Raw genomic sequence first — 218,536 nt, forward strand, 5'->3', positions numbered from 1 at the left:
GCTGAGGCAGGGATCGGCGGCACAGCTTGAGTGCAGGGCGGGGGATTATTGCCAGTGGCTGTAGGGTATTTTTCTAGGTTGGATGAGTTTTTCATTATTTTTATTTGTGGCTTTTGCTGGGTGAAAAAGATCAGGTACAAAATCCCAACCCGCATTCCGGATAGCGCCCCCGTCTGCCGGGCCACTTGGGACCCCGGCTCAGCGCTAGTTAGGACTTGCTCTGTCGGGAGGAGTGACTCCAGCGGTCGCTGGCTTCGGAACCGGGAGCGTGGCACGTGCTCTGCCCGGCTAATACGTACCAAGCACCCGTCCGAGAAATCCACTGGCTTAAGAGATCAGACAGGCGGATCAAATCCCTCCTGGGCGGGCTAGGAATGTTGGCTCCCGGTGCCACTTGCGTGCGGAGCTGCGGGGTCTGCTTTGCCTTGCCCCGTGTTTCCTGGGGGACGCTGAGGCGCCGGACGGGGGGAAATGTTGGCTCAGTGCCCTGGCTGCCTGCAGGGGCCTCAGCCGCTTCACAAGTAAAACCATCGTTCGGCAAAACTTCAGGCTTGTGGGACAAATCCAGGGCCTGAGTTCTGCAGCTCCCGGGCTTCTGAGCAGCTGGGGTCAGAGTCCCCGGGGCCCCCCTCCCTGCGCTCAGCTGTACTTTTATTTTCCTTCCTGTTTATCCAGCCAGGGCCAGCTTTAGGGCTGAGGAATCTGGGCCCAGGCCCAGGGCACCACAGAGGGCTCAGACCTCCCCTGTGGCTCCTTTTTTCTGCCTGCTGGCCGGCTTTTCTCCTTCCCCTCCCCTCCGGCCAGCTGTGGGCTCCAGTCCCACCTGCCCCTCCCTCCGGGCAATCCCTGAGCTGCAGCAGGGTCCTTCTCTGCCTGGAGCAAAAGTGTGTAGCATGAGTGCGAGCAGGTGGGGGCCAGGCCAGGCTGGGGCAAGGGGGGGCCGAGCACTGGGAGTAGAGCCAGGCTCAGGGACTTCAGGGAGCAGTGGGGGAGGGGAAGGGGGGACCAGGCTGAGGGTGGCTGTGGCCGTGGGGGAGCTGGGAAGGGAAAAGAGGGGGCATTGTCGGGCTCAGCGAGCTTGAAGGGATTGTCCTAGGGCCGCCTGGGGAGCAGCGTGGTGCCCCTAGCAGCTGTTCTGACCCGCTCCCCCTCTGCCCCTCTGCCTTGCCCCTGCCCTGCCTGCAACTTCTTGCAGTCGCTCCAATCTCCCTTTCACGCTGTGTCCCCAGATGCCAAGAGACCCCTCCCCTCCCCAGTGGGAATGGGCCGCAGCCTTGGCCTGGGGGGGGGGGGGAGGGGGACACACACACACACACACACACACACACACACACACACACACACAATCTCTCTCTCCCCCCCCGCCCCCCGGAGGGGAAGTTCAAAGAAAACGGAAGGAGACTGCTCCTGCCCGTGAGGAACAAAGTGCCCGTGTCAACAAGACGTGGACGCTACACAAGGGGGGCCTGGAGCAGAAAAGCAGCGGCCAGGCTGCAGCGTGCCAGGGCGGGAGCGGCTTGTTCGCCGCCCAGGCAGGGAGAGGGGCTTGCGCTTGGAAACATCCGTTTGGGGCAAAGAGAGGCTCCTCTTTCCTGGGGATGGGGCCTGACTTGGGGTTTCTCTCCGCAGGGAATGCAAAGGCCGTCTGGGAGGGTCCTGGCAGGCGAGGGCCTGGACTCAGTCGCTGGGATTAGCTGTTGCTGCTTTCCCGTTCCAATGGCTTCTGGGCATGGCTGACCTCTCCTGCCTCGTGTACCATTCTTCCCTGTGGCCTTTTGCCGTGCACCAGCCGTGTCTCACTGCCAGGTCCTGTCCCGGGAGAGGTGGTGGGGGGGGGGTGATTTCCCACCTTCGTGCAGCCAGGCCCTGCGCTCGCCACTCCCATGCTGGGGTCTCCATTTGCTTATTGACAGTAAAACGTGCAGAAGTGTAACATTGTGCAGAATATTAAATGTTTGGGTACCGGGGGGGTCTGTGGTGGAAGGACACTGGTCACAGGGATCGGTGGTGATCTCTGGGTGAGAGGCCACTGGGAATGGGGGTTCCTGGGCATAAGGGGTTGGGTGGCACTGGGCAGTGGGGCAGGCGCCCTGGCAGTGCGCTGGAGTTGGAAGTGCAGGTGGGTGGGGTTGCCAGGTGTCGGGCTTTGAACCGGACAGTCCGGTATTTGAGCTTTCTGCCTGGGAAACAAATTGAGACAATACTGGACATAGGAATGTCCGGTATGTTCCAAGTATGTTTTATTATTCTCATGAGTATCGGTACGTACTTGCTACTGCCTGGCTGGCAGACGCCCTCACACCGCGGGCGCGTGTCTACGGCCGGGCACTACGCAGTAGGGAGGAGGGGAGGGGGGCAGGGCTGGGGAGGGATGGAATCTCCAGGGCCGGACCTGCCCGTGCACCCCGCTGGGACCGTGCGTGGGACGGGCAGCACCCCGGGATCTTTGCACCTGGGTCAGCCCCACTCCCTGCCGGCTGGTTCCCCTCCCTCCCACTCTTCCCCCAACCAGCCCCGCTTCCCGGCTGCCGGTTCCCCTCCCGGCCAGCCCTGCTTCCTCCGACACCCCCAGCCAGCCCTGCTTCCCACCGGCCAGTTCCCCCCCAGACTGCCCCACTCCCCCCGACCCCCTCCCAGCCAGCCCTGCTTCCCACGGGCTCAGGCCAGCCCCGCTCCCCCCCAGCCTGCCCCACCCCCCCCAGACCCCCTCCCAGCCAGCCCTGCTTCCCGCTGGTCGGTCCCCCCCCCCGATCTCCCATGGCCAGCCCCGCTCCCCCCAACCTCCTCCTGGCCAGCCCTGCTTCCCCCGACCCCCCCCCCAGCCAGCCCTGCTTCCCACCGGCCAGTTCCCCCCCAGCCAGCCCTGCTTCCCACCGGCCGGTTCCCCCCCAGCCAGCCCTGCTTCCCACCGGCCGGTTCCCCCCCCCCCCCCTGGCCAGCCCTGCTTCCCCCGCCCCCCCAGCCAGCCCTGCTTCCCACCGGCCGGTTCCCCCCCAGCCTGCCCCACTTCCCCCCCAGCCTGCCCCGCTTCCCCCGACTGCCTCCCAGCCAGCCCTGCTTCCCGCTGGTCGGTCCCCCCCCCCCCCCGATCTCCCACGGCCAGCCCCGCTCCCCCAACTCCCTTCTGGCCAGCCCTGCTTCCCCCGACCCCCTCAGCCAGCCCTGCTTCCCACCGGCCGGTTCCCCCCCAGCCTGCCCTACTCCCCCCGACCCTCTCCCAGCCAGCCCTGCTTCCCACCGGCCAGTTCCCCCCCAGCCAGCCCCGCTCCCCCCGGCCCCCTCCCAGCCAGACCTGCTTCCCGCCAGTCGGTCCCCCCTCCCAATCTCCCATGGCCAGCCCTGCTCCCCTCCCGGCTGGTCCATCACCCCATCTGAGATCAAGTGCGTCCAGTATTTTTTTTAAACCACCTGGTAACCCCAGGTGGGAGGGGAGTGCAGAGGTTGGGGTGAAGGCTGCAAAATGCTGGGGTTAGGGGCACAGTGTAGGAGTTAGGGAGCAGGAGTTAATAGCAAAGGGGGCATGGGATGGGGGTCCACGGGTGGGGAAGCCCATGGCAGCCAAGGGAAATGGGGAAGGGGTGATGGACAGGAGGAGGCTGGCCAGCACTCGGTGACTACTGGGTTAAACTCAGGTAGCTCAGGGTGTGGGCAGGGAGGCAGAAGAACCAGTGGGCTACAGAGCTGAAATGTGAATTGTAAGTAGATACCTGTTGCCCTTTCTCTTCGCCTGTGAGTTCTGAGTTAGGAGCTGGAGGAAGCAAGATGAAGTCACCAGACAGAACTACCGGAGATATTGGGCCTGGGAGCGGACAGGTCCTGGGAGCACGGAGCACGAGGAGATAAAGAAATGTATGTTTAGTCGCGGTCAGGGTATTTTTGGTTAAACTTCTCTGGAGAAATCCATGTGCCTCCTTCCCCCAGTCACTGTACCTGAGCTGTGCCAGAGATGCCATTTTTTCTTGGTGTTTTGATCTGCTATTTTCTCAGTTGCTCTGTAACACTGAGCAGCCACGTCTGCTTTCCCAAGGAGACCCTTTTGGTTTGTTAATACAATCCCCTTTTGAAGGTGATGATTTGCTTCTTGTGTCCTGGGAGGCAACCGGAGGCCTGTGTGCCTGCCGAGGCTCAAGGGCCAGCTATCAGAATTGCAGTTTGCTTCCTGTGGGGTTTTTTCTATTTTCAAGCTCTCTTGTGGCAAAAGTGCTTGGGGTGGCCCTCGGGGAGAAGTTTAGGCATTTCTTCCTGGTCTTCGGGGTGCAGCCTATGGCCCAGGGCCCGTCAATCTGTGACTCTGGGGACTGTTAAGCAGAAGCCTGTACAGCCAAGGTATTTTTAAAGTCTCTTGCAGGGCCCTCGGAGTGCCAGAGCGGGGACCAGCCCTGACGGGAGCACCATGCCCTGGGGAGGGCAGAGGCGCAAAATACAAGTTTGCCCAGAGTGTAATTTTCCCTAAGACCAGACCTGTATCCAGTATTAGGATGAGTGCCCGTGTGCGCTTTCCTGTCTGCTTATCCAAAGATCATGTTCATACATGTACATTCGTGCTTCGACAACTCAGAGGGGAGAGGAGGAGAAGGGGGAGGAGAGGACAGCAGGGAAGGAAAGGGAAGAGGAGAGGGAGGACGGGAGAGGAGGCTACAGGAGAACTGGTGGGACTGGAGCAGGAGGAGAGGAGAGGAAGGGGGTAGAGGAGGAGAAGGCAGGGGAGGGGAGGACAGGTGGGACTGGAGCAGGGGCAGGAGGAGAGGAGGGGAGGGGGGAAGGGGGGAGGAGGGGGCAGGAGAAGGGAGGGGAGGGGAGGACAGGTGGGACTGGAGCAGGGGCGGGAGGAGAGAGGGGAGAGGAGGGGGGGAAGGGGGGAGGGGGAGGAGGAGAAGGGAGGGGAGGGGAGGACAGGTGGGACTGGAGCAGGGGCAGGAGGGGGGGCAGGAAGAGGAGGGGAAGGGGGGAGAGGAGGAGAAGGGAGGGGAGGGGAGGACAGGTGGGACTGGAGCAGGGGCAGGAGGAGAGGAGAGGGAGGGGAGGGGGGGAAGAGGAGGGGAGGGGAGGACAGGTGGGACTGGAGCAGGGGCAGGAGGAGGGAGGAGGGAGGGGGGGAAGGAGAAGGAGGGGAGGGGAGGGGAGGACAGGTGGGACTGGAGCAGGGGCAGGAGGAGAGGAGGAGAAGGGAGGGGAGGGGAGGACAGGTGGGAGCTGGAGGAGCAGGGGGCAGGAGGAGAGGGGGAGGGAGAGGGGAAGGGGGAGAGGAGGAGGGGGAAGGGAGGGGAGGGGAGGACAGGTGGGACTGGAGCAGGGGCGGGAGGAGAAGGGAGGGGGAGGGAGAGAGGGGGGAGAGGAGGAGAGGGGCAGGAGGAGAGGGAGGGGGGGAGGACAGGTGGGACTGGAGCAGGGGCAGGAGGAGGAGAGGAGGAGGGGAGAGGGAGGGGAGGGGAGGACAGGTGGGAGTGGAGCAGGGGCGGGAGGAGCAGGGGAGGGGAGGGGAGGGGGGGAGAGGAGGAGAAGGGAGGGGAGGGGAGGACAGGTGGGACTGGAGCAGGGGCAGGAGGAGAGGAGGGGAAGGGAGGGGAGGGGAGGACAGGTGGGACTGGAGCAGGGGCGGGAGGAGAGTGCCATTCCAGGCGTCTGTAGAGCGGAATGAATGATGCTCTCTAATTAACACTGCCCGGGCGATGGGTCTGAATTATTTAAGCACAGCTGGAGAGGGGTTCCTGTGCACGTCTGTGTCTGAAGGTGCCTCTCTCCATGTCGGGCTATGCGTGTGTGTGTGGGGGGGGGGTCTAGCTGTAGATAGAGCTGTCTAAAATCTAGAGGGATAATGGAGATGGAAGGGGAGTGCACCACGTCCTCCCTCCCTCCCTCCCCAGCGGAGCGGGATTCCCAGAACGGATTACGAGATCTTGTCCAATGGCATTTGCAGCCTCGCTTGGCCCTGGGCTTTTGCAGTTACACGCTCAGTTTTGCTTGTCTGCCTTGGTCTGAAGATGCCTTGCGACTGCTGATGGTTAATCACAATTGTACAGGCCTAAAGAGGGAAGATTTTCTCTAATCCCCTTTCAGTGGCCTCCAAACGGGGGCTCAAGCAAAGATGACTAACGACAGACATGATTAAACTAATTGAGTAGGTGAAGCTTTGATGGGAGCCCTCCAGAGCCCAGGTATGGCCGTGGGGGACTGGACTCTAATTAGCCAAATAGCAAACCCAGCCCTCCGTGCTGCAGTATTTGAATTCAGGAGACAGGGCGGGGGAGGAGGGGTCAGGGATGCCTTTTTCTCTGTATTGTTGTGCTGCAAAGGGCCACCTGGTCTGATCTAACGAACGGGACAGCAAACCCAGGTTCTAATAGCCAGGCGTGCGTCCCCCGCTGCCCGACGCCTGGACGGCCTCTCGCCCGGGCTTCCCTGTGCCATGCGTTCGCCTCTCCCGCTCTAGGGAGCTGCAAAGGCCATGAAACATGCCTGTGCCGCTCTCCACAGAAGGTGGGAGACTAGCCTAGTGAATTACAGGAGCAGACCCCGCTCCCCTCCAGCCAGGCTGATCTCCAGGGGCTGCGCACAGGGGAGAGGGGAGGGCTGGTGTTAACGGACGTGTTCTAGCCATGCACTCCCCATGGGGAGGGAGAACCGGACGGGTTCGTGGTAGCGGTGTGGGCGCCAGGCTGCAGGTCTGAGCCCAGGGCAGTAAGTCTGACCCCGCTGCAGCATCCACCTCCATGAAGCATCTCGTCAGACTGACGCTCTGAGGTAATTTCCTGGCAGAAACAAGCGTTTTAAAATCCTCGTTAGCCAGTTCTCCTCTAGGCGGGCGGCAGGGGCGCTCTTCACCGTGGGCAGCGCTGAGCTTGGTGGAGCAGGAAGCACAAAGGAAGCCTGGCTCCCCTCCCAGACTCCAAAGGGGGACAGGGCGTTATCGGGAGGGTCGCCTTGGGCCAGGATGCGGAGGCTGACCGTGACTGTGTTGGATGTGAGGGGACACCGCAGCCTTGTAGCGCCGCCTAGCCCCTCCCGAATCAAACTCCCAAGCTACGTCGTGCGGCGAAACAGACTGCAAAGTGCGAGCGGGAGAGCCAAGGGCCCCAACGCCATCGGACCATGTGTCACAGGCGGGGCAAGCCAGGCTGCTGTGGCATGGCCTGTAAGGACTAGCCAGGGAAACGCTCAGGAGGAGCTAGGCACGAGTGGCCCAGGTTTAGCTCCACAGTGACGCACAAACTCCTGTTGAACCCTCGCAGGCCCCTAAGCTCACTGGGCGCCTACGTTTTCGGAGCCAGTGTTTCTGTCTCCACCTCGGCATCCTGGGCCCTCTCTCCTGCCCTCGCCCCAGGCCAAGTCACAAGCCGAGGAAGGGGAGAGCTCTCTGGCTCCCTGCGCTGTATGCAGGGCCTGGGCTGGCAGCGCTCATGCTCAGAGGCTGCCCATGGATTGGGTCCCATTGACAAGCCAAGCAGATGAGGGGGAGGAAGAAGAAATGGTAGTGCCCAGTGGTTAGAGCACACGTCTCTTCCAACGGGGATAGATATGGGCACGGTCATTGGGCCAGAGGGGGAGTGTTCCCTGCGTGGGGCAGGAGGCGGGAGACCCTGCGTTAGGGTTGTTCTTCCATCATGGAACAGCATCAAAGGAGAGATGGAGGGGCCCCAGCCCCCAGCGCAATGTCCCATAGCCTGGGCAGTGGGAGGGCCCAGTTCAAGTCCTGCCTCCCCCTGTGGCGGAGGGGAAATGACCCTTCCCCTCAGAGCAGACAGCGTGATGCACATTGGTAACGACTCCTCAGCAGAGCAGGCTGCGGGGGCCGGGTTGGCCGCGCCAGGCAGCTGGAGAGACTGGAGCTCAGGAAAGTTTCACAGCGTGTCCATGGCCGCAGAGGGAGTCTGTGTCAAAGCCAGGCTTTGAGCTGGAGAGCCTGTGCTGAGTCCACGAGACCAGGACCGTCCCTGCGCGTGGCTGATCACTGCTCGGGAGGGAGAGCGAGGAACGAGGTGTGGAGAGAGCTGCTCAGCCATTCCAGCCAATGCCACGTTATTTCAACAAATAGGCTCTTGAATGAGGGATGTTACGGGCTCACCGGCACCCTGCCGGGCTGAAGCAACCCCTGGCTGCCGGATCCTGTGTAAGCGGTTAACCATTGACTGATTCAACAGGATTTTAACGCCCTATTTTGAAGATGTAGGGACAGACTCCCAGTGGTCCTACATCTCTAGCAGAGAATTTGCCAACTGGGAAGAGAAGACTTGCTGGACTGGATCAGAAGCATGGACTAGGGTTGCCAGGTGTCCGGTATTGCCCTGGACAGTCCGGTGTTTTCTCCTCTCGTCTGGTAAAAAAAGGCAGAAAATATTGGACACCTCAAATGTCCGGTATTTTCAGATTTTTTCCTGTCCAGGAGGCGAAAATCCTGGGTGCTAACCTGGTTCTGCAGGGGAGCTGTCCGGCCTGGAGCAGGAAGACAAGATGGCGGATGGCTGCCAGCAGCCTGTTAGGGCTAAAAAGCATTTCTTAAAGGGGCCATGCTGATTTTTAAAATGTTTTTGGCTTAATAACTCTCGGGGTCCGTGGGGGTTTTTTGGGTTTTTTTCCTCAACAACTTTTCCCCGGTGTTTGTTTTTTTGGGGTGGGGGTGGGGTAAGATGGTGTTTGGTATTTTTGGTTAAACCGTCTGGCAACCCTAGCATGGACCCCTCACCGAAGTAGCCTGCCTCTGAGACTGGCTGGGACCACTTACGAAAATCACTGCAGGGGACGGCCATGGCCTAGCAAAAGTTTTTTCCTAATTCCTGTTGGTCAGAGGTTGGCTTGTGCCCTAAATGTGTTCCAGGCTCTGACTGTCAATGGGAGAGTGAAGAAGCAGGATACGCCCCAGAAGGCAGTTTCTTCCTTGCCTTCCAGGCACTGCTGGTCTCCAGGTGAGAGAGACCTGGGGCAAGAGTCTCCATCTTCCTGGCTCCAGGATGTGGCTCCAGAGTGGAGAGCGAATGCCACGCGTAGGGGCCTTCCAGCTCACAACACAAACTAGCCCATTAAAAACGTTCTTGGACACGTCGCTAGCAGCCTGATGAAGTTTCAAAGTCCACAAATATTTCCCGGTGTGATTGAACAGCAGCCCTGTTTTCAGACCGTCTCTAGCTCTGGATTTGACGCTGTTGCGGTTTCATTAAACCCCTATTGATGCGAATGTGTTTCTGATTCCGGTAGGAAAGTAAAACCAAACAGATGGGTTGTGACACACGCTGTCTGAAACAAAGGGTTTCACAGCTGCTCCTCCTGGCACTTCCTGCTTTTCCGTGGCTTGGAGCAAGCCAGCTTTGAACATGGGTGCAAATAGAGTGCCCAAGTAAGAATGGTTCACATGGTATTGAATTAACCCAGAAAAAGGACAGGACCTGTCTCTATTGACAGACCCGACATTTAAATTTCTGGTCCAGGGTGCTGTTGAAAGTTAGTAGGAAGAAGGTTTCCAACAATATACGTCACGTAAGTCTAAGGATAGTGGGCAGACACTTTTACACTGCCTGTTCCACATGTGGGACATGGATTTCAGTGCTGGCCACTGCATTTGCGGGGGCTCAATTCCACTGAAGATTCAGCACACGGTTGCTGAGATGCTCAGGGAAAGGGAGGGTTTTACAAACGAGGTGAGAGAGACAAAACGGAGTTATTTAGCTTTGCGCAAAGACGATTAAGAAAGAACACAATTGAAGTTGTAAAGCCAGAGAGATGATGGCTTGATCTGTTGGAGGCTGCTGGACAGACCAGAAGTAGGGATTATAGGCTTATTTTAAGGAGGAATATATGCCTCCATCGTACAAATTTCAGGTGGCACCTTACAGTGCGCAGTGAATAGGAGACGGACTTACAGGGAAGGTGGTGGAGTGTAACACGTTAACATTAATGTGCTTGAGCCTGTGGAATGTAACACATTAAATGAGTTCTGGGCATGCGAGGAACCAGCTGCGGAGTTGGCAGGAAAGTTCCTGCTGGTCTTATACCCAAGGGAAGGCCTGTAGGGGAGACTGGCTGCCCATCTCTAGTATTCGTGACAAGCAGATGTGCCTGGCACTGCTCAGTTAGTTGTTTTGGAAAATGAAAGGAAAATGTACCTGCTTCATTGTAATGATCGTATTTAAAACCACAGTGTTATTTTTATGAAGTTAATTTTAGTACACTTTTTAAAAACGGAAATTCCATCGAGTGTATTTTTTTTCTTGATCCCTATAAACTCTTCTCATTCACTGTTTTAACAAAAAAAGGCTATAGTCAACTTGGTTTCCAGTAACATTATCTTCTGTTTTTAAACCTTAAGCATTAATATAGCTGTGCCAAAACAGAGCACAACTCCAAACTTGTCCATTTTATCTCTTTCCTGTAAGGTCTATTGAGAAGCATTCTTATTCCAGGTTCATCCTGGGGGTTTTTTGGCTCATCTTGGTTCAGTCTGTCAACGTGCACTCGGTTATGTCAGTTGTGAGGACTGTATGTGATTTGGTGAGTCTGTCTCTTTTCTGTTTGGTTTTATGAGAAGCAAATCCCATTCGAGGCACGTCCCATTTTCCTGGCACTACCGAACCCTTAAGTTATGATAACAGGAAGCTGCATACTGAATGTGGTGGTCCTGGTGTTTACCATTTAGGAGGAATTCTTGATCAAACAGACAAACTCTCTGAAATACCTTGTAGATTGTTCACCTTTGCCATGTTCTCTCTTGTTCATCTCCTTATTAAATCTCCTTATTAAATCTCTTGTATAAGAGCCTTCCCAGGACTCTAATTATTTTGGTTGTCCTTCTCTGGCCTGTTCTATTTCTGCTGTCTCTTTGGGGGAGGGATGCAGTGCCATCTACCCGTGGCACACTGTGATAATATGTGACGTATCGGTCTCTCCCCTTTTCTGAATACAGCCCATATCTTTTTTCTTTTTGCCCACCACTGTGCTTTGAGTTGAGGCCTTTGTTGTGCTGCCCATAGTGGCACCTGGATCTTTCTCCGAGGTGCTCAGTCTCTTCGCAACACACCGGAGTGTAGGAGTAGCCGAGTCTTTTCCTTACAGGCTGAGGTTTCTTTAATTGGCTTGTTGCCCTCTTTGCCTCAGATTTGGGGGGAAGGGGTGGGTTGTTCCTCTGAAGTTCATCTGAGGATGAACTAGTCTGAACAATCTGGTGTTACCTACACATTCTGATGGCATGTGAGTCAATTCTCCGACTAGATCCCTGGGAAATATACGAAGTATCACTGCCCCGGGCATGGGTTCCCAGGATGCCCAGCTACTCACTTCCTCCTGTGATGAGCACCGAGCTCTCGTGCCCATTCTTTGTTCTCCATCTCTTAGCCAGTCACTAGTCGCTTGTCTGAAGATGCCTCAGCCAGTGAATTCCCACCCCACACGTTGCCCTTTAGTGTATCCCTGTGGGCAGGAGGGGCCATGTTGTACCGTAGGTGTCTCCCATCTCTGGGTAGCAAACTTGTGCAGTGTTGGGCCCTTTTCCTGTTCTGCACATGCTGCCTGCAGTGGTTTTTAAGAGCAGCCAGAGGAACGCAGTATGTATGTTGTGTCTGACTCATCCACTCTCACCACATTTCTCTTGGGAGCAAAGTGCCCCCATAGACTCAAGGGCCTCAGATGGGTCTGGTCTTTGTGATGTAGGGATCTGTGCTAAGGAGAGCTCTGCAAGTTTGGGCAGTAGATCTCAGATGCACATCACAGAGTCCTAGGGGCTCGTACAACTGCACATCCTCTACTCAACTCAACGCGGGGGCCACAGTGATACTCACAGCACATGCCGAGGGCCGCAGCTTAAGTGTGGTTGCATAGACATCTTCTTTCGCACTGACGGGCATGAATACAAAGATTAAGGCCAGACTACACAACACACAGGCCCCATTTAAGTCAGTTCTGCTGATATTAATAAAATGCAATGTTTACCCGATTTCCACCCATATGGCAGCACTTTTAATGAGCAATGACAGTCCAGGAATTTAACTACTAAAACGCATCTCAACAGAAGACCATTCTATTGACTCGCTGTTGTGAAGCACGTTCCCAGTGGGGGCTATGTTCAAAGGATCCCACCCATGGGCCGCATGTTGAGCCCTGTGTAAACCCAAACCGCACTGTGGGCTGCAAACAAACGGGCTGTGGGCCGCATGTTGAGTAGCCTTGCTCTAATGTGATCTATGCCAGCATGTGCCTGCAATGCCCCCTCCGCCATGTGTATCGGCCACACCGGACAGTCTCTGCACCAAAGGGTAAACGGACATGAATCACACATCAGGAATGGGAACACACAGAAACCTGGAGGGGAACCTTTTAACCTGCCTGGGCGCTCACTCCAGCATGGATTTACAAGTAGCCATCCTGCTATAAAGGAATTTTATCACCAATTACAGAGGGAGACTGCAGAACTGGAATTCATGTACAAGTTTGACACTGTTAACTTGGGCTTGAACAAAGACATGAACTGGCTGGCGCATTACAAAGCCAATTTCTCCTGCCATTAACATCTGCATTTCCACATCAAAAGGTATGTATGGGACACATCCAGCCCACTTCATTAGTCTCATTAGCACTAGTCCTACAATTGACAGTTTTTTTTTTTGATGTTATGTATGTACATGTTGTGACGTAGTGGGGGTACTTGCTGGGCTGTGGTGACCCCTGCTGTCTGGAGCAAGACCCAGCAGGGAAAGCCTCACTAGGCAGAGGTAATGCCAAACTTGTTGAACCAGTGGCCAGACACCCCCCATGGAGAGGAACAAAGGAAGGTGGATGCTGCCCTGGCTGGGGGGCAGGGCTGGAAGTTAGTTAGTGAGTGGCTGGCTGGAAGGCAGAGAAGAAGGAGCATGGAGGAGAGCCTAGGGGAAGGGGCTGGAGTTTAGGGGCCCAGTCTCCCCCATCTCAAGGGGGCCTGAGGCATCCTAGCCCAGTTCCTGTAACCAGATTACATCTGTGCTGCGCTGTGCTGGAGGAGCAATAAACCACCCTCAATTCCACTGGCTGGTGCAGTCTGTTTGTGCCATTTCGGGGTGCAGGAGACGGGGAACCCCCAACGCGCCGTCACACATGTATATCTGGATCTCTGTGATTTCCACTCCAACTCATCTGATGAAGTGGGTTTTGCCCAAGAAAGCTCACGATCCTATCCAAGGACCACTTGTTGTTGTTTTTAAAGTTACAGACTAACACAGCTTCCTCTCCGAGACTTTATCACAGCATACCGTAACCTGTTCACAAGAACCCTTTCAAAAGCCTTCAGGGCGGCTCCTTCTATAGAATGATATTGCCATAAGCCTTCATTCACCAAGCCATAATTTAATCTTATTCATAATTAACAGAATGTGTCCCCACCCAGGCCTGTTAAAATACCCAAACCTTCACAGAGGCAAGCCCAAGAATGCGCGGGACAAAACTGGAATATCCTAGCCCGTTCCATGGGATATGGGGAGTGATGGATGTTGCACTATTGCTGTCCATCCTGCTTTTGTTTAATTATCATTTTTGTATTGTTCTTGTCTCGGGAGACTCAATCTGGCAGGAATGGCGTGATGGATTATGTATGAAATCCAGGTCAACACGTCCAAGTATTACTGCCTTGTAATTTGCTGTGCCACAGAGGCCAATATAGATGCCGTGTGTTATTAATTATACCAATATATTTTCATGAGTAATGTGATTAATTAGGATGTATAACTCCAGACCTGTCCTGTTAGTGTGTTTGTTCTTGAATGGAACTGATTGACTCAGAGTGAGAATCAAAATCTGCAACATAGATTGTCACATTTGTTTACCTCTAAGATTCTTTCAGGAAAAAATAACATTCTATAAAATACATTTTTATGCATGGAAAATGGAAGGTACTGGGGATAGCGAGGGATGTCATCTGAATAGCAAGTCATAGCCTGGACTGCATGTAGCTCAGGATCAGGAAACCTGAATGGACAGACATGTTAAAAATTCCCTTGTCTTTGTTACTGATGGTTTCTGAAGAGGGCAAGGGGCTGGCTGGTATCAGGGAGTGAGTTTCAGCTGGCCAGACCAATTCAGCATGCACCCATGTTGGGGATCATAGAATCCTAGAGTTGGAGGAGACCTCAGGAGTCCTCGAGTCCAAGCCCCTGCTCAAATCAGGACCAATCCCAACTAAATCAACCCAGCCAGGTCTTTGTCAAGCCAGGACTTAAAAACCTCTAGGGATGAAGAATCCACCATCTCCCTAGGTAATCTATCCTAGTGCCTCCCCACCCTCCTAGGGAAATAGTTTGTCCTAATCTCCAACCTAGACCTCCCCTCCTGTAACTTGAGACCATTGCTCCTCGTTCTGCCATCTGCCGCCACTGAGAACAGCCTCTCTCCATCCTCTTTGGAACCTCCCTTCAGGAAGTTGAAGGCTGCTCTCAAATCCCCCCTCACTCTTCTCTTCTGCAGACTAAATAAGCCCAAATCCCCAGCCACTCCATGGAGTCATGTGCTCCAGCCCCCTAAGCATTTTTGTTTCCCTCTGCTGGACTTTCTCCAATGTGGCCACATCCCTTCTGTAATGGGGGGATGGGCAGAACTGGACACAATACTCCAGATGTGGCCTCACCAGTGCCGAATAAAGGGGAATAATCACTTCTCTGGATCTGCTGGCAACACTCCTCCTAATGCCCCCCAATGTGCCATCAGCCTTCTTGACTACAAGGCACCCTGTTGACTCAGATCCAGCTTCTCATCCACTGCAATCCCCAGATTTGCCAAACTGCTGCTTAGCCTGTCAGTCCCCAGCCTGTACCAATGCTTAGGATTCTTCCGTCCCAAGTGCAGGACTCTGCACTTGTCCTTGTTGAACCTCATCAGATTTCTTTTGGCCCAATCCTCCAATTTGTCCAGATCACTCTGGACCCTCTCCCTGCCCTCCAGCGTATCTACGTCTCCACCTAATTTAGTGTCATCTGTGAACATGCTGAGGGTGCAACCCATCCCCTCATCTAGGTCATTAATAAAGATTTTGAACAAAACCGGCCCCAAACCAATCCTTGGGGCACCCTGCTTGAAACCAACTGCCAACCTGACATCAAGCCATTGATCACTTCCCATTGAGCCAGACAATCTAGCCAACTTTCCAGCCATTTTACAGTCCATTTATCCAATCCATACTTCCTTAACTTGTTGACAAGAATATTGTGGGAGACCGTATCAAAAGCTTTGCTAAAGTCAAGATATATCACATCCACGGATTTCCCCATGTTCACAGAGCCAATTACCTCATTATAGAAGCTAATCAGATTGGTCAGGCACAACTTGCCTTTGGTGAAGCCATGTGGACTATTCCGGATCACTTTCCCCTCTTCCAGGTGCTTCCAAATGGATTCCTTGAGGATCCCCTCCATGATTTTTCCGGGGACTGAGGTGAGGCTGACTGGTCTGTAGTTCCCCAGATTCTACTCCTTCCCGTTTTTAAAGGTGGGCACTACATTTGCCTTTTTCCAATCACCTGGGATCTCTCCCGATCTCCATGCGTTTCTAAATAGTTCTTAACCTGTTCTTTCTACGGACTGCCCACCTCCTTCCCATACTGTGTTGCCTAGTGCAGTAGCCTGGGAGCTGACCTTGTCTGTGAAGACAGAGGCAAAATACGTATTGAGTACTTCAGCTTTTCCCACATCATCTGTCACTAGGTTACCTCCCTCATCCAGTAGGGGCCCCACCCCCTCTCTGATCACCCTCTTATTTCTAACATGCCTGTAGAAACCTTTCTTGTTACCTTCACATCCCTTGCCAGCTGCAATTCCAATTGCACTTTTGCCTTCCTGATAACTCCCTGGCATTCTTGAGCAATATATATACAGGCAGTCCCCGGGTTACATGGATCCGACTTACATCGGAATCCTACTTACAAATGGGGTGAGGCAACCCTGCACTAGCTGCTTCCCCCCAGCAGACCAGGGAGACGCGAAGCTAGCGCCCCCCACCCCCCCAGCAGACCAGGGAGACGCGAAGCTAGCGCCCCTCCCCAGCAGACCAGGGAGACGCGAAGCTAGCGCCCCCCCTCCCCCAGCAGACCAGGGAGACGCGGAGCGGCTTTTCTCAGCAGACACCTCAGCTTGAGAATAAAGGACTGAGGGAAGTGAGGTGTGGGAGAATAAAACTGAGCTCTGGAGGAATGTTTGGCTAGAGTTTCCCCTACAATATGTACCAGTTCCGACTTACATACAAATTCAACTTAAGAACAAACCTACAGTCCCTATCTTGTACGTAACCCGGGGACTGCCTGTATATACTCCTCCCTGGTCACATGTCCAAGTTTCCACTTTTTGTCAGCTTCCTTTACGAGATGTAAAAGGTTAACGGGGTACCCAGTAAGCATTAGCCTTACCGGCATGTTTAAGGGGTAACCAGTTAACCAGAGGGCCAGGGCTGGAGCAGCTCCCTGCCCACCTGCTCAGGGTGTGGTGGGGCCAGCTGGAGCAGCCCCCGCCTGCCCATGTGGCTGCTGTGGGCTGGCCGGCAGGACCCCCGGTGGCAGGGGCCCCTGCCTGGAGCAGCCCCTGCCCAGGTTAACCAGTTAAAAGGTTCCAATTAAATAATTTAACTGGCTAACACTTTTCATGGGTATTTACATCCCTAGCCAATGTACTAGGGTTACAATTTGTAACTAAACGGTGCCATGTAATATATCACTGGAAAACTAACAACACCCTGATCATTAATTTTCCTTTCCTATGCAAAGCATGCATGGGATTTGCCTCGTGCATTACGGATCTTAGTGGAAAGACTAAAATGTGTTTAAACCAGGTAAGTCAGGGGGAGTTGGCAAACTGGTCTGTCCTACGCAAGGAGTGTCTGTTCGGCTTGGCCATTGAAATGCCATTTAAATATTAGGTAACCAAGCTATGAAGCTAACAAGCGGGGCAGGAGACAGTGCGGTGTCTGCACCCCCAGGAGAGACAGGCTTGGTCTGGGTGTTACCTTTCCAAGCTTTGCTGGTCTATGAAGATGGGAGGTCTGACCCTTACTTGACAAGCAGTTGGATCCACTGATTCAATAATACTGCAGCAGAGTAGTTTCTCAAGTGAGATGCCTTCTGAATGCCTAGGACACGCTGGTGATTAATGTCCCAGGGAACTGTGTGTATTAACTAGGCCTGTACAATCCCGTTGAATCAGTCAACTGGTTAAACATTAACTGACCCCTGGGCAGGGTTTGGACCCTCTGAGGAATCCTTTCTGGACCACTTCCCACCACTGCCCTCTCTGCTTCCAGTCCCAGAGAAGAATGAAGAAAATCCAGCAGGAAAAGCACATAGTCAGCCCCAGCCAGGCTCTCACTCCTGGTGCCAGGGAGGCCTCAGAGTATGCCTGCGTTTCTCCCCAGCCTGCCCCTTCTGAGCTGCTCCCTCTTCAGCCTGTCTCCACGTGGTGCATGCTCCGCAGGGGAGAGGGGCAGAGCTAGCTGGGCCCAGTCTCGTAACCTCTTCTGTCCCAGCGTGTAGAGTCCTGCAGGTCTGGGATCTCCTCTGCTCATTTGTGCGGGAGTGGAGTTGGCTACAAAGAACCAGGGAAATGTCGGGACCTGCTTTATAGCTGTGGTCACACTTGCAGGTAGGGCTGCAGATACCAATTTTGTATCCACGCAGGGCTCTGCCAGTGGGGCTTGTATCTCCTATCACAGGTCCTCTCACTGGCTGGAACCACGGCTAGCAGAAACCAGCGTGTGGTGTGGGCCTGGAGCCAGGCTGCTGGGATCCGCGCTGCTGACCCAGGGCTGCCTTGCTCAGGGCATGTGACCTACATGCCTTAGATCGGCTGGGGCTATTGCAAGCTGGGAGCTATCCAGCAAAGCATTGCAAGACACTCAGGGAGACGGGTCTGGACTCAGCCCCAGAGGACCATGACACTGATGTCATCTTAGGTTTTGGTTAGGGTTTTCAGGCATGACGTGAGAGCACAGTCGCTAGTTGGAGCTAACTATCACCTAAAACTCTAGTCAAGGCACAAGCACATGCTAACGTGGTCACGGTACGGCCTACTAGGAAGCTTGGCTTTAACGCACATGCTAAAGAGCCTGTGTAAGGTCGAGCTAGCGAATGCGCTCTATCGTCAGACCGTAAAACCCTCCTCCACACAAAGCCACAGATAATAAAACCTGAGCCCAGGAAGCCATCGGAAGCCACAGATCCAGTTGCATACTAGATCACACTGTTTGCCATTTATTTATTTCGCATTTTACTCGGCTCGGACGGTGACGTTAGACTCCCTTTTGCTTGCTGCAGCTCCTGCACAGTTCAATACTTCTGTGTTTGGGCTCCCAACACTGCAGAGGTGCATGTGATTTAAAACCAAACATAAAACCCCCTCACTTGCTTTCCCAGTATTTATGACAAAACACTGAAGGATCCTTATCTGTCTGTGGCAGGTTTGTAAATCACTATTTTTCGCCTTTGCAAAGTCAAAACCCAGGGTGTAAATCTGGCTGACTGTGTGGTCCCTCAGAGGACTTGCTTTTGCCCTCAGGCACACTGCTGCTCCAAGAGGGGTTTGCACTGCACAGGGGAGCTTGATACGGTGTTGTCGATTTGTGTAGTTGGAGGACAGGCCGGAGCACTCGCAGTCCTGCAGCATTGTGGGAACTATCCCGTGGGGTTAGATTTCAGCCCAGGGCTTTGGGGTTAAACAGCAGTTTGCTTGGCTTCTTAACCTCCGTGGTAGCTTGGAGACTGAGGGTTAGAATCTCTCTCCTAGGCTATGTCTACCCAGCTTCCCTCTTCCACAAAAGCCTATGCAAATGAAGTGCAGATTAGCATATTGCCACACTTCATTTGCATACTTAATTAGGAGCTGTTTCGCGCAAAAAAACCCTCTTGTACAAGAGCCGTTCTTACAACAGCAGAAGATCTATACAACAGCAGAAGTACCTGTCCATTGCAGGACCCTTGTTAACGAGGCCAAGTCAGTGGGCTGGAAGTATCCCATACGTAGCTTTTGATGTGGAAATGCAGATACGACGGGGTGGGAGATGTGGCCCATCCAGCCCAGCTACTTAGCTTCATTAACCCAGGTCCTACAATTGACAGGTACTCCTGCTGTTATTTAGATCTCCTAGTTTCTGTTCTTTCCACTCCAGTTCATCTGCGGAAGTGGGTTTTAGCCACAAAAGCTTGTGATTCTATATATTTTGGTTAGTCCCTAAGGTGCCACAGGACCTTGTTGTTTTTAAAATTACAGACTAACATGGCTGCCCCCGAGACTCATTAAAGCTTACTCTCTGCCGTGGACAGGAAGTGGTTATGTGCAGGACTCTGTGCAGTTCTTTGCTCTGGTGCGCATTGTGTGCAAACCTGCCGCTCACCCCAATCAGCAGTGCGCTGCATCCCCTGCCCAGGTGTGGAGAGCCCCGGCCCGAGATCTTTGTGCTCCAGCTACAATGTCACCCCTGAGCTGAGGACTGTTGTGTCTTTTGTTTCCATAAAGGTCAACGAAGAGTCATCCTCCTTTAAGTACCGAGAAGAGGCCTTCTACCTTCTGGTGCAAGAAGACATTGAACAGTAAGGCTGCTGTGCTGCGTTTCGTTTCTGAGCAGGCCCCAGCATGGAGACTGCTTCCCCCTTGGGCACTTTCCTTTTTGCGTGAATTTTGGGTGACCTAGCTCTGCGTCCCTGGCACTGCCGGTGCAGTGGCACACGGGGCGTGTCCTGGTAGGGGTTAAATGTCCCTTTCACCTCATGGTAGCTGTAGCACTGTGTGGGGGCGTCCAGTCTTCATTTGAATCCCACTTGTCACTGTGAATGGGATGGAGGCTCCGTCCTAATGAACCAGGGCTCATCCCTGGCGACACGCAAGCCGTACTGCTGACCCATCCTGCCTGTTCGTTGGCTCAACGCCTAGCCCCCCAGCCCAGCTAGGATGAGCTTGCATGAGTCCCTGACTGGCTCTTTGAGCTCGCTTGTCCCAGTCACATGGGACGGCTCCGTGCTCAGATGGATTGAGACTCGGTTGCTTGCACCAGGCAGGATGGAGCCCTGGCTGCAAAGCCAGAGGTAGCCAAAGGAGAGAGGGTATCTGCACTCAGGCCCCCGGGGTGCACTGGGAGAAGCATTTCAGTCCCCTGCCGGCTGTCAGGCTTTGCCCCTCACCTGCGCCCTGCTCTCCACCTGAGCTCTGCTGCTTTGCAGGCCAGATTCCCAGTCACTCCCCCTGTTCCAGACGTTACCCGCCTCGGTGGATGCAGGGGACTGTTTGTGGGTTATGCCACTTGGAGGATGCCTGGTGGTGACTCAGGGTTCCCACTGTCACTGATGTTCCCAACCGCTGCTTGTTTCTTTGCAGTGAGACCATCAGCTAGTTGAAATTAAATCTCTGCCCAGGGCAGATAGAGAGGCTGAGGGCTTTTGTGTTTGGGTAGGAATTGCAACGTACTGTTCTCCTGGCCTCCAGCGCCTGCACTGCACAGTGTCACTGGTCCTTATGGGCTCCAGCGCCTGCACTGCACAGTGTCACTGGTCCTTATGGGCTCCAGCGCCTGCACTGCACAGTGTCACTGGTCCTTATGGGCTCCAGCGCCTGCACTGCACAGTGTCACTGGTCCTTATGGGCTCCAGCGCCTGCACTGCACAGTGTCACTGGTCCTTATGGGCTCCAGCGCCTACACTGCACAGTGTCACTGGTCCTTATGGGCTCCAGCGCCTGCACTGCACAGTGTCACTGGTCCTTATGGGCTCCAGCGCCTGCACTGCACAGTGTCACTGGTCCTTATGGGCTCCAGCGCCTACACTGCACAGTGTCACTGGTCCTTATGGGCTCCAGCGCCTGCACTGCACAGTGTCACTGGTCCTTATGGGCTCCAGCGCCTGCACTGCACAGTGTCACTGGTCCTTATGGGCTCCAGCGCCTGCACTGCACAGTGTCACTGGTCCTTATGGGCTCCAGCGCCTGCACTGCACAGTGTCACTGGTCCTTATGGGCTCCAGCGCCTACACTGCACAGTGTCCCTGCTCCCTGTGGACTCCAGAGCCTGCACTGCAAAGCATCACTGGTCCCTGTGGACTTACCTGCCCACACTGCAAAGCATCACTGGTCCCTGTGGACTTACCTGCCCACACTGCAAAGCATCACTGGTCCCTGTGGACTTACCTGCCCACACTGTACAGCATCACTGGTCCTAGTGGACTCTAGCGCCTGCACTGCACAGCGTCCCTGCTCCCTGTGGACTCCAGAGATTGCAACATACTGAACTAGTGGGGAGATGCAGTGCAGTCCCCCGGAGCCCAGACGTGCTTGTCTCACCTACTGCTTCCTTTCTGAGCAATGAATAAGAACCTACGAATAACCAGACGGGGTCAGACCCAAGGTCCATCCAGCCCAGTGTCCTGTCTGCCCACGGTGGCCAGTCCAGATGCCCTGGAGGGGGTGAACAGAACAGGGCAATTAGCATGCAAGCCATCTGCTGTCATCCAGTCCCAGCTTCTGGCTGTCAAGGGACACCCACAGCAGGGGGTTACAGCCCAGATCATTTCGGCGAAAAGCCCGTGAAGGACCTGTCCTTCGTGACCTGATCCAGGTCTCTTCAGCCCAGGTATACTGTTGGCCCTCGCAACATCTGCTGGCAGGGCATTCCCTGGGCTGCGTGTGCACGGGGTGGGGAAGCACCTCCCTTGGTTTGCTGGAACCTGCTGCCTGGTGAAGTCATCAGGTGGCCCCTGGTTGATGTGGTATGTGAAGGTGTAAATAACACTTTCCGACTGCCGTGCTCGATTGTGCAGCCCTCTCGCCTACCCCCTCAGTCCGCTCTTACCAACGCTGCGCAGCCCGGCCCCTTTAACCTCTCCTCACCCCACATCCGTTTTGCTGCTCCTCTCGGGACTTTCCCCATTTCTAAGGTATCCCTTTTGAAATGGGGCTGCGACCTGGTGGTGCCTCGGGCCCCTCTCACTGGAAATGCCCAGGGCAGGGCAGGCTGCAAAGGGGAGCGCAGATACTCTCAAGACTGGCAGGTAACACTGAAGTTAAACTCCCCCACCAGTCACAAATGGTGCTGCTGATCTCTCACGCTGGTTATCGACAAGGGAAAAAAAGAGCAGTCACCGAGCCCCAAGTCTCTGGCTCCCAACAGCACCATGGTCCGGTACCGTGCCAAGTTATTTAAAAACTCTGCTCACTGTAGAAAATGTTCTTCTGACCCCAAGAGGCCATGCTACCGGGTCAGTATAGCTTTGGCTTCTCCCCACAATGCCACGGGCCAGCCACTCCTTTAGTGTCGTCTATTGTAAAGAAACACGAGAAAACCAAGATGTTAAATGGCCCAACAGGCACATACATACGGTGACGTCAAAGTCTATCAGCCTCGTAGCAGTGCTAGTGAGTGTGCTGGCTTGGAGGCCCCTCTGGAACACACCAGCAGCTGGGATGGGCCATCCAGTCCTTTCTTCGGAGCGTTCTTATAGGAAGGCTGCACGGCGGACTGAAGGCAAAATGGAGAGGATGCAGCTGCCTTTCTGTAGTCCTTTGCCAGGCAGGTTTTTTCCTCTGCTCCAAACACCAGCTGCCCTGCACGTGGCCAGCAAGCCCGAGAGCTCTGTCCATAAGCAGCCCCCATGTTCCTTGCTGAGACATCAGGTGCAAATTTGACCTTTCAGGGGGTTCCTTGTACAGGCGATAGCCTTTGATGGGGAGGCCCCTCCGTGGCAGGAGCAAGGCAAGGAGGCAGCATGATTTGGGGGGCCCCCCGCACTCCCCGGCAGCGGCAGAAAGTAGAGCAACCTGCCCCGGCCCATTCCCTTGACTCCCAGCCATGTGGCTTGAGGAGGGGGTTCAAGGGAAGGGGCGGGAAGGGCAGCCACACGTCTGGGAGCCAAGGAGTCACTACGTGTTCTTAACACTATCGAGCATCCTAGTCCTTCCGCCACTTAACTTGGGGCTGGCTTTCTTGGCCCCCGCTGCACACTGAGCTCTCTGCAGTGATGCCTACAGCCCCTGTACGGTGTGTGGGAGGTTCACATTTTCCCCTGCAGCATGCATTCCTTTGTGCTCCTCAATGTTATCGGCCATCGTCTTGCCCATTCCCCTGGCTTGGCTAGGCCTCTCTGAAACTCCTCCCCATCTTCTCTGGTCCTGACAGACCTCAATCCCGTTGGGCAGGTCCACATAGCAATGAAAGTTCCATGACTGACCCAGGTCAGCTGAGCTGGGGGGCGTCTGAGGCACAAGGGGACAGAGGTTTGGATTATGAAAGTGAAATGATCCCCCTGCCGGAGCAATCCATTGAGGTGGGAAATCGAAGGCTTCTGGGTAGCAGCCAAGCAGGAACACACGGGAGTGCGTCTTTTAAGACCTGCACGGTGCAGGAAAGAGAAGGACTCTTCAGTGGGGCCTGCATGAAAAGGGGAAATCTTTGGGCGGGATTGAAGATGGGACAAATGATCATTTCCAAAAGCTAGAGGGCAGCTCCCAGGTGGATCCAAGTGGAAGACCCAGACCCGAGAGGCAGGTTCGAGTAGAAGCGTGGATGGAAGATGTCCCAGCCTATGGAAATGGAAAGGGGGAGCAGGAAGTAGAGGAATAAAGACGGAGCAGATCAGAAGCTCCCGTGTGTCCGGGGCCTTGACGTGATTGGGTGGGAGAGCCATTTGTTACACCGTGTGATCTGCCCGTGGCCACCGGTAGCCCAAGCGGGTAGCTGGCAAGGCTCTCTGTGTAACTATCCACTCGTGCTGCCGGGTGTGCCGGGACAGAAGCGAGCCACAGCTCATATGTGACCCATGCTGAGCCAGTCCTGCCAACCCAGGAATGGCTAGTTACCAGCCCGGTGGGCCGGTGGGGAACGTGCCCCGGATGTGGCTATACCACAAAGACTCAAAGTGCTGCCAATGCCCCTTTGCCACCTGGCACCAGGGCTCCGTGGCGCATCCCTTAGTTAGGATTGGTTCCTGTCACCACAGAGCCTGGTGAAGAGAGTCACGGACAGGGCAGGCGTTTGTCAGGCAAAAAGCAGTGTAGCCACAACTTGGGGATGGTGACACAGGCTGAGAAACAGGCACCCGGTTCCTCTCTTCAAGCCTGCTGCCTATTAATGTAGTGGTCCTAGAGCTGCCCGGGTGAGATTCCTGCCTTTCGGATTAATTGTAGGCCCAGGGGCTCGTTACTAATACAGGCCTGAGCTCTCCGTTCCCAGGGCTGGCAGGATGGGTGCAGCCCTGTGGTCCAGCCATGCACTGGCAATGCAAGTCGCAGAGAAGCCACGTCCCACGTAAAACACCCTGACGTGGCCCAGCCCCACAGCATGCACGGCAAGGTTCCCCTTGGGAGCGGCCCAGTGTGGAGCCAGCAAAGCACTTACTTTGGGGGGGCAGTCCCCTTGCCACTCCTGTGGCTGGCAGAATAACAGCCACACACCGGACCAGGACACAGCCAGTGGGGAGCAGGCCAGAGGCTCAGCCCACTCCCGTATGTGGCCCATCCACAAGCAGCGATACCAGGTGAGAGGAGAGAAATGCCTTTGATTTTACCCAGCCAGGTAGCTGGGGATCTCTCTGCCCCTTCCCCCAAGGCCCTAGCAGGTAGCTGTGACCCAAAGTCTTCCCTGCCCTAGGCAATGCCATTGCAACCTAGGGAGAGCTGTGATCTCCTAGCCTGGGATAGGCTCTGGACCAGCCTGCAAGCCCCACTTGCCTTCGCGTGACATGTACTGCTTGTCTGCCACTCCTCCAAGTGCCTGGGTAGCTGGGCAGAGTAGGCCAGCTCTTGCTTAACTTGCTTGAGACAGATGAGTAGCATCCGTGTTCTTGGGGAGCTCTTGTTTGGCAATCCACCGCTGGGGTTAGCCCCTGTGGCTATGTGCTCATCTCACTCCCGGAGAGTAGGAGCAAAACTGCCTCTCTTCTCGCCTCGGCTCTCGGGGAGGAAACACTTCCCCCTCCCCCCGCTGAAATGCCTTTTAGAAGCGGTGGTCACCATCACAATGGAATCAGAGAGTGAGCCGCGACTCAGAGCAGCTCGCGATTGATAGGCTCTGGGCAGTTCGCGCTCACTCTGGGGATGGAGGATACCGAGGGACCCCTCGGCTGCTCGCGCACCATGACCGCTTGCAATTTCACTCCACTTGAAACTCATGCTCATGGAGATGGTGGAGATGAGAAATGTCTTTTACCGGAAGTCCCAGGCCCCCGACAGGTTGCTAACGGTGTTTTAATGCAGGGGGAGCCGCGGCGGGCTGGGAAGGAGCAGGGAAAGGGGAGCCGTCTTGGTAATTTGAGCTCACACAAGATTCCTGGAAGGCGGAGGAGCTCAAAACAAAGGGATTCGTTCAGTCTCCCTGCTGCCTTCCCCACACCGCGATGCCAGTGCCATTTGTGGCAGGCCAGCGCTGTGGCAAGTCCCGCTCTCCTTCCCTCCAGCCACTAGCGATGCTTTGTTTGTTCTTGGTCTGAGGTCCATTCGCCATCTCCCGCCCTTCGCTGTCCCCCGGGATCCGTCCCTTTCCGTTAGCTTCCCAGTGTCTTGGGTGCATGAGACCCAGGAAGGCCAAAGCGCCTGCGGACGAGGGATTCAGATCCTCAGGGCTGGCGCTGCTACACTCTGTTGTTTCTTTCTGAATTGCTCCTTTTCTCCTGTGGCTGCTGTTTTGTCAGGTTTCCTTTTATCTTCTCCGGCTCTGATCACAGCCCTTCTCCAGCTGCTGGCTCTGTCTGAGCCCAAAGAGCTGACGGGCTGCTGTCCTGCTGCAAGACGGGTGGGGGCAGAGACTGCAGGAGGGGGAGGAGGTGGTGCAGAGGACAGACTGACCAGGAAAGTAGGTCGTAGCTGCAGGAGAAAGGAATCCTACAGGCCCCACACACACCCGCCGGGGATGTGGGCACAAAGCGGACAGCCGCAGGGCTCTAGCAATAACTGCTCTGCATCCTCCAGTCACCCAGCGGCTGGACAGGGTTGGCCGGGGTGGCCACTCTGTCCCCAGTCCCATGGACCATTCACTGCCTAGGAAACAGCACCTGCCCGTTCTGGTTCTTGAGGTTCTGTGAGCTGCCCCGGGACACTGGAGTGCACCCGCAGCCTCCCTAGTCGCACTGCAGGGCTTGGAGAGAGGCAGTCTCCCTCCAGAAGCCGTGAGCTCTGCTGAAGGGTAGCTGTGCTACATTGAGCCTCCAGGGAAGTCTCCTCCCCAGAATAAGCAGTAACACATTCAGCACCTGTGGCAAGTGACTCCTCTGTGATTTAGCTCCATCCTAAACCCAGGCAGGGCAGGAGGGCAGTGCTGGTTTGAATGCTGTTCCGCTTCTCCCCCAGGCTATAGATCGTTGCCCAGGACCGTCTGTGCTAGCCAGTGGCTGATGGGTGAAAGTCCTGCCCCTCATGGAGATGGCAAACCTGTCGCAGGGCGTTTGGAGAAGTGTGCGGGGTCAGATGCGTTAGCTGTGTGCCAGGAGATGCAGCCCTTAAAGAAGCAGGAAAGCGTTTGGCTAGAAAACCCGGCCAGGCTCCGGGGTTCCATCGGTTCCCTGGGTTATTTCCTTGTAGCCTGAGGCCGGTCCGACGCCAGGCTCCTGCACTCTCCCCTGGAGTAACTCTCTTGTGACAATCCCTTCCCCGGGGGCGCTGCCAACCCAGCAGGAATTGTCCTGAACCAAGACACGGGGTGCAGAGACTATTGGAGCAAGGGTAGCCCATCCACCACGCAACTTGTCTTCAGCAAGTGTTTCTAGCCCGCAAGCGGAGAGCTGGGATGGGAGAGGGGTTTGCTGCCTGATGCTCTTGTTTTTCCAGCAGCCCTTCATGTGTATTCACTCTGTAATGATTGGTTATTCTTGCGTTTGTATCTTGTTTCACTCTGGGAACCATGTACGAAACCAGGAGCAAAGTCAAGCACAGACCCTCCCCTCAGCTCATCCGGCACCACAGTTTACAAAAGGCTCTGTTATTATCCCCGCATCACACTCCCCAGCCCTGTAATTAGACGCTTAGGCTGATGATTGCCCCATTGTCCGCTGGATGGGTTTAATCACTCTTTTCTCCTACAGTGGCAATTTTCCCCCAATTAATTATTGCAGTCTGAACAGCAATGGCTGGCTGAGTTTAGAGAGAAATTAAAAGGGTAGAGAAGGATAATGAAGATTGAGTTAACTGAGGAGAGGAAGAAACAGGCTGGCAGCACGCCCCAGGGTTGTTTTAGGGCACGACAACAACAGCAAACCATGGCAACGAGTCTCAGGGCCTGGTCACTGACCCGGGCTTGTCGTGCTGCCTGGCGTGGCTCACGGCCCACAGAGCCAGCAGCAGGGCAGACTGGCAAGAGGCAGGGCAGAGCGCCCAGGATGGAGGGTGGGCTCCGTAATTAGATTTCACCCACCCAGTAACATCAGGCTCTTGAACTCCTGGATCAATATACAAGTTGGACCTCTGTAAACCGGGACTCTGGTCCAGCAACATCAGTGGTTGGGCAGGACCACAGATGTTCCAGGTCCAGACAGTCCCAGTGGAGGGCTGGCAGCTAAGAGCCCAGCAGTGGGACCAGGAGCCTGGCCAACCATAGCAGGGCTGCCCAGCTGGGCAGGCAAGGAGTGGAGGGACTGGCAGGGCAGCGGGCCAGGCACAGCCGGGAGATGGCTAGTCTAGGGCTGGGAGGCACAGTAGCAGGGAGAACGAATATGACCTCCCCTGATCCAGCAAAATCCCTCATGTGGGACCGGTCAGGTCCCGAGGGTGCTGGACCAGGGAGGTCCAGTCTGTAAGCATCTCACTGTGGAGTCGCAGCCTGGCCCCTTGGGCACGGCAGGCTGAGGCAAGCTGGACTTTGTGAGAGCTGGTTGCCATACACCAAAGGTCACCAAAGATGCAGTTTGCTTCCAGTCCCAAGGGACCAGCTCAACTTGTACTCAGATCTCACGGCAAGGCAACACAGGTGGCCAATCCGATCATAAACTAACGAAGGGTTTGGTAACTAAGGAAAGAAATGAGGTGGTCTCCAAAGACAAAGCAAGCGAACTTGTATACACCAGTGAGTTACAGTCGGTAGCTTTAAGTGGTGACAGAGTTGTAGTAATCTGTCAGCTCTGAATGAGTTTTAGGGCCAGCTCAGGGAATCGCTGCTTCTGGTTCATAGCTCCAGCCCTGTAAGAATCCAAACAGCAAGAGAGGGATGAAAAATGTGCTTGACAGTGATTATTTCCTTCTTCCAGAAGCCAGACTGATAGGATGAGCCCTTCTGCATGTAGCTCTCCATGAGTGTGCCAGAGCAATTAGCAAAGTCTCTGTGTTGGGATACCCCACAATGGCCCACTCAGGTTTGAGAGCCCTTCCTGAGGGCAGGTGATGACTCCTTTCGCCACTCAGTCACGGTCTTTTCTTGTTTGGTGAGTTCCGTATTCAGAGCAAACATTTCACGGCTCTGCGCAAACGCACCTTGTCGCACAGGACACAGGTTGTATGCGTAGGTAACACGTAGCTACTAACGAGCATTTAATGGAGTCCAAGCTTGTTGTTATGTGTCCAATACCCACCGGAGCCAGTCTAGCACCTGGGGAACAAGACTGGGTTCCCGCAGTGGGTCTGTCAGTGCTTGGCTGAGGCCTAAAACTTTGACAGGAGCAGGCACTTGGTCCACCACCATTCCAGGACTCAGTGTAGACTCTGAGGCTATGTCTAGACTGCAGGCTTCTCTAGGAAGAGATCTTCCGAGAAAACTTCTTCCAAAAGAGAGCGTCCACACACACAAGTGCATCGAAAAAGCGATCTGCTTTTTCGAAAGATAGCATCTACACTGGATGGATGCTCTCTCGCATGTAAGCTGTGATTACTATGGGCAGAATGGCCACCAGGGCATCTGTGCTTTGTCCTCTTTCCTCTTCTTTCAAAAGAACTCCCTCTTCCCCATCCACACGCCTTTTTCCAAACGAGCTCTTTCGGTAAAAGGCTTCTTCCTTGTAGAAAGAGGATTACTAATGCCGGAAAACCCCCTCTGTTCTTTTGATTGCGATTGCAATGTGGATGTAACTCAGGTTTTGTGGGAAAAACGGCTGTTTTTCTGACACAACTCTGTAGCGTAGACATACTCTGAGACCCTCCCCATCACCATGTTTGAGCCAGTGCTCCAGGTCCAGCCTGAACGTCTGCACTGCCAGTTTAGCCCAACGAGAGAATCTGAGTCATCTGACCCTAGCCCTGAGAGTTGCTGTCCTGGGTCTTTTTTCTTTGCCTTTTTTTTTCTTTTTTTGCTGCCTAGATATACTCTCGGGCTCCCTCTTTCTCTCTCCCTGGAGCACTACTGGACTTGGAAATATCCCAATGGCATCCGAGGAGGGGCCTTCTTGGCTCAGAGACTCTGCTCCCATCCATGTGTGCTGCTAAGAAGCTATGCTGTGGAACATGCTAAGAACGCCTCGGCACACAGGTGGCCCTGGCCACTCTAGGCCCAGAGGAGTTGTTAGCTCACATCTTTTCACCAGCCCTGTTACAAGTGGGATGGGGCAGGTTTTAGCTAATCATAGAATCCTAAAACACTAGGACTGGAAGGGACCTCGAGAGACATCGAGTCCAGTCCCAGCCCTCACGGCAGGACCAAACACTGTCTAGACCATCCCTGATAGATGTCTATCTAACCTGCTCTTAAATATCTCCATTGGTGGAGATTCCACAACCTCCCTAGAAAACTTATTCCAGTGTTTAACCACCCTGACAGGCAGGAAGTTTTTCCTAATGTTCAACCTCAACCTCCCTTGCTGCAGTTTAAGCCCATTGCTACTTGTCCTATCCTCGGAGGCCAAGGAGAACAATTTTTCTCCCTCCTCCTTGTGACACCCTGAATCATGCTGCAGCTTCTCTTTTCCCATGAAGGGTGAGTCCACACTGCACCTTGAGCTACACAAATTGCGTAGTTTATTTCAAGTTAATTTCAAAATGGAGCACTATTCCGAAACGCCCCTTAATCCTCATGAAATGAGGCTTACAGGGATGTCAGAATAGTGTGCCCGTTATTTCAAAAGCTATTTCAAAATAACAGGATTCCGGAAGTATCACGAAATAGCGCCACAGTGTAGATGTACCTTAAGACTTCTTGAGCAGCCCACACACCTTAAAATCCATACTAGGGTTTTAAAGGGGCTAGTTACTGTTTATAAAAATAGACCTGTTGTAGACAAGTCAGGTGCTGCTGGCTCTAAAGTCTTGGGGTCTTTGGCTTTTGAGGGTGCCTGGTTATTTTTCACAGTCATAATCCATGAACTGTGTTTTCTGATCTCTGTGAGCCTCGCTTCCCTGAAATTGTTTCCAAGCAAACTCCTGCGAGGGTCTGGCATGGAACTGGCTCACAGGGCTTTGCCTCTGTTTTGCTGGCTCCCCCATCGGAGGGACTGGAGGTAAGTGGGAAGGGGGGCTTTTGCCTCCAAGCTGCCTGCTCACATGTGACCCACCACAGGCATTACCATCCGATGGCTGCTGGATGACAGGAGTTGGTGAATCTCAGAGTTTAAACCCAGCATCGCAACCGACTAGCCCCTCAGCAATCTCAACAGAGCGTTTCTGGGCCATGAAGTCTGAGCTCCTTTTGATCCTTCGAAGGGGTCCTCCCTGGAGCCGTGCATGGGACTGTACCTCTTGTGTGGATAAGTGGATTTCCGCCTCCAAGGCTGCTGTTCTGGTACTTTTCACCAGCACTAATGTCACCTGGTAAGTGTCTAGAAAGGGTTCCGAAAGCCCAGGCAAGCTGCTGCCCAGGTACATTTGTTAGCTTTTAAGGTGCCACAGGACCCCATGTTGTTTGGAAAGGAGAATTCCAGGCCGTCCTCTGCCACCTTCTCACGCCCCCTGACAGCAGTGGGCCCACTGTGCCCTGCTGTCCAGTTTCATCTCAGTCCCCAGCGTGGCCCACCGGTCTTTGCCAAGCTCCTCTGTGCCTTCCCTTGTGAGCGATGCTCCGTGAAAAGAAAGGGAGAACGGCGAGAGCCTGATGCTGAGGTTGCCCCAGGCCAGCAGTGAGCTGTGAAGGAGAAAGGCGTGGGTTTTGTTTCCCCCTCGGCTATGTGTTCAGCGGCATGATCCGGAGAGCGAAGAAGCTGATGTGAAGCAGCAGTGCAAGGAATTTCTGCCCCAGTCACATGAGACGCTCGGGGAGTCAAGCAGCCAGGTGTGCAGACGTCTCCATCGGGATGCAAGCTGAGAGCTCAGCGGGGCAGTGAGCTGTACTCAGCCCGGGGGCTGCCCCGTCTGCTGGTGGCAGAATTCCCCGTGCAGGACTGGTGCCCAGGGACTTGCATGCGCACTGTGACCATTTTGTCAGAAGCAAAACCCAAGACACTTCGGTGGCAACTTTTTTTAGGAATTCTGCAGTGACCTAGAACGGAGGGTTTTCCTAGCAATGTCCTGCCTGTCCTCAGGAAACCCCCACCAGGAGTGTCTAAACCCATCACTTGAGCAAAAGATCAACTCCAAGGCTTTCATGACTTTTCCCTTCACTCCCAAAGCTGTTCCTCGCACTGGACACGCCTTCCCCTGGGCTGTCAGCGCCTCGCAAACACAACGCGGCGCCATATGTACTCCGCTTGCGCTGTCCCTTTGAAGTGCGGCTCCGGCTGTCCCCAGGCTTCATGCAACGCTGAGCCACTGAAACGCCGCAGTGGCGTTTCAAAGGGGAGCTGCACACAAGTAATTGTGCGATTAATCGCAATTCAATTTTGTAATCACTTGTTGTAATCACTTAGTTGTTACACAATTGCAGTATTTTGGCTGATGAGGTGAAAAGATGGGACATTTCAGGTCTCCCAAGGTCGGCTCCTGGAGAATCAGGGCTGTCCCGTTTACGTCCAGCTCTCTGAGGAAGTGGCGGGACTAGCACGTGAGACCCACGGCAGGATTCTCAAAAGCTAAGAGGGCCAGTTTTGGTCTTGGCACCCACAGGAAAGGCATTGAGCTTTGCTGCCATCTCAGCACCATGTGGCTGTTCGAGTGGATACATCTTTCTCTGGCCTGGCCCAGCTTTGCCAAAAGCAGATGTCCTCCGGAAGGCTGCATCTCCCTGTTCCCCCCACTCCTCGGGCACTGGCTGGCACTCCAGAGCAGTGTCATGCTCTCCTCTGCTGGTGGAAAGGTTGCTGTTTCTGCACTCACTCGTGCTGCAGAGGGTCTTGGAGAATGTGGCCAGGCAGTAGCCTCCTGAGGAATTGAGATGGGGGGGGCGAATTTATAAGGGGGGTGTCAGGGCCGATGAGGGGTGAGACCGTGAGGGTGAAGGTGGGCTGTATGGCACCATAGTTCACAAAACTGGGGGGGGTGTTGGGGAAATTCAGGGGGGGTATGCACCCCCGGGGGGGGTTAAGGAAATCCCTGTTCCCAGGCCCTTGCGTTCGCCCCCTCCCCACGTACAAGGCAAAGAGTCTGGCCAGCTGTGGCAAAGGTGGCTCTCCTCAGCTGGGTTGCCAGCCATGCAGCAGGCTGGCAGCATCTGTTGGTGTTTCCTCCCTCCCACAAACATCTGGCTGCTTGGCGAGCTGGAAAAAACAAGCTGCCATGGCAGTGGGCCAGATGTGTACCATACATTCCACATCCCTGGTTCAGAGCGCACGGGGAAATGATTCCTGGCGCCAGAGCCCAGGGTGCAGCCGCCCGCAGGTTTGGCCCCGCAACGTTCACTTGTTTGTTCTCTCTGTGCTTGGGGGGAGGGGTCCCGGCAGCGGTCTCAGGCAGGGTTTAGCACAGTAGGCCAGGGACAGGTCTTGGCTGGTAACGACAGCGGCTTGTGGCGGAGCAGAGTGAAAAGGTGCCGCCTCTCCTGTGAGCGGTGCCTGTAACATGAGAACCCGGGGCCCCGAGAGAGGCCCAGATAGCACATTTCTAACAAAGAGGGAAATTGTGCTCCAGCCAGTGGCCAGCCTATGGCCCTGGGTTACCAAGGTTTGTGCTGGGCCGCTGGCTCTTTACAGGGGCCGGGTAACTTTCTGACGAATCGCAACACTTGCTACTAGGGGAGCCCAGAGCTGGGTTGAATTCAGGGCTGCTGAAGAGGAACTGGATCTTGCGCCTGAGGCTGGGGTGTGGTCCCCTTCGAGGGCCAGGGAGGAATTTCCCTCCAATGCAGTGGCCCAGCCTCTGATGCAGACGGTTTGGGCCCCTGCCCCCAAGGCAGCCTGGCCAGGCAGCTTTCCTCAGCATGGGGTGAGCCCTGGTGCCAAGGCAGCGTCAAAGAAATGCTGCAAACAGACAGTTTCAGGAGCTGCGGCCAGCGCCACCTCTGCCTTTACACGGGAGGTTCTGAGGGCCGAGTTCTGGCCTGTTTCAGTCATGGCACTGCCCAGCCTCTAGCGGGGGAGCCGAGGCCCAAATTGGGCCCTGGCGCTCCCTCCCGTGGTCGATGCAGAGCAGAGTAGGAGCCCGCGCCTCCCGCCTCAGTGGGCCGGGCCTGGCCTGGCCCTGCGGGACTGAAACGCGTCTTTGTCGCCGTTCCTGTGCGTGGCGCTGAGCCTCGGCAGCCTAGGGGGGTGTTCAGAGTGGAGCTGCACGTGCACCTCTCCTCTCCCGCCCGCTCCCAGTGGCAGAACCCTTTCCCCTCCCACAGCCACTGGGAGCTGGGGAGTGAGGAGCTCTCAGCGAGGCACTTGCAGAGCTGGAGGCCCAGCCCTGACTCCCATCCCCTGCCCAGGCATTTCTAGAGCGCTGGGGCAGGGGCCCATGGCCAGTCTGGGCCGGGGCTTGTCTGCACAGGAAAGGACCGGCATCGCCGGGCAGGTGTATCACACGGCTGTAGCCATGCCAGGGCCCATTCAGAGAGCGCCTTGCCTTGCTGGTAGCGCTTTCATGCCTGCCGTGTTGACACGCTCTCACATCAGACTGCAGATGCCCACAAGCCAGCCCAGGAGGGCTGCCAATCCTGGGCTAGCTCGGAAGTGGACGGGCAGAGCGATTTCTGTCCGGGACAGCCACCAACCCTGTCCACGCTGTTCCTTTCATGCTAGTGGGAATTACGCATGTGCCCTAGGGAGGGGACGCCAGGGCATATCGGAATGTGCCAGGTTCACAGACTCTGCTTGTCCCTCTCTTCCAGGGCTCTGCTCTACTCTGGGCAGGTGGAACAAAGCAGCCGTGTGCTTAGTACCTGGCTCTTTCCCTGAGCCAGTCCCTCTGCCTGCTGCCCATGCTTGCATACCATTGTTCTCCGGCTCGCTACCGCAGTGTGACTCCCCCACGCTGACGGTAAAGAAGCCATGGGAGATTTTAAAATATGCTGAAGTGACTCGAAACAGCGCAAAAAGATGCATTAACGCAAAGCCAGCGGCGGAACGTGCTTGCCAACGCCTCATTAATTCAGCAGCATTATCAGCTGGCATGGGCTCCGTTCTCAAGGTGATTCTGGGATGCAACTGATTTGGATTTGGGGAAAAAAATGTTTTTAAGGTTACCCAGGGTTTTGAAGGCAGAGGGGAAAAAAATTAATGTCTTCCAGGAGTTACCAAAGAAAATGCTGCCTGGGCAATTCATGTATAATTCACTGAATTCCAAAGTCGTTTGAATATTTAAATTATGTATGATCAAAGCAATAAAGAAATCTGCATTTCCTCATTCGGTGCCCCCCAGACATTATGCTCCCTAGTGCCCCCCCAGAAAAGAGGCAGCTCCACGCTTCCGTGTCTATTGAGCCTTATTGCGCCAAAGACATTGAGTTCGACTGCAAAAAAACTGCCCGCCAAGTGTAACTGCTGCTCTTCACTAACCACCGGGTGCCCTGCATCTGGAGCTGCTGCGGTTGCTAGGGCGATGGTCAGTGCAGCCTCCAAGGCAGGGCTGGCAGGGAGGGGGGCATGATGGGCAGGGCCGTCCCTGGCTTGCCTGACATACTGTCAGCAGCACTGAGTTCTAATTAGCCACTGGCCCAGTGCCAGCCTCTCCCGCGGCGCCAGTGTATCCCTGGCTGGCGTGCTCCCGTGTCGTTCCCAGCAGCACTGGCTTGTGCCTGCAGAGCCACAGCCATAATAACCCAGCTCCTGCCACGGAAAGAGACGACAGGCAGGCAGATTTTGAAAGGAAGCTGGGAAAGGATGGAGGTTCTTCCCCGCCCCCTGCTTTCTCCTAGCCATAGCTCCACACTTCCTGATCCCACTTGCTTTCCTTAGTGAAGGGAAGCCTCTGTTGTTCCTTTCCTCTGATAGCCCGAGAACAGCTGGAGCTGTGGGCTTTGTGGAACTTTGCACAGTACTTCCAGCTGCTGGGGTGTTTCTTGAATATAGTTTTTTTTCCCCCTTCTACTGTAGCTTTATTTTGCTGGCGCAACGCCCTCCCCCCAAACACTCGCCCAGTTCCCATCCAAATGCCGTAAATTTTCATTAGTATGCTGTGATTTAATGATCTATTCCCAGGAGAAAATTAGCCTTCAATTTACAAAAAAATCCCTGTTAATTTAGGCATAATACTATGAGAGTGACTTGCATATTACAGCACGATCCTGTACCTGGAGCTTTTACTCTCCCGCATTCCCAAGAAGGGCAATTATGAGGGAGAATTTTAATAAAACACTGAAGTCCATTTGAAATCTCTTGATGGAGACTAGGACAGGGTTCCTGGGGGCGAGAAAAGCAATTTCCTCATAAAGCAAGAGGTTATTTTGTAACAGGACTACAAAGACGGTGCTGAATAGTGGTGCTGAATGACACATGATCCCACCCAATTTGGGCAAAAGGCAAGCACAAAATGTACTGAGGAAATTGCCAGGTCTCACCTCAAAAGGAAACGTAGATTTGTTTTAAATGGTGCCGACTTTAGAGGAATATGCCAGGTGGAAGCTGCAGGCTTCTCAGGGCATGTTTAGCAGAGAGCACAGGTGCCTGCGTGTGTTGTGCAGTGTGGTGACAGGTTTCAAGAGGCTTCTGTGCTGGCCACGCAAAAGGCTAACCATTTGCATGATCCAAATCCAAAATGGCAGTGATTCTGGAGTCTGCCCTCCCTGCCAACGCCTGCTTCATCTCCGAATTTCTGTGCCTGCCTGCCAGGACTGTGCCTTGCTAGCCCTGTCGAGCAGAGTCCCAGAGCCTTTCCCCTTGCTCTGCCTGCATCTGGTATACGGGAGCGGGGCTTGTGCTGCGGGGACAATGCACGACTGGTGTGATGCGGAATGGGTTTCCACCCCCTCTCCTGCGAGAGGCAGCACCTCTCTTGTGCAGATATTGAGATAGATGGTGGTGGTGCTGCTCATTAGAGGCAGTGGGAAAGGGGAGGTGCGGGGAGTCTCTGTACCTAAGACGCTCTGGAATGGGAGCTCATTAACTAGAAAAATGGGGTCCAGAGGGCTCATTTGTCTGATAGCGGTTCCCTGTTTTTTCTAGCAGCGTAGAAGACAAGGGAGGGGGATTTGAGTGCTCGGCACAGTGGCCAGGCCTTTGATTCATCCCCCTCCTGATTCATGTCCTCTGTCTCAAATTGCTTTTTACAGTATTTATTTTCTGTGGCTCTTCTGCCTGCCCGTTTGGAGCGTGCGGAGTCCCCCATGCTGAGCGATTGATCAGACACCGCGTAGCATCCGTAATCATGACATACCAAGGCCCCTTTTTGAGATGCCGAGGGACAAATTCCCTGGTCACACGGAGCTGTGTTTGGCAACAAGCCAGAGAGAGATGCAGGCAAAAGGTGGCTTTAGGCCAGCTCATCGCGGAGCTAGTCCATGAAGTCCCTTGTGCCCCACCACATCTCATCACTAAAAGGCAAGCCTTGCCTTTCCTCCTTTCGGTCTCTCTGATGCTACTCGGGTATAGAACTCACTCCTCAGAGTTCGGACCAAACATAAAGGGCTCTTGGCTGCTTAAAATCATTGTCCTGCCTTGAGTTACAAACAATGCCTAAGAGGATTAAACCAAGGGAGAGGATTCTACTTGTAGGTACAGAGAAGAACACCCAAAGGGTATGTCTACACAGCAACATTATTCCAGGATACCAGAGGTATCCTGAAATAGCTACCCTGTGACTTTTGAACACGTCCACTATTTTGAAGTATAAGGGACATGCTATTTTGCCATCCCTATAAACTCATTCTATGAGGAATGAGGGATGGCTAGAAACAGAGCTTTATTTCTAAATTTGACACGGTGTAGTCTATTTTGAAATAGACTCGAAATAAGCTATGTATCTTATTTCGAATTTTGGGTGCTGGGCAGACACACCCAAAATGAGCAGAGCGAATAGAGCAGCTTGCCTATGAGGAGAGAGAAAAAGATGGGAAGTGGTTAGCTTGGAAAAGAGGTGATGGGAGGGGTATGAGAAGGGTCTGTCACAGTTATGAAGAAAGTGAATGGTGAAGTATTTTTCATGCACCAGCAGAACCAGGCATCACCCAATCAAAGTAATAGACAGCAGGTTTAAAGCAAACAGCTTCCTCACACAACATGCAGTCGACCTGTGGAACTCACCGCTAATGGATATGATGAGGGCCAAAATTATAACAGGTTTCAAAAAAGAGCTAGATAAGTTCATGGAAGTTATTAGCCAGGATGGGCAGGACACATGCTGTGGGTATCCCTAAGCCTCTGAACAACAAGGGACAGATCACTCCATAACTGCCCTGCTCTGTTTATTCCCTGTGCAGCACCTGGCATTGGCCACTGGCAGAAGACAGGGTGCTGTACTAGAGCGGCTGTTGGCCTGTCCCAACGTGGCTGTTCTTATGTTGTTAAAAAGGCCACTGGCAAAAAGGTTTAGGGTTGCAAGAGTCTGTCTAATTTTAACCCAACAGAGTCCCCTGAAGAAGCCTTGTCGATTTCTGCCTGGCCAGCAAGGAGGCCAAACAAGGGGCTCGCAGCGGATCCTTCCTCTTCACTTCAGCAAATACGCCAGGAGGTAGAACGGTCAAAAGCAAAGCAGGGCCCAGAGACAGCCCATCCCCGGGACCCTAATACAGGGTGTGATAGGGCAGGGAGGGGCGGGCAGTCCTGGGGCTCTGCCGAAGCTTTATACGGAAACCCCAAAGCAAATGAAATGTCCCTGCCTTGGGGTTCATCATGTGACTATAATTGAATGTTTCTGCGGGGGGAGCACGGAGAGGCCTGGCCAGGTCACAGGCCCCTGTGCAAACATGCTCCCTGTCCCGCAGCACTTACAGTCTGACAGAAAAGGGATCCACAGGCCGTGGCCTCCCACTGCTCACCAGCCGGCCTACTCTCTGATCACGTCACCCCGTGCGGGGCTGGGTCACTCGCCATTCTGGGAACCTGAGCCCGGGGCAAGGGGATCTGCAGCCAGCGTGTGGTTTCAGCTAGAAACCCTGGCAAATGGGGCGGGTCTGATGTGCAGCTCCAGCACTTCCGACTGGAGGCTGAGGCTCCCAGCAGGGTGGAGATGAAGGGGGTGCCTGTAATGCGGCCGTGCTGAACGGTGAGGGCCGCGTGATGGTGCCAAGCCAGAAAGGATGAGGAATAGCGACAACAAAGGCACGTGGCCATGCACATGGCGGCATCCAATCACTCCATCGTTGCTTCTCTGTGCCCCAGCAAGTGATCCTGGACTTAATCACAGAGAGTCACTGAAATCCACAGTCCCTTAATACCCCCTCTCCTCCCACAAGGCGGGCTGGACCATTCCCGCCTCTTTTTTTGCCCCTCCCTGCCACTGCAGCAGCTCAGTTTGGCTCGAACGCTGTGTCCTCTGGTGCAGCCTCTTGTCTGACAGCCTCAGTGGATGTCACAGTTAATTGTGTGCCTGACATGTGACTCGCTGCTTGGCGACACTTGAATGCCGTGATGGATCACTCCGTATTTTGCTGCTTGGGCTTGGTGTGCCAGGCTCTCTCTTCCACTTCCCTCTTCGTTCTGAAAGGCCTCGCCAGGCCCTCCAGGGGTTGGCAGACTGCCCACTGGAGAGGGAGAAATGTCAGATGGAATCCAGATGCCCTGGGCTCTGCTATGGTCCCCGTGACACAGTTATATGCCAGAGCTTCCTTGACAGAAGATACCACGATGTCAGCTGTTTAGAGAGGCAGCGTTGAACCATCTCTGTTTGCATGCTTAGCAAATGACAATACCGGCTACAGTCAAAGGAACCCAAACCACCACCCTCCCCGTACTGGTCAGCCTGCCCTGTTCTTGTTTTATGCTGGAGATCAGCTCTCCTGCAGCATGGACATTTGGTTTTTTAGCTGTCCCGTCTTGTTTTCCACACAATTTCATCTGCCAGCCAGCCATGGAGCTTCTATTGGGCCAAACCTAACTAAGCACACGTTAGCCTGGTGCAGATCACTTAGGGCCTTTCAAGTGTATTTGCTAAAGGAGCCAAGTGATACCAGCATACGATATTCCAAACTGCTAGACCTTCTTAAGTCTGCATAGTGTCCTGAGGTTAACACAAGAGTCAGACATTTCAGGCCTTTTTGCATCTGACCGACCCTGCAGCCCTGCAAGCAGTGACCCCCCCCTCCTGGAGTCACAGTTCTGTTTCTGACGTTGTTTGGAACCAACCAGGTAGAAATGAAGCCAGAGTTTCCAAACCTCGGGAAAGGAGTCGGTTTGAGCTTGGATGAAGGGTTGGGGCAGTTCTTCATCAAACAGGATTCCCATTACCCTGTGAGTGTGATTGTGTGATAGTGGAGGTGTTTTCCTTTGCCCTGCACAAAGATGTATGCATTTGTAGCTGAACTCCTGTGTAGAAAGTTAAGAGAGGACCGGTCCCAAGAAGTTGTGCACTCACGGTTAGCACTTCTGGCCCCTAACAAGAAAGAGTTTCAGGTTTTGCAGTAACTAGCACAAATGTAAGTCATGTTCTCACCACCCATCCAGTCCTCACCTTGAGATGCTGCCAGACTAGAAGGGAAATCTATTTCCTGTCCCCCACCCCCAAAAAGCGCGCGAACTCTGTGTTAAATATAGATATATGATATGTAAATGAATCTGACAACTGAGTGAATAAAAAATGAAGGTTTAAATTATTGAGGGGTAGGAGGAGATGGTGAATGCAAATAGCATTAATGTAGAAAGAGGCGGCTCTCTGAACAAGGCAAGAAGGTTTAGAAACATAATTATTTCTTTTAAGAAAAGGGCTACATATCAAATAAAAGCCAACAGACCCAGCACATGTTTATTTCAAAGGCTTTTCTTTCTGTCTATCATGTCGCTTCATTCCGCTGTGGTATAGTCTTCCCCTGCAAAGCAATGAGGAGGCTGCTGAATATTTTAGCTTTAATTAAAATAAGATAAATTAAGTTTTGATTACTACATGAGAATAAATGAGTCCCAGAGACTAGAGCACAAGCTCTCCGCTCACATAGAGATGGCGGGCGGAAGGTGTTTGCTAATTGATTTGGTGGGGATAGAACTTTTTTCCAGCCTGACTGTTACTGCAATCAAAATATATTATATATCACCACCGCCAGGCAAACTGTGATGGGTCTGAGAGCATTTTGAAGAGTAACGTTTGTTCAACCCAACTCAAAGACAAGCTAGGCTGAGATATCAGCCCCACCAGTAGGCACTAATTATATTTAACCCATAAAAAAAATCTGGTGAGCTTATTGTTATTTTTTTAGGCTCCAGGAGTTTAAATGAAGAGAGTGAGAATGCAGTGTGCCGAGCTGGGGTGGGTTCTGTACCCCACTGACTGCAGGACAGCTTTCTCCGAGGGAACCATTTTGGGGGCAGAGGATACTGGTTGTTTAAAGTGGAAAACGGAAAATGAGTATGCTATTTTTTAAAGTAGTAATGTTGCCAGTTTATTTTCAGCAGAGGAATGGCTTCCTTGTCCACGCAGTGCATTTTTAATTGCTCATTTTTTCATATTTACATTGATACTTGTATGAGCCTGCTAAGGACAGCGCATGGTGACTTGGGAGGAGCCGTTAGAGCTATAGATCAAAATGGCATTTATTAGCAAAGTGCCTGCCTAGGGATTCTGGTTCTTAATTTATTATTTGTTGTGTGCTGACAACGTGCTCTGCCCTGCTCTGTCTAATCTATCTTTCTAGCTATTTATATGGCCCTCATCACTGTAGTATTTGAGTGCCTCCCATCACTTAAAAAATGGCAACGTCCCTCTTTCCCTGGCCTGACAGGAGAAGCGGGGGGGGGCTCTTCTCCTGTGATTTGTTTCAAGTGAATGAACCTTGATGAAGGAGGCTGCTGTTGTAGGGAAGAGCAAGCAGTGGGGGTAGGAATGCAGCCGCAGGGGAGCTTTCATTCTTATTTCTTTCTGGGGGTAAGTTCCATAAGCATGGTCCGGTTTCTATGCAAGCTCTGTCTCCCAGTTGCAAGTCACTTCATTCCGGTGGGACCCAGCTGTCCTGGCTAGCCAGGCTGTTGGGTGGGGGGGGAGGGATGGGCTGACCTGACAATGTGGCGGCAGATGCCAATGATGGACGGTACAGCGTTTTATTTTATCAAAGTGAATTTGATAAGGTTTTACAGCTCCATGGGCTCAGCTCAGGTGGCTACCATTTCAACCTCAACTGAGTGAAAGTCACCTCTGCTTCTTGCTTCATATTTAGTCTCTAGGAATGCAGGAGACCAAAGGCAGTGACCAGACATGTCACAAGCACAAGGTCTAGTCTGTTTTACAGGTTTTATGCAAGTTATAGCTGAAGTTATGATTGCCCGGCATATACAAATTCCTTAAAGACCTCTGCACAAGTTACAGATATAGTCAGACTTACTCTTACGGTCTGATGGCTGCCTTGCCAATTGATCATCAGTAGAGGGTTGGTTTCTCCTAGAGTTTTCTCAGAGGGAACTCAATCCTAGTTTGGGTGTTCGTTTTATAATGTGATTTTGACAGTACCTTATTTAGTGCACCCTGCAATTGTCTTTGAAAAATGTGACTACCAGGTATTTTGTAAACAAAAAATTGCTGTTCCCATTAAGTTTTTGCTGTATCACTCATTGGCCATGTTCCTGTAAGCTGAGCCCTTGCACAGCCACCCAGGAGAGATTGAAATGCCGCCCAGCAGATTAGCAGAGTGCCCATAGCTGGCAGCATGTGTTTCTGCTGGTGGTGCACATCCACACATGCCTTGGTGCAAGTACCAAAATTTATTCTGCACACGGATGGGAAAAAACATTGCCCATTAGTACATTTAACAGGAGTGTTGTGAGCAAGAAGTCATTCTTCCACTCTACTCTGTGCTGATTAGGCCTCGATTGGAGTATTGTGTCCAGTTCTGGGCTCCACATTTCAGGAAAGCTGTGGAGAAACTAGAGACGGTCCAGAGAAGACCAAAAAGAATGATCCAAGTTCCAGAGGGAAGACTGAAAGAATTGGGCTTGTTTAGTTTGGAAAAAAGAAGACTGAGAGGGGATGTGATAGCAGCTTTCAAGTACCTAAAAGGGTGTCATAAGGCGGAGAGAGAAAAATTGTTCTCCTTGACCTCTAAGAATAGGACAAGAAGCAATGGGCTGAAATTGCAGCAAGGGAGATTGAGGTTGGACATTAGGAAAAACTTCCTGCCTGTCAGGGTGGTTAAACACTGGAATAAATTGCCTGGGGAGGTTGTGGAATTTCCATCGCTAGAGATATGTAAGAGCAGGTTAGACAGACACCTGTCAGGGATGGTCTAGAATGATGGTGTTTGGTCCTGCCATGAGGGCAGGGGACTGGACTTGATGAACTCTTGAGGTCCTTTCCAGTTCCAATACTCTATGATTCTATGATTCCTCCCTAAGTATCAATGAGTTACAGGAATCCAGTCAGGAGATGACAAGTGCATGGGCCAGAAGTTGTGAGGGGGTTACGTTTCCTTGCATGCTGCAGCTAGACAAAGACTTTTTTCACTGCCAGGTCATATAGGTTAAATGATGATGGAGCAGAATTCTTAGGCTTTGGGGCAGATGCTTTATGGAAGGATTGCTTTTTCGAAGCATCCCTTTCCCTCATCCTGCTAGCAACTTAGGCCTTGTTAGCTCTAGTTTGAGCCTGCTGCTTATGTATCGGGGTGCTGCTCTCCTCTGAGTATTGTGACACGCTAGTGATGTGTTTGGCTGCATCTGTGAGAAATGAGTTGCACAATTGGGTGCCATTGGCTCATTACAGCAGAAGTGCCAGTAATGTTGGAAACACCTCCCAGAGTGGACTGATATAGCTCCTGAGGAGGAGTGGGGGTAGGCTAGGCCCAGCAGGAGTGTGCAGATGAGGGCTTTTGGAGAACATGAGCCGTTAGCCTCCACCACCCCCTCGCTAAGCTGCTATTGTTACTGATCCAGCTGCACCTCCATTATTTCATGCACATGCACCAGGAGCCTGGCTATGTCAGAAGCTGTAGTGAGATCAGGTAGTAGGAGTATTGAGAGATGGCCTATATCTGCGCCATGTCACCACCATCTTTTAGCATCCCTCGGGTTGTCTCCTGACTGCTCCTGGCCTGATGCCTGCAGAATGTTGGCAGTGTCACGGGACGTCCCTACTTTCTCAAGGATTCTGTCTACAAATGGTCTTTTCAGCCATCATTGCTGGGTTTCATTGTGGTGTCTGGACACTGCATTATCTCACCTAGGCCTTTGCATTACAAAAGGGAGCAGTGTGTGATCTGGTGCCTCATGTTTTCTGCTCTGATGCCTTGTCTATACTACCAAGTTTTGTCGCCAAAACTTAGATTGACACCTAGGCTATGTCTAGACTGCAGGCTTCTTTCGAAAGAAGCTCTTTCGAAAGCATCTTTCGAGAGCCTCTTTCGAAAGATCGCGTCTAGACAGCAGGCGGATCTTTCGATAGAGGAAATCCGCTTTTTCGAAAGAGAGCACCCAGCGAGTCTGGATGCTCTCTTTCAAAGACGGCCTCTTTACATTGAAGAACGCCTTCCTTCAAAAGAGGAACTTTCGAAGGAAGGCGTTCTTCCTCGTGAAACGAGGTTTACCGCCATCGAAAGAAAAGCCGTGTTCTTTCGAAATAATTTCGAAAGAACGCGGCTTGAGTCTGGACGCAGGGGAAGTTTTTTCGGGAAAAGGCTACTTTTCCCAAAAAAACCCCTGAGTCTGGACACGGCCCTAGTTGACAAAACAAAACTTGCCAGAGGGTGTTCACACTTGCTCCCTCTGTTGGTAGATCATGTCCACATTGGGAGCACTATCGTTGACAGTGTGAGTATGTATGTGTGTATCCCACAGTGCAGTGTTGTGGGAAGGCGGAGCTTGATCCCTGCACATTTTGGGATCCCCTCCGTGTTCTCCCACAGCCTCCTTGATTGCTGGGAGCAGAACCATGAGTAGCTCTGTGAGATCTCCATGCAGAGGAGTCAAAGCAGCACAGCAGCCTCTCCAGCCCTCTCCCACAGCTACAGTCTGCCTGCCGCTGTGTTCCTAGCAGGACAGAACAGGCGCAGTCCTATGATTTGCTCTTTGTTCCCCAAAGGGAGCAGCTCACTCAGCTGTCAGATACATCCGGTAGTTCTGAAAGGGGAGGGGCATATGCCTGCAGGGCAGCAGAGATCACAAAACACTGAGCAGAGCTACCAGGGCAGGCATTGTGGGATACTGACGGAAGCCAGTTCTCTCTACAAAACAAACAGCAGAGTCCATACTGGCTCTTTGTTGACAATAAAGGGAGGGGAAAGAAAAAAGTCTCTCATGGGATGGAAGCTTTTTGTGAACCAAACTGCGTTTTTTCCCGACAAAAGTCGCATTGTAGTGTGAACACTCTCGCTGTTTTCAAATTAGTGTGGACAAAGCCTTAGGAAACTTCCCTTACTGCTTCTGCTAAAACCACAAACACAGTCACTTTCAAAGACCCGTGTTTGTCTCCAGCCCCACAAGGCCAGGATTGTCCACACCCAAGCGGATGTGCCACCCTTCACTGCCAGCTGAAGAAATGGGGTTTGGTCCCACATCTCCACATCAGAGATCGGGGCTGAGCTGTGGGACAGATCACACTGTGCCCAGGCCCAATGCCTGCATTTTTTGGCTTTTCTGGGGTTGAGTCCAACCTGAGCACAGCTTTCTTTTCTCTCCAGTTTGGCCTTCTTAGTCTCCATGGCAACATGCATTCCCTTCTGCAGAGGCATCATGCTTTGCTTGCCACTTCCCAGCTCTGCATTTGTATTCTGCTCCTTTGTCTTCTGTTATGCCTTGGCAGCCGGCCAGGCCAGGCATCCATTTCAAAGCAGTCTTTGTTTTATTGGCAAAATGGCTAGTCTGAAATGTATGTGATTTAATCAGGCTGAGAACACTTTGTTTCCATGCTTTTTTTTCTTCCCCCACAACTGTAGCCCATTTGTTCAGCGGAGCTGGGTTTTACCTGAGCTTGCCAGTGGGAGGAAATACCATGGCTGGCAGCTTAGCCCACTAGGAGACTCTCCTTCCGATGCAGTGCACCAAGGAGGAGGGTGCAGGGTAGGGTGGGGGGGGGGAAGGATTTCTTTCACTGCCCTGCTATCTATTTATCTTTGCAAATTCATTTCAAACTCACACTTGTTTTTTTGTGAGCAGCCTTCTCCATGCTGTTCAGATAAAACAGCTTTGTGGACTTCCTGAGAGAGCCAACAGCCAGGCCCTCTCAGAGAATGACAGAGGCCTGGGACACTTTGAGTTTAGAGGCCCCAGCCCAGCCCCCCGACGTATCTAACATCTCACCTACAGGGTCATATTAAAACCCAAAGAATATATGAAAATGAACACTTGAGACATTTATTTATTAACAGTTAAGTCGTCATACCAATGGCATGTATATTAAAAATGCAAAACTCTTCATTTTAGGAAGGCTTTTCTGGTTTTGTTGTGTGCAAACTCGTTTATAATTGAAGAAAAATCTAATTTAACGTGCAACATCACTGTTAATACTTTAAAAATGACAAATAGTCTTGCAGCACCTTGGAGACTAACAAAACATGTAGATGGGATCATGACCTTTCATAGGCACAACCCACTTCTTCAGATGAATGGAGTTAATGTTAATCATTGTGAGCCCATTCAAACGCTCTTGTCCCATTGTTGTACGATGATAGTTCTTATTTTAACATGTTGCATGTGGATTCACCTGAAGCCACTGAAGCAGGGAGACTGACAAAAATGTGTAATGCAATTGTGATATTAGGAAATACAGTCAACAGGTCGAGATCGAATATTTCTTGAAGCAGTTCATTTGGCTTGCAGTCCAATTTAAAGGTGGTGGAATGTATATATTTCAGGAAGACGATCTCGTCACAGAGATTTCTTGAAATTTTATTGTTGTACCTTTGTTGAAACTGTTCCACTGCTGAATATAGATCTTCATCAATTAGTTCTCTGAACTCCCAAAGGAATCCAAAAAGAGTACAAATTTGTCACAGTGACTCAAATCAATGTGTATGACCAGATTTGATGGAGTCAATAATCATAAAAAAGACATTGGCATGGCCTGATAAAAGTGGATCATATTTGCTAAGAAGCTCAAGTACACCAAGAAACTTTCCATTTGTAGGGTCACCAATACATTGACTGGAACCAAGCAAAGCCAATCCCCATTCTAAAAGAAAAAGAATGATATTCAGTATTTGCTCAAGGAGTTTTTTCCAGTTATCAGTTTCGGTGTTTATTTCACTCAGGAGTAAGTTTTCAGTTGAACTGTCTGCTAGTGCTGCTCTACTAACTGATTTCCACGTAACATAGTTATCTTTATGTGATACTGAAATTTCATGTGCAGGTATTCAATCTTTCAACTTCCTCCAAACTCTATTAATGCTCCAACTGGATCAATCAGACAATACTGATGCATTTGAAGTAATACTGTTAAAAATGAAACAGGGTACACAGTACAGAGCCTACTTCTCCATGCTCCAGCAGAGCCAGTCTCTTGTGTAGATCTCTCCATTTGGAAGAGGTTTTGTCAGTAGACGAGTGGGAAAAGCATGATTTTCAGCATCTTTTGGTATATTACTTGGAATCTGAAAACAACTAACTTTAAAAAAACAACTGCTCATGAGCAACATTGTTCTTATCAAGAAGTCCGATATCAGGTTCTGATGCCACTGTTGTTACACTGTGTCTTGTGCTAGTCATAAGTTCTTGCTCCTACTGCGTAGCATCTCTAAAGTCCTCATATTCTGCCTGCACAGTCTCTAAATTGAGCACATTCTGCATCTATTGCTACTGTTGGCATTTCTGTGTCTTGATTAATGACTTCCTCATTTTGAGGCAGTGGCATTGAAATGTCATGTGTGGGTACAAAGTTTTCAGAACTAGAAGTGTCACTGTCAGTATGGTCACCGTCTAATGGCTGAGGCGTCTTTTCTACAAGAAATGATTTTATTGGCTTTAAACTCTGAACTGCTGCTTCACTCTGGTGCATTTTTATGAATATGAACATGGGGAGACTGCCAGATTAAAGTTTATTAAACAATTAGAATTAAAAGTTTATCACAAAAAAGCCTTTAAAAGTGAATCTAAAACAGGACAAAGAGGTAGCTTACATCTGAGTCTGATGATTATTGTACACGAAGACACACAAGAAAAAATGGGAATACGAAAATCTCCTCTGCAGAGAAAAATGTCTGATTTAAAGGTTAAACTCTTCACCCTCAGACCAAGCAAAATCACTTTACAGTAACAGAATTAATTACGACTTTCAAAACCTCTAAACTATGCAAAGACTGTAAATAGTGTTTCATAACATAGAATCACTAATCACAGAAGCTACTCCAGTCACGTAGATGAAAACTCGGATGTGACTGAAAATTGGTGAAGGCCTGAGGTCCCACAATGATTTAAATCAAATTTTTCAGGTATCTATAGCTTCTTTTGTTGTCTCTGTTATAACTGCAAGGCGTATAATGAATGGAAATGACTTGGTCGAAAAAATGTCAACATTTGAGGCCCCTTTGTCTCCTGGGGCCTGGGCCAAATAGCCACCCCCCTCCCCGCCCCCAATAGGGCCTGCTGATAGCTGACACCCAATCCCCCTGCCTTGGACAGTGGAGAAGACACCTGAAGAGGAAGCAGAGACCAGTGTATGGCTCATGCACCCATCTTCCCCCTTTGCTTGCCTGCGTCTGCCTTTTCCCTGCAGCCGTAGTGGGAAGGTCAAACACTGAGCAGCTGGAGGGGATTTTAATTGCCAGTAAGCTCCAAACAAGCCATTTTTCTTCCTCTCTTGAGACAGGTTTGAGTCTCAGCAGATGTGGTGGGTGTGCATGTGTTTGTGTTTTTAACAGTATGTAAATAGACATGCAAATCAGAGGGGGGGCCTTCGACTCCTGGCACGTTGCCAGGGTGGCCCTGGCTATCAGTGATCTGAAGTCCTTGCCACTGAAACTGCTCTGAGACGGACGCCTGCTTTGTTGCATTGAAACTGAGCCCTGACTCTTCTGAGGTACTCTGAGGCAGCATTAAAGACAGCACAAAGAGGTGGCTGCACTGCCCCAGCGTCTGGCTAGGACAGTAGCTATGGGTCTGCTCCCTATAGAGCACTAACAGCAGAGGAGAAAGGGGAGGAAGAGTGGGTGGAATCCGTGAAGCTACAAAGTTCTGGGACTTCAGTCATTCCCAACGCAGGAGGAGAAGCTTCCTTCTAGCACCAAGAAGCAGCAGAACAGCGCCTGGAGCTGCATGTCTTCAGCATCACTAAAATAGGGAGAGAGCTTGGCATGGGCGGCGAGCAGCATAGGCAAGGGAAGGCACTGCCTTCAAAACTGCCCGTGCTCCAGCTAGCTGGGATGCATGGCCCACAGGGAGGGGGAGGTCAGGAGGTCTGGGAACGGCAGCCTGGTGTGGGGCTGGCTGCTGCAGTAGAGGGTGGGCTTGGCCCCACAGTGAGTGAGTGAGTAAGCGCAGGAGGGGCAGAGTCTCAGGCAGAAGGGGTGGAGCTGGGGCTTGTCTTCTCCAGCGGGGCCTAGGGAGCTTAGCAGCAAAACGGTGGAAGAAGTTATACCACAGCACTGGGGGAGAGCACGAAAGGTGCCAAGCCTCTCTGCATTCAGTCTTGAGAGCCGGCTGAGAATTAGAGACGAGCGAGTGACACTGATGGCAGGAACATGAAGACAGGCGCCAGACCTTGCAAGAGACATGGCGAAGGTTGGAGGAATGAGCAGAAGAGGGTTAAATCAGGGGAGCTGGGAAAGGGTTCTCATGCCCTAGCCAATGCCCAGCCTCTTCTCTTTTAGGTGACACGAATCCACCCTCTCCTGTCACTTCTCCCAGAAAGAGTTTATCATTAAAATGTACATAAAACTCATGATGCAGTGGGTTTTACCCATGAATGCTGATGCCCTAATAAAGTTTCCAAGGTGCCACAGGACTCCTCGTTGTTTTTTCAGACACAGACTAATTTGGCCACCGCCTGAGACATAAAAGCATGTGTGTGTTTGCTCTTGGGTTTGCCAGAATTCCTGTAGCGTGATGCAGCTTGGTAGTCCCTGGGGGTGTGTCTAGACTACAGGGTTTTTTCGAAAAAAGTAGCCTTTTTTTGAAAAAACTTCACCTGCATCTAAACTGCAGCCGCGTTCTTTCAAAAGTCAATTGAAAGAATGTGGCAGTATTTTTGACCATGGTAAACGTCATTTTACAAGGAATAACACTTTTCGAAAGTACTCTGTCGAAAAAAGGCACTATTGCATGCAAACTGTGCTTTTTCGAAAGAGAGCATCTAGACTCTCTTTTGAAAAAGCAAGTCACTTTTTTAAAAAATCAGCTTGTAGTTTAGACGCTCTCTTTTAAAGAGGCTTGTAGTCTAGCTGTAGCCTGGGTGCCAGGAGTCTCTGGGCCTGAGAGGAATCAGATTTACATATGCCTGGGCTATAAAGGAAAGCATGTCTATACTAGGAAACTATTTTATATTTTATAACTAAAATCGATGTAATAACTGGAAATAACATCAAAAAAGCCTTGAAATGAGTCCAACGTGGGCTCCATTAGCAACACGCTACCTCGACTTAGAGAACTGCGGAGTAATTTGTTCAAATGACTCTGGAGAGTTGTTATTTCGAAATAGCATCACTAGAGCATCCACACTGCTGCTATTTCGAAATAACTATTTTGAAATTAGTGTTATTCCCCGAGGACAGCTGGAGTACAGATTTTGAAACAATGGGCTTGGTAGTGTGGACGCTCCACTTATTAAGTTGTATCCTCGACTTACGGGGGATTATTTTGAAATCAAGCCCTAGTGTAGACCAGGGCATAGAGAAGCAAGGATGCTAAGTGTTCAAGTTGCATTACTCGACTGCAAATCCAGCAGCCAAACCAATGGTAGGAGACCAGGCTAGCACAGACACCAAAGTGCTGAACTTGGAACAAAGCCCAAACCGCCTGGCCCTGCCCAATGCCCAGGCCAGTGAGGGCAGGCTGGGAGTGTGGTGTGCCTCTTTCTTCCCAGCTGGCAGAAGGGTTGGCAGGCTTGGGGTTCGGCACTTAGCCAGGTTTAACCTTCACTTAACTGTGGCTCAGAGCAGTGGGTAGCAGGAAAGAGGAAAGCTGCTTGTACCGTCGGTCCCTTCCGTTGTCGGGAGACCATTGTTCTTGCCCTGGTGGGTGGGGGACGCAGCTGTAGGGCAGAGATTTCATTTCGCTCACTCTCGGCTGGTCTGTGTTTTATTACTTCAGCAAGATAAGATGTAAAGCCCTGGGCTTCGCCACGGTGCTCACTAAATGTCCCCTGGTCCTTTTTTCACTGGAGCAGAGATATAATGCCGCATGTCCTGTCCGAATCCAGGTTAGGCAATTATTTTGTGCCTTCTTAAATTCCTTGTGTGCAGTGTAGTTGGTCCCAGAATCCTAGAAAGACCAGGCAAGTGAGTTATGTCACTCTGTGGATATGTCTGCAAAACAAAGAAAACCCACAGCTGGCCTGTACCCTTGACTTAGGCCGGGGCTGCGGGGCTGATTTTTTTGCTGTGTTGAATTCAGGGCACAGGCTGGAGCCCAAGCTCTGGGACACTCCCAAATTGAAGGGTCCTAAAGCCCATTCTCCAACTTGAGTTTAAGTGTCTACACGGCAATGAACCAGTCCCTGGCCCAAGTTGCTGTCTAGTTGCTGTGTAGACATACCCTGTGGCTACGTCTACACTGGCATAATTTTCTGGAAATGCTTTTAACGGAAAAGTTTTCCGTTAAAAGCATTTTCGGAAAAGTGCATCTAGATTGGCAGGACGCTTTTCCGCAAAAGCACTTTTTGCAGAAAAGCGTCCATGGCCAACCTAGACGCGCTTTTCCGCAAAAAAGCCCCGATCGCCATTTTCGCGATCGGGGCTTTTTTGCGGAAAACAAATCTCTGCTGTCTACACTGGCCCTTTTGCGCAAAAGTTTTTCGGAAAAAGACTTTTGCCCGAACAGGAGCAGCATAGTATTTCCGCAAAAGCACTGACAGTCTTACATGAGATCGTCAGTGCTTTTGCGGAAATTCAAGCGGCCAGTGTAGACAGCTGGCAAGTTTTTCCGCAAAAGCAGATGATTTTGCGGAACAACTTGCCAGTCTAGACACAGCCTGTGTGTCTCCCGTGCTTGTTTCTCTCATCGATAGATGTGTGTCCGATAAAAGATACGACCTCCCCCACCTTGTCTCCATAAGTTCCCTGGTAATTCAAATGAATCCGATATTCCCCTCACTTCTTGTCTTAACTGCTGAGCAGTGGTGCTCTGCTAGGCAGCTGCTGTCGTGTAGAGGGAAACACTCTGTATCAGTGTAACCTCTTGTTGCTGTGCGGTGGGAGTTGAATGGCTTCCTTCACAGACAGATGTCTACAAAACGGCTTTGGTTTCAGATCTGCAACCTTGTTGAGCTCTATTGTCTCTTGACATGGGAAATGGAGCTAACTTCTAACAAGGAGGAACCGACCGTTGTTCTCATGGTGGAGCTGCTCTGGCAAGCACAAGCGTGAGGGATTTTAAAGCGAAAAGACTAAAACAGAGAGTGGGGCAGGAGCCAGCCACTGCCATGTTGGACATGCATGGGAAAACTGCTGGCCTGCTCTTGTGATTCTGTTTTTAGGGACTAACTTCCAGAATTTGGCACAGTTTCCAGATGATATAATGCAGGTGAGGACAAATGAATCCCCTGGTATGGAAAGGCTGGAAATAGGAGGGTCCAGAGGAGTCATTTTCCTGATTTTTTTCATGCAAATAGCTCACTTTGTGGGGAGGAGAGGTAGGGAGAAGAAGTGCAATGGGGCTGGGTCCTCTTCCTAGAGCCACTTGTTTTTATCAAGTACATGCCTAGTACAGGAGATCATTTCACAGAAGGACCATTAAAGGCAGTTCTTTGTTCACTGAAACGTTCCCCTTTGGCTCCTGGGTGCATCTGTCTATACATTGCTACTACAGATAACATAAGTGGTTGCAGTTATTCTTCACAGCCCACCCTTTCCCATCACAGAGCTTCCTGACATTCCTACATGCTGAGGAAGACACACTGTATCAGATTATTCTTGGACTGATTAATAAATTCAAATGAGGATTTACTGGAGCAGCATCTTGATGCTCTTACATGCTACTCTTAAAGACATACCATTCTGTGACTGGGTAATACATTATCCCTACCCCAGTAATTCAAAAGCCCTACAATGCAAAAGCCTCCCATTTGCTAGAAATTTGAGATTCGCATCTTGGCTATTCATAGAATCATAGAATACTAGGACTGGAAGGGTCCTTGAGAGGTCATCGAGTCCAGTCCCCTGCCCTCATGGCAGGACCAAATACTGTCTAAACCATTGCCTTTAGCATTTGGGAAAAGCCCCTTTGGAGCTGGGTGGATGGGGGAAGACGCTCTCAGAAGAATGGAACCAAAGAAAACTTGGATTTTGCACAGCCTACGTTACAGTCATTCTCCTAAGGCTGACATTAGCTTTTGGATGTCTGAGTGGTGAGAGTTCTTTTAAGTGTGTAGCTGAGGCAGTGTTCTTGATTTTATGAACATTATCTTTCAGAATATTTTTCTGCAGCATGTTCAGTGCTCTTTAAAATCATTAATCCATTAGGCTCCACACTCATGTTATTGCGAGTCAGTGTCCTTTAAAAGCTGCTGGAAGCTGAGACTTAGAAGGTAACTGACATGCTCAAAGTCCGATGACAAGTCCATGCCAGAGGCAGGAACAGCGACTTGTGATCTTGTATTTTAATTGTCGAACCACATTGCCTGCCTAAAGGCAAAGAAACTTTGCTGTAGGATGCCTGTCCAGCCCAGGACAGTCACAGGAGGTAACTAGTACCAAAGCACACGCTGCAGTATATGTAACTGTTGAGCAAAACCTTCTCTAGCTCCACGTCTAATTCTCCGTCATTCAAAAACTCACCAGACTATTATCCTTTTGAACTCCTACAATAGATGGTACTGCTGGGCAGAAGAAAACAGTATATGAAAACAGTGTGCTATTCTTGTATAGCAATGCAAAATTAAATGGGCCAAATCTGCAAGTAGTCTACCTCTAGTGAACAGTGGCACCATGAAATAAGGCATTTAAATAACCATTGATTGTAAAGAGATTTTTCCTCCATAGACAGCAGCCTAAGAGAGTCTGAACAAGCACAGACAGTCATCTTAGCCACTGGAGTGGTACATCTGGGCCAAGTTGGCTTTGCATCCACCACCTACACCTAGCTAGCCTGCTGCCCAGACTCCAGCCCAAGCCCAAGCCAAGCCCGAATATCGACACCGCAATTTAATAGCCCTACACGCCCTAGTCTGCTGACACCAGCCAGCTGTGGGCATTTTATTGCAATGTAGATGTACCCTTAGAACCTGATCCAAAACCCATTGAAATCAGTGAGAAAATTCTCCTCAGGACTTTGAAGCTGTTCCCAGGAAACTCGGATCACTGAAAGCTGGGAAGAAGCTGCAAAAGGATAAGAACAACAAGCACATCTATGTGATATTTCTTTGGAAGTGCAACGGAACCCTGATAAACAAAGATTGGAAATGTCTATTGTATTGCACCACTTAGGAGATGAGGGGGTGTGAAGAAGGAATAATTGGCTGGATGCAGAGTGAAATTTAGGCTCAACAATTTCATTTTAAGATTGGCAGCTTTCCCAAATGCTGACCAGGGAAAGCAAGTTGGGCCAGCTTTAAACCCAGGGAAACCCTTTATCTTTTTTTCCCTGATATAAAGGATAGTATTAAATCCTCATTTAATAACCCCTATTGCCTGCTCTCCCAACTCTGATCACCCTGTGTAACTGTGATAAAGCTGGAAATGCAAGTGAAGCCTGGGGGCTAGGCAGTGAATTTACTTTTCCTGAGCATAGATCTAATGACTGTTTATTATTGCGGCCTCTGGAATAGGCACTGGCTGTTTAATGGTGAGACCCAGAATGAGATTTCACTCTTTGCTGGCTGTGTTCCAGCTTGTTGAAGGAGAAGCCAAATCCTTTTTGCTCACAACTTCAAAATCTGTCTTTTTTTTTTTTCTCTCTTCCTGGTTAAGAATCCTACACAGGCTTAAGTAATCCTTGCTTATGCAAGAAGTCAGGTTGACTTCACTGGGACTGCTTGTGTGAGTAGGAATTACTTCTGTGAGTAAAGTCTCAGAGTTGTAGCCATGTTAGTCTATAACTATTGATATATCTATAATCTAAAAACAACGAGGAGTTCTGTGGCACCTCCAAGACAAAGAGATTTATTAGGACATAAGCTTTAGTGGGTAAAACCCACTTCATCAGATGAATTAGAGTGGAATGTACAGAGGCATGGGTATATATAAGGACAACAAAAGAAAGGGGTACGATATAATAAGCCCTCAGCTTAGAGTTAAGGCTATTTTAAAATGCTCCAAAGATAAATACTGTAAATAAAAGCTCTACGGTGATCTGGGAAAGGAGGGTTCTTGTAGAATAAGACATGGTCCCTGTGTGTTAACAAGACAATTGTTTCCCCCTCTGTCAGATCAGCTAATTTGGATTATTTAAGTCAAGAGCAATTTTGAAAACGATCTGTTTTGCTCATGACAGCTTTTTCATTCTATGTAATGATCCTGAATGTAACAAGCGGCAAAGGGTTATTGACTGCAAATTCACCACATTTGCAGGCCTGCGCTTCTTACAGGAGCCGCTCACTTTATTTTCCCCAGACATTAGGTAGAAAATATTTTCTAACATGTCGGCTTTACAACTTCACACTGAAACCTTCATTTTGTATGAAGACTTGACAGCAAATTGCAGATAAAAGGAAAGGGCGGGGGGTAGGGAAACATATTGAAATGATGCCAGATTGTTTTTAACTATTTTTAGTCAGAGCATTTCTTTATCTTCTGCATTTTTCTTTTTGTTCTTGGTTGCATTATGTGAACATTCTAATTAAGGAGAAAGCTACATGAATAGTTCCAGAAGGAAGGTACCAAGAGGCTCCATCAGACTCAGTGGATGAGGTGGCAGCTGAACTGCAATACTAGACAGGGAGTAGGGGAAAGGTGTGTGGCGAGATCAGTGACCAAAAGACCGTGTTTAATTAATGATGCATGTGTCCCACTACATGATCCATCTAGCACTTGCTGGGCAGGATTTTCACCCTTGGATAGAAGTTCCCATTATTAATAACTAGCTGGACTTAGCTGGTGTTGCTCGGGAAACTGGAGGAACAAAATTTAGAAAATTTAGGAAAGGAGGGGACCCTGAGTCAGGGGACCGCCCAGAGCCACAGATCCTGGGGGCTGATGGCTCCTGGCCCACACCTGACCCTCTGAGAGCAGCAGGACCCTCCTCCCCCCAGGACCGAGCAGCCAGCCCCCAGGAGAACAGTACACAGTCATGTGGCCAGTAGCAAGGGGACTTCTCTTTGCAAGGTTGGCTCAGGGATGGGATCCACCTGCCTGCCTTGGCAAGCAAAAGTTCACATCTAACCCCAATGGCTGGAACCAGCCACAGAAGAGCCCCACTCACAGTACGAACAGCAGCCGGCTGGCTTCACAGCAGTGTAACGCATCGAGGGTTTAACCCGGCCCCTCCGCCCTGTGCTGCAGCAGGCACACAGATTCCTTTTGCTTGCATAAGCCCAGCGAGCTGAGCAGAAAGGCTGACCAGCTTTGGTTTTGGTTTCCGGGGGTGGGGTGATGGCAGGTGAGGAGCGACCCCAGGTCGAAGAGAGGTTACATGTGGAAGGGGCGCCCCAGCTCGCGCCCTGAGTGCCCGAGCCATTGTGCGCAGGGGGGTGGGGGCACTGCATGCTGGTGGGAGGAGGGAAGAGGGTCGGTTATGAAACCTCGTGGGCGGGAGGAGGTGAGTCCCGGGAGCAGCAGGGGCACCCCAGCTCGTGCCTGGGGCCACAGGTTCTGTGGGGGGCAGGGTGGGACCCTGATCAGATCCAAAAGTACCTTAAAACCTTCTCCTGGATGAAAGGTTATCCCATGCAAAGTTTGGTTGCGGTAGTTCTTATAGTGTCCAAGTTATTAGCGCACAAACTTACAAACATTCTCCTTTATATATTAGATTATTTGTAGTAGAATGTGAATGGGTAACTGGTTACCCGGTAAGCATTACCCTGAATGGGTAACAGTTAACCATTACCCAGGAGTGGCCAGCTGTGGGCAGAGGGCTGGTCCAGCCCCACAGGGCTGCTGACTCCCACCCTGTGCAGGCTGGGAATCAGCAACCCCGTGGGAGGAGGAGGAAGCAGCAACAGGGAGGGCGGGCTGCTGGCTCCCCTCTGTCCCATGCAAGGCAGCTGACTCCTTGTTAGCACTTATGATAGAAATGTAGCCGTGTTAGTCTGGTGTAGCTGAAACAAAATACAGGACTATGTAGCACTTTAAAGACTAACAAGATGGTTTATTAGATGATGAGCTTTCGTGGGCCAGACCCACTTCCTCAGATCAAATAGTGGAAGAAAATAGTCACAGCCATATATACCAAAGGATACAATTTAAAAAAAAGGAACACATATGAAAAGGACAAATCACATTTCAGAACAGAAGGGAGATGTAGGGGGGGGGGAAAGGAAGGTGAATGCCAGTGAGTTAATATTAGAGGTGGGGAAGGGTAGATGTCTGTGAGTTAATAGTATTAGAGGTGATAATTGGGGAAGCTATCTTTGTAATGGGTAAGATAGCTGGGGTCTTTGTTCAGCCCCCTGCGGAGAGTGTCGAATTTTAGCATGAATGCCAGGTCAGAGGATTCCCTTTGAAGTGCAGATTTGAATGTCTTCTGAAGTAGGATGCAGGTGAGTAGGTCATTGAGACAGTGTCCTTTCTGGTTGAAATGGCAAGCAACTGTTTTTTCTTTGTGATCCTGTCTAATGTCTGTTTTGTGGGCATTGATTCTTTGGCGAAGTGTCTGAGACGTTTGTCCAATGTACATAGCAGACGGACACTTTCGGCACATGATAGCATAGATTATATTTCTGGAGGCGCAGGAATATGTATTCTCGATCTTATAACTCACTTGGTTAGGCCCAATAATGGTGTCAGCAGAGTGAATATGTGGACAAAGCTGGCAACGGGGTTTGTTGCAAGGGAAAGTACCAGGGTTGGTATTAGTGTGGTATGTCCTGTGGTTGTTGGTAAGAATCATCTTGAGGTTAGGTGGTTGTCTATGGGGCTATGTCTAGACTGCAAGCCTCTTTCGAAAGAGGCTCTTTCGAAAGTATCTTTCGAAAGAGCCTCTTTCAAAAGAGAGCGTCTAGACTGCACGTTGAACTTTCGAAAAAGCGGCTTGCTTTTTCGAAAGAAAGCATCCAGTGAGTCTGGATGCTCTCTTTCGAAGAAGCCCTATTTACATTGAAGAACGCCTTCTTTCGAAAGAGGAACTTTCGAAAGAAGGCGTTCTTCCTCGTGAAATGAGGTTTACCGCCATCAAAAGAAAAGCCGCGTTCTTTCGATTTAATTTCGAAAGAACGCGGCTTGAGTCTGGACGCAGGTGAGGTTTTTTCGAAAAAAGGCTACTTTTTTCGAAAAAACCCCTGAGTCTGGACACAGCCTAGGAGACTATGGGTCTGTCTCCCAGAGCTTCTTGGAGTTTAGTGTCCTGTTCCAGTATAGGCTGTAATTTATTAATAATGTGTTGGACAGGTTTAAGTTGGGAGCTGTAGGTGATGACAAGTGGTGTTCTATTCTTGGTTTTCTTGGGTCTGTCTTGTAGTAGATGGTTTCTAGGTATTCATTTGGCTCTTTCAATTTGCTTTTTTATTTCTCTGGGTGGGTAGTTGAGGTTTATAAATGCTTGGTAGAGATCCTGAAGTTTCTGGTCTCTGTCAGTGGGATTAGAGCAGATGCAGTTGTATCGAAGGGCTTGGCTATAGATGATGGATCGTATGGTGTGTGCTGGATGGGAGCTGGAAGCATGTAGGTAACTGTATGAGTCAGTGGGTTTTCTGTAGAGGGTGGTGTCTAATTTTCCATTGTTGATTTGTACTGTGGTGTCCAGGAAATGGATCTCTCGTGTGGAATGGTCCAGGCTGAGGTTAATGGTGGGGTGTAGGTTGTTAAAATCTCTGTGGAATGTCTCCAGTGTTTCTTGGCCATGCGTCCAGATCATAAAGAATACCTAGAAACCATCTACTACAAGACAGACCCAAGAAAACCAACAACAGAACACCACTTGGTATATATGGCTGTGACTATTTTCTTCCACTATTTGATCTGAGGAAGTGGGTCTGGCCCACGAAAGCTCATCACCTAATAAACCATCTTGTTAGTCTTTAAAGTGCTACATAGTCCTGTATTTTGTTAGCACTTAGGTTTGAGTAGCAGCAGCAGAATTACAATGGGAGAAAATTCCTCTGCACCTAACCCAGATACTGCTGCAGGGGAAGTGGGAGAGGATCAATGCTAGGCAAGTGCTGCCCTGCTATCCATGGTTCCACAATCACTCTCACATCATTGCTGAATTAATGAAACCCCACATTCAGAGCAGAACGCTTACCAGTTTGATACTCAGCGTCCTATTTTAGTTGTGTCCACAGCTTTGTCAAGAGGTGAAACACGATGAACTGACCACTTTAACCCATTGCCATAAGTGCCCTAAGGATCTCCTGCCACAGTCGTTGGCACTGACATCTGGCGGGTGAATTCTCACCTGTTTGCACCCCTCCCTAAAGAGACTCCCTGCTTGAGAGTGGTCACCTCACTTGAATTGTGCAATGCTGTCAGAAAGCCAGCTCACTAGTGTTTTAAAACTACAAAATTGGCTCTCTACATCGCAGGGAAATGAGATTTTGGACCTGGAAAATCTGGGATCAGAACATGACCGGGGGAGTGTTACTGGGTTAGCTAGTGGAGTAGACAGGTCCACTGAGGGTGTATAACTGAGCCCTGATCTTTAGGGCTTGAATGGAAGCAATTGCAGACTAGCAGACAACTTCCTAGAAGCATGTGTATGCATAAAATTAGAGCAGAAATAATAGCAAAACCTTGTTGTGTGAAGTATCAGAGGGGTAGCCATGTTAGTCTGAATCTGCAAAAGCGGCGAGGAGTCCTGTGGCACCTTACAGACTAACCGAAGTGTTGGAGCATAAGCTTTCGTGGGCAAAGACCCACTTCGTCAGATGCATGTAGTGGAAATTTCCAGAGGCAGGTATAAATATGCAGGCCAGAATCAGGTTGGAGATGACGAGGTGGATCCAATCAAGGAGGATGAGGCCCACTTCTAGTAGCTGATCTGGAGGTGTGAATTCCAAGAGAGGAGAAGCTGCTTTTGTAGTTAGAGAGCCATTCACAGTCTTTGTTTAATCCTGAGTTGATTGTGTCAAACTTGAAGATGAACTGTAGCTCAGCAGTTTTTCTTTGAAGTCTGGTCCTGAAATTTTTTTTCTGCAGGATGGCTACCTTTAGATCTGCAATTGTGTGTCCAGGGAGACTGAAGTGTTCCCCTACAGCTTTTTGTATGTTGCCATTCCTAATATCTGATTTGTGTCCATTGATTCTTTTACGCAGGGACTGTCCAGTTTGGCCAATGTATACAGCAGTGGGGCATTGTTGGCACGTGTTGTGTGGTGTTTATTGACAGTGCCATAATGCAGTTAACATAACTAGAGCGCATAATATATTTAACCTTCATAACTGAAGAGTGACCTAGCAGTAGTTCTATTGCCTCAAATACTGAAATTAGATTTTTCACAGATGACTAAAATAGCTTTAATTTTTTCATTAGTACCAATGATGAGGTTAAAAAAAACAAAGAGATTTTGCAGGTGGGTTGGTAAATGGTAAAAGTTTTGCAAAACTATAGCAATAACAGAGCAAAACGTTTTTCCCCTTACCAACAAAACAATCACCTGTGTGCCTCCATTGCCTTTCCTCACAATCTCATATGATAGCATAAACGAAATCTGTGCTTATTTCCATGTTAACAGTACAGTAGAAGAGTTTAGAAAAGAATTAAATTCCTGAATAGTACTGAAGGAATGTACAAGAATAATTGTTTCCTTGAACAATAACTGTTCAAACTCTGAGGCTAGTTTGAAGTAATGCTTCACAGCTAAATGCAAGAACTGCTGATAAGCAACCATCTGGGAGACAGGCTTATATTATGTAGCAAAATACTCTGGCAGTGGTGCAGAACAGCATGTATAGTAGACTAATGTATGTGAACATATGAAAAAAAAGATTGGTTTGTAGAGATGTAACTACAAGTATGTAACTTCTCACTATTAGTCTGTTTGATATAGCACTAAGTCTTTTTCACATTAGCTGTTTTGGGTAAAAACCTATTATCTATTCTCACTAGATCTTACATTCGCCTTTGGCAATCTTGCTTCTATGTCCTTGTGTGGATATTGAAACCTTACTCAATTTTCACACTAACTAAAAGCAGGGATGTAAACATATATAAATAATTTATTTTACAAGTTTAAAACCAGTTAGAAATTAATCATATTAATATATGCCCCAGCATCTGTTAAAGGGACACAGCTTAAAATTAACATTGTAAACAAACCCATTCTATAGATGTCAGTATTTACACCTTAGATTGTTAAAAATGAATTTTAAACCTTGAAATAAATCTCCCCAGAATCCATTTCTGCTGTGATGTCTTGAGCAAACCAGCCCCTTAAAGAGTTCATGCTGTGTAGGTAAAGCTAGTTGCAAAAACTTTAGAATATTGATAGAACATAAGTTCTTTGTTTCCTTTCTATGTTTTCTGGGCTTGAATGAGGAAAATCAACTCATTCCTGTTTTTTAAATAATCAGTTTAATTTCCAGATTGTCGCTGTTCCAATATTCTGGGTTAAAAACGTAGCAGGCCAAGACAATTTTATTTGCAAAGAAAAATATGTGTGTCATAACATGGTGCCTTTGAGAACACAATAAAAAATTGCACTGCACTGCAAACTTCTTATTTGCTATTCACTATCACCCCAATCCTCTCTGGGCATTAATTTTCTAGTTTTCTACCTCCCTTTATTCCCCTTAATGCCTTTGACAAGCTCCATTTGCCTAAATTCATTCCTAGGGTAACTCCATTGAAGTTGGTGCAGTTAAACTTGGATGAATTTGGCCTTTTTTTTTTTTCATTCTTTATTTTCCACATCCAAGCCCCACTCTATTCTTATTTGGATTATTCAACTATGCTTTTCACTTATTGAAGTTCATGCCCACAATGTGCTAGGTACTCTCTTAACACTAAGGAAGACATAGTCCCTTCCGAAGGAGCCCACAATCCAAAGACTGACAAAAAATGGGGGAAAGCTATGCAACCCATTAGTGGCATGGTCACGGGGGCTTGGCTATGATTCAGTAATATTAAATTAACACTTTTTTATATTAGTCCCAATTACTTTTCATACTTATCAGTCAGTATGCTGACTGCCCATTCTTTGTTGCATCCAACATAAACTGGTAATCCCCATTCTACTTATCATCATTCATTGACTATCAAGATCCCATATCCTGCCTCTGGATGGCCCATAATGTTATCTTTCATTATTTGTTACATTTTCAAATATGTAACAAATAATGAAAGACCGATCAACATGGCACACGCTGATCTACCAAGGCTGTCAAACATCTGAAGCCAGAAGGACAACCATAGCACAAGAGAAGCGAGCACTCCGTAAAGCCAGAGTTGCAAAAGCTGCAACAGTGGTGCCCACACATGTCTGCCCGACATGTGGTAGAACATTCCGTGCCCGTATCGGCCTTATCGGCCATTTGCGGACACACCATGAACAGTCCATAACCCGTTAGATGTCAAGGTCCTCTTCGAATACGATGGACGAACAACAACATTTTCACACAAGCAGCTCTGTGCTTTATTCCACACTGCCCCTCATTCTTGGAAAAGCTCCCTAGGATTATCCACAAAGCCACTTAATGGTTCTCCTTCAAAACTCTCCTTTTTCATGATGTTTCTACAAAAAAATTGACAATGAAGAGGCACCTTATGGAGGGAGACTGCTGCTTATCAGACTGATCAGTAGTGTCTCTTTTCCCCGTCTGTCTGTCCCTTATTCTTGTTTTATTCTTAGACTGTAAGTTCCTTAGGAACTTTTTGTTTTTGTACAGCACCTAGCAATATAGCGTCCTGGTCCATAACAACAGCTTATAGGTGCTGCAGTAATATAAATAAATGATGTCAGTAGTAGGATTTGTGGCAGAAAAGTCTTTGGGCACATCTACATAGCAGGTATAAAGCTGAAATAAGATGCAACTTGAGCTACATCAATTGCGTAGCTTAAGTCAAAATAGCTTATTTTGGCTTTTGGTGCTATCTACACAGCAGGAAGTCAAAGTTCCTCCAACCTCCCTTACTCCTCGAAAAATGAGGGTTATGGGAGTCGGAGTAAGAAGTCCTCCAGCTCAACATTATTCAACATTATGTTGAAATAATTGCTTGCTGTGTAGATGTGGACTATGTTATTATGGAATAATGTCAGTTATTTCGAAATAACACTGCTGGGTAGACATAACCTTCAGGAATGACTTGAATGCAAAGAGAAAGTAGTGGATTGTAGCTGTGTTGGTGAGCTTCCTCCTTTTCCATTTCTAGTACAATCTTTTTATCTGTTTTATTTGCCAGTTTCTTTTGAAACCACATTAACCCCTTCTTGTTCCTTACATTCTTCATTTCAGAGAGATTGCACACTATTGTCTTTCTTCTGATGCTTACCTAGTAAGTTAATACTGATTCCTCAAAATGCGTGTTCTTTCTCTGGCCAGGTATACACGATATGGAAGATCGACGCTGAGGTTCGATTTAGCAGGCCTAGTAAAGAGCTGCTCATTTGAACTGAGAGGGCTCTCTCCTTGGCGCCAGCAGTCCTGCTCCTCACAAGGAGTAAGGGAAGCCAATGGGAGCGCTTGCTCCTGTCGATCTCCTGTGGTGTGGACCGTGCACAAAAACAACGTCTGATACATGGGCTCCAGCTATTCAGTTAGCAGAGCTGGAGTTGCGTCTCCTCAGTCGTGGGCCTGGCCTGTGTGTTTTATACCGGGCTGAGCACACGCCCATGCCCAGAAAATAAGAAAAATGACTCTCTGCAACTGCTGGACTGTTACTCCTACCTGCTTCCTTCGCCTCTCCCCAGGGCTGCGCGGCGAGTCGGAGCCAGGGGCTCATCGCCTACTACCCCAGCCCGTGGGCCTGTAAAGGGCTGCAGGGTGCGAGTGGCCCCCGGAGCGGCGTCCGGGGGCGGGGGCGGGGGAACTGGGCTTGCAATTCTCCTCCGCCGCCGCTTCCCCGCCGCGACGCCGCTGAGGGGCCTGCCCCGGCCATGGGGGCGCGGGCGGTTTCCGAGGGGTCGCTGGTTTATTAGGGGCGGGGGGCGGCCTCGCTGCCGGCGGGACACAAGCCAGGCTGTGCCCGCATGGGGGGCGGTCAGCCACGGCCTTCGCGGGGAGGGGCGCGCGCTGCCCTCCCGGTTGCTAGCGGGTTGCTAGGACGCCATGTTGGCGGAGGGGAGGGGAGCGCTTGGTGCCCCGGAAGTGGTGTCCCCGCGGGGTTTCTCTTCCGGTGCGGCGGGCCAGCGCCGGACCCGGCCAGGTTAGGACTAGAGGCAGGAAATGGCGGCGACATTGCAGCAGCAGCTGCCGGGCCCCCGAGCTCCACTGGGCTGGGCCCAGGCCTCCTAGAGAGCCGCCGCGCCAGCGCCGGGCCCGGGCCGCAGCCATCCGGGGCCGGACTCCGAGCACTTTACATACATGAGGTGATCGGCGGGAAGGGCGCGGGGGGGCCGGGGAATGGCGCGGAGCGGGGGGGGGGCTGGGTTGGGGGGCCGGGGAATGGCGCGGAGCGGGGGGGGGGCGGGGAATGGCGCGGAGCGGGGGGGGGGCGCTGGGATGCGGGGCCGGGGAATGGCGCGGAGCGGGGGGGCGCTGGGTTGGGGGGCCGGGGAATGGCGCGGAGCGGGGGGGGCGTTAGGATGCGGGGTTGGGGGGCCGAGGAGTGGCGCGGAGCGGGGGGGCGCTGGGATGCGGGGTTGGGGGGGGGGGGCCGGAGGGGGGGCGGGGTGGGGGGGGGGGGCGGGAGCGGGGGGGGGGCGCTGGGATGCGGGGTTGGGGGGCTGGGGAATGGCGCGAAGCGGGGGGGCGCTAGGATGCGGGGTTGGGGGGGCCGGGGAGTGGCGCGGAGCGGGGGGGCGCTGGGTTGGGGGGGCCGGGGAGTGGCACGGAGCGGGGGGGCGCTGGGTGCGGGGTTGGGGGGCCGGGGAGTGGCGCGGAGCGGGGGGGCGGGTTGGGGGGGCTGGGGATGCGGGGTTGGGGGGGGGGCCGGGGAATGGCGCGGAGCGGGGGGGCGCTGGGTTGGGGGGGCTGGGGAATGGCGCGGAGCGGGGGGCGCTGGGATGCGGAGTTGGGGGGCTGGGGAATGGCGCGGAGCGGGGGGGCGCTAGGATGCGGGGTTGGGGGGCTGGGGAATGGCACGGAGCAGAGGGGAGGGGGCCTCGAGCATGGAGGGATGCTAGGATGTGGGGCTGTAGGGAGGGGGCGTGGCGCGGCGAGGGTTGCCAGGCTGGGGGGAAGGGGCGCGGGGCTGGGGGGCGGGGAGGGGGCGATGAATGGCGCGGAGCGGGACCCTCTCGATTTATTTCCGTGGCCTGGGGGGGGTCCCTAGCGGGGCAGCGGCGGGGGCGGGGGCTGAGGCGCCCTCCTGTCCGGGCGGCCTTGGAGGGCGCTACCGTCCGCCCGGAGCCGGGTGCGCTCTGTGGGTTTCAGTTCTCCGGCCCGGCTGCCGCTGGAGCTGGGGCGTAACTTGGTTAAAGCCGTTTGAGTGTCTCTAGTCAGCGCTGCAGAAGGGCTTCCCAGCCGGCCAGAAAGCGTGGCTGTGGTCTGGGGGGCGTGTTCTCTGCTCCCCAACTCAGCTGTCAGCCTGGGCCAGCCAGACGCTCTTCTATGCATTGGTAGTTCATTATCGTCCAAGCTAAACAAGTGCTGTCAAAGTATAAAAAAGAATGGATCTTGGCTTTTGCTGGGATAAAATACGTCAGTCTCTTGCCCAGAATGGACCTGGCGGCTATGTTTGGGTTTTAATCCCCTGCCCAGGGTCTGGTTTTCCACTGAGTTGAAGGTTTGATCTTTTCTGTTCATGTGTCTTTATTGTCTGTCCCTATTTCAAAGTCTGGTCTCTGATTGTATCTTGCCTTCTGAGTCTTGTTAGGTTAACAGGGTTAAGCACAGTTTTTCCTAGTCCCTTTTTAATGGGAAAGATTCATCACTTTTTGTGGCTTAACAAAAGGTTTTAAGGGTGTGAGAGAAACAAATTAATTGGTGTCTGTATGTTTTCCCCATTCCTATTCTACCTCCATTCTGAGATAAAATCCTATGGAAAGACCAGTATTCAGAGACCAGTGCTTGCCTCTCCCCCATGAGGAACCAACACATGGGGATCAGCATGTCTTTTAAACCCACTCCAATTATATTCTCCAATTCTGTTGACATGGTAACCAACATCCCTTTCTGTTCCAGAGAATTGGAAGCTAAAGCTACCAAAGAAGTTGAAAGAAAACTAAGCAGGTAAGACATGCATTTGAATCTACTTTTATGGTTCCAGGACAAGGGTGGGCCTAAAGTTCTATTTTTTTTTCCTTCATGAAAGCCAGCTCTGACTCTGATTGGAGCTTTAATTTCATGCTAGTTGATAGAAAAATTGTTGAATTAAAATTGTAGCTCTCCAATAGATAACTTTCCATTGAAAATAATGTTTGCTGAGGTAAACTTTAGTGAAGCCTGCTCTGCTGCATACGCCTGAGTATAATAATTGTATGTAGTGTTGTAGCTGTTTTGATCTCTGGCTATTAGACTGTTTGGATGAGATAATATCTTTTACTGTGCCAACTTATGTTGGTGAGAGACACAAGCTTTCAAGCTCACACAGAGCTCTTCTGTGTGAGCCTGGGCTCATCGGTTAACCTTCACGGTTACACATAGGCTCCCTGCACATACTGGTTCCGAGAACCTCCTGGCCACTATCCAGCAGCAGTAGGAGGCAGACAGGATTCCGCTCCTTGTTTGCACCAGTGGAGTTGTCTGCGCCCCTCTTCTCCCTCCCCCCCCCCACGCTGCGGCCACCTGTCACCCCCTCCCCCGTGTAATCGCTGAAATGTTCAGCAGTTACATGGTTAATTAATTAAATTCATTTTAACATCCCTACTGTACACCTTTGCCTTTTTCATTAATTATATAATTGCAGATTGAATTTTATAATGAAAACTTTGTAAATACAAAATGTGTCCCTTTGCAATAAGATTTTTTTTCACGGTTTCAAATCTCTTGTTTAATACAGCTTTCTCTTCCACTTTGTTACCCTTAGAATTGCACAAATGAATGCAGGGTGGATTTGTTTTGTTTTCCAAACATGCTTGGTCAAGTAGTTTTTTGTAGTAAAGGTATTAGCCTTCCCCTTGAATTTAGTGTAAACTGCATCTTATGAGGTAACTATTAGTTCTTATTTCCTTATGTTCTTCATATCAAAGAGTGAAGGCATTGAATCTGCCATTAGTGAGAGATTTTTATGTCCTAATGTATTTAAAACCCTGGGAAGTGGGAATTCTTATAGCAGCTGCTTATGGAAATATGAAGTATATACAAGTATATATTTCACTTTTGTGTTCAAGATATTATTTCTTGCTTATATCTTGTTCTCGTATGATGATACTTTTGCAAATTCTTCAAACGTTCCTTGCATTTCTTGACCTGTGTTTTTTCTTCTTTGATTTTCCTTTTTCTGATCACTGTAGATTCAATAGCGGCGAGGAGTCCTGTGGCACCTTATAGACTAACTGAAGTGAAGGAGCATAAGCTTTCGTGGGCAAAGACCCACTTTAAAAGAATTGGGTCTTTGCCCACGAAAGCTTATGCTCCTTCAGTTAGTCTGTAAGGTGCCACAGGACTCCTCGCCGCTTTTGCAGATTCAGACTAACACGGCTACCCCTCTGATGCTTGTAGATTCAATTAGACCCCAAAAAGGCTTTTGCTAGGGAACGTTGAATGTTTTAAAATTCAGCCAAAACCATAGTGCAACTGCTAGAATGAAGTTAATTTCTTATTCTTTATTTATTTCATGTAGTTCACCTTCAAGTTTCAGTTCAGAGATTAATAAACCTGGGACTTTGCAGCTTGGAAAAGAGACAACTAAGGTGGGGGGGGACTATAATATAGATCTAAACAATTGTGATGGGTGTGGAGGAACTAAGTAAGTGGTGTTTAGACCTTCTCATAACATAAGAACTAGGGCTCACCAAATGAAATTAACAGGCAGAATGTTTAAAACAAACAAAAGGAAGAGTTTTTTCACACAGCACACAATCAGCCTGTGGAACTCCAGCGGCTGTTGTGAAAGCTAAGATTATAACAGGGTTCAAAAAAGACCTATATAAGTTCATGGATGAAAGGTCCCTCGGTGGCTATTAGCCAAGATGGGCCGGGATGGTGCCCTTAGCTTCTGTTTGCCAGAAGCTGGGAATGTGAGACAGGGTCATTTGATGGTGGTTACCTGTACATTCCCTCTGTAAGGCACCTGGCATTGGCCACTGTCAGAAGACAAGATACTGGTCTGGATGGACCTTTGGTCTGACCCAGTGTGGCTGTTCTTATGTACATAAATAGTGTTTTTTATCAAGTAAAGTTAAATGCCACATGCTAGCCAGAAAGAGAGTGTATAGAAAACTGGAACGCCAGTAAGCATTGAAGACCTTTCTAGAGTGGATTTTCAAGTTAGTATTTAAATAGCAGTTGTCTTCAGCTGAAGCCTTTAATGTTACTCAGCAAATCTGGGCTTCAATCATGAAGGGAGTTTCATTGCATGCTATGTAGCCTGGATACAAATTTAGTATGACACATTTTAACTTTACTTAGTAGGTCACACAATTATTTCTGTCTGCTATGCAAGGTTATTTATCAAGAGGACTATTTCTTAGCAAAACACTTTTGAATTTCGGTATGTAACATTTGAGTGACCACACTAATTTCCAGTCCACACTAGCAAAAGATAGATGCAGCTTCTGGCAAAAATTTGCTTTTATTGGCACAGCTTATAACACTTCCCCAAATAATATAAGCTGTATTGGTATAATGATGTCAGCACTATGTTTTTTTTTATCAGTATAAAATGCTATAAAAATCACTTTTATCTGGAATTGCAGTACTGGCAAAAGATTCTTGTTCAGACCTGACCTTAGTAAAAGGAGTTTGAGTTAACTCCACAGCTATGTTTGAGTCCTGTAATTAATTTAAATGGATGCCAAATGTAATTCAGAACCTCAATGAAGTGATAGGCTTCAACATGAGCAAGTAGTAAACAAGTTTTAGTTCATATATCAAGTGACTGTTTTTATATAGCTACTATTTTACTATTTCATCATTACATAATTCTGACAAATCTCACTCAGACACTGTGGTCTGGTTAGCAGGGAATGTACAATGCTTTTATTGTTTTAGATTTCACTTTAAATCAGTATGGAAACCTGATCTTATCTCTGTTTTCTTAAAACTTTACGTAGAAGCCTTTGTTTTCAGATTGTTGTGATACAGCAATGTTTGAATTTTCTCTTATGTTTGTTCAAAATTTTTATTCTTGCTTCATCTTTCTTGGGCTTTGGTAATCACTGAACTATTCAGGCCCCTACTTCCACCGGTCTGTTTTTGCCCAACACATATTAATTAATTGATGCTAATAAATGAATACTTAAGATATTTGTTTTAAAAGGAAACATTCTGCCTACTGTGGGAGCTTCAGTTGGTATATGAGCTCTCTGATCTCTAATTTCAATTTGAAGTCACAAGCTTTTGTGGGCACAACCCGCATTATCTGAAGAAGTAGGTTGTGCCCACGAAAGCTCATGATACCAAACACGTTTTGTTAGTCTTTCAGGTGCTGCAAGTCTATTTGTTGTTTTTTAAGTTTTTCCACTTAGACTAACTCTGCTATCCCTCAGAAGCTTTTCAATTTGAAGGTATTTTTAATAAGTTTTCAGTCCTGGGAAAGCAATGTGGCTTATAATTGTTTTGTAAGATTGTTGCAAGAATTGCTGGCAAAAAGAGGATTTAAAAAAAACGGAGAGGAGGAAGTGCAGAGGGTGGGATCTGTAGGCAAGAGTGGAGTTGCTGCTGTTGCTGTCTCTCCTTGTGCAGTCTGAAGATAGGGGAGATGACTAGAAGGGAGGGTGGGTGAGTGAGTGAGGTGTAAAGATTTCATAGTTGGAGCTGGGAGGGGAATTTGGAGCACTGAGTATAGATGAATGAAAAAGAAAACAGTCCAGAAAGGAAGTCTTAATTGTTAAATGCCACTCCCACCTGCTTTAAAAGTTTTAACATTTCAATAACTGCTGTTGTGCTGTCCACAGTTGTGAGCTTTTTAACACAAATAGGTCATTTCATTTTCATTCATGAAGTAATGCCCATTCAGCAAGCACCTTTCATTATTGTGGTGGTTGTTTTGGCAAACCCTTGCTAGATTGAAAAGCCAGGTGTTTAAAACATTCCTGTTGTCTGGAATGAAGTTAAATACCACAGGTATGGTTTTGAAATGGAACAGAATGGACACCCACTCTTCATTTCAGGATTTGCTCTTTTATGTTATGTCTCACAGTCCTCCAAGTTCCCCACTAAGATATGTTTCTTTCTTAAAGCCTGTGAACGTTAGTCCTTCATTTCAAAGACATAGTATCTAGTCTAAAACATGGAGCTAATTAGACATGCAGTGCCTCTCAAATACAGGTTCCTAATTTGTTTATTACTTAGTCTCCATGCTTTTGTTCGTATTTTGTCTGAGGGGCCCATCCTGCAAACAGATATACGCATGCTTAGGTGTAAGCATGTGAGAAGTCATGTTCAAGTCAGCAACCCTGTCTTTGATCAAAATGATTTTTTTCTATCATTAGATTAATGTGATAGGAAAGTCCTTTTAATGCTGTCAGGCTAACAAGGATAGAAGAGATTGGCCTGTATGATAACAATCAGGCCAAGCTTGCGAAGGCCATGCACTCCACTTGGTGGCATTTCTCTTACTTTTAATAACTTCTGAGAGCTTCATCTGATCAAATCCAGAATTTCAGGGAATGGTCTTGGCATCAGTGGCTAGAATTCTATTAGTTTAGATGGAGGAAATGAGGCACATATGGAGCACTGGCCATTTGTTTAGCACTACAACAGACAGCCTCACACTACCTCTACAATCGTGGATAGCTCAAACACCTGGCTGATGGCACCCATTAATGTCTTCCAGCATTGATCTGAGGAAGGGGGTCTGGCCCACGAAAGCTCATCACCTAATAAACCATCTTGTTAGTCTTTAAAGTGCTGCACAGTCCTATCTTTTGTTTCAGCTAGACCAGACTAACACGGCTGCATCTCTGTCACTATTCCAGCAGAATACTCCATCTCCTACCTGCCCACCCTGACAATTTAACATGTTGGCACCCTGGATGATTTATTTCCCAGACAGATGGTGATGGGGTAGAGACTGGGGAGCTGCACACAGTCTTTAGTATGGGGTTGCAGAGAGCCAGTGCTGTGGGGGAAATGGGAGACCCTTTCATAGGAGGATGGGGAAATGAAAGCTCACGCAGAACCCCTGGCAGGGGGGTGCTGGGAGGCAGTTGCAAAGAGGTGGATGAGGTGGCAGCACACAGGGAGCTTGTGGTGTGGAATGGAAGAATTCAAGGACCCTCTGGCATGTGTGATAATGAGGCTCACAGAAGCTACAAAGTAAAGTGATTGAGCTGCTAGTGTTAAACTAACTAGGCAGAACTAGCTTGATTACAAATCACACCTTTTGCCCCATCAGCACAGGGCCAATGTGACTGTTCACATTCCTAAAAATAAAATACAGTAACTAAAGTTAAGTGCATCAATGATCACAATATGGGATCTTAAATTTTAAGCTCTTGAGCATTGATATTGGTTTACAGACAGGATAGCGGTACATTTTTGCTGATGGAAGTTTGTTAAAACTTACTGCATCTTGCTGGTCCAGACTGAATGATAATTACTATGATTCAAAATAAAAATTTGGCCTATTCTACATAGCTATTTTCATGTTCAGATAAGGATCTCAATTTACAGTCTGCACACCCTCTTCAGAATGTTGAGTCTTGAGACTAAATATCACACATTAGCATTCCGTCATGTAAGCTATAGTTCATGTTTTGAATTACTCTGATTAGCATATCAATTTGCTACACATTTTACTGTTGTGCAAGGGATTGTTAAACATCACCTATTATTCAATATGTTCAACACTGACTTCTATATTGTTGAACAAGTAATGTGCAACAGAACATCGAGCAACAGCTGTGTATTGTTAATTTGAAGACTAGGTCCCTAAAAACTAGAGTGGAAGAGTTAAATCTTTATAAAATCAGAAAACTGTTAAGGAGTGAGCACTGAATAAATAGTTAATTTGAAATCACTAGGGTGGTGGATGCTCTACAGTCAGTCCAAATACCTTGTGCTTTTTCTAATTTAGGAAATCACCATGTATTTTGTTGGGGAAGAGATGTTTTATTTCCCAAGCCATCTTGTGGAACTGAGAGTGTGGGGTAAATGGTTCAAAATAAATCCACAGCATTTTTAACTTGAAGTAATAATTTTGTTATTGGAAACAAAAACAAACAAAAAAGCAAAATTACAGCAAAGCACCCATCCCTCCCTGCTTGCTTCCATTCCAAAGATCACAGTTGGAACAACTGGTCTACACTAGTTGCAACCCAGTCCTGGTTCTGTGACTCTGGTTTTTAATTCAGATCAGCTGTCCCATCAGACATAGTCCAAAAGCATCATACTAAATCCCCACTCTGAGCCTTAAGGTACATCTACAAAGGATCAAAAAGCCTGCAGTAGTGAGTCTGAGCCCAGGTCAGCTGACTTGGGCTCACAGGACTCCAGCTGCATGGCTAAAAATAGCAGCGTAGATGTTGTGGCTGGGCTAGACCCTGGACTCTGAAAGCCTCTTACAACTAACTTTGTTACCAAAACCTTTTACTTTCTATACAAAGCTTGTGTAAGACCACTCATTGTACAGTGTCTTTGGAAACCCATAAACCTTGGAAATCTAGGTCAGACTGTTTATGCATAGGAGAAATATCCAGAATGTAAGGTCTACATAATGGAATGATTTGATATACAGAAATTTAAATTTTGGATTCAATATAGATTTTATGTCACGCAAATGATTTACTTATGCCTGAAAATATTACATCTGCTGTCATGAGTTACACCTCAGCTACTATAACTAAAAAGACTGGAGAGGGAAAAATCTTTTCAATTTGCTTTGTAACTTGCCACAAGAAACCTTAGTCTGTTTGAAAACTTGTATGTAGTTACTTTCACTGCCCCCTTTTGTGGATATGCGGGGGCAGGAGCTGGGGAGGCAGTTTCAGAGATGTGGTAGCATAGTCCAGAAATCTGTGCCCTGGGACTCAGTTGACCAGTATAGTTCTTCATTTTCAGTTTTCTTTGAATTAATTAGCTTTCAAGTTTACAGCATTATTGTTTCATATGCAGATTTCACTCCTCTCAGTATTCAATTGTGTGAGAGGAAAGGATCCTCCAGGATCTTAGAGAATTGCGCATCCTTGCAAAAAGGTGTCAGTGACCTATGAATAGAATAATATTAGAGGCGCCTGGTATCACGTTTTGAACCCAAAATATAGCAGTACCCTTTGTCTGGTCATAGTCCAGACCGAGCTGTGAGTTCAGCCCATAGTGTTAGCTCCCAGTTAATCACGTATCTTATTTCTGCAGAATTACATGTTTTCCAGAGAGTTGTAATTCGACTGGCTTGTAGAATAGGCCTTTTCAATTTTACTTTGTTCAGTAATTTAAAAATATGAAGAAAATATTAGTGGCGTTAGGTTAACGGACAGTATTGGTGGCCTGCTAGACATAGTTAATATTGGGTATTTTGGCAAAAAGGCAAATTATTTGTAAACTAGAAAACCATCTACCGAAAGAAGCTAGGAAAACTATATTTAAAAAAAAAGTGCAACTGAAAGCAAAATGTCCTACAGTAGGCTCTGAGCGTCAGACACCTTGGGAATGACAGGTGCTATCATTCTGAACAAGAGGTTACAAGGTAGTGGGGCTGTAGCCACATGATGGGAGGCAGAGTGGGAGTAGGGGTTCAAGGAGTCAGCTTTGTGGCTCCTCTCCCAGGTCAGCAGGGAAGGGAGTGCTGGGGATCTGGGCCTGGGGAGTGCTGGGGCTGTAACCAGCGTTCCCCTTGTAGCTAAAGCTCTGAGCCCTGCCAGCCCGCACAGGGCTGAAGCTGACAGTGTGCTTCAGCCTCGTGGATTCAAAGCCTAGCGCTCCCCTTGGTCTAAAGCCTGCACCCAGTGCTCCCAAGGGTCAAGCTCCAAGGACCCCCCTGCCTTGAGCACTCATCATTCCCCCTGCTCTCCTTTCTGCAACACCCCTCCTCTCCATAGCTGAAGCACTGAGTTTGTGCCCCTCTGTGGGGCTGAAGGCCTGAGCCCGGGTGCTGCCAAAGGTCAGAAGCCCCGAGCCCCACCTCATACCCCTACTGAAACCCCAAGCCCCGGGTCTGAAGCCCCAAGGCAGTACTGTTTGTTTGTGTGATTGATTACTTCCATTTCCATAGGGTGTCTAGTTTACTGGCAAGTCAACTCTAGTGACCGGGTCTGAGAGGTCTGCTATACTGCATTTAGGGAATGCTTCAGAATAAGCTTTGCAGAGCAGTATATCCAGTGTGTTACGTACTGACGTGTAGGCTGCTCTAGATCCTGCGAGGGTGTTGGATTAATACATATCTTCTTGTCGGAGGAAGTTTAATACAAGGCCACTGAGAGGCTGACCCTTTGAGTGGCTGGGAGTTAAGTTGTCATCTCTTTTCTCACTCCCACTCCCAGAATGAGAACACTATATCGAGGTGTACGCTAGTGGCACTTGGAGTAGCTCTCAATGAACCTGCTAAACCAGTGTTAGAATTCCATCACGGTAAAGGGCTTCTCAACACATCTGTTGGTGCTATGTTAGCAGACTCTTTTGAAATGAACTAGCACCACCTTGTGGGATTAATGTGGCTTTAATGTAGACTTGGCAGAGTTCTTTCTGTTGTCATCTGCTTGACTTGTAAGTCCCTAACTTGAACGTATTTTGAACACTGAGGTAATGCTAACACCCTCAAGGCATACACTGTCAGTTACAATTTCATCTGAAAGAATTTTTTTTCTGTTTATCATAACCCTTTAGATGCTCAAAACTGAACTTCCTTAATTCATTTGTCTATCACACATGCAGGCTCATTTCTTATAAAGTTAGGAGAGTGGTGGATAACTTATGCTACTAGTAAAATGACTCATTTGTTCTGAAAAGGAGGGGAAACCCCCCTAAACTGAAGGAGACACAGATAAATTTTGGCTCACCAGCCAGCCTTCGTAGTATTCTTTCAAAAAGCATTAAGTGAATTCATATGTATTACTATATTGCCCATTAGAATAGTTACAGTTGGTCCCTACAAAGCTGCTAGGTCTCACATCAGTACTAAAATCAACAGTATTCAAGAACTGCACTTTTCCAGTATTTTGCTACAGGATAAATATATGTACCAACTGGGGATGTTCAATATTGGTTAATTGAATAGTCGAGTAACCTCATTACATTTTATCAGTTAGTCAACTCTTCTATAGTCCCCAGGGGCGGGGCCAGCAGCCGCTGTATCAAAGGCAGCAGCACGGGGTGCCATGTGAGAGCTAGTAAGCGAAGGGAGCCAATTGAAAAAACAGCTCTCCACACAAACCAGCTGCCTGTTGCCTTGTGTTTCTGCTGCTGAGAGAGGGGCAGCAGCACGGGGTGGTAGCAGCCCCTGTCTAGGGGTGGATCTAAGCTCCCGGACCCAGCACAAGTCAGAACTGAGCTAGGCTGCCTGTCTGCCCGGCTCTCAATACACTTGAAATGCAGAGCTGAAACGGGGGGTAGATCCCGGACCCAGTGCGAGCCAGGACTGAGCCAGGCTGCAGGCCAGCCTGCTGAAATATTTACTGGCGGAAGAAGGAAATGCGTGTAGTCTGTAGCATTAACCTGTAAGCTTTTCCGTATCAGTTAATCAACTACGCTATTACATCCCTAGTACAAACCCTGATAGTGCAGCTGTATGTCTGCACTAATGATACAGAACTCAGGTGCAAGTTTCCCAACTATAAATATCTCAGTTCACGATTAAAAATTCAAGCTTCCTATTGAATAACATCTCCTTTTTCTGTAATAATACCATTTAGAGCGTCACAGACATGAACTAGTGAATCCTCACTATGTCTCCGAGGGCTTTAGGTAAATATGCCTGTTTCTACAGATGGAAAACTAGAATGTGGTTATGCTATACTTGGACTTTCCTACCCAGAGGTTCTTGAGCAGGGGTGGGCAGTCATTTTTCATGGGGGCCACTCCAAGATTTTGGTAAATAGTCAAGAGTTGCACTTTCCTATTGGGGAGTGCGGGGTCTGGGATGGAGGTCTGGGTGGGAGTTAGAGAGAGGCTCTGGCCGGGAGGCACTTACTGAAGCAGTTTCTGGCCAGCAGTGCACTCAGGCAGGCTTCCCTGCCTACAAACAGCCTCAGACCATTCAAAGTGGCTGGCTGTTCCATGTGGCTCTCTGTGTTGCAGAGGGAGGCTTTGCATCCTGCCCCAGCAAATCTCTCAGCTTCTATTGGCCAGAAATCAGCCCAGGAGCTGAGAAATTGGTATGTCATTAATGGGTGTGGATGCCATAGTTAAGCCAACCTAACCCGTGGTGTAGATGTGGCCAGATCAATGGAAGAATTATTTCATCAACCTAGCTACACTAACAGAAAACCCCCTTCTGTTAATGTCAGAAGCATCTACTCTGCGGTGCATCATCAGCAAAACTGCCACCCCGCCTCTGTGGTGCTGTATCTCCCCGAGTGTAGACACTGCCTAGAATGGGGGAAGACTCCATTGGTGCTTTGACAATAGCTTGATCTTTACCTTAACGTGACCTAGCTAGGTCATGGAGAGGTATGTAAAATTCCAACCCCCTGAGATGCCAGGTTCAGTTAACCTAACCCCATATCGAATTCTTATGTTGGCCTACCACCACCTCTTGAGGGGGCGATTTATCTACGGTGCTGAGAAACTCCTGTCGGAGTAGCAAGTGTCTGCAGCATAGCAGCACAGCTGCAGCCATAACTGTATTGCTGTAGTGTCTGTAGCATAGGCATAGCCTGGGTTGAACACAGCCAATCATTCTGACTTCTCGTTTGTATTTTCTTTTACTTGTATGAACAGGAGTTATGCTGAGCGAGGTATAATTACTTAGGCTACAGAAATCTGATTGTCCAATTGGAATTAAATTAACTGCCACGCTTATCTGGCACTCTGTGTACTCATAATTATGCGGAATAGTAGCAGCTTCCTGTTTCTCTTCAAACAGAGTATAATCATCAAATTTAAAGGGTCCCTCCTGAAAGGCAAATCTATTTGCATTTGCTCTCAGTTGTCTTTTTAAGACATATTCAAATGGAAGGTCTCTTCTTCAATCTGAAATTTGACTTTGATACAGACTGGATATTTCATGTTCAGTTGATCTAAATTGAAAAATAAGGTTTGCATTTCATTTAAGCCCACTTAACTTTGAACATATTAATCCAGTTATGTAGTAGGAAAAGAAAATTCCACAAACATACTAGGGATGTGAAAAAGCTTGTAATTGGCTAACCCTGTAATAGTTTGAAATCTCACCGATTACAGGTACCCACAGCACAGTTAAGCTGGCTCCCACCTGCAGCCCCAATTCATATAAGGTAAAAGAAAATTCAGAATGATTGATTCTTTGTTCAACACAGGCTATGTCTGTGATAGAGCCAGCAGCATGAGGTGGCAGCCAGCTCCCCAGGAGCAGGATGGGAGTCTGCATATAACCGTGAACAGTAACTGATTAGCCCAGGCTTATCAGTTAAGTGGTTATGCTTTTACATCCCTCCTGCATGCATGCATACTAGGGGTGTTAAAATGCATTTATGTAAATGTCCACTTCCTCCTCCTTCTCCCTCCTTCTCTCTCCCCCCTCCCCCCCCCCGCCTCTGTTAGAGGCAGCGGGGGTGGAGTTGTGTGTAACAGTGCACCCAGGCTCCCTGGTTAAACAGGTACTTGTTCACATCCTGAATACATACATGCATTTTAGTGATGTGTAGTGGGGAAAATAATAGAATTCTGCTTTGATATGTCTCCTGAGTTTATGGACCAAAATTAAATACACTGAGTTATTTTTTGTATGCCTTAGCTGGGAGGTCCAAGAATACATACTCCTATAAAGCTTCTCTGAGCACCTCTGCCATATTAAGTGGGAGAAATGTGATCAGATGAAAGAAACTAGTTTGCTGCTTAGCTTTATATCCTGCTCTTTAAACATACTTTCTGTGGCATTTCTTGTCGTACATAGATGGTAATGAAGCTGAAGATGACACTTAGCATTTATATAGTTCTTTGTCTGCAAAGTGCTCTTTGGATTTTACCAGCTATTCATATCTGGAGTTGTGGTGGGAAATAGTTGTGATGATATTTTCATTTCTTGAGAAGTAACGTTAAAAATAGTTTGCCATTTATTTTAACATTATTGGGTTCTGATGCATGTTAAGTTTCTTCTGTTGATGGGGCACACATTTTACATGTTCTTTGCTAGAGAAGTTATGTGAGGGTCAATGGGATCTCACATGGCAGTTTCTCAAAGGCTGTGGCTTCCAGAATCAGTTATTTAAATAGATAAAAACCAAGTGTGTAAGTTGTGTTTTTTAATTTTAGGATTACTGTGGAGAAACTGAAAGTGAGTCTATGGCAAACATTCTTACTGTAGTACTGCATTAGTCATCAGGATTCAAGATGAGAGTCAGTGTCAGAATAAAATAGTGATGTTATTTAATATAAGCGCAGCAGGTTTGGAGCCAGGTTGACTAATTTCATTCACCTTTGTTGTGCCTACTTCCACACTTGGAATGCTTTTGCTTTGAAGATCATATTCAGTGTGAAGCTCATTCTTTAAAATGCACATGCATTTTACTCCATATTGCTTTCCTAAAACCTTTCAAATCAGTGATCTTTGCAGATGATACAGAACTAAAAAATTCTGGTCCAAAACCCTGAGTTAATTAGTGACTTCTCCAATACTTTGAGATAAATTTGCCAGGGTAATACAAATATTGTAACTAGAGTATAATATACTTTGGGAATAGACAGGCACATCAGGTGGGCATCATGCAGTATTGAAAGGTGGCTTACATAATGCTGTTTGTACTCAAGGGAGATCATAGAGCAGTATTTCCTTGCTGAACTAACAGTGAATTTTAATTTTGTTCTGCAAAAGAAAGTAAAATGTAGATGTATTTCTTATGCTAGGAAAAACAAAAGCTACTGATACTATCTAAAAGTTAGTTTTCTTAGAATAAACTGGCTTCTGACCTGTGTGCTTTCTTCATTAGCTGCCATAGCAACTATAGCCTGGGCTGGAAAATAAATACATTGAACCAAGTCCAACTGAAGATCAGGGCAAGAGCTTTTGATGTAGCCAGAAATGCAGAGTATGCCAGTAAAAGGTGATGTACAAATGTGGCTTAAATTTCTACTTTTAACTGTCCTGTTTCCACTACAGCTGTATGGTGGATCATTATCTCCCACTCTTAGACTAGCGTAAGAGCTGCTCTCATTTAAAGTGCCCCGTAGTGGTTACAGAATCGGTGTGATTTTTGTTTTCCATGCTTTGCCCCTCTTTCTGTAGCTTCACCTGTTTTACCTGGTGTGTTGACACTGAGGAGCATGTGCGACTTATGAATCCGTATATCGGTCTTCTGCCATTGCTAAGCTTATCTTTATGGCAAAGCAGTTGTCTCCTTAAGCCAGACTTAGGACCAAATCATATGGGTGTAAAGCTCAGAATGGCTCTATTTCACCCTTATGATCCAGCACAGGCCTGGGACGTGCATGGGTCAAGTGAAGATGCATACTAGACATGCCTTTGTTGTGAGATCTCCATGTATATTATCCAAGAGCATAAAGAAACAAGAGAAGGTAATAACCTGAGCTGACTCATGTGAAAGTAGAAACAGCACACTCTCAAATCTCAGCGGGCAGCAAGATTGCGAGAGAAGATTTTGTACTGCATTGTACTTCCACATGGGGAAGAATGCTAAAACTATTCACCTATGCTTTTCCAAAGCACATAGAGCCCAGTCTTTGACAGTCTAAGATATAGTGCACATGTAACACACCGCACCTGCTCACAAGTGTTTGCAGTGGGCACCCTAAAAGGGATAGAAAGGAAGTTGATTAGTGCACAAGACACTACTGGAGGAATGCTGCCTGTCCACAGATGTGCAGAATTCCCCTGCCTTGTATAAATTTTGTGCAGGGCTCATGAGCTAGTGAGGTGACAATGAAGATCCTGGAGAGGGGGGGAGCTGCAAAGATCCAAGTGGATGAGGGGTGCAGGGATGGGGAAGATATGCATGACTGAATGGGAGACGCTTGGGGTCAGCCAGGGTCTGCATGGGGGGGAAGCTTCACAACTCTAACAGTTTCCCCTCCCAAAAGAAACCCTTCTCACACACCCACCCAACAGCCTCCAAGTTCACTTCTGGGCTCCTACCCTCTCCTTCAGCTCCTCAGTTACTGCTCATTCCCCCCCAAGCTTTTACTCTGCTTCTGACAGGTGCAGGAAATACGGTTCTGTATTGTAATTTAAATGAATTACACAATGTTCTGTATTAACGTGCCTAGTAAGAAATGTATTTGCTTTAAAAAAAAAAAAACAGAATTTTTTTATGGTCTGTATTGTTAGACATACTTGCTGACAGACATTTTGAAATAAATTGCCAAAATTATGTAAACAGGCTTAGTTATATATTGTTTGTTGACAAAGTATGCAGAAACTTGTCGATTGTTGGTAGATTTTTTTTGGTGCAACATTCTGCCAGAAGCTACAAGAAAATTATGCTGTTCCAAATCTCGGGGGGGGGGGGGGAGGATTATGAAAGGGGGAATAAGAAGTGAAGAGGGCAAGATCTTAAGCTTGATTCAGAAGGAGAAAGCTTTCTAATAAAGCAACTTGGAAGGTGGTGATTGTGGCACATTCAGCATTGAAAAGAAAACAGTTTGTCTTATAGTAGCTTTATTAATTAATACTTGTATTAGAGGTGTGCTAGTACCTGTATGCAGAGGTGCATGTGATTCCTGCCCTAAAGAACTTCTATGGAAACAAATTAAAAACAAATGGAAAGGGAAATTACTTTCTCTTTCTCTTGTCCTCCTCTCACTTCTCCCCACCCCTCCCAAATATGGGCAAGATACATTTTTACCCTCTAGATTCAACTGTTCAGTTGTCACACTAATAGTTTTAAAAAACAAACCTGGATTTGAGGAAAATGTATAGGTCAGCCCACAATAAGAGAAATTGTAAGTACTCTGAAACTTGAGAACATTCCTTTCTTTTCAAATGCTGTGGAAATGTATTACCATGCCAAGTGCTTTCAAGCAATCAAGTTTAAAGATCACTGTAGTGGCATTGTTCCATTTTGGAGGAGAGTCACTTTAAAGTTCAAGTTGGCCTTCTGCCTCAGCTGAGAGATTCTTCAACAAGATGTTGAGAGATGGGACTCAGATGTGCAGCAGTAATAGTGATCTTGACCTCAAAGGCTGGAACCTTCTGCAGGATTCTTGAACATAATGGCTCTCTCAAGCTGAGGTACCCACAAAGAGAAGCTGCTTTTTAGTATTGCTTATTTAGGCACTGCCTTAAATAACAGACAACCTGCATGGAGCCCCTGGTTCTAGCTTAGCAACAGGTAGGAAATATATTGATGTGAATTGCCATCACAGCTGAAACTCTGCAGTATTCTCAGCAGCAGACCAGGTTAAAAGCATGTGTGACTCTTCCCTATAAAACACTATGAAATCGGTCTCCATTTTAAGTCCTATTTCCTTAGTGATACAGCACCACAGCTGGCTCTCTGGGTGTTCAAAGTTTCTAAGTCTGCAAATCGGGTGTATCACCAGTTTATAGTAGGGTTGCCAGATGGTTTCAACAAAAATACCGGACACACTTGACATTGCATCACAATCTACATTACACCTTATTTAGAAAATACCAGACGTTTATATTTTTCTCACTTCTATTTTCTCAATTTGTTTCCTGAACAGAAAGCTCAAATACTGGACTGTTCAGTTCAAAACCGGACATCTGGCAACCCTAGTTTATAGGAATGTTAAAATGTTTGTTTTTGTGAACATGTAACCGCTGACAATTTCAGCGATTACACATTTTTATGTGTGGGTGGGGCAAGCAGGAGCAGCTGTGGGAGGCAACAGTGCGAGAGGGGAGAGGGCAGGTGGCTCTGTGGGAGCTGGCACACAGGCAGCAGTCTGTAACCATGAGGGTTAATCGGGTACACATTGACATCCCTAGTAGCTTGCATAGGAATTTGTTTGGTATCTGATTTTCCTGTTTCTCCCTCTTCTGTATTTGCATACTAAAAATACAGTAAGTAGTTTTATCTTTTATTGAAGTTAAAAAACCAAACACACCTTGTTTTGCTGTTAGAATTCAGAGTTTCATAGTTGTGTATAGAATTGGACATTTGAGAAATCCAAAAATACACAATCAATTTGCCGGTCAAACACTGGTCAAATATGTCAGAAATGGTTAAATATAGTGAAAAAGAGTAAGACTTTATATTGTCTAGTAGGTTCCTATTTTAACAATGTTAAGTTAATATTTTAAATTATGCTTTTAAATATTCAGTACTGAACAAAAGAAAATGAAAGTGAAATAAAACAAACAAAGCAACTGTAAAAGTAATTTTTAAATGCATTTATACTAGATAGGAAGCTGGCCAACTCTTCAAGCATTTTTCTTCATCTTTATTGACTTCTCTGTACCTTTATCATCATTTTAATGTGCTTTCATGGCCAGGTATACAAATGAAGATATCCATACATACATAGAATGTTTGTACTAGAGAATTCCAGACAATCAAGATGCTCATCTTTCAATTAATTCACCTTTTTCCCAACAGGTGACAGAACAGCAGGTAGTAAAGTGATCAAGACAGTTCAGTAGGCTTGTTAACACTTGGCACAGTGATACAATTAGAAATGTAGGCCTCCACCTGCATCACAGCGTTTTGGTGGGAATATTTTACCATGGCCAAGTAGGTGATCAAGTAACATTATTTGGCTGGTCAATTAACTAGCTTGCCAAGCCTAAGTGCATGTAACTTTGCTGCAAAAATAAAATGTTTAATGATAGACAACAGCCAACCAGACTTTGGTTTTGCAATGTTGAAAAGGTCTAAGAGGGCTAGTACACATCTTCTTTTTAAAAGACTTGGTTTTTTTCCCCTCAGTGCTTTTAAATAGTGATAGAAATGTAGCCGTGTTAGTCTGGGGTAGCTGAAGCAAAATGCAGGACAATGTAGCACTTTAAAGACTAACAAGACCTTTTAAATAGACCTTTAAATAGACCTTTTAAATAGACCATAAAGTCTTATGTGGTGAATGAAGCTGAATTTTGAGTCTACAAGTGAGAGAAATGGGATTAATGTTAAGTAAAGTACCATTAACTAATTGGTAAACTTTCAATAAAAGTACCTTCTTTTCCCTTATCCCTTCATGCTCTCTACCAAGGATGTTAAGTATTGTGTAACTGACTAATCGAATAGTCGATGGATTTTTGTACCAACTATTTGATTAGTCGATAGGGCGTCGCAGCCCCTTTGAAATGCCACTGCAGCGTTTCAAAGGAGACCCCAGCTGATCCCAGGCTCCACACAATGCTGCCGCTTTGAAATACTCCCCTCTTCTTCCTCCTTCCCCCTTGCTGCCTCTATCTGATAGAGGCAGCGGGGGGGGGGAGGGGGGAGCGATTAGTGAACTATCAGATAAGCATTTGCTTATCGAATATTCGACTAGTCTACTAGTCCTTAACATCTCTACCCTCCCCCCCATAAAAATTAAAATAGCTATTTAACTCTCCAGTCTGCTTTTCCGTCCTAGACGAATAGCATGGTTAGTACCTCTATGGAGCTTTATGCACTCAAAGGTTGCACTTGAAAAGTTAGTAGACGATATCAAAGATGGGGAAGAAGCAGTAGCCATGTATAACTCCAGTGTATACTGCTACTCATTGGAAAAAGTTCAGAAAAGGGCATCAAAATAGTATGGAGAATGGCTGCCATAAAAAGAGAGATTAGTAAGACTGGAACTGTTCAGCTTGGGAAAGAGACAACTAAGGAGGGATATGATAGAGGTCTATAAAATCCTGACCGATATGCAGAAAGCAAATACTATTTCCTTATTTACGCTTTTCATAACACAAGAACTAAGGGTGTGTCTAGATTACATGCCTCCGTCGACGGAAGCATGTAGATTAGACAGATCGGCAGAGGGAAATGAAGCGGCAATTTAAATAATCGCGGCTTCATTTAAATTTAAATGGCTGCCCCGCTCTGCCGGTCAGCTGTTTGTCGGCAGATCGGGGTAGTCTGGACACACCACGGTCAACAAGGAAGCCTTTGTCGATCGGTGCAGGTATGCCTCGTGAAACCAGGTTTACCTGCGCCGATCGACAAAGGCTTCCTTGTCGACCAGGGCGCGTCCAGACTGCCTCGATCTGCCGACAAACAGCTGATCGGCAGAGCGGGGTAGCCATTTAAACTTAAATGAAGCCGCGATTATTTAAATCGCTGCTTCATTTCCCTTTTTCGAATAAACTAATCTACATGCCTCCGTCGACGCAAGTGTGCAAGGAAATCCTGCTACAAAGGACTGTGACTCTGGGCAATATGCCTTAAATAGCAGATGGCTTTGCAGAAATGGGTTTTCCTAATTATATTGGGGCGATAGATGGCATGTGTGTTCCAGTTTTGCCATCTGACCACCTTGCAACAGAGTACATCAATAGAGTTACTTCTCCATGGTGTTGCAGGTGCTTGTGGATTACCATGCACGTTTTGCTGACATGAACACAGGACAGTCCCAGAAGGTGCATGATGTGTGCGTCTTCAGGAACATCGGTCTGTACCAGAGGTGGGCAATAATTTTTAGTCAGGAGCCACTTCCAAAATTTTTGAAGTGCCTCTGAGCCACCCAGAAGGGGCGGGGCCAGGATACTTCTGGGCTACCCCACCCACAGACCATGATTGGTCTGGGGGCGGGGGAGCCCCTTTGCCCCGCCTTTCCACTAGGCACCCACTGCACCCTGCCATGTGCTCCTTGCAGGGTTGGGGTAGGGTGGGAGGAGGCTTCGGGCGCTCCCCCTGCCCCCAGGCCAGTTGGGGTCTGGGGGTGGGGGGGAAGCACCCAAAGCTGCCTCCTGACCTGCGAGGAGTGCATAGCACTATGAAGTGCCGCGTGCGCCTCGCAGGGTGGGGGTAGGGCGGGAGGAGGCTTCAGGTGCTCCCTCCGCCCCCAGGCTAGGGGAGCTGCACGAAGCTTTCTTCACCCCGCCCCCGCCCTGTGCAAGCATACAAGCATACGGCACTTTGGAGTGCTGTGCGCTCCTGGCTGGGGGGGGGGGAGGGGACAGAGGAAACTTGGTGCACTCCTCCTGCCCCCAGGCCAATCAGGGCTTGCGGGTGGGGGAGCGTGTGATGTCTCCTCCCACCCTGCGAGAGCATGTAGCACTTTGAAGTGCAGCATGCTCCTCGCAGGGCGGGAGGAAGTTTCACACGCTCCCCTGCCCCCAGGTCCAATTGGATCCGGCCCGCGGAGGTCCTTTTGCCCACCCCTGGTCTGTACAGAAAGCTGCAAGTGGGGATTTTCTTTCCCAATTACACGATTACGGTGGGGGATGTTGAAATGCTTACAGTAATCATGGGAGAGCTGGCGTACCCTGTATAGCCGTTGCTCACAAACTTTCACTGGATACCTGAACAGCAGTAAGGGCCTGTTCAGTAACACGCTGAAGAGGTGCAGGATGACCGTTGAATGTGCCTTTGGCAGATTAAAGGTGCACTGACGATGCCTTATCCTTAATAAGGATAACATTCCCATGGTCATAGCTGCATACTGTACTTTGCATAATCTCTGATGCTAAGAGTGTACAATAAAGGCTGGGTGGTAAGATGGTAAATCTTTGTCTTGTTTTCTACAAATTCACATTGCAGCACTACCGGTACATGCACAGGCATGTTAATCATTTTCTTAGTGGGGTAAATGTCCCAAATGTCATGATTCCCTCCTAGAACTACCTGCAGTGTAACATTGAAGCACCTCTGCCACAGATAAGCTCATTGTCCAAGTACTGCCTCAAAGCATCCCCAATTCCAATAGCCACTCCTCTGACAGCACTGATAGCTGGCTGCTCAAACTTAGGGTAAATCTTGGGTTGCCCTTAAATTCAGAGAATGATCTGGGCATGAAAACGCTGGAGACCACTTCACTACAGCATTCTAGAGAACAAATTATAAAATTATCCCACACTTTTCCACGGGCAGGGATCCTTCTAACACACATCTCACTGCTGAGGGTAAGCTACAAAATAACATCTCCTGCATACTTGCAGCTTCTGTTGTGCTCTCTCGGCTGGTCGCCTGTGATTGCAGAATGCTATAGGAAAGTATATTAAAGTGGGGAGGAACAAAGCTGCTGTGCCATAGAACCCATGGCAGAGGTGGAATGACTTCTCCCAGGAAACTTCCCTGGCGATCTCTCTGGAGGATTCCCACAACATCTCACTGTGCATCAGCACCCTGCTCCTCCATACCTAGTAGTTACATAGGAAGCTGTCCAGCTCACAGAAACACAGCCAGCCTCCAAGAGTTCTATACCCTAAACCAGCGGTTCCCAACCTTTTCCAGATGGGGACACATTTTGCCAATTCGGGAAGAATTGGTGACCCAGGGCAATTCAAAAGTGTGACTGGCTCCTGAAGAGCCACCTGGGGAGATACATTTCAAAAGGGTCGCCAGGTAATGGAGACCCATATTTGGGTCCCGACCCATAGGATGGGAAACCCTGCTCTAAACTGACCTCTGCACTGCACAAGCTACAGCTGCTTACCCTGTGTCTCATCTGCTTCCTGCTCCCAGAGAGCAACTGCTGAGACTGGCAAGGCACCTCAGGAGCAGAGAACAGTTCTGGCTGCCTGCCCTTCTGGGCAGCCCCACCTGGTGTTCCACATCCTCGTCTGACTCCACCTCTTCATCAATAACATAGTCATCTTGTTAGACCCCTTTACAAGCACCTCCAGAGTATCTACGGGGCTCTTAACAGTGGAGGTGGGGTCACCACTGAGGATATTGTCTTAGGTGTGCCACTGGAGTGGCAGCTTGCCTCCCTCACCTTATGGCAGGGCTGGGCAAGAGGCAGCCCAGGCCTGCATGTGCCGTGCGGCAGTCAGAGGTGTGCTGCGCCGAACAGTGTTCAAAATGGCCGCTTTCTTTCTGCTCGATAGCTTTCCACACACACACGCCCCCGTGCTGGCGCCCCCCCCTTTTTTCCCCTCAACAAAAAATCCTTGGTGTTCCTTGGTCTTAAAAAGTAGCCTGCTGCCTGTGCCACCGAATTTCCAGGAGGTGGCTCAGGCAGCAGGATCCTATTTAAGTAGCTCCCGATCATTGCACTACCCTGGTACAGGCTGGAGTTCTGAGCCCTTTAAATAGCCACCGCGACCCTGGGTGACTGCCAGGCAATGCAGTAACAGCAGGGCCAGGAGCCACAAGCCCTTTGCTGTGTGTTTAATTGAAAACCTCCAGCTCCTGACAACTCTGGGGGGAGACTAGTCCCCAGTCCCGCTCCTTCTGCCCCATGCCTCAGCCCTTTTGGGGGGTGGAACCGGCCCGTGACCATGTATCAAAATTCATTAAGTGGCCCCTCCTGCAGAAATTATTGCTGACCCCTGCCTTATGGTATGCCTGCCTTGACTCCTTTATCTTTGATCTGCACTGCAGCGGGTCCTGATCGGAGGCCTTTAAGTCTGCTTGAAGGGCATGCCCTAATGCCAGAGGCAGCTCTTAACTGCAGCAGAACTTGTGCTGCTCCCAGCTTTGCAGTTCTGGACAAGGAGCTTGTTTATAAACAGAGGGAGGCAGGGTGATTAAGCTAACAAAAGGCTTGTCATTCAAGTAATTAGATGATCATGAAAACATTGCTGGGTATTCCACTTAGATAGAAAACAAAGGATAGGAATAAATAGTCGAGTCCTCCAGAGATCTATATTGAGGCCAGTGCTGTTCAACATAGTCATAAATTATCTCAAAAAAGGAGCAAATAGTGAGGTAAATTTGCAGATGATTAAAACGACAAGTCCAAAGCTGACTGCAGAATTACAAAGGAATCTCACAAAACTCAGTGATTGGGCAACATAATGACAGATGGAGTTCAGTGTTGATAAATGCAAAGTAATGCACATAGGGAAAATATAATCCAAGCCATACATGCGGAGTGATGGGTTCTAAATTAGCTGTTACCGTTCAAGAAAGAGATCTTGGAATCATTGTGGCTAGTTCCCTGAAAACATCTGCTCAGTATTGGGAATCATTAGGGAAAGAGTAGCTAAGACAGAAAATATTTTGCCTCTCTATAAAGTCATGGTGTGGCCACGTCTTGAATACTGCATGCGGAGCAGGTCACCCCATCTATAAAAAAAATATCTTGGAATTAGAAAAAGTACAGAGAAGGGCAACAGAAGTGATTAGAGGTGAGGAACAGCTTCCATGTGAGGAGAGATTAAGACTGGGACTTTTCAGCTTGGAAAAGAAATGACTAAAGGGTGATGGTATGTTAGAAGTCTAGCAAATCATGAATGGTGTTGAAAAATTGAATAAGGAAATGTTATTTACCCCTTCGCTAACATAACACAAGAAGGTCACCCAATGACACAAGCAGCAGATTTAAAAGAAAATAAATTGCTTCAGAGTCGACCTGTGGAACTCTTTACCAAGGGGTGGTGGAAAATCCAGACTATAACAGGGTTCCAGTAAGAACAAAATAAGGAGGATGGGAGGATCTATCCTTCCTGTTCCAGGAGGATGGGTTCATTAATGGGTATTAGCCAGGATGGTGTCCCTAGCCTCTGTTTGCCAGAAGCTGGGAATGGGGCTGCAGTGAATGGATAACTTGGTTACCCTTTCTTTTCACTGGCCACTTTTGGAAGACTGGATACTGGGCTAGATGGGCCATTGGTCTGACCCAGTATGGCCAGTCTGATGGTCTTATACTGAACCCAAATGTGTCTGCCCCCTGCTGTAACCCATTATGCCCCACTCCCTTCCCAGAGCTGAGACAAAGCCCAGAAGTCCTGACAGTCTTTACCTTGCAGAGGTTATATCGGAATCTGAATGTACATTACAAATTAAGCCTAACCACATAACTGACTTGCCACAAGATGGGGAGGCGTGCAGGGACCATGGGCTAGAATTGGGGGGGAAGGGAGGAGAGAGGCTGGCACCCGCAGCAGGGGTCCAGCTCACTGGCAGGGGAAGAACTGAAGCAAAGTGACCCCACTGCTTTGCTCTCCCAGCCATGCTGCTCCAGGGGAGGGGGCAGCCCTCAGCCAGAGTGGAGCGACAAGGCGGCCTGCTGCGAGCGGCATTCTAGACTATTCTTTCTCTCGAGATGACCAGAAGAAAACTTTCAGACTTGTACACTTGCAATGCCAGCCCTCCTAGGAAGTATCACAAGGGCGGGACTCCAAGCCAAGGACAGTGAAAACCTTTTCAGAGGCTGATGAGGCAGCGCAGTGTCTTGAGTGGCTTTTTAAACTTCCTTAGTATAAAGTTGTGTTATGGGACACTAGAATTGTGTAGCAGTTAGTTTTGTTACTTCTCTTCTCCCCACCCCAATACACACACACTAAATCTCTCCTGGGGCAAATGAAAGAGTAATAGTTTCCGTTCCTGCAGGTGAGTTCTTGGAAAGTAGCTGCCACTGTTTTCTTTCTGTTGTTAGGTTTATCCGGTACTTTTTAAAGTTCTCTTGTTAGTTTTTTGTGTTTGTGAGCCAACTGGATTATGGTACTACTGTTGATTGGACATTGGGGGAGGAATCACTCAATGTCCCTGTTCTGTTCATTCCCTCTGAATCAACTGGCACTGGCCACTGTCAGACAGGATACTTGGCTAGATGGACCGCTAATCTGACCCAATACAATTGCTTTGACATTCTTACTATGTTAAAAATCTTCCTTTGGCCTGCAGTTTACTCTACACCCTACTGTTTGTCTTTATTATCTTACCTTTTCTTGCTACATATAGTCTGTAGGAGTACTTGCTTCAATTTCAGCTTTCTTTTCTATTCAGATGTTCCTGTTCTTGTTCAAAGGACTAAATTGCATTCTAACTTTGCAAGAATGGAGTGTTTTTAAATCTGCCTAGAAAGTGATAATAGAATACATCATAGGTAGGTCCCTACCAAATTTACTATCCATTTTGATCAATTTCACAGTCATTGGATTTTTTTAAACTTTGTAAATTTCATTATTTCAGCTATTTAAATCTGAAATTTCATAATGATGTAGTTGTAGCGGTCTGGGACCAAAAAGGAATTGGGAGGGGAAAGGGTGGAGGAAGGAGCTACAAGGTTTTTGGGCTAGGTGTGGTACTGTTACCTTTACTTCTGCACTGTTGCAGGTGTCAGCACTGCATTTCGAGCTGGGCAGTTGGGCAGCACTTGCTGCTGACCAGGAACCGGGCTCTGAAGGCAGAGCCATCACCAGCAGCAGCAGCGCAGTAACTGTCTGGGGGGCTGAGCCCTGAGTCAGCAGCTGCCACTCTGGCCACCCAGGTCTGCTGTGCAGAAGTAAGGGTGGCATGGCATGGGGTTACAACCCATACTTCTGTGCTGCTGCTTATGGAGTGCTGCTTTCAGAGCTCAGGGCGGCATTAGCCAGGCACTGTCTGGCCACCCAGTTCAGAAAGCAGCACTGAATGGTGGCAATACAACAATTCCCCATAAAATAACCTTACAATCCCTTCCTCCCCCCTTCAATTCCATTTTGGGTCAGGACCCCCCAGTTTGAGAAACACTGGTCTCCCCGTGAAATCTGTGTGGTAAGGGTAAAAGCACAAAGCGCACAAAAGATCAGATTTCATGGGAGGACAGCAAATTTCATGGCTGTGAATTTGATAGGGACCTAGTAATAGCCTTGCACAGATGTATTGATAACGAACATTCTGTGTTCCATAAAGGAGGTGAGAATAAATTGAAATTTATATAAGAATTTCCTGGCTCCAGCTCTATTAAATTATGCAGCTCTTCTAATATTTGTCGTCTTTTATGTCTGAAAGAAGATGGGGGGGCAACTCTAACATGTAAAAGTTCAATTTCAGAACTAATTCATAGCAGAAGATAAAGATTAAATAGCATTGGAATCATGCCGACTCTTTAGAACTAACACTGACTTGTGAATTAAAGCTGAACTAGAAAGAATAAGCCTTAATTATGTAATTTAGTACAAAGGAGGTTTTGTTTGTTTTAAATTTCACAGGTGTAGAAGAAGGATCTCTGTTCCTTAATGTTGCATATTGAAAATAGGCTTATTAAAACACACAGCATAATAAAATAATATTTACCTCTTATGATGCAGAGTGACAGTATATATTATCGTGGTTTAAACTAATTAATTCCTTTAGAAATTTTATGCAATAAATAAATTGGGGATAAAATTCTTGTCTATCTTTAAGATCACTGCTAAGAGCAGTATAAATGAAGGAATAGAAATGTCTACTGAGTGCATTTTGGGAGAGTTAATTACAAACTGTGTGGTTCAGGGATTTAGTGCAAGAAGAGGAAGAACAGTTGATGGAAGAAAGGAAAAAGAGAAAGGAAGACAAGAAAAAGAAGGAAGCTGCTCAAAAAAAGGTATGTGGATCATTATTTAAATTGAGAAAATAGTATTTGGCTTTAAAGTTTTTTGTTTCTCTCCCCCTCCCCCCAGACTAATTTTGCTTATTTCAGCGTAGCTGGTAAAGACAAGTATATTTTTTTAAATCTCATCATAGCCCTTTCAAAGCACAAGACAATTATAATTGTCTTACAGAACATCTTCACTGAACTTTCAGGGATAGTTTCTTCAAAGCTAAATATCCTAATTAGATACCCATTTAGCTCACGGATCTTCAGTTGATAGGAATGTTTCTGGCTGCAAGCTCATGAATACGCAATGTTAAGACAGACATAGTATAAAATGTTGTTTGTTTTAAGCTGTTAACCTTATTTTAATGTGATTACTCTTCTGAGATGAATGTGACTTTTCATCACATGTGTTACCAAAGATGGATAAAATGAAAATATTGGCTGCTGGGAATGGGAGTTTAAGACTCATTATGGTAAAGTAGATATAAGAGCGGTAAGTGGGACTTATTTCTGAGACATTTTTAAAGAAGAAATACAAAATGGCTTTTTGGGTAATCCTAAACCAGTATCTGTCAGTCATTGGTATTTAACATTGTAAACTCTCTGGCTGAGGCGAGCCTGAAAACTTGGTGAAGAACATATCTCCCTTTCAGTCTTCCAGCTCCTGCAAGGAGACACCTAAAATAAACCTAATTATCCTTTTTTTTCTTTATCCTCCTGAGCAGTGTTAAATGTTCACTGTACATGCAGAAAAACGGCTAAGCAATTCTGCATCCCAGAAATAAAGGTTTGTCTCATTTACATACACACCCACTTCTGTTATGCTTCACTCTCCCTTCTTTCCCCCCAGTCTTTTCCTGGAATACTCCTTAAAAAGATGGGGTATCTGTTTATAATCCAAAGTAAGATCCTCTTTAAACTGGATAGCAGTGACAACAAACAATACGAAGGCTTGCTTCCGCAGTGCACATTTTCTCTTGGGGTTCAAAATCTTCAAGCAGCGCCTTTAATGAGAGAGGAGGTTCTTTGCTCGTGGGATTTTTGGTTTCGTCTTTTTTCTGTGACATCATAGACATCAATATTGAGCACAGCCTATTAACAGAAGGGCAAGTCTGCAGCACTGTTTGAGTTAATCTAACTTGCATTGCTTAGGAGTGTGAAAAGACCCCTTCTGAGCAACGCAAGCTAAGCACTGTCCACATCAGGAGACACCCACTGACATTATTTCACCTCTTGCGGAGGTGGGCTAATTATGGTGAAGCGACAGCACTTTCCCATCAGCATACAGCACCTTCCCCAGCCACACTGATGTAGTGCTCTGAGTGTAGACCTACCTTGAGCTACCACTGCTGGAACCCTGGCCCCAGAATGCGCTTGGGTGGCTGTGGGGTTTTTTTGTCTCCAGCAGAAAGCGTGGCTCATTCAGTGACCAACAGTGCTTCTGGAAGAGGGTTTGAAGTACAGAACGTATGTTTTACTGAAACTCTAACCTACAGTGAAACCTTTGTTATCCGGTGCTCTGTTAACCAGAAAACTTTGTTAACCGGTATTGCCCCCAGCCACAATACTGTCACATCTTCAGGCGCACAGGCCTGGCTTGATTTACCAAGATTTTTTATTTAAGTACTAATCATCTTTAACTCAAAATAGAAATGTGAAACCAGCTGCCACACACTACAAAAGTACCAATATTAAAAACTCGAGTTTTACTATTATTGTCCATTGGTTTTTCCTAGGTCGATGGGACCCTCAGATACCTAATCCCCAAGTGTGCCGGATAAAACAGGTTTTACTGTAGTTCCTTTCTACACGTGGCCATTCTGATTGTCCTTAAGAAGCCAAAAGATTTCCCCTGCTTTCAACATAGAAGCAACGGAGCGCTGCTAGGCTTGATGCTTCAGAAATAGGAGTGGTTTCTCAATAGGAAAAGCAGAAGAATGTAACCAGCTTGTTTGCAGCCCTGGAGACGCTCGAGCTCTCACTAGCCTAGGAGAAAGCAATTTGTAAAAACAAGTTAAGCAAACACACTTCAATTAAGTGGTGTCTGAAAATGTCAGTGCACCCTGCTGCAAATGTACACGATTTGACACCCTTAAAAACATGTCTGCTGCTCGTGGTCTACTTTAGGCTCCCCAACTAGAATTTTTTTTAAAAAAGTAAAACTTTCTGTCCTGGATGCCGACATACTTTTATGCACTACTTAATTAAAAGGTGTTAGCGAACTTTAAAAAGTTGGGCTTTTAAATCTTTTGAATAGGGCTGCAGACCTAGGGGTCAGCTGGTAGCTTTTGCACCTCGTCGCTCTCCCTGATCATTGTGAACAGTTGAGTCCATCCCATTACCTACAGAGATGCAAAATTTTGCTTCCTGTATTTTTCTACTACTGAGCTATTGCTGGAATTGTCACTTAAAGTTAAGCCAGAGCTCTGGCTGTGATAAAATCCAGGCACAGGACTGTTTGAGGTCCTTAGATTTGTAGGTCACCCAGCTGGAAATTGTACTATTTTTACAGAACAGTACAATCTAAGGACCCTTTTGCCCCGTCTGTTTTGCCTGGGTATAATAAAGGGTAACATCTGTATGAAGTCTTCAGGGCTTCAGGTCAGGTGTCTTTGGGTTGGAGGATTGGCTAGGTTGAGAGGACATTATTATGGAGTAGAAGATAATGAAGAAAGATTTGAATATTGGGGAACAGCAAGTTTCCTAACATGTATGATGGGCTGTTTGTTCAGTGTGGAGGAGTTTGTGTTGTAAGTTTCCCTGCTAGTGGGACTGTTTTGTGATGTCTCCATTCAGAGAGACACTTTTAGCAGGAGGAGCAGGTTGTGCAGATGTATTCAAAGAAATTGTTTCCCCTGGTTTCAGTGACTGGGCCCTGACAGCCGTGACAACTCTCTCCTATCTTAGGTGGGATGAGATAGTTAAAGCACTTCCCAATTAGTGATAGTAAAAATATTATCATGGCAGTGCCTAAAGTCGCCAGTCAGGCTTGGACCCCATTGCATAAAGAGCTGAACGAACACAGGAAAAAGACAATCTGTACCCTGAGGTGCTTGCAATCTGCAGATGCATACAGACAACAGGTAGGGTAGTGGTTCTGGAACAGTGTGTATAGTAGGGGTGCTGAGAGCCAGTGAAGCAAACTGTAAACCTTATATATTATTGGAACCATTTCAAGCCAAAGGTGCTGCCAAACTTCTAGTTCCAGCACCTTTGTTGGGTAGGGCACAAAGTAGCACACGCACATGAATGAGGTGGAGGAGAGAAAAAACACAGCTTTGTTTGGTGCTGGCATTATCTGTGAGGTTTGTGTTTTTTAGTGGATTCAGAGGACAGGAGTAAGAGAAGGAAAAAAGAGCTTGAGGAAGAATTGCAGGGAGGCATTACTTGGCTTCAGAAGGGGAGAAGGGTCTGCCTTGAAGCATTTCATGAGAGAGATCTACTATTTGGATATACTTATCTATTTGTATCCACATAAGCCTGATGAGCTCTTGAACATACAAAATCCAGAAATTCAGAATTACTATACAAACTTCCCAACCCAGTAACATAAATTTCTCCAACAGATTTGATAAGTTTTATAAATGAAAGCTAGGTCAAACCTATGACATGAATAAAGGAGACTTGTATAGTGTGTCTGGCTTATTTTGAAGCGAAGAAAAAGGGCTGCTACTCCTTTGAGTATTTTAGGAGCTAAAATTGTAGAGACAAGGAAAGAGGCATCTAAACTGAATGCAGTAATAATTTTGTTGCATTCAGCCATTGAACAATTTACATTTTTTTTTCCTATTCCACTAGCTGATGCAATAACATACCACTAATGGCTTTTCTCCTTAAACAAAAGAATTTGCACAAATTGGCTACCCTAGAGTAAATTCCCATGTAAATTTAGTTTTATAGTCTACATACCAAATACTTTGCAGTATATGGAAACAAGAGAATGGATTTTCTTCTTTGCCTAGAAATTGGATAGTATAAAAATCTGAGTACTCTTGCTTTTATCAATTCTTTGCCCCCCCAAAAAAAGTAACATGAAATACAGAATTTGCTAATAGTGAACTGCTGATTTATTTAACAGATGGGCAGATATGATAGTTGAAGGGTATTAAGAACTTTTCAGCATAATCAGCCTTCACTGTTTCTTACTGTGCTGATATTTAAACACAGTATCTTTATCAAATCTGTCAGTCTTGACCACTTTTCAAGGATTTTATGGCAGAGCGCTGCAGTAAGATTTCATTACTAAGTCCTAATTAATTTTAATTAATATTATATATTGCAGAACATTTATTATTACAGTAACATATGAACATATGTGAAAGAGATACTTTGAAGTTAAGTCTTGCTTCTTCTGCTTTGAAAATTTTTTGCTATCTGTTACAAGAAACAGAAAACTACTTGAAGTCAGTTGGTGGTGGAAGGGGAGAAAACACTATTTATTTAGTTTGTGCTTTTCAGAAGAGCCCCTTGTGTACAGACTTCTCTTATGTAAGTAGACCCACACAAACTGAGGGCAGCAAGCAAGCAAGCGAGAAGGTTTTGTTACTTCATGATATAATTTATTATCTCTGAACTTTTCTCTTGGCCCCTTTTACACAGGTAACACTAAAGGTAGCTTGTCAAACTTCTGTTGGCTCTTGAAAAGTGAAGATTTTAAGCTTGTACTTTACCCCCACACTCCTTTTTCAGTTTTTGTTTGTGTTCGGCTTGGGGATTGTTTGGTCAGTTCAGTTTTCATTAGCTAAATTTAAAAAATGTTCCATCTCCTATGATTTTTGACATGCAAATAATTTTAACCTATTTTTCAAAGAACTCAGTCTAAAATGGATTGGATTAGAAATTAAAGTGTGTTTCACGTTCTGAGTGTGTATAGGATCCATTTGGTCTTCTCTTAGTATAATTCTTAACAGCTTTGCAGTCATAAAATGGGGGCTGGTAGAAGATGAGAAATGACCTTCAACTGTCCACTTTAGAGGTACCAAAGCATTTTAAAATGGAAGCAGGCAGGGATGTATTGTGAGACTATACAGATGTAGGCAAAATATCAGAAAAGATTAATCTGATTTAATAATTAACACACTTTCTTTTTTGTTATAGGCCATTGAACAAAAAATCAAAGGTAAGTCACTTTAAAGCTTTTTGTATTTTGTGGTGTTCTAAGTAGGGTTTTTAATTTGTGTTTGAGTTAAAAGGCTGGTCTGAAACATTTTGATTGTCTGAAAAAACAGGGTCTTTGAAAACATTGTGAATGCCAATGGTATATTTGGAGATTCAAAAAAAAAAAAAGCAGTGGAAAATTAATAGTTTGGAATATTCCTTCACTTTGGTTCACCGTTTAATTATTTGTATAATATCACTGTACACACGTTTTACCTTGCTCATTTTTCTCTTCTCCTTTCATTTAAAAAAACACCCCTCCCCCAAAAAATTTTCTTCTACCAATCCAATCATATTGTAGTTCATGGGATGCCGTTAATTTGTTTGAGACTGTTCTTCTGAGGCTATGTCTACACAGCAGCGTTATTTCAGAATAACTGATGTTCTAAAATAATAGAGCGCGTATACGCTGCATGCTGTTATTTCAAAATAATGGCAAGCTAGAGGACTTTTTACTCTGACTCATAACTCTCATTTTACGAGGAGTAAGGGAAGTCGAAGGAAGAGACAGAGGCAAAATCTGGATTAAGCTATTTCGACTTCAGCTACACAATTGACGTAGCTGAAGTTGCATAGCTTAATTCGAGTTTTGCCCTTCTGTGTAGCCTACGCTGAATGTGCCGTTAGTGCAGTTGGACATGAGAGGGGCAGGCACAATAATTGCCCATCTATCTGTGAAATGGCATACCACATTCAGCAGTCTCATCTTGTTCTAAAGGGCTAGGATGACCACGTCTACGAGTTAGCTCCAAAACAAATTGGGAGCATTGTGATTATTTTGAATATTTGTATTATCTCTTTTGATTAATTTCAAGTATTTCCTATAATGTAAAGGAAAATGCCTATCTACTTTGCATAGGCTTAACTTCCTTTTTCTTTCTAATTAGGTAGTACTGAGAATGTTCTAATAGCTGAATATTTATAGGCTAACATATGCTAAATCATTATCTTCAGAAGCACTGGGCATTGTTAAATATTAAGCCTTGAGGCACGTTTATAGGAATTTCTAAGCATGAAATGCTAGCTCATCATAGCAGCTCAAGATCAGGTAGTGAATTCTCCATATATATAAGTGCAGTCTCATGTTGCTACCTATTGTGTGCAACAGTTTCCTCAACCTTAAGTGGGTGAATTGAGTTGACAACTTTCACAGAAAAGCTAAATTCTGTAGCGCAATAGGCTCCTAATACACTAAGGAGTTGTGAGAGAAGGGAGGGTTTTTCTAATGATCTCCTAGATATGTATGAAAACTGGTCACAGAAATCAAAGGAATAAAAGTATATTTAGGTTCAGAAAAGAGTTCCACTGCTTTGTGGTAAGAAGAACTTCTGCGTTGTGGGGGGTCGTAATGCACTGGTTCCATTCATTGGCATTACAAACCTACATGAGGAGACTAATTTCCATAAAACCTGGATCTGCAGCTATCTTGTGCACCCAGTGCTACTGCTTACAGAATCTGGCTCTTCAGACTGAGCACTTAATGAAAATGGCAGACATAGAATCAAAGGACTGGAGGGACCCTTGAGAGGTCACTAATCCAGTGCCCTGCACTCATGGCAGGACTAAGTATTATCTAGATTGGGGTGGGCAATAATTTTTTGAAGCGAGGCCACTTGAAAAATTTCCGAAGTGGTCACAGGCCATCCCAGAAGGGGAGGGGCCTCGGGCTGAAATGGTGAAGCTTTTAAATAGCCAGAGTTGAAAGGGCTCACTTCTCCCCTGTAGCTCCCAGGCAACATGGGGGAGGGGAGGAGGGAGGGACTGCAGGCCCTTTTCACTCCGGGGCTCGGACTTTAGCAGCCACTGGGAAGGCAAAGCCTTTTAAATAGAAGCAGTTGAAAGGGCTCGCAGCTCCCAGCCTGCTGCTAATGCATTGCCTGGGAGCCCTTTCAACTGCTTCTATTTAAAGGGCTCACGCCTCCCCGGCTTCCAGGCAACGCATTCAGGACGGGAGCAGCACGAGCTGAATGAAAAAACTTGGTGGGCTAGAGCCGGCCCACTAACAGGCTCTTGCCCAGGCCTGATCTGGCAGGTGTTTGTGTAACCTGTTCTTGAAAACTTCCAATAAGGGAGATTGTGCACCCTCCCTAGCCAACTACCCCGCCAGTTAGGAAGTTCCTAATATCCATCTAAGCAGCCCTTCTTCATGTTCTTTAACCTGTCCTAGCCTCAGAGGTAAACAAAACCAGTGTTTCTCCCTCCTCCTCTTATGTACTTGAAAACTGTTATGTCTCCTCTTGGTCTTTTCTTCTCCAGACTAAACAAACCAAGTGTTTTCAGTCTTCCCTCACAGCTCATGTTTTCTAGACCTTTAATCATTTTCATTGCTCTTCTCTGAATGTTCTCCAATTTGTCCACATCTTTCCTGAAATGTGGCTCCCAGAACTGAACACAACACTCCAGTGGGGGCCTAATCAGCACAGATTAGAGTGAAAAATATTTATCTTCGCTTGCATCATTCCTGCCTAATACATCCCATGCTCATGTTTGGTTTTTTAATTTTTTACAACACTTTTACCATCTACTCCTCTTCAGCTTTTGAGCTACTATGGCTAGGGCCCTACCAAATTCACAACCATGAAAAACATGTCACGGGCTGTGGGCTTTTTTCCTGTACTCTACAGATTTCATAGGGGAGACCAGCGTGTCTCAAATTGGGGATCCTGACCTAAAAGGGAGTTGCGGGGCATCACGAGGTTATTTTAGGGGGGTTGCAGTATTGCCATCCTTCTGCACTTCAGGGCTGGGCAGCCAGAGAGCAGTGGTGATTGGCCAGGTGCTCTGCTCTAAAGGCAACACCCCTTCAGCAGCATTGCAGAAGTAAGGGTGGCAATATCATACCTAACTTCTGCATTGCTGCCTTTAGAGCTAGGTGGCTGAAAAGTGGCGGCTGCAGACTGAGGGCCCAGCTCTGCAGGCAGTTGTGCAGAAAGAAGTGTGATAATATCAAACTATGCCATCCTTCCTTTTGCACTGCTGTCGTGATGGCTTTGCCTTCAGAGCTGGGCTTCTTGCCATCAGCCACTGGTCCCCAGCTGCCCAGCTCTAAAGGCAGTGCGGAAGTATAGATGGCAATGCCATAGCCTCCCCATCCACAATAACTTTCTGATTTTCCTCCCACCCCCCAGAAAAAACACGCACACTTTTTATGGGTCAAGACCCCTACAATAACACTGACATTTTGGATTTAAATTGCTAAAATCATGAAAATTATGATTTTTTTTTAAAATCCTATGACCGTGCAATTGACCAGAATGGAGTGTGAATTTGGTACGGCCTTAACTATAACACCCCCTCCCACTATACCTTTCTGCAATATTCCTTCCTAGGCAGTCCTTTCCCATTTTGTATGTGTGCAACTGATGTGTCCTCATTGAAGAAAACAGGACAAAATTCAAACAGTTTCTCCAGTTTGTCCATATCATTTTGAATTTTATTGCTATCCTCCAAAGCACTTGCATGCATGAATGCTACCCTGCACTCTCAACTTGGTATCGTCTGCAGACTTTGAGAGAGCTGGACCCAGAACTGATCCCTGCAGGACTTCACTGGATATGCCTTTCCATTTTGATTGTGTAACCTTGATAACCCTTCTGGGAATGGTTTTCTAAGCAGTTACACATCTATCTTATAGCTCCATCTAGCTTGTATTTCCCTAGTTGATTTATGTGAGAGTCATGCAAGGTAGTATCAAAAGCCTTACTAAATTCAAGGTGTACCACAACAACCCTTTCCCCTCTATCCACATCCTCAGAGCCCTCTATAGTAAATTAATATTTCCATTTAATCGCTTTAAGCTCCCTTTTTCAGACATGCAGTGGATTTGCAATTAAATGGCTGTTACACAATAAGTGATTCTCTTCTCCATTAGCCATTCCTTATGTGGCAAGATGCCACTGTAAAATAGATATTGGCTACGTCTACACTAGCGTGATTTTCCGGAAATGCTTTTAACGGAAAAGTATTCCATTAAAAGCATTTTCGGAAAAGCGCGTCTAGATTGGCAGGACGTTTTTCCTCAAAAAAGCTCCGATCGCCATTTTCACGATCGTGGCTTTTTTGCGGAAAACAAATCTCTGCTGTCTACACTGGCCCTTTTGCGCAAAAGTTTTTCGGAAAAAGACTTTTGCCCGAACGGGAGCAGCATAGTATTTCTGCAAAAGCACTGACAATGTTACATGAGATCGTCAGTGCTTTTGCGGAAATTCAGGCGGCCAGTGAAGACAGCTGGCAAGTTTTTCCGGAAAAGAAACTGCTTTTCCCGAAAAAGTGGCCAGTCTAGACACAGCCATTCTGTTTCGGTGTTTCTCAGCCAGTGGTACAAGTACTCTTAGGGGTACTTGAGAGAAGTTGGGGGGTATGTCAACACAACTGAAATTTGGAGAAAACTGAATTTTTGTTTTAAGTTTTACAATGCTTTATTATTTTTGTACTTTTTACACCCAAAAATTTCATCGCCCACCCAGCTATGATTAAGTTGTTTAAACAAATGTTAGAAAAAATGGTAGGAAAAAAATTGTCTGAAAACTGTAGGTACTGGGGGTACTTATATATTTTTATTTTTTGGAGGGAAGGGGGGTATTTTATAAAGAAAGGTTGAGAAACACTATTCTGTTTAACCGCCATGCATAGACTTGCCAACATCTGAGATTTATGAATAGTGCCACTTTTAAAACTCTGCAGAAGTAAATTAAACTAGGAAAGACTGAGGGACAGAGTAGAAAAATGCTAAACATTTTGCTTTATAAAATGGTACTGTCCTTTCTAAATTCACAATTGGCATGTGGCCTTCATCATCCTGAGAAGTGATAGTGATGCCCACAGCTGAGGAAATGAAGACAAGCACAAATTTTGTGAGAATTTTGGGTCATTATAGTCATCATTGAATTGAATTGAATTGAAGGAAATATCTGTTTGAAAGATGCAGACATTTTTGTCCTGGTTATATTTTCAACGTTTGTTAGGTAAAATATATTGTGCTTTATTAATGTAAATATCAAACTCTAACTTTAATATATTCCTTTATAGCGAGATATAGTTAAGGAAATCAAAGATAGAGGGAATTTTAACATCTGTCAAGTAATACATGTTAGCAGTCACTTTTAATAAGCATCAATATAATGGGATTCAGTAGTAGAGCTGTTTCAAACCCTAATTTCTCATGTCAAAATTTGTCACGTGTTATGCATATCCAATTCACTGTTTCATTATTGGTTTTGTGTGCTTGCATTCAAGATCCAAATTAATAAATATTTTGAGTTTCCATCTTGTTAAACTTCTTAAAATATTATATGGATGGCTTGAAGATAGAATACAAAAGTACAGGATTGCCAAATTATTCATAATAAAGTTCTTTGTTGCAGATAATCATAAAAAAATTGTAATAAACCCCTACCATCCTCCAAACTCAGTTGAGACCAGAATGCATTTATGTCTAAGATCACTTCTTGCCCTGGTTTCATATTCATAGTTCCAGAGCACCAGTGCCATAAAACCCTTTTTTTGGAATGGGATAAAGCAGTTTGATGTTACTGGCATTTTAATCATATCTCAGTTCAAATGAAAATATTGAAACAGTTAAGAGGATACTGTAGATATTTCAGTCATAAATAGCTCTTTGATACATTAGCATTGATGCAAAAAGGTGGTGGTTTGTGTATAGCTGGTTTTTGTTAAACATTTTTACCTGCTTTTTAGATTTAAATGTTTTCAGCAATTCAATAATTCCTAAGAGAAGTCCTCAGAAAAGGACACTTACGGTGTGTCTACACAGTAAGGCTTCACTCAAAATAAGCTATGCAAATTGAACTATGTCAATTGCGTAGCTTATTTCAATATAGCTTATTTTGAGTTTTGGTGCTGTCTACACAGCACTTATTTCAAAATAGAGCACTCTTCCTCCAACTTCCCTTACTCCTCGTACAATGAGGGTTACAGGAGTCGAGTAAGACGTCCTCCAGCTTGACAGTATTTTTACATTGTTGAAATAGTGTCTACACAGCCAGCAGTTGACTGTTATTTTGAAATAACATTAGTTATTTTGAATAATATTGCTGAGTAGATGTAGCCTATGAGCATTTAGCTTGAATTATACCACAAAAATACCAGTTTCCTAGACTCTTTAGCAAACAAAATACTTTCACTGTAAGCAGAAATGTATGCATGTGCAGGCCGGTGCTTGTAACTTTAAACGTTTCCTTTCCCTATTGTATTTCAAGATATATAGGTAATATTTTCTGAAATACTTTTACAAATTGTGAAGTAGGGTTAAGGCTGGCATTCCTACTGTCACTCATGCTGTTGAGCATCCAGAGCTTTGCAAACAATAGAAGTTAGATCATGAAAGAAATCTGAATTGATCTTTTTTTCTGTAAATTTCCTTGTGGAAGGGCTAGGTGTGAAACTACTGCTTTGTTACAGAACAGGGTAAACTTCGGATCGCCCTGAAATAGAAAATGCCTTTAAAAATAACTGGATATGGAACTGAATTCCTTTACTCGTATTTCTTAGCTTTGAAACATCTGCTCTCTGTGAAACAAAGCTGTCCATGCGCACAGAAGTTTTGTTTTCAGCTTCTTATAGCTTCTTTACCTTACTGGAAAACTGTTAAATTAGTTTTTAAAGTGTATTAGTATAAAAAGAAAAAACAAACTGAGCTATGAACACACACTCTTAAATTACCCATATAAATGCCACGGTTTACCTTTCTATGGATCTGCAGGGGTTAATGAATTGGCAAACAGTTAGATATTTTCCAGATCAGCTAGCTGAGCCTACAGCTGCGGCCATTTTTCCACAACGAAAATTCTAGCATTACATCTTACGTGTGTCAGCTTGAAAGCCAGACTTCCTCTGTTTGCCCTTCAGCATTCCAGAACTGACAACTCTTTGGGGCATGACATGCAAGGAAAGTGTATTACAGAACATTTTTAAGAGGTCAGCTTAAGCAGTAATAAGAAGAAAAACATTTAAATGACAGTTTGGTGCTGCTCTTTGTGTGCTTTGGTTGGTGATTTGATCCTTTTAAGCTGATCTTGTTTGAGTGAAACTGTTTTCCATCTGCATGAAAGTTGTTCAAACAGCTGCCATTTTTTTTATTGGGGGGGGGGGGGAGAGTTTGTCACCGGGCCCCTACTCCAGGAGGAGTTGGCAAGCAGTACTCTTGTAGCAGTAAAATGACACCATGCTTCTCCTCCATTTTCTAATGAAATCTGCAGAGTGGGAAAGCAACACAAGTTGGAAGCGTCTTTCTTTGGAATCTCTCTGTAAACTGTTTGTCAGTCGTGCAGACTGTAACTCCAGCTTCCACTGCTTTGTGGGTTTTAAGCAGGTTTGTTGTTTATGAAAATCTCTCTCCTTATGCTCCTTTGTAATCTTGCTGCTGCTTGTCAAGAAAATTAGAAGTAATACACTGTAAGTCCATTAATAAAGTTGCCTTTAACTTTTAGGCTAATTTAAAACAAAAGACTGATGTGTAAAACAATGTTTTACCATTTTTTTTTAACAGTTCTGTTAAACTAGGGAACTAGACTGTAACATTTCTGGGATTTAAAGGGTACAGAAATTTGTAATAGTCATACTGGAAAAATAAAGAGTTTGCTAAAGTGAGATATTAGCAACAGAGCTGATTTAATAATTGAAAAGTTGCTGATAATAAAATACTATTGGTAGAACTAACAAATTGTGAGATTCTCTCCCCGCCTCCCCACTCCCCCCATCATTTAGTTAAGAAAAATGGTTGTATAGGGCCTGAAGACATCAGCAAATAAAGCTGAAAATAACTGAAAACTTTATATTGCATCTTAAAGCATATTTGACTATAGACAGTAGAGAGAACATGGCTCCAACTAAAAATGTTTTACCTGAACATTGATTGTATATTATTGAGTTTGTCACTCTTTACACAAAGAATGAATCATTTTGTTACTGCTTTTATTTACCAAATAAATATATTTCTTGTATGATCTGTATGTAATTTTTTAAATTGTTTAGAAAGTTATGTTCACACTGTAGCTATTTGCGGTTTATTTGCTAACTGGATTTCATTTACTAATATGCTTTATCATTTTATAGTTAAGTGAATGATTATACAAGAATTAGTTCAATTGATTTGGTTATACAATGCACTTACTGTGCTTTAAAGGGATTTAAATAAGGGAAGTTAGGCTTGAATGTTGCTTTGTTGCCGTTCTGTTTGGGAGTAACTTTTCTAAACTCCGGTTCTCTTGCATTGGAATGTCATATGTAAATGACTTCGTTTAATCTGCAAGGAGTAATTCTATTATGGAAGGAATACCAGGTGACGTGAAACTATCATAGTATTGAGCACTAGCAAGACATTGTGCTGTTATAAAATAGTCCCTGCTCCAAGGACTTTACAGACTAAATAGAAAGATGGTATTATTCATATACATACAATGCCTGGTGAGCAAAAAATGGATTTGTCAATAAGCATTTCTTTGTAAGTACTTTGAGTAATGTTGGTAGGCTGTATGCAGATAGTGTGCTAATTTCCATTTACCGCTGTCAAACAGACTTTCTTAGATCAGGGTTTAAGTGTTTCAGTTTTAAAGTCTAAAAGTATGACTGGTTGCATCAAAAGGCATATTGGTAAAATGTAGATTGCTAGAAAGTTAAAGAACAAAAGATTTGTGGGTGGTAAAGTAAAGTTCGGTATATAAAAGACCAACTCACTTTAAATGTGTGAGTTGCATTAGCAAATGGGCTAAAGTAATACGAAGTTTATTTAATAATTACATAATTAATAATAATAATAATAATACTTCAGTTATTTTTTCCAATGGTAAACCTGGTTTAGAAGTGCAGAGAGGAATATACAACTTTTTTCCTCTATTGCATTATATTACCTTGTATTTCATTAATGTTAAGATTAAAGAACAAAGTGAAGAGAATTATCCTAGAAAGGAATAGATGGAAATACGTTCAGCATTTTTGAAGGCATTGAATTGTATTTGTCAAAATTAACTGTATTTGATCATAGGTCATTCATACACTGTTGAACATGTACATTGAAATATTGTTAGAGGACCTGATTTCAGTAGCTTTCTAAAATAGATAATAGAACTCTTACATCAGCATAATTTAATACTTAGTCATTTTTTCCAGCTTATCCATTTATCTAATTACTTGTGAATATCTTCCCTCTCCATGTTCCTGTGCATTAAATTGACTTATGTCTTGGCCATTCTTCTACCTAATTCTGTCTTTCTCCATTCAGCTGTGAAATAGAGTAGGACTGGGTCACTGCTATGTCAGTCGAGGACGATGGTGGTACTGTGGTGGTGTGCATGTTTGTAATCACCTGAAATAGTGTATCCCTTTCTCTGCTCTTGAAGCTCAAACCAAGGATAATACTCTGGCAGCCCGCCGGAGGAGAAGAGATAATTTGCATTCTCCACCTGCCCCTTGTATACAAAATCTTTTTGGGGCTTGTTCATTTTTTTTGTAGAGTATACACACAAAAAACTGATAACTGCAGTTCTGGGTGCAAAGATGATTTTTTTGCACGTACCTAAGAGATTTGATCCTGCAGGACACTAACATTTTTTCAAAAGAACATGTACTAATGTGTGCCTTTCTTGAAGTATGTGTACTTTTTACCTAACCATGTTAAAAGTAACAGTCATAGGTTGAAATTTCTTTGAAACAAAACAAAGGGAATTGGCTTTCACTTAAGTTTTCTAAGGCAAGACTAGTCTATTCACCTGCATTTGTACCTGCAAGTGAATGTTAGTGTATGATTTTCATGTTGTGTAATTTTCTTTCATTTCACCATTTCGTTCTTGCTTCTAGCACACTGGGGAATTTAGTGAAACTCAAAAAGAAATTGTTTAGGAAATGTTGCTGCAAAGTCAAAAGCCCATGTTAGTGACATATTAATATGCAGAGCTACTCTTGAAAGTAAACAAAACTTTATAGTAATTCAGGCTTAATTTTCATAGGACCCAAACACCCGACACTCTCACACTTAGTAGTAGGAATGTCTTACGGTTTCCATTGCAGCTTCAGGTCCTGGCTGTTGAGACAGTTGCTATGCAGGCATTTTTTTATACTATTGTTCAGGCTTTTTCAAAGTTAACTATGCAAATCCCATTCATTTCCAGGAGAGTTGTGGTTAAGTTCTCTAGTCAGCTTTGAAAATTGCTACCTAAATGTTCTTCTTTTCTTACTGAAGAAAAAGTAAACTGAACTAGGGATGTAAGTGACTAGTCGAGTAGTCTACTACTCGCATTTCCCTACCCTCCTTCCCGCTGCCTCTGTATCAGAGGCAGCAAGGGAGGTGGGAAGCAGGAGCCGGTGCTGTGGGAGCTGGCTTAAAGGCCAGATTCCCCCAGTACCATCTCCACAGTGCTGCCTGCCCCCTGACGTCCCCTGCACTGATGCCTCTATCAGAGGCAGCAGTACAGGGGGAGGCAGTCAAGAAGCAGCCTCTTCCCACAGCGGGTCTAGGCTGCCTGCGTGCACAACTCCTACTACATTTAAACTGCAGAGCCACAGTGGAGGTAGCTCCTGGGCCTGGCGTGAGCTGGGATACAGCGCCTTCCCTTATCAACTAATCATGTAGTCGATACAAATTGTATCGACTACATGAGCAGCCAGTTACCCTCCTTTGAACATCCTCAACCTGAACACACAGTTGTAATCATAAAGATATATAATGGACTTGAAAATCATGTGTGTTAGTGACAACAGTAGAGTTGGCTTAAACATTTTTTTAAATTGTGGGTGATCTCTAACTGTAGTTACTGCATAGTATTCCACCACTTTCGAGTATTCGTGTGCTTTAGCAGTCCGAGACCAAGCAGGTACTCCATCCTGTGCCTTTTTAGGTTTCATTTAATTGGTTTGCATTTCTTCTGGTGTGAGGAAGCAAATAGAGGTAGCACTGAATGCTATAGTCACCGGTTTATTCACAGTTCAGCTTTCTTGCAAATTCTTTGGCCTCAGTCATGCCTTAAAATGGCCATGCTGTCAAGGTTGTGAAAGGTAATTTTGATTTCATTTAAGCTGAATGCTTGGTGTTTCATCCATGGAGGCAGCCAGTCATGTCAAATGGCGTTTGGTATTTATGCTATCGCTTTCTACTGACAGTGGACTAGGTGAAGACTAGTACATAGATTTCCCCTTGGCTCTCAGGATTGACAAGACAGGTGAATGTTAACCACTTGTTCTCTTTGTTCAGCTTGCTATATGCTCTTCGATGTTTTCATAAAAAAGCCAGATTTTTTTTTTTTTTAAAGAAATGTAGCTCTGGTTTAGGTGCTAAAACAGACTTGGACAGAAGTGCTTATCCATTAAAAATGAAGGCTCTTCGTAAGGCATTGTAACAAAAGACTTGAGCTAGGATAATTATGAATTTATTGCCAAACAAACTACTAGTAGTAATACCATGCTAGAAAATAGTGCGTGCGTAGTAGGGATGTTAGCGTATGGTGGAGTAAACGATAACTCACACCCCTATCAGAGGCATCAAAGTAGGAGGAGAGGCAGGAACTGGTGCCTGTGGAGAGCCAGCTTTTAAGACAACTCCCCAAGATCAGCTGATCCCTTAGCCACTAGTCTCCACCGCCACCCTGCTATTGCTGCCTCTGAGGCAGCAGCGCGGAGGTTGAGGGGGACAGGTGGGAGCTGGTACATGCGGGGAACTGACTGGAGCTGCCTGCCCCTCCTTGCTGCCTCCCACAGAGGCAGCTGGGGAGTGGGGTGAGGTAGGAGCCGGTGCTCCCAAGCACCAGCTTCACAGAGCAGCTTCCTCTTCCCCCACGTACACACACACACTGCTGCCTCGCTATCAGAGGCAGCAGCACAGAGTGGCAGGTGGGAGTTAATCTGCATGGAAAGCTAGCTTTTAAACTAGCTCCCCTAGCAGGCCAGCTCCCATCTGCCATCCTCCACTGCTGACTCTGATATGAGGCAGTAGCATGTGGTGGCAAGGGCGCTCCCTGAGAGTGGGGACAGGAGTGCACTGGCTGCCAGCCCTGCCCCCGGGGACTATCAAATAATCGTGTAACTGCTAAGATTCTGTGTGATTACACAATTATTGAATTAATCGATATCTAACCTCCTTAGTGCATATAGCAAAACTGGGTTGCAGCTGTAACTGGAAGAAATACTGCCATTCCATAATACTACCCAACTGAAAATATTTGCTTCTTTTCTTATGCTCTTTTTGAGTTTGAAAATTATTCTACCTGTTGTTAATTTTCTTCATCTTTTTTTTTTTGTTTGTTTGTGTGTGGCGGGGGGGTTAGTGCCAGAACAAACAAAGACCAGTGTAAGCCAGCCTCAGCCTGTCACCTCTAACGGCACTTCCACAACAACCAGCACTAATAATAATGCCAAGCGGGCCACAGCCAACAATCAGCAGCAGCAGCAGCAGCAGCCCTTGCCTCGATACCCTCCTCGTGAAGTACCACCACGATTTCGACACCAGGAACAGAAACAGCTGTTGAAGCGAGGTCAGCAATTACCAGTTATAGCTGCCAACCTGGGATCCACTACTAAAGTATTAAACAGCCCATCCGGAGGCAGCACTGTCACAAATAAACAGCCAGTGACCAACGGAGAAGTGCCGAACAGCAGCAGCAAAAAACAGTCAGGTGAGAGAGGAGGAAGTAACTTTGTTCTCGGGGAAGTTAAGTGTTTTATTAGTAACTAGATTAGAAAGATTCTAATCAGTAAGTGGGCAAAGAGTTCTCTAGGGTCTGTTCATGTTAAGCATTGAGTTTAAAACATAGTCTCCTGTGCTCTATTCCTTTTAATTGAATCTCTGATCGTTCTCAGATCATCTTGGTTATTGACTATGCAATTTATATGTTGTACAGATGTAGAGCTACCTTTGAACTGTGCAGGTGAATATTAATATCCTCCTCCTATATCCCCCTCTTGATCTCAATGGTTGCTTCAACAAGGTCGCTTTAAAGGGATTCATTTATGTAAAGACTTCACTTCAAGTCTGTGTGTTAGAGCTGTGTCCAGTATCCAGGAATTTGAACAGCATCTTCACAATAAATGTCTTGTTTCGGATACAGTGATATCACCTGGAATTTCTGGGTTTAAAAAAAAGCCATTATTCTGATGTTTAAGGTTTGTTTTGCTAAAGTGATTACATGTGTTCATGTACCTCAAGTATTGTCTCTGCTGACAGAGTATCTCGGCCTCTTACAGGATCCTCTACTCTGAAATGTGAGAAGAGAATGACTGCTGTTCATTCAATATTTTCTCCTTTTCATAAGCTTTTTACTTTGATCCCTTTTCATCCTTGTTGGGTGGAAAAACTTGCCCTTCAGATGCCTTCACAACAGTCTACTGAAGACGTTCATATGTTGGATGTACAAGGTGTACATCTGTAATAGCAACAGCATTAAACATAGGAACATTTTACAAGGATCATGTTGGCTTCTCCAAGGCTGACGATTTTAAAATCAAAATTGAATCTTTTTCTGAAAGACTTGCCCTAAGAATGAATTCTGAGGAAGTTTTATGGTCTGTGTTGTACAGGACTTCAGACTAAATGATCTCAATGGTGTCTTCTAACTTTGGAATCTAAAAATACGTTTGCACTTCTAATGAATGGGCTAGGTTATCGCTTACTAATCTTGTGTTAGTAAGACACAGCTAGTGTATTCTTCACTGGAAAGAAATAACTCCTGAGAGAAATTTGATATTCCACACTCAGTCGTCATCATCTTTGTAAGTGTTTGTGTTTTTATGCTGGTTTTTATAGCTGCATTTAGTTTTTTGGGAGGCATTTAGCAGTTATGGTATAACTGTTTCACCTGATCCATCTAAACTTATCTTAGCCAGGATGAGTAGGAATGGTATCCCTAGCCTCTGTTTGGAAATAGGTGACAGGAGAGGGATCATGTGAGGATTACCTGTTGGATTCCCTCCCTCTGGGGCATCTGGTATTGGCCACTGTCGGCAGACAGGATACTGGGCTGGATGGACCGTTGGTCTGACCCAGTATGGCCGTTCTTATGTTCTTATCTTAAATACTATGAATTACAGCCCACTGGTATGTGGAACTACTGAGGCTGTGATGTAGACTACGCCAGTAACAGCAAAAGGTGATTTTCCTTTTTAAAAGAATTCTTGAGGAAAACCTGGGTACTTCATTTTATATCCTTGATCTGATTGATTATCCATTGGCACTCCTCACCGAATCTGGACGATAGCAACATTTAAAATGAAGTCGATTGTGTTTCAGTCCAATACTGTACAAATGCATATCCAAGCTAAAATAGCATGGACTGTTACAATGTCAATTAAAAATTATTTCGCGAGTTGTTGGAATTTCAGAATTGGAATTATACTCTTCAGTTTTAAGTTTGTAACAGAGTGAGCACTGTCTAATCAGGTTAAAAAAAACACCCTATTTTTTAGAGATTTTTTTTTTTTCAGTCTGTTGTCTGTCGATCTAGTCATGTGGCCTCTGATGTCAAAAATAGATGAATGTGTAGTGTGTTGAAGAAAATGTTACGGCAAACTGTTAAAAAAACAGTTACATATGTAGCGAGTATGACATTCCACCACCGTCTTACACATCCTCTTGTTTTTATTCTATGTGATTATAGGATTCCAAACTGTGGAAAATACTTATTTACGGCTAAGTGGACTCTTCTACTATTTCTGGCTTTGTCCTAATACTGAGCACTTGTTAGTACGGCCGAGTATCTGAGCTAGATCATGGGTTTTTTCCCTAGTAGCAACACAGTAGTGTTGTTCTAAAGGTGTAAGCTACTTTCTGTTCTTTGAACGAGAATGTTAAATCTAAGTCACTCCTGGTTCTTTGGTTGTCCAGATGGTCCATAAAAGACCCCGTGGGACTTTCTCAGAGAAGAGAACAATCCGGTTATCTTGACCATCCTTCTGCCAAGAGTCAGAATGGGTCTAGTAGCTAATTACCCCCCTCTGTGCCACATGCCTTTTGTGCGACCTAAGGCTTCGTTGCTTCCTGTATGAAGTGGAGATACTGTCTAAAAGGATGCAGGTTTCATGTCTGTAAGGTGCTTTGGATCTGATTACAGTAAACAGACTAGTGTAGAACGTGCTTTGGAGACCATAGTTTGACTGCCTAAGAGCCACTTGACAGCACCAAGTGACAGCTTCATATCTGAAGAAAACCAGTGCGAATAATCTGCTAATATCCCTGTTGTCTTACTACTTCCCTCTTCACCTTCCCCAGTCCTCAAAAAGATCTTGGATCCACTCACTAGTACTAGCATCCCATTCCTGAGATTAAAGGTATCAGGAAGTTAGGGTGAACCCTTAAATGCCTTCACTTTTAAAAGAACATCTATGTGCAGATGAGCTGTTGAGCAAAGACTTTTGTACTTCCTCAGGAGATGAGAGCTTAGTAAAGTCAATAAGATTCTCTGAGCCTTGAGATCCATGCTAATGCACGTGTTGCTTTCGTCAAGATTTGCCTAAGACTTGTGGAACTGCCTTCTACCAAATGTATCCTACTTACCCCTTTCCGAAAAGTACAGGATTGTCCCCGTGGTACATTCACGAGCCCAGATGGTAAGACCAAACAAGCAGGCTGAGGTAATATGCAAACCTGTAACCTATTTGAAATAGGAATATGAATGGTTAGACAGTAAGCCCCACCTTTAACAAGTAAGGCTTACCGGTTCCAGTTAACTGGTAGAGGGGCCGGAGCAGCCCCTGTCCATGGTGGCCTTGGCCTGGGCCCTGCTTCCCTCCCTCTCTCCTCCTCCCCTGCCCCCCAGAGGCAGGATGGCTCCAACAGCCTGAGCCTCTCCATTAATCGGTTAACAGTTAAACATCATGTTTAACTGGTTAGCCACTTAAATAGGATTTTACATCTCTAATTTGAAAGAGTGTACCATAAACCCTGATTGCATGGCTCCAGTAATTGTTCCCCAAGGGATGGATACTGTCCTCAGGATGTAAAGTCCTTTGAACATCTGCATTAGTAGATGTCTAGGCAATGGAGTGAATATCTGCATCCTGCTCTAAGACGTTAAACTTGTGATGTTCTGAATACGCAACTGCAGAATGAGAATGTGGCCATTGAACAAAAAGCCTCTGATTTACATCAAATTCTGAGAGATTCAGGGGGAAAAGCTGGCAAACTAATTTGTGTGGCACAATATGAAAAATCCCTGCAAAACCATAGAAATAAGGGAATTAAGATTAAAGTTAAAAATTCTCTCCCTAACTCCCCTCATTGTATGCAAGTATGGCAAACTGATACAGGGCAGCCCTGCTATTAGTCACCCCACGTTGGTTCTGCACTAGCATTGTTGACGGTTGTGGGAAGTTTTCCTTTTTAAGTCCTCCCATTCCCCGCTCTTCCATTGCACAAAAAAGTCCAATTTGCGCTACGGGAAAAGTTCCCTGGCTTACATCCTTTTGCTATATGTCCACTTTTTTGAACATCTAGCAGGGACGCCCTGTATTCACAAATTAAAATAAATAGAACCTTGTGTGTGTCCTCTTAGCATTTTAAGCTGAGATTGGACTGGAACTGTCAGATCCTTGAATCTTGGCTCTGAATGTCAGTCAGATGTCCAGTATCTGAATGCAGGCTTTTTGCGAGTTATTCCTAAGAACAAATTCACTGTCCTGTTTGTTAAATTCTCTGTAAAGGCCAGGGAAGGCAGGTTAACTATTTATGCGAATATTGATTTTTCCTGGCCAATGCTGGCTGGTCGTAAGTCTTCTTGACTGGACATCCTTCCTAATATTTATGTGAAATAAAAAGTAGTTTATTACTTGTATTTCTTATGGACCCCCACACCTCTATTTTGAAAAGTAGTCTGTTCTGTTTAGAGGTAAAGCTAGTTTGGGAAGCTCCATATGTAGATGTTCTCACAGAGTACAAATATGATATAGGTTAAATGCTTTCTCCCTTGAGGATTAAAATCTTCCTAATGTAGCTCATCTATGGAACTCTCTTGAGGCCGAGACCCTAGGAAATACTGTCTGAGAACGTAGCCACCCTGTTTGTAAATCATGTGAGATAGATGAATTTATTCTGACTTTCTTTCTGCTATGGCAACCCGGTCTTCTATCTGGATCCTGCAATGCTCATTAATTTGTAATATAAACCTGAATGTTAAGGAGTTACCAGGCCACTAAATGCTTGCTGAAGTGAGCTGTATAAGATGGCTGTTACAAATAATTGTTTAAAACTGCAAGGTACATTAGGAGACACCTTCCTGATTAGAGCGAAGGATTGGAAGTCATCAGGAACTTCGCTCTAATCCAGGATGAGTTATTTTTAAAGAGTAAGGCAGAAGCAAGAGGGATTTGAAATAGTTACACCATTTGATTGCATACATTGCCAATAGTAAACATTAATCTGTTGCATGAGGCAGAAGCTAGGAAACACTTGTATATCATGTTCAGAAATTTGCCTTAGGCCAGGTCTGCACTAGACCCGGAAGGCCTGTTTAAGGTACGCAGCGCCAGCTAAGTAAATAACATAGCTGGAGTCAGCATACCTTAAGCTGAGCTTGGTGCTATCTTTACAGTGGGAGCTCAATGAGAACAAACACTCCCATTAGCTTCCCTTACTCCTCACAACTACCAGGAGTACCAGCACCAACTAGACCACCCTCAGCATTTGATTTAGCAGGTCGTAATTAGTCCCACTGAATTGAGGACCAGAAGATCAATCTCTGGCATGTAAGTGTGTACGTGGTGTGAGTCTAAGTCTATCCAAAACAAACTTGGCTAGGTACTATGGTTATATTATTATAATTATATTATAAATAAACTAAGAAGCAAAACATGAGCAGATATAGGAGAGAGCTTTCCGATGAAGAATGAATCACACTGTCCAAGGAGTTTTATGACGACTAGCTTAAAATAGTGAGATTGGGAATGGGCCAGGGCAGTGATTTTCAATCAGGGGTACATGTACCTGTGGGGGTATATCCGCTTATCTAGAGGTTTGCCTAGTTTTAGAACAGGCTACACAAAAAGCACTAGCAAAGTCAATACAAATCAAAATTTCATACTTGCACAACGAGAAAGTAAACATTTGTTCAGTAATAGTGTACACTTGTATTTTTATGTCTGATTTTGTAAGCAAGTCATAAGTCAAGTGAAACTGGGGATACACAAGATAAATAGGACTCCTGAAAGGGATCCAGTAGTCTGGAAAGATTGCCCTTCAGCTCAGTGGTACTCAATATTCCCATGCTGTGATTCTCAAAGTAGTCTCATGAGCTTAAAAGAGGCAAGTTTATGGTAGCTTCGTATTAATGATAAACATTATCTATCTAACAAGTCCAGTAAATTTTTTTTATAGGTCAGGAATTTTTTTAGACTTGTTATACTTTACCATAGATTTTTTTTTATTTTTAAAAACAAAACTTCCAAGTTTATAGAAATCAAGTAGGAATGGAAACACTGAGCAAAAATGAAAGGCAAAATTAAAAATGCAGACTTGTTGCATATGCAGTGCTGACTGGGCAGGATATTGGTAAAAAAATGAAGTTTTGTGTATCAGATATATTTGCATTTATTGCTGCTTCTAGATCTATTTGAGACCATTCATAATTTGCAGCTACCAACATTAGCTAATGAAAATGGACTGCCCTTTTGACAGGAAAAACTTCTCCTCCTGAGAAAGGAAGCTAATAAACTGGTTCTAAAGTAATTGAGTGTTTTATGGAATAATCCCAAAGGAATACTTTAATTCAATAACAATTCTGTAATTTTTTGCTTTTTCATAGGCATGCCTCCCATTCGGGACTTGGTCAGCCATTCCCCTAACCAGTCAGGTGATGCATACCTATTTCAGTCTCATGTTTGTTGTGCATTACATGTATGTTTATAAGAGTTACATATTTCAGTAACTACTTGCACAATTATCTATTTTGCTTCTTGGTTGTGTTTTGGAAGCTTGACTGTTAATGTGCATGACTGACTTAAATGCTTACGTTTGTTTATGCACTTATATACTACAATTAGGTTATGACTTTTTTATATATAAAAATTTAATAAGTTTTCTGGGGCAAGGTTCTGGACAGTTAAGTGCTGTATATGATAAATAATTGCAGCTATTTATAATACTGTATTATATACAATATAATATTCAATATGTATCCATAGTAATATGAAATTTCAGGGGTTTTCTGATTTGTTCCTTTAGCTAACACAAAACCAAGAAATGTTTTTCCCTCAGTTAGCAATATCCACATAATGTTCAAAAACATTCATATACTAACTGTCTCTTTGTATTTTTTGGCGACTTTCGCATGCCTGGTACCTCTGAAGGATTCATCGGCCTTCAGTGTTATAGCTTTTAACCCTTTTTCCATCTGAGAATTTTGGATACGATTTTCTCTTTGGACTAGTCAATCAATCAGAGTTATAAATAATACAGTGTACTGCTCCCTTTAAGGTTCACGCACAGTACTTAAGAACAGACTTTTGCTGAACAATGTTTGGTACTTGACAGAATCCTAGAATGAGCTGTTGCCAGCAAATAGTTATAGACCAAGGGTTCTCAAACTTGATCTCCCTGGGGGACCCCTTTTTGACGACACAAATTGCCACACAACCCCGGGAGGAGGGACTGAAGTCTGATCCTGCTGATGTCCTATTATCCAGTGTGGGGAAATACAAAGCTGGAGCCCCACTATTGTGGGTGGGAACAGGGACATAAAGCCCCAAGGCTTGCACCCCAGGCAGGGGACCTGTAATTTGAGGCCCAAGGGCTTTGGCTTCCACCCCTTTTAGCAGGACTCAGGCTTCAGCTCTGGGCACCAGCAAGTCTAAGCCAGTCCTGGCAACCCCATAAAACAGGGTCCCAAATCACTATCATCTGGACATTTTAGGGTGTGCTCAGTTATGTTAGCAGTTGACTAACTTGCAGTGCTGGTATTTTGGTTCATATTTTATATTGAGATTGGCTCATGCTAGTGTAGAAGGAGTAGAACACTGACAAGGCTGTTGTCTTCCATTGATATAGTAAAATGAGGTCCTTAGCAGCCCTGTGCACTGAAATGTGGGTGGAGAAGATCCTACTGTAAAAGAAGATATCATTGGTGTTCGAGTCATAATCTTTCTCTGAACAAAACAAGCTCTCACACCTAAGACCGTGGGTTGCTGGAGTACATTGTAGCGATTTGTTTCCTTACCGCTAATGGCATTGCCCTCATTTTACTCGTTACATTGTAACACTTCCAGAATGAAACATGTTATAATAATCTTTACTTATTCCGATCATTTATTTTTATACTTGTTAATAAATTTTCATAGCCAGAACTTTTGTAATTATGTGAGCAATACCATAATATGGGGAAATCACAGCTCCAAAATGTTCTTATTTACATAAACTCTTGAAAATCTTCACTGCAAGTCCTTTGAATCTCAGCAGTTGAAGATAATCTTCTTTTAAGCAAAGTGACTTTTATATTTTTGATGGGGACGGTCACAGAGGACCCTTTGGGGAGCTTTCCAGAGTGTTGACAAGGCCACTGCCACTCACCTTCCTGCTCCATAGTCTCCCCCAGCCAAGGCACAGAGCTGAGATCACCACATCCCTGAGTAGCAGTATGGACACTAAAACCCTTCAGGTCAAAGGAAAATGCAGTTTGGGCCCATCTTCCCAGATCACCACTCCCCAAATGGGACCAGAACCCCAAAGGAATTATTTGGGTAAGCCCCCTTTAACAATGAAAGGAGGGATGTGCACACTGATTGCCCCCTCTCCCCCAAGTGAGAATTATTTACACTGGGGTTGATAGAAAATAAGTGATTTTATTAAGTACAAGCAGTAGGATTTAAGTGGTAATAAGTGGGAACAAGCAGAGCAAAGTAGATTACAAACTCAAAATAACAGAAAACGCTTTGCTAATTCTACACTGAAACCTCAGTACAAACTTATTACAAACTCACCCTAAAACTGTTTCTTTTCTAGCTAAGCATTCAAACCAGGGCTGCTCCTCACCCAGGGGTCTTTGGTTCCTTCCCTTGGGTGTGCTTGGCCAACCCAAAGACAAAGACCTGCTAGTTTCCTATTCTTTTAAAGATTCCCACTTTTGCCTGAGAAGTTACCTGTGTAGTCACTACCAGTTAGGGAGGTCATGTGACTTCCTACAACCAGCCACTGCTAAGACTTAAGGAGTTGCCCAGACACTGAGGCATCCCAAGCATTGGAAACACCCTTGATGGCTTTCCTCTGCACATTTAAAGCCATAAAACATTCCACACTCCATGTGTCTAATTTTACTCACAAGAATGGTACATACACCAAAATAAGATGCACAGATCCAGCGGACTAAGACATGAAGATCGGTAGGTTACATGACGCAACTTGTCCAAAGCATCTGAGGTACATATATTTGTGTCCATAAGTCTATTTCATAAAGTGTGTGGGGGGGAAGAGGTGTATGTCAACCATTTCTACTCCTTTCTTGCTGTTTAAAGATACAGTGTAACTGGTGCATAATGTTGCAATTTCTACATTTGGTATGTAGTTGACTATTAATTCTTAAGATTATATAAAATAAAGTGTAGACAGACATGTTATAAAGAAACTTTAAGGTTACTAGTCTGTCTCTTACCCTGTTCTCATCATCAAGTAGTATCCAACTCTGTACCATATCAAGGAGCACAACTTTGAATGTTGACTTTCAGTACAGAAGTATATTTTATGTTTACTGGTGAGGTATATTTATTCTGAGCAATCTAGTAAACCTTTTTTTGTGTAGAGCACCCTTGTTAGTCTTGCTATGATTATTTTGGCTGAATTTCACATCTGAGTAGAATAGAAAGAAAAAAATCTTTCATGTCGTCGTAAAGTCATTGCCTTTCAAAATGTTTTGCAAGATTTCAGTGAAATAAGGCCATTCAGTTCTTTGTAGAAGCATTTTCAGTGATGCATTCAGTAACACAAATGTTGGCAGAGAGGCAGGAAAAAGCTCTTTGCTTTGGCAGTCTTTTTAAACTTAAGGGTTTTATTTTTTAAAATAAAAATCTGTCCCAGCATTTATGCTTCAATTGTATATCATTCTTTAAGGCATACGTCAGAGAAACATGAAAAGCTCGTAAGTAATGTCAATATTTTAAGATGTAACCATTTTTCTAAATGCCATTTTCAAAAACACAATACAAAATTCCTAGCAGAGGAGATATTAATAATAGAGTATAGACTAAAGCTTTATTTATCAGTGTTAGTTAAAATATTTGGAGGAGGATCAACTAATTTTTCAGATTAGATGCAATGTTTTACTGCCTACAAATTGATGCTTGAACTAGACGTTCGCTAGCGAAAGTGAATGTACATCACTTTGCTTTAATTGTTCCCCTGCTCAATTCTTATTGCTTATTTACATTGTAAATTCTTTGAGGCTGTGTCATGTCTTCGTGTCTGACTGTAAAGTGCCTTGGTCACTGTTCATGTTATAAACAGGCAAAATAACAATCTTGGAAGCTTGCCACTTGGTCATCTAAGACAGATTTGTCTGACTTAGCTTGTGTCCCTTTTTAAAGTCAAATACACATTAGAAAATGCACTAGTTGTCCGTGTTCATCCACAAACTATGTTTTCCATAACTCCTGTCTAAAGGAGAACCTATTTATCCAACTGGCGTGTGCAATTCCACTGTACAAATATTCATGTTTAGCTTACACATTTTTGCATGCTAATTAACATCTATCTAGGTAGATAACATTATCAAGTGTTTGAATATTCAGAAGCAAAGGCATTAACTATGTTAGCTTAAAAGAAAATGGTGTGCAGTTTATTTGGCAAATTCAGAATGTCTTACTATGGTGAATAGTCCTTTTTGTCCAGGTATTAAAAACTGTAATATTTAAGGCATATGCCCCCTCCTTGATAGAACTTATTAAACTAGTAATCTAATCTACCTGATAGTTTTCCCTCATATTCTGTTAGGTGTTGGTATTTAACTTCATACTGTAGGTCAAAGGTTACATGTTTTTATGGTACTGTATTTCCAAATAACTGTCTGGCTGTATTTTAGTTTTTCATATACTTACTGCAAACTTTACAAAATAGAATATTTGATGTGAGGGAAGCACTGTTGCTCAAATCGTTGATTTGATGGAAGAAAAAGGAATTCAAGTCTCTGCAATAATTTTAAAAACTCAGGATGGGACAGCGTGTATCAAAATGCACACATTCAGGCATGCTGTTCTGTCTTTGGCAGCAGCCTGAATCTGAGACTTTCCATTAAAGTTCAAAACCTTGTTCTGCATGTAGCCAATTGTGACACATTTATAAGAATTTCTTCTTGATTCCTACATGTGATTTGCTTGTAACCTTAAAAAGAAAATGTTTTAATTTGCGCAGGTACCGATTCAGCCACACTACTTGATTTACACTCCTGTACTTGGGAATTCCATCAGCTTTCACTGTGTTCCTCAAACTTGTGAATATCACAAGAGAGTTCCCCTCTTGCTGTTCATTCCGTGGAATGTAGTTTTAATTTTTTCAGTCTTCTATGGAATTGAACTTTGCCACTAAGCTACTTCCTTTTAAATCTCACCTTGACTTTCCTTTTTCTTTGAAGTGACTTTTTATAAGCTACTTTCTTCTTATACATATGGAGGATGATGTACAAAAGTAAATATCTTGAATAGCCTGTCACTGAAGATACGTTATTCAATGTCTTTTAATGGTGTTTCTTTCATTACTACTTTTCCTGGCTACTGTTGTGTAGTAGTCTGTTGTACTAGGTCAGTTTAACTTCCTGTGATGTACAACATCCTCCCTTTCAAACTATCGCTTTCAAGCTTTAACAATTGTTTTGATTTTTGATTTGTCATGCCTCTTTCATAAAGTATTCTATACAAGGGCAATATATTATTTAAAACCACAAACTGTACTGGCAATCCAAACTATAGTTTGTTTGGGATGTCGTATTTTGTTTCATACCTCAAATATATTACAGGAGATCCCCCCATTTATGACCCTTCCCCCCACATTTACGACCGCCCTATTCTGACCGCCGCCTCTATCCGGCACGGCCCCCAGCTGGCTCTGGGCCCAGCATGCTGGGGACTACAACTCCCAGGAGGCAAAACAGGCCAGGAACGGAACTCTCATTTTATCACTGTGCCTATGGGAAATAAGGGTTCGACTTACGACAGTTCTTCAGGAACCAGTTAGGTCATAAGTGCGGGGGTCTCCTGTAATAATTTTTCCACGCCCTTGCTAAGTGTTCTGCTAGCAATTGATACATTAATAATGTCTTCATAATGTCCAGTGATAAATGTTAGCGTAATCTTTATAATACCTCTGATTTTGAATTGCTGAACTTGTTTTATACAGTAGAACCTCTGTTACGAACACATGGGAAATGGAGTTTGTTCATAACTGTGAATTGTTCATAACTGAACAAAACTTTGTGTTCATTCAAAACTTTACAACTGAACATTGACTTAATACAACTCTGGAACTTTATTATGTGGAAGAAAAATGCAGCTTTTAACCATCTTAACAAGCACAGAAAGAGTTTCTTTACCTTCTCAAATCTTTAACTTTCTCTTTATTTTTAATAGTTTAATAAATTACTGTACTGTGTGTGTATAATATGTATAAATGTACCTTTTGGATCTCGACTGCTACCTGGTTGCATACTTCCAGTTCCAAACAAGATGTGCAGTTGACTGATCTGTTTGTAACTCTGGTGCTCATATTTCTGAGGTTTCTACTGTATTTTTCTTTTGTGTTTAAACTAAAGTAAGTTTTTTGAATTTACAGAACAACTTGTTTTGTTTTTCCTTTTTAGATCTGAACCACAGTGGTCTAGGATCCCATTATGAAAATTCTCATTGGGGGCCAGTCTCTTCAAATAGTGACTCCAGCACAAACTGGGATAAAGTTATCGTAGATGGTTCTGACAAAGAAGCATGGCCATCAATCACAGGCAGTGACCCAGAGTTGGCTTCAGAATGTATGGACACTGACTCCGCCTCTAGTTCTGGGTCAGAGAGAAATCTTGTTATAATGGCTTCAGGGAGCACAGGTGGTGAAAACGATAGCATTCGGAATGGCATTGGACATGGTTCTCAAAATAAGTTTGTGGTTGGTAGCAACAGCAATAATGTGGGCAATGGAAGTATTAATGGGCCATGGGGTTTATCCCATGGAACTGTAATAAGCACATGTCAAGTTTCTGTGGATGCTCCTGACAGCAAATCTGAAAGTAGCAACAATCGAATGAATGCTTGGGGCACCATAAACTCTTCATCAAATGGAGGGTTAAATCCAAGCACTTTGAATTCCAATGGCAACCATGGTGCCTGGCCCGTGTTGGAGAATAACGGACATGCCCTGAAAGGGTCTGGAGGGAGTGGTAATGCTGGCACAAATACTCAGTGCAGTACCATAGGTCAGAAGTCTAACAATCAGAGTATTAACTCGAAGGTGGGCGGTTCAGCCCATGGTTCCTGGGCAAGCCTTCCGGAACATTGTGATTCTGAAGTGAATGGTACAAGGAAGGTTTCATTCAGTGGGCAACCTCAAAACCTTAACACTGAAATGAATGGACCAAATAACACTACTAACTTTATGACCTCTAGTTTACCAAACTCTGCTGGCTCAGTACAGATTAATGAACTGCCTAATAATACAGGGCCTGGGGCCTGGCGCGTGAGCACAATGAATCATTCTCAGATTCAGGCCTCTCCAGTTACAAATGGCACTTCCACGTCTCATCTTAGCAACGGTGAGGCAAAAAATGGTGGAGCTTATGGTACTACGTGGGCTGCCTATGGTTCTAATTACTCTGGAGACAAATGTTCAGGCCCAAACAGCCAAGCTAATAATGACACTGTGAATGCAACTCTAACGCAGCCTGGCATCAGTGGGCCTGGCAGCACTAACTTTCAAATCAGTGGGAATAAAGGAGGAGGGGTCTGGGAGGGAGGGCCTGTCAACTCCCAACATATGCCATGGGGAGGCGCGAATGGTGCGAGTTCCGGAGGAAGTCGAAGAGGATGGGGCAACCCTGCACAAAACACTGGCACTAGCATTTCAAATAGGGAATGGAATAAACTGCCTAGCAATCAGCATTCCAATGAAAGTGTGAATGGAACTAGTAGCAAGTTTACAAATGGATGGCAATCGGCTGAAGGGGATGAGCTTAATGGCCAGAATTCGGCTGCCTCTCAGATAACTGAGCAGAACAATGTGTGGGCCAAAGCAGGTACTGGGGATAGCGAGGGGTGTACAGAGAGCGCTGGATGCCAGGATGAGAAAGTATCTGCCGAAGGACAGAACCGAGAGAGACGAAAAGTTGACCAGCATGCATTACTCCAAAGCATAGTGAGCAGAACTGACTTAGATCCACGTGTCCTCTCCAACTCTGGTTGGGGACAGACTCCAATCAAACAAAACACTGCCTGGGATACTGAAATATCGCCACGAGGTGAAAGAAAGACTGACAATGGGACAGAGGCCTGGGGAGGCTGTGTGACACAGACTTCCAGCTCAGGGGGATGTGTAGAGAGACCTAGCCCTAATGTTAATGATACCTCATCTGTATCAGGGTGGGGAGATCCAAAGTCTGCTACAAGGTGGGGAGACTCCAAAGGCTCAAACAGCCAAGGGGGGTGGGAAGAGGATTCTGCTGCTACAGTCATGGTCAAGAGCAATCAAATATGGGTAAGTGGCAAAGAGGACAAGTCGTCTTGGAATGAGGCACAGAAGATCAAACAGGGATGGGTAGATGGACAAAAAGCCAGCCAAGGTTGGGCAGTTTCTGCCAATGACAGCTGGGGGGAGAATTCAAGAAGCAACCATTGGGGTGAGGCTAAGACATCTAGTTCAGGAGGTAGTGACAGTGACAGATCAGTGTCTGGTTGGAATGAGTCTGGTAAATCAAATTCTGTGACTTGGGGAGGTGGTAATACTAACCCAAATAATCCTTCAGGATGGGATGAGCCTGCAAAGTCTAATCAGAACCAGGGCTGGGGAGAACCTCCCAAATCAAATCCGCCTCAAGGTTGGGGCGATTCGTCAAAGCCAGCCAGCTCCCCAGACTGGAACAAGCATCGAGAAGTTGGATCTTGGGGAGCACCGTCTGCCACAAACAAACCACCGGGTTCTGGGTGGTTGGGTGGACCAATGCCGAGTCCAGCAAAGGAAGAGGAACCCACAGGCTGGGAGGAGCCATCCCCAGAATCAATACGCCGTAAAATGGAAATTGATGATGGAACTTCTGCTTGGGGGGATCCAAGCAAATACAACTACAAAAATGTGAACATGTGGAATAAAAATGTCCCAAGCAGTAGCAGCAGTTCAGACCAGCAAGCACAGGTACATCAGCAGCTACTGCCTTCAAGTGCCATGTCCAGCAAGGAGAGCAGGAATGGTTCTGGTAAGACTGTGTTTTACCTCCACTGTGTTTTCCTGGGAAGTTACCAAACACTTCTCTGGACTTGGGGAAGTGTCTAGTTTCAACCAAAGGCGGGGAATGATTTTGTCAGGGAGATGATACCAGTGCAAATGGTTTGTCAGTGCTTGAATTTTATTTTCAGGACTCTTTCTGAAATTTGAAACGTGTTCTTGTGCAGTGTAGTTAGGGTGAGATGATGACTCCTCGGAGAGGAATTTAAAAAAAAAAAAAACATCCAGTAAGGGAAGCGCTTCTGCTTTTCATGTCGCTCCAGATTTTAATTAATTTCAGCAGTGACATTAACATGAAGCCCCTGTTGCAAACAGAGCAGTGTTAAGAGCTGTCTGCAAGGTACGGTGCAGACTCAGGCTTTCACCTGAGTCCTTGATGCAGTATTTCTGTTGCTAACAGAGGTATTGCGATAGCAGGTTTGGGCTTCAGAAAAAAGGGTCTGACCTTAATAGACTGGGGAGAAGGTTGGTTGAGCTTCCATAGTGTAATATCAAAGAAGGTATTTGCCTTCCAGTAATTTTCTATTGCAATTGAATCCTATCCAGAAGAGGAGTGCCTTCAGTCTGTTATAGTTTTTAGATATACAGTGTCGTCTTTTATTTGAAAACTCTCTAATCCAAATGTAATGTCTTCATGTATGGAACTGGTGTTTTGTGAGGTCATCCCCTCCATCATGATGAATCTTACAATTGTGACATTTAAAATGTGTGTTTGTTGCTTTTAGTTATTTGTGCTTTATTATATTCTGAGTGTAAAGAACCGTTCAGTATTTTACACAATGTTTTAAGACTTGTTAAACTCACCAATAACTCCTGCTGCTTTAAAAAGGTTGGGGAGAGCCTTCTACTCCTGCCACTACTGTAGATAATGGAACGTCAGCGTGGGGTAAACCCATGGATACTGGTACTAGCTGGGGAGAACCCATCAGTGATGCAGCAGGCACCTCTGGCTGGGGAAATGCTTCTGTTGGTCAGCAGGCTTCAAGTAAACCTGGTATGTGCTTTTGTACCTTCTTGGAGTGTGCAGTGGTGAGGGGTGAAATAGTGACCAAGAAGTTTGATTGTGAATTCAGATACAGCAGGCTTGTATTTTGACATGCACGTAAATGTAAAAGGTAGCTGTACTCTTTGTAAACTTGCTAGTGACTTTTTCAGATACTGAAGATAAAATCTGTTTTCATTAGTGTTGTTAGTAACAGTGGGGAATGAGCTCTTTTTTAAACTAGTGACACAAGTTAAAACAAATGCCATTGGTTGATTTCTTTTTCTGTTGCCTTTGATCTTCCTGGATTCACAAGATTATGGCGGACTATCAGGTTTGTCGCAATTAAAATGATTTTACTTACAAGTTGGCTATAGGTTGGTAACCTTAAAAGGCATTTGCATTAAACGGAGTTCATAATTGGAAAATCTTTATACCCAGGGCCTAAATCTATGCAAGAGGGTTGGTGTGGTGATGATCTGTCATTGCCAGGGAGTCGTCAGACCAGCTGGGAGGAAGATGATGATGTAGAGATTGGAATGTGGAACAGCAGTTCATCCCAAGAAATTAATCCATCTTTGAATTGGCCACCGTACATGAAAAAAATGCCTACAAAGGTAATTATGACATTGAGAGCTGAGGCTGGAATTTAAGAACGCGAGAAGTCTGAGGGACAGAAAAGGGATAGAATTCCTAAAAGCCTCTGAACAGGGACTACTTTGTGAGGGGGGGAGATGTTTGGGGTTTCTTGTATTGCAATAGCTTCTGAATGCCCCAGTCAGTGTTAAGGACTCCATTGAACTCTGTTGTACAGTTTTATGTAGGAAGACTATAACTCCTTGTTTACAATTTCATTTAATCCTTTCTTATAATCTAATGGAAATGCTGGTGACTGTTTCAAGGATCGCAGTAATCCCTTTTATTTTTCAGGGAACAATGAAAGGTGGAAATAAACAAGACGAAACATGGATAAATCCATTCATTAAGCAATTCACAAATCTCAGTTTTTCAGTAAGTATGATATGTTGGTCAGGCTTGATAAATAGCCTTGTTTCCATTCATTCATTTTCAAATTTAGATTAACTCCTCTTTTTATTTTTCCTTTCTTTTACTATTCACATGGTCAATATAAACACCCATTGAAAAAATTCTTGTAAACATTACTGAGTTTTAATTTTAGTAGCATGTACCAGATTGTCAGTATCTTTGTGACCTGAAGGCAACTATCTTCATCTATCCAGGGGATGGAAAATAAGGGGGGGAAAGCTTGCAAAATTACACTTTCTTTGTCAAAGGTTTGACTATTTTTTCTTGAAGGGTTGAACTGAACTGAAATATTGTATTTGGATCTCCTTTGTTTTAATTCTTAAAGTTCTTATTAAACTGGCTCATTTTATTACTTCAGAGAGAATCACCAGAAGAAACCATACCGAGCAATAAGATGGACATGTCTGGAGGTAAGCATAAGGGAAGTTAGTCTTGCATTTAACTATCAAATCTGTATTCCACGTCCTTTTTTAAAATTTTGTTTACATCCTCTCTTGAGTTATTAAAAGAATAAAATTCTCATTCTTCTAAAGAAACAAAGGTTCTGATTGTTAATGCTTGAACACATGAGAAACTTGGTGTACATAAGAAGTCCCATTGATGGCAATGACTTTACTCTTAAGTAAAGTTAAGCAAGAACATAAGTGTTGATTTGATGGGAGCCTAAGTATGAACTTAAAACTGTCTCAGCCTTCTCAACAGCCTGTTTGCTACTGAAAACAAAGGTTGCTGATACATTATTAATCACTAATGCATTTAGTTTGTTCTTAGAAATAAATAAATTTAGCTGTTCAAAGAGGTTTTCGTTATTATAAAAGAGAATCTTACATGCTAAGAATATTTTGGAAGTATGTGCCTTTACTATAACCTCTCATTAGTGAAAGTCAGATTGTGGAACTGGTCTAGTCACAGTAAGTTTGAGTGGTTTTTCTAGCAAATAACCATAGTAGAATTACTTTGAATAGTAGTAAAAATGGAAGATGTGCAGTAGAAGTCTCCTGTGGTGGGAAAAATACAGTATCTGCTGCAGGCAGTTACAAGATGACAGTTCTGTGACTGCATCAAAGATGAGCAGAAATTGTTCTGAATTGCACCTCATTTATTCTAGATTATGTAAACCAAAATGGTAAACAAATATTTTCATTAAGATCATTGTGTTTAGTCACTTCATGCTTTATAATTGAGATTTATGTTTCTCTGCACAGTGTAGCAGGAGATAGAGAACTAAACTGAATAGCTCATTTGTGTTGAACAAGCTAAAAGGCAAAATGTAAACAAAAATCTACGCCATATGCAGTAGTCAACGTTAACAATGTTGGGACTCCGTAGCGAAGGGATAGAGGTACTAGGATATTTTCTATGTAAAGGCATGGCACACCTATATCTTGAATACTGCGTGCAGATCTGGTTACCCCATCTTTAAAACGATACATTGGCATTGGAAAAGGCACAGGAAAGGGCAACCAAAATGATTAGGGGCAAGGTTCCCTCTAAGCTGCGCAGCAGCACTACCCTGCAGCTGCTTAATCAGCCCTGCCCAGCCAGGTAGCTGCGTGCATGGAGCCCTGGGCCCTTGGCTGGGTGGGGCTGATTAAGCAGCTGCATGCTGTGCTGCCGCACAGCTTAGAGGGAACCAGCTTCCATATGTGGTGAGATGAATAAGACTGGGACTTTTCTGCTTGGAAAAGAGATGGCTAAGGGAGTGGAGGGGGCTATGAGAGCAGTCTATACTATCAAGCCTGGTGTGGAGAAAGTAAATAGGAAGTGTTATTTATGCCTCCTAGGGATGTGAATAGGCAGCAAATGGAATACAATCATAAGGAGGTATTTCTGTACACAAAGCACAGTCCATGCTTTGCCAGGGGATGTTGTGAAGGCCAAGACTATAACAGGGTTCAGAAAAGAACTAGACAAGTTCATGGCAGATCAGTCCAGCAGTGGCTATTAGCCAGGATGGGCAGGAATGGTGTCCCCAGCCTCCCTGTGCCAGAAGCTGGGAATGGGGGAGGGATCACTGGTGATTCCCTGTTCTGTTCATTCCCGGGGTGGCACCTGGCACTGGCCACTGTCGGAACACAGGAGATTGGGCTAGATGGACCTTTGGTCTGACCCAATGTGGCTGTCCTTTCCTTTTGAAAAGTGAATTAGATTTTTTCTGTTTTAATTAACCAGCATGGCATGGTGCAAGAGCACACAGATGAGCGATCTTAAATTGTTTTTATCTATTGTCTCTCTAAAGGGCTTTTGTAACTGAATGAAGTGCTTGTTAAAGGATCTATGGAATTTTCTCCTCCAAATAGAAGGAAGATGGTAAATGTACCTGCAAAGCAGGAACATTTTAACTGCTAGTATTAAGAATGTGTGGTCAGCCTCTGCGAATATAGACTCCAAATGCCATGTGAGACTTGCCCTGCTCTCCACAAAACCAATTTGCTCAGTTTTGTCTGAAGACCAGTAAAATCTGTGTCACCTGTCCTGTGGCAGTCCTGTTACAGCAGTTGTCCTAGTGTTATGTGCACTGTGTGGCAGAACACAGGGAAAAAGTGTTTGAATGATTTTAAGCATCTTATTCAGTAGTGCCTCATTTAGAGCAGTGCTAGAATAGCTTATGCCTATGAGCACACATGTATTTACTGTTAATTGGACTCTCCAGCTTCACCGCCTTTCTTCCTTCACCTTAGGAATATTGCAGGATAAACGAGTGGAGTTGGATAAGCATGGCCTGAACATGAACGTTGGTGATTACAATCGGGTGGTAGGAAAGGGCCCTGGTTCTCGTCCTCAGATTTCCAAAGAGTCTTCCATGGATCGCAGTCCTTACTTCGATAAGGTTAGTGATGGCTCAGCTCTAACTCTGATGAACATTTCCAGACACCTTGTTCATTCAGACAGCAGTCCACAGTTGTGATCTGTTTGTCCCATTTGTAGTTGCTGTGCAGAAATTAGGGCTTTCCTATTAACCTAGAAGATGTTTTGCCCTTTTAATGTAATGTATCAATACTAAACACTTATATAGCACTCTTCTTCTACTTGCAGTGCAGATAACACTAATTTGGTCTTTTTTGTTTTCTGCCTGTTTCCTGCTGGTGCTGGACTGTCATGTGACTCTTCCCTTCTGTTCCTGGCAATGGTTTCTCCCTTCTGCTTGCTTGCTGGCTGGTTGTTGCGCATCTGTGTGTCTATCCAATCAGGATGGCATTGTAGCAGACGAGTCCCAAAACATGCAGTTTATTTCCAATCAAAACATGAAGCTTCCCCCTTCAAATAGTGCACTACCTAACCAAGCCCTGGGCTCCCTAGCAGGGCTGGGTATGCAAAACTTGAATTCTGTTAGACAGGTAAGGCCATGTGCAACTCCTTGGCATGCTACTTGATGAGTGTTTGATTCCTTTGAAATAGCATCCTCAAAACGCTTGGGGTTGGTGTACGGTTAAAGTCTGACTCTGAATGGGGGGGCTGCAGAAGAGGTCGGTCAGTCGGTCACTGACTGATGTCCTGTTCTCTTTCCAGAATGGCAATCCCAGTGTGTTTGGCGTTGGGAATATAGCAGCCCAGCCGAGGAACATGCCGCAGCCCCCAGCACAGCCTCTTAATTCATCCCAGCCTAATTCACGTGCTCAAGTGCCTCCTCCATTACTCTCCCCTCAGGTAATACATGGCAGAGCAACCGCCAGAATTCCCTTGTCGTCGGGCATCCGCAGCTGTGCAGAACATTCCGCGGGGGGGGGGTTGCAATTGTTTCTACTTGGCTGCGCAATGACTATTTGGAGCAAATTCCAACCATTCCTTTACTGCGTTTATTGCATAATAAACTTTTCTCTCAACCCAAAATTTGCAATTGAAGTCAGTTCTCAGTGAACAACACATTCTTTGCTAGGCCTAGGGAAGAAATGGTTTGAAAATATTTATCAATATCTGACAACGCAGTGCTGAAAATGAGCCATCCCTAAGGTGGCCACTGTGGAGTTAGAAGTGGCCTGCATGTGCTCGCAGCTCTAAGTGCTTGGTTTTCTTTTAATGTTGACAGTAGCATCTCGGACTTTGACCTGAGTCCTCCCGCCCTGTAGCTAACTCACCAACCTCCCTGTTCTCCTGACTCGTACTCCCCTGGTTAAGAAAGCTATCCTGAAGCCAAACCCTAAACTCCTGTTCTGTTTGGAGTGTAGCAGGGACTCCACCAACGCACTGGTAGAGTCTCTGAAATGCGGAGAGCGTACACTTCCTAGGGCGCTAGTACAGGCATGTCCTTCCTGGTGACAGGCACACATCTCCCAGTGTACCACTGTTGATTGTGCTGGTTCGGGTTATGTCAAATGCCATATGCTGGAATATGGTCCCTTTTACAGGTTCCAGTATCATTACTGAAGTATGCACCAAACAACAGTGGCCTGAGTCCACTTCTTGGCCCACAGCAGGTAGCCATGTTGAACCAACTATCCCAGTTGAACCAGCTTTCTCAGATCTCCCAGTTACAAGTAAGCACAACACCGTGCTCGTTCTATTTTCGTAACCTTTCAAATCTGACCAGATTGTATCTGAACTGTGCCCTTTCCTAAAATCATTCTGTTTCCTAGCGGCTGTTGGCTCAGCAGCAGAAAGCGCAGACTCAGAGAAGCATGCCTTCCAGCGGTCGTCAACAGCAGGAACAACAGGTAAAACCAGAGAAACCTTTTTTAAAGAAGCTCACAGTCTTACCAGAGAGAATTGTTTGTTGCCTATTTTAGAACAGAGTTTGCAAATTTGGAATAAGTGAGTGAGACTTTTGTGGTGCTTGACTCACAGGTTGGAATGCACGTAAACCTTAGTAATGGATTTTGCGGAGCTAAATTAGACACAAGAGAATGCATTAGTGTATTTATCTGCTCCTGCCAAATGTGATTCTCCCCCCCCCCCCCGCCCCGCGCACACTTCTTTCATGACTGATCTGGGTTTTTTCAGGGTCGATCTCTTAGTATGCAGCAACAGATGATGCAACAGTCCCGTCAACTTGATCCAAACCTGTTAATGAAGCAGCAGACTCCACCATCTCAACAGCAGCCACTCCATCAGCCTGCCATGAAATCTTACCTTGAGAATGTCCTACCCCACGCTACTGCGGAGCTGCAGAAAGGCCCGTCACCAATAAACGCATTCAGCAGCTTCCCTCTTGGTGAGTTTCTCCATTGCTGGTCCAGCCCAGTTATCCGATGCATAGCCTTCCCTACTTCCTTTTCTCTTGGCTTCTTCCCCTCTGGGAACAATGTTTTGTATCCTGTTAGTGCTTCTCTGACGCTGAGCAACAGCGTCTTTTATCGGACTCCTCCTGTTGCGTCTGTTCGGGAAGGACTCCTGCTGTTTCCATAGGTGAACGTGGCGGTGTTCCAGTGCCAAATGCTTTGAGATGTTTGCCCTGTCTCCTTGTATTTGTCGTCTTACCCTGCGGGTCCAGAGCTGCTGACATAAAGTCCTAAGTACAGAATCACAAGTGCTGGAGCCAAAGGGCTCTTGGGAACAGTGTCCACATGAAAGGTCGTAATCTTCGAGAGATTGCTCATGTGCATTCCTGTGTGTGTGCGCGCTGTGTGCACAGACGTCGAAGACTTTCCCTAGCGCAGGGTGGGGAACCCTTTTGGGTCGGGGGCCACTGACCCACAGAAAAGTCAGTCAGAGGCCATGCACAAGCAGCAAAAAAAAAAAAACCCACCCCTCACTGAGTGGCCCCCAAGTGAGAAGAAAGACATTCTCCACCTTCCCCTCACACACTGAGCCTTGAGGGGCCCAGGCTAGATGATTGTGTGTTCCAGCCTCATGGCGGGTTGGAGCACCAGCACAGGCTCCCCAATGCTGCAGGGGGCCCTGAGCCTCGGGGGGCTGGATCCAGGCAAATTGGGGGTCACTCCCAGCCCCTGGGCCTTAAGTTCCCCACCCCTACCCTAGCGGTACCCATTGGGTTGGCTCTGGCGTCCGCTGTAGTGACGACTTGTGGTGTCACATACGTTCCCCACCAAGCTGACTCCTGCCTTGGTTCCTTCTCTTCGCCAGTGATGGTCTCTGGAGCATCTGACTGCTTGGGTCCCGGGTAGTTTGTCCCTGGCAGGGCATTCTTTTGTTTGAGCAACTTGGAGTAGTTAGCTGGTGGGGAGGTCCCCCTCTTCCTGTTCATGCTCCTTGGGCATGTAGCAGCCCCCGGGTTTCAAGCAGCATGCGAAGTGTGGCCAGCATATGTCTAGAGGCAATTCTCCCATCGCCTGCTTGTAGTGTCTTGGAGAGGGTGACCTGCTGGTTAAATATATCTGCAACGGGGGGGGGCGTTAAACCATGAACCAGTAAGGGGAGGGACCAGCGGCTTGAACGGATCCTCATGGAGTTGGCACTTGGGCTTCAGCCAGCCGCGCTGACGCCATCGGTGCGCAGCACAGCGGCCTCCGTGCTGAGACTCGGGCTCTGCCCCATAAAAGCGGCATTGGCACCATTCCCTGGCACAGAAGCCTCGCTCGTCTCCCAGCACCGATCTTGTTCCCTGGCACGGCACAAGGTGATGGCGACGGACAGGGCCTGTCCCACTCCAGGAGGTCCAGTAAGGCTCTGAAGTTGGCCTGCACCACACCCATCCTAGCAGAGCGCTTCAGCCCCAGCACCGTTGACTCTGCCCCACGGGCTGGTCCGTCGAGTGCAGTGGCGGTAGTCTCCCTGGCGCCAATGGTAGCGGACGTGGACTTTGACCTCGCTCACACTAGACACGTTTGAGGTGGTGCAGGACCTCATTGAACTGAAGGCGCTGGCACCGTTCGAGGCGCAGACCTTCCCTCGGCAGCGGCAACAGCACCCGCCATCTGCACCCACGTTCACACCACCGGGAGCATCGAAGCCCGGGCCCTACCTGGCACTGCGCACCGCACTGGTGGCGCCGCCTCAGGCACGGACTACGGCTTCACCACTGCCGCAGCACCAGTGTCCCCTTCAGCACTGTAGGAAGCCTGCTGCCGTGAGTATCCACGCCTGGCCGCCTCGGCACTGATCTCTAGCACGATCTGGGTCTGTCCTCCCGTGGTCGGCATCAGACTACACGTGGGAGTTGGAGACGAATCTCTCATGGGCCCTGCCTCTCAGGTACCTCACTGGCACCTTCAACTCAGGCGCCACCCTCTGCCACACCAGGACCTGAGGGGACAGGGGAACAGGCTGTGGTGGGGGAAACCAATGGCCCCTCTCACTTACCCCAGCCAGCCGGGGATGTGGAAGGAGAGCGGGCAGGCCAGGGTGACCCAGTTCCACTGGTGGCCTCTTCTTTGACCTCACCGAATGAGGCCATGGCAAAAGCCACCCTATCCCCTTCCTCCATCTCCTGGCGGAGGAGGTGGTGGAAGGGTCAGACCCTGTCAAGGATGGTCTGGCATGGGTGGCCCTGTCTCTGATTAAGTCAATTCAGATGACCCCCAAGGTGCTCTGGCAGACCCCAGCCAGGATCACACCCACGGCCAAGGGCCACAGCGGGAGTACAAACACCTGTGTGCCCACCCTCAGCCGGGCTCGGTGGTGGTGGCGGTGGATGACCACGGAGAGAATCGGGGACAACCTTGTCCTGCCCCGAAGAATAAGGACATTCAAATGCTGGACCTCTTCGGGCACGAGGCCTGTTTGACTGAGAGACTTCAGCGGCGGGTCTCAAACCAGCACTCTCCAAATTCCAGGATCTTCTCCCCTCAGATGCCCAGCAGGAATTCTCAGCTGCTGCAGGAAGCCCACGTGCTCCCCCAAATGGCCGTGCCAGTGGCCACGGCCATAGCGACGAGGCAGAACTCATGGCGGCAGGTGTCCAGCCTCCTGGTGGGGGTGCAGCGCACCAGTCAGGACCTGCCATTCGACAGGGCAGACCTGTTTGCTGAAAAGAGGCTCACGCCTGCACAGCCTCAAGGACCCCCAGGTTACCCTGAAGTCCTTGGGTGTTCATCCTCTGGCCCCTCAGCACTGCCAGTTTAGGCCACATCACCTGTCACCTTTCTGTCCTGGGCCCCCTCAACAGGACCAGGGAGGGACGCCACGGGCCACCGTAACAGGAGGGAGCCTCAGCATTCCTCCCTGGCTCAGAGGCAAGGGCCCAAGCCTAATTGTTGAGGGTGCACCCGAGGGGGGAGCACCAGAGCCTGTCCCAGAACAGTCTCCTCCCTTTGGGAATCATCTGTCCCACTTCACTGTGCCTGGACTCAGATTACCTCAGACCGCCGAGTCCTGAGCATGGTGTTAGTGGGAGATTTCTATCCAGTTGTGTACTCTCCCCTGCTCCCACCCCCTTTTCCCATCCCTCTTCAGGGACCCTTCTCACAAGCAGCTCTTTGTCCAGGAGTTGAAATCGCCCCCACAGTGAGGAGCAATAGAGGAAGTCCTGCAGGAGCTCAGAGGCAGGAGGTTTTACTCCCAGTTCTTCCTTATCCCGAAGGCCAAAAGGGGTCTGCGCCCCAGCCTGGATTTCAGAAACCCGATTGTGTTCATACCAAGGCTCATGTTTCCATAGTGTCCCTGGCCTCTCTCATCACCTCCCTGGATCCAGGGGACTGGTACGCCCCTCCCCCCCCATCTCAAGGACTCGTACTTCCATATCTCTGTTATCGGGGCCCACTGCCACTTCCTCCATTTTGTGCTGGTGAACTGGCATTACCAGCTCAAGTTGCTGCCCTTCTGCCTGGCCACAGCGCCTTGGATATTTACAGAGTGCATGTGGTGATGGCCGCATTCCTGCCGAGGAAACCGGGTACAAATCGTCCCGTACCTGGAGGACTGGCTGATCAAGGGCAGGTTATGGGAGCAGGTGCTCAGGCACGTGGAACTGGTCACGGCTACGTTTTCCCGTGATCCTCAAAGTCCTTTTTGTCCAAGGTGGCATAGCCTTTTCACGTCAATCAGGATATTTTTCTCCGTTTTCTTCCCTAATGCCGCGGGCGGGGAGCAGGCGCTACGTTGACTGGAAGTGAGGCGTGCCCTCGCTTTCTATACTGAGCAAACTAAACCATTGCGCCGGTCCACGCAGCTGCTTGTCTGTAGTGCGGAAGGCCTGACCAATTATGTCGCAGCGCCTGTTGTCTTAGGTCACTGTGCATCAGGCTGTGCTGTGACTTGGCCACGGTGCCGGTCCTGCCTATCCCAGCACATTCCACTCTGGCACAAGCCTCAGCAGTGGCCCTTCTGGCACAAGTCCCAATCAGAACATCTGCAGGACGGCTATGTGGGTCTCCGTGCACAGCCTCCCGACTCATTACACCCTCCCCCAGCAGTGCTGTGAAGATGCAATGTTTGGAAGGGCTGTACCGCACTCAGCAATGCGTGGAGGTCCCACCCCTCCTCGATACATGCACAATCACTCGGAGAGAGAACGGTCTGACTGTTGTTCTTCGAGTTGTGCTGCTTATGTCCGTTCCAGACCCACTTCCCCTCTGTCAGACTGTTCCAGCAATAAGGAGCTGAAGCAGGAGTCAGGTCAGCCGGGGTATATATACAACCCCGTGAGGTGTCACCACTAGGGAAGTCTTCCAACAATCGTGCCTGCTACACACTTGCATGCACATATTGGAATGGACATGAGCCACATGCCTCAAAGAACAACAGTTGCAGAAGGTAAGTAACGGTTGTTTTCTCTGGCTGTTGGAATGTCTTACCTGGGTTTGGAGTTACATAAATAGCAAAAGGGTATTGGACGTTTTAACCAGCTGTTTTAACTGCATCAAAATTTAACTCCGAGCTCTGAATGCTGCTTTCACTGCAAGCAAAGCAAACTAATCTTTATAATTACAAGCGTTGTGTCCTTTTCTCTCCCCTTTTTTCTACACTTTCAGGCTTCTATCCAATTTCCACTTCAGAAATTCCAGGCTTGTATATTTTTCCTTCTTTAGGGCCTTTCTAGTTGCTTTTTTTAATATTTCCTAAAATTGATATTCCCTGATTCTTGCTTCTTCCCCAGCCCCAGTTTCTTTTCCTTCCCCATCCCGTTTGCTTTGCTTCCACATCTCGATTCCTGCTGCTTATGTTGAGCTGGTCTCCTTTGCATTCCTGTTGCCCTACTCGGTAGAAAAGTTGTTTTTTACAGCCTCTGCTGCTGACATCCCCTTGCTTTAGGGCTTGAATGATGTGGAGCAAGTAGATTAGTGCAGGCTGTGCTGCTACACTGCATGCGGCCCCCCAACACTCTGCTTGTGGCCAGACTGAAATCTAAGCTGCCGCTTAATAGCTCCTGTTGGTTGTTATCCAGATCCAGCATCTCGGTAGCTAATGAAGAGGCTATGTAAAAACGTGGCCCACTGGTGGTCATTAAAGATTCCACGGCACTTTTTCCAAGAGTAGGGCTGTTTACCTCTGATCCCCTACCACATTGCAAATTGGGTAATTTCATCTTGCCAGCCTTGAATTCCCCTTCCTGTTTCAACTGGATACAGTAAACTCTTTGGATTAAACTGCTCTGTGTGGTGCTGTACATCATTAAGCAGCTGTTGTGTTCCACTTCCAGCTTTAGCTGCAGGTCCCGGGTGGGAGACGGTCCTGTTGGTGAAATTGCTGGGAGCTACTTTTGAATTGACATGATCTAAATCCAAAGGGTAGCAGCATCCAGGTCACAAGTGAAAGGTTAAATATTTAATATGAATATTAGGTTCTGGAACAAACTAACCTCAGTGAAGGACTGTGTGTCAGTGAGAGAGAGGGGTGGCAGTCTCTAGGAACTGACTGCAGTAGCATTCCAGTGTGCTGAAGAACCAGAATTGGACAATTCTCTTCTTAATGTTTGTTGTATTTCCTGCATATATTTTTGCAGCATTATAGGCAGCTGCTTGTGGCATTCAGAGCAGGAAAACCTCTCCCCACACTTTCGATAAGTAAATCAAATCTGAACGTGCCACAGTCAAGATAAGGTGCATTTTCAGTAGAAATTCAGTGTTTCTCTCTCTCTCCCGCCCATCGCCCCATCCTATTAGTCTTAAAAATATTCCCTCTGCCATGGCTAGACCTTCCCTTTTTAGAGAAGTGCTCCAAGGACGTGATCATGGGAGCATTTCAGACGTGGGAGGTGACTTACACGGAGACTTGCCGAGGTCCGGTCCAGACTGATCACGTACTGGGGATGACATTGATTCTCCAGTGCACAGAGACCAAATACTGGGACTTCACCCCTGCAGCCTGTCCTGCACCCCGGGTGCAATCCCCTTGTGAGCTGGCTGTGGCCGCCTATCCACTCGCTGACCCTCCTCACACCCTGCCTGCAGGCTTCCGGACACTCCTCTGCACTGGCTTTTTTGGAGCTTGAGGTGAAGGCGCAGGGATCCTTGGTGTGAAATGAGCACCCACTCGATTGCCAACAGCAGCTTTGCAGAGAAGCCAGGTCAAGTACTGGAGCATTTTGAGTCTCCTGTCTGCGGTCTCCGCTCTGTGGGTGGTTGTCTCGCATTTCAGAACCGTGGCTGTTGCATCTCTTCACCTGTCAGTTAGTGACCCATTTGCTGGGAGCTCCCAAAGGGCAGGGGTGGCCTGTCTGGCATGGGCATTAACTTGCGGACTCTTTGGAGAGCACATAAGGCAGCACAAATTGGCCTGCGAGGAGAAGGCAGCATCGAGCTGTAGCATTCGCTAGTGAAAACTAAGGATGTTAAGAGGTGGGAAGTTGGCCAGTCATGTAGTCGATACAAATTGTAGCGACCACGCCGTTAGTCGTTAAGGGGATGGCGCTCTGTCCTGGCTTGTGTCTGCTCCGGGAGCAAACCCCGCTGCAGCTCTGCAGTTAAATGTAGTAGGAGCCAGGCAGATCCCCCAGCACCAGCTCCTGCTTTCCCCTCCCCCTTGCTGCCTCTGGTACAGAGGCAGCGGGGTGGGGAAAGCGAGTAGTTGGACTCGACTGGTTGCTTACATCCCTAGAAAGAGATTTACTAGTTCCTAGTGAAAGTGAATAAGTTAGTAAAACAAATTCTGAAATCCTGTGACTCTTTAGCTGTATGTGGAAAAATGCTGCCCCATGGTTCATGTGCAGGATTTACAGCAGGGGCGGGCAATAAAACGGCAAGGGTTAGCCACAGCAGGCCGCTGCCGCTGTATTTACTGTACCTCCCCAGAGACCAGCAGTCTCAGCTCCCGGCCAGTGGGAGTGGTGGGAAGCCACGTGGACTGGAAGACCATTTCCCACCGCTGCCATTGGCCAGACACAGCGATCCGCAGCCCGTGGGAGCTGTGATCACCTGTACCGATGGAGGCACAGGTAAATATAGAGGTGGGGGGGGCTAATCCTGGTGAACCAGATCTGGCCTGCAGGCCAGTATATGGCCCACCCCGCCCCCCCACCCCCACCCCCCCGACATGCAGGAATAAAGCAAATTGTAAACAGAGATCTGATGGCAAAATGCCCCCTAAGTTTCCAGAGTTGTTCTCCTTGGTAATGGGCTGAGATCTCTGCCATTTCGCGCAGCAATGGGGGCTCTCCTGCTGGCGCTGTAAGCTCCCTTTGCCTGTCTGCTCGCTGCTCAGTGTCACCCTGTGGCTTTGCCAGAGGGATCGCTTAGGGAACTGGGGAGAGTGTGGAATGCCAGAGTCAATACAGCCTGTTCGTTAAGCTTGAACCCTGAATACCGGGTCATCCTACAAGAATGGTCAGAGAGCTTCCATGCTTCTGGTTTGGGAGACTGCCCCGTTCGTACTCTGGCTCCAAATCCCAGCTGCTTCTGTAGCAGATGCAGAGAGCACAGGGTGGGGGAAGTAGCCTGTTTTTGTTGTTCAGTGTTGAATCCAAATTCATATTGTTTGTGGACAAAACACCAAAGATGCCTGAGCAGCTCCTTGCCAAGTGTCCGTAGATCTCTGCAAAACACAGTTCAGTTGCCCAGGCAGGTACCCTTTGAATAGCTCAAACAAGCCCAGCTAGAAGGTCTGCTGAATAGGGCCCCCGTTGGGAGAGCCCTTAAGAAGCCAACTTCAGAATGAGGCTTTGCATTGAGTGACAGCCCTACTTTGCTGCACAGATAGGGTCACAGATATTCACTCCACGTGAACTCTTTGGGATTCGGGAGACTCGAAATAAAGATCTTGGCTTGTGACTGGAAACTTTGATACAGAGCTGAGCTCGGGATTCAGGAAGTTTGGGTTTCGTTTTTCAAATGTTTACTTCGGCGTGTGTGTGGAGTGTTCGTATTTGGTCTGGTTCATAATCTCATCAGTGGCTCCTTCCACTTTCATTTCTGCATGAAGGCCTCGCCTGAGAGCTCAGTGCTTGCACTGCCGTGCTTGCATCTGTAGTAACTTTGCTGTGTTAAATATTCTAATGTCCTCAAAATACAACCGAGTAAATGGGAAGCATGCACCAAGCAGCGCAAAGTGATATGGGCTTAAATGATGGTTAGGATCGAGTGGCATTAGCAGAAGAAACGTCTCTTCTCTCTGGTTCCTAACCCATTGTATTTCTAGGAGTGAACTCAAACTTGAATGTGAACATGGATATGAGCAGTATTAAGGAGCCGCAATCCCGACTGAGGAAATGGACAACTGTGGACAGTGTTTCTGTTAACACCTCATTGGATCAAAATTCCAGCAAACATGGTATGTGGGACGCCCGGTCAGTGAGAATGCTGATGCTGAGCACGTATCAGAGAGAACGTCTCAAGGTCTGGGTGCATGTGAAACCTCCATTCAGTGGGAGTCCCATTGTCACTGGTCCATGGTTATGGTCTGTCAAAATTTCTATTAAAATCTCTTCTAAAATGCTACTTTAGACTCAGCCCCAGCTAGCCCTATTTCATGGGTAAGTAGAGGAAGGATTTTTTTAAAGCTTCATTGAGATGTGGGGACGAGGCCTGTTTTTAAAGCCATGTTTCTCAAAGTGGTCTGCGGGTCCTCTCTGAGAAACCTGCTTATTGGCTGGGCTGCCACCTGCTGCGGCTCCTCTTGGCTGCAAACGACAAACCGGAGCCAATGGGAGCTGTGAGGCTCTGTGGTTGTGGAGCCGGTAAATAAACCACAGCGGCCAGCTAGCAGGTTTCTCAGAGTGGATCTGCAGACCTGGTTTAAAGTGTGGCCATTAATGCAAGTTCCTACATTAGTCCAGATTGCAGCACTGCATTTTTTATTTTAAACCAGTCTTGCATTTCTCCAGCTTTTAAAAATTTTGAAACTGATCCCAATGTGTTAATCTAATCCTATAGGATTAACTCCAGATTTATACTTGGTGTGTGTGTACATATAAACACGTGGTGCTTGCAAAGGGGGGCGAAAAGGAATAGGCGTACCATACTCCATGCTAGAATAAGCAAACAAGTCCTGCGACACAGATCAGTGCTGTGATTCTGTGACCAGGATTCAATTGGCATTTTAACAATGCTTAAACTAACTGAATTCTCATCTGACTGAAACTTGACACCGTCTTCTGATGAAACGTAAAAAACAACGAATAGTCTCACAGCACCTTAGAGACTAACAAAACATGTAGATGGGATCATGAGCTTTCGTGGGGATATGCTGATTAGGCCTCAGTTTGGAGTCTTGTGTCCAGTTCTGGGCCCCACGTTTCAAGGAAGATGTGGAGAAATTGGAGAAGGTGCAGAGAAGAGCAGCAAGAACGATGAAAGGTCTAGAGAACACGACCTATGAAGGAAGACTGAAAGAATTGGGCTTGTTTAGTTTGGAACGGAGAAGGCTGGGAGGGAACGTGAGAGCAGTTTTCAGGTATCTAAAGGGTGTCACAAAGAGGAGGGAGAAAAATTGTTCTCCTTGGTCTCTGAGAATAGGACAAGACGCAATGGGCTTAAACTGCAGCAAGGGAGGTTGAGGTTGGACATTAGAGAAAACCTCCTGTCAGGGTGATGAAACACTGGAATAAGTTGCCTAGGGAGGTTGTGGAATCTCCATCTCTGGAGATATTTTAAGAGCAAGTTAGACAGACCTCTATTTTGGGTGGTCGAACAGGTAATGATCAAGCGATCTCTCTCCTGCCATCCATCTCTACCCTCTGACAGACAGAGGCTAGAGACACCATTCCTTACCCGTACTGGCTAATAGCCATTAATGGACTTAACCTCCCTTAATTTATCTAGTTCTCTTTTAAACCCTATTATAGTCCTAGCCTTCACAACCTCCTCAGGCAAGGAGTTCCACAGGTTGACTATGCGCTGTGTGAAGAAGAACTTCCTTTTATTTGTTTTAAACCTGCTACCCATTAGTTTCATTTGGTGGCCCCTACTTCTTATATTATGGGAACAAGTAAATAGCTTTTCCTTATTCACTTTCTCCACACTACTCATGATTTTATAGACCTCGATCATATTCCCCCCTTGTCTCCTCTTTTCCAAACTGAAAAGTCCCCGTCTCTTTAACCTCTCCTCATATGAGACCCGTTCCAAACCCCTCATCATTTTAGTTGCCCTTCTCTGAACCTTTTCTAATGCCAGTAGATCTTTTTTGAGATGAGGAGGCCACATCTGTACGCAGTATCTCGTTGCAGTTCAGTTCTGGGCGTGCTTTAGTTATAGTTTCAGATTTGTCAGCTGCTTTACCACAATGGAAAGTCCTCGTTGCCCTAAACATTGTGGCATTATCCTAGAACTGCACTTGTTTGTCTGCAAGCGAATCATCCTCCATGCATGCACGGAGATTGTGGTACCCTTACCTTGTGGGGTAACTCATGTTTCTGAACAGAGTTGGAAACTTCATGGTTCTGACCCTGCTGTGGCTTATACAAAATACCTATGTGCAGGGAAGTTATCACTGCTTCACCAATAGGTTATGATGACAATTATGTCTGTGTGCTGATAGCGCCAGGGTCATAGTTTGTGTGATAACTAGTCCATCTCCTGGTGGGGGCTTACGTGGAACAGAGTATGGCGTGCAAGATGCTTTCTGCTCCAGCTCTCCACCCTCTTGTGGTTGTATGTAAAACTGGTTCGAAAAATGACAGCACATTACAACTTAAGGTTTATTCAGGCCTACAGCCAGTGCTCCTTGGCGTTCCCTCACCATTGTGAGCATGATCAGAAAGTGGATTAATGTTCTAGTTACCCGGTTGGTGCTGGCATTCTGTTTTGTGTCAGATGCTGTTGGCCAACAGGTTTATTTAAAAAACTAAAACCCCTTTTCAATGGATTTACTACGTAATTTGTACAGGCTTTTGGAGACTGAATAAGCAGTTACACTCTGCATTTTCAAATGGATCTAGGAGTCGTCTTGTAGACTACAGTCTTACCCATGAATTTATCTGCAAGATTTTCTAGATCACTGTTTCGTTTGAAAATTCATATTCATTTACAAACTTCAGATTTTCTGGCAGATGTTTCCTTTTGGCATCTGGGTGTTGTGGTGTTTAGTGTGTTGGTAAATAGTTCCTTCATGCCAGCTAATGGGGCAGTTTGCAAGCACTTCAACAGTGGAAAAGAGGGGAACCCTACAGACTCTTGCTGAGAGCCATGCTTCTACCACGGGAGTGCATCCATGTGGTATTTTTGTTAAGGACCACAAACAGGTAAAACATGGCGAGTTTGAGACTCTTGATCTGACTACTGAAGGCAATCCATCATCTTGTGAGCTGGAGCATCAGCCAGAGGCACGTTTTTAATCCGAGAAAAACTTGCAGATGTCCCACTTCACTACTAAGACTTAAATACCCCGTGCCCACTGCAAGCCTGACATGACACAATCCGGAGCTAAAAGTGGACCCCGTTGTTTCTCTCAGCTGTTTGGTATGAATATGCCACTTGGTGGAGAAGAATATTTGCTAATCCCGTTTTCGTTAATAGGTGCTATTTCAAGTGGTTTTCGGCTGGAAGATTCCCCATTTGTTCCATATGACTTTATGAACAGCAGCAATTCACCAGCCAGTCCTCCGGGATCTGTTGGGGATGGCTGGCCACGTGCCAAATCGCCTAATGGCTCTAGCAGTGTTAACTGGCCACCAGGTAAAATATCACATTAGTTCACACATTGCATTGCCTGCATTCTGTCTCCTCAGCAGTGTCTCTGCTGCGTTTCAGGCATCAGAAGTACAAATCATTGTGGCCGTGCATGTAATGATGTTGTTGAGGTCTTGCTGATATGGCCAACCTATTGACAGGTACCATGTCCCCATCCTTGGAAATTTTGCCCCAGTGACAGAGGTGCAAAAAAGAAGTGAGAGAATTAATATATTATTCACTTTCTCAATTTAGCAGCCTCACCACATTGACATATAGATCATGAGTAAATGTCTGTAGGACTTTGACAGGAATTTCCTGTAACAGGAAATCACCCAACTCCATGTCTCTAAACTTCTGGTTTTTTGGATCTTTATTCCTAGAATTTCGCCCTGGTGAGCCATGGAAAGGTTATCCAAACATTGACCCTGAAACTGACCCTTACGTCACTCCTGGCAGTGTCATAAACAATCTTTCAATTAATACTGTGCGGGAAGTTGACCACCTCAGGGACAGGAACAGTGGTACGTATGCGTGGCTCTCTACTCAGCTACCTGCAGAGACACATTATGTTGACAGACAAGGATTGCCACTTTCCCAGTCTCATTTGACACTTGTTGACAGTACCGGCCTCGTGGCTAGATGACTTCTCTGTGGGTGCAGGGTAACCATGTGCAGAGAATGCTAGCAAGCGGTAGCATGTATCTTAGTGCAGTCCCTTTATAGGGTTTTGAACATATGGGGAAGCAAATCCTAGCCACACTGCAATTGCAAGGCGACCTCAAGCTGTGGTGAGAGGAACTGAGCTGTGTTTTCTGGTCACAGTACGTCTGATGCTGAATTCTTAGGTCTTCAAAGCACTTGCCACTCAGTCTGCTGGGGGAAAGGGCTGAATGGGTTGGGTTAAGGTGTCTCTAATCTGGCAACGTTAAGGCCCACGTGGCCTGGATTTGATTCATGCTTCTAGTTCTTTTTGCCCTGTCACTGAGAGGACTGTTCTTTGTATCATTGACATTTTTAATAGGGTCATCCTCATCTCTGAACACCACGCTGCCTTCAACTAGTGCCTGGTCATCCATTCGTGCCTCCAACTACAATGTTTCCCTCAGCAGTACAGCACAAAGCACTTCAGGTAAGGTCCCGGTGTATTGCTCAAAGTCCAGAGCCAGCTCTCCACGGGCCGGCCCTCTGCGCAGCTCACTGTGGCACTGCATAGTAATTCCAAGGAATATGGAAGGGTTCCTCTGACATTGTTCCCAGTTTCCAGGACAGTGGCTTCTGCTCTTACTTGAATTTCAGCAGAATTCTGGAGCTTTTATGAATTCCCTCCTACTTACACAAAGGCCGAGTAAATCCCTTCTCCCCACAAGCTAGGAAGTTCAGGGGGACAGTCCAGGGCACCTTGGTTCACTCCTTGTAGCTGAATCTGAGATCTGAATTTTGGAAGGATTTCAGACGTTGATCAATAAACCAAAAAGGGAGATGCTTGCAATGGACAGTGGCATAAACGAGCAATGTGTTTCTATTTCACACACTCACGCCAATAAAATAAATATGCACAAAGGCATTTTGAGAGGAGGAGCCCTAGCTGCATAATTATAGTGGCTGCTGTCCTAGTCTCTGAAAATGAGAAAATAACTAACTACGTAGTCCTGCGGTGTGAGGAAAAGCTTCCCAAATATGTGAAGATCTGTAGTGCTAAGGATGGAACGCCATATCTAAAGTCATTTTGTTAATGCCCCCTCTTCACCTCTAAAGAAGTTTGAGTATCTCCAGTCCTCAGTAGTCATTTTTCTGTAGTTAGGTTTTGGAAGGTTTGGATTTTTATTGGAAAATGTCGATAACATCAATTTCGCCATACACACAGACACATTGACAAAGGCTACTTGGATCGAAGTTTACAGACAAGGAAACTAAGAGAAATGCAGCATGAAAACTTGTTAGCTTGACTTAAGGTTATTTACATTGTCAACGTGTGTCAAAATATAGTGTGTGTATTCATGGTTATAAAGCTTTCGCTTTTTGAACCTGGGCATTAATATCATTCAGTAATTTTATGACCCCCTGTAATGTCTCAAAACTCTGACAATTTAAATAGAATAAAATATAACAAAGCTTAAAAATGCACATTGATGCCCATCAAAATTATTTTAAAAATTGAATTCTACCAAACACCAAATTCTGCTAAGCCTGCATATGGATTATCTCTTTGACTTGCTAGAGATGGTGATACATCTTCTTAGGTCAGTGCCTGATGAGTCATAGTGATTGGTGGGCCTAGAAATGTTATCAACTAAATCCTGTATGAAAACTTTCATTGCTCTTCATCTTTCTTTTAGTAGCCAGAAACAGTGATTCCAAATCAACGTGGTCTCCTGGTTCAGTCACTAACACCTCTCTGGCTCATGAGCTGTGGAAGGTCCCTTTGCCACCTAAAAGCATCACTGCTCCGTCCCGCCCACCACCGGGGCTGACAGGCCAGAAACCACCTTTGTCCACATGGGATAACTCCCTTCGTTTGGGTGGAGGATGGGGAAATTCTGATGCCAGATATACCCCTGGTAAGAGTTAAATGTAGGCGGTCGCTGGGCTGTGATTTGAATCCAAAATGTAACTCAAGAATATGGTATCGCGAGATCACTGTGGAACAGAAATCTGTCCATTTCCTAAGAAAACTGCATGTCTGAGGAATCGTTAATGTACAAAGTTGACTCCGGATTGTCTTTGAAATACTGTACATAGTAGAAATGTTTTATGTTCATTGGGACTTGTAGCTCTTAGCTTCCATCTCTTGATCGGGTTGTGCGGTTGGATTAGCGCCCTGATAACCCTGTCTGGAGCTGCGTGCTGAGCTCCTGTATACAGTAAGGGACTGGGTGTGGGCAGTGCAGTGCCTCTTGCAACAAGTGCCAGAGCACAATGCAGAAATACCTCCGGTTTTGCTTTAATTATTTCAAAAAGCATTTAAATTTAAGAAACAACTGAGTAGCTACTGGTCATTTTAATTGCACCCCCAAGCAAAGAAAGGCAGCGTTAAGGCAGGGGTGGGGAACCTGAGGTCTGGGGGCCGAATGTGGCTTGCCTAGATCTGGCCCCCGGCAGCTCAGGCTCCCCCCAGCATTGGGGAACACGCGCTGTCCGGTGCTAAACAGAAGGGTGCGGCGTGATATTGACTCTTTATTTACCCTTGTTTAGGTTCAAGCTGGGGTGAGAGCAGCTCAGGGAGAATAACGAATTGGCTTGTTCTAAAAAACCTTACACCTCAGGTAAGAGTGGCTGGCGGGGGCACTGAGCGTACTAGCCTGCAAGTGCAGCCCTCGGGCAGTAGGCGGCGCTGTAACCTGCCACTAGCGCCTTGGGGACGGCTGGGGCTGTGAACACTTTTACCTCTTGTGTTTGACCCTCAGATCGACGGCTCGACCCTGCGCACTCTGTGCATGCAGCACGGCCCGCTAATAACATTCCACCTGAACCTCCCCCACGGGAATGCTTTGGTCCGCTACAGTTCAAAAGAAGAGGTAGTGAAGGCACAAAAATCTCTGCACATGTAAGTGGGGGTCTCCTGCCGAGGGCTGCTCCTGGTTTTATCGCACCTTTGGGTGGGAGGGGGGCAGGGAGACCAAAGCCTTCAACGTGCAGTGGGACTCGGTCCTGAATCGCAGGCCACTGCAGTGACGTCTGTTCAGGCACTCGGGCAGGGCAGATGAGCCTGCCGGGGTCTCTGCAAACCCTGTTTGTTCTCTTCTCCCTCCCCAGGTGTGTATTAGGGAACACTACTATTCTGGCTGAGTTTGCCAGTGAAGAGGAGATTAGCCGCTTCTTTGCACAAGGCCAGTCTCTGACTCCCTCTCCTGGCTGGCAGTCTTTTGGATCCAGCCAGAATCGACTTGGATCCATTGATGGTTCCCATTCGTTCTCAAACCGTAATGAACTAAATCACTGGAATGGTGCTGGGCTGTCGGGAGCTAGCGGTGGAGACCTTCATGGCACTTCACTTTGGGGGAGCCCCAACTATTCCACAAGCCTGTGGGGTACCCCAAGCAGCAGTGACACCCGGGGAATTAGCAGCCCATCCCCCATCAATGCTTTCCTTTCTGTTGACCACCTAGGTGGAGGTGGAGAGTCCATGTAATCTTTTTACTTTTTCAACTAATAAACTGTGACCTCAAGATGTAACACAGCAGCACTAATTTGGACTTTTCACCTACAGTGGAGGGGGTCACCTGTGGAAACAGTTACTTTCTGCACATTTTCCACTTTGTTTTAGCCCAAAACATATCAGTTTGAATACTTGAATCATGCAGGCCAATATTATAATGTGAAAAAGTATATATTTACACTTCCAGATAGTGCTATCCATATAAAAACTGCTTAGAATGAGCTCATTTGTGTATATTCATCATGTTTATTCTTTTGAATTCCATTCTTTTTTTGCATTTTGCTGATAATGTTGGAGTATGAGCTTTTTTAACTTTGCACTGAATGATGGTCTCTCTGTCTAATCGGCAATATCGGGGAGGCAGCAATTCACGTGTAAATGTTTACTCAAGGATGTTCTTAACAAACAGTGTGCGCTCTCTACTATGCCTTGATGTATGCCTACCTTATTGTGGTATTGTGGCGTCTGAAGATCAAGTTACGATACTGACGTTAGGATTATGAATGAAAGTATTGCACCAGTTTTTTCATGTATAAAACTAAAGAATTTAGCTCTACAGTTTAAAAACTGTGGCCACAGCTGTGACTTGCAACCCATCCTGCAAGCCAGGGGGGTCCTGCACTTTCAATAGGCTTTTCATTTTGTTTTGGGGGTGCCCAAGTTGGGGCCTTCTTGTTTACAGAATATTTTTTTTGTTTTTTGAGAAAAATGTTTACTCTTCCATCATTTTAAAAATTTTTAAAAAGACAAAAAAAATGGAGGCTGAAAGAAGATGCTTTCTATCTCTGGGAATAACGAACAGTGTTTGGCCGTGCCCTTTTGTTTTCTATTCCTGTCTCTAAATCAAAGAGCATGGCTCTCAGGAAAACCAGTTCCCCAGTAAAATCTCCTTGTAGTTTCTTATAGGAAAAAAAAAAACTCAACTTTTAGCACTGATACGACTTATTGCTCTGTAAGACTTTTCTCTGCCAAAAAAAATATGCTTCAAGCTGGAGTTTGACATACCGCTTTCTGATGCTGTCTTTTTATTAGTGAGTGGTGGTGGTTTGCTAATAATCTGTAGTTACACAATTTTTTTGTAATCCCATCGAGTGGCTCTGTTTCTGCTCTTGTGACTGTGTTAATGTTTAACTGTTGTACCTTAAAGCCGAACTGAGTAACTATGCATACTGTAACCAAGTTCTTGGGCTTACAGAATTGTTTGTTGTATAAAAAGTTTTAAATGTTTAAAAGTTCTCGCAAATACTTTCTTGCAAATGTAATGTTACTTTTTTTTTTTTTTTGCCACAAATGGTATTATACTATGCTTGTTTAGTTGAAGAATGAAAGACTAAGCAAGGGTAAAAATTTTAACAGTGCAGAAATCGCCATCATTTCATTGCCTTGATTCTGTTTGTGTCCTAAGATACAAGAGAAGTCAGTGGCTTTTAACTGTTTACAAATAGAACGTGATTGTAAAATGTACAGTTTGGTTGTGTTTGAATTATGAAGTTTCTTCAGATATTAATAAATCATGATGTTTTTGGCTGCTCTGCATATAATTGTCTATTTTTGTGACTTTATTTGTAGGCTGTTTTCTAGACAATGAATCTCAGTGTTGCTATATAACTGTGTGCTCATCGTTTGGATTTCTTTTAGCCAGATACTTTTTAGAAAGGTGTAAATGAATCTGCATTTGATTCTAGCAAAGATCTCCCTCAGTGTAGAGAACTGCCGCTCGCTCTGCTTTACCCAGTGTGAGCACCTTTGGGATCGGGTTGCTCTGATCTTAAGCTCAAGGGTTTGGATAACCCCGCCATTTGTGCCCTGCTAGAGCCTCAACAGGACACATGCAAATAAGGAGAACATTTTGGAAAATAAAGTTTAATGCTTAAAAATGTACTGGTGGTAAATTTATACCTCATTTACATAAATTATAATGAACAGTAGAGCTGTGCTTAATTTGTATTTCACTTTTCACAGTGGCTTAGCTTGTTCTAGAATGGCTGTCAGGCAGACCATCTATGTATGTAATATGATGTGACTTCAAAAAGTTTATTCTCAGCTTGCCTGGTGTAAGTCGTTTACTTTGTTGGATGCCAGCATTGTGTTAACTCAGCACATCTCTGTAACTACTTACTACGAATAGTTACCGTGTCCCAAATCAAAGCTGGCTTCTAAAGTCCAGTCTGAAACCCTGCTGAAAGGTTGGGCTGATAATCTTCAGCACTCTGCATTGAACAGAACTGACGTCATACCTGCTTGGATTGTAGTGTCAAAGTGTTTGAAACGCCTTTGTTGAGCTTGTGTGAAAATAAAATGTGGTTGGTTTTCAAAGCTGACAACTGTTGCCTGTCTTTAGTCTGCCACCGTCAGGCTGTCCAGCTTCTCTCGAGATTGACCAGTTCCATCCCCTCACAGTAGGAACGCGGGCGCCTTGCTTTGGGCTGCAGAGAAAGCAATTTCCTCTGTCCGTGATGAGAGACTGAGATTGCCTGGTCCTAGCTCTGACAGATACTGAGAGCCGCATTCATGCTGCATCAGCTACTTCAGCTGGGTGACTTGCCCTGGCTGTAGCTGCAAAACCCTTTCATCTCTTTGGGAGTTAAATCCCTGTACGTAAAGGAGGAGCAAGCGCTTCTGAGACCCGCCCCCAACTCACGGGCAAATGGAGGCTGCGGACAAGCTGTTCAGTGGGTGGGGGAACAAACCAAAAGCCCGAGCCCCTCTCCCCTGTCTCATCCAAGTGTGGATTCCAGGGAAGGGAAAGGGGACATGGTGTAGTCAGAGCATGATCTGAGCAGCAAGACCCCTTCCCTGGACAGGGCAGATCCAGCTGTTGGGTCAGTAATTCAAGGAAATTGCACAGCTGGCGGGGCAGTTTGAGATGCATTTGTTGGCATGTTAACGGGCTTTTTGAAAAGGTTTGTTTATGGTTTGTGAGTTGCCCTCTGCCTTGGGCTGCAGGTGCTGCCCGGAGCCCTCACGTTAGGCCGTCCGCACTCCACTTACCGGCCGTTGTCGGGAAAGCTGATGCAGAATTGGAAAGGGCGCCCACTGGCCTGGTTCCATGGGCCAGCTGGACACAGAAATATCGCTGGCTTTCCCAGAGTCAATCATGGGATCGTTGATGCTGCTAGAACTGGTGTCCCAGTCGTAGTGAAAGCTAGACGAGAAGACGGACTCGTTTTAAAGAGAGGTAAAAACCGTCCTAGCGCTTGGTTCTTTTGTCTACTGCAGCTTAATCGTGGCCATTACTGAAACACACGAGACACACTCTGGGCTGGGGTCCCTTCCCCACACGGGGCAGGTCCTGGGAATCTGCCTACAAACAGCTGCAGAAAACTCTGGTGGAAGGGGTAGACGCAGGGGTCTATCATGTGGGAAGCATTTCAGCACTTCATGCGCACAGCCCCCGGCTGGCATACGGACAGCTGGAGGACCCCTTTGCATGTGAAGTCCCCAGTGGGCTAGTTGGAGCATGGCCTTAAACACCTTAGAGCCCTCCAGCTGTCCAGGACTAAGCAGATGATTCATCCAGTACATCCAAGAGCTACTGGAAGCGCTAGATCTGCAGGGATCCAGCAATGCCTGCACCAAGATGTACACGGTAAAAGGCACATTCCGTGCATGTGCTAGTGGCACGGATCCATTCCACTCGTGGGAATTGACGGGCAGAAAGGGATAAAACATTCTCTGGCTTTTAAAGGCTTCGCTGCTTTCCCCCAAGCAGACTCTGTAAACGTGGTGTGGGAGCCAGGGGAAAGCTGCTGTGGTCTCTCTCCGCAGCCAGAGCCCCGGCCTCAGGACAGATGGGCTGTTATCCCGCAGCGAGCAGTGTTTGTGAAACTGGAAACTTTGATTTTGTTCCATGCACGCCCCTGGAAGCCGCTGAGACACTTCTGGATGCCCCGCTGAGCTCAAAACGAGCAGCCACTGTGGAGTTGTTTAAAGCCCGACAGCCTCTTCCATAAACACGCCTTTGCCGGCCTGCAGCGCAGACTGTCCCTGTGCCAGGCCATGGCCATGGCATGTAAACTCCGCCCTTCCCTGTGACTCACCCCGCCCCAACCCCAGGCTCAGGGTTTGCTGCAAGTGGGGCGGCAGCCAGCGAGTGGTGTGAAGGGCAGCTCCGGCCCACTGTCCCGTGGGTGTTTGCAACCCACCGTGGCCCCGGGTGCCAGAGCCACAAACCTGTGCCAGGAACAAACACCACTTCCTCCAAACTGCCCAGAGCCCTTCTCCCACCCCACCCCCACACTCAGAGCCAGCAGGCCCAGCCAAGCTGAGCCCCCTGGGCTCTGACTCTATTGAAACAGATTTGCTGGCAAGCGCCTCCCCTGCCGCCCCCACTGTTACCAGCAAACGTGTGTCAGCCTGTTCCCCAGACACAATCGTCCGAGTGAGGGGGGAGGCTGCGTGCACCTTTGCAGGCTGAGCGCTTGGGGGCAGCACGGGGTGGGCTTTGTTCCCACACTGGGAGCTGCCCTAGGCAACCTGCCAAACGTTGAGGGCAGCCCACGCCTTGGTGCAGCCCATGCCTTGGTGCAGCTGGGAGGCAGCCACGTGGGGGGTTCTCACATGCTCTGAAATCAACTCCCCTCCGCCAGTCAAGTCCAGGGCCATCCTTAGGGTTTCTGGTCCCCTAGGCCTGACCTGCTCTTCCACCCCTCCCCTTCCCAGAGACCCCAGCAGCCTCCCCCTCCCTCAGACTGTGCTGCAGGCAGCGCCTTCGGCTCTCTAGGGCCCAGCCCTGCTGTTCCATGCGCCACTGCTTCCTGTCAGGCGTGCGCAGCACATTTCATGAGGGTGTGCACCCAAAGAATTTTTTTAATGTACCCTTTGACCCCCCCTGTTAGCCACGCCCCCAACCCCCGTTAGCCACGCCCCGACCCCCGTTAGCCACGCCTATGGAGGCAACACTCTCAGGGCAAGATGGACACACGACCAAACGTAAAAGGTGTCATGTGACACTCTTCTCCCCCTCCCCCCAGGACTTTTCCCACCATCCTCCTACCAACAGGGATTATTTTGGCCCCCACCATGCAGCTCTCCTGCAATTGCATTAACCCAATGTGTGTGACGTTAACTCGGGGGCGGGCAGGCTGGGGGACGTGTTCCATCTCAGGCTGTGTCTACATTGGTGCGATCCTGTGCAAAAGCGGCCGCATTTGCACCAAAACTTGCTGCCTGTCTACACTGCCTGCGAGTTTTGCACAAGAACTCTGATGTGCTAATGTATGAAATCAGGGCTTCTTGCACAAGAACTCTGATGCTCCTGCTCAGGAATAAGCCCTTTTGTGCAGCTGTTCTTGCGCAAGAGGCCAGTGTAGACAGGCAACATGGATTTCTTGCACGGGAAAGCCCGATGGTTAAAATGGCCATCGGTGCAAGAGAACGTCTACACTGGCATGGATGCTCTTGCACAAAAGCACATGCCAGTGTAGACTCTCTCTTCTGGAAGAGTTTTTGCACAAGAAATCTTCCGCAAAAGAGTGCTTGCGCAAAATCATGCCAGAGGAGATGTAGCCTAAGAGTTTCCTCCCATGAGCAGAGTGAATTTTGTGTTGTGCACCAGCACTGAGTTCATGTGGCTTGTTTGGATGTGCCACTGTGGCACCCAAGTTATTAATAAATATCTTATAAACCTCGACCTTTCCCCTCTGCTGCCCTGTCTCCTCCCCTTGCTCCATCAGCTCCCCAGGTGCCTGCTGCCCCCCAGCTCCTCATCCTCCTCCGCTGTCCTGACTCCTGCCCTTCTCACTGCCCTCAGCCCTCCTGCGACCTGCCCCCCTCCACCAGCCCTTCTCTCCCCCCTGTGCCCACTCCTCCAGTAGCCCCACTCTGATCAGGTGATCTACCCCTCCTCATCCCCTCTCTAACACCTCCCTCTACACACCTGCCCTGCCTCTCTCCTCTGGTGCTGGTCCCTCCCCTGCAGGTCTCTGCCCTTCTGCTTCACCCCCAGAATCCTCTGACACCTGCACCTTCCCTTAGCCCTGCACCCTCCTGGTGCCCCCCTCCCTCACTGCCCCTGCCCCCTTTTTCCCTGATGCCCACCCCCTCACCACTCTCTGTCCCATTCCCCTCCTGCCCCTCTGTGCCCTCACATAACTTGCTCCATCCCCACCTTTCTCATGCCCACCCCTTCTTTTAAGCCTTCTCTCCTCCCCCTTCCCCTCTAGCCCCCAATGCCCTTCCCCTCTCCTCTCCTCTTCCAGGATCACCCTGTCCCCCCTCCCACTGACACCTCCCCTCCTGCCCTTTTCCCCATTGTCGCCACTTGCTCCCCCCCGCATTAGTCTCTCCTGCACCCCTGCCCCTTGGTGCCTTCCCCTTTCTTCTCCTGACCTGCCCCCTCAGCACAAGCCCCTTCCTCTCCCCCTCGCCTCGCCTCGCCTCACCTCGCCTTCCTTCTGCCTTCCCGTTTGCAGGGCTGGAGTCTGCTGCAATCGGGCCCCAGAAGTCCTGGCAGCCCGGGCTCCAGACCACATGCCGGACCTAGAGCTGGGCCACTCGCAGCCCCGGCCCATCACAATAAGGCTGGTCCTGCCCTAGCGAGGCTCTGCTCCCCCGCACCTTGCTCGGTGCATTTCTTTCCGAGGCGTGGCTTGGCCATTTTTAAAAACAGCAATGCCAAGCCGCGCGTGACCCTGCCCCCTCCGGATCACCCTGCGTGACCCCGCCCCCGGCGCAGCCCTGGCTCCCCCCGACGCTGCCGCCCCGGCTGACAGCTCCCCTTCCCCAGCCGGGGTCAGCTTTCCGGCCTCCTCGCTGGAATCCCTCGGCCCGGTGGGGTCTTCTGGCAGGGCCGTAAGTGCCGACAGCGCCCCTACTGGCTCCGGTGCAGCGCGCATGCGGATGCTTCCCCTCCGTGCAGCGTGGTGCCCTGCGCGACTGTGCCTGCCGCGTATGCCTATGGACGGCCCTGGTCAAGTCCCTTGCTCCTCTCGCCCCTTCCAGCCCGAGTGAGCGTGTCCCCGCGGCTCCAGCCCAGAGCAGCGGAACGCACGTCTGGGTTCCTGGCTCTCCCAAGCCTGAGGCAAAGGCGCATGTTCCTAACCCACCGGCCGCAGGAGGCGCGAAGGATCCGGTACCTGGGCCTGCAGACTGTGCGGATGGGAGGGGGCGGGTGCTGCTGGTGGCAGTCTGTGAGCACAGGGGCGTCCCGGCAGCTGCAGCAAGTGGTGTCCAGCATCTGCAAGTGGAGCCGCTCCTCGGAGTTGCTGAAGGCCGGGTTGTCCAGAGAACTGGCAGAGGCGAGCCAGGACTCAGACCAGTAGTGAGCCGACACGTCGTCAAGGCGACAAAACCGGCGGTAGCTGAAAGAACAGGACAGGGCGTGGCGCCAGCAGCCCCCAGCCCAGCGCTGTGGAGATGCGGGTACGCGCCCATCGTCCCGCTGGCAGCTCTCCCGGGGGGGGGAGGACTCTGCAGTGGGGAGGGATTACACCCGCTTGCTGGGGCCCGGCTCTAGGAGGCCAGGCAGCAACGGCGAGCGAGGACTTGTCGCCCGTCTCGCACAACGACCGGATACGCCACTCCCGCTGCGGGCACAGCGACGGGCCTCAGTCTGCAGCATCCCCGCTGCGGGGGGGTCGAGGAGCAACGCTCCCCGTGCTCCTCGCGACCCTGCGGCCTATCAACGGGGCCCTGTCAGCGGTAGATTTAGAGGGCCTTTGTCCTCCTGCGGGCCATCGGGGGCCCCTCTAGTTCTGCACTCGCCCCGAGGTGACCAGCCAGGCGGGAGCACCCATGGGCTCTGTGCCGGGGAGACCCGTCGCCTGCGGGTGAGCGGCGCCCAGGCCACGCACAGAGGGACGAGTGAGGCTGCTCCGCTGGCTTTGAGTGCCGGCTGTTGTGACCCATGCACTGCACGGGTCCCGGGTTCGATCCCCCCACAGCCGAGCAGGCGCTGCCAGAGCTACACTGGGGTAAGAACAGTTCCAGGAACCCGCAGGGACGCCCAGGGCTGAGCCGGTTGGTGCACGACGCTGCCGCAGCCCTTCCCTGCCACTGCTCCCTACTCTGCGTTGATTAGCACTGAACGGCGTTGGCCTTGACCCTGAGTGTCCCCGCTGCCCTGCCAGGGTGAAGAGCCAGCGCCCTCCCCTCCCCCAGCAAGCTGCACGGCCCAGGGGAGGGGAAAGTGGTGGCTGGAATGAGCAGGGTTTTCAAATGCAGCCTAAGGGAGTTGGGCACCTTTAAAACACCAGCTGAAATTGCAAACCTAGCGGTGCCGCTGTGGCAGCAGACGGCTCAGAGCGCCCTGGGCCCTGGACACAGGAAACACGCCACGGCCCCAGCATGGCCGGAGGGGCTCTGGTCCCCCGAGTAGCCTGGCCCGCCCGCTCCCCTCCCCCGCCCCGCCTGCTGATGTGCAGCACGCCCGGCCTCGCACAAGCCGAGAACAATGGCTCTGCGCTCGTTAAGGCCCAAATTCCTCCCAGCCGGATTTCCGCTGGAGCTTCCTTCGCCTGTCCTAGAGGGAAGGCCGGGAGATAGCGCGCTCGCTGGCAGGAAACGAGGCCCAGGCCCTGGCTGCACACGCGCACTGGGGGGGACCCCTTCACCCCGCACTGACCCCTCTGGCCAGGCCACGAGGGAGGGGCCCACGCACGGCAGCCAGAAGCACCGTGGTCCTGCCTTGTGGCAGACGCAGCAGAGCCCGGGGCTGGGTTAAACGGCGCCTGCGGGCTGAGACCCAGCTGGGAGGCAGCTGTAGGTCAGGGCAGGGGTCAGTGGGAGGGGCCTGGCACTGCATGGCGGGGGGCAGGGCTGGATCCAGGTGCAGCAGCAGAGGCCTGTGACCGACCCCGGCTAAGGGTCAGGGAGCCTGCTGGGGCGGCGCTGCTCCCCCGGGAGCACAGCTCATGGGGCCAGGGCACGGGGATCCCCACGAGGGAGGCCAGGCCATGGGGCCCTCTGGGCACCTGTGGTCCCTGCCCAGCCCCAGCCTGGGAGCAGCTCAGTCCCCCCTTCCCCCCAATCCTGGACAAGCAGCAGAACCAAAGCGAGCGACGCGTGGGCAGGAGTCTGGGGGGCTCCCCACCCTGCCCCGGGGCTCCCCGCCTTGCCACGGAGCCGCCCCGACTGCTGCCCCCGGGGCGAGGCAGCCGCCCCGCGCCCTCCATCCTGCAACGCTGCAACCCGGCCCCGCCCGAGCAGGGCACCGCCCCGCAGAACCACCTCAGCTCCCCCGCGCCCCCGGAGCTGAGCCTCTGGCACGGGGGGGCATCTGGACAAGGGGGGCCGGGCAGGCTGGAGCCCCTGGGAGTGTTCCTGGCAGGGAAGGGGGCATGTGGGCTCAGCACCGGATGGGCCATGAGCGGGCGGGTTTGGGGGGCACCGGCTATTCCGGGTGGGTGTGGCCAGGCAGCGGGGGGGCGGCTCTGGGGGGGGGGTTGATGCCGGCGGGAATGGATTTGCCTCCATGAGAAGAGCAGCGTCCCCAAGGGCTGGGGCACGTGCCTGTCCCCACGGCAACCCGCTCACACGGGGGGGCTTTCCCTGGCCCTCCCCTCCCAGGCAGCTGCCCCGGGGGGGGGGGCTAGGCCAGGCAGAGCCCTGGGGCAACACCCGCCAATCTGGGAGGCTCCCCGGCTGCGCTGCCTCACCTGCTTTGGGTCTGGTCCACCTGGGCCTCCAGGAGCAGCGTCTTGACCCTCCGGACCACCAGGCCGGCGATGGCCGCGCCCAGCAGGGCCACGCTCAGCAGCACCCCGCAGGCCGCGCCCAGCAGGCTCCGCTGGGTCACCTTGTAATCGCAGCGCAGGCCCATGAACCAGTAGTCACTGCCCACCGGGCACCTGCCGCACCACGGCGAGGGTCAGAGGGGCAGGCCCAGCTCCCGCGCCCTGCGCCCAGCCGCCCACCCTGTCCCTGGGCCCAGCTCCCGCGCCCTGCGCCCAGCCGCCCACCCTGTCCCTGGGCCCAGCCGCCCACCCTGTCCCTGGGCCCAGCTCCCGCGCCCTGCGCCCAGCCGCCCACCCTGTCCCTGGGCCCAGCCGCCCACCCTGTCCCTGCGCCCAGCCGCCCACCCTGTCCCTGGGCCCAGCTCCCACGCCCTGAGCCCAGCCGCCCACCCTGTCCCTGGGCCCAGCCGCCCACCCTGTCCCTGGGCCCAGCTCCCGCGCCCTGCGCCCAGCCGCCCACCCTGTCCCTGGGCCCAGCTCCCGCGCCCTGCGCCCAGCCGCCCACCCTGTCCCTGGGCCCAGCCGCCCACCCTGTCCCTGGGCCCAGCTCCCGCGCCCTGCGCCCAGCCGCCCACCCTGTCCCTGGGCCCAGCCGCCCACCCTGTCCCTGGGCCCAGCTCCCGCGCCCTGCGCCCAGCCGCCCACCCTGTCCCTGGGCCCAGCTGCCCACCCTGTCCCTGGGCCCAGCTCCCGTGCCCTGCGCCCAGCCGCCCACCCTGTCCCTGGGCCCAGCTCCCACGCCCTGCGCCCAGCTGCCCACCCTGTCCCTGGGCCCAGCGGCCCCCCCCTCGGGCTCTCATCCCTGCTGCGGACACGGGGCGAGTCCCTCCCGGGCCAGCGGCGACCAGCAGCAGCCGCCCGCGTGCGCCAGGCTCCTCCCGAGCCGGGGCCCTGCCCCAAATCCCGTTTCTGCTGCAGGCCCGGCCCTGGGGCCCCGCCCAGCCTGGGGGGCCACTCACTGGCACACTGGCTCCTGCTCCCGCCGGTGCGTGCAGATGCCCTGGTTTTTGCAGTAGTCCCTGTGGCACACGGACGTGCAGCTGGCGTCGCCGTCCCCGCGGCGGACGCACTCGAAGCCGACGTGGCAGGAGAAGAGCACGGCGCACGGGTCCAGCTGCCCCGCTGCAGACGGACGGACGGACGGGCTGGAGAGCTGCAAGGCCCTGCCCCACCCCCGCCTCCCCGGGGAGCCAGCGCCAGCCCCTCCGGCTCCGCTTCCCTCCCTGCCATGGGCTGGCCAAGCCCTTCCGGCCAGGCCACAAGGCCCCTCTGCACCCGGGGGGGAGCAGCTTCCCCAGGAACCCGACGGCAGGAACAGCCTGACAGCGCCCCCATGTTCCCTGCCTGCACCCGCTCGGCCTTCCCAGCTGCACGCCCTCCCCCCCAGCGAGGTGCAGCCCCCCGAATGAGAAGCCATTCCAGCGGGTGGAGTGGGGCATTGGGCTGCAGTTGGGGGGGGAGGACGCCAGGCCATGGCCAGACCGGGGGGAGCCAGGGACGCTCCACGCTCAGCCCAGGCCTCGGCAGCCCGGCGGCTGCGCCCCCGCAGCTCACCCAGGACCACGTTCCGCAGCACGGTGGCGTTGGCCAGGCGGAGGCCGGCGCGGGCGGCGCCCACGAGCAGCGTCTCGTTCAGCAGGGCGCCCAGGCCCCGCAGCCGCGCGGCGGCGAAGAGCGCGTCGTACTCCAGCACCACCGGGCCGTCCCTGGGGAGGGCCAGAGAGACGGCTCAGACCCGGTGCGCACGGCTCCCTGGGGCCCCCCACCCCCGCGCTGCTGGGCACAGAGTCAGGGGGGGTCCTACCTGATCCTCTTCACCTCCAGCCTCTGGAATCCCGGCACAGCCGCGAAGAGCGGGGCCACCTGTGTGGGGAACCGCAGGCGGCGCCATGTGAGGAGCAAACTGGCCCCAGCTGAAGGGGGCCCAGTGCCCAAACACACACACCCCCCCCCCCCTCCAGGCCATGGTCAGCAGCTGCCTCCCCCTCCCCCCGGCCCCATGGCAGCCATTAGCCATCAGGCTGGCACCCCCCCCCCCCGCACTCACCGTCTCGTTGAAACTCTGCACCAGGGGCTGCGCCCGCCAGGCGCCAACGGATCCCACGTCCAGCGCGAGTTCGCAGGGGACGCGGAGCAGGGTCGCTGCGGGGCGAGACAGGCAGAGGGACGCGGTTAGTGTCCGGTGCTGCGCGTGGGCCCGCAGGGAGGGACAACGTGGGGCCGCGCTGGGGAGCGCGGCGCAGGCACCCGGGCACGGCGCCATGACGCACAGCGCGTCCGCAGAGGGAGCCCCACGCGCCGGGTACGCTGGCGCCAGCTGCCAGGGAAGCAGGATGGCAGGAGCCAGGCAGGGGTCTCTCTAGCACCGCGCTTACAGAGTCAAATGTCACCAAGCTGTCAGCAGAGCGCCAGCAGCGTGCGGGTCTAGTGGTGGTGCACAGCCACACAGGCTTTGGTGCACAGAAAAAAAATTATTCTGCACGTGGATGGCAAAACGAGAGGCACCGCTGGTCCTGGTTGCCATGGCCCCGGGTGGGCTCCCAGGAGAGGGGCTGATGTGGGAGATGGGGTCTTGTCCTGCCTGGCCGGAGGGGGGCTCACACTGGCTGTGCCTGGGCCAGAGGAGAGTCACTACCCCCCCCCACCCCTCCGTCCGGCTCCTGGCACATGGCTTTACCCGCTGTGCGCTGCATTTACCCCGGCACGCGCCTGCTCCTCCCTCCCCGCGGCCCAGCCGGCGGCACAGAAATCCCGCGGGGTCACGGCCCAACTGACCTTTGAGCAGAGGCGGCTGGTCTTCCACAACGAACAGGCGCTGGGCCCTGTCCCAGGCCGGCTGGGTGATGCTGGGCAGGGGCTGCTCCTCCGTCACGCCCGCTGGGCCAGGGGTCACTGGTGGCTCCGCCGCCCGGCGCTGCGAGCTGGCGGAGACGTTGGCCCGGGCACTGCTCACGGGCTCCGGTACGTCTCTGCTCCACGCCCTGAGGGTGGCTGCCAGGGTGGGCCAGGGACGCCAGCTGCCAGCTGTTAGCCTCAGCCCTGGAGTGGGAGGGGTGGGGCTGGCCTGAGCCCTGCTGCTGCTCGGAAGGCTCCCCCCAGCCCCGCGCGGGGCGGGCGCATCGGTGGCCTGGCTGGAATTCCCTGGTTCCGCCCCGTCCGGGCGGGTCGCTGCCTGCTGGCTCAGCCGCTCGGCTGCTACCCCCCCGTGGGCAGCTGCCACTGGGGACGTGGTGGCTGTGGCATTCGTGGGCTCCTGCAATGGCGACTGGGTGGAGGCCACGCTGAGCCCCCGGGTAGCGGGAGCCCCCGAACTGTCCGTCTCTAGGGAGAAGGGGGTGCTCGGCCCTGGCCCGGGCGGTGCAGGGGGCTCTGTCGGACTGAGCGCCGTGGCTGCCGGCCTATCAGCTCCAGCAGGCTGGCTGGCGGGCGGAGGAGAGGTGGCTGGCAGGGGGCCTGGCCCCTGGGGCCCAGCTTCCCCACTGGAGACCCCGGGGGACAGGCCCTCCTGAGACGTCATTGTCCCGGCGGGGAGGGAGGCTGCGCGGGAGCCAGGTGGCAGGGAAGACACGTGCCCGGACGGCGCCATATCGGGTGCGGCTGTGACCGTGCTGCGGGGCTCCCCTGGGCCCGGCCCTCGAGTCCTCTCCGCAGGCGTGCGGGGGAGCCAGGCGCGAGTCCGGGAGTCTCTCGATGGCCACTCTGGGGCTGGGGTTGGCAGGCTGGGCTCCGGGGCACGCCCAGGGAGAGACCCGTTCTCCAGGCCGGGCTGAGCCAGGTCGGCCCCTGGGCTGGGCGCTGCGGGCTGGGCCAAGGCGGAGAACAGGCCAGAGGCCGAGGGGCTGGCCAGAGGCCCGGGGGTCCCAGCGCAGGCTCCTGGCAGCCTGTCTGGGGAAGCCCCGGGGAGCGGCGCAGCCCACGACGTCCGTTCGGTGCGTGTGTCATTGGGGAGAGACACGTCCAGGTTTTCTGGGACTCCGTCAACGCCGCTGAGTCCTGGTGACTCCTCCGAGCCAGCCGCCTCCAGGGGGTGCTCCAGCCCCTCCCCCGGCCCGGAGGCCCCCAGGGGTCCCACGCGAGGGGTACTGGGCTGGCGCCGGGGGGCAGAGCGAGCTGCTGTGGTGAGTGGCCCTGGCGTGCTGCCGTCGGGGCTCCCGGCCGTCGCTGTGGCTGGCTCGGCCGTGCTGGATGAGCCGGCCCCCCGCGGCCCGGTGACGCTCTCCCAGCCCTCCGGCTGCACCTCCCCGGTTCCCAGAGCCTCGCGCGGGGCAGTGGCCGCCGTGCGCAGGGTGAGCTCCGTCTGTCCCCGCCGCAGGGTGCCAGAGCCCTCCGTGGGGCTTGGCAAGCCGGCTCCTGTGCCAGCCAACTCCGGCGTAACGGCAGCCCCCTTGTGCGCCGCTCCCTGCCCCCCTCCTGCAGAGAGCTGAGCCCCGCGGCCCCCGGCGCTCGCCCAGAGAGCGGGGCTGGGCCCCGGTGCAGAGGGCGGTGGGGAGGTTACTGGCAGCCGGGTGTCTGCAGCTCTGCCCGGGCTGGTCTCTGGCCTGGCGCTACCCGGGGTGAGAGCAGCCCCCAGCGTGTTCGCACCCCGTGGCCCCAGGTCCGAGGGCCCTGGCGGGAGCGCGCTCTCCCCGCTGGAGTACCCCGGGCCCCTGCCTGCCGGGGCACTGGTAGGCGTCCAGGCCCATGAACCCGGATCCCCACGGGCAGAGCCAGGCAACCCTGGGGGGGACCCTGCAAGGAGGGTGCTGCCCAATGGGGAAGGCGGCTCCTTCGTCCCCCTGGTCCCCAGAGAGCCTGGCACTGACGTGGGGTCTGCTGCCCGGAGCTGCGACCTAGCAGAGAAGGCTGGGCGGCCGGTCCAGCCGAGGGGCGGCCCCATTCCTGCAGCCGGCCGGTGCGTTGGTGCCCCCAGCACGCGGGCTGTGTCCCCAGGCGCAGCGGCCGCTGCCGGGGCTGGCGGCTCCTCACGCTCGGCGCTCGGCCCGTCCGGGGGCGGGGTCCTGCTCCTGCCCGTCCCGTCCGGGGGCGGGGTCCTGCTCCTGCCCGTCCCGTCCGGGGGCGGGGTCCTGCTCCTGCCCGTCCCGTCCGGGGGCGGGGTCCTGCTCCTGCCCGTCCCGTCCGGGGGCGGGGTCCTGCTCCTGCCCGTCCCGTCCGGGGGCGGGGTCCTGCTCCTGCCTGTCCCGTCCGGGGGCGGGGTCCTGCTCCTGCCCGTCCCGTCCGGGGGCGGGGTCCTGCTCCTGCCTGTCCCGTCCGGGGGCGGGGTCCTGCTCCTGCCTGTCCCGTCCGGGGGCGGGGTCCTGCTCCTGCCCGTCCCGTCCGGGGGCGGGGTCCTGCTCCTGCCTGTCCCGTCCGGGGGCGGGGTCCTGCTCCTGCCTGTCCCGTCCGGGGGCGGGGTCCTGCTCCTGCCCGTCCCGTCCGGGGGCGGGGTCCTGCTCCTGCCTGTCCCGTCCGGGGGCGGGGTCCTGCTCCTGCCTGTCCCGTCCGGGGGCGGGGTCCTGCTCCTGCCCGTCCCGTCCGGGGGCGGGGTCCTGCTCCTGCCCGTCCCGTCCGGGGGCGGGGTCCTGCTCCTGCCCGTCCCGTCCGGGGGCGGGGTCCTGCTCCTGCCCGTCCCGTCCGGGGGCGGGGTCCTGCTCCTGCCTGTCCCGTCCGGGGGCGGGGTCTTGCTCCTGCCCGTCCCGTCCGGGGGCGGGGTCCTGCTCCTGCCTGTCCCGTCCGGGGGCGGGGTCCTGCTCCTGCCCGTCCCGTCCGGGGGCGGGGTCCTGCTCCTGCCTGTCCCGTCCGGGGGCGGGGTCCTGCTCCTGCCTGTCCCGTCCGGGGGCGGGGTCCTGCTCCTGCCTGGCTCTGGCGTGGTGGCATTTGGCGCAGAGCCCGGGCTGGCAGGGCGGGGGTGGGGAGCCAGGCTGGGGCTGGTTGACCTCCCTGTGGTCTCTTGCGACTCCATTTCCCCAGCATCTTCCTGCAGAGGCCCTGGTTCCGCCGGGGTTCCCGCGCCTACGGAGAGAGGCAACGCCTGGGCGAGGGCAGGGCTGGAGCTTGGAGCCCCCAGGAGGCACCTCGCCGGGGGGCGGAAACGCTTTCCCAGCCCATGGCTTGGGGCAGGACGCCTGGGTTCCCGTCCCGCCCCGGGCCGGCCCGGCAGTGCCCTGCGTGCAGAGTGGGGCTATGGCCCGGCCCCCTCCCCCGGCCCCGGGCTGAGTCGCTGGGGGCTGCACAGGTGCCACACGCCGAACGGCCCCTGGACACCGCTGGGGGGTCTCGTCCCCTGCTCCCCGGGGCACCGAGGGGGGCAGGCGAGGTCTGAGCCGGGCTTTGCCAGCGCTGTCTTCCCCCTCCGCAACGGGGCTGGGCCCAGAGGGGTGGCGAGGGCCTGAGAGCGCCTGGCAGCTCCTTGGGGCTGGGCCAGGGAGAGGAGCTGCAGAAAAGCCCAGCCCCAGCCAAGGCCTGGGGAGGTGGGAGAGCCCCGTGGACTGGCCCTGCCTGCGGGGCGGGGGTGACAGAGCATCCCTTCCCGCCCCGGGATCAGACAGGCAGGCTCCCCGCCGCTTGCCCCGCCCCCGCGAGCAGCCTTTACCTGGGCGGCAGCCTTCCCCCATCGCGGTCCCCGGGCCGAGGCCGGGCTGGGCCGAGCCCTCGGCGGAGCAGCACAGGGCCAGCCGGGCGCACCACTCCACAGCGACTGCGGGAGAGCAGAGGGGGGCGGGTCACGCAGGCCCAGGCCCTGGCGCCGGGGACAGGCCAGGCACCAAGGCCAGCCCGTGGGAGGCAGCGCCGGGCTCTGAGGCGTGTTCCTCCTGCAGGGCTGGCTGGGAGGTTTCCAGCCCGGGGCCCATGCCAGGCTCAAACGCCTTCCTCTTTATAACCGCCCTGGCAACGGCGGGGCCTGGGATCCGGGGAGCACCAGGCACCCCGCACTCGCCCTCGGCCAAGCTACGGGGCGGAAACGCTGAGGGCCCAGGGCTGGCGCCGCCCTCCGGCTGAAACAGGAGGGAACCAACCCGCCTGCATTTCCCACACAGGCCTCAGAAAGTCCCTCGCTGGCCAGTTGGGTCCAATCCTCCCCGCCCAACTCTCCAGGAAACCAAAGCCAAGCCAAGCCGCACTGCTCTGGCATCGGGCTGGGGGGCTCCCAGACGCGCGAGAGACCCTGGCACGGCGACAGTCACCGTGGCCTAGACCCGACCTGGCCGAGCGCCTCCCAGAGCCGCAGGGCCCAGAGGTGTGATGGAGGAAAGGACCGAGTGCACCTCGTGACAGCCCTGCCCCTTCAGGCAGCTTTAACTAGGGACTGCCCCAGCAGCCCAGAGCCGTGCAGGGCTAGTGACGCGGCTGCACGGTTGCCCTCCGGAAATCACATGTAGCATGGTCCATAAGCCCACTGCTCTCACGCGCTCTGTTTTCCTAAAGACTTGACAGTCTCTGCAAAGGCAAGACCCTTCCCCTGCCTCTCCCCCAGCAGCTCGGAGCTTTTCTCCCTCCAAACCCCATGGAGTCATTTTTCAAATACAGTCCCTTTGCCTGACACCCCTTTTGCTGTACACAGCCACTCACTGGGGAAGTTAACCCTTTGCAGTGTCAGGTTTTGCCGAAGGCCATTTCCTGGGAAAGGAAAAGCTGAGGCATCATTTAAAATCCATCTGGAACTCACCAAACCTCCTCTATCACCACCAGCAGTTGCAGGAACAAATGAAATCAACCCCTCTCCACCAACCCTCCATTAGCTGAACACACACCAGGGGAGGAGCCTTGCTGATGTGCAAAATGCTCCCCCCCTTTCCTGAAGTCCCATTCAGCCAAATAAACTCCATGTCCCCCATTTCGTTCAGCTAACCGAGCCCATGCACCACGCACACGAACGGTACGATTGCAGCATACAAAAGACCAGGCCTAGATCTGTACGTGAGCGCAAGCTCCCGGCCTATTCGCTCGGGGAGCACCACAGGAGGCGTTTTGCACTGCCTGTGTGCAGAGCCCCCGACAATGCAGATGCCCTGCTTTATTGTTCCAAAGCTTCACAGTCACTGCAATGAAATTCAAGCAGGCGCTTTCCCCAAAACACCAAACAGCCGCTACTTTCAGCAGACGAAGGCGACATTTTTTTTTTCCAAAGCAACATGAATCGTGGATGCTCTCCCTGGGGACAGATTACAGGGAATTTTCTCTTCAGGGAAATAGTTCAGCCCTAGGCATAGAACTGGCTTTTGCAGGGTTTCTAGCCATTTCCTCTGCAGCCGTTGGTCCTGGCTACTGCCAGAAGCCACAAGCACCTCCCCTGCAGCGAGAGCCGTCTGGGGAGCCCAGCGCCTGCTTGGGGACCCCTGGTGCCACTCAGCCAGGGCCCCCCACTGCTCTCCTGATCCATTTTAATGGCCTATTTCCTACTGGGACCCCAGGCAGATGTCTCCTGCAGACAGCAGAGTTCTGGGTTCACCTGCCTTTTGGCCAGGACCAGAGCGCACCTGCCCCCCTCACCCTGCACCTGCAGTGACATTCGCTCTTCCCACTCGCCGGCCCGTTGGCTCCTCAGGGCAGGGCCTGGCCCAGTGCATGGGCAGCAGGCTGCTCAGGCCACGTGGAAATGGTTCCAGTGTCTCCGAATGGCTCTTAGCCCAGCAAGTGGCAGTGAGAGGGGAATCCCGGCTCCCTCTGATCCAGGGGCGTAGGCAGACAGGGGCCCGCCAGTGGGCTCTGATTTAGGATGGGTGGGCAAGGGCAGGAGCCACCAGGGCCACCTCTGCCCAGCTCCAGTGCCCTAGGCATGGAGGGGGGATAAGCGCCCCCCCCCCCATCAGGCACTACAGCCGGGGAGTGGAATTGTGGGCTTGCCCCATCTGCCCGGCAATCCTTCGGGGGAACAGGGTCAGGGTGGTGGGGCTCCCCCAGCCCTGGCGGGAGAGAAGGGGTCGGGGCTGCAGGGGCTTGGCCAGCTCTGCCCAGGGCGCCTGACGGGAGTGGGGTCGGGCCACGGGGGCTGGGGCGCTCTTACAGGCCCCCACACCCCAATTCCACTCCCTGGCAGGAGCACTGGGCAGGTAGGACAAGCCCCCTTGGCCCAACTCTTGGCCCTAGCTGGAGCCAGCAAGCCCCCCCCTGCCTCCCAGGCTCCACCCCTGGGTGCCAGCCCCCCTTCACTGCGGGAACCCCCCCCCCCCGCCTCCCAGGCACCACCCCTGGGTGACAGCCCCCCTTAGCTGCGGGAACCCCCCCCGCCTCCCAGGCACCACCCCTGGGTGACAGCCCCCCTTAGCTGCGGGAACCCCCCCCCCCGCCTCCCAGGCACCACCCCTGGGTGCCAGCCCCCCTTCACTGCGGGACCCCCCCCGTCTCCCGGGTACCACCCCTGGGTGCCAGCCCCCCTTCACTGCGGGACCCCCCCCCCCCGTCTCCCGGGTACCACCCCTGGGTGCCAGCCCCCCTTCACTGCGGGAACCCCCCCCCCCCCCGCCTCCCAGGCACCACCCCTGGGTGCCAGCCCCCCCGCACCAAGCCGCTCTTCAGGGGCGGGGCCGGGCCATGCTCTGAGCTGACCCGCAGCCCTGCGAGCCCCGGCCCGGGCCGAGCGCAGCGCGGGGGGGCACAAGCGACTGTCCCCGGCCCGCCCGGCTCTTACCTGCCGCGCCCAGCAGGGCCAGGAGCGGGCGGCGGCTGCCCATGCTGCCCGCGGGCGGAGCGCTCGGCGCGGCTGCCGGCAGCGCGGAGCCCGGGCTCCGGAGGGAAGCGGCGGCAGGAAACCCCCGCTGCGGACAGCAGCGCAGCGCAGCCCGCCCCATGCACCCCCCTGGGCCCCAAACCCCGCCCCTCCCCATGCACCCCCAAACCCCGCCCCCAGGGCCCCGAACCCGCACTGCCCCTCCCCTCCATAAACAACCCCGCCCCTAGTGCACCCCAGCCCCCGCAAATGCATCCCCAGGGCCCCAGGCTGCATGACTCACCGCAGACATCACAGCCCGCCTGCCATCCACACCCCCTTGAAAAGAGGCCACAGCACATTGGACAGGCACCCACAAACCACACAAGGATGGTGTGGCCACACAATGCAAGCGCAGCACCCTGTCCGCACCCCCCGCCCATAAAACACAGGCGTTTGCACTGCTCAAAAACACACAACACCTGTACACCACACACACATTGTGCAAACACCCCCCCCCAAATCACACGTAGGGGTCAAGGAAGGTCTGGTAACCCCAGTGGCAAAGAGGGAAGCCTGGGTTGTTCTGTAGAAACGTCTGTCACACGTCCCCAATGCACAAAGAGCGGCCCCCCAAATGCAGGTTGAGATGCACAGCAATGGCAAATGCAGCCATTCAAAAATCATAAATCAGGCCCCCCTGAATCATCACATCCTGATTTTGTGTGTGGGGGGGACAAACTTCTAGTGTGAGAGACTGGAGTGTCCTCCGGTCACGTTTCAAGATGTTATTTACAATCCCGAGAGGGGACCTGAGAGCAGTTTTCAGGTATCTAGAGGGTGTCATAAGGAGGAGGGAGAAAAATTGTTCCCCTTGGCCTCTGAGGACAGGACAAGACACAAGGGGCTTAAACTGCAGCCAGGGGGGTTTAGGTTGGACATTAGGAAAAAGTTCCTGCCTGTCAGGGGGGTGAAACGCTGGAATAAGTTGCCTGGGGGGTTGTGGAATCCCCATCCCTGAAGATATGGAAGAGGAGGTTAGACAGACACCTGGCAGGGATGGGCTAGACCGGAGGGGGGAGGGGCAACCTGTGGCTCTTCTGAAGTTAACCTGTGGCTCCTTGCTCAGGCACTGACTCGGGGGCTGCTCAACTCCTGGCTCCACCTCCTCCTCCAAGCGCATTGCACCCTCTTTCCTGCCCTCCCCCGCAGAGCCTCCTGAGGGCCATGAAACAGCTGATTGCAGTGAGCAGGAGGCACAGGGAAGGAAGAGGCGGCACCAGTGAGGCTACTGGTGGGCAAAAGATGCTGGAGACGGGAGAGGTCTGCGGACCAATGACTGTAGCTCTTTGGCAGTGGACACTGAGTTGGCCACACCCGGTCTTGACGGTGCTTGGTCCTGCTGTGAGGGCAGGGGGCTGGACCTGATGGCTCTAGAGGTCCCTTCCAGTGCTAGGATTCTATGATCAAGAGGACTAGAAATGTACCTGTGAAAAGTGAGAGAGTCACTTGATTGCAGGACCTCGGCGGTTAGGAGCAACACACACCCTGTGCCCACCAGAACCCCCCTCCGATGCAACAGGAGACACACGCATTAGCTGCCTCGTATCATTTTGATGGGGTGCACGTCTCTCCCATTCTGCTACAGCAAAGGCCACTCCCTAGGGAGCTAATTCCAACAGGAATGGACTTTAGGTTTTGGAAAACTGAAGCTTCCACTAGAGTGGAGCAGCTTAGGAACCCTTCCAACTGCAGGTTTTGTCAATCCAAAAGTGAACCAGGCTCCAGGGGACTGAAAATTCACCATCTAACGCAGTGGTGGGCACCCTGCAGCCCATCGGGGCTCTATCTACGTGTGGCCTGCGAGACATTTGCTTAGCGTTATCCATGCACAGGAGCGTCAGATTCTGGCAACTTCTGTCTGCGTCATTTTTTCCTACTGGCCTGACTAAAGAGACACATGCAAAGCCAAGGCACGACCATATTGTAGCCCACTGCAATGGAGGAGGCCACTCATGTGGCCCACTCACTCGCCTAGGTTGCCCATTGCTGATCTGACAGACGTGCAGCGCCCCCCTTGCAAAACAAGATGGAGATCCCTGTGCAGCATCAGCTGATCGTAACACAATTAGCACCAAGGTCCTGCTGCCAGTGGTAGCTGTGACATGTAGACCAGCTGGTCTTTTTTCAAGGTTGCACAAGTGACACTCTAAATCTGTTTACAATCCAAATTGTATTGTGCTGGCACAAACCCCTAGGTGGGCACTGAGCTGACAAATTGCTACAGACAGCGTTTCGATCCAACGGAGGTGTCCGCTCGAGGCTTTATTTCAGTTTAACTCATTCAGCTTAAAAATCAGCCCTTTAGTGCAGGCGGGGGAACCAAATACAGACAAGGCTGTTGGCTCCCCACTGGCACGCAGACGCCACTGTACGGTACCACCCATGGGTCCAGCTAGCATAGCTGCTGATCCCCCATGGCAGGAAGACACAAGAAACCCCCTAGCGGTCAGCTATGGAACAGCCGGCAGGTACTCCCCCCGGTGCGAATTCAATGCCTGATGTGTACCGTGTAGTGGAACTGTGGATGAGATGACCCATGCATGTCCACACCTACTCCTCCTTTCAAACCCCAGCAAACTAGTCACTGTCCTGTCTCTCGTGGAAATGGATCCATGGGTCAATTTTGTTATGTCAAGAGGATTTATTTTTACCCATTTAGAACTGGTTGCCTTTCCATTTGAAATCCCCTCACTCTTGCATGAGGCGAGACCATACGCCCAGCAGCGCATACAAAATACTCAATGCCTACAGCCAACCATTCCCAGAGGCATCCAGACCCTCTACAACAGATTCACGTGACACGCTGGCGTTGAAAACACTCTCAGGTCAGATTAAAATTAACTCGAAGGCTGCCCTAACCTCAATAGAGTCCTGAGGCCAACAGCAGGGAGGTGAGGGGGCTAGAGAGACAGAGCATGGGGTGGGGGGGAGTGCTGGACTAGGCAAGTGGAGCAGCACAGCCGTAGCAGATACTGTCCTGTTGCAGACCATGAGAGCAGAACCTAACACTCCTAGAACCTGCTGGTCCCTTCACTCAAGTCCCGTCAGTTACACATCTGATGGCAATGAGCTGATCACGCCCCTGGACTCTCAGAAGCTAAGCAGAGGCAGTTGCTGGGCAGGAAACTTCCCAGGGAAACCCCAACAGCTATAGAAGCACTAGCGTTAGTGCAGGGGCACCAGTCTGGAGCCACCACAAAGCAACTGTGAGCCTGGAAGCAGCTATGCCATAGGGCCCAACACTGGTGCAGATAACAGGACTTATTAAGCAGGTCCTGGCTTATAGGGACCATCCACTAGAGAAGCCAGCAGAGACTGTTGATCTAGCTGAAGACTATGCTGCCAGGCAAACAGCTACAAACAAAAGCGGTCACATGCCGGACCGCTGCTGCCAATCTTTTTTTTTCGTGCCTTTTGGCAGGAATGCTGGCATAGGTGCAACAGCTACTTGAGTTCATTGTATTCCACTACCCCAAATTCCCCTTTAAATTGTAGGTGGAGCCTGCCCGCCCCCCCCCAAGCTGCTTTGCTAACAACACTGCCTCCAAGTGGCTGCACTGCAGTAAAGCCAGGCTCTTGTATGCAGAGTGGACTTAGGACAGGGCTTTGGAAGGAAGGGTCCTCTTAGGTAATCCCTTGAGCAGTTTCTAATTACAAAAAGCAAATCCTTGCAACCCTTTCGGAGGACTGAGGCACAGTCTGAACCATACAGCCGCTCCAGGCCCAGTGCCTCCAGCTGGCGGTGAGAACACAGAATTTTAAAGCCCAAATACAGCTGGAGCCAGCAAGCTGTGAAAACAAACACCTACAGTTAAGGAGCCCACGTGTGGCAGGCGTAGGCTCCAGCTTATTTTCCAGCCGCCTACCACTGTGAACGTCACAGGAAAATACACAATCAGGCGACACTTTCTTGGCGCTCGGCCTAGTGGTGCCCCCACGACGGATGAAAGTGGTTCTTGGCTCAGAGGGGAAAAGCTGTGTAGTGTCCAGCAATAACTTTCAGCTCTGCCTTGGGAGAGATTTAAAACAAGCCCCTCATGCTGAGATTAGCTAGATTTACAGTAGCACTGATCCTAGTCGGCATTTCAGCAGCAGGAAAATCATTCCCCTTTATTTTCCATCCAGTCAGGACCACCATTTTGAAACTAACTTTTACTTTTAACACGTTTATTTAATAAACACATTTAACAGGGGGAAGAAGCTGATTCACTGGAAAGAAAGCAGATGTTTACTGAAAGGTGAAAGGAAAAGTGATCACTCAGGCAGAGAACCCATGCTCTTTTAATAAGCCAATTTTAACACATTGTACAAATGATAGTGTAAGACCCATCTCTGAGCATTCTGAAACTGATGAACAGTGGGCTTATTATGGGGTTACCTTAGTGCCAACTGCAGCCCAAAGACAAAGCTTTGAGCATAGTCACCTAGCCATTGTACTCTTCATGATTTATGTGGCCAGACCCAAGCGACGCCTTTATAGTAGGTGAGGATTTGCTGGAGTCTTCTAGTATTGGTTAGAAATAAAAGTCTTGAGAAAAATCAAGTGTTTATACATATAAGTTCGACAAAACAGAGGGAGAGGATTTGAATTTCGCTGCCAGGCGCAGGCTGTTAACCCCAAACAATGGTCTCCTAACTGTGCTTAGTAAAGCAACTTATTTAAACATAGTATCAGGGCACAGGAAAGATGGGACCCAGGTGTGCAAGACCAACGACTTTAAACACCTTGCTAAGTACCGTGGCTGTTGCTAAAAGATCAGGACAGGGACCCACAGGCAAACCCAAACAGTAAGATAAGCCCAGAGCCATGACACTAGTAGTCAACTGCAAGGGGATGCTACAGTATCTGAAGAGACACACCAAGAGCTTTTCCAAGACTTTGGAGGAGAAATGCTGACGGCCTCAAATAGTTATAGCATAACCTACCATTCACCCTAAATATCTAGGAGCCAGCATATCTCCCCATGAAGGAAGATTTAGCACTTGAAGAATGGCCAGAGCCATTTTAGACATTAGCAATAATTATTCTGGGCCATTGACAAAGGGTCTGAAGAACAAAATCACCACCATATTACTGGTCTCATTTATTTTTAAGGCCAATACATAGACTTAAATACAATGTCCAACAGAACTACTGCAGCCATAGGACAGTAATGTGCGCTTCCATTCACAAAACCGCTGAGATCATCCTAGTCTCCATGGTAGAAGAGAATTTCCTGTTAAAAAACACACAGATTTGGTGTTTGAGCTCAAAAAATTACTGTGTAAAATAAAGCACGCAAAACCGAACTGACATGGATGAGTGATCAGTGCGAAACAGCACTGCCAAAGGAAGCCAAGGGCCAGTGACAGGGTGCTCGCCCTTGTGAGACTGCCATCTCCCTTCGCAGCACAGAAAGCAGCGGGAGCAGCTGAGCATGCTTCCCCAAAATGCTGTGCCATGCTTCTCAGTCCTGATTTTGGGAGGGCGGGGGGGGGGGGGGGGGGGGGGCACGGGGAGGAACGAACTTCAGTCCTTGCCACAAGGGGACTGCCACAAGGGGACCAGCTTGTGCTGGTATGTTCCCCTGCGGTGCAGAGCTGGAAACTGGACTGAGGCCACAAGTGCATTTCACAGCCAACTAGCCACCTGCCACAAAATCTGTGCTAGGTCCCATTTCAATATCTGGACTGCATCACGGCATTGACTACAATTATACAGCCGAGAAACAAGGGATTTCTCATCTCCAGCAACTGCCTGATGGTTTTGCACTGCCTGGCCATTACTGCTACCCAGCAGCCTCCCCAGGAATTGAAATGGGGGGGGAGGTAAGGGCCAATGAGGGGTGAGACCATGAGGGTGAAGGTGGGCTGTATGGCACCATATTTCACAAAACTGGGAGGTGTTGGGGAAATTCGGGGGGGAGGGGTGTAGGGAAATCCCTGGCTACTTACATAAAAGAACGTTTCTACTTACTCAGCTTAGAAGAAATGCCTTTATTCGTACACATCCTTCTTATCTGCAATATAATCTACAATCTCTTGTGGACACATTAGCTTTTCTGCTTCTGCATCAGGAATTTCAAACCCTGGAAGACAGAGTACTGCTCAGCTTGTAATAGGAGAGACAACAGCAAAGAAAACAAGCATAACTCAATTGCCAGAGCCTTGGCTTGGGGGGCAACACACATGCAGAGGTTGCTGTTCGGCAGCTCAGACGTTGATCTGGCATCTCTCATTACGAATGCTGCATTTCAAACCCCGCTGTACCAGGCCCAGCAGCAGAACATTATGTAAGAGGCGTTAGGCAGAAACAGCAGTTCCTGCCTTCCAGGGTCTCGCTTGCTCCAGCGGAGGGCTGCCAGGGTCACCACGGCCCCACTTGCTGCCCTGTCTGGGCCCCCAGCACCTGGCCCAGTTATCTGGTTACCTCAGTAAGCCTAATGCTTACCAGGTAACCAGTTAACTGTTTACATCCCACTTACATGCAAGGGAGAATGCAAAGCATCAGTTTGATAGCCTTCTAGCAAGTGTCGTTACAGCAAGTAGCTTTTATTATTTCTACAAAATTCACCAAGTTAGGGACCATTGGGCCTTGAAATAGCAGAAGGGGCCACTACATTTTCTAGATAATTCTGGATTGTCTATTTCTAGTCCTGCTGGCTGCAAGTTTAACCTCCAATCAAATGCAAATCAGTGTAGAGACTGACTGTATCTGGGCAATGTGCAAGTCAAAACGTTTCCAATTGAAGTGTGTATGTTCTACTACAGTTCAGTTTTTAAACTATTGGGATTTACAGGCACTGAATACAAATGTCAAATTTTGACCACACATGGCACAAATTTGCCTTACTTTATGTCTATTTCAGCATTTTGGTTTTGGTCTGGGACACAATAGGTGGTTTAGCAGGAGCAGATATAGAGGTTAAATAACTGTTTTAGCAGCTAAGCTTGGAGAAATCGAATAAAATTCTCCTATCCAGAGCACACAGAAGAGAATGGTGGCTGTACTGGACAGCAGTCAATGCAAAATAACACGTCTGGCGTGGTCATTTGCATTTCATTACTTTGAATGCTGTTGCCTTCTAGCCAACGCCATACTACAGCTAATTCCCTGGGATGGTCTTAAGGAGAGGATTTGAAAGTGCACCACTCTGCTTTATGGTGAAGCTATGAAAATCTTAATGTACACTTCAGACAAGCAGGTGCAGAAGCCACAAAGATGAGCTGTAAATCCCTGAGTAGGAGCTACATTGCTCACTGACAGTGAAAGAGCTTTCTTTGGCCCGGGGCAGTAAGTCAACGCTAAATATTCCCATTGAGCTTATGGAAATAAAAGAACTGAGATTTTATCTGCAGTAAGCACATTTTGAGGGAGGTTACAACAGCAGAGCTATCTTTCTTTTAAGTACCTACATACCCCCCATTACCACAGCACTGAGCATGCCAGTCTTTAGGGTATTTATCCTCACACACCACCAAGAGGCATTTACAAATGGGAACGGAGGCTGAGGCTAAGCAACTTGCCAAGGTGACACAAACTGGTGATACAGCAGGTATTAAAGCTAGTTCTCCCAAGTCCTAATATAGCCCTCTAACCCTTGGACAATCCTTCCTCTCCATTGGGAAGGGCAGGGAACAGACATCAGAAACTTCAGTTACCAAATTCATCTTCCATGGCCATGATGATCTCCACTTGGTCTAAACTGTCCAAGCCCAGGTCTTTCATGAAGTGGGAAGTTACTGAGAGCTTGCAAAGTCAAACAAAAATACAATAAAATTGATCGCAGCCATTTCACTAGTGTAAGAAAAGTAAGAATATCAGAATGTTTCCCCGCTAGGAGTTTACAGCCTGGAGTTGCTACAACACCTGGTGGATTTTGGCCTTTACTGTCCCTCTGTAGGACATTTTTCAGCTGTACAGTTAGAAGTTTCTCTGCTATCTAGTCAGTATGTATCATCCATGGGAGCAACTCATGACTTAAAACCAACTAATTTGTGTAGAGAACGCTAACAGATGAAGGGGCAATTTGACTCTTGAGCAGACTCTTATCATTCCTGAGATGAAAAACTGCTTCCATTGATAGTGACTATTCAGAGAAACAGAATTTCCTGTTTCCTGACAGCCCCCGGATGCTGACCTGGTTTATTAACCCACAGGCCTTAACTTCCTGGACCTTGTCACCACTCATGTTTTACAGCATGTCTGTTTGCGTGTGTTAGCCACCCCCACGCTGCAGACCGTATCCTTTGGCAAGGCATGCAACGGCCAGCTGGGGACAGCCCAGAGGAACTCCACTTGTTACCACTCTAACTATTTCCCTCCCTCTACTGGAAAATGGGCCACGTGGGTACAAGTGTCTCTGTCTCACCTTGTCTGGATCGACCTTATCGTACAGTTTCAAGACGTACAGGACGCGCTCCTGGATGCTCCCCAGCGTAAGGGGCGGAAGGTCTGAATAAAGGCGGCATGAGTGCAGGGTGCCGGAGGCCTAGGAGAGAAGCAGGGAATTGCTACAAACCGCAGGGCACCGGGAGCAGCAGCGCAGGGCAGGACCAGGCACCGGGCAGGGTCCCCCCCGGGCCCGCAGCACCGGGGCCGGGCAGGATTCGCTCTGCCGGGATCGCCCCTCCCGCTGCAAACCGGGTCCCTGCGGGCGGCAGAGCACGAGCCCCCCGCCCCCCCCCCCGGCCACAGCCCCGAGACCCCCCCGCAACCCCGCCCCCCCACGCCCACAGCCCCGTGACCCCCCCGCAACCCCGCCCCCCCACGCCCACAGCCCCGTGACCCCGGCCACAGCCCCGAGACCCCCCCGCAACCCCCCCCCCCCAGCCCCGTGACCCCCCCGCAACCCCGCCCCCCCACGCCCACAGCCCCGTGACCCCCCCGCGACCCCGTCCCCCCGCGCCCACAGCCCCGTGACCCCCCCCGCGACCCCGCCCCCCGCGCCCACAGCCCCGTGACCCCCCCCGCGACCCCGCCCCCCCACGCCCACAGCCCCCTTGACCCCCCCGCAACCCCGTCCCCCCGCGCCCACAGCCCCCTTGACCCCCCCGCAACCCCGTCCCCCCGCGCCCACAGCCCCGTGACCCCCCCGCGACCCCGTCCCCCCGCGCCCACAGCCCCGTGACCCCCCCGCGACCCCGCCCCCCCGCGCCCACAGCCCCGTGACCCCCGCCGCGACCCCGCCCCCCCGCGCCCACAGCCCCGTGACCCCCCCGCGACCCCGTCCCCCCGCGCCCACAGCCCCGTGACCCCCCCGCGACCCCGTCCCCCCGCGCCCACAGCCCCGTGACCCCCCCCCGCGACCCCGCCCCTCCGCGCCCACAGCCCCGTGACCCCCCCCCGCGACCCCGCCCCCCCGCGCCCACAGCCCCGTGACCCCCCCCGCGACCCCGTCCCCCCGCGCCCACAGCCCCGTGACCCCGGCCACAGCCCCGAGACCCCCCCGCAACCCCGCCCCCCCAGCCCCGTGACCCCCCCGCGACCCCGCCCCCCCACGCCCACAGCCCCGTGACCCCCCCGCGACCCCGTCCCCCCGCGCCCACAGCCACCCCGCCCCCCCACGCCCACAGCCCCCTTGACCCCCCGCAACCCCGTCCCCCCGCGCCCACAGCCCCGTGACCCCCCCGCGACCCCGCCCCCCCACGCCCACAGCCCCCTTGACCCCCCCGCAACCCCGTCCCCCCGCGCCCACAGCCCCGTGACCCCCCCGCGACCCCGCCCCCCGCGCCCACAGCCCCGTGACCCCCCCCGCGACCCCGCCCCCCCACGCCCACAGCCCCCTTGACCCCCCCGCGACCCCGCCCCCCGCGCCCACAGCCCCGTGACCCCCCCCGCGACCCCGTCCCCCCGCGCCCACAGCCCCGTGACCCCCCCGCGACCCCGCCCACAGCCCCGTGACCCCCCCGCGACCCCGCCCCCCAGCCCCGTGACCCCCCCCCGCGACCCCCCCCGGGGAGCTGCTGAGGACACGCGCCGGGGCCCGGCACGAGGCCGGGGGGGCTCGGCCCCGCTCACCTGGGGGCCCGGCGGGGGCGCGGCGCGGGCCGGGCGGCGGCAGAGGGCGCTGAGCGCGGCGGGGCGGGGCCCGCGGGCGGCGGGCGGGGGCAGGCGGGGCGCGAGGCGGCGGGCGCAGGCCGAGAGGACACGGGCCGCCATGGCGTCCCCTGCTACCCAGCGTGCGCCGCGCCAGGCCCGGCCCGCACTTATCCCGGCATGCCCCGCGCGCACGGGGAGGGGGCGGGGCCGGGGCAGCGCCCCCTGGCGCGCGGGAGGGGGAAGGAGCCGGCGCGGCCCGGGAGCGCCAGAGCCCGCAGCGCGCACGCGCGGGGCCCCTCCTCCCCTCCCCTCCCCCGCCCTGCATCAGCCGCCTGCAGCCTGCGGGGGCGGGGTCACACCAGCCCGGCCCGGGGCCTGGCCCCGCCCTGGGGAGCCCCGCGGGGCCCGGCCGAGGGGGCCAGAGCTGAGCTGGCAGAAAGAGCGCGCCCCGGGGCGTGTCCGTGCGGCGTGTCCCGGTGTCAGTCCGCCTGTGCCAGGGCCAGTGTCCGCCTGTGCCAGGGTCAGTGTCTGCCTGTGCCAGTGTCCGCCTGTGCCAGGGTCAGTGTCCGCCTGTGCCAGGGTCAGTGTCCGCCTGTGCCAGGGTCAGTGTCCGCCTGTGTCAGTGTCCGCCTGTGCCAGGGTCAGTGTCCGCCTGTGCCAGGGTCAGTGTCCGCCTGTGTCAGTGTCCGCCTGTGCCAGGGTCAGTGTCCGCCTGTGCCAGGGTCAGTGTCCGCCTGTGTCAGTCCGCCTGTGCCAGGGTCAGTGTCCGCCTGTGCCAGGGTCAGTGTCTGCCTGTGCCAGGGTCAGTGTCCGCCTGTGCCAGTCCGCCTGTGCCAGGGTCAGTGTCCGCCTGTGCCAGTCCGCCTGTGCCAGGGTCAGTGTCTGCCTGTGCCAGGGTCAGTGTCCGCCTGTGCCAGTCCGCCTGTGCCAGGGTCAGTGTCTGCCTGTGCCAGGGTCAGTGTCCGCCTGTGCCAGTCCGCCTGTGCCAGGGTCAGTGTCTGCCTGTGCCAGGGTCAGTGTCCACCTGTGCCAGTCCGCCTGTGCCAGGGTCAGTGTCCGCCTGTGTCAGTCCGCCTGTGCCAGGGTCAGTGTCTGCCTGTGTCAGTCCGCCTGTGCCAGGATCAGTGTCCGCCTGTGTCAGTCCGCCTGTGCCAGGGTCAGTGTCTGCCTGTGCCAGGGTCAGTGTCCGCCTGTGTCAGTCCGCCTGTGCCAGGGTCAGTGTCCGCCTGTGTCAGTCCGCCTGTGCCAGGGTCAGTGTCTGCCTGTGCCAGGGTCAGTGTCCGCCTGTGCTAGGGTCAGTGTCTGCCTGTGTCAGTCCGCCTGTGCCAGGGTCAGTGTCTGCCTGTGCCAGTGTCTGCCTGTGCCAGGGTCAGTGTCTGCCTGTGTCAGTCCGCCTGTGCCAGGGTCAGTGTCCGCCTGTGCCAGGGTCAGTGTCTGCCTGTGCCAGTGTCTGCCTGTGCCAGGGTCAGTGTCTGCCTGTGTCAGTCCACCTGTGCCAGGGTCAGTGTCTGCCTGTGCCAGGGTCAGTGTCTGCCTATGCCAGTCTGCCTGTGCCAGTGTCTGCCTGTGCCAGGGTCAGTGTCTGCCTGTGCCAGGGTCAGTGTCTGCCTGTGTCAGGGTCAGTGTCTGCCTGTGCCAGTGTCTGCCTGTGCCAGGGCCAGTGTCCGCCTGTGCCAGGGTCAGTGTCCGCCTGTGTCAGTCCGCCTGTGCCAGGGTCAGTGTCCGCCTGTGCCAGTCCGCCTGTGCCAGTGTCTGCCTGTGCCAGGGTCAGTGTCCGCCTGTGCCAGGGTCAGTGTCTGCCTGTGTCAGTCCGCCTGTGCCAGGGTCAGTGTCCGCCTGTGCCAGTCCGCCTGTGCCAGTGTCTGCCTGTGCCAGGGTAAGTGTCCGCCTGTGCCAGGGTCAGTGTCTGCCTGTGCCAGGGTCAGTGTCCGCCTGTGCCAGTCCGCCTGTGCCAGGGTCAGTGTCCGCCTGTGCCAGTCCGCCTGTGCCAGGGTCAGTGTCTGCCTGTGCCAGGGTCAGTGTCCGCCTGTGCCAGTGTCCGCCTGTGCCAGGGTCAGTGTCCACCTGTGCCAGGGTCAGTGTCCGCCTGTGCCAGTCCGCCTGTGCCAGGGTCAGTGTCTGCCTGTGCCAGGGTCAGTGTCCACCTGTGCCAGTCCGCCTGTGCCAGGGTCAGTGTCCGCCTGTGTCAGTCCGCCTGTGCCAGGGTCAGTGTCTGCCTGTGTCAGTCCGCCTGTGCCAGGGTCAGTGTCTGCCTGTGTCAGTCCGCCTGTGCCAGGGTCAGTGTCTGCCTGTGCCAGGGTCAGTGTCCGCCTGTGTCAGTCCGCCTGTGCCAGGGTCAGTGTCTGCCTGTGTCAGTCCGCCTGTGCCAGGGTCAGTGTCTGCCTGTGCCAGGGTCAGTGTCCGCCTGTGCTAGGGTCAGTGTCTGCCTGTGTCAGTCCGCCTGTGCCAGGGTCAGTGTCTGCCTGTGCCAGTGTCTGCCTGTGCCAGGGTCAGTGTCTGCCTGTGTCAGTCCGCCTGTGCCAGGGTCAGTGTCCGCCTGTGCCAGGGTCAGTGTCTGCCTGTGCCAGTGTCTGCCTGTGCCAGGGTCAGTGTCTGCCTGTGTCAGTCCACCTGTGCCAGGGTCAGTGTCTGCCTGTGCCAGGGTCAGTGTCTGCCTGTGCCAGGGTCAGTGTCTGCCTGTGCCAGTGTCTGCCTGTGCCAGGGTCAGTGTCTGCCTGTGCCAGGGTCAGTGTCTGCCTGTGTCAGTCCGCCTGTGCCAGGGTCTGCCTGTGCCACTGTCCGCCTGTGCCAGGGTCAGTGTCCGCCTGTGTCAGTCCGCCTGTGCCAGGGTCAGTGTCCGCCTGTGCCAGTCCGCCTGTGCCAGTGTCTGCCTGTGCCAGGGTCAGTGTCCACCTGTGCCAGGGTCAGTGTCTGCCTGTGTCAGTCCGCCTGTGCCAGGGTCAGTGTCCGCCTGTGCCAGTCTGCCTGTGTCAGTGTCTGCCTGTGTCAGTGTCCGCCTGTGCCAGGGTCAGTGTCCGCCTGTGCCAATCCGCCTGTGCCAGGATCAGTGTCTGCCTGTGCCAGGATCAGTGTCTGCCTGTGCCAGGGTCAGTGTCCGCCTGTGCCAGTGTCCGCCTGTGCCAGTGTCCGCCTGTGCCAGGGTCAGTGTCTGCCTGTGTCAGTGTCAGTGTCTGCCTGTGCCAGTGTCAGTGTCCGCCTGTGCCAGGGTCAGTGTCTGCCTGCGCTCCTGGTGCATGCTATAAATAATATAATACTCATACATAACATGAACACAGGTGCGCGGGCAGATACTGATACATGCTCCCTCTCAGAGGTTCAAACACGTTAACCCCCATCACCTGCAGTGGTGGGAAGCAGAGCAGCTTGGGCCCAGCAAGGGGAGGAGGTGGAACCGTGCCCTGCACTCACCAGTGCCAGGACATGGCTGGGAGTGGGTAGAGCACTCCAGGTCACTGCTTCCCACCAGCAGTGAGTGCCAGGGTGGGCCCAACTCCTGCTGCCCGCTCTAGGCCCCAGCTAGGCCCCGGGCCATATCTCTTGGGGAAAGGAGCGGAATGTGGGAAAGGGCGGAACATGGGTGGATGAGGCGGTTGTCCTAGGTCCCACACCCATGCTAGGGCCAGCCCAGCTGATGCTACATAGAAGGCATCCAGGGGTCACATCAGCTCAGCTAGATATTTGCCTAGTTTTAGAACAGGCTGCATGAAAAGCCCAGCACAGTTGCTACAAACTAACATTTCATACAACCTGACTGCTTTACACACATTGACTGCATTGAAACACGCATCAAATATTTATCATCCAACTGATTTGTTGTGTAATAGGTTAACATGAGAAAGCGAGCCATTTTTCAGCAATCTCGTGTTGTGCCCTCTCTTGTATGTTTGTGTCTGATTTCGTAAGGACAGTTTTTAAGTGAGGTGAAACTTGGGGGCACGCAACACAAATCGGTATATGAAAAAGTTGAGAACCACTGACCTAGGTCAACTTAGGTGCAACCCAGGGCTGTAAAAGCATTTAATGCCCTATCCACCAGAGTCAGGTTGTTATGCTTATAAGAAGCACCCAGGATCTTTTTCAGGGGAAAAAGCAATATGCTGTGTTTATTAAACATACAGCAGGAAAAGCAGCATATGTGTATGCCCACACACAAACTCCCCCCCCCCCCCAACACCACCCCTATATATAGATGATTTCTAGTTACCAGCCTGCCATGGCTCAAGTCAATCTTAGGGCTACAAAGTGGACCTAACCCCCACTGTTAATGTGGCTAGGTCAATGGAAGATTCTTCTGTTGGTGTAGCTACTGCCTCTCAGAGGGTTGGATTAACTACATTGATGGGGGGAACTATCGGTTGATAAGCAGGTGTCTCTACACAACTATGGTACAACTGCAGCATACCACCAGTGTCGCTAAATCCTTGACACAGGAGTCTCAAACTAGGGGATCAGACCTGCAGGCTCCAGTCTGTGGTCAGTCTCTGAGAACACCTTCTGGATTGGCTCCTGCTACTTCTCACAGCTTGCCCAGAAAGGCCAAGAGCCTCGTGGACTCATTCACTACTCAAATCCTATTCATTGTATTACCTTTATGAATATTCCATACATCATTATGGGCCATGTATTCCTGGCTCAGTGGGTGAACTGAAGATTTTAGTTCTGCAGAAAACAGACACTGGTGGGGAGAGGGAGTAATTAAAGCAAACCCTCAATACTGAAACAATTCAAGTAGCCAGTTTTGCCACCCAGGGAACCCATATAGGCTGGTCAGACCTAGTTCAAGAGGCTTCAAAAAACAAAGGACTTAAAACTGCATAAAATATTGGCCTTGGCTTCAGGAGAGCTCACTCACACTCCTCCCAAGAACTGACAAGACATGAAACTGACCAGAAAGAGGTCCTGTGGGAAGACATGCAACTCCTTAAAACCTACCAAGGTGTCCCAGTGGAAGATGGTTATCACCTGATACATACCACCACGCTGTGTCTACATTAGCATCCCTTTTCCGGAAAGGGATGCCAATGAGACACTTCGGAATTGCAAATCTGTGGGGGATTTAAATATCCCCCCACGGCATTTGCATTTACATGGCTGCCACTTTTTTCCGGCTCAGGGTTTTTGCCAGAGAAAAGCGCCAGTGTAAATGCGATTCTCCGGAAAATAAGCCCTTTTCCGGAAGATCCCTTATTCCTACTTGAAAGGAGGATACAGTTCCTCCTACTTGAAAGTAGGAATAAGGGATCTTCCGGAAAAGGGCTTATTTTCCAGAGAATCGCATCTACACTGGCGCTTTTCTCCGGCAAAAACCCCGAGCCGGAAAAAAGCAGCAACCATGTAAATGCAAATGCCGCGGGGGGATATTTAAATACCCCGCAGATTTGCAATTCCGAAGTGTCTCATTAGCATCCCTTTTCCGGAAAGGGATGCCAATGTAGACAGCCCCAGTATATACAATATTTATTGCTTTTAAGATACAGTTCCTCCGACATGCTTTTGTTCTGAATCAACAGAACTTTGCTTTAGGAGAGCTGGTTGGTCACTGGATAACCGTCATCGCTCCTGAAAGCACAGAACTGCAGGAGCTGAGCTGAAATCAGGCCTGCTCAGAGGACCAGTGAATTACAGAAGGCTGCTGTCTAAGGGTGAGACTATGCTGCACCTTTACCTCAAAATAAAACACGCAATGTGCACTACGCAAATTGCACAGGTTATTTCAAGGTAATTGTGAAATAGCTTATTTTGACATTTGGCACTGTCTACATAAATTTTTGTCTTTGCCAAATTTTGAAATAAAGCGCTATTCCAAAACGTCCCTTAACCCTCGTGGAATGAGGTTTACAGGGACATCAGAATAGCAAGCCTGTTATGTTTCAAAATAATGGGCACACACAGAAGATGTGGAATACCTATTTCAGGATACTTCCGATATCCCAAAATAGCTCCACAGTGTAGACATAGCCTAAGATGCCAGGGTCTGCAGGGAGAGAATCACAGGTTACCACCTTGAGCATGGTGATAGTTAGAGGCCTAAGACCTAAGAAAGGTGCCCTCAAGAAAGTCATGAAGGGGTCACAGGTGCAGTTAATTTAGAAACTGTGATTCTTGGGAGAACTGTGAACTCTGGATTAGTACAAGAGGCCTGATAATTGTGATGCGAATACTTGACCAATGAAGACCGCACTTAGATTAAGAACAGTCAGACTGGGTCAGACCAAAGGTCCATCCAGCCCAGTGTCCTGTCTGCCCACAATGGCCAATGCCAGATGCCCCAGAGGGAGTGAACAGAACAGGAAATCTTCAAGCGATCCCTCTCCTGTCACCCATTCCAAGCCTCTGACAGAGTCTAAGGACATCATGGCCTACCATTCCTACCCATCCTGGCTAACAGCCATTGATGGACCTAACCTCCATGAATGTATCTAGTTCAGTGGTCCCCAACCTTTCGTGGCTGCCGGGCTCCATGGGGCAGGGCTGCTCACGTGCCAGGCGTCCAGGGGTGGGACCGCTCACGCGCCGCGCTTCCGGGGGTGGGACTGCTCACGTGCCATGCACCCGGGGGTGGGGGCAGGGGCCGCCCATATGCCACACACCCGGGGCTGGCACCACGCATGTGCCGGGAGGGGGGGCAGCCCAGATGTTTTGGCAGGTGCACATAAATGCCCCGGCGGGCACCGCGTTGGGGACCACTGATCTAGTTTTCTTGAAGCCTGTTAATGTCCTGGCCTTCACAACCTCTTCTGGCAAGGAGTTCCACAGGCCAACCGTGCACTAAGTGGAGAAAAACTTCCTTTTGTTTGTGTTAAACCTGCTACCTATTCATTTCATTTGGTGACCCCAAGTTCTTATGTTATGTGGGGGTCCCATGGTTTTATATAGAAGCAATAAGATATTCCCTGTCTTATTCTCTATCCCTTTTTTAATGACTTCTAACATTCTGAAACAAAAAAAACAGGACTATGTAGCACTTTAAAGACTAACAAGATGGTTCATTAGGTGATGAGCTTTCGTGGGCCAGACCCACTTCTTCAGATCAAATTGTGGAAGAAAATAGGCACAATTGATATGAGGAAGTGGGTCTGGCCCACGAAAGCTCATCACCTAATAAACCATCTTGTTAGTCTATAAAGTGCTACATAGTCCTGTTTTTTATTTCAGCTAGACTAGACTAACACGGCTACATCTCTATTACTATTCTAACATTGTTTGCTTTTTTGACAGCCGCTGCACACTGAGTGGATGTTTTCAGAGAACTATCCACAATGACTCCAAGATCTCTCTCTCGAGTAGTTGTAGCTAAATTAGTTCCCATAATATTGTATGTATAGTTGGGATTATTTTTTCCAATGTGCATTACTTTACATTTATCAACATGAAATTTCATTTGCCATTTTGTTGTCCAATCACTTAGTTTGGTGAGATCTTTTTGAAGCTCTTTACAGTCTGCCTTGGTCTTAACTCCCTTGAGCAGTTTGGTATCATCTACAAATTTTGCCACCTCACTGCTTACCCCTTTCTCCAGATCATTTATAAATATGTTGAATGGGATTGGTCTCAGACACCCTTGGGGGATACCACTAGTTACCTTTCTCCACTCTGAAAACTGACCATTTATTCCTACCCTTTGTTTCCTGTCCTTCAACCAGTTATCAATCCATGAAAGGACCTTCCCTCTTATCCCATGACAACTTACTTCAGATTCCAACTGATTTCTTAAAGACACCAAACAGCTGCTAGCGATAGCGAGAAAGCCATCTGAGCTGCAGCTGAACCAACACATGAGAAGGAAAAAACTATTTCTATACCTGAAAACGGCAGAATGGAGGTGTGTTTTCAGAGTGGCTTGACTGGGCAGCCCTGAATCTTGGCTGCTGTTCTCATCCATGATCTGGTGCTAGCTATGTTTAGCTCACTGTGCATAATTGCTGAAATAACATTTTTTACTAATGAAATTAGTGACACAAAAATCGCATAAGCTAGAAGGCAGAGTTTACAAAAATAAAGTTTAATAGCATCTTACATCAAAATAATCCACTGAAAATGCTTTTCACAATGAAATGTACAAACCCTGAATGCCAACAGGTAGATCTAGCCAATCTCTGTTAAACAGCATGCCACTGGCTTCACAGATCTAATGAACAGGACAAGAAACATTCCAAGTCAGCCAGGTTGACCAGCATTATCTTACAGACCTTGTGAACTCAGTATACTTGTGGGAAAGCGAACAGATGACACTGAAGAATCTTCTTTCAACTTAAAATCCTAAACTGCTCCATTTACTTTAGATTATCAGTGCAAACTCTGTTAGCTTTGAGAAGCCATCGTATTACCCATTCAATTCCCTACAGTGAATAATGGTACATGTACACGCTTCCGTCTTTCTGTCCAGCCAGGAGACAGGAATCTGTGACTGACCACCTGACCAAAGACCATTTCCCATCAGTATTTGGTGGAAGCAGAGCAGTACATTGGCCTAAAAATAAGTCCCACACTGCGATTGTTCCAGATGTTAGCACAGCTGCCGCGGAGCCACCCTTCACTTCACCTTCCAGGTACCTAACAAAACGCATAGAAGAGTAAGTCTACACAACGCCATCGCACAAGATTCTACAGGTTTTATTTCCGATTTGTTGAATGTAAAAGAAATACAAGTTTTCCGCATGGCAGAGCCTCTTAAATAGAAAGAAACCTATTAGAGCACAAGCCAGAGAGCGGGCAAAATCTGCCTTGCCAAGCCCCTGGATCCAGCCCACAGGCTAGCGGGAACCTCAGGCACGTTCCTTCCTCCCCGTTGCCGTTGCGATGGCCAGGTGTTTCTCTGAATGCTGCAAGTCCAAGAAGAGGGGGAGGGGCTTCACATGCTGCCCTTGCCCCCAGCACAAGCTCAACAGCTCCCACTGTCCAGAAATTAGCCAGTGGAAGCTGCCTGTTTGCACGACAGGCAGCACGCAAAGTACACCTCCATCTCTCCCACTGGGCTCATGGCCTTCAGAACAGCGCATGGCCCCTGCAGCCGACTGCTCTGAGCGGTTTGCAGGGGCATGGAAGGCAGGGAGCCTGGTTGAGGAGCCTGCTAGATTGCTGGCCAGGAGCTGCCCAGATAAGCACCTTCCAGCCAGAGCCTGCCTCTGGGACCCAACCCCCTCTCTCCCCCCAACACTCTGCCCCACCTCCGGCACCCCTACACCCCATGTAACCCAAACCCTCTGCACCCTCGGCTCCTGCACCCATATCCCCTCCCACCCAGTCATATCCCAAATCCCTGCACCCTAGCTCCAAGTCACAACCCCCTCCCAGAGCACCTCCCACCTGCACCTCTCCTCCAGGTCAGAATCCTCTCTTGCACCTTGCACCTCCCTCCCCTTCCGAGGTCACAACTCTCCTTCACCCAAGCTCCCTCCCAGACCCCACACACCCTCCTGCATCACAATCCCTTACCCAAAGCTCACTTCTGCACGCAGCCTACAGCCCAGACCTCACACTTCCTCCATTAATATCATGGAAGTGTGCGGCCCCTGACCACTTACCAAATTCTTGGAGTGTCCCCTCCAACAAAAACTATTGCCCACCCCTGGCGTAAGCTAATGGTAGGAAACTAAAATATAATGACGTTGTAAGTCATCTTCATTGCATTTGACCAGGAGAGGTAGAAGTCAATTGTTAAGCAGTACCACGTTCTACAGTCCCAATCTGCGAACGCTTACACTCCTGTGTAACTTTTCTTACGCATGTAACTATTTGAAGGATTGGAGACTAAATGTCTTATCTCCAGATTTAAGATACAGGTCACCTAGCTACAAATGGCAATGTACTCATGAATTAATGTACCTACATCCAGAGAGAAGACTCTCAAACAGTTTTAAGTATTTACAGTGTTAATTTGCCTACATTTTCCCAGAGCATTCAGAAAATTACAGCTTCTGCTACAGAATCTCTCCTCCCAGAAACATTTTATGAAAGCAAATAAAGCGTGAAGCCTGCAAGGGAGTAAATTCCCTTGCCTGAACATAGGGCTCTTTCCTGGCACACCAGGGAGATCCTCTGACACCGGGAGCTCAGAGGTTAGCTCACAGGCATGGTCAGGAAACAGGCAGGAAATGGGCAACACCCTCACTGGGATCTCCGGTACAGACAAAGGTTGAAGTGACTTATCGCAACCTCACTATCATCAGCGAGAGGACAAATGGCCCCTCGTGGCTTGCCAGCTTTGGGCTCCTTTGATCATTAAATGAGTCCAAGTTTCTGCTTATAAAATAGTCTAAGAAATATACGTGCGTTGTTCCTGAGGTACTTGCCTTCCGCTGTGTCCAGGAGGGAGGGAGAAGAACATGACCCCAGTGCTTCTGGCTGTCCTGGGATTGAACGCTCTCACCCGGAATGCAGGGTTTCCACAGGACTCATTCTCTTTGGCATGTGGGTGACTTAAAACAACAAACAAGAGGCCCTGATTTACAAAGGAAAAAGAGGTCAGTAGAGTAAAAGTTAAAAGAAAAACAATAACAAGCTGGGGTGGGTTTTTTCAATCAATCATTGGAAAACTCTTGCCTGTAATCAGAAGCCGGTGCCCGCTGATGCTGTAAGCAGTAAGAACTTACCACTCCCAATATTTATCCAATTAAATACAAACAAATCAGGAGCTGCTGGGAGGCCGGTTGGTTAGGATTTATTTGGTGCAGTGGAATGACAAGTCAGGAACACAATGAATTTAGGCACTTTTCCAGCTCAAAACAGCTAACCTCCCATCAGGATTAACTCACACCAAAAATGAGTGTGTTGGTCCCAGTCTAGTCCTTAGCCATTTGTTCACATAACTACTGCACAATTAGAAGCGACTGGCAGCTTCTGCTCAAGGCAAGGCAAAGGACAGAGTGTACTGGGAGACAGATCTTGAATCTCCCGCTGATCTGGCTCAAGTGCTATTAAACCAAACATTCATAAGCATTAAATGTATACACCTACAGGAGGAAATGAACCTCACTCACAAATTCTAAGAATGCAACTTGGCAAAACATCCAGGAATCATGGCAGAGGTGCTAGTGAATGGGAAGATCCATCAGAATTGGAACCACAAGTTCGTACACAAGTTTGTGGGTTTAGATCAAGTTCTGAGTCTTTGGGGTGCATGTAACCATCGAATAATTCCACAATTATAAGACGATGCTGTAGCATCACTGTGGTGGGAGCTAACCATTTGTGAATCGGGAAAGGCTGAGTGTGCAATCCACCAATAAATGATAGCTCTAACACACACACACACACACATTCACTCACTCTCTCCCCCCTTCCCCGGGGTGTGTTATTCTTTTGCTTAACCAATATATCTGTGAAAAGAACAAGACATTGAGAGAAGTGATTCAACCTCTTCACTACCAACCAACTCCTTTTTCTTTTCTTTGTGGACCTGAACACAAAAAGGTCCTTAAATCCAGGAGCCTCTTTTAGGCCATGTCTTTGCTTGCTGTGCTGAAGATCAATCTTCTGGTGTTTGATTTAGTGGGTCTAATTAAGACCTGCTAAATCAAACGCTGAGGGTGGCCCCAGAAAGTGCAGGTATTCCTGTCAGTTGTGAGGAGTAATGGAAGCAATGAGCCCGTTTGCTCCCTGTCAGCCTCCCTACTGCCGAGCTCAGTTTAGGGTAAACTGACTCTAGCTCTGTATTTTACATAGCTGGAGTTGTGCACCTTAGCCCAACCTTCCAGGTCCTGCATCGACCTGGCCTTAGACAACTACGCCTTTGAACCCCAGTCACAGGCACTCCCAGCACAAACAGAATGACACTGCTTCACATACATACAGAGTCAGAATAGGCACGATGGCAGATGGAGGCAGGGTAGGAATAACCAACATGCATCTTTTTCAGAATCTGGCCGGTTTTCAAGTTCCTGCAGAAAATGGAAACAGATCATCCGACTTTTATAAACCTTCTTATTTATACTTAGTATTTAGACTGCAGTAGTGCCAGTGAGCAAGGTGCTATCCCAACAAATTACCACTCCAATAAGGTGGTAGATAATGGGAAAGGGAAAAGGATACAACATACAAGTGCCGTGAGCAGCACTAGAATGTGGCATAGGCAAACCAGCAGCAAACTCCACCATGTAGGACTGATAACTAGCTATTACAGCCAAAATCACTGTGCATCCTCCTCTCCTCCTACTGTCTGATCCCACACGCTACAGTTCCTCCCCAAAAGCCCCGGGGAGATAGTGTCATCTCAGAGGAAGTACTTACCAAATAACAAGGTTGTTCATGGCAGTGGTGCCAACCAAAGCATCTCTAATCCCTTCCACCTCAGCAAATGCCAGAATGGTTTCTTCTGGGGGCATCAAACTCTGCCTCTCTTTGCTTCTGGGGAGCACATGAACATAAACAGTAGAGGGGGGAAAACCTTCAGATTTCAATACTCCAGAGAATGAGTCACATGCAGCAATACTCCAGGAAGGACAGCATACGATCCCCTTGGCTCCACAGATACTGGTGACATCTCCAGAGGGCTCTCCCATCCCCATACTGAGAACAGCACAAATACGAGACTGCTTACCTCCCTGCCTCCAAAACGGAGATTATCTCGATTTGCTGGTCTTGAAGGGCCCCGCTACTACTGACCAGCCTCCTGTTTGTCAGCCCAAGAACAGCTTTGATGTTCCCAGTTCTCATTAGCGACTGCTTTAAGGAGCCATCTTCGGAAGAACAAAGCAAGAGCCTAAACCAGATCAGAACAGAAAGCCACATCATAATGAAGGAAAAGGAAATGGAACCCAAATCCGGCCTGTTTCTAAGCAGTCACATCTGAACCAGAGGGAGGAAATGAGGAGTAAGAGAATCCTTGCAGACCTCTGAGTAAAGGCAAAAAAATCTATTTTGAAAGATGTTTTATTATTTGTGAGATCACTTAAAAGATCCATCAGCAAGAGTGCTTCGGCCTCTGGGCAAGAGAGGTGGTCACAAGCCAAGTCCCCTCTAAGCTGTGCAGCTGCATATTAAGCCCCGTGCAGGGGCTCAGAGCTGCAGTGAGCGAGGCGCCTCTGCCTGCCGGCCCCAGTGCAGAGCTACCTTGGACTGGTCACGGCTAAGGGAGAGATGCCCTTCCCAATACCCAACCCAGCCCCAGCATGAACCTGCCCCATCTGGGAGAGAGGTTCTGCTTCCCCATCCTTTCCCCAGCCTAGCCCAGACATGCCAGGGCCATAGAGTGGCGTCCCTCCCCAGCCAGGTCCCACTGGCCATGGGGAGATGCTTCTTACCTGGCCCCAAGCTTCTGCGGGGAGAGAGGGCTGAGGATAGGCCTCTTTCCCAGAGGCAGCCTGCACCCCCTCCAAACCACTCAAATCTAGCCTCACCCTAACGTCTATATCCCCATCTAGAGCACTCACTTTCTCCCTCCCACTCCCCAGCCCTGAGCAACCTCCTCCACCACAAACCCTGCATTCCTGGCCCCACCCCAGAACCTGCATTCCCAGCCAGAGCCCTCCCGCCCCACCCTCCAACCCTCTGCCCCACCCGAGCCCCCTCTCACACTCTTAACCCCTCAGCCCTCCCCCGCTGCACTGTACGTGTGCGGAATGAGTTCTATGATGTGCACCAATACAGACATTGCGTGTCACACATTACCTCCAAATCAGTGCACATCACAAAACGCATTCCTCCCACGGACATAACAAATGAGAGGGAACACTGGGCACAAGTAATACACGATTATCTGCAGGCAAGCTGGAGAAATGAGACTGGAAATGTTCAATATGCAATAAAAACACACATATCCAGCAACATTCACCTTATTTCTCCAATCTCCAGCTCTCCCAAGGCAACACACACAAGATTACTGACATCTGGCAAGGGAACAATTTGTATTACTGGAATCTGTGAAGACAAAGGACAGGGATTTAGGTAGGGACATCCATAAGCTCCTTCTCGGATAGACTTTCGCCCCATTACATAAAAAGAAGCACAGTTAGATGCAGCAGAGAATCAACAATCACCATCTCTGTCCTTACCTTAAACAGGAGGCAATGACTTTTGGGAAGACAAGGATATATCAAAAGAAGTTGAGTAGTTTAAGGCCATGAAGGGGACACAAATAAGTCATGCTGCTGTACAATCAATATCCAGTATGTGGAGGTCTACTGTAAGGAACTAACAGTAGGGAACATACAACTGTAAGGAACTAACATTTATTATGAAATTGAATTGTTCAAAATATTGGGCTGCATTCTAAGGTGGTGCAAATTTAGTTGCTTAGCTTCCTTCAGGGGGGCTACACCAACATGTGCCAGCTAAGGATCTGCCCAACTGTGTAAAAGAACGTACATTCCCTTTTTGGAGTCTACAGGTTGTGGGCATCTTGCAAAGTGGCCTAATACTACCAGAAAACTACCCCACAGTAAAAAGGAAACTTCTCTTTAATTTACCTCTGCAAGGTGCCAGGTATACGCCTTTCTCCACTGGCTGGAAGCCAGAGGTTTCCACAGAGAGACTGAAGTCTCACAAGCAGTTAGGATACACAGTTCCGTGCAGCCAGCTGATTCCCACCAGACAGTGCTCACGTCCACGGCACAGGAACTTGAGGGGTTCTGCTCAAAACAAAACATTGCGGAAGCTATTCCAATAACTACAGATCTTCAGCCTGGAGATTCAGGGTGACTCTGGCAGGAAATCACTGCCAGAGTGCCAGTGTGAAGGAAATCTGGAGTTGGGGGCTAGTGCCTTTGATTTTGACTTTGGAGTCCTGGATCCCAATGCCAGTTAGGCCATAAAGAAAATGAGTTTGGCAATTTCATCTTAGAAGTAATGGATACCCATCAATCTAGCCACCAGGGATGTAAGAGTGTAACCGCTTAAACGATTAATTGATAAGCATCAACGTATCAGTTCCTGTTACAACTACATGCCAAATGCCGGCCCGTTCCCAGGGAGCTGGCGACCGCCCCGCACTGCAGGCTCCAAAGTATAAAGCTTAAAAGCTGGCTCCCGGCACGGACCGACTCCCGGGGAGGCAGCTGCCACCCTGCCCTGCTGGCTCTGTATCAGCTCTTTAGTTGCTTTTTGTAAAAGACAACAAGGGGGCTGACTGATTATTGCCAGAGTATTTTTTGACTGGCCTCTTGTTTTGCAGTGTTTATAGTGCAATAGTGTGCTATTAATAATTATGTCATTATTCCCCTTTACTGATGTAATTATTCCTCTTTATTCGGCTCTGGTAAGGCCAGATCTGGAGTATTGTGTCCAGTTCTGGGCCCCCCACTACAAAAAGGATGTGAACGCATTGGACAGGGTCCAGCGGGGGGCAACCAAAATGATTAGGGGGCTGGAGCATATGATCTATGAGAAGCGGCTGAGAGATTTGGGTCTGTTTAGTCTGCAGAAGCAAAGAGTGAGGGGGGGATTTGATAGCAGCCTTCAACTTCCTGAAGGGAGGTTCCAAAGAGGCTGGAGAGAGGCTGTTCTCAGTAGTGACAGATGGCAGAACAAGGAGCAATGGTCTCAAGTTGCGGTGGGAGAGGTCCAGGTTGGATATTAGGAAAAACTATTTCCCTAGGAGGGTGGTGAAGCACTGGAATGGGTTACCTAGGGAAGTAGTGGAGTCTCCATCCCTAGAGGTGTTTAAGTCTCGGCTTGACAAAGCCCTGGCCGGGTTGATTTAGTTGGGATTGGTCCTGCCTGGAGCAGGGGGCTGGACTTGATGACCTTCTGAGGTCTTTTCCAGCTCTATGATTCTATTACTACAGAGAAACACATTTTAAAAGTCTCAGTGATTAACAATACTTTTTGTTTAAAAAGTCAATTTGTGGTTGTAACTCAAAATACTGTTTCCCAACCTTTAGCTTTGAGGCCAGATGCAAGCTCCTGTCTCCCAGGTCACTCAATGCTACAGCCAATTGCTCTGCTGTCGTTTTGTCCTGTACAAAGAAAAAATACAGACTGATTATAAACAGTTTCAGCAAATTACGCTCAGCGGTACCAGTACGGACAAGAGACTGCACTTACTGCGTCAGATTGCTGGGCAGCAGATTTATGAACATCTCTTTTGTACGAATACATTTTGGAAAACAAAAGATTATCTCCTCCTTTGAATGCTCTTGACACCCGTCCTCCCTGCCTCCTACAACCCCTCTTCACAAAGAGCAAATGTGTTTGGTTGATCACCACTCTGCAAGCAGTTCCACCTTCCTTTCTCCACTCCCATCTCTTGCACTGGCTATTCTGTACTCTAATGCTGTCCTTACAAAATTCCAGCTGAGAGCCTTTCTTTCAGTACCCGGACCAAGCCATTCTGCTCACTGGCATGGTTAGAATTTACCTCTGTGACGGGACGGGCGGCCTCCACCCCACGGAGGCAGACCCACCCTGCACTGACCCCGCGGTCGCGCTTGTGCTCCTGGGGGCAGACCAGGAGGCGCAGGCGGCGTGCGGTCCCTGTACTGCCGGCACCCGGAGAGAGGGCGGGCGCTGTGCCGGCCGTGACATGGGTGGCCAGTGACGTCACGCCGGGGAGATGCTGGCGCAGGTTTTTAAACCCTGGGTATGGCAACCCGGGGGGGACGCCCAGGAGAGGAGGCGGCAACCTGGGAGAGAAGCCATTGGGGGTGGAAAGGGGGGGCTGGGCCCCGTGGAACCACAACAGAGCCAGGAGAGGACTTGGGGGGGGGGGGGGGGAGTAGGAAGTAGCTCAGGGCGGGGCTTGGAGCCGGTGAGTTGCGGGCATTAGCCCCGCCGGCTGGACAGGATCTAGCGAACCTGTCCTTAGGGCCCTGAGCTGGGGCCCATGAAAGAGGGCGGGCCCGGGTCCCCCTACACCCTCGCCCCGGCGATAAAAGCCAAACCAAGCGTCAAGCGCCGGGGGAGAGTAAACGAAGAATACTGAGGACTGCCTCAGGGAAGGGAAAAAAGGAGAGTGGGAGCGGCTAAGCACCCGTCTGACTAGGGCGGGCAGACCCTCCACTCCTACAACCTCCCATACACTCTACCTTTGCTTCGAGTTAAGCCAGTGGGATTTTAAAGGGTTTGCTCTGCTGGAAGGCGGGGACGGCACGGACTAACTCACTGACAAACAGGCAGCTAAAGGAGACCACGGCCCTGGCAGCAAACAGCAGCGGGCAGAAAGCCCTTGCCCCTAATCCTGAACAGATTTGGGGGAAGATGGCGCCTAGGCAGAACCACTGCTCGGGTGTTCCCTGCCTGGGGGGCTCTGCTTTTACCTTTGCCTTGCAGCACTCCGGGGAGCTGCTCCTTGCTGGCTGATGCTCTTTGAGGGTGATGGCTTCGTCAGAGATGCCATCAGATCCCATCCTGCAGCTCTCTGAGTGCAACACGCTTGTGGAGTTATTACGCTCCCTCCCATCCATGCCATACCTGGCTGGCTCTTTGAAGGGACTGGTTTTCACTTGCAAAGGAAGCACAGACAGCGTGTCAGACTGTGACAGGACGGCCGGGGTCGCACCCAAGACAGGGAAAGCAGGTAGGCGAATCTGAGAGTCACGCTGGGCGATGGCATCAGCTGAGACAGTACTTGCCGGAGTCAGCAGCAATTCCCTTGGAGAAAGCCTGCTCTTGCGCAACAGTCCTGCTGAGTGATGCTGTGTAGGCGACAGCACCTTTGCAGGAGACATAAAGCTATTTTCTGGACTCTTCCCTTCTGTATTCACTGTGTGTCTCACGTCCCCCAGCCTCACGCTGCCTCCAGCATGGTGCTGCCCGCGTCCAGACCCGGAAGCAACAAAGGGCTCCAGCTCTTTCACTGGGCAGGACTGTAGTTTCTCCAATTTAAGGAAACCAAACTCCTCATCCGGTAAATGAAAGTCTCTGATGTCCAGCTTAGAGGGCAGCCACTTGAGACTGAGCATCTCATTCTGGAAGTGAAAGGGAGGGTCAAAGGCCACAGGATCCAGATCAAGACGGCCTAGAGGAGTCAGATCTTCCAAGCCCATCTGTTGACTGCGCCCTCTTTTACCTAGAAACAGGAACACACGATAGTACGGAATTGAGAACTCAGAGGCGAGACTGTCACATTGTTGTACAAATACCCAGAGGACATGCAATTCCCTCCTCTCACTTCATGCAGTAAAACACAACCTCTGGGTATTTCGCACCAGAAGTAAGATTTTCCCAGAGACACATTTCAGGGCAATTATGCATTTCTCAAGGCAAGGCACTCTGCTTTCGGACTCCAGCTAGACTCCTCCGGCAGAGGCTGCTGGAACTGACTGCATCGCTAGCCGTTTGGTTAAAAACGTTCCTACCGCCAATGATTCTTGTTTCCAAACTGCTGATTGTAAGCTCCTAGGGTCAAGTCTTTTTTTAATTGTGCCTTGGAAAGTGTCAAGCACTTTGTCAGCACTTAAGTACTGCTGATGCCTGGATACTATGGTGACTGGTGTCTAAAGGAACTAAGAGAGGGGCACATCTGTGCAAATCCCAGCCTTGCACACATGCAGTGAGTATTGTAACCGTGTGACTCAAGCACACCTTGTACCTGGCCCAAATATTCTCCACAAAGCTCCCCAGCCACTGCTTCTTATCTATTTCACAGCAGTGAGCAACCAAGGCAGAGCATGGGAGGAGAAGCTTAGGGCTCACAGAAGGCCCAGAAAATGAACTTTTGAGATGTTTATTTGTTGGAAACTCTCCCCTCAATTTTCCTGACTCTAACATATGGAACCGAAGGAACCATATCTACAGGAGGCTCGACCACAAAAAGGTACCTTCGAAAGATGCCACCACTTCCACCAGCAAGACGACGGTAGCAAAAAAGGTCACAAAAAAGCAGGAAGGTAAGTTTAAGAAAATAAGAGCCAAAGCTGGGCTAAGAACACACCGGAATGTGGGTACTAGCCCTATCATGGAACTCTCTGATGTTCGGGTACCTTTAGATCCCTGTCTCGCTTTACGTTTCACAGAGGTACTTGGGAGATCATGTCGAGGTGGAGTTTCTTTAACTGCGGGCAGTGGAGTTTGCATCTGTTCTAAAGGAGGCTGATGGCATTTGCCAAATGTTTGGTTTCCCTCAGGAAGATCAGCTTCAGCTGGCCATATAATGCCTGACATTTCTGCTTCTGCGGTGACAAGCACCCTTGTTTTTCCTACTGATGAGCTCTCTGGGTCACCCTCGCAGTTTTCCTTTGCACTGTGAGAATCGCTTGAGATGCGAGCACTCTTTTCCTTCGGCTCTATGAGATCTGAATTATCAGGACGTGCTTGCGACGCATCCAGGGCAGGTCTGCAGGTAGAACCCCCTCTGCCCCTTCCTCTCCGCCAGGTTCTTCCTTTAGCTCGTCGTGTACTAACAATAGTCTTCTGAGAAAGAGACCCACTGGAAGTGCAGCTCTCCCCCGAGGAAGGGAGAGATTTCGGAGAGCTGCTCGAACTCACTGGGTCACTCTCTGCGCCTAGAAAAGGGAACGGAGTGCCCCCTGCCTGCACATCGCTTTGGGCTGGTTCTTGGTAGAGCTGATCTGAATTTGAATTTAGCTGCTTTTGTTTATTTCGCAGCCCCTTCCTGCTCCTGCCCAGCTGGCTGAGAATGACAGCCTCCAGGTCTACTTTCCTCTGGCAGGCAGACATACGCCGAGTTGTCCTAACATAATACTCTACGGGAAAGAGAAGTCCTTCGATCATTGTGCAAGAGCTCAGTGCGCTTTCTGCTGCAGGAGTCGTCGTCTCTAGGACAGGAGACCCTGCTTCACTCGGGGCCTCTGGATTCTCCAAATGTTCTTCAACGTTTCCCAGAACAGCATCAGTATTCAGCAGCCTTGAGCTACTGGGCTCACTGTGGTTTCTTTCTTTATGGGTTCCGAGTTCTCTAAGACTAGGGTTGCCTCTGCCTGCTGAGGATGGCTGATTATCTGCAGATAAATCCAAGGACCTACATAACTCTTCACAATCCACACACACATTTTCCATTTTGTTTTCTACACAGGCAAGTTCTTTTTCTGCATCACCCACGTTTTCAAATGAAACAGGGCTATCGCTCACTAAACACGGTGCTGTTGGCTCACAGCTGGCACAGATGTCCACGGCACATGGAGACAAAGGCTGCTGAACGTTACTGCCACCCATCGACATGTATGAACGTGGCTCAGGGACACTCAGAAATACATTTTCTTTGGGCATTTCCTGCCAATCTCCTACCCGTGGATCTTGAGGAGTTAAATCTTTTTCTTCCCTCACAATGACCAACTTGAGGGCTGTCGGAATGTTATTCTTGGTGCTGGAGATGGTATTCCTCCCCTTGAACACTGGTGACCCAAGCTCCTCTGCACTGGCCATTTGATTTTCCAACCTCTGACCAGCACTGACTGGTGGCACTTCACAAGCGGATTCTCTCCCCCGTGAGACCAAAGCCATTCCACTCCTTGGCAGCTGATTTTGGCTCTCCTCAGTAACAGACATAACGAGGCCAGAGAGGACATCTTCTTGGTCCCTATTTGTGATTTCTGCCTGTGAACTTTTCTGTAGGTTAACTTCCTTGTTGAAGAATTCAGGCTCAAGTTTAAACGTGACAGACGTTTTTTTCTCAGTGCCAGAGGCAGAAGAGGCATTGGTCTGAAACCCACATGCTTCAGGTTTATCACCAGCATTGGGAGACTGTTTATCCACCAGTTCTGTGGAAACAAATGCAATGTATGAAGAGCATTCCCCAGAAGAGTCCCACTGAGACAGGAGGCAACAAAGCAGAACCAGTGAAAATGTTAGCAAAATTTGCACACTAAGGATTCTACAAAGATTATTCCAATGACATTTTATATTTCAGCCAAGAAAACAAAGCAGACACACGCTATTTGCTCAGTTTACTAAGCAAACACCAAATGGCTACATGCTCGGTAAGAAACGATACTTCTAGAAACTAGATGGTATAATGCAGCGGTTCCCAACTGCCGGTCCACGAATCCCTGCCTGCTGAGCCATGGCACACTGCCAGGCCACGCCCCCAGATGCTAATGAGCCCTCCCGCTGGGTTCCCCACGCAGCAGCAGGGTGACTGGTCTGGCAGACAACGGGTGTGCTGCGACTGGAGCTGGGGCTGGAGTGAGGCTGTCCCTACTAGGGCAGCCTCCCTGTGGCCCTGGTTCCAGCTCCGGTGGCCACTACACAATAGCTGGCAGGGCTGCATGATGGGCAGCTGCAGCGCTATACTACCCTGAACAGTAGCATGGGATCCCACAGCTCTATTCATAATGCCAAATGGTTAAAGGAAGAAATAATCCCACCTCCGGGGGCTATATTTTGAATTGTTACCTGGAGTATTAGTCTCAGTTTCCTCTTGCCTAAGCAATCGATTTTGTTCTGCGACCGTTTTCTTAACATATTTTTTAACCCTCTCAGCTCTTTGTGCACGCTGTTAAAACAACAATAAATCAACGACTCAGCATTTTATTCTTGGCACTGTTATATATATATATTTTTAAGAATAAACTTCATCTCCCAAAATCTCAGCACCTGTCACCAAATTGATCATTAAGAAACACAAGAGTTGGGCAAACCTAATAATTCAGGGTCAGACAAGGGTGCTTACTTACCTGTAGCCTGTTGAATGTTTTGCTGTACTCTCTTTTCAGGAAGGCTAACTTTTCTTTCAGCTAGAAAACAAAGATAACACATCACAGACATTATACCATGTAAGCGAAAACCGAGGCCTAAAATTGTGCAGTGACATTTAACCCTGGAGAATTCATACACCCAAAGACTCAAGCATCCTGAGAAATATAACGCTTCATTGCTCAAGATCAGTACTAAGGGTCTCAGATCTGCCCCAGTTTTCTTATCCCACTGCTCTGACCATGTTCCTTTACCAGCCTCCATACTAAACTCTTTTTTTTTTTTAAATCAGCTATAAGACTCTAGTATAACCAAGGCCATTTCTGTCTGTGCACCTCTTTCCTCAACACCCCCTCCCATATGAAATTTTTGCCTCTTCCTTGCCTTCATGTCTCCACACCCACAGCTTGTACTTGGATCACCCTCCCATTCTGAGTGCCAAAGGGCCTCTTAAAACACCCCTTTATAAGTGACTACTTCCGAGAGGTCTTTCAGCAGTAAGTCACTGTGTACTGCAGACACACTGTACACTCACAATTGAGATCTAAATGTTCCTTATAAGGCGGATTTTTACACAACCAATTGCTCAAATCAACCAGAATTAACTAATTCCTGGGAAGCTTACGGAGGACTGATTAAGCTATTCACAAGATAAAAGACATCCGTAAATGAGGTGGAACTAAGAATGTTAAGTATTGCGTAATGGACTAATCGAATAGTCAATGCATTTTGTATTGACTATTCGATTAGTTGATACAGCGCCTCCACCTGGGGCTGTTGCTACACTTCAAAGGCGAAAATGTTGCGTGGAGCCCACAATCAGCAGCTGACTCCAGGCTCCACGCAGAGCTGCCCCTTTGAAATGCCACGAGGAGCCTGACGCCAGGCTTCCCACAGCGTTTCAAAGCGGTAGCACCACACATGCTTTGAAACGCCATGTACATCCTGGGGACACCCCAGATGGCCCTGGGCTGCATGCAGCTTTTCAAAGTGACAGCACCATGTGGAGCCCAGGATGTGGCCGCTTTGAAGTACAGGCAGTCCCCGGGTTACGTACAAGATAGGGACTGTAGGTTTGTTCTTAAGTTGAATCTGTATGTAAGTCGAAACTGGCGTCCAGATTCAGCCGCTGCTGAAACTGATCAGTTTCAACAGCGGCTGAATCTGGACACCAGTTCTGACTTACATACAGATTCAACTTAAGAACCCCAGGCATCCCCAAGTCAGCTGCTGCTGAAACTGATCAGCGGCTGATTCCAGGAAGCCCGGGGAAGGGGCTTCCTGTAGTCAGCCACTGGTCAGTTTCAGCAGCGGCTGACTTGGGGATGCCTGGGGCAGAGCAGCTGGGGTGCTGCTGGGTTGGTCCAGTAGCACCGCTGCTCCTCGGCGCTACTGGACCAACCCAGCAGCACCCAAGCTGCTCTGCCCCAGGCGTCCTGATTCAACCGCTGCTGAAACTGACCACTGCTGTACCACAGGCGTCCAGAGTAAAGCCGCGGAGCACGGGGGCAGCGGGACAGCCCAGACGCGCCGTGGCTGTCCTGCTGCCCTCGGGCTCTGCGGCTTTGCTCTGCTTTGCTCCCCGTCTCCCTGGTCTGCAGACCAGGGGACGGGGAGCAAAGCTGCAGAACACGCGGGCAGCGGACAGCCCAGACGCATCTGGGCTGCCCGCGGGCTCCGCGGCTTTGCTCTGCTTTGCTCCCCGTCTCCCTGGTCTGCAGACCAAGGGGACGGGGAGCAAAGCGGCGGAACACGCGGGCAGCGGACAGCCCAGACTGTCCGCTGGGCTGTCTGCGTGCTCCGCCGCTTTGCTTCCTCTCCCTGATCTGCTGGAGACCAGGGAGACGGGCCCCGTTCGTAACTGCGGATCCGACATAAGTCGGATCCGCGTAACTCGGGGACTGCCTGTACCTCATCTTCCCCCCCGCCTCTATCTGATAGAGGCAGCAAAGGGAGGGAGCGACTAGTTGACTATCGGATAAGCATTTGCTTATCAGACAGTGAACTAGTCTTTCACATGGCTAGGTGGAACCGCAACTAATGGGAGCTGCGAGGCTCCGTACCTATGGACGCTTAGATAAACAAAGCATCTTGTGGCCCACCAGCAGCTTAACTGGGTGCACATGAGACCCAACTTTGAAAACCCCTGGCCTAGAAAACCGGTCCCTTCGAGCCCTACAATTCTATGATAATTGTATTGTGATTTGCTTCATTCATTCATTGAAAATGAATCAGCAGATCAGATGCCTGAATAATTCATGTACCGTTTAGAAACCTGTAATTGATATCAAAGCATCTCATGGTTACATGGCCCCAGGATACAAGACAAAGTGAGGAGAGTTCAAGGTGGTGAGCTCCGTGTAAGCTTTTGTCTCTCACCAACCGAAGTTGGCCTAAGAGCAGATATTACTTCCCTATCTTCTCTCACTATCAAAATCTCTCCGCCATTTTTATAAAATCCATTGTAAAATTAAGGAAATTCATACTGAAAAAAGTAAAGGTAGGAAATAGTGATTATTAATTCCTTGTGGGAGGGGAAAGGCCCTTAATGTAGTTTTCTCACAATAACACACATGGGAGAAAGTCTGGAGAATCAAACTTACATTTAAACTTGTTTATTAAAATATACAATAATAAACAGACAATAACAGCACACAGTAAAACCAGAAGGCAATCCTCCAACACATAACTACACAGTCTGAGAAGTGATCTGACTAAATTCACTTATTTGTGTTGAGGGGTCAATGGAGTGCTACCCTGCCATCTAACCTGCCATGCACCTGTCCATACATCACTACCATAAACTACTCAGATCTTTCATAAGCCCCTATGCTATCCCTGAGAAGGCTTTTATATCCCTTCATAGCACATGGCCACATTCAAATCAATCATATGGAACAAGTCTCCAACAATACAGTGGAAGTCATATATAAGTGTTGGCATATTACGAGATTTATTACAGACGCCTACCTAACATATCTGAGACTATGGGCCTCAAAGCGTGGAACCCAGAGTCAGGTACCTTACAGTGAGATAAGATGGCATGGACTCATTTGTCATATATGAGCAAATACGAAGCCATGTACTCCACTTCCTTGACCACACAGCCAAATGTACAGAGTATATTTAAGATTTAGTAAAGACTTCATCAAAATGGCTCTCCGAAAAGTAACATATACAATTAGTACCAGGGACACAGGAAATGTTTTTACTAGTGTACTAGTTTTATTTATCCATTTCTCTAAAGCTGAATGGTCCTTTACCTCAAAACTCTCATCTATTAATTAAGCACGTAGGCATAACACATCTGTAAATATGGTACAGTATTCTCACACTCATAGGTACATGTACCTTTGAGGAACACTGTGGGAGAATAGCCCCCAGGTTCAACCACATCAGATAGCAGTTTTAGAATCATAACAGTACTTCCTGGATAAATGTGCACTTTTTTGAGCACCACATGATCTGTTTAGCTATTCTTAGAACAGAACCACAGTCAGGGATTTCTGTAGGCCCTTACAAGGAGTTTCATGCCGTCTAATAACTGGTTATTTCATTCCTACAATATCTGAGCGTAACCACAGCCTGGAAATCACCAGCCTGTCCTGAATACGTGTTTTCTGAAGAAGTTAGCGACGCTCTTACATAACTGGATCATGTCGGGGATGTGAATGGGTAACTGGGTCCCAGGTACCAGTTAACGGGGTAGCACCCCCCCCCCCCCGAGAGGAGGGCTGCTCCAGCCCTGTGGCAGTTGGGCCCTGGCCCCCCTTGCGTGGGAGAGGTTGAGAGGAGCCCGCAGCTGCCCCCCTGCATGCTTGGGGGGGGGGGGGGCAGGGCCTGGGAACGGGATCTGTCCCCTCCGCCCTTGGTCTGCCAGGCCCCCCCCCGCATTAACGGCGCCTGGGCTCGCGCGCCCCTTTACAGGCCGAGCCCGGGCTGCACGGCCGGAACCGGGCCCCGCCCGCACCTTCTCCTTCTGCTGCCAGGTCAGCGCCTTCCCCGCCGCCGGGCCCTCCGTGGCGAGCATCGCCGGCCCCCCCGGGCCTGTCTCCGCGCCCCCCGCCGCACCAAGCGCCTCAGCCTCCCGGTCCCGAGGCGCGCGCCGCGGGGGCGGGACGGCGGCGCGGATTGGCCGGGGTGGAAGGCGCGGCGCCGATCCTGAGACGGGATTGGCCGAGTCGGCCCCCCGGGCGGATGTGACGCCACGGCCCGTCGGGCGCGGATTGGCCGCGTGGCCGAGGATCCGGAAGGCGGGGGTACGGTGGCCGAGCCGGGGGCGTCCGGAAGCGGCCGCGGCGCGATGGAGCTGAGCGAGATGCTGTACAACAAGTCCGAGTACATCGAGACGGTGCGGGGGGGCCTGGCCACGTGCCAGCGGCGCTGGGGCTGCCCGGGGGGGGCCGGTCGGGGCGCTCCCCCTCCAGGGGCGATGGGGGCCTGGCGCGCGGGGCCGCGTCCCTGCTCCTCGAGGCTACCGGCCCGTGCCCGTATCCCGCCCCCCGGCAGTAAGGCCAGGGGCGGCCTGTGCGTGTGGGGCGGGAACGCCCCGTTCAACCCGCCTGCTCCTGGTGCTGACTAGTCACGGCCTCAGCATCCCGAGTCTCCCTGTCGCCTGGGACCTGAGCAGTCTCGCTCCTCCTCCTCCCCTCGGATCAGACCCGCATCGTTTTCGTTGCCCTAGTCGCTACCTTTTCCAAATTCTTAAATATACACACCGGCTACGTCTACACTGGCCACTTACTCTGGAAAATCAGCTGCTTTTCCGGAATAACTTGCCAGCTGTCTACACTGGCCCCCTGAATTTCCAGAAAAGCACTGACGTTCGGGCAAAAGTCCTTTTCTGGAAAACTGTTCTTTTCCGCAAAAAAGCCCCAGTTGCGAAAATGACCATCGGGGCTTTTTTGCATAAAAGCGTGTCTACATTGGCACGGACGCTTTTCCGGAAAAAGTGCTTTTCCGGAAAAGCATCCTGCCAATGTAGACGCGCTTTTCCGGAAATACTTATAATGGAAAACTGTTCTGTTTTAAGCATTTCTGGAAAATCATGCCAGTGTAGACGTAGCCCACGTATGTGTGCTCTTTTTGAGATAGGATTTGACCAGAACTGCATGGTGTGATCTTACCATGGATTTATATACAGGACATTATGATATTTTCTATTTTTAGTAGTTGTGCTTTCTCCAGTGGTTCTGAACATTGTTTGCTTTTTGACTGTTGCAGCACTTTGAGCAAGTGTTTACAGAGAACTGTCCATGCTGATTCCCAAGGTCTCTTCCTTGAGAGGCAACAATGAAACTCATTTTTTCCAAACTGCATTATTTTGCACTTATTAACATGAATTTCATCTGCCATTTGATTGTAGTCACTCTTTTTTTGAGAGCCCTTTGTATTCTTTGCAGTCATCTTTGGATTTAACTTACATCAGTTACAAATTTTGCCATCTCACTGTTAACCCCCTTTTCCACATCATTTATGAATATGTTGACAGCAGTGTTCTCAGTATAGCTCCTTGGTGAGCAATTTGCCAAGCCCCATTGTGAAAACTGACTATCCTGACCCCTTTTTTCCTATTTTTAACCATTTAATCTGGTCCTTGGGAGAACCTTAGTCTGTGGATGTTTAGTTTGGTTAATTTCCCAGAACACACAGGGGACATGACCCTGCCCTAAAAAGCATCCAGTCTAAGGGTTGGTCTTGATAGATACGTGAGGGAGGATTGCAGAGCAGGTAGGAGGATGCAGGTTCTAGTCTTGATATACAAGGCATTCAGGCAACCCTTCCCTGCAAGAGCTCCCACTCTAGAAGACCAGGTTGTACTGGGAGGCCCAAGCGAAGGAGTTTTATCTAAGTTTATTTTAAGTTTCTTTTCTCATTTTGGCAGAGTTTTCATTGTTTCTACTTGCAGGCCTCCAAAACAGCGACCTTAGGAAAGAGAAGTAGGATGAGGATGGTGGCCTAACACATCTGTCACTTCTTCCTTCTGTTCCTTAAATTACAGTCTTGACTATTTAAATATTATCAATAAGGGAAGACTCTTGCATTGTACAATATATGGCTCGGATCTCTGGTACTGGAGATAACTAGGCTGGCATATTATTGTTTTTAGGGTTCTATTTATTTGTCTCTTGATGTCTGGTTATTTAACATGCGTAGAGAAACGTCCCTAAACTGATCCGTCAGGCTACTGTACATCCTTCTTTCAAGACATGCCTCTGCCCTGGATGCAGTCTGTAAGAAATATCATATGAAGCTTCACTGGAGTCAGCTGAGCAGAGTCCCAATGGGAGGCTTACTGCCAGAAGAGAGTCTGAAGAAGGGATTCAGTGCAGGACAGTTGGCTCTTAAGCTGATACTATATTGGATCTTGCCTAAGGAGTAACATCCAGGAATCCTGGGATCAACATTAAAGTAGCATTCTGTTTGCAAACTCTGTGTTCTCAAATAGCATTCTGTAACATTCTATACTTCACTATAGTAAAGGAGCCCATGCACTAGAATAAGTCTTTTGTATCACAAGGTTGTATTTCTGTTACTGATCATCTCTCTGTCTCTCTGTTTTTCTTTGTCTCTCCCTTAGGCATCTGGCAACAAAGTCAGCAGACAGTCTGTGCTCTGCGGAAGCCAGAACATCGTTCTGAATGGAAAGGTGTGTAATATCAAGTCACGGGTGTAATTTTTGTAAAATCAAACATTTTTGTGGTTTACAGTCAAACGTGCATATGTTCATAAATTGTATAATCAACTGCTTGACCGTGCTTTGGTTTGTTATGAAATTTACTCAAGGCCAAATGTCAGTTGGGTTTATGAATGGAAAAATGTTTAGATAACAGTCTCTGATATGTTGTGTCATATAATGATTTTACATTCATCTTATACAGGTGGTATGCTCCCCAAATTATATATTTTAGCTGGTGGTATTTATACAATGATTTTACAAGTTACACACATTTTACATGTCACTAAAATCCGACTATCAGTTCCATCCCCACTTATCTTGGTTAGTGCAGGTCTCCTGATTCAACACACACATTTATTTTATTGATCACCATTGTCATTCTTGCTGATATTTTTTTTTTCACCTGGGAAGAATGTTCACTAATGTTTTCAGGATTCATAGATTCCAAGACTAGAAGGGACTCCTATGTTCATCTTGTCTGACCTCCTACATAACACAGGCCACAGAATTTCCCAAAATAATTCCTAGAGCAGAGCTTTCAGAATAATACTCAATCATGATTTTAAAAAAATGTGGGTGATGGAGAATCTACCTCAACCTTAGGTAGACTGTTCCAGACTAATGACTCTCACCCTTACAAATTTACAGTCTGAATTTGTCTAACTTCAACTTCTAGCTGTTGGATCAGTTGCTGTATTGGGATCCACATTTTATGGGATCTCTGCACTTATGTAGCCTTTGGGCAAGGTGCTTCACCTTTTTGTACGTTAGCCTATTAGTAGAGTGGAGATAAGAACTGACCCCTTTCCACGGGTGTCCTGAAGCATCATTAATTTGTCTTGGAATGCTCTCACGAAAGCGACTTCAGTGGTGAATTTGCATTTTCTTTTCTCATTCATGTGGTTTGCCCTACGGGGCCACAATTCATGGACTAATAGGTGCTAATGACAAAAGTTGGTGTTCTTTTGACCCGATTGAGCCCTGCTGAAAGGTACAACTTCACTGAAGTTATGGTGGTGCTCAGTGTGGCCTATTGTAATAAAGGTACTGAAAACATTGGTAGAACTAGAACTCACTTGACTCTCTCTTGTTACCTAGACAATAGTTATGAATGATTGTATTATTCGTGGTGATCTGGCAAACGTGAGAGTTGGACGCCACTGTGTGGTGAAAAGCCGTAGTGTCATCAGGCCGCCATTCAAGAAATTCAGCAAAGGGTAGGAGTTTCTGTTTCTTCTGTGCTATCCTGTGAGCTTCGTTAAACTGAAAGGTGAACTTAGGAGCTTTGGATTTGCTAAGAGCTGTACTCCGGGGACTGTTTCTCTTGTCACCATTTTGCATATTTCCTCCTAAATTAGTCTTTTTTCTTCGTCTCTGCTTTGCTTCGTGGATCAGTAATGCTATCAAGGTGCAGCATGAACATTGCTGGACTGAACTCGGACATGTAGGCGAAGGAGAGGCTGACCTATTGTCTTAAAATGTACATATTTGCAGTCATTAAGTCTAAATATATTTTGGTAGTGGTTAGAATGCTTTTTTCAGTTCACCCTTTAAAATATTTGAGCAGTGGGAAATATGGATTCATTTTCTAAGTCCCGAATGCAGCCTGGGATTAGCACATACTCTTCTAATGCATCTCAGCCAGATCTAAGTATATTAATTACATATCTATAAAAGTAGAGTTTTGCATGGTACAGTATGTGGCTCAGATCTCTGGTACTGGAGATAATGAGGCTAGAATATTATTGTTTGTAGGGTTCTGTTTATTTGTCCCTTGGTGTCTGGTTATTTAACATACATGGAAAAACATCCCCAAATCGATATCTCAGGCTACTGTACGTCCTTCTTTCAAGACATGCCTCTTCCCTGGATGCAGTCTGTAAGAAATACCTAAAAGGAAATCAGCCAGTTCATGATGTCTAGTTTGTAGAGCAGTTGAGTATACCAGATGATTGCTTATTTGTAACAGAGAAAGTGTATCTAAAAATGTGTATGTGTGTGTTTGTTACTTGTCACGTGTGGCCCAATCCTGCAGTGAGGTGTGGGCTAGGGATCCCTGCACTCACATGAAGCCCACCTTGGCCCATGTAAGTGCATTGATTGCTTATGTATATACAATAGAGGATCCAGAGCTTTAGATACCATATTTTAGTCATAGTCCTCCAGGGTTGAGTAGACCTGAATTGCTAATAAAAACCATATGCTTAAAATGAATGTAATTTTAAATACCCTGTCAGATTTTTCTTTCTGCATCAAATGAAGCAAAATGGACACAACCCTTTCTTTACCTGGCATGTTGCCTTTTATGACACCCACCCCCCCTCGATATTTTAATACTATAGCTGAAGTATTGGCAAAAGAAATCCTTAAAGATTCCCATGTCACACTGCACACTCAACCCACTAAATCTAGTCCGAACCCTCGAGCTGTCCTTGTGGGACCCTGTATCAGCTATAGATATTAGAACATGGGTTCCCAAACTGGGGGGTGTGAAGAAATTCCAGGGGGGTCCCGAGGTGACCCAGCCTCTCTCTCTCTCCCCCGTCAAGTTTTGCTGCCCTGTTCAGATCCTTTTTTCTTTTTTGCTCAACAAGTTTTGCTGCTATTTGGAAGGGGGGGGGCGCGAGGGTTTTTCAAAAATCAAAAAGGGGGGCCTGATGCCAAAAAGTTTAGGAACCACTGGATTAGAATGACCCTTCGCGGGCCAGCATGGCCTTGTTAGTGTTTACCAGCAGGGGCCCTATAAGGATTCAAATAATTGAATCATTCTGAACTTTCAGCCTTCTTTGCTGTATTCTTCTCATTCCTGTTGCCCACTGGGGAATCCTAATCCAAAATGCTTCAACAGAAGCTGACTGTACCCTCCTACACAGCATGTTAAGCCCAGAACATGTCAGACTTCACATGTTCGGTGTTTAGCTGCCTGCTTGGAATTAAATAGTTAAAATTCAGTATTCAGAAGCACTCAGATTTATTTCTGTTTCTCCCGTGGAGCTTGAAACACAGAACGTTGCTTCATTGAGTCCCTTTGTAACTGTCATAAAGGTAGCTCTGCTCTGAAGAGTCTGTGGTCTGTTGGGGCAGCGTCACACACCAATTAGTGTGGTAATGCTTTGTTCAGCCACAGCCAGCTCTCTGCCCCTCAGGTGAAAGGGACAAAGCTGGAGTGTATCATGGTGCAGTCCCTGGCCAACAGCATAATTTAGAGGCAGTCTTGGGCTGTTGTTTAGGCCTCATCCAGTCCCAAGAGCAATAAGGCGGTTTAGAGGTGCTTTTTTCCACCCCCTTCCTTGGTCCTGCACGAAGAGCTTGGTTCGACCCAGGGATTCAGACCTTAAATTGTTCAAAAAAAAAATGTTGCTGCTATTTTCATATGACCACAGAAACTCCTCCTGTTACTGTTACAAGATGCCTTGTTTGCAAATGTTTGCAGGACCCAGTTTAATTCAAGAGGAAATGAATGAGCACAATCCGAGGCTGTGTCCCTAGGGATGTCCTGCAGGAATGTCCTCTACTCCTCCAATTCGGGGGCACTTCCTGAAGTAAATTGGTGGGGGCTACAGTTAGAAGTCAACGAGTCTTGAGCGTCTCCACGTTTGTAACAAACGAGCTGGAAGGCTGGTGCAGTAGTTAGGGCACTAGCCTAGGACTTGAGACCCTTCTATACTGTAGGCTTGCTTGTGTGACTGTGCTACATGAGCTCTCTGTGCCTCAGTTTCCCAGTTGGTTCAATGGGGAGAACAGCACTGACCTGACCATGGGGATGTTGAGAGGTGCTTGGACACTATGGAGATGCAGCCAGATAAATACCTCAGGAAGAATGTCCATGAAGTCCTAGCTGGCAGGACCTACTTATGTCCCTGCAAGCTGCTTTGGCTTCTCCTTGTGAGCCCTTCTCCCTCTCCCAACACAAACTCATATCACACAAAATTGATGGTTGGTTTGGTGTGAAATGTTGTCTGATCATCATGGGGATTTGATACAAAATGCATCATTTCTGGCTAGGGATGTGATCTGGTTACCCGGTAAGCATCAAACTTACTGGCTACTGGTTAACTGGTACCCGGGTGCAGCCTCCTACCCATGGCCCACAGGTTTAACTGGTTAACCGGGATTTTACATCCCTATCTCTGGGCAGATCTATCTTGGCTCCAGCTGATGGGGATGGGATTATATGGTTTGGGGTCTGATGCTATTGTAGAGTTTGAACAAGTAACCCCCTTTCCTTCTCCAGGGTTGCTTTCTTCCCTCTTCACATTGGTGATCACGTCTTTATAGAAGAAGATTGTGTGGTCAATGCAGCCCAGATTGGCTCCTACGTTCACATAGGCAAGAACTGCGTCATTGTAAGTACGCATGGTCGGTCTTCTTCCTTTAAACCCCTCAAATACGGCTAAGAACTTGTACTTCCTTTTGCTGGCTCTGAGGATCAGGGAGCGTCCCACCCTTGGGTTAGTAGAGATGGACTTTGGCGTTGATCCGTGGTTCCCGCTCACTGGAACAAGTGCTAGTCGGCATAGTCTGTATTGCCGGGGATGACTTCCACCTTAATCACTGTGCTCGTGTAATTTCCCTTCCCCAGCGTGGAGCTTGAAAGCTTTGGTGGGCGCAAACTCTGCTCTTTTGTATTGCGTGTGCGTTTGAATGGAAAGTGCTTCCAAAACCCTCCAGCTTCTGTGCAGTGCACCCCGCTGCCTGCGTCCCACGGGAGTGTGTGCGCGCTGCGCTGCAGCACACGTGAGACTGGGTGCAGGGGAAGGGCAGAACGCAGCTGCCTGGGGAACGGTAGATGCCCGCGATGTTCTAACATTGGCACAGTAATTGGAGGTCTGGGAAGCCTTGAATAATGGACCTAAGGCAGGGTGGGCAATCATTTGTGATTGGGGGGGGGCACTCCAAGATTTTGGAAAATTGGAGGCCCGCACTTTTCCATGGCATTAATGGAGGTTGGGTGCGGAAGGGACCGGGGTGCAGGAGGGAGACTGGAGTCTGGGAGGGAGTTGGGATGAGGCTGGTGGTTGTGACCTAGGGCAGGGGACTAGAATGCAGGGGTTTGGGATGTGACCTAGGATAGGACGGGATTGTGATCTGGGGCAGGAAATTGGGATGCCAGATATGGGAGGGGGCATGGGTGTAAGAGGGACAGAGGGTTTGGGTATGTTGAGTGGGGGGAGGGCAGAGAGTTGGGGCAGGAAATGGCTGGGGTGCCAGAAGCAGGGTGTGGGCAAGAGACTTACTTGTCAGCTGCCAAACTTGCCTGCCAGCCAGCCTGGCCATGTGCTTCATGAATAAGAAAGCCCAGGAGAGAGGGCGTGATTCTTCTTAACTTCCTGTTATTCTAACAAGCAGCTCCCATTGGCTGGTTTCTACCAGAAACCAGCCAATGGGCATGTGATGGGGGTAGAGTGGCTCCTAAAACATCCTCCCTCCCAACGGAGCCCTGCAGCCAGGTTTCTGCACAGCACAGGGGGGAAGCCTGCCTGGAGCTCCCCGCTGCTTCTGCGGGCTGGATCCGGTGGCTTGGTGGGCCAGATCCAGCCCATGGGCCATATTTTGCCCAGGCCTGGCCTAAGGCAAGTGTGGGGTTGGCCTGACCACTCCCGGGGGGGGTCACTTGTGTGACTGGTTATGCACTCAGTGACCCTGCCTTAGTCTAGCTGAGGACCTCCTCTGAATTGTTCATTTATACCACTGATAATGCTGGACCCTGCAGCCTACTTGGCTGGTGCAGAGGGAGGCAGGCAGCCAGCTAACAGGAGTTCAGCCTTATGCCAAACATGTGCCCGCAGCGCTAAGTTTTTCTCGTCACAGATATCAAGCACAGCAAAGCCCACGCTGCCTTCTGCTCCATAAGGCAGTAGGGTGAGGTGCCAGCATGTGCTGCCTGGAAAAGATTCCCGTTAGCTGGGAAGGCAGGAATGAGCCAGTGGTACAGAGAAGGAAGAACGCAATAGAGTCTTTAAATGGTTTGATGCTGACGGCCAGCGAAGATAAGGGTTGGTGTAATGAGATGAGGTAAAAGGCCCTTTCTGAGACTGTCACCTGACTGCCTGAGACATGCAGCGCCACTGGTATGGGGGGCACACACTTAGGGCTAGTTCTTCAAGGAAATCGATGGTCCCTGCTCCACTGTCTGGCTTATTCATCATCCTCGCAGCACATGGCCCCACAGCACATGGCCCCTCCAAGAGTCGCTGGTGCAGGCAGGAGCCAGTGTCCTGGGGTGTCTTGCTTCCTCGCACAAATCAAACCAGCCTGCAAGGCTTTAGAAGGGAACTGACATACGCGGGCATGGCGAGGCCTCCAGAGTTCCTATCTGCCTGTAATGAATGGCCGGATAACGACTCCCATTAGGAATGGCAGTGCAGTATCGAGATTAGTGTGCAGTTTGCTGTATCATCAGTCGGAGAAATGAATGCATGAAGCACGACCCGCTAATTGTTTCAGACAGGATGCCAAGAGTCTTTGAACAGGGTGACACCATCCAACAGGTTAACGTCCTGCGTCCCATTAAATATTGCAGCAATTTCATTCTCATCGCTGTTGCCTATTTCAAAGGCGTGCTTGTTCTTCTCAAACACTGCATTTACCTAACGCCAGATAAGTGGACGTCCCTATTAATTGCTATTGTTTCTGGGCTTCGTCTGCCTCTCCAAGACAAATGAGAGCGGTGGGGTTATCAGCACGCATGAGGAATCGCTGATGTCAGGGTATCCAGAGGAGATTGACAGCGGTACAAGTACAGCTCAGCACAGTGCCATACAGTCAAGGTTGCTGACGACTGCGATGGGGAATATTTTGCCCAGTGATTACACAGTTTGGAATACCAATCCTGACTCAAATATCTGCTCACCGACAGAGACTTGTTTTAACAGTAAATCCCTACTATGTGTGTGTGCTGGACACACAGAGGGTTCCCACACAGAAGACCGTCTCTGCTAGTATGTGTTGATCTGTGCAATATTAAAGTTTGCCAAAGTACGTTTGCAACAAACTTATTGTTGGCCAAAGCTACACAAAACATGTTTATATTTACTTGGGAGGGGCTGAAAGCAAACAGACAGGCTAGGAACTCTGTACTGAGTGCGCTGATGATTTCTAGACAGCCTGACAGTAAGGGCTTATCTACACCAGAACGCTTTGGCTGCTTTAACTGTGCTGATATGATGTAAGGGGCATTTTGCCAGTACAGCTGATGTTTGCTTCCCAAATCAGAAGTAAGCGAAACCAGTGTAAGTATAACTTGTAAGTGTATCCGATATAACAGCATCCGTTCTGGGGCTCACACCCTACACTGATCAGTAAAAACATCACACTCCTGGTAGTGGGAGCCTGAAACATAAGCCCCTACCCAGCATAATTCTTCTGGAATAACTTCTAGCATAGACCAGGCCTTTGAGTGAAATCAGCAGTCAGGGCTGAGAGGAGAAGACCCGTAGGTTGCAGGCAGAGTTCTTGCTTCTTACAGACAGCCCTCGTGACAGCTTTGAGCAGTCAAGACTCGCTTTTGAATATTAGAGGCGTGAGCTGGAGTAAGACACAGTGTGTTTTTGTGGTTGTTATACAGTCCCATGGAATCTGGTTTCTGTTCTAGGGTCGGAGGTGTGTTTTGAAAGATTGCTGCAAAATTCTAGCCAACACTGTTCTCCCGCCTGAAACCGTGGTCCCACCTTTTACAGTCTTTTCCGGCTGCCCAGGTAAAGCCCATTTAATTTTACTTTTGGCATAAATTCAGCTACCATCTATCCTGACTTTTAAAAGACATATAACACCCTGCGGTGGGGAAGGCTGGGTAGGCTCCCCGCTTGCACGGTCTTAAAGGAATAAAGCAGGGGAGAGGAGTGAGAAGTAGGCAGTGCTCAGTGAAAGGAAAAGACAATACCTGAAAAGTAACAATGCTAAGCCACAGGACTCACTGTCTCGGGGCATGCTTGGGACAGGAGTTCAGTGCGAGGAAGCATCACGTGCACAGCGTCACCAGCTTACTGTGGCTCGGCCTCGTTAGTCTGATTGCCACTTACTGAATCGCTTCCCAGCAGCTGTGGGGCCAGTCTCCTCGCCTGTCCCATACGCGCTGGGTTTGCAGGGGCCTCCACAAGCCTAGCTGGAGAGAGTTGTTAATGACAGGGCTGGTGCTACATGAAGGCATGTGAATGCTCCTGTCAGACTGCACCGCTGTGACCAGACTGGAGGTGCCAGTGTTCCAGTCCTTTGGCAGCAGCCGTGGGGGGAAGGTCAGTGTAACCTTTGTTCCCTTGGTTACTTGCCTTGCTTTGGAAAGAGCTGACATGACCCTTGTTTGTCTGGGGGGGATAAGCAATTAAGGGAGCTAGCTGGAGACTGCCTGCCTTACGCATTTCTTAGGGGAAGCCAGACTATTGTGTTCATCTGCATGAGGGCAGCGTCCCCCCACAAGCCCACGGCTTGCTGTTTAAGCTGCAGTATCTAGGGCACTAGAAGATGGACCCGGCATTTCTCGGGTCCTTCAGGGCAGAGGGCTGGGGAAATGGGGGGTGCAGGGCAGGAAGCTGCGGGTGTGTGGGACAGTGTGAGAGTGAGGGTTGGAGGGGTTCCGGGCAGGGGATCCCATTTGGCAGGGCCTTTTCTCTCTCCCACCTCCGGCGCTGTGGCAAGGGCTGTGGGGGTTGGGCGAGGGGCTACCCCCAGTGGCCACAGTCAGTATTGCATCTCTCCTCATTGCCCCTCCCTTTCCATGTTATGGAAAACGGTCCCGTTCCTGGCACATGCCATTTTCCTGGCACAACCAAACCCTGACCTTGCTTTCAGTTAGGACACGAGGAAGCTGCCTACTAAAGCTGGTAGTCCTAGCTCTTACCGTATAGGAGCCGTTCTTGGACAGACTCACAGACGGACAGTCAGATGCGCACTTCTACAACAGAGAAATCAAAACCAGTGGAGAAGCTGCATAAAACTTTCCCGGGTTCATTACACTTGCACTCATGCTCTTCTTGGTTTTTCAGGGCTCTTCTCTGGAGAACTCCCAGAGTGCACCCAAGAGCTGATGATCGATGTGACAAAGAGCTATTATCAGAAGTTCTTGCCGCTTACTCAGGTCTAGTAGCCTGTTCACTGTGTTTCCGAGAAGTAAAGGCACTACAGAGAGCACTGGGAGAGGGGAGGGGAGGGGAGGGGAGGTTAGTGCGCCTGCGCTGTTAGGAGTGACACGTCCTGTGTGCTTTAACACTAATGCTCCAGCAAGCAGTTCCTTGTGAAAAGTTGCTGTGTGATGTTTAAACTTTGTATATCTACTCAAATGTATTTCATTCCATATTGCCTGTGAGGTGTGCCATGAAGTGTTTTGAGGTTGCAGTACAGTTACAATTCCCGCTAGAGTTATGCATCCTTCTCCAGTTGAGCATTGAGGCAGGACCCTACTGTAAATACTTCCCCGGGGCAAAGTGAATTGCATTCATCTGTCCTCTTCAGCCTGACAGCTAGAGTGTATAACTGTTACAAGTTACCTTTGTCCCTGACCCAAGAGGCTGCTGTAAGTACTGACTCTGAGGCAGGATTTTCCTTCATCTACCCTCTAGCACATGGACTGGGATTCTCTCCCCACACTAAGAACAGAATATCTTCTGCCTCCCCTAGTTTGCTTCAAAACTTTCTGTAGTTTAGCGTTCCTGCCTCCTGCTCCCAGGATTATGGGCAGAGACCTGGCTTTCTCTGCCCTGGCTGAAGGCAAATGTCTCACCATCTGGTTACTTTAAGAGCAGAGACGTTTACCTGCACTAATCCCAACTGCCTTGCCAGCTTAGTGTTCTCATGACTGATGCTCATTTTTCTCCTGAGCAGCATGCAGTTCAGAGACTCAGATGAGATTATGGAAAGAGGTCGCCCACTGCATTATCTGCTGCCAGAAGTGGGAGAGGGTGGCATTAGTCCAAGAGTGCCACGCTGCAGGGGGCACGGCCTGTTGGCAGCTCTTAACTGCCATGTAAGAGTTGTCACCTGAAAAAATCCCTCAAAAAAGCAGCAAGTGCATGGCGAGTTGGGCACAGTTCACATGCTAGGCACGGTTCTTATCGGGGTAAGCCATGTGTATAACTCATGGGAGGCTACGAATTCCACGCCTCTGACTCCTGTAAGGTGGGCCCCTGCCAAGGACAGGGTCCCCTCCTGTTGCATTGTGTTCAAACTTAACATTATCCCTTCCCTGCTGACCCGGGCATTTAAAACCAGGGCCTGTGTGGTGTCCTGCACTGAGCTCGGAGCCAGAGTGCCTGGCAATCGTGTTGTAGGCCTGTAGGTTAGAATAGCAGTGAAAGGCCTTCAGCTGTTGTGTATCACGTAGGGCTCTGATACACATTAACTAACTAACAGCTATATCCATACTACATGTGTTGTAACCACTGTTAATCAAATGTAGCACCGCTGTCTGGTTTGTTTGTATTTTTTACTGCACATAAATTAAAAGCCTCTTATATGGGTCAAGTGACTTGAAAGTTGTAACTTTCCAAATCAGATTGCCAAGGGCACTGAGTTCCTGCTGTGTCACTGGACTCGTTCCAGGTTCTGTTGTTCAGAGAGGCACCTGAGCGCTTAGCAGGCATTTAGTTTGAGTGCGTAAGGAGCTGCTTGCCTCGCCCGAAGCAGAATAACTTGGACTGTGGCGAGCTGGTTTACCTGTCTGCCTAGAAACAGCAAAATAACATTCGAGGGCCGCTGATGGGAAACTGTCCTGGGAAACACTTACCAACCCTGCACACAATCAGTCACTTCCCTGTTAATGTGGAAACAGGCCCCAGCCAAAAAATATTACTAGCTCCAGCCAAGAAGAGAACAAAAGGGGGGTATAAACAGTTACATGAAGATAAGAACAGTCCAGTTCTGCCAAGTAGCAATTAAAAGGGCCGGTTAGAGGCAAAGACATCCTTTCAAAACTGGAATTCTAGTGAGAAAAATAGAAGGAACATAAAACTCCAGCAAGTCAAGTAGAATTAGGCAGGCCAAAAAGAATGTGAACAGTGACTAGCAAAAGGCACGAAGTAACAGCAGTTTTTTCAAGTACCTCAGAAGCAGGAGGCCTACCAAACAGTCAGCTGGGCCACTGGCCCATTGAGGTGCTAAACAGGCCAGTGCAGAGAAGCTAATTTCTTTTTTTTATATTAGTCTTCACTTAGAGTGAAGAGGGTGTGAGGGAGACTCTCACACCTGAGCCATTCCTTTCTAGGTGACAAATCTGATGGATTTTCCCTGACTGAGGTGTCCACTGATGAGTTTTTGGAATAAATTGATAAGTGGGGACTGCAACCAGTGTCAGATGGTTTTCACCCACAAGTTTTGCTCCTCCTTAACGAGCAGGGAAATAAGGAAGAGCCCTGCTAATAGAAGAGGAGAGATTGTTTGTGAAACAGGCAGCCAGCCAGCCACAAATACAGCCGAGCTGTAGGTTATGGAGACCCCCTCCTGAGCACGTCCTATTCCAGATGGAATTGTGATAGTCCCAGCTCTAGAGCTGGGGTGTTTCGCCTCCGATGTCATTCTACTGCAGCTGCATGCAGCCCACGTCAGTTAGCCCTGTGATGTATGCTGGGTACAGCGGCCTGTGTTCCGCCTCCACGCGGCTGGTGTCAGCGACGGGAGACGATCGCTATGGCTGTCTGCAATGGCCCTGCAGCGCAAGTCTTCCTTACCCTGAGGCCACGCAGCCCGTTTCAAATCCAGCCACTTCCCCCTCTCCAGCCCTGAAGTGTGCGCACCCCCAAGCCTGTGTTAAACCAATTCTCTTGTTGGTGCAGCAAGCCCTTGGAAATGCCCCTGCTTTCTTCTGACACTCACTTTCCAGGAGGGTGGATTCCTTCTCTACCTGCTCCTCAGCCCAGCCAAAACTGGCAGGCCCCCAGAGGGTTGGTGCTGCGACGCTGTTGGATCCTGCAGGGTTGTGGTCCTATTAAGCCTTATCTATGCTGGGCTTCACAAAGAGAATGTTTGGGGTTTAACCCCACGTCTGGGCTATCTTAGCACTTGGTCCTGCATTGCCTAACCAGATCTGAGGACAGGGCAAGAAGCAAGGGAGGTTGAGGTTAGACATTAGGAAAAACTTCCTGCCTGTCACGGTGGATAAACACTGGAATAAATTGCCTGGGGGGTTGTGGAATCTCCATCTCTGGAGAAATTCAAGAGCAGGTTGGGCAGACACCTGTCAGGGATGATCTAGGCGGTGCTGGGTCCTGCCATGAGGGCCGGGGACTGGACTCGATGACCCCTCGTGGTCCCTTCCTGTTCTGTGATTCTATGGGGGTGCAACTGAGTTTAAGAAACCCTGTTACACCAGGCCTGGAGCCAAATGTCGCTGGAGGCTTAAAGAGCTTAACTGTACGTTTCTCCTGTGAGTCAGCTTGTCTGGCTTTAGCGTGATGAAAATGTGACTGGGCCAGGGCCTGCCGCCTTTCACCTGAGCGGCACAAGTATTAAGTCAGATGTTCTTTGCATGGGAGGACATTGTGTCCTGCTGCTACGTGAGCTGAAAGGAGTTGATCCTCCAACCCATTCCCCTCCAGGCCTCTCCACAGAGAAGCGAGAACTTTACTCTGCAGCTCCATGCCACAGGCACGTAGGTTGCAGCCTCAAAGCTCACATGCCCAGACACACTGCAACTGCTGAGCGTCTGGCATGAGCACTGGGAAGTAGCTGCAGGAACACATTCAGCCTAGGGATGTGAACCCCTGGTCAATCAGTTCACATTAGATTGCCCTCGCATTTAACCCGTTAACCGGCTAAGCAGGATCTGGGCTGGGGAATGCTGCAGCCCGCCTGGAACAATCCCCAGCCTGCAGCTGGAGCTGGCTGCCGGCTCCCTGTCCCACGTGGGGACAGGGGCTGCCACCGGCTCCCAGCTCTTACGGGAGCAGCCAGTCCGTGGTGGATCCCGTGGGGAGCTGCTCCAGCCCCCACCGGTTAATTGGAACCATCCATTAAGGGTGATGCTAACCAGTTAACCTTTCGCATTCCTAGTTCAGTCCCACTGGAGTGACACCGACCATCTCTTTGCTAACTGACCAGGGCAGCTCTGTGCTTGGCAAGAAATGGTCAGCGGCAGGGTCCAGCTGCATGTGTTACCACATCCACTGCAGAGTTTCAACACCACGCAGGCATTTCACAAGGGTTGCTGGGTTGGGGCCGCACTCGGGCCTCGGGAGGTGAGGGGAAAGGGGAAAACCCCTTTTGAAAGATGGGAGCTAGGTTTTTGCGGGAGGAGGGAGGTTAAGGGGGTGCAGTCCAAAGCCTTGGGGTGAGCTCTGGGTCCTGCCGTGTCTGGTGCTGTGATGTGTTAGCACAGCTCTGCGGCCAGGGGTCTGCAGTTGCAGGGCTTCCCAGGAGCATCTCAGCCTGGAATCCTCTTTTACTAGACTGCCCTTCCTCCGCCTCAATGACCGTCTGTTTTGTTGTCTTTGTTAAGGCGGCCTCTGCCAAGGCCTAAAGACCAAGTCGCCCGTGAAGACCTCACAAAGGCAGCACTGTTAAAATCCCCTAGATCTGGCCCTTTTACCCTCCGTCCGCTGGAGCATCGCTCTGCCGGGGCTCGTCTCTGCACCTCTGCCTGGGGCTGGAACCATGAAGTCTCCCTAGGTTGGTGCCTGCCACCGCTGCCTCCTGGGAGTTGTAGTCTCCTGATGTCTGCTGTTAGCTCGAGACAGTGGAATGAACCACAACTTCCAAGAAGAGGCTTTGCTGCACAGATCTGGAGCAAACAGCCGCAGCGGGGTAGCTGGCTTTGTGGGCAAAGGGGACTCTGCTACTGAATTCCTTTCTTCAGGAGCCTTTTCAGAGCGTTCTCACGTGTCAAAATAAACCGTCCCTGCCTTTTGGCACCATACAGTTTTGTGGGCCCTGAATGCCCTGCCTAGCTGCTGGCAGCTTTCCGTTTTGTTTGAAATAAGGCAGCAGTGCTCAGAAACAGAACAATCGGAGCTTCGGGAAGCTGCTTTCTCCCAGGGTCCCAGGCTAGTGGTTCCAGCCACAAGGGAGCAAGGCCACAGGCTGTTGTAGGGCTCTGTCACGAGAGGGAACGGGGCCCAAGAGCATTGCTGGAGGTCAGACCTGCTCCACCAGGCCCAGGGTCTAGACTACAGAGTTTTGTCCACAGAAGTTTTGTCAACAGATACTGTCGACAAAGCTTCTGTCGACAAAGAGCGTCTAGACAACATCCAGGTCTGTTGACAAAGCAAGCCACTTTGTCGACATAACAGTGTGGACGCAAAGGACAGTGTAGATGCAATAATGCCTCCTATCGACAGAACTCTGTCAACAAAAGGCGTTATTCATCGTAGAATGAGGTTTACATACGTCGACATGACTCAAAGGCAGTGTGGACGCAGGTATAGTTTTGTCGACAAAACCCTGTAGTCTAGA

At 49.3% G+C, this 218,536-nt stretch overlaps 5 protein-coding genes across 15 annotated transcripts; 2 read left to right on the forward strand and 3 right to left on the reverse strand.

The window, feature by feature from the left end:
• The first annotated feature begins 63,661 nt into the window (after positions 1–63,661).
• Positions 63,662–148,103, forward strand: TNRC6A (trinucleotide repeat containing adaptor 6A). Of its 6 annotated transcripts, none has more exons than XM_075899924.2 (25): positions 63,662–63,863; positions 65,620–65,667; positions 78,600–78,713; positions 90,882–90,972; positions 96,064–96,085; positions 108,396–108,743; positions 114,858–114,905; positions 120,888–123,479; positions 124,338–124,502; positions 124,932–125,107; positions 125,421–125,501; positions 125,896–125,947; positions 128,219–128,367; positions 129,048–129,185; positions 129,884–130,012; positions 130,112–130,189; positions 130,476–130,686; positions 138,945–139,076; positions 142,262–142,420; positions 142,798–142,938; positions 143,439–143,546; positions 144,754–144,975; positions 145,610–145,680; positions 145,822–145,961; positions 146,171–148,103. In XM_075899924.2, the coding sequence occupies exons 1-25, from the start codon at positions 63,859–63,861 to the stop codon at positions 146,544–146,546; spliced, it is 5,796 nt and encodes a 1,931-aa protein (XP_075756039.1). In that variant the 5' UTR covers positions 63,662–63,858; the 3' UTR covers positions 146,547–148,103. The 6 variants fall into 6 exon arrangements, with proteins under 6 accessions (XP_075756039.1, XP_089625458.1, XP_089625460.1 ...); XM_089769332.1 differs by having other exon boundaries at positions 144,757–144,975; XM_089769334.1 differs by lacking the exon at positions 124,338–124,502.
• A 315-nt stretch (positions 148,104–148,418) lies between these two features.
• Positions 148,419–166,032, reverse strand: LOC142818647 (interphotoreceptor matrix proteoglycan 2-like). 4 transcript variants are annotated; one of them, XM_075899927.2, is made up of 11 exons: positions 165,852–166,032; positions 162,816–162,920; positions 159,023–162,235; positions 158,295–158,389; positions 158,052–158,110; positions 157,802–157,953; positions 157,207–157,369; positions 156,170–156,361; positions 153,650–153,874; positions 149,565–149,718; positions 148,419–148,999 (listed from the first exon to the last, which is right to left on the reverse strand). In XM_075899927.2, exons 1-11 carry the CDS (start codon positions 166,009–166,011, stop codon positions 148,925–148,927), a joined length of 4,593 nt encoding a protein of 1,530 aa, XP_075756042.2. In that variant the 5' UTR covers positions 166,012–166,032; the 3' UTR covers positions 148,419–148,924. The 4 variants fall into 4 exon arrangements, with proteins under 4 accessions (XP_075756042.2, XP_075756043.2, XP_089625462.1 ...); XM_075899928.2 differs by lacking the exon at positions 165,852–166,032 and adding an exon at positions 163,890–165,346; XM_089769336.1 differs by lacking the exons at positions 162,816–162,920; positions 165,852–166,032 and having other exon boundaries at positions 159,023–162,809.
• Positions 166,033–170,996: 4,964 nt separating this feature from the next.
• NDUFAB1 (NADH:ubiquinone oxidoreductase subunit AB1) lies at positions 170,997–176,124 on the reverse strand. The gene is made up of 5 exons (XM_075899929.2): positions 175,933–176,124; positions 174,284–174,403; positions 173,574–173,661; positions 171,889–172,000; positions 170,997–171,148 (listed from the first exon to the last, which is right to left on the reverse strand). The coding sequence occupies exons 1-4, from the start codon at positions 176,071–176,073 to the stop codon at positions 171,909–171,911; spliced, it is 441 nt and encodes a 146-aa protein (XP_075756044.1). The 5' UTR covers positions 176,074–176,124; the 3' UTR covers positions 170,997–171,148; positions 171,889–171,908.
• A 7,810-nt stretch (positions 176,125–183,934) lies between these two features.
• PALB2 (partner and localizer of BRCA2) lies at positions 183,935–201,610 on the reverse strand. Of its 2 annotated transcripts, none has more exons than XM_089769339.1 (13): positions 201,452–201,610; positions 197,463–197,522; positions 197,182–197,281; positions 194,811–196,547; positions 193,146–193,897; positions 191,766–191,846; positions 190,359–190,520; positions 189,725–189,810; positions 188,492–188,653; positions 188,182–188,295; positions 187,745–187,832; positions 186,246–186,394; positions 183,935–184,506 (listed from the first exon to the last, which is right to left on the reverse strand). In XM_089769339.1, exons 1-13 carry the CDS (start codon positions 201,509–201,511, stop codon positions 184,293–184,295), a joined length of 3,765 nt encoding a protein of 1,254 aa, XP_089625465.1. In that variant the 5' UTR covers positions 201,512–201,610; the 3' UTR covers positions 183,935–184,292. The 2 variants fall into 2 exon arrangements, with proteins under 2 accessions (XP_089625465.1, XP_089625464.1); XM_089769338.1 differs by having other exon boundaries at positions 188,182–188,298.
• A 95-nt stretch (positions 201,611–201,705) lies between these two features.
• On the forward strand, positions 201,706–218,000 carry DCTN5 (dynactin subunit 5). Of its 2 annotated transcripts, XM_075899932.2 has the most exons (7): positions 201,707–201,832; positions 204,062–204,130; positions 205,259–205,377; positions 208,395–208,506; positions 211,755–211,857; positions 213,142–213,233; positions 217,584–218,000. In XM_075899932.2, the coding sequence occupies exons 1-7, from the start codon at positions 201,785–201,787 to the stop codon at positions 217,602–217,604; spliced, it is 564 nt and encodes a 187-aa protein (XP_075756047.1). In that variant the 5' UTR covers positions 201,707–201,784; the 3' UTR covers positions 217,605–218,000. The 2 variants fall into 2 exon arrangements, with proteins under 2 accessions (XP_089625466.1, XP_075756047.1); XM_089769340.1 differs by lacking the exon at positions 217,584–218,000 and having other exon boundaries at positions 201,706–201,832; positions 213,142–214,615.
• Positions 218,001–218,536: the final 536 nt, after the last annotated feature.

This window comes from Pelodiscus sinensis, chromosome 15, assembly GCF_052426305.1.
Source record: "Pelodiscus sinensis isolate ZL-2025 chromosome 15, ASM5242630v1, whole genome shotgun sequence".
In the NCBI taxonomy this organism is placed as follows: Eukaryota; Metazoa; Chordata; order Testudines; family Trionychidae; genus Pelodiscus; species Pelodiscus sinensis.

Coding starts and splice junctions, on each gene's coding strand:
- PALB2 (XM_089769338.1), bottom strand. CDS start 201,511: ATGCTCGCCACGGAGGGCCCGGCGGCGGGGAAGGCGCTGACCTGGCAG. Junction 196,548..197,181: donor AACTGAGACTAATACTCCAG/GTAACAATTCAA, acceptor TTGTTTCCACAG/AACTGGTGGATAAACAGTCT. Junction 193,898..194,810: donor AGCGAGACAGGGATCTAAAG/GTACCCGAACAT, acceptor TCCTGTTTCTAG/GTAAAAGAGGGCGCAGTCAA.
- LOC142818647 (XM_075899927.2), bottom strand. CDS start 166,011: ATGGGGCGGGCTGCGCTGCGCTGCTGTCCGCAGCGGGGGTTTCCTGCC. Junction 157,954..158,051: donor CTGGAGGTGAAGAGGATCAG/GTAGGACCCCCC, acceptor GGCCCTCCCCAG/GGACGGCCCGGTGGTGCTGG. Junction 149,000..149,564: donor AGCTTTCCCGACAACGGCCG/GTAAGTGGAGTG, acceptor CTTTCTCTGCAG/CCCAAAGCAAGGCGCCCGCG.
- NDUFAB1 (XM_075899929.2), bottom strand. CDS start 176,073: ATGGCGGCCCGTGTCCTCTCGGCCTGCGCCCGCCGCCTCGCGCCCCGC. Junction 174,404..175,932: donor CGCCCCCGCCGGGCCCCCAG/GTGAGCGGGGCC, acceptor CTTCTCTCCTAG/GCCTCCGGCACCCTGCACTC. Junction 172,001..173,573: donor GGCCATGGAAGATGAATTTG/GTAACTGAAGTT, acceptor TCTGTCTTCCAG/GGTTTGAAATTCCTGATGCA.
- DCTN5 (XM_075899932.2), top strand. CDS start 201,785: ATGGAGCTGAGCGAGATGCTGTACAACAAGTCCGAGTACATCGAGACG. Junction 204,131..205,258: donor ACATCGTTCTGAATGGAAAG/GTGTGTAATATC, acceptor CTTGTTACCTAG/ACAATAGTTATGAATGATTG. Junction 213,234..217,583: donor AGTTCTTGCCGCTTACTCAG/GTCTAGTAGCCT, acceptor GTCTTTGTTAAG/GCGGCCTCTGCCAAGGCCTA.
- TNRC6A (XM_075899924.2), top strand. Junction 108,744..114,857: donor CAGCAGCAAAAAACAGTCAG/GTGAGAGAGGAG, acceptor GCTTTTTCATAG/GCATGCCTCCCATTCGGGAC. Junction 142,421..142,797: donor CAGTGTTAACTGGCCACCAG/GTAAAATATCAC, acceptor CTTTATTCCTAG/AATTTCGCCCTGGTGAGCCA.